Here is a 237,500-nt window from a genome sequence, read left to right as displayed (position 1 = left end):
GGACCTAATCAATAGACATATTAATCATTTGGAAGAGGCGGAGAAAACGCATGACAAACCAATTATTAATCTGCCCTGTCAAGTCCAATACAGTAATGAATTTACTAAAAATGGTCTTAACTTCATCCATTCATTAAGTGTTGATGGGTGGTAGACTTCACAATGTCACCAGATTTTCTCCAGTATTGACACCAGGCCTGGCAGCTAATTTCCCAGCCTGCCGTTCGTGTGCGGCTCCAGTCCGCCCTAATAAAACGGAGCTTGATAATCGTTAAGGGGCTTGTTGGACAGCAGACACAGCTCTGTCTGCCTCTGCCTGCCTTCCCCTGCACAGCTCAAACTCTACTGACAACCAGACCCTAACAAGTGTGTGTGTGTGTGTGTGTGTGTGTGTGTATGTGTGTGTGTGTGTGTGTGTGTGTGTGTGTGTGTGTGTGAGAGAGAGAGAGAGAGAGAGAGAGAGAGAGAGAGACAGACCCTGCTGGTGGCTGGCGTGTACATGGTTGAGTATGACTCAGCATATATGTGTGTATGTGTGTGTGTGTGTGTGTGTGTGTGTGTGTGTGTGTGTGTGTGTGTGTGTGTGTGTGTGTGTGTGTGTGTGTGAAAGAGAGAGAGAGTTTAGTCTCTGTGCAACTGGACTGGTTGAGTGTGAGGCAGAGAAGGATGAAGGAAGAAGAGCACAGAGTCTGCACTGTCATGTCTGTCTGTAAGTCCATTCTCCCTGCTCAACACACACACACACACACACACACACACACACACACACACAAATCTGAATCTCTCCACAGTCTTCCCCAACACATCCCACAAACACACCCAGAGCAAACGCAGCTCAGCACCACAGGAGGGCGCTGTCTCCCCCCGCTCATTTAACTGACTGCTAGGTCTTCATCAGCGTTTATTGATGACTGTTTCACGCCCTACTAAACCTGCCATTGACTGCAGAGAGATCAAAGATGGACGACACATCGGAGAATCATTGACTAGGACAACCTTCGCCAAAGAAACGGCAATTACCGATCGCTCTACGGCCCCGAGCTACCGAGCTCGGCGAGGAATTGGGAGATCTCCTCCGGGTGCTTTCTTTAGCGCCAGTCTTAACATCCTCTGAATCTGACAGGCGAAAGCGTCCTTCCTGTGTGTGCCCACGCGCCGCTGCTCGGAGCTCAGGATCCACACTGCTTACTATATATACACACGTGCTGTTGTGGAGCGCCAAATGTGCCCTCGCCCCCTCAGCCCCCCACCCCTCACCCCCCACCCTCAATTTGCATACAAATGAAGTTTTAAATGGGCTCAATGACATAATTGACTTGCAATTAGAAATATTCAGAAGCTGGTCACTTTGCAGTGGACAGAGCATGAGCAAAACGAGGGAACCGGCCTGGTTAGCATATTAATGAAGCTCGTTAACTGACACTTCACTGAGCTGACAAGAGAACTTCCGCGCGCCACGTCCCCGCTGCCCAGGCTGAAACAGAGCTGTCCACACTAATTGTTTTTGATTGTTTGTATTCTTGACGGCTGTGGAAACAGTGGAATTTCACAGAGCGTTGTGGATGTGGGAAACATCCCATCTATCGTGCAGCTCTCCTCTCATTCAAACACGGAACAGGAGGGGAGTCCCGCGAGGCGTGCGGGCGGAGCACGCGAGCGTGACCCACTGAGACCCGGTCGTGACCTTCTAACGAAAGGAGGATGGGTCACGAGGACCACGCGGCCCACGCAGAGCCTTCCACGCAGGAAACATACTGAGCAGAACAGCGGTGTTAAAGTTGTGTTGTGCTTGCATGGCTAACGCTCCACCCTTCGGCGTGTGAAGCAGTGGTGGGGGCCGAGTGCACACTTCAGCCTGTCAGTAACGGACCACAGCTCTCCACAGTCTGCAGCCTGCAGACTGAAACCCAACTCTTTTGTTTGCAGGGCACCTAATTATCCACCGGTGCACTTTTCACTGGGTGTTTGTGACCAGGCTTGACTCTGTGTGTGTGCGTGTGTGTGTGTGTGTGTAGGGGCGGATGTTATCGTGCAGACAGGTTTAGCACCCCCACATTGTAAACACGGGCCCTAGTCGGTTCCTCCAGCTTGTTAACATCATCTGCGTCACTCAGCTCGCCGTTACTGTCAGGACCCAGGAGCGCCCGACGCAATCAGCATTAACCATGTCAGCCTCCTAATGGGCCCACCATAAACCCAGCTGACAGGCCAGCCCGCGTTGAGCTGCGGCCCAGACAAACTGCCTTCTCTGCCTGCACCTGCCCACACACACACACACACACACACACACACACACACACACACACACACACACACACACACACACACACACACACACACACACACACAACACATACCCACATTTACACAGATACATGCACAGCTAGACAACTTGCACTCCAGTTAGCTGAAATACACGCACATGCACACACACACACACGCACACACACACACACACACACGCACACACACACACACACGCACGCACACACTCAACCACATACAGTGCCTCATCACTTCTTGGCCACCAGACCCGTTGGAGTACAGGAGCAGGTGGAATGATAACATGGTTATGATAACACTAGCAGGGCTACCCCGATCCCTACTTCTGTCAACAAGTGGGAAGCTGGCACTTGGTTCCAGCACAGTGTGTAAGCCGCCCCCCTCCCGCTGACCTCTGGCTGGATCTGCGGCAGCGTACTGGAAAGCATTACTCTATCAAATCAATAAAGTCCTGCCTGGGACAGCGATCCTCAGCAAACTTAACGCCGCACTCACGGTCATTTCATCTCCACACCATCAAGCTGGAACTGTGTCATAGTCAGACTGCTGCTGGAGCCTGATCACAACAGAAACCAGAGAGCAGCATTTCAGTGAGCAGTACGCACACACACACACACACACACACACACACACACACACATATACGTTTGTACGCTCCTAGCAGGACAACGGCGAGACAATGTTCCAAAGATTCTGGCTGTACATGTGGCTCAGGAACTAGAGACCTGGCTCATACCATTTCGCTGGTGTGTTATCAGGATCAGATCAGCCCAGGTGAGGTGATGTCCCACAGGCCCTGAACCTGCAAATGCCAGGTCACGCATACATGCATCCTAATTCTGCTACAGCGCTTTACGGACAACCGTGATCTAAGGGGACAATAACAGAGCCATTAAGGCATATTATTGCAATAAAAGAGAATTACAATCAGGCACATGTTCAGGGCACCTGTGTTTACTCCAGAAAGGACAAAGAACCACACTGAGGGAGGACACGGTTTCTGCTGGCGAGGAGAGAGGAGAGAGAGGAGGAGAGGGGAGTGAGAGAGAGGAGGAGAGGGGAGGAGAGAGGAGGAGAGGGGAGGGAGAGAGGAGGGAGGGGAGGGAGGAGTGGGGAGGAGAGGAGGGAGGGGAGGGAGAGAGGAGGGAGGGGACGGAGGAGAGGGGAGGGAGAGGGGAGGGAGAGAGGAGGAGAGGGGAGGGAGAGAGGAGGGAGGGGAGGGAGGAGTGGAGAGGAGGGAGGAGAGAGAGGAGGAGAGGGAGAGAGGAGGGAGGGGAGGGAGGAGAGGGGAGGAGAGAGGAGGGGAGGGAGAGAGGAGGGAGGGGAGGGAGGAGTGGGGAGGAGAGAGGAGGGAGGGGAGGGAGAGAGAGGAGGGAGGGGACGGAGGAGAGGGGAGGGAGGGAGGAGGGAGGGGAGGGAGGAGTGGGGAGGAGAGAGAGGAGGGAGGGGACGGAGGAGAGGGGAGGGAGAGAGGAGGAGAGGGGAGGGAGAGAGAGGAGGAGAGGGGGGGAGGAGAGGGGAGGAGAGAGGAGAGAGGGGAGGGAGAGAGAGGAGGAGAGGGGAGGAGAGGAGAGAGGAGGGAGGGGAGGAGAGACACTAAGCGTAGCTGTAGTATAATGAGCAGGGTGGGTGTTGTGTGGCGTAGTTAGACGACATCTTCGCCAGTCCACGCAGTCGTAGCGTCTGTAGCGCACGAAGCTGGTGCAGCGTTTGTTGCTCACTCTGTTTAGATTTTACTGCTATTCACGCTCAGGCAATAGAATTAAGATACAACAACAAAAAAACCCACTCTGTGATTTAAAAAGCAGACATTGTGCCCAACCTTGGCAGGATGTGACGTCGTCTAGCACGGGTCGTTCAGCAGATGTGTCAGCGTCTCACCATGTCCCAGGGAAGCGAGATAGAGTATAGGAAGGACGCATGTCCACGTCAGACACCGTCCTCTGAGCCCACTGCTCTCTGGGCACAGGGACTAAGTGCCATCTTGTCTTCTGGCCCGCTGCCGTGTCCGGGCGCGTCGCCGGGTAAAGTCTGAAACAGCGGCGGTAGTTGACCTTTTCCTCTCGTCTCTAATCTGATTGGGCCTCCTTTATGTAATCAGCCACTAAAGGTCACTGCACTGTTTAACATGGGAACCCTTTAGCTATGGAATTTTCCTTGCAGTAAATTACTTTTATGGTGTTTCGTGTGCATGTCACCCATGCAAAAAGCTACTTAACTCCTCGAGTGTCAAGAGGCTTACAGGCGATAACGTTAACGGTTAACCACTGCCATAAGTCTGTCCCGCGAGGCAGGTCACGTGAGGCAGGTCACGTGACGAGGTCATGGATTGGGGGGGGGGGGGTGCTTGAGCAGTCGGACTCTCAGCCGTGAGTTTAATCGAGTTTAAAGAAGCTTTTCTGTCTGTTTTTGTTTTGTTTTAATGGAGCCTGTGCACTGATTCAATATCAAAGGGGTAATTTAGCACTGCACAGTACAACCGTTAGCAAATCACAAATCCATATTAGACATCCACTCACTAAGGCAGCAGCAAAATATAATGGCAGATGAAGGCCTGGTTTGAAATGGAATAACAGGTTCACTATAAAATTTAAATGTTCAAATAAATATTGTGTCAATTCTATGCATTTATTTTATGTCATATTTACATTGTACAAATATAGTATTTTGCAGAAACTATTTTAACGCATGCGTTGCACAAGTACAGTATTTTGACGTAGTGAAACCAGGATAAGTATGTTGGGAAAGCATTTCAGTGCTGGGTTTGAAAGGTGTTTAGGATGTTTTTCTACTTAATAATAAAAGATTAAGGAAAAGCAAATATGAAATCAATAGGATTGATCATTCCTGACTAAGAAATTTGTGCAGAAACATATCAGGTATAATATTTCACACAAAGTATAAGCTTCTCTACTTTGGAATAGTGTCCTTCCGAAGTCTTCAGGATTTACAGTGCGATTTCTGTTCTCAGAGGGAACGGAAAGCTCTTTAACCCGCATACAAAAACCCAACATGGTTCTGGCACTGGTCCAGATGAGATCATTCATGTGTGTTTGCCCTAAATGGGAAAGCATCGTTTTCTAATAGAACCATGTTTCACCCAGACTAAAAGCTTCCTCAAGAACAATTAAAGATAACGAATGAACACAGCCGTATTCCACTGGATCCGTCTGCATGTGCACCATAACTCTCGGCCAATTGTAAAGCTGCCTGTTTGCGAATGAGCCGCTACGTTTAATATAATGTTACCGTCCCATTCATTCATCAGCCGCTAATGAGATTGAAGTCTTGCCATTGACCGGGACTGAGTTCTGCTTACTCAGGCAATGAAAACTCAACACAAGCCTCTTCCATTTAAAATGTCTCCACAACAAAGAGAAATGGAGCAAGGAAAAATAGGGAAAAGGGAAACCAGGTCCCGGAAAGTCCTCTCCCGTGCGGAGCGGCAGCGGTGAGGCTGGGGTAGGATACTGGCTCGGGCAGTGTGTGTATTTCAACACTTAATCTGACAGAATCTGTGTAGAACAAAGCACCAATAAATATCTCTGAATATGGGTCTACATTATTTACAAGAATTATATCCGCATTATATTTACATTTATTCTTTAAACACTGTTAGTACAGCCCCACAGCATCTAACCAAACAGCGATTCACACTCCTCCTTGGGGCCATGCGATACAAGTACAACATCTGTTTCAAGCACCTTCTTTTCATTTAGACAATTGGCTGAACAAATAAACTAAAAATAGGTGCAAAACAAACCAGAAAACCCAGCCGAACTCTGAGGAGCTCCAGTAAGGTCCTCAGATGGATCACACTGCCTAATTCCTTTTACCAAATCAAATTAAACAGGAATAGAAAGAGCAGGAGCTGATTCAACACGGGAGCAGCAGTACACATTAGGGTTAAATGATAATGCACCCCAGAGCAGGGTTTCATTTGGGCCAGTTCTTACTTGGTTTTTCGTTTTGGTTTCACCCTGCAGGTTAGTGGTTATCATTATAAGACTAATAACATGCTTACGATAAACCACTTACACCACGACGGGTTAATCAGCCTGGATCAGCACTCATATACAAGCACAAAGAATTAAAATAAGTAGATATATGCTACGACCCTGAAGCTTGGGGGTCACATCATCAGCAAGGCTGCACCCCTCTCGAAAAAGGCCCAGGGAGAGAACGGCAGGTAACCCCTAACCCCTAACTATAACACCTAACTATAACCCTAACCCCTAACCCCTAACCCCTAATTATAACACCTAACTATAACCCTAACCCCTAACCCATAACCCCTAACCCCTAACTATAACACCTAACTATAACCCTAACCCCTAACCCCTAACCCTAACTATAACCCTAACCCCTAACCCCTAACTCCTAACTATAACACCTAACTATAACCCTAACCCCTAACCCCTAACTATAACACCTAATTATAACCCTAACCCCTAACCCCAACACTTAACTATAACCCTAACCCCTAACCCCTAACTATAACACCTAACTATAACCCTAACCCCTAACTATAACACCTAACTATAACCCTAACACCTAACCCCTAACCCCAACACCTAACTATAACCCTAACCCCTAACCCCTAACCCCTAACTATAACACCTAACTATAACCCTAACCCCTAACCCCTAACTATAACACCTAACTATAACCCTAACCCCTAACCCCTAACCCCTAACTATAACACCTAACTATAACCCTAACCCCTAACCCCAACACCTAACTATAACCCTAACCCCTAACCCCTAACTATAACACCTAACTATAACCCTAACACCTAACCCCTAACCCCAACACCTAACTATAACCCTAACCCCTAACCCCTAACTATAACACCTAACTATAACCCTAACACCTAACCCCTAACCCCTAACCCCAACACCTAACTATAACCCTAACACCTAACCCCTAACCCCTAACCCCAACACCTAACTATAACCCTAACACCTAACTATAACCCTAACCCATAACACCTAACCTCTAACTAGAACCCCTAACTATAACCCTAACCCCTGACCCCTAACCCCTAACTATAACACCTAATTATAACCCTAACCCCTAACCCCTAACTATAACACCTAACTATAACCCTAACCCCTAACCCCTAACCTCTAACTAGAACCCCTAACTATAACCTTAACCCCTGACCCCTAACCCCTAACTATAACACCTAATTATAATCCTAACCCCTAACCCCTAACCCCTAACCCCAACACCTAACTATAACCCTAACCCCTAACCTCTAACTAGAACCCCTAACTAGAACCCTAACCCCTAACCCCTAACCTCTAACTAGAACCCCTAACTATAACCCTAACCCCTGACCCCTAACTATAACCCTAACCCTAACTATAACCCTAACCCCTGACCCCTAACTCCTAACTATAACCCTAACCCCTGACCCCTAGCCCTAACCCTAGTTATCCAGGGCATGCTGCCTCCTGTCTGTGCTCCACTAGAGACGTAGAGGCTCTTCTCTGCTTCCTGGCCACTTGGAGTTTGAGCGCCTGAAACTTCTACTGGCTTTCAGCTCGAAGAAAAATGGTGGTGGTGAAAGGGTTGGAGAAACGTTGCTGCTGGAAGAATAAAAAGCGTCGGAACATTCGTGCACATCGTTTGAAAAGGTGTAATGGGACGGACACGTCGTTGTGGCCAGGGGTCAGGAAAATACTACACAAATCAGGAGGGGAAGATCTGGTCTCCATTATTTAAATGATATTGCACAGGGGAGAGAACAGCCCTGCACACCCCGGTGCAGAGAGCACGAAGATGATTTAATGTAATGGCAGGAATAAAGCATCATTAGTGCAAATTAACTTTTGTCAGCTGAGGTGATCTTGCTGTGTGCTAACGCCACTGGCAGCCTGCTGAAGGTGGTAATTTATGCGTGGTGGGGGGTGTGTGAAGTGCACCTTGCCATGAATTTCCCTCTCAGTGGCAGTCACGGTCAGAGCCGTCGAAGCGGCAGGTCCCGCCGCCCTGGGTTTGAGCAGGCCAGGTTGAGGAAAGCCCATGTTTAATTCATGGCGTTTGTGTTTAAGTCAGGGCAGGAACGAGCCGTAGTCCATTAATGAGTACAGAATCGGCCATTCAAAACAAGCTCGGGCTTGTGTAGGTCGCCATTCCAAAGGACAGACTTCCCTTAAATGCCTCTGGACAGGTTTATTTCAGGACTGACTAAGATTTCATAGATCATTAGTCCTGGTCAATTTATCCATGTTACACATGCAATCAGAATGATAAGGCATGAGTGACAACTACATGACAAAACATACTGGACAGCCTAGAAACTTACTGACACTGTAATACATAAAAAGTTACACTAACCTCTGATGTCCTGTAACAGACAGAGAGTTGTCCCTAGGACAGAGAACCCTCCATTACTGCATATATTATTGTCCACCACCCACCCACCCACCCACCCACCCCCCAACCCCCAAAGTCCAAATGAAAACATGTGGTAGATGTCTGAGTCACAGCGGTGCACCACTCAGCTAGCTGTACTCCGTCACACAACACCAGCAATGCAGTCTCACCGTCCCCGCTACACAGAAGAAGACATCGGCCTGGTTTGGAAGCCAAAATAAAGAGTCTGTCAGAGCATGGAAGTAAACATGAAGACGGAGGCTTTCTCGCTAGCTGGGAAAGTTTGGGAACTGAGAGAACTGGCGAGCTGAGGCCCTGCTGGTGTTTTCACCTGTGTACGAGACACGCAACACACTGAAGTGAGTCCGGAATAATTAAAACATTGATCTAGGAATTTCTACCATAGAAAACTCCAAGGACCAAAGACCAAGCCAGAGAAACAGGTACGTGTCTAATCCCAATGTTCTTCATCACATGAGGTCAAGCACATGTCCACTGAATTCCTGAAAACTCCCGTAAGAGGTGTGGAACAAGGAAGTGGAAGGAAAAAACAGTAGGAGAAACAGTTTTGGAGTCATCACCACTGAAATGTGCACAGACGCAGAGGCACGCTGGCTCGTCCGGAGGCTGGTTAGAGATGCACTGATCACCGGGTGCAGGGTTTAGACAAGCTGGTGTCCATGTAACCGTGTCTGCAACCTTAGTCTACACCAGAATGGAAAAGATTAGGTTTCATCTGACTTGAAAGAATGGATCTGACACATATCAGATATAGATCTGACACAGAATAGATCTGACACATCATAATAGATCTGACACAGAATAGATCTGACACATCATAATAGATCTGACACAGAATAGATCTGACACATAGCAGATGTAGATCTGACAGGTATTTGACAGACCCATTATATATTATATATATTACATCTTCAGCCCATTATATATTATATATATTACATCTTCAGCCCATTATATATTATATATATTACATCTTCAGCCCATTATAAGCATACAGCAACATTTTTAAAATAATCACGTTAAATATGTTAAGCAGCTCTTTTATATAAAAGTTCAAATCAGTCAACTTGTAAAGTTAAAGTCACATTTTAACAGTAAGGCACATTAAGTCTAGAAAATCTGTGTTTTGTCATTATTTAAACTATTAAAGCATTATAATCAACAGTGTGTTGTCACTGAATACAGACATATAGAAGCGTGTATATATCACAATGCACAAGGCCATCAAGGGAGCAATATCCTGGATGCAAATGCCTGAACACGTGGCGCATGCATTCTGTTCTTTCTCTTTAATTACTGCAGCGAGGCATCAGTGGGGCCAGGCACACGCTGTGCTGTTACACAGCAGCACGCGGACCTCTGCTGGAGTGGAATGTCAAGGAGGTGCAGCTTCACTCGGCAGCCCCGCCCGCACCGCTCCGATCGGCCAATCAGGCGTTGGCTCCGCTCACCTGACGTGGAAGGTGGAAGCTTGCCGGCTGAAACCTGGTGGCCCACAGACATTCATAACCTTAAATAATAAGGTGACCCCATTTAAACTGGGAAGAATGTAGCACGTCCAACTTTGATCAGGACTACAAAGCTTAGTTTTTCGTCAAACTGCCTCAGACTACCACATTTATCTTCTGATTAAAATGTAGATATCTGGCAACAAATTACTTAAGTACCTTCGATTACAATTAATTTTCCATGTGGGAGTGCATGCAATGAACTATTGTTCAATTAAAAAGAAAAAAGATTAGCAGTTAGTTTTTGAAATGACCAACCTGACAGAATTCTGCTTTCTCACAGGATCTGCGCCAAATCGATCCAAGCGCATACCACCTCGACTCCGAGGATGAAGGGTGCTCCTGTCTGCTTTTAATCACTCAGCATATCTTGCCAAGAAATTGCTCGTTAGCTCATGAGCCGGAGACACATTAGCTCATTCCCTGAACACCTCATTCCATCCAGTCATTCTGTCGGTGTTGTGCCTCTTACGGACTCATGCGGTAATTGACAAAACGTGGGATTGTCCGTCTTCCTGCACAGACAGACTTTTGGAAGGTGGGTCGATGCAAATCTATCACCAAAACTCGGTGGAAATGTATTTTCAGACTAGAATGATTCCATGCATCGTGTAATTCGTGAGTCCCTAAACTTGCACAAGGAGGTATTCCTACTGTAAAGTTTTGTAGAAATACCCTGCCTGAGTTGTGCCACCTTAGGAGTACTGTTTGTCTTGTTTCAGACCAACTGCACCCACGCAATAAAAGTTGATTTCCGTGTCTTCAGGTCACTGTAGCTCTATGATGCAATACTCACTATCGTACACTGCTGCACTACAGCAAAGTGAAAGCGCCTTACTTGGCGAGAAAGTTAAAATGCTACGTGTTAATCAGCTCGTGATGAATACACCCCATTCCCCCAAACATTTCTGAGCCCCCCCCCCCAGAGAGTCCAATCGTCTGCGCGTAATGGGCCAGTGAGGAGACATGCAGATGAGTGATGTGTGTCAGGGGATGTAGTCAGGAATCACAGTCCCCAAACACTCCATGATAGCGAGGCCGGTGGGGGACACGTCACCGTCACCATGATGACATATCTAAATCTGCTCAGTTAGCCAGCACCAACTAACGAATTAGCAGCCAGATTTGAGTAATAGAGTTCTCATTTGGGCCTAATGCGTTTTGCATAGAGAGCAACTTCCTCTCATCAGTCTTAAAGATGAATTGGCTTCCCGGGAAAAATCCTTAAGATATTAGTGTGGCAGCGACTGCATAAATCATAAGAGTTTTACTAAAATGGGACCAAAGTTAAACATATTCACATCCTCCTAAGAGCACAAGGAAGATTGTTATGATGTCAGGACTGAGGTTGTATTGAATCAGAGACACCCATTGTTTACAGAACAATTTGCCTGCAGAGGTGACAGCTTGCGTAATACCCTCAGGAGTATTCGTCTATTATTTGAGCAATTTTTGAATACTTGTTCTATTGACAGCAAACAAAAACTAGAATTGCGTTTCAAGTTTGCATGTTCGACACAAGTTGACAGCAGCGTTCAGCTTGACTGTGTTTATGGTGTGAGGTCTTGAACCAGTCGTGTGGTTTCAGCATGCCGGCCTGATCAGCAACTCCAGAGGGTCTTTTTTAACATGCTTTAGCCAGATAAATGAACAACCTCAGTTATTCGGTTTCTTTTCTCTTTTTTTTTTCAAAGCATATTGTGCATTTGAAATAATTTTTCTACATTCTTCTGAAAATCTAATAAGCCTGGTAATGGTTCTGGATACAGCAAAGCCACTGAGGGAAGTGTGTGGCGCGGCTCAGATAACCTCAGCTCTAGAGACCAGGCACTCGCGCTCAGTCAGACTCTCAGTCTGGCCGTCAGAGCTGGAGAGATCGTGCCTTTTCAAAGGTATCTGTATGCTACATGAAAGACAACAGACATGTGCCGTGTACAGATAGTTTACAGCACCTGACACTCCTCACGTTAACAACAAAAATACCCACGGCACAAAGAGCCCTGCACGTAAGATTACATCCCAGCGCAATTTGAGCCAAACTGAGTTAAAGTGAGTTTCCTTTAGCACAATACTCATTATGTTGGTCTTTTCTGGAGAACAATTGAGCTTGTTCTCCAGAACAGATAACAAAGGGGATTGCTTGGCATGGGGGGGGGGGGTGAGAAGTGGGAGTGTCGAGGCAGAGCAGAATCAAACAGCCTGCAGCGCGCGTGTGCCTGTGTGAATCCTGCTCTCTCCTGTCACACAGGACCCAACTCCTCTCCCCTTCATTAGACGCGTGACGTCCCTCCTGCTCTCGATACGCGCCGGGCCCCCACCGTCAAATTAAGCACACACGCATCCCATCGCACACTCGCTCCCGCCGCAAAGTCTCTGCTCGAAGACCACCTCCATGTACGTGCCTAAGCTGTCATACCACCGTGTGCACACACACAAACACACACAGACTCACACACAGATATATATGCACAGAGCAAGCGCGCTTTCACTCAGCCGTAGTACACACCCATGCATCACTTTGTCACGCGTGTACACTCCCAGTCGAATGTGCCGCCAGGGTATCATCAGTGCAGTGTGTGTGTGTGTGTGTGTGTGTGTGTGTGTGTGTGTGATGCCACCGGGTTTGTTTTGTACATCTAATTTGACGGGGCTTTAGCAGGGACCCCACGCTTGTCAGGCTGGATGTCTGAGTGGAGCAGAGGGTGTTCTCTTGAAGTCGCTCCGTGGAGCGCAGTCACTTTGAAGAAGCCGTGCTCGCCTGGGTATCATCAGTGCAGTGTGTGTGTTTGTATGTGTGTATAGATGCTGTGCTCACCTGGATATCATGAGATTGGGGTGTCTCTGTGCGTGCATGCATGTGTGTGCGTGTGCATGTGGGGGTGTGTGCATGCATGTGTGTATTTTGTGTGTGTGTGTGTGTGTGTGTGTGTGTGTGTGTGTGTGTCTCTCTCAGGGTCTCTCTTCACCCACACTCTCATTTCCACTGAGATTTGGAGACAGAGTTGTGGGAGGTGGTGTGAAGCGAGCTGTGATTGGTTAGTCGGACTGACAAAAAAACCCTGCGTCTTCTTTGTAGTGTTGGAGTCTTCATTCCTGAAGGCTTTTTTTCAACTTTGTCACAGCAAGGATAAGAGAGGCCCCGCCCCCTCACCCGCCTTGATGGGTGGCAGTGGGCGTGGTCAGGGATAAGGGGTGTCGGCCTCGGGCTGTCTTAGTGGGACACTTTTGGCTTGTTAGAGGAAGAAAGGGAGACTGAACTTCATCACAGCATTGGTTGTGCCAAAACAGGTGTGCAGGAAGAGGTCAGCATGGTGTGAGGTCAGCGTGGTGCGAGGTCAGCACGGTGCCAGGTCAGGGGGAGTCCCCACCCGCGTGCTGTCAGCTCTCAGAACTGAGCCTTGCTGTTGGGAGGGCCATGAGGGCTGATGTGTCTGTTTCCTGACACAACACATTCAAGGCTGGAAAACAAAATATGTCGTGAGCCCGGCGTGAGCCTGGCGTGAGCCCGGGGTGAGCCCGGGGTGAGCCCGGCGTGATATATTTATATATTTATGTAGTGCGATATAAATTTCTTCAGGATTTATAAAGATAATTCTAATTAACTGATATTATACTATTTACTGATACTCACTACTTACTATAAATCTGCTTAAATATGTCCAATGAACATGTTGAGGTGTATTTGTTTATCTAATACATTTAAATGAATAAAAAGCAACACAGAAAGAATTGCAGTTTTTTTTACCACATAAATGTGCCACAATTCTTCAGTGTGTTTGAATGTGCTTCTCAAACTCACGCAGAAAACCGGGAAGATGACTGAGATACGTGGGCTATCTAGATAACTTAGAATCGCTCCAGATTTCCCATTTCCTCAGGATAAAGGGGGACGATATCATATCAGATTTGCTTTCAGAACCGGTGCAGGAATTAAGCAGTGCTCGTGACGATGTTGTGCGTGCGCCCAGCAGAGATGCCGCACGAGCTGCACACACGCTTCGCTTTTAGTCATTCCATGAGGCACGACGTGTGTAAAACAGATGTATGAGCTGACATTAAACTCAAAGTGCAAGAGGACGACATCGCCGAAATCCAAAACGGATTTGGGGAAATACATCGCTGGGCTTTCGGTTCGCGTGCATTTGATGACCAACCACTGTAAATGTCACAACGTGCGCAGATAAACGCTGCACCTTCGCTCGCGCTCTCTGTCATCAGCTAAAATCTGGTTATGTGCGTTTACTTAAAGGTCAGAGGTCATTATCTAACTGCAGTGCAGTCGTGTATTTTCACAGTTGTGGTTAGTTCATAATGACATGAGCCCGATTATTACAGTCGCGTATGAGGACGTTTCCAGAGGTTTATATTATTCTTCGCTTTTTTATCAACGAAAGTCAGACAGGAGTTTTTTTAGCAGCTTGGACTCGCACCTGCATGGAAGTGAAACCAATTAGCCACTCGCGTTTGGGTTTCTGGGCAAGTTTCTATTTCTAGACTCCACACTCATCCCTGGGCGCGTGCCTGTCTGCGTGCACCTGCGCGCATTGTTAGGAGAGCGCGTGTGCGCTGGCTGACAGCGCCATCTGCTGATGAAGGTGGGAAAAGTGCACCAGGTTCCGCATCACACAGCTGAATTCTACAGGATTCATGTAAAAGAAAAGCAGAGCAGAGTAGAGGGTAATTCTGTAATAAATTAAATATTTTGATGTTATTTTGATGACAAGTTTTCATGCACTTCCAGCAGAACATTACATTCACATTTACAGCGTTTAGCAGACACTCTTATCCAGAGCGACTTACAAAAGTGCTTTGTCATTTCCTCATAGAATACATCCTAGTATAGTACAGTAGGTCAGAGTCCAACATACCAATGAACTAGAATACTGTAGAAATACAGGGATCAATACTGATGACTAGAAGTGCAAAACACATATAAACTCTATCTCAGACAACGATAAGTACAATAAACAATACCCTACAATAAGTACTAGAGTTAGTCAACATAGAAGTTAGTCAATACAGGAGCAGGATCAGTGGTCATTTAAATATTCCACAAATAGATGTCTTCACTTTGCGTGTGAAGACAGCAAGGGACTCTGGTGTCTGGACAGCCAGCGGAAGTTCATTCCACCATCTGAGATCCAGGACAGAGAAGTCTTGATACTCGTCTTCCATTAGAGATCTGGAACATAACACAGGCCAGGGTCTTTCTCCCACCTGATAGAAACTTACAGTGAGCTGAGGAAATGTTGCCTGACTGCCAAATGCCACTACTTAAAATCATTCTTCTTAGAGGCAGCTTGCAGTGGGAGCGTTCAGCGTTCCCTAATGCTTGGAGCCTGACAAGAGCCATTTTCCATGGATGAGGAGTCTGAAGAGGCTACTGACCCCTTTCCACCACAATTTTCCTACATCACACTGTGAGGCTTCATTAACTCGGAGGGCAATTCCGGGACCCTCCCCCTACCTCCTCCTCACGCAGAAGCATCCTGCAGTGCTCGTCTATTACGCAGCCCTGCCATAGAAATGAAATACAATAGTAAAGTGTTTAGCATAGAGGTTCTTTGAAGGCCATAAGTCGATCTTTTCACTTTAAACACAAATGTTAATTGCGATTCATATATATAATATCACAAGGTTTCCAGAGAAACTGGACGACAGGACATTTCAGCAGACAGCGTTTCTTTAGGGGCTGTGAAAGTGTTTCTCTCTCTCCATATATATATATAAAATTCTTAACAGGCAAAATAAATATATATGTATAATACATCTTTTTGCATTTTGTATATCTATTATTCTTAACAGGTCAGCAGAACAATAACAGAATTTGGGGAGTTGGGTTGCCAATGCATCTTTGTGAGAGATTTAGGAGAAATTGCACCCCCTTCTGGAATAATGCAGTACAACTGAAAGTTGAAGCATGTTTCTCTTTAGTTTCCAGTTTGTGAAGAGAGACAGTCCTACAGCGAGCAGCTTGCGTGAGGCTCACGTGCTCAGAGGGAGAATTCCACAGAGGAGGCAGAGCTTGCAAGACACAACGCCCATCCACAATGGCCAGGTTTCCACTGAGAGCTGCCCTTTGATCTAATTAATATCTGTATCGTATGACCTGTCTGGGTTGAACTCAGGACAGTGCTCAAGTGTCTATCCTACACATCGCAAATTGGAAACACCTAAGAAACGTGAGCTATGCATCTGCCTAGACAGACCAAACCTGTTCATCAGGACATGGCCATTCGTAAAGAGTTTCCCTGTTCCAGACTTGGGTGTTTTAGATGATGTATGAAGTACCAGGGAGATCTTCTAGCAGAGAAAAATGAAAATGGTTCACACTGAAATGTCAACTATGAAGTGGGAGACATCTGATGGGGACATTTTCCCCCTCCATACAAAGACATGTGGCTACTGGCTACAGAGGGAACAGGCTGATCTGACCTGCCTGGAGCTGAGACATCGGTCTATGCCTGGCCCTGCGGCAGTGGATTGCTACCTGCGTGTCTGTGCTGATGCTCTGCATGTGATTAAGGACCATCATAGCCAGGAGGTGACCAGACGAGGCTCTGTCATGAGTCCTAAGGTAGTACCTTCCAACAGACAGCAGCAACTATCAGCCAACGCAACCATCACATTACTGACAGAAAGAATCATTTTCCTTTAGACTTCCTAGCATGCTTTTCTGCTTCAAACACTGCAATGCAGTAATTGGTGTTTAATCAAACAGAACTAGTCTTTATTTCAGGAAGGCACGTTAAGTCAAATACATTAACAGATCAATTACAATAAACAATGTCAATTCAGTACTCTCAGTTTTCAGTTCACAGTACAAGACAAATACAGATTCTAATACATTAGAAGTTGGTGTTATCTTACAGGGATTTATAAAAAAGGGCCCCTTTGTAAGCCTGTTAGTCAGTAGTTTTCACAAAGATATGCAGGGATGGACATGTGACTGGTCTCATATGACTAAATATTTAAGGTCTCAGTGCTGAACTTGGACACGTTTCTTTTGTAGGGGCCCCTCAAAACGAGACATGCAGTTTTCCAGGAAGGTCTGGCAGCGGCTGGAGTAGTCCTCGGGACAGTCGCGGAACAAGCTGACGTGGGCCGGCGCGATGAAGTCGAAGCTCTCCACGGACAGCCCTCTCTCCTGGAGCACCCTGACCATCCGCTCCACGTCCGCGTGTCTGATCACGCGATCAGCGCGGGAGTAGAGGTACATCTGGGGCCAGGGGGCTGGACGCTCCAACAGAGCATCGTAGTGGTTCTTGTGGAAGTACTTGGTAATAGGATACAGGACGACCCGGAGCAGGACTACCATGATGGCGAACAGGACCAGGAAGGTGTAGCGTAGTAACACGTGGACGTCGGGGCCCAGCGTGGTCCTGAGGGCCCGCAGGGCACCTGGCACATTCTGACTCCCCGGAGCACTGTCCATGACCGCGCCCACCACACACAAGGAGTCAAACTGCTTCTGGCTCCGCAGGAGTTCCACCATGTAACGGTATAGCATGAAGCCGGCGTTGCTGAACACGTGGAAGAGGACGGGGTTGCTCTCCACCTCGTAGTCGTACAGGACCTCAAGCAGCTTGTGTGCAATGCTTTTCAGTTCCTTGTATCCAAACGATTCTGAGATAAACACTGTCCTCAAGGGGGCAGTGTATCGCACAGTGACACATCCCTGAAATGAACAAAGAAGATGAGTGAGACGCTTCCCTCTTACAAGCCCGGCGCTCGCGCAGACGAGCCTGACCTTCCGGTTGTAGATGGAGCTGTACTTGGAGAGGTGCCGGTCTCTGCAGCCAGCCCAGCCCAGCAGGAGAACCACGGGCTCCTTCGATCCGCGCCAGTATCTCTCTGCCCAAAGAGAAGAAGAACTGCCCCGCGTTACCCTCAACGTGACGCTCGTGTAACATTTAAACGACCAGCTAGCGGACCTAAACGCGGAAACACGCGCACGAGTAAAAGCCAATGGTTTCTTACGCAACACATCCGGCTAACATTAGCGGTCACGCTCCGGCCGCCGATGCCGGGAGGACACGGCTGCACAAATAAAAGCGTTTATCCACAATCTTACCGTAGTTGAACACGCGGTCGCGCCACAGCGCCGGTGAACGGAGGCGCTACTAACGTCAGTCAGCTAACGCGCGGATAACGGGGTAACGAACCTGAAAGGTGAGGCTCCGGGAAGACCACGTTACAGTCCACGCGGGTGTCTCCCATGCTGAGGGTGCGCCTGGGCTCTGACCTCCCCGCCCGCGTTAGCGCCGGGACAAGCACTTCCGGTTCATGCTAAATACAAACACCATCATCATCATCTTCTTCTTCTTGTGATCGGTGCTGCACGATGACGTTTCTGTGTCCCCCAGCACACAGGCCGCTCCGGTTGGTTTTTAGCCTCGCGGAACAAGCTCAGACCGGTACGTCGGCGGTCACGCGGCTCCGGGGACCGTGTAAATCCGGTCGCGTGGCATGGCGCTAAGCTGATTGCAGGCTCGTGGTATAAATGAGGCATAAATTCACTCGAAACGCAAAAAAATCTAATATTAATACATTTTGAAAGTACCAAAATTGAAATGTGTGAAAGTATAAAATTGCACTGTATCTCGTTTCAAAAAGCAGGTTATTTAAATTCTGCTGTAAAATTGGGTGCAGGTGTCCCTAATATTAGCTTTTATATGTGTATTGATCAGGGCGCTCTTACTGATCTCCTGTTCTCCGGTCCAATTACACATCCAGGGCCTGAAACTCTCATTGAAAATTGGGTTTTAAAATGGCAGAGAGAAGGACACATATGGGGGGGATAGAGAGAAAACAAACCTTGTCTGCCAGCTCTACTTCAATCACTTCCCTGGGGTTAATGTTCACAGCATGGACTAGACCTTAAAGAAACGACCGAGGAAGCTACACACTGCACAATGCTCATGCTGAAATAAGAGCTCAGCTTTAATTTGTTTTAGTGATGTTGAGCATGTACTGAAATATGAATCCTCATGTAGAGGAATGTATACATTCATCAACTATAAAGCTATAAAAATTCAATCAAGCTGGAAAACTATGTGAATATGAATTGATGTGGGTGAGCTAAATTAAACATCACTCACAAAGGACTGAAACTAAACATATATAAATAGAACCAATAAAGGAATAACCTACAGAAGCACCTGAAGTACTTTTCTGAGTTAGTCATGTCTCTCTCATAATTAGAATACCTCTGGTGTCCTGAAACTCATTTAGGATGTCCATCTGCAGGATCTGTAGGACCTGCAGGCTGCTGTTGAACATGTGTGCTTTAATAGCAGTAAGGGTTGTGATCCCAGTCTCACACCTCGTTTGTGGACATGGCAGCATGTGGGAACTTGATATTTTGAAAACAAGGGGAGAGAGAGTTGACTAATTCCTTATTACTCTTTACATTTGTTTGAGCAACAAGTGTAAGATTATTAGAATGGTCTAGAGCGCGCACAGAGCATCACACGTGTTGTGTCGAGTTACTTTAATACTTTGGGTTTAGAGTGAGAAGGTTGTCAGCTGACCTACCGCCACTGTACACAACACACAGGGAGTGAACTCCCCCTTGATACATGTGAATCACAAAGGATCATCTCTGTGTTTGCCAAGCAGAATATGTTGGACCTCCGTATATCTGGGACGTAAAGTAACAAAAGGATATTATGGACTTGAGACAGGTGGTCATTTCCAAACATTTGCGTCAAATCCAACCTGCCACGGTGACGGGACTCTGGTAGACCGGAGACTCTCGGAGGGCTTTCACAGCCTTGCCGAACACTCGGACTGAGGATACTGAACACAGAAAGGTGCTCGTTAGTTTAAAAGGCCCCTGTGTAGGTTCTCATACCTCTGGAGACACATTGATTATAGTTCTCAGTACTTTTTCCACTTTGTCCATCTGGTTTCTAAGTCATTTTTCTGATTTCTAATTATCTTGCTGAAAGATTCTGACAAAAGAAGAAAACTTTTTGTATGGCCATAAAGTTTCTGATACACTTGATAAACAAATTTCAGACAGAAATCCAATACCCTCAAGCATCAAAGCTCACAACACCTTCCTTCCTTCTTCTGGTAATGATTTTCTCAACTTTTACAGTAGACCCCCAAAATCAGAATCACGCCTTCGCCGATATGTTATGCGGTTGTCTGACCACTTAGTATGAATCTCAAAGAAATCCTCCTCTATTGAGCGCCTAAGTCCAATCACCCAACAGTCCTCAATGTAGAAACCAGGCAACGACAGTAACTCTACCCCAGCTCCGTCATCCTGCCAGGGTCTGAGTACTTAACAGTTGGTGCACTGAGGTCAGATCTTCGCTTTGTGAAAACTCCAACGCTTTTAAATGAACAGAGATCCTATAGCAAATTGGTCATCACGCACTCGTTCGCTGTTTTAACTTCACTCCGGTTAGTAGCAGTCATGTAAGGGAACTTTGCCTTCATCTGTTTCCTGGAGCATGAGACTTGGTGGGAGATTTGCACACACTCCCTGTAGACTCCACTGCAGTGCTTAATTAGCTGTTCATTATAAATGAGCCGAAACAGACGATCCTATTTTCTAGAAGCTACAGTGTCTTACCCTGTAAGAACAGAGCTAAAATGTAAATCTTGGGTGACAAATTTGGTAACATTTCAACATTTTCCTCTGTGTACCTGCGTGACGTGACTTAGTAAGACACCTGAGACGAAAATCCCGGTTGAATTGGATTGGTGGTAGTGACACGGTCACTGAAGAGCCACATCCAACAGCCCACAACTTACAATTTGGTACAATTGTGCACCGAAATTACAATGTGTGGGGTTTTTTTTAAATTAATACATGTTATGGTGTGTCACACACCATAACATTTAAAAAAAAAAACACACACACATTGTCATTTTCATTTTTTAATTAGGATATAATAGCACAGCAAAAAGCTGTTTCTATAACAAACTGACTTACAGAAGCAAAAAAATATTTAATTTTCATAAAAGACACATTAAAGTAGAAAACCACTATTCCATTTCACACAATGCATACCACCAGGAATACAAGATATCATACAATTGAACTTCAAAACCTCTGTAAAAAAACCAACAAAAAAATAACCTGTGCAACAAATCACCAAAAATCAAGCCCAGTAAAAATGTGAATGTTTTATTAGCATTTAGTACTCTTTGTATTTGTTAGTATTATTATTTGTGTTTTTTTTGACAGACCCATTGTGGTTGCTGGGTAATGAATCACACACTCACTCACACACACACAGCGGAGGTACAGAATACCACTGCTGACTGCTACGCCATCAACGACCAAAAGGGAACACCACCGACAGGTGCTGGCTAGGATACTGTCAGGCAGCGCAAACCTATACAGGAGTAAGTGAAGGTTAGGGGTCTTGCTCAGGGGCCCAACAGCGGCGGGGCCTGAACCAGTAACCTCCCAACCACAAGTCAAGAACCCCAACCACCGAGCAACCACTGCCATCTGCTCTCATGCCTAACATGGCGAACCTTCAGGGGCGTGGTGAGCTGTCAGGGGCGTAGGCTAACCATCATGGGCGTGGTGTTTGCGCGTGTGCCGTAGCAGCAGCTGGCGGTCTGGCGTGGTGTACTGGCACATGGCGCAGGCAAACGACTCTCCAGTGTGATGGCGCCGGGAGTGGAGGTCGAGACTCTTCTTCTGTATGCTGCCAGGAGAGAAGTTGCGGCTCTGGGTTAGCACGACACGCGCCAACCCTAGACAGAGCCGAGGATGAGTTATGGCACGGCCGTGTGTGAGTGTTTACCTGCTGTAGGGACAGTACTGACAGCAGTAAGGCTTCTCCTGTGTGTGTGTACGCGAGTGGCGCCGTAGGGAGCTCCTGTCGATAGAAGCGTAGGAGCACTGGGCACACTTGTACGGCTTCTCACCTAGAGAAACGGAGAGGAAGAAAAAAAAAGATTTAAAAAAAATTTCTCCTGTGAATAAAGCCAAACACCATGGCAACCTTTGCCAGGGAACCGGTCTCCTGAACACACGTCTATTAGGCTGCATGCAACATCATGACAGCGAGGGGCACAGCTGCGATTCTGTCGGCCCCGGCCGCGGGTCTTTCACGCCGCTGCCACAGCTCCTGTGGGAAAAGTCTCTTAACGACTCTTTCATGCCACCATTCACTCACGGGGTGAAAAGGGAAAAAATAAAAACAAAGTGTTCTTTTAACACCCTTTCACCCACACTTGCATACCTTTATAAAGGCCCAGGTTAGGAGTTCAAGAAACTGCATGTTAATTAGTCTGATAACTGGAATATACAAGACGCAACCCTAACGAGCACACAGAAGGAGACTTGTGAGGGAAGCTCCGGAGAGCCCAAAAATCACTCTGAAGGAGCTGTAGATTTCAGCGGCTGGGATGAAGGTGCATCAGTCAGGTCTGTATAGAAAGGTGACTAGACAGTCGATATAACTGAAGAAAAGACAAATCAAAGCACGTCTACTTTTCCAGAAAGCATCAGAGTGACCGAGATCAAATGTGGAAGCTTTTTCTCAGCTTGGTAAAACTGATGGATAGAGGAATCATGCAATAAACGATAACACAACACAACCTGTTTCAGTTTGCTAAAAAACTAGAGCTTGGGAGCACATGGTGATCTGCTAAAGCCAGTCAGAAGGTCACAGGACAGTACATGACACGGTTTATATCCTAGGACTGAAGATTCACTAACAAGGTCAAATGAACACAGAAGGGGCTGAAAAACAAAAAGGTGAATTTTCTACAAATCAGTCCATATCTCAACCAGACACAAATCTGTGGCACAAAGTCTGTAAGTGTCATCTGTCATGACTTTTAAATGGAACCTAATACTTCAGGAAGGCACTATTCATATCTAAACCTTGCTGCAAGATGCAATATAAAAAAGAACAAGACTTTAGAGTGATTTGATACCTCAGAAATGTGTGAAGGTGTGAGCTCACCTGTGTGGACGCGCAGGTGCTGCACCAGCGAGGCTTTCAGCCGGGTGGTGTAATGGCAGTGTGGGCAGGCGAAGGGCTTCGTACCCTGGTGGATGCCCGCATGACGGCGCAGCGTGAGCTTGGTGGAAAACGTCCTGTCAACACACCCACATCAGACTCACAGTCAGACAGACATCTCCAATGAGCGCTAACTGGAGAACCTTGAGATCCCTCCAGCAAAGAAATCTCTCTGTATACATCCATTACAACTGCATTAAGCCTAACTGTCATATTTTCTATGTATAAACCAAGAAAAATATTTTTTAATTATTTTGGTAACACTTTCACATTCATTGACATACATTTATAAGATATGTTCAACCATGCAGACAACCACAGGCAGTGACAAGTACTAATTAATAACCAAAGTTCATTAAAGTCATGTATGTGTTAGGAATACTTTATAGCACTGCAGGTAAACCATACATGTCTGTCACCTGTCACACAGAGTACAGCAAAACTCCTTCCGTTTAGGGACTTTCAGACATCCACTCATCTCCTTAACGTGAGCGTCTCCTTCCCTCTTGTCCTTATCACCCTTCTTCCTTCCTGCTGCCTTGGGTTTCACTCTCATCTTCCTCCCATGGTCCCACGCCTCCCACTGCACCCCTCTGTGGCATTCTGGGAAACTGGTTGATGTCTCATGGTCGTACTTAAGGGTTCCTCTGTGTGCAGGAAAAATAACTGGATTGATTTGATTTGTGGAGATTTGTGGAGAGTGACAGTCATGTGGGGCATGGCAGAAGAACAAGGCGGAAGAACAAGGCGGAAGAACAAGGCAGAAGAACAAGGCAGAAGAACATGGCAGAAGAACATGGCAACAGAACATGGCAAAAGAACATGGCAGAAGAACATGGCAGAAGAACATGGCAGAAGAACATGGCAGGCTGCACGCAGATCCATGTACACTCAGTAAAACAGTCACCAGTTTCTGTCTAGTTGGTGATGACAGTATGGCTGGTTTTCTTGGGTTCTGTGTGTACTTACATGTTGTAAGACATCTGCTGGTCTGGTCCGTCACCGTCCTCTGTGTGCTGACTGCGAATGTGCTTTTGTATCTTCCTCCATGACTTTTCTAGGAAACAAATTTAGCCATGTTTACATAATCAAAGAGAAAAAAACACGAAAATACCAAGAAAAATTAACCATGACCTTTCTGACTTGTTTGCAATGATAATTTCTGTTTAATGACTTCAAACATCATGAGTAATTTTATTTTACCTGTGACCTCACAGTACACACACTTAAATGCACCCTGAGAGTGGCATCGCTGGTGGGTCTGCAGACCTCTCTCCGACCGACACCACTCCAGACACAGCGGGTATCGTGCCACACGACCCGACTGAGCCTGCACTCGGGCACGCCGGTTGTGCCTCTTCTCGTGAGCGTCGCGGGACTCCGCCCTCCTAAACTTCCTGGGACAAATGCCACACTTGTGGATCTTCGAGCTCCGCTTCCTTCCATGAGCCCTCCAGTGACGTTCCATATCTACCCACTCGGCCGAGGCCCAGTCACAGCGCGGGCACCGGAAGCTCAGGGCACCGTTGTGGCACTTCAGGTGTACGTCCAGCAGACCCTGGTTGGGCATTTCCGCCCGGCAGAGGACGCAGGACAGGCCCCCCCCACCTTCATCCTCAGGCAGCTTCTGCATCTCAGCCACGGTCAGCAAGGGCTGCTTGTCGTCCACGGCGTCCGACATGTCCTGGCCTGCTCCGGGCAGAGGGGGGCACTTGGCACTAGAGATCCGGCACAGTCCGAGGGTCATCAAATGAGCCGACTGGGCCGTTACTTCATCCTGGTCTTCTGCCACTCTGGCAGACAGGGGTCCAGACAGTCCATCTTCGGGGTCCTCCAGCTGGAAGACGTTCTCCTCCTCACTGTCTTCTCCACGCCTGTCCTCTTCGAACAGAGTGCTCACCTGAACCAAAGATAGGCCCACTGAGATGATGACAACGAGACTGTTATCGGAGAAAGAGCCCCTTTCAAACATTCATCTTGAACTCACCTCGCACGTCTGTGCCACATGAAGACTGCCTTCCGAGTTGGAGCTCAGGCCGACGTCGCACCGGGGTGGACTGACGTTCTGGAGCATTCCGTACATCGGGAGCAAGAATGACATGCGCTCCATGTCCATCTGGTCTTCAGCGCTCTTTGAGCTGGGATGGAGGTCGTACGGAGAGCTGCTCCGGAGCTCAGATCCTTCGTCAGATCTCATAACTACAGCCAGGCTCTCCTGGTCTTCTCTTTCCAGGCAGGAGAGGTGGCACGAACGCCTCACTGTCACATGACTCGCTGTCACATGACTGCTGATTCTGGCTTTCTGACTGCTGGTGAACTGGCACAGCCGACAGCGAAACACCTCGACTAAAAAGGCCTCGACCATGGCAGACAAGTGCGTTTCAATGCCCTTAGCAGGGCTGCAGTGTAGCCGAGCTGTGACGCTCTGCTCTGTGAGCCGCAGCGTTACAGGTTGGACATCTTGGTATGCATCTTTAATCCCATCCATGCTATGAGCTAGTCATGAACATACAGAACCATAACACACTGATTACAACGTCTACTACACAATATTCTACCAACAGCAACGAGCCTAAGACAACCTACTTAAAAGAGCAAGTTAGCCATTTAGCCTAAATTATAGTTTTAGAGATAGATAGATAGATAGATAGATAGATAGATAGATAGATAGATAGATAGATAGATAGATAGATAGATAGATAGATAGTTAGTTAGTTAGTTAGTTAGTTAGTTTACAGTTAGCTAACTTCAACTCCATCAAACAGCGGTTTCATCTACTCATTCGGTTAGCTTGCTGGTCAATAAGTCCAGAACTACTTTAACTCTACCAAACAATTAATCTTCTGTCAAGTCACTAAATGCTAAATATTATTTATAACAATGCCGTTACTTTCAATGCCGTATTTTCATTGCTGGATAACAACATGACTGGCTAGCCTAGCTAGCTACCGTGTGACGTCCAGGTTGTTGTTGAGGGGCCAGTGTTTAATTCTTGGTAACAGAACGAACGTAGAAAAGGTTCAAATTTATCAGCTGACTTGGCATGGTAAATCCCAAACACTATCTATACAGAACTCAAATATAACTTTTTTGTAGTTGACATATTTTTAAATACTTAAAGACTGTCTTCCATTGGAGAGTATGATGTGGCAGTGTGATGTTTTACCACGGTCCCCGTCATTGACCTTATGCTAACTGCGCATGTGCAGCCTTATTGCTAGCTAACATGGAAACACAGCTTAACGAAGCGGGGAGCGGTTTCGAGTAAGCGCATTTCCGTCCACATTTCTACATATACACATAACAACATGTCATATGTTCGTGACACGAACAACTCCTGAGCCGTTGGACCGGTCTAAGTAGCGTCATATTCAGGCTGTCATCTGAATATTGTCGAAATCAGCTCACCTAGCTAACTAGCTACTTAATTAGGCAGCTAGCTAGCGCGACTGCTAGTACATAACAGCTGTACATAAAAGTCTTGTTTTAAATAATTCAAGTAAATGTGTGGATTAGTTTAATCATTTCAGACATTTTCTGTGAGTATTACCGTTTTGCTGCTGTCTGACGTTAAGTAGCGTGATAGTTAATCTAATTGGCTAGCTATTGCCAGAAAGCTAACTTGTCAACAATCGGCAGATGTTTTGACACCGTCCAGCTTAGATAGTGTCTGATAATAGTGTCGGATAATAGTGTCAGCAACCTGCTGAGTACACAGGGACAGAGTGAAAGCCAAGCTTGTGTTGTCGTTATGATTATCAAAGCGTGTATGTGATGCGCTAGGATTCTCTAACGATGTAAGTGTCAACTATGTATTGGGAATAGATTCTTTAGTGTTTCTCTAGTGGTGAAAGCTTGTAAATGTTAAGGTTGTTCTTCATTGTTCTTCCCCTGCATTTTTCCAGAGAAGATGTGGACAATTCTGACAGAAGTGGGATTGTGTCTGGTGAAGAGGAAGACAACAGAGTTGGGAAATTTGAGGACTTGAAGTGTGACAGCATGGAGAAACACAAGCGAAAAAAACACAAACATCATAGCAAGCACAGAAAACAAAAGCATTCGTCACTCGAGGAGAAGGAACATAAACACAAGCACAGACACAAGCATAAAAAACACAGACGCCAAGATCCTTGCAAGACAGATGATGGCGAGTGCCTCGTGGAGGACACGATAGAGATGCTCTCCCTGAAGCGTGCCAGACTGGATGACCTGGCGGCGTTGGAGGACTTGGAGAAGCAGCGGGCCATGATCCAAGCAGAGCTTGATAATGAACTGTTGGAGGGTAGGGTGCAGTCAGGAATGGGTCTGATTCTGCAGGGGTATAACTCTGGTTCAGACGAGGACGCTGAGATGCAGGAGAAAGCATGCAATGGTGAGGAACAGAGGGAGACACTGGAGAGGCCGGACATGGCTGAGGGGTCAGGGAGCTACCCCTCCGCCACAGGCCCAGAGAGTCAGCATGACTGTAGAGGCATGGGAAAGCTGGGTTCCAGGCAGCGTGGCAGGAATAAGTCCAAGGAAAGGCCCGTCAGTCTGATCAGGTCAGATCAGAGGAGGACGACTGGCTCGGGTGACGAGGGAGCTAGAGAGCCCAGCTCTTCAACACAGAGGGGGTCGTCAAGCAGCGTCCAGCAGTCCGGAGAGAGGCGGCAGAGGTCCAGATCTCCTGTACTGTCGCGGAAGCCAGAGTCTCTTCACAAGGTTCGCCGTTCACATTCTGAGGAGGTGGAGAAGGGGATTAGGCGAGCCGCTTCGCCCTCAGTCGCACAGCCTGGGAGCAGACGAAGCTCCGACCAACCCACCCCACCCGAGAAGGCCACACGCTCCACATCCAAAGACAGACACGGAGGTCGTCCTGAGTCGGACCGCAAACGGGACAGGGAAATGTCGTCTCCTTCAAAGGAAGTCTCCTCGGGCAAGGAGAACAGATCTCCCCACAGAAAGCAAAGTCCAGCCCAGCACAGATCCTCTCATTGGAGCAGAGAACATTCTCCTCAACAGCCTCCCAGCAGCCTGAGCAGCGATAGGGGGTCCAAGCGCCACCACTCTGCACCCCGCAACAGATCTCCGGCTGACACCAGGGGGCGCTCACGGTCTACAGAAAGGAGATGGAGAGACTCCGACCGGAACAGACTCTCGTCTGCCAGGTTTGTGACACTATTTTCTGTCTTGTTGTTGTTGTTGTTGTTCAGTTCTTTTGTAATTTTTTAAAAGCCTGTATTTTTATTCCTCTGAATTGGAAATTTAGACTTTATAAACTTGGGCTAAATTGCAACGGTTTGGAATATTTTGCATGAATGATAGTTACATGTCTTTCACTTTGTATGTGATATAATTACTAATAACCTGTCATTACACATTAACCATATTCAGGACTTGACTTTCCCTACGAAAGTCCTGTCAATGTCTTCCTCCTGCATTTCTAAGTGTGCCTGTGTGGACCATAGGAGGCGCTGTCGGGGCGAAGCAGGCAGGTGCAGCGCGCCGGACTCCAGGCGGAGGCCGAGCGTTTCGCCCCTCAGGTGCAGGACCCGCTCCCCGAGGAGACACTCCAGCCGCTCCCCTCCTCCCAGACGCAGGTGTGTGTGTGTGTGTGTGTGTGTGTGTGTGTGTGTGTGTGTGTGTGTGTGTGTGTGTTATTTGTGTGTGTGTGCTGCTGAAGCTGTGCTGGTGGTGTTGTAGGTTTGTGGAGCGGGACAGGCTGGACCACAGGCAGCAGACACACTCAGGATCACAGGAAAGGAGGAGGAGGGACAGAGATAAGGAGGACAAGTTTAAAGGCAGCCTGTCTGAAGGCCAGAGGGCGGAGCAGGATGAATCGGAAGACGAAGTGTGAGCACACGAGTAGTCTCGATTGAGGTCACTACGCTGTGGCCGTGACAGCACTTGGGCATTTGTGGTTCACATGAGTTCACATGATATGGTATTAAACACCAGTGTGTCTGTAGTGTTTGTCAGTGGTTCCACAAACAGGTGCCTGTGGACTGCACACATTTATGGGTTAATGAGGATTATGGATTATGGAATAATGAGGTTTGTGTATTAATGGAATAAAGGGGATTGTGGACTAATGGAATAAGGAGGATTATGTCTGCATCCAGGCTGGAGGATTATGATGTCGATGAAGAAGACGAGGAAGCTTTGATTGAACAGAGACGACTGCAGCGCTTGGCGATTGTGCAGGTTGGGCTGCTGCTCAGTATTCTCTCAGGATTTCAGACACACACTAAAGTGCAGCATTGATGTCTCACTGGTCCGTCTGTAGCCTGCTGCTCGGCGTATGACCTCGCCACCTGTTAGGGTGTCCTCAGACGTAACCTCTGCTGTGGCCTGTATCTGCTCCTACTTTCACATCCCATCATTTTGGAGTATTTCTTCTCTTCCATGTGCAGTGACATAATGAACGTAATCTGCAATATATCATTTTATTTTACCTTCATAGAGCCTGTGAATACTGGTTGACGAGTGTCTGCAGCCATCAGTAATACCTGATATGCTGTACTGGTTGCCCTGTGCTCTGCAATGTGTCCTGTACAGAAATACAAGGAACTAAAGGAGGACAGCGTGAAGTCGGAGGCCGGCAGCGCTCAGAGTAGCCCTCGCAGTCGCTCGGCCTCCCCGGACGATGTCCTCGAGCGTGTCGCGGCCGACGTGAAGGCTTACGAACAGGAGAATGTGGACACTTTTGAGGCCAACATCAAGGCCAAGCACAATCTTCTTGCCCAGGAGAAAGACGGTACGTTATTAACTAACCTTGTACAACCCCGAGTCCATTTAGGAGGGTACGTTTAATGTGATGTAATTTGATGTGCGTTTTTCCCTACAGGGGCAATTCCGAAGAAACCTTCAGCTCCTGACATGTTTACAGAGTCAGATGACATGTTTGCGGCATACTTTGACGTGAGTAGCCGTGCGAGCGGTTTTCCGTTGCGTGGCCTTGTGCCTTTCCACGCTCCAGTGCTTAAATACAGTTGTGCGTGTAAATGGATCTGCGCAGGTTGTGTCACCTGACCGTGCGCACACGCTTGTGTTTGCCTTTTTGCCTTTCACTGTTCAGGTAAACCGATCCCCTCTATACTGTGTGTCAGGCAAGGGTGTCCAGAGAGGCCGCGGGACTCAAGTGTCATATTGGGACCAGTGTTTCTGTCATGTGACTTCCGTGTGCGTTTGACGTCATGTGGTTAAAGACAGAGCAGCTTGGTTGCAGCGAGTGTGTTATCTTTGCTTTGGCCATGGATGGTTATCTGTTTATGGTTGGCACCATTCACCATATCTCTGAAATGACTGTGATTCTTGGCTCTTTGGGAAGCCTGTGAAATGTTGTGTACATGTGACGTCATTATTGGCAGAAAGGAGACAGTAGGCAGGATTACCGTGCACCACACATTTTATTACAGTGTTAGTCTTGGATGTAACCGCCCTGAAATAAACACTTCTCCCGCGGTTTGGCATAGATGACGGTGATACTTTACTGTACTTAATCAGTCTCCGTGAGGTCTGTGGACATCTCACTGCCCTGCAGTATCTGTTCCTCTGGACGTCATTAACATGAGAGTGATACTGGTGTCCCCTTTTCTCTTAGACTATATTTAAGAATTGTTTATACGGTTTAAGTCAAGAATGATTTATATGTCCTAAAACATGCATTGATTCAAATGTTTGTTTTAATAAAGATGGAGTGCAGACAAAACACAGTGGTTGAGTATAGAAATTAGGGAATATGGGGATTAAGAAATGCAGGCATTATGAAGTACAGGGATTAAATTATGTACTACACCACAATAATGGGATGTCAGCGAGTTGGTCTTTTTCTAGCACGCTGTCGTCATGACGCTGGGTCGCCGGGTCCCTGACCTCATGACGTTGGGTCGCCGGGTCCCTGACCTCATGACGCTGGGTCGCCGGGTCCCTGACCTCATGACTCTCTTCTTGTCCTTTCAGAGTGCCAGGCTGCGAGCAGCAGGCATTGGTAGGGACTTCAAAGAGAACCCCAGCCTCAGAGACAACTGGACAGACGCAGAGGGGTATTACCGTAAGATGCTTGAGTCGCCTTCTAGTGGCCTAGCTGGGTGTTTTGTTTGTTTTAAACAGCCACACTGTTTTTATTGTGGAGGCAGAGAGCAGTCTTTAGAAAAGGCCATGTGTTGTGTTGTGTTTAGGGGTGAACATCGGTGAGATGTTGGATAAGCGTTATGACGTGTACGGTTATACCGGGCAGGGTGTGTTCAGTAACGTGGTCCGGGCTCGGGACCTGGCCCGCGCCAGTCAGGACGTGGCCGTGAAGATCATACGCAACAACGAGCTCATGTGAGTGACCTCACAGCTTCAGACCATCATCATCCTCACTGAGGTGTGAAGGTTCGTGATTCGATCCGCCTGCTCCCACACGTCTCTGCAGGCAGAAGACTGGCCTCAAAGAGCTGGATTTCCTCAAGAAACTGAACGACGCAGACCCCGACGACAAGTTCCACTGCCTGCGCCTCTTCCGGCACTTCTATCACAAGCAGCACCTATGCCTGGTGTTCGAGCCCCTCAGGTTAGTCTCAAGTGTCTCTCCCTGCTCAGGCCAGCTCAGAGTGCGCTGTGGGCCCCTCAGGGTGGTGTTAGTCTGATTAAAGTCAGTGTTTGTGGGCCCTTCAGGGTAGTATTAGTCTAATTAAAGTCCATGTCTGTGGGCTGTTGGATAACCCCTGTTTCCCAGCATGAACCTGCGCGAGGTGCTGAAGAAGTACGGTAAAGACGTGGGCCTCCACGTTAAAGCTGTTCGCTCCTACAGCCAGCAGCTGTTCCTGGCCCTCAAGCTTCTGAAGCGCTGCAACATTCTCCACGCCGACATCAAGCCTGACAATATCTTGGTGAGGCCCTGCCCACCGCACCGCACCCAGCAGTGGCCCGTGTCAGAATGTCTCTTAACTGCCCTCTTGCCTGATAGGTGAACGAGTCCAAGACCATACTCAAGCTCTGTGACTTTGGCTCTGCCTCCCACGTGGCCGATAACGACATCACGCCATATTTGGTCAGTCGGTTCTACAGGGCACCTGAGATCAGTGAGTCATCCACTCGTGGGTACTGGACTGGTGCTGGAGTGGGCCTGGGCTAGAACTGTTTAATATTTTGTATGTAACACAGATACAGTGTTAGTTTTGTTCAACAAGAACAGAGGCACTTCAGTAAAGGACACATAATAGATTAGCCATGTTGATCTGTTGATCTGTGTTCATTAATGCTGCTCTGATCCAGAGTGAATCGTTTAGATAGTGCAGGCATGTTAGACTCTGGTCATGTAGGGTAGGGGCCACACAATATGACAAATTCATTGCTCTCACACATAATAAACTTCCCAATTAACTAATGTGTCAAGTGTTTTCAATCGGGCAATTAAAGCTTTCTCACTAAAGGTCACAGAGGTCACCTCAACTAAAAATGCTGCCAAACAGAATCAAATTATACAAAGTCTTGGTTTGTCTGTTGAATTTTGATTTACCTAAACACTTACCTTTCTGTTGCAGTTATCGGAAAACCGTATGATTATGGAATTGACATGTGGTCTGTGGGATGCACGCTGTACGAGCTGTACACAGGGAAAATCCTCTTCCCTGGAAAAACTAACAACCATATGCTCAAGCTTGCCATGGACCTTAAAGGGAAAATTCCCAACAAGGTAAGACGTTCGGATTTCCTGGGACGGGAATCTGATAGCGATGCCCATTACCTGCTTTTTGTCAAGTCAGCAGAGTCTGAGCGATGAAAGTCTAACCTGCACTACCGCGCATGACTCAGAGCAGACATGTTGCTGTTAAAACATTCACAGATGATCCGGAAAGGGCTGTTCAAGGACCAGCACTTTGATTCCAACCTGAACTTCCTGTACACGGAGGTAGATAAAGTTACTGAGCGGGTGAGCGTCATTACGTGATTGTTTTGTCAGCCTGTATAGGTGCGCAGTAGTGGTTTCACTTTGTCAGTTCTCATATATGATCTTTTCTTCCTTTTAATTCTTTTCTATGCTGTAATTTTCTGCTCTTTTTTGTGGGTCTCGCTCCCCCCCCATGCCAGGAGAAAGTGACTGTGGTGAGCAGTATCAACCCCACTAAAGACTTGCTAGCAGATATGGTGGGTCACCAGAGGCTCCCCGAGGACCAGAGGAAGAAGGTGGCTCAGCTCAAAGACCTCCTGGACCAGATCCTGGTGCTGGACCCTGCTAAGAGGATCAGTATCAACCAGGCTCTACAGCACACGTACATCCAGGAGAGGGTGTGACCACCTCGCAGGACACACGGCACCAAGCACTACACAAAAAACATGTCTGCCATCCAAACGGACGTCAGCAGATGTGACTCAGAAGAGACGTTTTAATATTTAAGTAACGTTGCTGCTTTTTATGTCTAAGCAGCCGTACTGTGACGGTTTCATTTTAAATTTACGATACGTTGCTAAAGTATTCGTCCTTGCCGGCCTGCCAGTGTATATATTCAATGAACTGCAGGGTGCTTCACAGGCTGAAATACTTCTTCAGGCCTATTTGTTTGTTTATTTATTGTTTTCTTTTTCATTCTCGCAGTTGTTCTCCATGCACCCTGCAGCTCATTATCCTTTCTATACGTTCAGAAGACAAAAATCTTTGATACTTTTACGGAGACTTTAGACCTGTAAATATGGCAGTGTTCCAGTAATCTAAGCCACCCCTTACACTGTATCATGTGTTATCAGGTCAGTATAAATGCTGTGTATATCCACGTCTCCCTCAGGTGTTTAGAGCGAGGGCGCCCCCAGCTGTGCGGGCATGTAGGTGTTTGTCTGCTGAAATCGAAGTTCTTGAGCCCTACCTGAGCCCTCCTGCAGTGCAGACAGGTTGTGTTCCTCTGTTAGTACACGTAAGGTAAGCATGCCCCCTCCCCCCACTCCCAGGAACGCCGTTGTACCCGTGTGGTGAATTCACAGACTGCTTTGGCATCTGCTGTACAGGAGAGGGGCGGATGAACGTCCGCTGTCCCTCACCATTTACTCCACAGAGCCAAAGGCCAAGACTAAGCTCGAAGACAAGCTTGGTTTGACTAAATCTGAGCAGGGTAGTTACACTCACTGTTGAGGGCAAGATTTAAGACGAGACTGGAGTCTTGCGGGAACTGGCGTCTGCGATGTCCTGCCTCTGAGCGTAAAGCCTGTTCAGGGTCTGATCCTCTCAGCACATATGCTCTCTGACAGTTCTCATGGTCTAACCCAGTACTCTCTCAAGGTACGCATGTGTGTGTAAGTGTGTGACGTCAACCAAGTCCTTCACTGTGTACCTCTGTGTGTGGCCCTTGGGTCTGATGTGATCGTGTTGTCTTTTGATACAGGAGTATACCTCATCTGCTCTGTCAACCTGCTTGTTTTGAGGGGTAATTGCTTCTTTATTTCATATCACTTTGTTGTTCAAATAAGAGATAGTGAAAAGACTAGCTCACGCTGGAACTGTTTTTGTATCCCTTTTGCAAAAAAAAAAAAAAACCTTCCCTGCATGGTAACGACTAGCTTGCATTTAACTGTAAATTCACAATATATGTTATTATAAAACAATATAAAATAAAGATGTTTGTGGTGCAGAAAAAGTAAGAACACGTGGTTGTAGACCTCCCAAGAGGTCCTGTCTGTCTTTTACACACTCTTATCAGAAATATAAGTTGCTCTGTGCTGTACACTGACACTAACCCTGTTTGTGATGTTTCTCCCACTTTTCCTGTGGTTGCTGAGAGAGAGAGAGAGATAGTAATCTCCAGCCACAGGAGGCTCTTCTCTGTGCACCGTCCTCCAGCCTGCCTCTGCTTTCAGAGAGACGAGACCTCCACAAGACCCCTTATCCAGGTCCCTTCTAAAGGCATGTGTAGCTCCAACACAGCACCACAGAGCTGAGAGGAACTTCAGATGGGAGGATTAGAATTTAACTTGAATACTAAGACCCTAAAGTCTCCTTGACACTACACTTGGATGAATAGTTACTGGTTGCAAGGACACTTGCAGGTGTTTGGGAGCACTGCCCCTTGTGGCGTGCAAGAGTACTGCGAGGAGGTTGTGACGTGTGTACCGTGCAAAGAAACCAAGCCCTCATGGTTTGCTGTATTTCTAGTCCTGTGGTTTCTGAACAGCCATGCCGTTAGTGCATGTGACCACAAACTCTAGGCCTACAGAGTCCTTACTTATCTTAAAGGTCTTCTCCAGTGTTAAACCTCATAATTAATGTACTTTTGGCATTCAGAGTAGTTTAAAACCACATTGTTTTGACAAAACAAACAATCTTAAAGCATTTTAAAGTTCCAGACAGCTCAATCTCTAATACCTCAGAACTATAATTTACTATAATAAAGTAATTTAAGCACCCTAAAAACTGCTCCAAACACTCAATAAAACAAAATCAAGTTAATCCCACATGACATTTGTAGCGTAAATTCCTTTAGAGCATAGTATTCATTAAGTGTGAATTATGTAATAACACTGAAACTAGTTTAAAAGGTAAATACAAGTGTGAGGACTGAGAGACCGGACTCACCAGTGGACCGTTGAAGTGTAGGGGCTGTGTGATGTGACCCCGTGTCTCGGGATGGACTGTTCCAGGTCCCTTAAAGACCCCATTGTGAATCCAGATCATGACTGAGACTGTCAATCAGGACAGTCTCCATTACACAGACATGGATAACAGGAATGTGGGGATCTGCACAACAGTGATTTGGTTGTTTGTAGTTGTAAAAGGTACAAAAATATAATGACAAATATTCCTTGGACATGAAGCTGGTTTCCCCAAACTGAATAACGCATCGTCTCACATTTACCATTCAGTAACTTCACAGACCTGTGCCTACATGTTCTCAGAGGGGCACACGTGCAGGCTGACGTTAATGGCTGCCCCAGTTTCAGGAACGTGTGCTCTTCACTATATCCACACTGCAAAAGATACTGGTTCATTTGTTCTCTGTATTCTAGGTGCTGTCCAATAGAGAAGACTTAAAGGAACCACACCTGACCAAAGGTTTCTGTTTTAGAGCCAGATTTCATTTATCTGCTTATTTACTTATTTTATATGAGCTTGAATTTGTCTACCTTTAAGGAGAGGTATGGACTCTACATGCAGGTGTATATGCAGGTTGTTTTAGAAATCAGAACACACTGACTACTGGCACTACCAAAGACAGTTTGGAGACCCATACTGGGTTTCAGCTGAAGAACCTCAGGTCTAAAGCATCTGGGCTAGTTAAAAGCTAGAGCTACACCCTGCCACCTGCAGCATCTGATCAACATGTTTCTTTAGCTATATCACACAATGTTAATTTGGAGGTATGTAGCCAGACAATGTTAATTTGGTGGTATGTAGCCAAATTGACCATCAGAAAGGTAATAAAATTTTTTAATTACTGACATGTTCATGTTTTTATTCATGATCCTGAAGACTAACCTTAATTTATGAATTTCTTTGTTTTAAGGTAAGTCAACGTTTCCTTCCTGTTATAAGCACTGTTAAAGACACCCAAGCCTGGACGGTTGAAGACTCCCAAGCCTGGATGGTTAAAGTCTCCAACTCCTTCCACTCAGAATAATGACCTCAGTACATTTGAAATTAACTGGGGTTTTTTTTTTTAGTAGTAGTAATCATACTCATTTGAATGTTGTGGAATATATATAAGGCATTAGTAGATTGTATGTAAATATATGTAAACACCAATAAATAGTTCCATTGTTTTTAAGCAACTTTTAATGTGATCGAGTGTATTGCTATTATCTATAGCAAGACACACACTGCAGAGTAGATACTTAGTTCTGTCCTAACACAACTGAAGGCTTCTAGACTGCTGTTCCTAAATGACAACTCCCACAGATGAAGCATGATATATGACCTAAATCACTATCATTTAAACTCCTACCATCAGGTTTTCCTGCTAAGAGTTGCCAAAATCCTTCTGGAATAAGCATAGTTCTCTCTCTGTGGTTTTGATGTTCCTTTTTTTGTTGCTCTGAGTCTCTTAGTCCTATTTAGTTTGGATTTGGGTAACACGTTCCCACTAATGGAGGAAGCTGGAACTGGAGTTCTGGGCTGGATGAGTTTGTCTGATGTGACGCATGGTTCTTTAGGCAAGGTGAGATTGAGCCATGAGTCCTGGCCTCCTGGGACACATCCCTGGCCTGACTTTGTCAAGGGGCAAGAAAGATGCCTGCATCTGCTTAAAGAATTGGGACAGAGTGAGAGTCTGGTTAAACCACATGCCACAGAGGTGCAGTCTGCATCCCCTGCAGTTCCTGACCTGGACCCTGGGAGGTCACCTTTTCTCAAGCGGCTGGAGTTTCGCGTGCCAGTGTTCGCAGTAGCTGGGCGGGATCGTGCTGGTTTCACTCGCTCTTTCTGGACCGTGGCAGCCTGGAGCCTCTTGAGCTCCATCAGACGAGCCACCATAGGAGCAAGGCAAGGGTCGCTCAGCAGCCTCTGTTGGCCCTCAGGCCCTGCTGTAGAGGACATACCAGGAGTGAAGTCCAGACATTTGAGAGGTGCAGGAAGAACCTCCGGATAAACCTGTGCTGTCTCTGGTGAACAAGCACAGTCTAGGTCTGTCTCAAATGGCTCTGGTCTGAGGTTCAAGTCCACAGGTGCCGCCCCCTTGGAGACCTGAACACTTTCTTTCTCCTGATCTGAAAGATCACTGTTGTCGGAGTGGAACTGGAATGGCACTGCTGTGTCATTAGTTGAACGTGTGTCGTTCACTTCCACCTCAGGAATTCCAGTATCGGAGATGGGTGAGCCCTTCATTCTCTCCACGTTTCCTCCTCTTCTGTCTCTCAGAGCAACTGTGGGACTGGCTTGTATGGGGGTGATTTTCAGTGGGGGCTCAGTCTTAAATACATCCTGGCTATGTCCAGTTGTGTACACGTCCCTCGTCCTGGTAGCAGAGTGTGGAAGACCAAGTCTCTTCCAACGGTGGGTCAGCGTCCTCAGCTGGTTGTTGTGGTGATGCCTCAGACTAAAGGGCATAACGCAGTGTCCCACAATTGATTAAATTGCAGATCTTATTCAGTTCAGCCACAGGTTAAGGTGGCAGTCAAAGCCAACACACCTTGATGCCAGGACAGGTGGTGTATGTTTCTGATGTATTCTGCACACTTTAAAAGCACAGTTGGAGATGAGCTGGCAGCGTTAGTAATCAAAAGCCCTTTACTAAATAGGCTATTGTCATTTCCACAGATGGTAGCTAATATCACACACTTACAGCTTCCCATAATGTATGAGCCAGATATCACTAAACACTCTGGACTTAGAATGAACTCAAAATGGGCATGCATGTCATCAGGCCGGGAGAGTGTCTTGTAGGTGAGAAGAGACAACCATATCTACTTACATCCATATCTACATCCATATCTACTTACATGTGGACTGGATCTGGGGAGCTGCCGCAGATGAGAGGCTCACAAGCCCAGGGGGTGCCTGATCTTCTGATAGATGTGAGAGATATGTGGAGATCCTCGATTTGTTGTATCAACCGTGTGATTAAGAAATCCTGAGATGCTCAGGAGCAAATGTTGGATGCATTATAGAGACAAACCTTGATGTTTATTTCGGTTTTATCTGTACTCTGTACCCAGTGTTACAGTATTGGTGATAAGTGGTGTCATCTAACTAATGTGGCAAAAAATGTCATATTTACCGGTACCAAAAACATGAAAAAACCACAAATGTTTTAAGTTAAAACGGCATAATTTGCATTTGCAAAGTCAAACTGCAATTGATATAGCTAACAATATAGCTAACACGAACTAAAGTATTTATTCATAGAAATAAGATTGCTTACCTTGTCAGTTTCTCTCAACAAAGAGACACCTGTATTGAAACATGCAAACAAATGTAAACGTGTTCAGTTATTCCTGAGGAAAATGAATTAGATTTAAAAGCATACATGCACTGACCTCGACATGGGGTGGTAGACGCCATCAGTGTCCGGTGATGGCGTTTAACCTTAGGAAGAAATATACTAGCTAAAGAAGTCAAATGAGAACGCGGCACGGGAGCATGTCATCTGGGTTTACATACGTCGGACGTGTGGAGCGCGCCAGCTGCACGGGTGTGTGCACGCTCCGTGCAGCCTGTCCTGAAGCTGGCGCGCTGCACGGGACAGGCACAGCAACGCATACGAAACCTTTTACATTAGATCTCGAAACAACACCGAAGAAGCTTTGGCGAGACAAATCTGATAACTCCTTCCGCTTCTGTCCAGTGCGGATTTGTAACCGAGAAACAGGGTCTCGCGCTCCAACTATGGGGTGGGGGGTTGGAAATATGAACCAGCTCGGGTCGTCCTGTTTACACGCGTTTTAGAAATATGAACCAGCTCGGGTCGTCCTGTTTACACGCGTTTTAGAAATATGAACCAGCTCGGGTCGTCCTGTTTAAACGCGTGCGTCAGGCACCTTAACTACTTCACGCGATGAACAGACATGCTTGTTGTTAATCCCGAACTCTGATTGTTAGTCCAATAGCAGTTTCTTGAAGGTAAAGGTTTGCGCTGGATTAATCAGTGTCTCTACAGTGGAAGCTTGCTGTTCCTCCCTGTCACAGCAGAAACTGAAACCATAGCGACCGTCCCCGTGGCTCCGTGAGGTCACACAGGGGTCAGCAGTGGCGCTGAGCCGCCTGCGCCAGGTGTGCGTACTTTACCTGGCGCCTCACGATTCAGATGATACTCTCCAAACTGGCTGGAGGCTAATTTGGAAGTGAGATTAATTCTCAATATCACATAAAGTCATCATCGTCTTCTTTATTTATGATCTGGGTTACATTTTCACTGTAGCTGGACCCGTAAAACATGAAACCATGGGTTAAGAGATAGATTTGTAAAACTAAAACTAAAAATATAATAAAATAAAAGCAAAACTAATAGAATAATAAATCACTAACACATTAAATCAATGATACTAAAATAATACAGACCTTAAACACAGATAGAAAATCGTAACATAAACAAGAAATAAAATAAATAAATAAAAAGTTTAAAAAATAACACATTCAACTAAAACAATTACAACAACTAAAACAAGATAATTAGAAAGTATGTTCGTAAGAAATTGGAGGCAGTAGTTCTGTTCCTCAATCAAACCTCTGAATGCACATATTCTATAGTGAATATTTTTATAGTAATTTCCAGTGTAGTTTCAGGTAGTGATGAGTAATGACTCCTGTGTGTGGTAGCACTGCCGGGTAAACGGCACCTCAGAAAACAAGGCTTTAAAGGAACTGAATGGGAAACCCACTGCTGTTTCATGCTACCTAAACTGTGGTGACATGCATGTAAAGTGCATGTACTTCTCTGAAACTCATAGGTGCATTCCACCTGCCCCGTGCTTTCCTGTGAAGTGGTCTAGACAAAGAATTCTGCCATTTTATAGGAGATCTGGATCCTCAGGGAATGACAACATTCCATTCGAAAGGAAAAAGGCCTAACCGCAAACTGGACAGTTATCTAAGTGTACAGATTAATTATTGTATGTCTCGTCAAGATTTTTCTGGTGAGTTTAGTTGGTCATTGGAGAGCAACAAATAAACAGGCAAATGTTCACTTAAGTGTGTGAGTGCTATTCATATTTCATAAAGTTTCGCTAAATATTATCACTAATGTAAAAGTAAACTTTTCAGAAAGGTTTCCAAATCTGCCAGAAAATATCTTGTTAACTTTTAGGCCTACTTAGTTATCCAGAGGTAAATATTGCCTGCAGAAAAGGTTTTTAGAGACATCAACCTATGGAAGCCCATTACCGCCTTTTGAAGAAGAAAGAAAAGGCAATTCAGTATGTCATAATTATGACTTATAATTATGACTCACTGTCTGATTATTATTATTATCTCATAATTATGACTCACTGTCTCATAATTATTTATTATCTCATAATTATGTCTTATTATTTTGTAATTATGACTCACTGTCTGATAATTATGGCTTATTTTTCATAGTTATGACTCACTGTCTGATAATTATGACTTATCTCATAATTATGACTCATTGTCTGATAATTATGACTTATTATTTTATAATTGTCTCACTGTCTTATAATTTTGACATATTTTATAATTATGACTCACTGTCTCATAATTACTATTTATTATCTCATAATTATGACTCACTGTCTCATCATTTTGACATTCTGTATGACATTCTGTATGACATTCACAATTAAATCACTTTAATCCAAGCTAAATCCACCCCTTTAATGTAAATCATGGAATGTTCCAGCGCGCTTTCTAAGGCTCGGGCTCTTCCAAAGCCTAGCTGCGGAGGGGGTGACGTTAGTACATATTGACCAGTTTGCCGGCTGACTGGTAGTCATTTGTGTTGATCAGACAAGGTAGGTTGTCTTTTATCAGTATATCGGCCACAGATCCGTTTTATCTGTTACTCTGTTGCCAGCAGCTATTTTAAGCATTCACGTTAAGATAGCTAGCTAGAGAGTTGGCGGTGGCTCGCGAAGCTAAATAGCTCGCGCGCTGACAGCTGCGCAGATCTGTAACGCGCTGCGTGCCGGAAGTGCTTCTTGTGTATGATATAGCGATCGCATTGTTTTTAGCATGGCTACTGTTTTGCTTGACTCCTTTATTTAGTTGCATTATTTTTCCAGCAAATAGTTTTTCAACTCCTCAATAAATCGGCCTCGGGCGTTATAAGCTTACACCTCCTTCTGTTAAAGACTAGTTTATAAGCGCGATAGGACCGTGTTATATAGTTAGCTTGATGAGTTTACATGTTAGCTCGATAGCTAACACTGCCACACCAGACACAGAACGCACACAAACGTAGTCCTCCTTTAATAAACACATTTAAAACTACTAACATCTAAGTTTGGTAAATCCTGTCTTGTTATGTTTGATTCGCTAACAGAAGATGTTGTGTATTGCTACCTCTTCCCCTCAGCGTTTACATCTGCCTGCCAACATGTCCAGCAAGCGGGCCAAGGGCAAGACGACTAAGAAGCGCCCTCAGAGGGCCACGTCCAACGTGTTTGCCATGTTTGACCAGTCACAGATTCAAGAATTCAAGGAAGCCTTTAATATGATTGACCAAAATCGTGACGGCTTTATTGATAAGGAGGATCTGCACGACATGCTGGCGTCGTTAGGTAAGATTGTTCCTTGGAAATGTGTTCACTGCAGTGATACAGAATGTTTGGTTTGGTTTTGTGGTTGCGTAGCTGGAAGCTGAGAGTGCCAACTCCATCGCCTTTTTGTTGTCAGGTAAGAACCCCACAGAAGAGTACCTTGAAGCCATGATGAATGAGGCACCAGGACCCATCAACTTCACAATGTTCCTCACAATGTTTGGAGAGAAACTGAATGGCACAGACCCCGAGGACGTCATCAGAAACGCTTTTGCTTGTTTTGATGAAGAGGGCACAGGTAGCTCTTTAAAAGACCATTGAGCCTGCTGACAAAAAAAAAACAAAAAAAACAATTATCAGCTTTAATGGGTTTTTAACTCTCTTGTATTGATCTAACACTACATTACATTTGGCTTTAATGCAATTTGTTTTTATTCTAAATGCATTATACAGTTGTCTGGTGTTGGTCCCTGTAGGTTTTATACAAGAGGAGTATCTCAGAGAACTCTTGAGCACCATGGGAGACAGGTTTACAGATGAAGAGGTCGATGAGCTCTTCAGAGAAGCCCCCATCGACAAGAAGGGCAACTTCAATTATGTGGCGTTCACACGTATCTTGAAGCATGGTGCCAAAGACAAGGATGACCAGGAAACGGACGCAGTTTGACATTACGCACATGCGCACCATGCTTATGTTGTTCAGAAAGGTCATACACGTGGGCAGTAAGAAGCACACGTGCAATTACAAGGCCAGATTAAGGTAGTTAGATGCTACCCGTTGACTTCTCTTGTATTAATATACTTGTATATAAATAACTAAGTATATATATGAGTATTTATGGGCTACCCTGGAGTGAAACTGAACTGTGTCAGCGTTTGGAAAAGTTTAGGAAATAAACTCTTGATTGATGGCATTCTTCATTATAGCAGTTATGGAGTTATGTTTTATTGCAGACTGGTTCCTTGGTTTTGAGTACATACCTGGAGTGCCTTTAGGCCTGGATAATGATCAATTAAGTGTCAACTGTATGATACTGGTGTGAGTTCACTGTCTGTCATGTTAAGTTTAATTTTGCTTTTGTAATTGTTTAATCAGTTGGCTTAATGTCACAAAGCCAAAGGAAACATGAGAATGTTGAGACAATAGTTACATGTTATACAATCTAAAGAGAAGACAGCATGGACATGCTCACATAAAAATCATCTGTCAAAGAGAACTTTGACTTTTTTTACCCAAGCTGTAAGGAGTAGACACTTGAGAAGCAGGGGGTGTCAATGACGAACTAGAAAACTACAGCAAGTACTATTTTCTTAGTTCAACTGTCATTACAAATTAATAGCAAGCTCTGCAAATGTGAATGGAGATAATTATTCTTAATTAAAAAGTCTTAATGACATAGCCAAAAAGGAAATTGAAAACCCGAGTACTGGACTGTGACATTACTGATAAAACCATATCAGTTTACTTTAACATAATTCAACCAAGCAATTTTTAAACCATGCATTTTTTAAATGTTTAGGAGTGCTCAGTGCACAATATTAATAGTATACTGTGCATCACCATAAAATATACTCATGAGTATCTTACTTTATGTAGTGCTTCCAACCAGTCACTATTAGTTTTGAGTTAATGATATAATTGGGGTGTAAATTTACTTCTGCATAGTCCAATGTCTATGCAAATAGAGGCCATTATGTTTCTTTGTTTTGGGAAAGAAATACACCACTATGAGACCCCTTGCCACTTCCTGTCATGTGTGGCTTTCTGAACCAATCTCTGAGGTAGAGAACAACTTCTTCCTAAATTGAACATTTTGTACTCCAGTATCTACGACCCTTGGTGTTTGTAAAAAGATCAATAAATCAATGAAAAACTGCATGTAAATGTATGAGAGAACTGAGATCACAGCGTGTTATGGGACCTCTCCACACCCACACCTGCAAGGCTGATTGTAAATCAGAATTTTGCAGCCATTTCATATTATATACAAATAAAATAATCAAAAACGTCTGAGTCAGGCATGAAATGTAAATATTTTCTAAACAATAGGTTATGGTGTGTGCGTGTGCATGTGTGAAAGACGTGTCACCGTGTACTTATGAAATTTTATGTGGGTCTCCCCCATAGCACCACAGTGACAAAAAGGGTGCAGATCACATTGTCAACGGCTCTGTGACCACAGATCTATTACTTTCACTGTGACTGAGAGCAAGAGCTTCGCACGAAACACTTTACATATAAACAAATGCACTGTGTGCGTCACTACAGGAACAAAAAGTTGAACTTACAGCCACCTGTTCTCTGATGTATGTGTGTGTGTGAGTGTGTGGCAGATCGACACTGCTTCAAAAATATAAAAAAGATATATTTTAACTGGAATTTAATTCATTCTGTTGGTACAAAAACAGCAGCATGTGCATGTCACAGTTGGCTCAGTTTGGTCCTGAACTCATTCGCACTGAACGCACTGAGCATACAGCAGCATAAAAACAGTAAACACATACAGATGTACAAATACAACATTCTTGCACCAAATTTACGAAATGGGCAAAAAAGCAATGAGTCCAGAATATTTTGCTTAGAGAAAGAAATGGAAGCTTTTCATTCATAGCTTTTAGAACTCAGTGTAAACAGAAGAAATATAATGCTAAAAAAGACAAATTCAATATCCTTTGAATTGAAAGGATTTAACTTAACAGTCCATCTTTAGAAAGGTGTCTGGATTTACCCAACATGTCTCACTGAGCTCGGCATTACCAGTCTTCAGAGGGAGGTGAACATTCCTTCTCAGCTTTCTGGGCTTCGCCGTCTCAATGTGCCCCATCCCACTTTTTCTAGAATGTTTGATTATCAGGTGTCACTCGGCATTGTTATTGAGCCCCGCCAGAACAGCAGGCGGCAAGTCCCTTGTTAAGATGGAGTTCGTCCTTTGAACGTGGAACACTGACTCTCCGTGCCCCAAAATCTTCCTGCGTGGGCCTTCACAGTGAGAAAGCCGTGGTGCTCTCCATATCGAACATCATGGAGGTGCGGTGCTTTCCTTTCTTGCTGCTGCCTGGCAGGCAGGCCTGGAACAGTCTTCTGAGGTCGTTCCTGAAACGAACGCCAACAAAGACGTACAGGAAAGGGTTGAGGCAGCAGTGTGTGTAAGCCACACTCTTCAGCACCTGGGTGGCGACGTCGAAGCTCTGCGCTTGGTTGCAGTTCGTGATGGTGGTGTTCACTGCCTGGGTAGCCGCCACCACCAGCATGGTGTTGTACGGCAGCTGAGAGAGGACAAAAACTGCCACGACCGCCAGGACAACACGCAGGGCTTTGTGCTTCTCAAAGTTCTTAGCCTTCAGCAAGGTGTGGGCAATATGGGCGTAGCAGTAGACCATCACCAGGAGAGGAATGCAGAACCCCACGCAGATCTGGAGAACGAGCACCAGTATCTTTGTGCGGTTATTTTCATTGTTCCAATAGACCATGGCACAGAAGCGGTTGCCTTCCATGTCCACTTTAGAGCGCGCAAAGAGGAATTCGGGTATGGCCAGCACCACAGCCAGCAACCAGATGACCACACATGTCATCTTGCTGCACTTCAGCAGGCTGCTCTTGAAGTTGTGTGCTCTGGTGTTCAGCACGATCATGATGTAGCGGTCCACGCTGATGCAGGTGAGCAGGACCATACTGCTGAAGAAGTTAATCTTGTAGACCGCCGACACGGCTATGCACAGAACTGTTCCGAAGGTCCAGCCGTTGACAGCGTCCGCAGCCCAGAAGGGCAGCGTGCACAAGAAGAGCAGGTCCGCCACGGCCAGGTTCAGCAGGTACACGTCCGTCATGGTTTTCAGGCGGTTCTTGAACTGGGTGTAGATCCAGATGACCAGAAAGTTGCCCATGGAGCCCAGGATGACGATGAGCCAGTAGAGCGGAGGCTCGTAATGTTTGCGAAAGGTTCGCACATCACTCTTGTCACATGGGGACTCCAAAGTGTTGTAATAGTCGGTCATAGACCCTTCATCATAATCGTTCTGTGGAGGAGCAAACGAGCCCACATCATTCAACAATACCACAGATTTGATCAGACAGAAACGAGCATGTTTGTATGATGCTCATTTGTGCGCTGCTTACATAGGTTATGACTGATTGCATGATCGTTGTTGCTAAAGTGTCTGTCACGTTTTTCATTCTTCCCTTTGAAATCTGAAAGACAAAAAACACTTCAAGCATACATTTTTTGCAGAGAAACATCAGAGATTTTAAAGAAATGTAGAAAGTAATAAAAACTTAAATGCATGTAATTTAAAATTGTTCTTACAAAATTCGGTTAACTGCCAAAAAACCAAGTCACTCGTACTGCGCAGTCAGTGTCTATGTCTGAAATGTTTTGTTGCGCTGAAGCTTTATACTCTCGGTTTAACCACAGTGACGTGCGCCTTTTTTCTTCTTCTTTTTCTTCTTCTTTTTTCTACAACAGCAAGACTGCAGACTACAACAACGTTGTCAATGCGTTAATGATGAACACATAGATACTAACCAATACATTCAGTTACGGATGTCCTTCACTCTAAAATAGATGTAAAGATGATGTTTCCAAGCAGTTCAATAGCGTGAGTAGATAACAGTAAGCGATATGACTAAAGTGAGCGATATGACTAGTGTTGTCTTGTTATTACTATACTGAAGGGTTTTCTTTTCATTTTTATGATGCAAGATTACAAGTTTGCTTTTGCAATGCAGTGGCAACAAATGGTGCATACAAGTTACAGTAGACTGTACTGTTCACAGGATTTATTGGTTAAAGACTGATGAGCTCTGTATTACTCTTGAGCCTTATGTGAAGGAAAAAGTTCCTCTCTCAGGTGTTCTGCTGAGGCCCAGTTCCCCCCATAAGTCCTTTTGGTTCACGAGGGTGAAACACTCTTCCAGGCGCAGCATGTAGTCTTTGGTTACTGCATCTTATTGTAGGAGCAGAAACCTCCTTCTTCCTGACCTCTGTTGCTTGGGGATGCAACTCTAGTCCATCCGGTGTTATTATCTGCTGATGTGGAAAATGAGATTTACATGCTATAGATTCCTGTTTAAGTTACTTCAGCCTGTTTGCATCCAGAAAAGCCTACAGTATGAAACTACCTACAGTATGAAACTGTCCATCAAAGCCAGAAGTAAGGGGGGACGTATAAACAGGCAGGAACAATTACGGCCTGAAGAGCATGACCCAAGAAACCACACGACTCAAAGTCCATGTGAGAAAGAAATGTTGACGTCAGTCTCTGGGTCAGGGGAGTGAGGTTGGACCCAACCTAACACATTATATGAGTAGTGTGAGGGGACATCACTCACACTACCCAACCTCATACATTATGAGAACTGTGAGCAGGAATTATTTGGGGGGGACATGTTCCATCCATCTGTCCCCAGCTACACCTATGGGTGTTACCCCAACATGTTCCATCCATCTGTCCCCGGCTACACCTATGGGTGTTACCCCAACATGTTCCATCCATCTGTCCCCGGCTACACCTATGGGTGTTACCCTAACATGTTCCATCCATCTGTCCCCAGCTACACCTATGGGTGTTACCCCAACATGTTCCATCCATCTGTCCCCAGCTACACCTATGGGTGTTACCCTAACATGTTCCATCCATCTGTCCCCGGCTACACCTATGGGTGTTATCCCAACATGTTCCATCCATCTGTCCCCGGCTACACCTATGGGTGTTACCCCAACATGTTCCATCCATCTGTCCCCGGCTACACCTATGGGTGTTACCCCAACGTTTCATGAAGCCCTCAGCTGATCAGGGTGGACAGAATGAGTAGTATGACCAAACCTTTGACCTCCCAGTGTCTCAGACCTCTGAGTGCCTCTTGCCTTTAGGCTGTGAAGGTTCAAGGGAAAAGGGCTGACCTTTAATGTGATGCTGGTTAGAACCAGACAAACAGGAAACCGGCAGCAGTATGCAACGCTTAATAGTTTCATCACCTTCTTCTTTTTCTGTGTTGCTTCGGCAGTTTTTTAAATGTTTATCTCAGTGGTCAGTCACGCATGTAATGGTGAAGAAACTCTGCGAAGGAAGCAGACATGTGGTCATAGGAAAGTGAGTTGTTCACCCTGAAAAGACCACAGGGTGAGTCGGCCACAGGCCATGTCCAGAGACGTGCTATACTGGTAGCATCTAGTTTCTCTGTGGTTTAGTGCTCGTGTGTTTCAGACGTTTTTTGTGGTTTTTGTTGTCACCAGTACTGATGTCTGCCCAAACGCTTTCCCATGTCACTCGCTTATGTCTGTTAGCATTATACCACGTTTCATGCTATTAGTTCCTCCTTTCACAGTTTTGATGCACCTCTCCATCTACAATTATGCAAAACCAACCAGACGTCTACTTTCCCTTATCAGCCAACACGAGCCTCAGCCCGTCCATGTCCCGACCAACCACACACTGTTCACTTCTGCTGACAACACTTACAAAGACACTAATGAAAATACATGTACATGTACATTTAGTTTATAGCACATTACCATATAGCCAAAGATTAGACATGGTACGACCTGGATTCAAGGAGCATGATCGGAGACCCTGCTCTGCTCTGGGGCTACAGAGAAACATGCAACCTGCACTCAATGTGATTCAGTTTCATTTAGAGATGAAACTTGATTTAAGGGAGATTCTGAACAATGACGCATGTTTATGTGACTAACAGGTGCTGTGCAATTCCAGCTCTGAGGAGCTTTGAAATGAAACATCAGTGTAGTCCTTCTGAACCAAACCTGCTCATTCTGGAACATCCTGTGGTGAATTTTTGCACGAGGGACATCGTGAGAGGAGACCACATTCAGAAAGGGCATTTCTGAGGACACTTCTGGGGACACTTCTGGGGACACTTCTGGGGACACTTCTGAGGCGCTGTTGCTCAATCACTCACCCTTTATATACACACACACACACACACACTAATATACATATTTATATATTTTTTTATTTTTCTATAATATATATATTGATAAATATATATATATATAAGAGAGAGAGAGAGAGAGAGAGAGAGAGAGAGAGAGATTCAGAATTGTAGTGAAGTACACAAGGTTTTGAGAGAAACATTGTATTGTACTGAGATATTTTTCTGGAAAGTCTGTGTACTTTCATACAATTTAGAATATGTATACATCTCTTACCACAGTACACTGCAGCCACGTAGAATCTGAATAATATGACATAAAAGACTTGAGATGTCAAAGTTCCCTTTATTCTGGGTGTGAAGCAAAAACATCACATGGTGTTTTGTGTTGAGTGAGGTCATAGTGGTTTGGTACGAGACAAACACAAAATAGCATGATCAAGGCAGAGGTGTCTGAAGCTTCCTCTGTGCTCGCTCTCAGTTGACAGAAAAAGGCAAGCAAAGATTAACATCTTAACAGACCATGTTTCACAAGTAAACAAATGCACTGTGTGCATCACTACAGACACAAAAGTTGAACTTACAGCCACCTGTTCTCTCATGTATGTGTGTGTGTGTGTGTGTGAGTGTGTGTGTGTGTGTGTGTGTGTGTGTGTGTATGTGTGAGTGTGTGTGTGTGTATGTGTGAGTGTGTGTGTGTGTGTGTGTGTGTGTGTGTGTGTGTGTGTGTGTGAGAGTGTGTGTGTGTGTGTGTATGTATGTGTGTGTGTGTGTGTGTGTATGTGTGTGTGTGTGTGTGTGTGTGTGTGTGTGTGTGTGTGTGAGTGTGAGTGTGTGTGTCTGTGTGTGTGTGTGTGTGTGTGTGTGTGTGTGTGTGTGTGTGTGTGTGTGTGTGTGTGGCAGATCGACACTGCTTCACAAATGGAATTATAAAAAGATCTTTTCTTATCAGACCATGGCCAAAGAAAACACTGGCTTCCTGAGACGAAAAAAAAACAGATCCTGACAGTGACGGACAGACAGTCAGACAGTCAGACAGTCAGAGAATGTGAACGTTAGCAGTGGCCTGTCTGATAGTCGTAACCCCGGCTGTCGTGTAAAGATACATGTAAGACAAGTGAAGGCTCTATTTCATGACCAAGACCTTGTTTGTACCTCACCATCAGTACATGGAAACTCATACCTGTAAACCACTTCCTCTTTTTAATACTAAAAAAAGTGTCAAATCTGCAGAACTGAAATATGATAGCAGAGTGTACGTCACAGCAGCATATACAGAGTTTAGTATAGTGTAATAGCAAAGAACATGTGTTGTGCTTTGTTGTGTTGTGTTGTGCTGCCTTTGAACTGTACAGTATAGAATCAAATGGACAAAAACAGAACTTGGGTTAAATCTGGAATGCAGACTTATTGAAATAAGGACAACTCCCAGGGGACCATCGTCATAACTCCTCAGGAGGACTCGGTGTCGTCTCCGTCACTAATGACTGAAGTTTCTGTGTGTGGAGGGACAGAAAGATAAGAGTGACATATTGGCTTCACACAAATGTGAAGGAGACATGATGACTAAGAGAAAAGTCTGGAGACATTCAGGGCGTCAGACACCAAGCTTCCCCCATAGGCAGGCATCTCTGAGTCATAGAGCATCCACATGAACAGTGAAGGCATCGCTAAAATGTACCTGTGATGATCTCCTTGATCTGTATTCCTCCTCTGCCACCTGAAGAGAGAGAGAGAGAAGGATAGAGAGGAGACAGAAAGATGACGAGAAGAGAGGAGCAAAAGATAAGAAAGAGATGGTATCTCTCAGCTTCACGTAGCTCATCACAGCTCAGTAAGAAACTCAACATGCGTTTCATTACTCGATTCCCCGGAAACGGACACTGACATATCCCTACAGGTGGGCTACAGGTGGGCTACAGGTGGGAGTCTGCCTGCGCTGCGCTGAGGCCCTAGTGCTCCAGTAGGACTTGCCTTTGCAGATCCATCTAATGTGTGTTTCCATGGGGACAGAGGCATGGGGTGAATCCTGAGGGGTGCTGGTTTGGGGCAGGGCACTCCCTGTGAGACGGAAAAGCGCGGATGAGACAGGCCCCGCCCACCACCACACCACAGGGCTCAGTCCCTTACCTGGAAGAAGTAACTACAAACACCTGTTGACCTTGTGTGTGTATGGGTCATCATATATGGTGTATACACTTACAACTTAATTAGAAACACCAGCCTTGCACATACACTTACAGGCCTCTTTATTTGGCACACCTTCTTATAGGTACACCTGTCCTACAGGTACAGCTGTCTTACAGGTACAGCTGTCTCACAGGTACAGCTGTCTCACAGGTACACCAGTCTCACAGGTACAGCTGTCTCACAGGTACACCAGTCTCACAGGTACAGCTGTCTCACAGGTACAGCTGTCTCACAGGTACACCAGTCTCACAGGTACAGCTGTCTTACAGGTACACCAGTCTCACAGGTACAGCTGTCTTACAGGTACAGCTGTCTCACAGGTACACCAGTCTCACAGGTACAGCTGTCTCACAGGTACACCAGTCTCACAGGTACAGCTGTCTTACAGGTACAGCTGTCTCACAGGTACACCAGTCTCACAGGTACAGCTGTCTTACAGGTACACCAGTCTCACATGTACACCAGAATTACAGGGACATCTGTTTTACAGGTACACCGGTCATCTGCCTCCATTAGTGGCAGGTAGTCATTTTGAGTGGTGTCAACACAATCTTTCCAGTGTATCTGTGGATAATTCCCCTGTGACTGAGAGACTTGTGGTGACATGTCACAAACAAAGTTTTTCCATATGATAACGAGACAGGGAAAGGCAGTTCAGCTTAAATTTACACCGTATTTGTCACTGGAGCTGGACAGTGGTTGCACATAGTTTCACTTCATGTTTGGTCGGGGGAGCAGCTGAAGGTGAAACTGTAATGGATGAGAGTCATTTGGGAGGTAAACCAGATATTTAATGAGGTCACCTACCATATCTGCTTAAACAAGGACAGTGTGGGGGATTATACATGCAGGCAGGTTGCAAGGTTATAGTCACAAAGTAAACACACGCTATGTTTGCTAATTTCACTAAGGATCGACCGTTGTTTCTAACCATGCTGTTGCCCGTTGCCATGGTAGCCAGAATCTCCCTGAAAGCCCATCTGCAGCCTGACAGGGGCTGCATGTCTTTGCTGAGATTGGTACCCTGCTTGTGGGTTTCTGATAGTTGCTGTGCACACCAGCTTCTCTTACCTGAGAAAGTGTAGGACGTCTCTGTGAATTCTGGCAGTCTGAAAACCAGAGAATGAGAGAGAGAGTGTCAGGGGGAGGTTTGGAGAATGTCAGGCCTTAGGTTTCTGTTAACAAAAGAGCAAATAATATAAAAGTTGCACAATCCCTTCATGCCAGTCTAAATGAAACATGAGCTGTGGCTCGTGTCTGTGGGTCCTGAGAGGTTATCTGAGGCTCACTTGAAGTCGTCTCCTTCCAGGAGCTTCTTGTAGGTGGCAATCTCTACATCCAGGGCAAGTTTCACATCCAGCAGTTCTTGGTAGGCTAGGATCTGTTTGTGAAGATCAGCTTTGGCAGCCTCGATGGCCGAAGTCAGCCTGGTGATCTGGGCCTGGTACTCTGCCACGCCCACGCTCGCCAGGGTGCTGGCCTCAGTCAAAGCTTGCTCCAGGGTCATGTTCTGGGAGAGCAACCCCAAATCAACCATGGGTCAGCATGCAATCAAAAAATGTTGTCGAATTTCTTCAGAACACAGTTAGTCAGCTTTGAAATGCTGCCGGATAAACATTGTATGAGCAGCACCTCATAAACTCCTTTCCTGTTGCAGTAACCCTCTGAAAAGTACCTACATTCTAAGCATCGCTCAAATCCCCTAAGTCTAGTAATGAAGTCAGACCATGTTTATGACTTATGGATGCGTCTGCAATGAGCAGCGCTTCACCTTGTGTCAAACCACTTCCTTTCTCACATGACTCATGTTTCCTGTACCAGGTAGCTGTGATTTATTGTGAAAAATATAACGCGATGGCTGCTAGGCTATGGTGCTTTTCATGCCAGCCAGACTCATGCTGACGTTGGGAAAAGCAACGTGTTGTCCTGAGCACCCTCACCCCAGCTCAGCTTCCTCACACAGCTTTTACTTCCTATTTTCCAGTTTATTTATTTATTCTAGCTAAAATTCCCCAGGAATCCCCAACTGGAAAAAAATGTTTATGAGGCACTGATAGGGAATAACCAGTAAGCCATTCTGTAGAACCAGAGTTAAACATTAAAAACGAATGATCGTCATATAGGTGCATAACAAAGTCAGTAGTGTAGCCACCAATGACACACATCTACTCTATCTTGATCAAAACACCCATTACGCACAAAAAGGGGAAGAAAGTCTATCAGTGTATGAAAGCTGCAAGCTGTTACTGTGCAAGATTCCAGAGTTTTGATGGGTAAGAAGTTAAGCCTGTATTGTGAGAATATAATACGTATGAATACGTACAGGTATGTGTAAATATATATATATATATTTGTAGACTATGTAGACCCTCACCTGGGTGACAATCCCCTCACCTGGGGAGCGAGCGCCTCAAGTAGTAGGTAGTGAGCCACTCACCTGGGTGATGAGCCACTCACCTGGGTGATGAGCCCCTGAAGCTCTATGCCCAGTGCCTGCAGTTCCTTCCTGGCTGCTGTGATTTCAGCTTTGGTTTGAGCCACGGCCTCTGTGCTCTTAGCATTAGCAGTGTGTATCTCATCCATCTGAGGAAAGAGGACAAAACATCTCTCGTATTCTAGGGACCAAACCAGTTTAACACTAACAATCAAATTCAGAAGTAATACCACACATACAGAGCATGTCATTAAATATTAAACTTGATGATTTTATGTCTTAAAGTAATCTTTCCACCTTAAGTTTGTAGTAGGCTTCCGCCTCCTCTCGATTCTGCTGCACAGACTTCTCATACTCCACGCGCATCTTGTGGAGCGCAGTGGAGATATCGAAGGATTTGCCAGTGTCCACTTCGATCATGGAGACAGAGGTGTCCATGGTGGTGGTGCCCAGTTTGGACTGCAGAGCAGACAGTTCCTGTGGAGCAGCAGTGCAACAAGGCAACACCGCCCATTTTCAGTACATTTTCAGTACATTTTAATCACATTATTGCATGTCTGTGTCATGTTAGGTACCTCTTCCTGGGTCTTGGTGACAAACGCTAATTCACTCCTGAGGCTAGAGAACTTTGCATCTAAATCGATTCGGAGGTCAGATGCTGCTTCAATGTCCTAAAGATGGAAAGGCCGAGGTCAAAGGTCAAATATGCTTTTAGTACCTTATGAACTTGTCAGGTAACCACAGCTACTAGAGCGTTACGAGGGTGACCTTTTTCATAGCAGCATTATCAGACTCAAGCTGGAACTTGACGCCTTGCTCAAAGTCGAACCTTAAAAAAACAAAAGGTTAAAAATGTAAAAATACAGCGTCATAAGTAACATATATCATTTTAATTAAATCACATTACTGTAGTTTATATGTTTAACTTAAGATAACGACTTTTTTAAAGCAGCTTGACTCACTTGGCCTTGAGCTCGTGGGCAGTGCCCCGGACGTTATCCAGCTCGATCTCCAGCTTGATGGTGTCCAGGGTCAGTGTCTGCAGAGTGCTGCGGTACTCGCTCAGCTGGGCCTCGTACTCCCCTATGTTGGTGCTGGATGCCTCGGGGGACGTGTCTGCCCCTCCGGTCAGCTGAGACAGCTTGGCCTCCAGCGCGGCATTCTCCTGCTGCAGAGTCCGGACTTTGGCCATGTAGGTGGAGAAGCGGTCATTCAGGCTGGACAGCGTCGTCTTCTCAGCCTGGCGGGACAGGATGGGCACCACAGCAGGTCTCGGGCCTCCAGCAGCAGCGAGAGCCGACCCTGCGCTCAGCCCCCCCGCGGCGATGGTCCGGCCCATGGCGAACGCTGGGCTGGCAGCTAGAGCACCCAGACCCGAGCCCGATCCCAACGCGAGCCCCGCTGCGGTTCCTCCGCCAAGACCCAAACCGAACCCAAAGCCCAGGCCGGCTCCGGCGCCTCCCCCAAACCCCAGACCCAGCCTGCCGCCAGAGCCGCCTCCGGCCCCGCCCAGTCCCCCGGAGAAGCCGGACAACCTGGAAGAGGATAAGGACAAAGACATGGACATGGCAGACAGCTGTGGGCTAATGCTGCAGCTGGAGAGAGCAGTGAGGGACAGATGCTGGAGGAGCTCCGTGGAGGCTTATAAAGACCCAGCTTCAGGGAGGGAGGGCAAAGAAATTAGCCAGGACTTGATGCTAAACTTTCTATGCCCCCTCCACATTCCACGGGTGCTAAGACCAGGGGCCCACTCACCCTGAGGGAAGGCCCTGTTTCTGGATGAGTAATAGTGTGAAAGCTCTCTGTCAGCTCACTATCAGTCTACTCGCACGCACACTCACTCAGTGTTGCCATCAGCACTGACTTCTCTGTCCTACTGTGACATATGTCCACTCTGTCTCTGTCCTACTGTGACATATGTCCACTCTGTCTCTGTCCTACTGTGACATATGTCCACTCTGTCTCTGTCCTACTGTGACATATGTCCACTCTGTCTCTGTCCTACTGTTACATATGTCCACTCTGTCTCTGTCCTACTGTTATATATCTGTATCGATCCTACTATATGAATGACCGATGGCATTAGTTCTGTGGCTGATCTGCTGATGGAGATCCATGTGGGACCTGCCATCCCAGAAGACCAGAGAAATGTAGACAAACCGACATCTGCTGCACATATCATAGGACGTATCTTACTACTGAGGAGACATGAGTTCTCCCTAAAGCTTATTTTTGTTACCGTTGTTCATAAGATGTGGAATTTGACAGGCTCTGCCTGGTCTTGAAGCCCTTGAGGAGTTTAAGCAGCTGTGTAACAGATCCCTACCACCTGCCTGCTTCTCTGACAGGTGAATGGTGGCATCTGTCTGCCCAAGGCTCCGCCCACCTTTACACAACTACAGCCTGCACCTGCCTGTCTGGTTGGAACTGGATAAACAGAACATTAAATACAGTACCGCTAACCATCAGAGTCTGTAGAGCAATGCAGGAATTCAGTGCCAACAGCGAATGAGGCTGCATTTACACTCATTAAAACCCAACCTGTCTATACACGGAGTGATTCTGCTAAAGTCTCTATTGCATGTGGCAGCATTAGCGCAGACACACATGTCTTACCTCTATAGCTTTACTTCTGAAGCATATTCAGACCTCCATATTTACACAAAATGTGGCGTACATGTTTGTCAGGGCAGGTGTCCATCACTAATGGCTTCGGCACTTCTCAGTCTAGCACAAGAGTAGCAGCTGTAGACCAAAATCTTCAGGGTGAGGTGACATCAGGGCCACTCGGCCGGCGGGGAGGTGGCGTAGCACTTTCAGGCCTGCTGTGCTTTCTGTTGCTTCACAAACAGATCCTTCTGCAGAACAGAAGCAACCGTGCATTCATGTCTCTTCATCTCTTCATGTCATAGATAGAGGCTAGATAAAGGCTTGCACATGAACATGCTTAAGCAGATCTCGCCAGCTGCTGGAAATAGACTCTACACGCCGTTCACACATGAGATTAATGTTCTGCATTTACAAGAAAAGGTCTGAAACCCTTTTAAATTTACTTGGTTTTCTGCATGAACGGCTGTTAAACTGTGATCAGTCGGGTATGGCAGTTCCAATGATAAAGATATATTATAAATATAATATAAATGATAAAGATATGGTATAAAGTATAAAATAATAAAATATAATTTGAGTTTGCTGTTATAAGACTTTGAAGCAAAAAGCAAATATCTTTAAAATGCTGAGGGTTCATTTGTGAAGACTCATAAAAGTGCCATGTGCACCTGAGATTAACGCTTGCGCAGAGTGTTGAAACCACAGTTCCAACGTAAGTGGTACTAAATGCAATGCAGCTTCCCTTCAAGTAAGAAAGGTTTGTGTTTCATGTCCTGGCCAGATCTTATCTGATCTGCATGTGTACATTTATTTTCACATCTTATAGGGTGTTATAGACCTGTACAACCATATCACTCCAGGCCTAACTTACAGTTGGATAACCAGCAGACTACATACAGTGGCAACAACCATCAGACTCTGCAAATAATATTACGTGTTTGTGTCTATTGATCTGTTGATCTGTTCACATTACCCTGTTTGCACTTTGTGATTACTTCCATCTTCCCACAACACCTCTGTGGACGACACTCAAAGACATGTTCGAAAGACAAAGGTCCCAGATGTCCTAACAGAGATTCCACCAGCCAATTGTCCACTTTCTTAATGGAGCTTAGTGTCCTGTCCCTCATCATATAGAACCAGCCTTTATGTCTTCGTCGGGTTGATCTACTCAGTCCTAAAGCTAAACATTTCAACAGACCTGTGTGAATGGCACCAACCTCTTGGTACAGCTGTAACATGCACTTCTAGCCTGAAGCTTTGATTTGGATGGCCTGTAATCAGATGTATGAAGTTTTGGCATAATGTATAATGTCTTTCTGTAATGTGATTACTTTTCATTTTAAGGACATTTTTACTAACTTATTTAGTAACTGTGGGGCAATTTTAGAGACAGGAAACATTAAGACTTCTGTACCCAAGTATGAAACAACTGCACCAATGTCTAATCAACTTAATATCTGACTATTGGTTGTTATCTTTAGTTTGAGTAACAGAGTAATGAGTAATATGATTAGTAGTATGAATAGTATCATTTCCATAAAATATTTTGAAAGCCATTACAGTTTGATAAAAGTAATCATTAATTAACAGATTACATTCCTTGAGTAACGCTGGATGTTAGATTTATAAAAAGGTCTTACTGGAAAAATTAACATCAAACAGTCGTGACAGGCCACAGTGAACTATATTAAGACGATGTGGAAATGGTACCGTCTACGTGCTTTCTGAAGACAGGCTCAGGTGGGTTTGCGTTGTACTGTACGTAAAACCAAGAATGAGCGCCAAGCACTGCAGGACTGTTACCGACTGCGTTTGTGAACACTTTCGGAGACAATTCATTTTTATTAGAGCCTGCTGCAAAAATACAACTCACTTCTTATAGGAGAGTTAGGGAGGAAAGACTGGCAGAGAGACAGCCATCTACCTACTAAAGTAAATCTACCGAATTTGACTACATCCATTCATTCCGTCACAAAATTGTATAACGTCTTCTACAACGGACGTGTGGTTTCTATTAGATGACACGCATAACTACTCTAGTGTTGAAATTACAATTACTTCAAATCCCCACACCTAGTGGTAGCCGTCATGAACCAGTTAACGTCTGTTAGAAGGGACCCAACGCGTTTGCTGGGGGAGTTTCTAACATTAATCCGTCTGATCCACGTCGTTTGGGTGCGTCCATACCTGACCGCCCAGTTTGTTTCGTATCTGGCAGCCCAGAATCCAAATGGTACTGGGAAATGACCAGTGAGCGCAACCACAGGCCAAAACACAAACAGTCAAACTAAGAAAAGAAGACCTGCTGAGTGTAGCACTCTGGTCAGAGAAACCTGCATTTCAACCTAGCGCGATTCCTTAGACTCTGTTGACATATGGTCATTTTATTATTTATTGTAGTCGATATATTGCATATTGTTCCTTTATTTACATTTCAGAACAGGTTTTCTCTTCCGTAAATCCACTCAAACAGATTCAAAGAGGCTGTGCTTTCACTGTTGACCGAGTAAAATGACATGCAGAGTATTATAATCTTGTACACGGCGGGTAGGAGCGTTCCGGGGGAGGAGAGGAACTGCTCAGTCAACCCTCGTGGAGGAGCCGCCTCCGCGTGATCGACTGCGTGACGTTTTCCCGTGTTGTTACGAAAGCGAATTTCTAGAGAACACCACGTGGGATTACTGCGTAGTATCAGATGAAATTTTTTTAAAATGTATTCAGGATTTTCTTTACTGAATAATATACAATGACCTCCGACCTTTCTGCTAACTGAGATGGGCTTTGTATTTGAGGGATGGGTTTCAAAACTGGGCAAAAAATGGATCATTTAACAATATTTTTGATCTGAGGTGCATTGTTACTGGTGACTTTTCACTTAGCATGTGAATATTAGTCATATGTTTAAACACAGTCTTAAAGTGAAATCTATAACGCTATCGCTTCCCTATTATTTAGCTAGTCTGTCGATTTGCAACAGTGACCACAAGAAAACCTCTCGTGACAGTTTCTACTGTGGTCATATACTGTCATATAAACCCTTCAGTAGTAGTGAAGTGAACTCAGATGAGAGGATTAGGTTTAGGGTTAGTCTGAGTCTCAGTCTGAGACCTGCATGAAAACATAATGATTCGAATAGGCCTTGATTCCATAATGAAACTCACTGTTGAAAGTTGACCTTAAAACTCACCCTAGTTTTCAACTATGTTCGCATGATCAACAGTTCTGAAGCCAAATCTCACTACCTCTGAAAAGCTTAATGTTTCCCAGATCGCGCTGATGTTATTTATACAGGCCATTTCTCAAGGGGCTTTTCATTTCTCAAGCAACTTGGCAGAGGTTTGACTTTTCTGACGTCAGCAAGACAGGACCATCACTGTAAAATTACAACATTCCCAAGAATAAGGAACAAATCTTGATTATAACCAAACCCCAAATGGGGAAAACGGCTTCTGCTGTCTGACACCAAGTAGCAGAATATTCTGAAATTGCATTTTAAAAAAGGAAAATTAGACTCGCAGCCAAATGAGACCGTGACCCATAACTGAGCAGAACAAGCCTAGTAGGCCTATATTGGTTCAGACTTGGTATGAATTTGTTACATAATTTCTACACAAATTCTACACAAATCTTTCCCGTGCTCTGTGTAGATAAGAGGTTAACTTATTGCATGAACTTTGGTACAATTTGTTTACTTTGAATGCAGTGTTATGCTCGGACGGAATGACTTTTACACGGGGAGCTGGGCTAATCTACTTATTAGCAGCACCTCCCCGTGCGGCGCCATGCCCGTCATCTGCGCACTCCCACGTCAATAAAGACATTTTCCGCAGTTTTTCCCCCAAAGTGCTCGAGGAGGCATTTAGTTCTGTCATGCATGGCACAAATCCCTCGGGTGTAAATTAGTCACAGGTGATAATCATGTCGATGCCCTTTCTGGGAGGCAGACTGGTACCTGAACTGTAGGACGGCACAAGCAGCGTTTTCTGGCTGTGAACAGCGCGGGGTCACGTTTTGAAGCCAGCAGCACCACGGTGCTCCGGGGTGTAATTGTTTCCACGCCTCCCATGGGCAGAGAACTCCTCTCGTAACACACATTCCATCATCAGGCTGTAGTCTTAACACACCGCTGTTGTCCGCTAGATCAGTGAAGCCATCCTGGACAAAGCTCGACTTACACTGCAGACAGAAAATGTACAGGCCAGCACTGAAGACCTTTGAAACAGGTACATGAGGCCCGGAGAGGCAGAAAGGCTGGGACATGCTGCCTGATGACAGATTATTTCATGTGTTACTGGAATGACAACTGGTGCAATGAGTGCTTCTCAAAGAAATACCTGTAACATGAAATAACGGTCAGTACTCACAGCTGCTGGGGTGGTGTGGGGGGTCAAAACTTTAAAAGTCTTACAGCTGTGACAGAATGGGGACTTTTGAATAAGCACTTCCCAACGTCTCCATCTGTGTGAGTGTGTAATTATGCAAGTTAGAGAATCACACAGCTTTCCTGAAAGCAATAGAAGAGGACATTGGCTGACTCTATAAAGTGACTGAGGACGATCCAGAGTTGAAATCCACACTGATGTATGTAGCGCACTGGGTCAGAACGCACGTTCCCAACCTTGAGATAAGTCTGCAGAGTTTAGTTTGAACTCCAGTGTGTTTGCTAGACCTGATTGCACTACTTCAGCTCTTCAGAAGATTCAGATTAGCTGAACCAGGTGTGATAATATAGGCTGGGTTTGAAAGTGTGCATCTTCAGGAGGCTTCAGCAGCTTTAAGACCAGGGACGTGTACCTGGATCTTCTCAGGTAGTACACTTACACCAGAGACACTGAACCTTACCACAGGAACACGGTTGGACCCTTCCTCTCTCATACAGATTTATCCATGTAGAGTTTGTAGCATTTGCCACTGATTTTGTCTTGGCTGCATCAGTATGTTGTAAGAAAACTGTGTGTAAAGGTGTGCGTGATCACTAGGTTGAGAGGGTAAGCAGTAAGGGGTGTGAGAGAGACTATTAGGTTGAGAGTGTAAGCAGTAACGTGTATGTGTGTGTGTGTGTGTGTGTGCGTGATCACTAGGTTGAGAGTGTAAGCAGTAACGTGTGTGTGTGATCACTAGGTCGAGAGTGTAAGCAGTAACGTGTGTGTGTGATCACTAGGTCGAGAGTGTAAGCAGTAACGTGTGTGTGTGATCACTAGGTCGAGAGTGTAAGCAGTAACGTGTGTGTGTGATCACTAGGTCGAGAGTGTAAGCAGTAACGTGTGTGTGTGATCACTAGGTCGAGAGTGTAAGCAGTAACGTGTGTGTGTGATCACTAGGTCGAGAGTGTAAGCAGTAACGTGTGTGTGTGATCACTAGGTCGAGAGTGTAAGCAGTAACGTGTGTGTGCGTGTGTGTGATCACTAGGTTGAGAGTGTAAGCAGTAACGTGTGCGCGTGTGTGATCACTAGGTTGAGAGTGTAAGCAGTAACGCGTGTGTGTGTGATCACTAGGTTGAGAGTGTAAGCAGTAACGTGTGTGTGTGTATGTGATCACTAGGTTGAGAGTGTAAGCAGTAACGTGTGTGTGTGTGTGTGCGTGTGTGATCACTAGGTTGAGAGTGTAAGCAGTAACGTGTGTGTGTGTGTGTGTGTGTGTGTGTGATCACTAGGTTGAGAGCGGTAAGTTCACTCAAGTGGACTGTGAGTTGATGAGTTTGAAGGTCAAACACAGCGAGGCCAGAACAGATCCACAGATCTGGAGACACTGAGAGCCCTGGTAAAAAAGTTCAGTGCATGTCATCAGACTGGAGGAGTCCTCATGATGCTGAGAGCTTTGCACCAGTAATCAACAATCCAGAATCACATGAAGTCCTCATACATGTTGTTGTATTTGTACGTGACAAGACTCTCCGATCTGCTCTCAGATGGCTGGCTTCACGTGTCCAGCTGTGTCCCTGTGGTGCAGAAACGTGGCCTGGAGAATCTGAGTGACGCCAAGCACCGACATCGAAAACCAGAACATCAGCTCCGTGACCGGGAAGCTGAGCTTGCAGCATGTGTGCCGAAATCATGCAGCAGCAGCACGACTGCTAGATCCGGCTCAACAGCGAGGTGATTTTGGAGCTAGAGATCCTGGACGCTGAGGAGGACAGATACCAGCCTTCATAGTGAGGCAGTGAGCTGTTACTAACCCCCCGTCTAATGTCAAAGACATAACCCCCCCTCACTGAAAGAGAAGGTTTGCCATTATTGCTCTAACTGTTGTTCCTGAAATTGCTTTTCAAAACTTGCCATTTTTTAGCTGATTAAAAATCTTGTGAAATTATAATGAACCAAGAGTCAGGCTGTGACTCCAATGCCAGCAGCTGAAAGCAATAAAATTGACATTTCTACCAAATTGCTGCGTCCTCAACCTCCTGAATTTAAAAACCTTTTTCATTGCCAACATCAAAATTTAGTCACGCTTTGATCTCACCCAACTGGCTCTAAATTGAATCGACTCAATTAATGACCGTTGCTTTGTCGCCCTCTACAGGCGCCCAGGTGTATTCGCAGAGCAAGGAGGAACAGCTGCTCCTCCACCGCGTTTTAAGCAGCCGAGCACCGTACCGCCTGAAGGTACCACAGCTTCGCTCCCTTACAGACGCGTAAAAGGGGAATAAAGTTGTCATTCTCTTATACTGCCTCAGTTTGGCTTCCACCTGTGATTACCAAGGTAATTTTAATTTCTTCCCTCAGGTTCTAAACAGAAACACAAGTCTGACTCGTCCTACACCGCAACTGCACACATTTCTAAAGCTCGTTTTGCACTTCTTTACTCTATTGAGTGTAGACTGCATAGATACAAGAGTTTACAAGTTTAGAAACTAATAAAACTCTTTAAATTGAATACTTGTAATTTAAATAAAAGCATATTGTGTAAATAGAGTGTGAGTGAGTGTGTGTGTGTGTCACTGGAAGAAATTATTTATTTATTTATTTATTTATTTTTTGAGCAGGGTTACTGAAATTTTCTCTTCGTGCAGCAGACTATTTTGGTATTTGGTCTCATTCATCCCATTGTGTGAGAAAAACAGACCAAAATGAGAAGCAACTGGTAGGCTTAGGTGGGCTGGGAGAATAATGGACTTTAGTCCGGTGCTGCACCCAGACACACCATAATAACACTCCACACCTCTAATGACCCACCTGTGTGCCACGCTCGCACGTCATCCCATAATCCATGTCATCATTCAACCATTTAGGAAGTCCCCAAATTACAGTGCAGTAACGTTTGAGGTGCACTGAAAAACACGGTTCTTTCACAAAAACTGAAATAGGCAAGTTTATTCATCAAAGCTGAAACCAAGCAGGATGAGGGCCTACATATGTATAAAACAGGTAAAAAAAAAAAAAAAAAAAAAAAAGTCAGTCAACATACATTTCCCCAATTTAGTTTAAAAAATGAAATAAATACAATAAGTGTTATGGCTGTGGTCTAGTTGGGTCTCCTATGATGGAGAAGCAACCAGCACAGAAGCGGACAGGGACCTTTGGGATGACAGAGACCTCTCTCCTGAGCCGTGGGCTCTCGGACGGCGCTCTCCTGAGCCGTGGGCTCTCGGACGGCGCTCTCCTGAGCCGTGGGCTCTCGGACGGCTTGCTCCCACTCTGTAGGGGAGCAGGTGCAGCGTTAGGGACAAATCCCTGTGCCAACCCCAACACTTCACATCTCTCAGCACGCAATTAGCACTGACCCCTGCATCATCGTCTAGAGAGGCCCACCAAGGAGAAGGTTCCTACAGTATTTCAGCTGTAACGTATCCTCAGGGTGAGGGCTAAATATGTTTTGAAGAATAATTTCTTTCCTGATAAAAATTCTATCTTGATGAACATTTTATATCGTCTTCCACACTTACCTGAATGTCATCTTCAGGTCCTCTCTCCATGCAGTCTGACTGGACTCCTGCCTGAGACGACTGGAACATGTGGAGTGCAAGAAATCAGATAATTTCACCATTTTTTTTAATTTTTTTTTTTAAATAAAACCCATCATTTTAAGAAAATCTAAATAACTAAAGTAATGAACCTACCAGCTGCAGCCGGTCGACTGGGCCAGCAAGTGCAGAGCAGGTGAACACACAGAGAAGAAGGACAAACACCGCCGCCTTCATGCTGATGGGTTTCTGTCCGGTCAGTGGTAGCGTTGTGCCTGCGGCAGCCAAGTCCACCCCATAAAACCACCAGCTCTGGACAGGGGGCGGAGCCCAGCACTGATGTCATTTTTGCACCTCTCTGTCTCAAAGGCCACGAATAAGCCAGCAAATCACATAGCCAAACACGTTTGTCTCCTCCTCAAAAATAAGAAAGGCACTCGTGTCCATTAAACAAACAAACAAATCCCAAGATTTATTTAAAGACATTTAGGAATGATTTGTGAAGCGAATAAGTCCATTACAAGATTTCAGTCACAAGCCTAAAGATCCTTCAATTTAAACAGGAGAGCAGACACCATCTCGGAGCCCAACCCTGCCGGAGCGCGAGCAACCCAGAGGTAGATGAAGACAGGAAAGAGCAGAGACCCACAACCATGTGATCCTCTGTTCACAGATCACACATCTACAAAGTGTTCCACTTGATTATTAATTGACACAATTTTGAGAATTATCAAACTATTATGTACAATGCTATAAAAAAGACCAAAAAAACAACTGAAAATAAATAAAAACTCTGTGGTCTAGAAATCATAAGTAATAATAAAAAATACTGCACGATGACTGAATGTTACAACACATACCGTTATAAAACATCTGGAGGAGCAGAGACTCTCACCAAAGTCAACGTTCACAGTCAGAAATCCCAACGTTTACATCGGTTACTTGCAGTCAGACAGTTTTGCAGAGGGACGTGACCAGTGCTGGACAATCGTCCCCCACTACCACCACAGGACTCACGGCACACTGAACAGAGAGACTACTCTAATTATACTGGTCTTCACATGCCCTCAGTTTTATCTCTTTTTGGTATCAATGTTTTGATTTCTATCCATGTGGCCAACGAACAGAAACGTAGCGCGCGGTCTATGAGGTAAGTCCGGCCAATCATCGGTCAGAACGCTTCTCCCCCACTAGGGGGCACCGGAGCGTCTGTGTGCAAGCTGCAGGATCTCATGGGAACCCAAGGCTGGTGGCAGCAGGCACCAAACAGACATGGCCTGGACAAGGAGTCCCGCATCCTAAACCGAGTCGAGTCAGAACTTTATCCACGTGACTGCTGCTCGGGCTATGGCACGTGCAGTGCAAGCGCTCACGCAGTTGCATGGCAGTTACGTCGCAACGTTCAGTACACAAAACATCCTAAACATGTACACAACACATTAGAAAACAGAGAAAATTAAAATGGTCACGTATCTAAAATATGAGATTGTTATACTACACATCATTAGATCCTCCCAATTCAAATATATAAATTTGCTCATCGTAAACTTTCAGTGGTTAACTTTCATTTTCTTCTAAATACTAAATAAGATTCCAGTTTAGGAGTTAATTTTATCCCCCAAAAATTAGACTTTCTTCCATCATCACTTATATGTCTCGATCTCTCACACACACACACGCACGCACCCACACCAGAAGAAGTATATACAGCAGCACACACTACACATGTTTAACAGAATTAAAGTGGTCCATATCCCAGCTGTGTACGCAACACTCTTAGCACAAAGGCTCCAATACAAAAAAGTGTCAGTCAGTCATGTTTGACACAGCAAGCTGCTTTCCAGATGTAAAAAAACTTTAACCGTTTTTCAATTCTGTATTTTTTTCCTTCCAAACACACCTTCCCTCCTTCGTTCTTCTCTGCCTCCCTCTCCGTGATCACGATAACTCTGCCAACGACTGCAGTGGGCACCCACACACGCCCACGCCCTAAAGGAAAGGGTCTGATGTTTTTACTTTGACATTTTGGTTTTAAATAAGAGCAGTAGTACACGGACATTGGCTTGGCTTTCCTGTTTTTAAGGCTTTTCTGTAACAACAGAGCCAAGAACGTAACATCTCAAACAAAAACGCTCGGACCTAGGGCGAGACATGGTGACGATGAGCCCGCCACCAAACGTCGCCACACGGCGAGAACGTAAAACCTCAAACATTTCCCAGGCTATGCGGGCTGGAGAGGCACACAGCCCACCCCAACACCTCCCTCGTGGCAGCTCATAGGTGCCATGAATGTCCAGCGGCTGATCTCAGGGTCATACACCTCCACCGAGTTGAGGTTGGACTGTCCGTCGTAGCCTCCCACGGCGTACAGGCGGCCGCGAGCGGCCACCAGGGAGACGCGGCTGCGCCGTGTGTTCATGGCCACCAGCTGACTCCACTGGTCCGTCATGGAGCTGTAGATCTCGGCGCCACTCAGGAAGGCGGAGCCGTCGTAGCCGCCCACCACGTAGAGCTGGCTGCCCAGGGAGGACGCGCCGTGACGACAGCGCTTGTTCATCATGGGAGTTGAGGGGTGCCACAGGGCTGTGTGCTGGTTGTAGTACTCCACCTGGTGGACGGCAGCAGCAAACACAGCTACAAAGCGTTAAAATATTCCAACCTCTTCCAAACAAGCTGAACATTTGAGAAAGTAAAAATCAAACTTCTGTTACCGACATGGACAATTTAACAACCTCCACATTTCACCTGCAGCGTTCTGCTGTAGTGTGATGTTCTCTCACTAACCGTGTTGAAGATCTGTAGACCGTCATGGCCACCGGAAACAAATATCCTTCCCTCGAAAACAGTCACACCTGCAGCGCTGCGACTCGCGCTCATCTCTGTCACAATAGTCCACCTGGGCCAGGACAACACACACACAGTCAAATTATGGCACATTTATTCCAGTGTTATAAAACCTCCATACAGATGACATAACCCACCTGTCGGTTTCGGGGGAGTAACACTCCACGGAACAGAGTGAGGATTTGCCATCATAACCGCCGCACACGTATATGTGCCCATCCACTACCACGGTGCCCATCGCACTGCACACACAGGAAGGAGGAGGGTAGTGATGGAGTTAGTGTACAGACGCATCATTGTACAGTCCTAGAACGGAAACCTCTCCCCAATAACACCATACTGTTCTTAAATACATCACAAAATCAACAAATGTTTGGGCTTTTGGTCCAACATGAGGCAACACACCACCTATTCCTGCACTTTCACCTTTCTGTGGATGCCTTGCAGACAGACATCAGGCTAAAGTCGGCAACACACCACAGCCACTTCGCAGGCAGGCAATCCAGCGAAATGTCCGCTGAAGTGTTGAATTCTGATCAGCGGTTTGGACAAGGACACTCACTGTGTCTCTTTGAAAGGACTCAGACATGGAGGTTTGACAATGTCTCCCCTGAACAACACAACCTGCCCCAATTACAGCTACAGCTTTGAGCTGAACTACATCCAGCAAAGTCTGGGTGAAAGACCTCTGTCCATCATGTGAATCTGATATTCAAATGAGTTATATTCAAAGCTTAAAAGGGTTATGCAAATTAGGAAGGCTTTTGGACCACGGCTCTGCACTCTTTTGTAATTTCTGAATAATAAACCATTCAATATCTTTGATGATCAAAATTTGTTTTTAAAGCTTCCGGAGCGGCTACACTGCGCGGGATTGAACTCTAACAGGAAGAGGATGGTCTGAAGTTCCACCTGCGCTGGCTGTTCATGCTGGCGACTCTGTTCCACGCGTCTGTCTCTGGATTGTAGACCTCGACCGTGCTGAGCCGAGACTGCCCATCATAGCCGCCAATGGCGTAAAGCAGCCCGTTGACCACAGCCACGCCCACTCGGCTCCGGGCCGTGCTCATTGGTTGACAGCGCTCCCAGCAGTTACCAACTGGGTCAAAAACTTCTACGACGTTTAACGAATCACCTGGGTGTTGTGCGGCAGATCAGAAAAAGAAATTCACTCTATGAAATTCAACTGTGTGATCGGTAAACACCACAAGGGTCAGTTAGCTGATGCTCTGGGACATCCTTTGTAGAGTAACATTTACAGAGAGCCCTAAAGTAAAATCTGTTTTCTTTGTTTATTAAAGTCTCTCACCAGAGATGCGTTACTCAACCTGTATGTATTTAACTCTAAAGACATTCAGGTATGTGTTGGGGTGCGGAGTGCAGGGGTCGCACCGGCTCCGTTGAGGCCTCCGACGGCGTAGATGAGCCCTGTGATGGACGTGCAGCACCTCTGCCGGGTCTTGTAGGCGGGAAGGCGAGGCCGCCTCTCTGGCATTAGATGGTAATCCTTCGCTTCATCCACCAAATCCCTGTTCAGAGAGAAACACAAACAGCTGGAACCACACACACGCTGGGTCACGCCACCTGTGTGTGTGTGTGTGTGTGACATCAGCTTACAGCTACAGAACACATCCAGCTGTTCAACCAGCATCAGTACCATCTGATATAGAGTTACACACACATACAAAGGCCCTGTCATGTGGTGATGCATTTATTTAAAGTATATAGTCCATCACATCTCCCAGACCTTGATGCCACACACACACACACACACAGACTAAACAGTCCGCAAAGCACTTCTAGTCTTTTATACTATGTTTATTTCATGTTCTTTTTCATTTAAGTAGTTTATTCCCTATTCTGTGTGCTGTGTATCTGTAAATAGTCCGGTGTGTCTGTCGGATATGTTACACAGCCGGGCTGTGGGTGGGTGGGCAGCGCAAGCCTGTAGGGCTGTGGGTGGGTGGCAGCAGACCTGCATTTGTGGCAGCAGCGCACCAGCTCATCCTGCTGCACGCGGTCGGCCAGGAACTGGGGGCGGCACAGGGGCAGCCGGGTTTTAGAGAGCAGCTCAGGCAGGCAGGACTGGCGGTCTTCCCGCTGGTGCCGCACCCACGCCAGCACGGACTCAAACACCTGCACAGCAGACCAGAGGAAAAGACGCCCTGCCCTGAAAACGCTGCCCTCATCCGACAGTCTGGATCTAGAGCGCTCAAGACAGGCCGCGAGAAGCACGTGAGGACCATTTTGACATGACACTGCGTGGAGTCGGGGAGAAGGAGCCTAAAGCATAATCATAAACTCATCAGACATGAGACAGCATGTGCTGCACGACGAACATACATGGAGAGAAATATAAACGAATGTATGATCTACCGCTCAGAGGTACGAAGGCAGAGAATTAAAGACATGGCCCTGTCAGACACACATGCAAGCGCGCTCCTCCACACTCGCACATCAGATTGCAGAGAGCAAACCATAGCGGACCCCCAGACCTGCTCCTCGGCCTTGACGTTGAGCTCATCGCAGCCCACCAGCTCCAGCACCTCCTCGGGACGCAGGCTCAGGAACTCCTCCGACACGGACACCTCCATGAAGTGCTGGTGCACGAAGCTGTTGGCAGCGTCGTACAGCGTGGTGCACATCATGGTCTCTGCAAACTGCCGCACGCCCAGACAGTTCTTCGGGTGTAGCCTGCGGCAAGAAACACGAGGCCAAGGGGTTAAACGTGCGCATTTGCGTCTGGCAGTGTCATCACGGCGGAGGAGGAAAAGGAGCGTACCTCTCTTGGAGAAAGGAGCAGCAGGCATCCTTGACGTTCTGGAGCTGCAGGAAGCTGGCCCCGATCAGAAGGCCCTGCACGTTCTGCTGGTCTATGGCTATGTGTCCATTGTAGGCAAAATTGATCAGAGCTTCAAGTGCGCTTTGAAAGGGAATAAAGCAGAGCAGAAACAGGTCGATACACTGCCACTGATACCAAAACCCGACACTGCTGTGTGTCTAATCTACAGACGCAGAATAAAACGCACTGGAGAAAATTCCTTTCTCCATTCAGTGGCACATGGAGTTTATTCCCGCTCTGGGAAGCCTAAGCGAGGCATCAAGAGCGTTACCTGGGATCCATGCCCTGCATGACGATCTCATCCTGTTTACATTCCACCATGTCGTTGGTGAACATGGCATGGAAGTACGGAATAGATGCAGCCAGAACTATCCTGTGGGCACTGAACTTGTGCTCGCCCACCTGCAACACACACACACACACTATTTACTCTTCCCCTCCAAGCATTCATCAAGCCCAGAAATGTACTGATAATAAAAGATTTAAAGCAATTGTGCTTTAGGTCACCAGAAACCTCAAAATGCAAATCAAAATGCAAAACAGACACACTGCTGCTTTGAACTGTGGAGAACTTGTGCGACGCTGTTCAACTGAATGCACATGTTGAGAACTGTACTGAGGGGATATTGAGGGCAGTTTTAGAAGCCACCAGTCAATAGTACTGGACTGGAATATCTACCTTTCCAATACCAGACTGTAAACCCAGTAAAGGTTATTTACAGCACAGAGAACCATTCACAGAAAGAGACTGACAAAAATAAAACTACACTTACCATTCAAATCTTACAAATCATGTATTTAGTACTCGTAAAGAAGCTTTGTGCCAATGTCTGTTGTAAAATGACTATAAATAAATAGAACTTTATGCTTTGACTCTCTGAAATCTCTCCTGCACAAAACATGGACTTGTCAACCTGCCCCGGTATACAAACGCTGTACACACAGCACTCCCTCGCCTTCTGAGTCCAGTCCGATCCTCGGCGATTAATGGCGATGTTACTCCTCTCCCTGAAATAGCGCGAGGGTCCAGACGGCTGCAGCACAGGTGAGCTGAGCTCGAGCGAGACGGGCCTCAGGATGAATCACGCGCTTGGCCCACACATGGGGCTCGTGAGTACAGCAGCTGTAGCACGCAGGGGCGGAGGAGAGAGTGGCTTATCACCATTCCCCTCGGCACTGGGGGCACTGGGAGCACTGGGAGCAAGCTATGAGTTGGAAACCTGGCAACTAAAACCTGTCAGGCGCCCCGGGGAACGGAGCTGTAACCGAGCTGACCGGGGGACGACGGCTCCTCATGCCCGTTAGACACTTGGCCACTTAACTGTTAGCGTTATGTTTTTAACTAACTAAATAAAACTGCTCAGCTATCTGACAATACCAGATTACAACGTCGTGTATAGATATACACTCAAGAGGGTTAACCTTGTTAGTAAGCACGTTAGAGTTGCGTTAGCTTAGCTAGGCTAGCTGGTTAGTTTGAGCACTCGGATCACCTCAAATAAGTGAGTATTAGTTAAATGTCACTGTCAGTGCTATTTATCACCTTTTCATGAGCTACCCTTGAAAGATATCGATCTATAACACTGACAACCGTTTACCAGATGTTTATTTATTCACTACAGAGCAGATGAGGAGGACCTGCTGCGCTAGTTAGCTGTTAGCATAGCTAAACTACCTTAGCTGGCAGGTTAGCAAGTAGTCAAACCTCCGGAAAACTGTTTCGGACAGACTATTAGTACCTTTAGGGTGACATCGCAAAGTTTCCCCTGTCGTCGGATCTCCTCCATGACCGAATATCCACGAGTTGGTAAATCGTGGACAGAAAAATGCATCAAGTCTTCTAGTTCTTCGAATATCATGTCACCCATCGTTACTGAGGGAAGGGAAACTAATTAGAAAACGCGGTATAACACAGACGTTTGAGCTACGACGGACTCCATATCCGGAGTAACGATAGAGTAACCGGCAAAAACCAAACGAGCGAAGCGTGGCGCTGCCTCTCCCGCCAGAGTGAAACATTACATTAATAATGACTTTGCAGTGAAAGTCCCAAATATCCTATGTTGTCGCACATCTTTAGTTCCCTGTCTAATAGGATAGTCACGTCGGATTAACGCTGCATTTGTGCTGAGACATTAAACTGCGCGACCCAGTTGTTGGGGATTAGGCTATATCAGAGGGATTATTTCAGAGCTAGAGGGAGAAGTGGATGTTTTATTGCCCCCACACTTGATTATGAAAATATACCCTAAATAAGAATTACATAGATGATAACTAGTTGCCATTAATTAATTAAAGTACATCTCTCTTAATTGTAATCACACATGAGGTTGAATGCACATATGTTTGCAGACTTGCTCTATGTAGAAAGACAATTGCATAAGTAAATTAAGACACAAATACATGGGACCTGAGAGGCCTGAGTCTGGCTGTGTGAGAGTACGAATGGGTGTGAGGACAGATCAGAAATTGCCAAAGAACTTCAGTTATAGTCAGCCTCTAACTCACATTTTAGTTAAAAAAGCTCTTATATGTCCCTGTGACATGGCAGACTGCTGAAGAATTCTGCACTAATGTGTTTCAGTGGTTAGAAGTGTTTGGATACAGATGATTTTCATTTGGCATCAATGCACCTTCCTGCTGCTTCTAAATCTGACTGATTCTCTCATGGATGTAACAGTGGGAAGGACGGCGACTTTGCTGGTGCCACAGGAGGTGTGGGGGGGCGCCCACCGTCTGAACACGTCTGTCTGCCACAGGAGGTGTGAGGGGGCTCCCACCATCTGAACACGTCTGTCTGCCACAGGAGGTGTGGGGGGCGCCCACCGTCTGAACACTTCTGTCTTCCACGGGAGGTGTGATGATAATAACTGTGGATTATTCTATGTGGCTACAGCAGGTTGACATTCCCTTTGGCAAAGCCCACATCTAAGATGATGTCATCTTAGATGCTTCTTAGATGCTGCCCAAATACACATGGTCAACAGAAACGAACAGCAATGTTTTAAACCAAAGCTTGTTTATTCTGGTCAACATTGGGTGGTCAAAATAAATAATTTTGTAACGGAGTTACCGTTCTTTTAAAGTACTGAATAAACTGAGTCACTTTCAACCAATAAACTACTTCTTTTTTAAACAAACGTATTCAACACTTTCAGACTGATTAATAATTTAAAGGTACGCATATGCCATTCTGTAATCTGCCATACAATAATGGCCCATCATGATTATTCTAAATCGACTCCCAAACACCTGCACACCAGGATGGTATACACTAGGATTAACATGTAAAATGTTATCTTAAATGGTTCATGATAATCACATTTGTGTCAAATCACATTTAGTTTGCATGACATGACCCTCACTGCATAAAAAGGCATTAGGTTTTAATATGTGAAAGTGTAGTGTGTGTGCGTATGTGACTTTGTCTGATCTGTTACACCTCGTGACCTCCTGATCCAAGCATGCTGCAAGTTGATCCTTCATGCTAACCCTCCAGCATTCAGACGTCAATGCTGCAGTTAGAGAACTGCCCTCCTGGGTTGCATTTGCCTTTTGTTCTTGTGTCCAGCATTTCCTCTGTCTGGTCACAGTCCTTTCTTTTGTTTCTGTTTCCATACTGAGGTGATTGTTTTATTAAACATTCATTATGATATTCACTGACTATCCTTAGAGACTGAGGTTTTTTTCTGTAGAAATTGAAATGTGGTCTCTCTTGTTGCTACCAAAATATAGTCCCTTGTGAGTACAAAAATGTACTCACAACTGTACAGAAATAGAAGCGCTGAATTTAGAGTCAAATAAACTGTCAGAAGTCATGGGGTCATGAGTCAATACGGAGCGATCTTCCCAGAAGGAGGCCACACCGTGTCCTTCATTTTAAACAGCTTGAAGCAATTGCACCAAACTAAAGTGATTGGATATGTACATAAAGCTGCTTGAACGGTGAAAACTGGTGAAACTAAGAAGGTAGAGTGTGAGGTTCTGGGCTCATGCGTGTCTGCGTCTTCGTCTGACTGTGTGTCTGTCTGAGTCTGCGTCTGCTAAAGAATGACGGGTTTACTGTCTGTTCTAGTCATCTTCTCTGGGACTACTGAGGACGTGACAGAGCATCACTTCACCAAAGGCCCAGAGCGTCACCTGCTCAGCACTCAGTGCACTCCTGCCTTTTGTTTTTCTGCCACTGTTTGAGGACAACATTAGTTCTCATTGAAGGTGTAAGATACACTCTGACCTTTTCTCTTCTTTAGAATTTCGTTCAGTATTTCATTTTTACGTTTATTAATTTTCTCGACTCTCCACCAGAGTGGTGCAACAGAGACAGAGCACACACAGATGGTTCACACTTACACACGTCTGTCACCGGTCCATCTGCATCTGATTGTGAATGCCACAATAATGCGATCGTCATAGCCACTGTTCCAGAGCCGTGAGCAGGACTCTACACGTCCATGAAGAACTCTATCGGGGGCCGACCACGTCTGGACCAACAACAGGCGACCACAGCATGTTGTCCAGACAAACCTCATACTGTGAGAAAGAGAAAACACAAGAGAGAATGTCAGACAGAAAGCATAGGACTCCATGTGATAAATAACCCCATTAAAACATTTTAATTCAGTCAATTCTCTTTTTTCTTTAGTCAATTTTGGTCCAGATCCAAGGAGGACAGCTACTTTGCTTTGTGTGGCTGAAGACAAAGGTAGGCATGGCACAGGTGATACAGGTGAGCACAAGGAAGCCCCACCACCTGCGGACACAGCAGAGCTGTAACCTCGTCATGTACAGGCAGGCTAGTGGACAAGGACCCAGGGAGACTTCACAGGACGACACGTACCAGCCTGGTCACTGAGAAAGACCAGCGGGAGTGTGAATCACTGTTTATGTTAAACCTCTGTTTCCTCCACAGGTACAGTAGTCTGGCACTTAGCTAATACCTCAATGGCAATGTTTCTATTGCCTGCTGGGTTTGGTATCAGCATTTACCATCGAATTCACTGTTAACTTCCACATGCACAAACATTGTGATTTTTTCGTGCCAAACTGGATCCAGAGAGTGCAGTGAAAGTGAAAAATTGAAGAATGTTGTATTTGTAAATGCTGGTGTATGTAAACACGTCCAAAAGGGTTTTTAACCTGCAGAGGGCGCCAAAGATTGGAAACAACGTAGAAGGTTTCTCAATAGGCATTGAGTTCAAACATTCTGTAATCCTTTCTGTCATGGTGTTGTCTGGCACTGACTCTTATTAGACGTGTGACACTTGTGTGACACAATGCACACATTTTTTTTTTCTCCCCAGAAGAAAATATCCTGTGACTAATGTCTCCGGAAACGGAGATTGAGAAATAAATCAGTTATTCTACCACACCCTGTGGACACATACGATACAGTGAATTATCTTCAAAGGCTACTACTCGTTATTTAAAAATAAAAAACGGATGCAGTATATGAAATAAATAATTTGTTGCATTGATTGATTGATTGACTGACCGACAGACCTACCCACCTTACCAAAAACACGAGAATGTAACATTTTCAGTATTTTGGTACTTTGTGTTAATTTTTGTATACCAGACCCAAAGTCAAGCGACACTGATACTGTTTCTCTGTCCTTGCCATTTCAGAAGAACTGACTAGGGTTAGTTATGGCTCAATATTGAACTTCTGCAAGACCTTTAGTGATTTAGCGAAAACAACGAAACATTAATTTGAATAAACATGCAAAAAAAGTGTTTACCGCAATGTTATTATAGTAAACTACAAGGAAACTGAAAAACAACAAATCCCGGTAAAGTAAAGCGACTCCTCCAATGCTGTAAGCGCAAGAGCGGAACATGATTATGAATTCATACGTTTGCTATGTCATTTGGCAGGGTGTCCAATTCTCTTCAGCACTGTGCGGAGGGGAATATGCTGTTGGCCACCCCTGCTGTACGGGGTGGAAACCTACCAGTCCGGCTGCGCAGATTGTACGAGATTTACGGTAGACCGAAAAAGAGGAAATTCTACAAGCACTCGACAGTGTGGAGAGCTGGACGGAGATGAAACGAAGCTGGGGCGCACTAGACTGGGCTGGACCGGGGCTTATCCGCGACTGAGTAGCTCGTACACGTTTCTCACGTGATGAAGCGCCCGAGCGAAGGTTTGCGTCCGTTTCTTTGCTTTCCTGGAGGACGGTAGTCGATTCGCTCGCAAGCGCATTCATCGCTGTTGACTGGATCGCATTCAATTGCATGCGCAGTGTATGATGTGAATTTGCATCTTTTTTGGGGGAATGTTTCTCTGACTTGGAATAATGATTAACACGAAATCGTAGCTAATCCAGTCGTTCGTGAGTTATAATTTTGCTGCAAATCCCAGCGCTGCACAGCCCGTGTGCGTAGTCGGGCTTAAAGGGACCAATAAGGGAACTCACCGCGCAGGGATAAAATGACTATGTCGGTCCCGGAGAGAATATCAGAGTCCGGGGGGAAAGAGGAGGAGAGCGAGGATGAGAGCGAAATCCTGGAAGAAAGCCCGTGTGGCCGCTGGCAGAAGCGAAAGGAGCAGGTAAGGTAATTTCTAAAAGTCCGATCACAGACCAGAATGAACGCGAATGTGCAGGGAATTGTGTCGCGTGAGGAACAGGGGACCTCTGTACCGCCGAGAAAATCAACGAGGAAACGGAACCAGCGTGAGGGGGTAGATCCACCTCTAAAGCCAATGCAGATATGCGAAAACTGTTATAATCTAAATATGTCTTTGGCGTTTTAACGGTAGAAACGGTCCCTCCCGGAGCACGCACACCACAAAAACCCTTTCTTGCAGGAGAAGCCCACACGCATTGGTTGAGTTTGAGAGGGAGATAACGTGGGTGTGGATGCTTTGTCATTGGAAGTTAACTCGGCGATAGACCCTGCTGGACGGGCTTCTGGCCTCCACTTCAAGATAACTGTTCGTCAGAAAGTATTAACATCTTATCTGTACGGGCAAGCGTGCATGGGACGTGCAGACCTACTACCTCTGGCTCGGGACATGTCAGAACGCGGTTAATGTGTAACCAAGCCGCACCATTGATCGGCAGTCATTTGTGCAGCCTATTACCGATGGCCATAAAGATCCTTCTTTGTTCGCGGTGTTTCCTTCCACGCCACTCCGTCAGTGTAATGCCCCTTTGGCGCACACGAGGTGGGCTCCTCAATCAAGACATGGAATTAGCGCGAGATCGCGGGACTGCGGCGAGTGTGGCACAGCCGTGCCGTTATTGCTCCCTCATACACCCGCCGGCAGAGTGTCGTTACGGTGCGGAGTCGCCTTCCCGTGCGGACGCGTCAGTGGCGTCGCTGCGCGCCCGAGGGCCACGTGCTGCAGGAGCGAGGCACGCGCGCTCCGGCCTCCCGCTCCATGTTTTCCACGAACAGGTGTAAGATAGAAGTGAAGTGTCCTCCCGCTACAGGTTGCTGCAGTCTAGTCCCCCTCGACGGATGTTCTGGGTGTCCGTGGCTGATGCAAATCCCACGGGCACGTGCTGTTTTGTTCATATGCCTCAAATGATGCATTTGATTTTTGTGAAAACCTACAAAGAGCTCGTTTGATTCATGATGCTGGTGGACGCAACTGTTCAGGACTATTCCCTCGCTGTACTGTATGTGTTTGTCTTCTTTTGAGTTGGGGTGAGATTCCGTACCAGTGTTATTTCTGAGTTGGTATAAAGCACTTAAGTGTGAATAAATATCGAGGCTGTGAAAATTGTCTTAGCACGCCTACAGGCGGACTGTACCATCTCCCGCGCTCCTGGGTTGTTTTATGTCTTTAATTGGTTGCACGATACTCGCATGTTGAGAGACGCTACGGCTAAAGTGCTGCATTTTGCAAACGAATTAACCCGTTTGGTTTTGGCGATTCTCTCCTTAGCGTTCCTCTGTGATGCGACTCCCCTTTCTAGGTCGCGCAGTGATTAACCTTGCCCAGGATTCACACGAGACTACGGCGGCTGACTCCGCGAGGTAGTAAAATGAGTCTATTATCGGAGCGCACGGTGATCACGGCCAACTTGGCACTGCTGTGTAGAAGCGGGCCTTTCCTTACGCAATAGTTTCCACCTTTTAGCTGTTCTGCATTGCATTTGACGGTTCTTGAGTGGCCAATACCGGACAATGCCCGCTCTGAACATTTGCGCATTTGTCGGTACATATGACACGCATGCTTTGACTCTAACGTATGACACTTGACTACTTGCAGTAACATTACCCCTGTAGCTAATGCAACCGTGGGCGCTCTGCCAACAGACTGTAGAGAGACCACTCAGCCTTAGATGGCTGGTCGAGGATTTAAGGCGCCTCAAGATGATTCCGTCGCTTGGCCAAGGGCGGAAGCAGCAGCAGCGCGAGAAAATTAATGAGATCGCAACGCAGCATGAACGTATTTGTTCGTGGACGGAAGCGGCGTTGGCGATTTAAGGTTCATGGCCTAGTAGGTGTGCGACTGTTGGACCTCAACCGAGGCAGTCGCGTGGCTTATATACCGTCTGCACACACGCGCCTTCATCTCTGGTCTGCAGTAGCATCCACGCGCGCCCACAGAGCCTGGGATCTATTCTATTCTAATTCTCCTCCCTCCTTCAAACAGCGCTACTGGCATGAAGTCTGTTAACAACTTGCCAAAGCAATTAACAGAATTATTCATATTAAAAGTGATATAACTGGAAAAGATGTAGATAATAAATTCTATCTATTGATGGAGAGAGACGAGAAAAAAGTATGTTTCCACTTTTGGTGCTTCCACCTTTTACTCAGAATGCCAGTCAGGGTGGAGTCTCCATCATTCAGGGACATACTCCCTGTTAGCAAAGCCACACCCAGTATAACTATTACTGTAACCGATTAAGTACTGTGATTTGTTATTGACTAAAATTATTATAGTGTAGTGTTTACCCTGTAATAATGCATCATATGATTCCTTAAAAGCATATTAAAATAATTTTACTATATAGTAGTCTAGTCTAGAGGTCCTTTGGTACGCTTCTAATCAGCATATGATATGCACGCAATGGAACAAAAATGCCTGGTTCTTGGACACTTGATACTGTGACCAGATGAGTGCCATTAAAATGTAATGCCACATGTATGCTTCCCTGCTGTCAGCTGAATTATTGCCTGTTTTGTGGAGGTGGTACCCTGCACGAAGTACCCCGACTATGTCTTTACGCTTCCTGCCCCCCTCCCCCGCCTGCCGTGGCGAGTCAGAAGGGTCTTGCACAGACCTGCCTCCGTAATAAGTTTGTCTGCATTAAGACTTTAAGTGGATGTGGCACTTTTCTTTGGGGTTTTTTTTTACCAGCGGCAGGAGACCTTGAACTCTTTGGAACTCTAAAAGTGATGACCCTCCCACTCAGAAGTTTGGACTCTGTTTGTTTGCTCTCTAAAAGACAATATTGCTGCTCTGAGAAGCTTGAACTCACAGCAGCTACAGTAGGAGAATCTTGAGCTGTTTCACCATGTCCTACACAGTTAGTGCTGCCCTTCTAAAAGGTTCATTCTGTGCTTTTTAGGCAGCGTAACTGAAAATGTATTGTTTGTATTATTAAACATCTTCAGTGTAAATGCATAATCATGCTGCATCTCTCTTAATGGAATCAGAATGTTTTAAACTTTATGATGTTGCCACAGTGCAGGAAAGCAGAGGGAACATGAATGGCTGCGCTAAAAACTGTTGATGCTGAATAATTTATAATTAACATAGAGAACGTGATGTGCAGTGACCTGAGCAGCCTCAGAGAGAATGTGCTCTCAAACCATCTGTGCTGTGGTGTTTATAACGTTACAGAACATGATTCTTTCTGCACATGAACATTTTAATCTGTTTAAACTTTCTGTACTGCACCGCCTGCGCCTGCGTGATACCATCTGTGTGTGTCTGAGCCAGAGATCTCATTCTTGAAGTGGTCAGTGTTTTCCTTGGAGTTCGAGCGTGCCCGATACGAAGTTTAGTATTATTATAAACGAGGGGTTTAAACAAGGGGTTCTGCCCTATTACCTTAAACGAAGGGTTCTGCCCCATTATCTTAAACGAGGGGTTCTGCCCTATTACCTTAAACGAGGGGTTCTGTCCTATTACCTTAAACGAGGGGTTCTGTCCTATTACCTTAAACGAGGGGTTCTGTCCTATTACCTTAAACGAGGGGTTCTGCCCTATTACCTTAAACGAGGGGTTCTTCCCTATTACCTTAAACGAGGGTTTTCCGCTATCATCTTAAATGAGGGGTTTGCGCTGTTATCTTAAACGAGGGGTTCTCCCCGTTGGTCAGCAGCTTCTATTCTCCCAGAGTGACTCTGGCTCTGGGCCAGTGGGAAGACCGGCAAGGTCCATCTGGAATTCCTTTCCCGTGTGGTGTTTCTACATGAAGGGGGATGTTTTTTGAGTACATGCCCCCTGCTCCTAGGTTCAGGTTGGCAAAAGCTTTCTGTATATTAAATATATAGTTAGTAGGACATAAATGGACATCAAAGCAACAGTGTTTTCCTTAGTAGTACAGAATAGAAAAATAGAAAACTAGATTTCCACCATGACTTCAAATTTAGACAGTAGTGTTTTTGCAATGCATTCTGTAGGTATTAGTCTTTTAAAGTGGGTTGGAGTGTTTCTGGGGGTTGTACTTTTATTGTAACATGCCATGAAGTCATGTGATTAGCAGTGAGCCAGTAATGGGTGACTTGGGAATTTCCTTTTCCAGTGCCCCCTGGACCTGGGCCCCTGTTTGCCAGTGTTTTCCGAACCCTCTCCCAGGAAGATGTGGAAAGCTGGCAAAGGTTGTGTGTTTTGTGGAAAGCTCAGCCTCTCTTGCTGGGCAGAGAAGGTTTGTCCTGAAGAGCGCCAGTGCGCCATTATGCGATGTAGCTACACGTGAAAGCCAGAAGAGGATGGCCCCCGCTCTGAGTCTTGGTTCCTCTCAAGGTTTCTTCCTAATGCTCTAGGGAGTTTTTCCTCACCACTGTCACCCTTGGCGTGTTCACTGGGGGGCTTGGACCCGGACAATTGTAAAGCAGCTTTGTGACAACATCTGTTGTAAAAAGTGCTAAAGAAATAAATCTGACTTGACCAGAAAGCAATAAATGCTACAGTGTTACTGGACTGAAGTTGCTCTTCTATGAACGGCCCGTTATTTTTATGGTGGGAGGTTAAGTTACTGCATAAATTACTAGATGTGTTCCACTTAGAGCATCATCTGGCTTTAATTTGGTCTGACATTTCTGGGTAAATGTTTGGTGCACTAATATTCAATGTACATATGAAATCCATTCAGGTGCCCATTACATTTCCCCTTTGTAACTTGAGCTTGACGTTGCTGCTGTGTTTCTGTGGTGGAGGTGAAAACCAGCTGGGTTGCAGAGGCCTGAAGGACCAGATGGCTCATTTAAAAAGCGGGTCACCGCTCTGCCCTGCCCCTGGCTCTGAGCCCGTGTGCTGGGTGAGCACAAGGTAGTGGAGGGATGTTTATTGAGTTGGTACGGACTGTAGGAATGGCAGACGGGACTCCGGGCTGAGTAAAAGGGCATTAAGGCGCCACCGTGCTTTCTAAACGCACTTGGTGCATTTCTTGCATTAACAAGCAGACATTACTTGAATTTGCACTTTGATGTTTTTCTGTGTTTGCTTTTCTTTTGCCTCCGGTACCTACATTTCTGAAACATCTTCACCTGTGTGGCTATGGTGAAGCCAACAGCTTCTTCTCAGTTTTCAGTCTAAATTTCTGAAAGGTTTTCTTCTTTGATTTTATATGCAAAGGTGTTCACAAAATCCAGAACAGAACACATGTAGTCCTCTGCATCTTTCTTTGAACATGCTGTAGCAGGACACCGCGCTGTTTTGCTTCAGGTGGCAGATTAACGTCATCAGGCTAATCTGCGTTGACGCTGCTGTGAGTAACTTGATGAACTGTTTTCTTTCCCAGGTTTCCTAGAACAGGGAAGTGGCATGTCATCTTGGTTTGCTCAGCATCGTCAGTGCTGTATGTAGCTACAGTAAATTGCTTTTTGATGACAGATTGAATGTTGCACATTATGAAATTCTATGTATTACTTATGAAAAGCACATTACACTTCAATGTCATTCTAGTTTGGAGCAGTGGTGTCTCAGTGGTTAAGGTACTGGACTAGTAATTAGAAGGTTGCCAGTTCAAGTCCCACCACTGCCAAGTTGCCACTGTTGGGCCCCTAAGCAAGACCCATAACCGTCAATTACTCAAGTTGTGTTCAGTCATTATTGTAAGTTACTTTGGATAAAAGCTAAATGTAAAACGAATGTAAAATGTAGTTTTCATAGGCTTGTAATGTTGAAAAATGCTCAACATTATATAAGCATTTGGAATCTAATTTGGAATCTCTCTTAAAAACATCTGTCTGATTTATAGTTTTGGGAAAGCTCATGTAATGAGGTGAGTTTCTGTGACTTTGGTTCAGGTTCAATAACTGGATTGTGTAGGTACACACTGAATGTACTGTGTCTTGGACAGTTGATTTATTTGTGTGTGCGCAACACACTGAAGGTTCATATAAACCCATGAAAACACATTCAGATCTAAATATGAACCACTCTCTTACACATGCACACGCATTATAAATAATCTCAGATTTTTGTGCCTTCATTTCAAAATAATTTGGATCTAATCCATGTATTTGCATGGGAAACAATATTGTGTAAATGGAGGGCTATGATTTACATCTTGAATGGTGCATCATCCTCTGTATAATCTAAAAGTGTAATCCTTTAGAATTATTAATCTGAAACATCAGCTGTTTGAAAGGATGATTCTTGTCATATCTAATGTCCAGGCAAAGTTTAGCAGCTCAGATGCTCTCTGCTACCAAGCTTTGTTATTTTTTCTCCTAAAGTGCTGTGTTCTTGAGGCACAGGCATAATATATGCTGTCTAATGTTGGATCTAACGTTAGTGGAGGAGAGAGGAGGAGAGGGGAGGAGTGATAGTGGCCTCCCAAAGTCCCACTGCCACAAAGCGGGTTATTCATAAGACTTGAGAGGAGTGACCAGCACTCAGGAGCGAGGAGGTGGACATTACCAGCATTACATCACATCTTTAGGCTCCCTGCTTCTCTCCTGCTCCTAACTGTCTAAAACTCACTCCATCTGTCTTTGTCTTTCTCTCTCTCTCTCTCTCTCTCTCTCTCTCATTCTCAGGCATGTGTCTCAGAATTCAAGTTTCTTCATGGTTTTCTCATCACCAGTAAAGCAGGTTTCAGCACAATTCCCAGTTCGTGAACAGAGGACCGTTTCCAGGGAGGGAGACACGCTCATAATTCTGTCACAGGGCTGCCACAAATATTGCCACATTGAAAACCTGGTCAGGAGCAGAGGGCCAGTGGGTGGCTGAGTGTGCTGTAGCCAGTATCTACTCCTCTGAGCCAGACCTCCTCTCTACTGGCTGCATGCTGGCATGATGCAAGTGCTGCATTAGACAGACCCAGCACGTGCGCGCACAGCTCACTGTGACAGCTGGAGCAGAGATGTGCTTTTAGTGGCGTGGAGTGGTGGCACGGGGAGACCCTGTGAGCTCAGCATTCGCAAACGCTCCCAGACAGCTGGCAGGCGCACAGCTTGGCGCAGGTCGAGAGTGCACGTCTACCTTCGTCAGGCTGGTGGCTCTAAACTGCTTACAAGACTGTGGACTCTGTCCTCTTTCACATGCACACATCTGTGCCTGAGGGTCCTGAGGGTCAGCGTGAAACATGCAGTGGCAGAAAACTGCTGCTAACCTTAATATAACGGACAAAAAATACTGTGCAGTTGCTACGCTGTTACATTGTTGCTCCATGTATTGTGATATGGTTTGGAATATATGGAAAATACTGAACCCTTAGTGTGACACGGGTAAAGGTAACCTGGATTATTATTTTGCGGGATCATGTGAATGGCTTCCATTCACATTCCCAAGCACGGTCTCGTTCCCGTCCTCATCTCTGCCGGCTGTCTGTGCCGGCTGCCTTTAATTTTCCATATAAAGGATGAGATGAAAGGATCACTGAAAGTACTGATGCCCTTCAGGCAAACGTGGGAAAGTGCTTCTAATTCTTTGGCACTTTCCATGAGAAGAGGGAGGAAACTTCGACATTCTGAAGTCAGTGAGTGTGAGTCTCAGGATGGAGTGTCAGTGGTGAGTAGGTTCCAAGAGAACTGCTACCTCCCACTCGCTGGACTCCCATCTGGGGCTGCTGTCTCTCCACTGTTCCCTTGTTTGTGTGTAACAGTGGTGTTGCATGTTTTGTATGTAACAGTGACGTTACCGATAAGGAAGGCACTGTTCGGTACAACCCGGAGAACTGCTCGGCCTGTGACTGGGTGTCTGATGTGGCCGACACACCTTGATAAAATTCCTTCCCTGAGCACCACAGCAGAAACCCTAACCTTGACACACGCTTACCTACACCTACACCATAACATCCACTGTTCACTGTCTCCTGTGTCTGATCTCAGACGTTTGATCTCAGCAGTCTGATCTCAGTGGCTAGTCTTAAATGATGCTGCTGTTTAACAACGGGCTGTTTGTTTTCACATGTGGAGCCGAGCTTCTGAAGCCGGTGTCCTGCTTGGGCCGTAACACAACTTGCATTGTTCCGACCGCGGTCACAGAGCAGGGGTTGCATGCAGAGACACCGCACGCATGTCAGCGTGCAGCCCGAGACCGAGCACACGTCAGCCAGAACCACGCCTCTATGGGCTGGGTGGCACCAAGGAGGCAGGTCTCTCTCTTACACACATGCACGCACCCTATTGCAAAGGAGAGAGCCATGTATTCCAAAATCTAGGTGCCACCAAAAAGCACAAGGCTGCTGGCTCTCCTAAATGCTGATCACTTTTGAACATGACAAATCCCTGATTCACATGAGCCTGTAATGCACTGACTCACACTCAGCTAGTACGACTCTTACACACTGAAGGTCTACTGCTGGTAGACTGTTTCCCATGGGGGAGCTCCAGGAATACATGCCTAATGCATCACACAGAAGTGTAACAAGAAGGCGGGACAGTCTGAGCCAATCAGGCAGGAGAGCAAGTCAGGGCAGGAAACTGTGGCAGCAGCATTTGTTTTCATGGGGGAAAGATTGCATGGGTTGATGGCAGTAGGATTTACGAGGGCTGAGCACTAAAGACTTAGGAGCAGGCTCGATTTACGAGTTTATTGTTCCCCGGTTATTGGACCTCTGGCGTTTGGGTCTGTTTTTCACAGGGTTCCGAGAGTTTGTTTGGTGCAGAGTCAGCGGTCTGTGCACACACTTCTTCACAAATGGGCTGTGAGCAGACAGCCCCTACTGGTAGTGAGCCCATGCACCACAGGTTCCAGCAGGTTCCAGACCTCTGGGAGGGGCAAGAAGTTTTGATTATAACCCAGTATTCTGGGTCACATCAGTTGAGAAGAAAGAGACCCTCGAGTTTGCAGGAGGAAGTTTTCTCGTGTTGTGAATTTTACTTTTACCAAATATTCTTTTTCTATATAACCAGCAATAAGAGGATGCATTAACCCCAAATGCAGGAGTTTTGAGTGTCAGACTTTACCCTTGTTATGGCGGTGTGTTCTCTGGCTCCCAGGACTGCAGGGTTGAGACTGCGAACTGGGGCAGTTGGGGATTTTATTGATTTGGCACATAAACAAATGCCCCTTTGTGTTTGTATGCATGCGGGTTTATTCTAATGTTCTTGTAGAACATGGGAACAGCTGCAGTTCCTTTTGCCAGCTATGTTATGTGCTAAACCACTAAACGGATTGCAGTAATTAAGGCTTTTCGTGATTAACTAAATTGCAGTGGCCAAAAGCAGTATTTCACTTGACACTGGGTTAACTGTTCAGGCTCGAGACAGTAATGTAAAAGTGCACTAGATCCCCTCCTAGTTCTGTGTCTAGATGTTGCAGGTTGTTTTCTTCTCCGGCCATCTTGTTTATGACGCGCTGTGTGAGGCTTACGCAACCCTGAGGCCACACTAAAGCTTTTAATGTGTTTATTTAAAAGATTGCCCTTGGCCCGTTCAAGAGATGCTGCTTTGTAGACTAATCGCACGTTGCTCTGGTTTCAAGAGCCCAGACGCTGCATAAATATGCGTTTCTAAGAAAGGTGCATACCCAACACTCTCTGTCCAAGCCTTCGCCCATAGCGGCCACGTTCTGAGTCCACCAGCTTGGCTTTAATGGACTTTTTGTCCTTGCAGAATGTTTACTCTGTTGTTTCATTTACGTGCATGATCACTGTGCAAACATTTTGAACCGGTCTGTGCCCTCTTTTCACCGCTGCTGGACACTAATGGACGAGAAAGTGGAACTTAGGTTATAGATACTGAAAAATTCTGCTCTTTGAAGAAGCAGATGTTCCTCAGCGTGAGAGGACCGTATTTTGAGCGTCTCCGGGCCAGTGGTGTCCGTCCATAACAGCTGCAGCACGCGCTTTGTTTACAAATAAAGACACTCGCAGTGGAAACATCAGTGGGGAAGGATTTTTCTTTTTCTCATAGTTTTTAGATTGTTTAGGACATGTTTTTGTTCATGCAGGAAAGGGATAAAGGACTAAGGTAACTTTGCAAACTAACAATTCATAGGTTGGTCGTTGCTTTGGGTAAAAGTGTCTTCTAAGTGCTGTAAGTGAAATGGTGGTGAAACTAGATTCTCTGGCTAAATATGGATTCATCTTGAATGTAACATGTGTAGGCTTATGGTCCTGGGAGCGGTTAATCATAAGTTTGGTCCCTTGTGCTAATGCAGTAAAAACATTGGCGTTCACACAGGCTCAGCAATCTTGGACTCAGTGTCGCTCTCCTTCTCGCAGGTCAGCCAAGGCAACGTCCCCGGCATCGAGAGCGCTTCTCTGGCCATGGACACAGAAGAGGGAGTGGAGGTCGTGTGGAATGAGGTGCAGTTCTCAGACAAGAAGGTCTTCAAGGCACACGAGGTAACGCCATGGTCACCCCGCCATCATCACCCCAACACTCCCACCCTCGCCTCCTGCTTCTAACCCAGCTGTTCAGGTCCTGTTTCTGCTCATTAACACATGTTCCTTCTCCAGTGCAGTCTTGTAGAATGGTGTTAGTCAATGGCAATGTGTCATTGTTAATGAAACACTGTGGCAACACAGAGGAAGCTAAGAGATTGCCCTCATCTCTCTCTCTCTCTCTCTCTCTCTCTCTCTCTCTCTCTCTCTCTCTCTCTCTCTCTCTGTGTGTGTGTGTGTGTGTAGGACAGAATCAGGGAGATGTTTGAGAACCTGATGCAGGTGGAGCACCCAAATATCGTCAAGTTTCATAAATACTGGCTGGACACCAGGGAGAGCCGAGCCAGGGTGGGACCACAGTCCACAAACACGCAGTGCTAATAACACATTAGCCCAAGCACAGTGCTAATAACACACAAGCTGTATGCTAAAGATGAACAGAGTGCCATATATTTTAATCTTCATTTCACAGGTGATTTTTATCACTGAGTACATGTCATCTGGAAGTCTCAAACAGTTTTTGAAGAAAACCAAGAAAAACCACAAGACAATGAATGTGAAGGTAAAATGTCACAGCTCCCCATATATCTCGCTAATGATTTAACATGCAGTACAGCACCCCCTAGTGGTGTAAAAATAGAATCAACGTTATTGCACCCTCACATCCTGTCTACAGGATCGCCAAGTCTCTCTAATTCTAACCGTGCGCGTGCGTGTGTGCGCGCGTGCGTGCGCGTGCGTGCGCGTGTGTGTGCGTGTGTGTGCGTGTGTGTGCGTGTGTGTGCGTGTGTGTGCGTGTGTGTGCGTGCGTGTAGGCATGGAAAAGGTGGTGCACACAGATCTTGTCTGCCCTCAGGTAAGATACCACACCAGTCACTGTTGACTTGTAAATCCAGTTTATATTCACAGACTTAGTTTGTTTCATTAATGCTTGACATGTCAAGGTTCTTTTATGACCAAATGCAGTCATTCACATTAAAAAGGGCCCAAAACAAAATTTAAGCTTTTAATGGTCTCAACAGCAAATAAATGGAAAGTTTTGACCACCCAGTCATGATAGTTTTAATGCTGTATCACAATCTTTATATCTTTTTGTGATTTTCCTAGAAGACTGTGTAAGTGAACTTGCCATTTCCAGCTTTTACCCCCAACAGTTTACTGCAGCCAACAAGCAAACAGAGTTGCAGCACTCAGGAGTGCTATTTAATCTGTTTTTATTTTTTGTTAAGAATGGTGTGTGTGTGTGTGTGTGCGCTGAGCTCTCATTTGGTCAGTCTAAGGCCACTCTGGGGTTGCCAGTGTTGGATTTGTTTGAGTGGTGCTTTTGGACCATACGTGTCACCGGTTGCTGTGATGTTGCTGTCCAGTTGATGGCTGCACCTGTCCTCCTTCTGCTCCTCCCAACCCCCACAGTTACCTGCACTCTTGTGACCCGCCCATCATTCACGGAAACCTGACCTGTGACACCATCTTCATCCAGCACAATGGCCTCATCAAGATTGGCTCAGGTGCGATCCTAGCCTGTTTAGAGCAGAACTCATACATCACACACCCTGTCGTGTTTGTCTACGCTTTTATGCAGCTGCACCTCATCTTTCCTCTGACTTTCTCCACAGTATGGCACAGACTCTTTGTCAATGGTAAGTCCATTCTCCTTCTTCTGGGTGTGTGTATATTGTGCTGTGCGTCTGTGGTAACACCATTTTCCTTTATGGGTCGAGATTCTGTGTATCCAAGCAACTATCTGTTTACCCTTCTGTAAAGCTGTGTCTGTCTGCCTATATTTATCTACAATTGCAGCTATTGGTTCTTATGTGTACACCACTGATGGGATTATTGTGAAGAAGTTGCGTTTGAAATCTGCTTCCCTATATAAGTATAAAGTAAACAAATAAACAAAAGACAGCAATCATAAACAGGGTTTTTCTGTTGAAGCCATGGGTCTGTGTTCCCAGTGTTCCCGGAGGCCATCCATGGAAATGTGCATCAGCATCGAGATGAACTGAGGAACCAGCACTTCTTTGCTCCGGAGTATGGGCGTGAGTGTCTTGCCAGTCCTGTCTCTCTCTCTCTCTCTCTCTCTCTCTCTCTCTCTCACTCTCGTTTCTATGAGAACTTCACTCTGTTTTATCTTTCTCCCCAGTTGCTGAGGATGACTATTCTATTGATATATATTCCTTCGGCATCTGTGCTTTGGAGGTACAGAATGGAACACTGCACAAAAACACACTTCCTCTCCCCTAAAGAGGAGACGCACTTCCTCTCCCCTGAATCTCCTCTAAAGTGCAGGCTCTCATGACGCTCTCTTTTTTTACCAACTATGTTTTTGTTTGTTTGTTTTTGTTTTCTTGCTCAAGATGGCAGTCTTGGAAATCCAGGCTAATGGTGACACTGCTGTTTCTAAGGAGGCCATAGTGCATGCTGGACTGTCACTGGAGGATCCTCTCATGAGGGTAAACTACTACACACCTGTTTTACTCACTGTAGTACAAATAAGACTGGCCTTAAAAAAAAAAACTACCACAAAAAAGTCTCAGGTCTATAAACTTAATAATCTCTTCATAACTCATACAGAACTTGTTTATAAGGCATAGATACACAGAAAAATACCCAATGTGGATTGCATACCTATAGTATTAAACACAAATAAACAGTGTTGGAGTGTATTCAACACTGGAGGTGAAGAGGCTGCTGTATGAACACTTGCATGCCTTTGGCACGTGTGAAGAAAGTGCAGATCCTCAGACACAGTGTTGGCAGACAGGCAGGGGTGGGGGCGTGGATGTTTGTAGGAGTTCACAGTCCTGTGTTTGCTCTTTCCTCTGGGGGGCGGGTGTCATTAGGAGTTCACACAGTCCTGCGTTCGCACTGAGGCAAAACTCCGGCCTACCGCCCATGACCTGCTGTTCCACAGGGTCCTGTTTGAGGTCCACTCTCTAAAGCTGCTGGCTGCACACTGCTTCATCAACAACCAGTGTAAATGGCCACCCACAGACATCAATACTTACACACGTGTGTTTAAGATCATTAATACCGCCACACGTGTATTTAGTATCATTAGTACTTATGCGTTCGGTGACGCATATTTAAGTTCCAGTTTCAAGCCGCTGACAAGTAAGCTGTGTACCCCGTAACCCATACCCCCATGCCCCATACCCTCTCCTGTGAGCCCACAAGGTCACAGTATATATCTTTTCATTATGCCTCTTAAAGTTCCAGATTGTAAGAATTTGTAAAACATTATTTGATCCACAATAAATCACGATTATGAAAAAGCCTGAATACACATTAGGTTGCAGCCACCACCACAAATGTAGCTTTTATCCAAAAAAGCTTTTTGTCTCTCACCTCTACAACAGTGTTGTTTTTTTAAAGATGTAATTGATTATAAATCCCTGATGTAACAGATCTCCTCCCTGAGAACTGTGTGGAAGAGAAGACCAAGTCCATTGACCCTAATGGCATCATGGCAGAGACCAGTCACGGAGGCCGGCCTGGCATCCAGTTAAAGTAGGTTCCTCGTGTCAGGTTTATTTTCACTGGCGACCTTTGATTCCCCTCTTCACTGCCCTTTCTTTGATATTTGAAAGGTACTCTCATGTCTCTCCACTGGAGCTGGACAAGTTCCTGGAGGATGTCAAGTAAGTGCGGTGGCGACCAGGAGGACACGTCTGGTGTTTTTAAACTATATTTACATTCCCGTGAGGGGTGTTTGATGATACAGTGACTTTTCACCCCTAATGTTTGTTCAGGAATGGAATCTACCCCTTAATGAGCTTTGCATCTCAGAGACCCCACCCGCTCCCTCGCACGCTCTCTCTCTCCCAGGAGCACATGGAGACTGTGAAGACTCCAACCCCTGAACCTCAAGAGACAGAGACCAGGAAGGTGCGAAGTTCTGGGGAGCAGAAGGGGATTGTGGGCAACTATTTGGTGTAGGCTTCATGGTTCTATTTGGCAGCAGTTCAGATTGCCACTGACATTTTGGTGTCCCTCAGTTCTCAGAGTGGACAGACTCAGTATGTAAAGAGTGAAACTCTAGCAGAAAACAGCTTGCTCAGATTTTAAAGCAAGTGAGAAATGCTTGAACAGTTTGAGTAGGTTTAGGGTTAGGGAAAGGATGGGGTCAGGTTGGTGTTGGGGTTGGGGCTCAGGTCGGGTTCGGGGTCGGAGATCGTGTACAGACATACAGTCCCAGCCTGGTCATGATCTTCCATGTTTTGTCTCATACAGGTTGTCCAGATGCACTGTAATTTGGAGGCTAATGAAGAGGGGACCAGGAGCCACGTGAGTGTGACGTGCTTACTTTAGAGCTACTGTAACACACTCTGATGGCACCTGAATGCATCAGTTCTAAAACTAAGTGTGTTGTCTTTGGTATACAACCAAGGATGTGATGTATTAGTTGTTTATCACTTGTTTATTGTATTTATTTTAGTCTGTTCTGTCTCTTTAGCTGTCTCTCTTTTTGAAGATGGATGACAAGCTTCACCGCCAGCTTAGCTGTGATGTTTTGCCCAGTAAGGCGACAGGGGTCTCTTATGAGGGGGTCTCTTACAGGAGGTTATCTTGTCACACCTGTGTTGCTTTGTGGCTGTGAGGTTTTAGGTTATACTATTTTCTATATTATCTTTGGATATCACTACATTGTTTGTTTAATACTCCACAGTTACCTGGATGAACTGAAGTAGTTTTGTACTACAGCATCTTAGCCAGTTGTCCTGTTTAAACTTGAACTTTTAAATCCATATTTTGGTATGTAACTGTATAACGGCTGGAAAATAAACATGATGTGATGTCTTTCAGCCGACCGTCCGAGAGACCTGGCCAGTGAACTTGTCCACCACGCCTTCATCAGCGAGGTGGGTGAAACATGCACAGCATGACTCTGCACAAATCATCAGAACCCGTCCACTGAGTTGACCACCTAAACATTATTACTGATGGTTTTCCACATTTTTTCTATCACATTAGTGTGTGCTGGGTGCTGGGTGTAAATGAGGGCTGCAGTCATGAACTGATGGTGGTCTGACCTTTCACAGGAGGACTGTGAGAAGCTGGCCAGCTTTCTGGAAGAGGCCCTGGGCAAGCACTGGGCTGGGGCTTCACCTGCTGCAGTGGTGCTGATGAACTGAGAGCCGTGTGAGCACCGTTGTGGAGCCGCAGAATTGGCCTGTAACGGAGAGAGAGAAAGGGAGAGAGGAAGAGGGAGAGATGGAGAGAGGGAGAAGGGGAGTAGTTTGGGGAGTGAAGAGGGAGAGCTGAAGAGGGATTAAAGAGGCAAAGTGAGCAGGGACAAATCTTGAAGAGGGTGACAGAATCTGAGAATTCCATTTGGGAATTCCATTCAGGCTCCATGAGTCCAAGGCTTCAAAGAGTTCATTTACTAAGTTATTGAAGTGGGAAATCTAACCATTCCCATTATCCCGCAGCGCGCTGGCACCAACGGACTCAATTCCATATGTTTGTACGTTCTTTGTGTATTTGATGGATTTTTGTGGGTGTTCCCGATGTCTCACCTTTTGGCAATATTCATTCCCCATCCCAGAAGCTCCTGCCATGGAAAAGGGACCACAGAAGCAGAGGAAAGGAGATTGGCGAGCTGAATAAGTGTCTCTTGGGACTGTCAAACCACATGTTGGCTCTAACTGTCTATGTGTTTTTAACAGACATGCAGTAATTGTCTATTTATTGTTTTGAGCTATTAAACATGACTAAAAACTGACTTTTTAAAAAGCTCCCAGTGAGGGAAGTCTGTCTCCCAGTGAGAGAAGTCTGTTTATTTCTACTTCCCTGTAAAAATATGAATATGATTCTAGTTAGTAAGCTCTGGCTAAATACCTAAGGGGATGTTGTGAATGTACTGTAATTTAGCAGAGGACCCTTAGTGCTTGTAACACCTACGTTACAGCCCCCCATGTGAGACCTTAAACCGAAACACTTTCCATCAGTTCAGACTCGTTCTTACAAAGCACCAAGTGCCTATGTGAGAAAGGAATGTCAGATGTACTTAATATGGAGTCCTCCTTAATTGTCATTATTCCATAACATTGATAAAGTTCAGTTTCATTCCTTTATAAATGCTGGCAATAATAGTAGCACCTTGGATTAGCTAGGGCTAAGGAGGTGTGTGTCTGTGTGATAGGCTTGATGTGCTTTTCACAGTGTAAGGTGTAACTGCATTAGGAGCACTGGCCTCTAATAAGGACCTATTCGACTTGGGAAACAAATACATCCAAGTGCAAGTACACCATTTTGGGCAGGTAGCAACACACTAGCAAACACGGTCCTAACAGCACTATGGAAGAGGAGCTGGCTAGTGTACCCCGCACCACATACAGGCACTTTATAATGTCAGGGCACCCCCTCAATTCACTGATGGTTTAAGATGTTTGACGAGCGGACGCTTCCTAAAGGTCTACTAGAAGTCCCTCTATCCTGCTAAAAGGGCTGTCCTTACTTGGAGATTACGCATCATGCAGCAGTATTTGTGCTGTCTTGTAGTCTCTTAAACCTTCTCACTTTCTATCAGAGGTGTTTACATACACATAACATAAAATGTGAATGCCAAAAGATATAACTCCCATTGACTCTAAAAACACTGGATGTAACGATGGCAGCTGGAGTTGGGATAGTTAAAGGAAAAAGACATTTTCTACACTGACCATGTCTTTATGACTATTTGGTCTTGCTTTTGTAAATCAGTGATCATTCTGTGATCAATCTTTGTCATGCTGTCCCTGCCTACACTATCAGGAATTGCTTCAATGACCACCACCTTTAGTGCTTCACCTTTAGTATTCCATAATGGATATGATAACGTACAGTTACATGCATCTTGCTTGTTGATCATGAGGTCCTCATGGCTCAATTTAATTCCTGACTGGAACTGCAAAGATGTTTTAATACTAATGCTACACTATGCTATACTATACTTATACTATTCTATACTAATGCTTTAAAAGACTCCTGATATCTCAGTAAAAATGTGCATGTCAACACTAGAATATTATCACATTTTTGGTAAGGTGGAATGGCAGAAGTGTCATATGCCCTCAGATGTAAATTCCTAAGGATTTGTAATTGTCAATAATCCCAGAAGAATAGATGAATGGGACCATACATGGCAAACTCTTCAGAATATTACAATGACCATGTCTGGGTCCCTGTCGTGACTTCGTTGGGTAGAGTGTGCTCCACTCTGGGTCCCTGTGGTGACTTTGTTGGGTAGAGTGTGTTCCACTCTGGGTCCCTGTGGTGACTTTGTTGGGTAGAGTGTGCTCCACTCTGGGTCCCTGTGGTGACTTCCTTGGGTAGAGTGTGTTCCACTTTGGGTCCCTGTGGTGACTTGGTTGGGTAAAGTGTGTTTTGTAACATCCAAATACCTGCAGTCTAATCATTGGGTTTGCTGCACAGCTTGCATCTTGATTTATGCATTGATTTGTTATTGTTTATTTGTTTATCCATGTCAAAATGTACAATAACATGATTTAGCACGACATATTCAAACTTATTAAAATGTTCAGAAGCAAACATGTCAAATGTGAAGATTTCACTGCATATTTTAAAATTATTTTACAATGTTTAGCTTGGACGTTGTGTTTAATGTTCTTTTAGCATTGACGAGGGCAACAGAGAGCAAGGATTTTCCAACCCGTGTCAAGAAGTACCTAACAAGTTCCCAAGGGTGCATCCATGCACACTAACAACAATAATAATAAATTGCAGTTGTTTTAATCTACACAGAAGACGAGGGCAATTTATACACACTTTTTGTTTGCCTTTTGGTGTGGTATTTTGGAGTTTTAGCGTAAAACTGCGTTGGCTTAGACCTCTCCGGTGGGGAAACATACCTTCACAATTGCTTTATTGAGCAATTGAGAGAATGACTGTAAAACAGCAACCTTCCCATCACTGGATTAAACACACGTTTGGAAAACTCTCCAGTAGTTGGATTAACTACACCTCGGAGGACTAGTTTTGACCCATAACCACTCCATTCTTCCCACTAACACTCACCGCCCTCACACTGGCTCTTTCACTGGTTTTTTTCGCCTTACACATTTTAACATACTGTACTGTTTACCCGAATGTATGTTTCAAATACACTGGAATAAACAGGACAGCGGAAAACGATCTGGAGTATGTTTACTTTCTGAGGGAAAAGTCTGGAAACATGATGCAGCATCAAATCCTTGCGTTGGGAAAATCTCGCGAGCACAAGTTGAACACCCTACATGGGTGAGATCACAACATCGCGATATTTCATAGTCTTCCTCGCCATTGACTTAGCCAGATACGGGACGGTGTGCTTCATGGCGGTGGCGGTTTCTGCGGTAAATTAAGAGCAAATTTGCTTTCACAAATATTTGTTTGGGATTCAGCGCATGAGTACATGTCGTTTATATGCGCATTTGTGCTGTTTCGGTATACGTTTATAGAATATGCTATGTTTGAACAACTTGCATAAGCTTGCCGCAATTCGAGAGCGGGATTTTGCTCGTGGCCTGCTGCGCGTGCAGTTAGCTAGTTAGCTTATTTGAGGTTGGTGGAGTTACGCGGCGGTTTCGACACGCTTACTTTCTGCTTCACATGATTTATTAAAGCGTAACTAGCAGGCCCGAAGGGTATCTGCTCATATAATCTCATCTAAAGCATCTATGCTGTGTACCGCTGTTTAAATTAGCTGGCTAGCTAACGTCCCAAAGCGCAGTTAGCGGTGTCAAACGCTTTGGCTTAGCTAGCTGGTTAGCATGCTAGCTCATATTCCACCTCTAAATGCAGTTAGCTGGTTAGCTGGACGCGTTTCCGTTGTTTTAGCTCGCGTAGATTTCAAAAATATGCCTTCATACGATAGCTGGGTTAGCCTAGCTAGGTTAGCTCAGTGTGTCCATATAGCTGGGTTAGCTAAGTGTGTCCATATGTGAAGGTATGAATGGGTGGCTAACAGAGTAGCAATGTGAGCTAACGTCTACTGGACACCAGAAGAACAATGTTGTATTTACGTGGTAGTTGACTAACTACCACTAAAACTGGTTGCTGGTTAGCTAACCAATAAACAGTTTACTGGCAGCCGGTTGGCTTACACCGTAAGTTGGAAATGCAGTTAATCACTTTAGCTATCTGATATCTTTATTCTTGAGACTGTACCTGGGGCTACTACGATGGTAGTACAAACTGCGGTCTTAATGAAAAAAGAATCCGATTAGTGTATGTGCTAACTTGTCGCAGCTCTGAATCGTGAATGTTTTGTCCCGGTGCTTACTGAGTCACGTTTGGCTTCTGCTAGTGGAATTAAATACATAAGTCAAATAACCTGTGATTGAGCAACATCGTCCAGAGACAGCTGGGTTTAAGTTTTGTAAGGTGGTGTGTTGTGCATCAGCAGACTGTGGACGAGGGCTTCCCCAAGCATTTACCTATATTAGTCTGTCTTTGTGTTCGTTACTCGATGAAATTGTCGTGGAATAACTGGATTATACCAACCTGTCCTTACAAGTTTACACATGTATTTTCGAGTAACTCATTGGTTACTGGTAGATGTTTATGGGTAACTGATGGTCTGTCCCTCTTTTTCCAGACTCAGTTTTGAACACTAAAAGCTCTCCTAGTACGTTATTTCTTCACGTGCACCCTACACCAGGACACCCCAGCGAAGAGCAGGCGCTAGGTAAGGAAGCCGTGGTCGCGTTCATTTTATAACCGCATGTTCTGAGTTTGTCTCTGACAGGATCAGAGCCTCCTCCTCCCCTGAAATTTTTCCTCAGCGTTTCCCAGTGCTGCTTTCTGAAAAACGTCAGCACCTCAGAGGGAAAACCTAGTAGCCAATGGGCAGAGTGCTATTCTATACACTGGTAACTGTGAACGGTAACCCTGATTAGCCTGTGTTGCTAATCATCTTGTCAGGGTTTTTTAAAAACATACTTTGCACAATTTCATGATCTGGAGCTTGACCTAAGTATGGCATGCTGGCGGTAAAGTTGTTAAATAACCACTAGCCAGGCGCTTGAGCAGTAAAATGCATATATTGTGTGTTTTCACCATGCCATCTTCTGTAATCAGGACCAAACAGCTTTCAACATAACATCATGATCATCTTAAGCACTCCTCAGAAGTTATGTAAATGCTTAAGTAACATTCAGTAGGTATTGGGATGTCATGTTGGACTTTATAATGTCTGGAATGTGCAGAACTTTCCCTGAATTTATAATGTCCTGAATGTTGGGGGAAGCGTTCCCTGAGTTTGGATGTCAGTGTTCTCAAATTGTTGTCTCCCTATCCAGTATCTCTTGTTCTAAGTAGGTTTGTGTTTTTTCTTTTCTTTCTTTTTTTTTTCTTTTTTGTCGTTTCTCTCTGTGTGTCGTCTGTGCTGTAGAGCGTATCTCTTGACTGTACTATATTTCCAAAGACAATGGCAGAACCATTTGGGTTCAAACCTCCTTAAGGGGGGGCACTGCACCACTGGAGTTCATTTGAGCAAAGGTACTTCAGTTTTCTTCTGTGTAGTACTGAGTAAGGGGGCTCACCTCACCACACTTACTGTAGCATTCGCACTTTAAGGAAGACTGGCTAGCGCCCCCCTCTGACCGCCAGTGTTCATTACCTTTTTCCCTTTCTTGCTTTCTCCCTTTTCTGCTGAGGGGAACTATCGTGATGTACCATGACTGTGTGGTTTCCCTTTCGTAACCTTTACTGTTGAGCAGTATATACAGCGTCCCAAAGAACTGCAGTGTTACAGTTTTAAATGGCCAAACCTTAGACTTCACACATGTTAACAGCCATAGCTTTTCACTTTAATGTCTTCATACACTTGTAGGCTTGATTGCAGTCATGTAATAAATTTTTGTGAATGGTTCCAGAGCATGCACAGTAGTGAGACACATACATGTGCATGTATTCATTGTTATGAAATTCAAATTAGTTGAATATTAAATTCACACATTTTAGTATGAAATATCTTAACTGTATTGTTAGTTCAGTTTTCAAGACTTTTTGTTTATATATGCATCATATTTTAAGCCGCATCGTGAGTTACCAGCTTTAAAAACCCATGACTGTACTTGCTCTGAAATCAGGAGAGAACCCCAAAGTTGGGTGTTGTATAGCGCATGTTGCAGACGGCACTGTAATGACGCTCTCACATGCCTCAGTCCTCACGTGTCTCTCTCTGCAGGGAGGCGAGGCTCTGACGATGGAGAATGGACAGAGCACTGCCTCGAAACTTGGCCTGCCGCCCCTCACCCCCGAACAGCAGGAGGCGCTGCAGAAGGTGACCGTCTTTACATGTCCCCAGTCATCCCTCTATCTGATCTGTCTGTAAAAGTGTCCTCGAGTCTGAGAGGTACTATAGAAAATGTAAAACAATAATTGCCAGGCAGTGAAGCTGCAGTTTTTGGATGGTTAGCTTGATTTGATGGATTGGTTGTTGATGTCTGAAATGGCCTGCTGTTCTGTCTTAATCCTCCACTCAATTGTTTGTGTTTTTAGTGCTAGTCATTAATGTAGCAGAGAACAGGCAGTGTGGTGCCTTCATTGCATGGGTGTGATGTGCCTGTTAGTACTGCAGTCTGGCATACTTGCAGTGAGAGTCTGTGGAAGATTGGTTTACAGTCTCACTACTCAGACGGTCGTGCTCACAGGAGTCTATCTACAGGCTGAGTCTTGTTCAGGGGCCACAGTCGTACTTCTTGCTGCATTGTTGGATGTAATTTTTTGTTTTGTGCTGCAGGCAAAAAAGTATGCGATGGAGCAGAGTATCAAGAGTGTCCTGGTCAAGCAGCAGACACTCGCACACCAGCAGCAGCAGCAGCTCAACAATCTCCAGGTACAGCGACCACGTCGCCCCACCTGGGCCTCTTCCAGCGGAAAGCATCTCACCTGGGCCTCTTCCAGCGGAAAGCAGAGTTTGGTAGCAGGTTGTGCATGGTGGTGTGCACAGGGTGTAGTTACGGGCATTTGCAGCGTTTCACATTAAAGTCAAGTGTGTTTTGTTGGTTTCTCTCCCCCCCCCCCAATTGAAAGCGTTCTGGTTCGTTCAGTCAGCATATGTTGGCTAGCCTACTACCTCAATCTGAGGAAGGCGTGTGTAAATTGTAAAGGCACAAAGTCATGGCAGTGAAACCCATGGTCATGTGTCTCCTCCCTCTCCCAGATCCCTAACTCCATACAGATGGCATCGCTGACCATGGCTGGCTTTGGAGATGCTCTATCTCCCTTACAATCGGTGAGCTATGGCCTTTTTCTTTCCTTGATGTGAAGTGGTCCTGTATTCGGCTGTTAATAAGAATCAGGAGTACAGCAGGGATGTTTCTCCTCCGTTTCTTGGCGAGCGCGTCGTCACGGTGCTCACGCGTGTAATGTTGGAAGGTAAAGCGGAGCCAGCAGCATCAGTCACGCACTCAGAGAGCAATCTGGGGTAGCGTGTGGTTGCCAGGGGAACAGCACGGCGCCTAGGTGTGGTTGCCGCGGGGAATGGACTACTGCCTGTCTGACGAGGCGAGCTGCTGTTTTCAGGTGGCGGCTCAGAGGCAGCGGGCGCTGGCCATCATGTGCCGCGTGTACGTGGGCTCCATCTACTACGAGCTCGGTGAGGACACCATCAGACAAGCCTTCGCTCCCTTTGGGCCCATCAAGAGCATCGACATGTCTTGGGACTCAGTCACTCTGAAACACAAGGTCTGAACCCATGTGTGGGGGTCCATGTCTGGATGTCTGTGTTCCCTGTCTGTTCTAGGTCCTGAAGGCCTAACCAGAATCCCCTCCTCTCTCTGCAGGGTTTTGCATTTGTAGAATATGAAGTCCCAGAAGCAGCACAGCTGGCTTTAGAGCAGATGAACTCGGTCATGCTGGGAGGCAGGAACATTAAAGTGAGTTCAGTTCAGTTTATTATTTTAATGGGGACTTTAACCAAAAAGGTCAATCCCATGATCGTCCTCTTAAAGGAACTGGATAGAGTTTAGATTACGTGTATTGCGTTAAGGATTGCTGTAATGTGGAATTAACTAAAAATGAATAATGCTTAGTTTTGGTATAAAATTTGCCTGTAGATCTGTTCTGACCGTCCGCCATGTCTCTTAAGGTGGGACGGCCAAGCAACATAGGTCAGGCTCAACCAATCATCGACCAGCTAGCGGAGGAAGCGCGCGCCTTCAACCGGATCTACGTGGCGTCCGTGCACCCTGACCTATCAGACGAGGACATCAAGAGCGTGTTTGAGGCCTTTGGGAGGATCAAGTCCTGCACACTGGCGCGGGACCCCACGACGGGAAAGCACAAGGGATACGGTTTCATAGGTGAGGAGCAGGCCCCCCTCGGTTCGGTTGAAAATACATGTATGTGACTGCGAGCGAGCGGTCAGTCATGGCGGAATGCTGTTCTCTACATATGTCTCACAGGGGATAGAGATGGGTGGGGGCAGGTTCCTCACATGCTTTCATAGTAAGTTTTTGTTTTTGTTGTTGTCGTTATTTTCTTAGGCTCAGTTGCGGACAGTTTGTGCCATAAGTGCCCTCTGGTAATTACACAGTAAATGACACAGTGCTCTGCTAGATGAATTAAGCTGAGCCTTGTTGCCGGGCTGTCGGAGCCTCACGCCGCTGTTCCTTCCCCCTCTCCAGAGTACGACAAGGCCCAGTCAGCGCAGGATGCGGTCTCCTCCATGAACCTGTTCGACCTGGGTGGGCAGTACCTGCGCGTGGGCAAGGCCGTGACCCCTCCCATCCCAATGCTGACGCCCACGGCGCCCGGAGGTCTTCCTCCCGCTGCTGCCGTTGCAGCCGCCGCCGCCACGGCCAAGATCACCGCCCAGGTGAGTCCCTTTCACCTGTCTACCACGTATTGCTAGTCAGGGAGTGTGTGCGTGTGTGAGAACCTGCTTTCTTTTGGCACTAGATTCGTTGCTTGTGTAAAATAAGGCAGCGTGATTTTTTTTATTTAATTTTTTTTATTTTATTTTTTTCTTTGTTTTTGTTTTCTTTTTAAACGCATAGCAAGGCTAGCGCAGACACATGGTGCTGTATGTGAGGGCTATGATTTAAGTCAGATTAGGTGTTGAGTGGCATGAAGAGTCAGTATGACACAGCATTACTTAAATGAGACAGAGACTTTTACATGCAGAAAGATAACATAGCGTGTAAACTCCAAAAACAGATGGCATGGAATCTTTCCACTCCGGAGAATCGGACAGAAGACTTCCTCAACTGTCTGGTAAATCCTTCAGGCAATTCTGTTCCAAGCACGCTGGTGCCTTTTTGTTTTGTGTAGACTTTTAAGTGTGGGGGAGGGGCTTGTCTTCAGGACCTCCCAGTGAAGCTCACATAGTCTGCCAGTTAGAGAATGTTAATCTGGACAGTCACGTAATTTCTGGATGCTTATTGGGCGGCTGTAGATCAGGTCACTCAAGGTCCCAGGTTGCCCTCGTTTCTAAATCAAAGGCAGTTTTATGCCGTTTTGTCCAACCGGGCACTTTGGATCTTGAAGTTTTGCCTGCACATTTTGTTTCAGTTTGGTAAACACAAGACATGCATGTGTTCAGCCTTAATCTCATGATTTTATAAGTGGACGCGTCAGGACATCCACTTAATCTGTAACTTTTAATTTTAGTTCATACATACTGATTGTGATTTTTTAAAAACTTTAACAAGTTAATTGCCTTGGATTTCATTTTCTGGATATTCAGTCTTATTTCATAGTATGTATTTGACCAAGTCTATGCTACAGCATAGAGCATTAACATGTAGGCCATATTTAATATTTGATCTTGTGAATTTATAGTCAGTGATGACTCTGTCCTGTGTTGTCTTATACTTGTCATTCATTTTTAAATATACCAAAAATACAATGGAAAAAGTAACTGTAATACAGATTTAAAACATTTAAACTATTTCTTTTCTTTTTTTTAGCTTTTCTTCTAAATGATTAGATTGACTGGCTGTGTCTTGTCTTGGTGTTCTGTGTTTCTTGGCTTGGGCCTGGTTGCATTGAATATACAGAGTGGTAAACTAAATGCTAGCATTATGTTTGGGCTGGTGAATGACAAAGGTCTCCTTTACTCTGAATGAGGAATGCAGGTGAGGGGTACAGAAGATGGCAGCCTTGAGCGGTAATGGACTTAACATGGTCATCTTTAAATTAACCATTTTGTTACCAACCATGAAAATGAAATGTGTTTACAAGGCAGAGCTGAGGTTATACAGGCTTCAATGCTTTTTGTTAACCGGGCTGTATGCTTAGAATTTGTAGGGAGTTTAAATTGAGTTTGGTGGGGGGGGGTTGCCTATGCACATTTTTAATGTTAAATTTTTCTATTATGTAAATGTAAAAGCGAATGAATCATGGTTGTCATCGCACATTTGCTAGTCCTTGTATGCTAATGCTTTGCTATCTGCAAAGGCTCTGTTCAGATCCTCAGAGCTGTACTGAGTAAATAAACCAGCTTTACACTTCTGAACAGCTTACAGTGAAGGACTACACGGACACGGTAGTGTCAAACCAGACATGAACGTTTTGGCGTCGGTCTTTCTTTGCCTGAATAGACCTTAATTCTCTAATGGCCAAGGGAGCCTTGCAGAAGTGAGATTTAAGTTTTGCACACCTGAGATTTCTCATTTAACCCAGCTTTGTCATTACCTGCCTGAGTACCAGGTGTATTTAAAACCGCTTGCACCTGGCTACTGCGAGGGTAACTTACCTGAGACCGCATTTCTTTCGTAAAGGACCGTTAACTTGTCGTTAAAGTAATGCGCCCAAAGGCTTCGGGACTTGAAGCACATTTGCAAAGCTGACACTTTGGCAAATCACGAGGTTAAGCGCACTGCTTGTTTGTCCGTGGTGTGCGGTGAAAGGCCTTCTGCGGGGTCCGTGGTGAGGCCGCCGTCTCTCCGGACGTGTGTAATGGTAGCCGAGGGCCTGAACGGACGTTCCAAAATGGCGCAAAGTCGCACGTAAATCAGCCCTAGTAACTATGGAAGTGTAACTACACAGATGGCCAGTAGAGGGCACTGTTGTACTGAAGGTCTGGCATTCTGACGGAAGCCGATCACAGGTCTTTACCCTTGATTACACAGAACATTGTTACCAGAGATCTGACATTTCTGACGAGTTCTGAAGAAAATAAAAAAATCCAGCTCCATTGGCTGATCTTAAATAAATCAACTTGCTTTTAATTAAATTGCATCAATCAATTGTAAAACAAGCAGCTGAAATAAGACACTATTTGCCAAAATGTCAGCGCTGCCGGTCGTTATCCAAACTACTATTTTGAAGCAGCAACTCATATGCAGCCGGCCCAGGTCTTTCCCAAACGCGTGTCTGTCTGCACGCGTGTGTCTGTCCTGTCCTGTCTGCGTCCCTGTGTGTGCTGGTTAACGGGCGCTGTCTGGGCGGAGGTCCTACATGTTCCCCTCTGTTGTTGCAGGAAGCAGTCGCAGGCGCGTCCATCCTAGGGGCGATGACTGCAGGCTCTGTGAATCTGCCCCAGCAGATCGGCGCCCTGCCTCAGGCTGTCATGGCCGCCCAGGCCCCAGGGGTCATCACAGGTAGGCCGTGGGTTCGGGAACACCGCGGGCACGTGTTGGAGGGGACATGCTGATGGCATCGTTGCATTGAGTGCCTAGCATCTAGGGCTGTGTGAGTGACTGACTGGCATGGAGATTGCGTATTTTGCGCAGGTGATGGAGTGTATGTGAATGCACAGTAGAAATGCATTTTGAATTTCAGATGTTTTCTAATGCAATGTCAAGGTTTCTTTGCATTCAAACAATTCTTCGTTGTTTTGCCAGTGCACACTAAAACTAAAGTTGAAACACTGGCTACTTTCTTTAGGCGTAATTGTTCATGTTGGTGCTAGATCAGTGAAGTTTGCACCAACCAGTAATCGGATGAGAAATTGAGCGCACTTTATCAAACAGCTAATTTGTGCTTTTGTTTCTCAGTATCCCCTTTTAAAAGTGCAGTGGTAGTTTGTGCTAAACCCTCTCTTTCCCTTAGGTTTCTGTTGTCTCCTACACGTTATAGTTTAACAGCCTGTCGTGGGACCTGTCCACTAATAGATTCTTTTTTATTTTCTCTTCTCTCCTTGTCTCTCTCTCTCTCTCTCTCTCTTTCTCTCTCTCTCTCTCTCTCTCTCTCTCTCTCTCCCGCTCTCTCTCTCTCTTTTCCCCTCCCTGTCTTTACTCTCAACAATCACCCTCAACGTGGCCTCTTAACCCCTCCCCTTTGCTGCACACTGACCAACCAAGTGTGAAGAGGACTGTTTCTAGCCCCTCCCCTCATAAACAAATCTCTCATTACCATTGGCCAGTGAGTCTCAGATCCTGTGTCTTTTGTGGAGTTGATCTTGGTAACCTTTCATCTGAACTGACAGACATGAGGGGCAAAGGAGTCTAAGGGCAGTGATGGGTGGAGTTCATCAGTCCACCTGGAGGAAGACTGAGACCCACCTTCTCCACCCCTGTTTTGTAAACCACCATTTAAGCGCCTCCCTCTCTTTCCATATCATTTTAAGCACTCATGCACCACAAATGACTGAAAATATGTTCACAGAGGCAAGTAGCCAGCACTCATTTAGATATTATGTTCCACATTATAAGTCGCCAGCTAGCTCTGGTGCATCTGAAAGGCGTTTTTAAAAACGAGTTGACAATAAGAAGAAACTGGTCTGATGCTTGTCCTACTTTTTATTGTCTTACAAACTATTTAGATGTTATATATCTGGTCAATGTTGTCCATGAAATGCCTGTAGCAGATTTCGTGCCTACATCCTCATGTATTTTTAAGGGAGTAGGATGATTTTAAGCTTGACAGTTGTATCGGAGCCCCAGGGGCCTGGTGAACAGCTCCTCGCTCCACACACACTCAGAGGGCTTTCCAGGCACTACGGGGCTCTGTCCTGTCTCTCCCTCCCCCATGACCCAAGTGACCCCGCTGACCCCTACGTCTCTGTGCAGGTGTGACCCCGGCACGGCCGGTGCTGCCCCAGGTCGGCCTGGTGAACCCCGTGCTGGCCTCGCCACCTGTGCTCTCTGCCGCGGTGGCAGCAGCCCAGGAGGCCAAGGAGAAGAAGGACAAGGAGGAAGAAGAGGCTGCACAGGACAGCACGGGCCAGGAGATGCTCAGTGAGCAGGAGCACATGAGCATCTCGGGCAGCAGTGCCAGACACATGGTCATGCAGAAACTTCTGAGGAAGCAGGAGGTGCGTCTCTGCTCCCGCCAGAACAGACTGGAGTCACTGTTCCTACCTTTACCACCAAACTGTAGCAACAGACCCCCACGTATCAAGATTGCAACGCAAAAAAGAAATTGGAATGAAATTAGAACGAGTTAGAATGTGTGTGACAATGTCACACATTTTAGGTGATAAATTACAGCATTGATTTGTTTGGGGAATCTAAGCTGGTAGTATTGACAGGTTGAGAGAATACAGTAATGAAAGCCAGTTCCATTCCTTCATGCACATGCTCAGTAAACGCACTCTGTAAATTGGTTGTCAAACAAACATGTTGGTGTTTCGCCTGGTTCAAAGATCTATCTGGAATATTATTTAAAAAGATCTACACTGTTTTTCTCTACAAGTGGTGTGTCTGGATTGAGTAATTTAAGTACTATAAGTGACTTCAGAAAGTGTTGGTGTGCATTGACGTGGGTTTTTAATTGGAGGTGCTACTGTATGTGGGCACTGTTGCACGTGGCTACTGGCAGTTTGTAACGTGCTGCTCCTCTCCACCCAGTCGACCGTGATGGTGCTCAGGAACATGGTTGGCCCTGAGGACATCGACGACGACCTAGAGGGAGAGGTGACGGAAGAATGCGGCAAGTTCGGCGCCGTGAACAGGGTGATCATCTACCAGGAGAAGCAGGGCGAAGAAGAGGACGCTGAGGTCATCGTCAAGATCTTCGTGGAATTCTCAGCAGCATCCGAGATGAACAAGGCCATCCAGGCGCTCAATAACCGCTGGTTTGGAGGTCGAAAGGTCGTTGCTGAGGTGTACGATCAGGAGCGGTTCGACAACAGTGACCTCTCAGCATAGACTTGAAAATGCGTTCCTCATGACCTTCCATGACCTTCCTCTTGCTTCTGTCTCACACACTCACAGACACCGCTGCTGGCCCCCATTCCCAGTGGTGCTGGCCTCTTTTTAACTTGTAATTATTTTTTATCAATGTTGATATTAATGTTATTAATGATCCCATTTCGGGACAAAGGCAGGCAAATGCTTATGGAATTTTTTTTTTTTTTTTTTTTTTTTTTTTTTTTTTTTTTTTTTTTTTTTTTTTAAATCACTGTTGCCTACTGTGAAGGACTTGATATCTGGATATTTGTTTTTGTATTGGTTTTGTTCCCCCCTCAATTAGTTTTGATTTGGTTGCAATGTTTTGTTTTTTTTTCCCACCCCCCATAATTTACTCTTCAAAGAATTCATCATCTTGTTATAAAGCCCTTGGTTTTGAATGCCTGGAACAATAAATTCTTCAAATATGACTCTTTGGTTTTCAACACTCTTGTTTTCTAACTAATCACTTTTAGCATTTTAAGTAAGTGTTGGAAATGCATTTGAGTTTGTCCAAGAAATACCTAAAAGTTTGGTTCAGCCTAAAATGTGGAGGCTTTTATAAGGTCAGCACATTCTCTGGTTTAACATGCACAACATAATCTCCACAATGCCAACTTTTCAGGTTTTATTTTCTGTGCCACTTAAAGGTGAACGTTTCAGGCTATGCCAACTCAATTTCAAGCCCTTCAGCTGTGCTTGTGTTCAGTCTAATTCAGCTATTTTCCCCTGTGACATGGGTTTGTATTGTGATGGGCCTCTGGTTATCTCCTACATACTGGTCATGAAAGACAATTATGTAGAGATGACCGTCTCCTCTTCATCTAGCCACTGGTGAACAGTTTTCAGTGGTGTGTTGTGGAATACTATAATGGGGGTTATTGGTCTGATAGTACTGGGTGGTGACTGGCCTACTTAAATCACTTGAACCAGAACTTGATTTGGGTCTGTTAGAGGAGGTTTCAGTACACATCACTACTTTAAAATAATCCACAATAAACGGTGAAAGTTGGAAGTGCTTCACCTTTCCTTGTTTTAAATAAAGTCTGGTGTGGTCTAGTGCAATTCAGCATTTTTAATGTCACTGAAGTGGCTCAGGTAATTTACCACATGTTGACATTATGTGAGATTGTGTACATGTCAGGTCATGCTAAATTAAGTGCAAATGAATGAATGTTCCTTTGGTGAGAAATTGTGGAACATGCCAAACACCCATGTTGTGTATTGTCAGCCAGTTCAATTTCTGTAGCCGCATCCAGGCCTGATTACTGCCACACCTGTTCTCAATCAAGAAATCACTTAAATAGGACCTGCCTGACAAAGTGAAGTAGACAAAAAGATCTTCAAAAGGTAGATGGCGTTCTGTGATCCAAAGGCTAATGCTCCAAAACACCAGCAAGTCCACCTCTGAATGGCTTAAGAAAAACAAAATGAGGACTTTGGAGTGGCCTAGTCAAAGTCCTGACCTGAATCTGATTGCGATGCTGTGGCGTGACCTTAAAAAGGCGGTTCATGCTCACAAACCCTCAAATGTGGCTGAATTACAACAATTCTGCAAAGATGAGTGGGCCAAAATTCCTCCACAGCACTGTAAAACACTGCCAATTATCGCAAACACTTGATTGCAGTTGTTGCTGCTAAGGGTGGCCCAACCAGTTATTAGGTTTAGGGGTTCAGAGAAAAAATCAATTGGACTCGAGTCAGATGAGTGAGTTTTATTGGATCTGTCCCTTATGCATGAAGGGAGAGAAGCCTCAAACTTCTCTCTCACATGAGTTCATATACCCCCACCATTCCCCGTTGTTCTCTCATGAGGTAATCTCGTGACGCCAGGTGTCTCAACCGTCCTTGAACATTCTTTCCTGCTAAGAAACAAGTTGTTACTCGCTGCTGCACCCCTGCCCAGCAACAGCTAAGCGATAGCTGTCATACTCCATCACTTCCCTATTTGCTTTTCTTGCAGACTGGGGGCAGTGGTAGCTCGGTGGTTAAGGTAATTGACTTGTAATTGGAAAGGTGCTGGTTCAAGCCCCACCACTGCCAAGTTGCCCCTGTTCAGCCCTTGAGCAAGGCCCTCAACCCTCAATTGCTCAAAAGTTGTACTCACTCATAACTGTAAGTTGCTTTGGATAAAAGTGTCAGATAAATGTAAATTATCAAGACAAGGGCAAAGGTCACATTTCTTACTTTCTCTTTTAAGCAAGCATTAAGCATTGGGCACCAGAATACATGGGCACCAGAATACTGGTGGTGCTCATGGACTTAGTAAAGCTGCTTTCTCCATTGTGCTGCTGTGCAAGAAAGCCCTGAAGATCTTGGAGAGATTTAGTCTCAGGACAGTCCCCTCGCGGTTGTTCTAATAATGGTAATTGTTCTTTTAATTTTCTGTAGACTATACAGGGTCAGAGATCTTTCTCCTACTGTCTGAGAAGGGGGTTGTAGTTGCCTTTTGCTTACTAAAGACCTCTGTGACGTTGTGGTAGATTGTGGGAACAGAGGACATGTCCAGTGCTAAAGGGCTTTTTATGAAATTCAAAAAGCAAGGGTAACATAGGATTGACCCCTGGGGGTCTAGTACATTATGTCATTCTTTGACCAGGGAATGAGTGTCTACATCACCAAGGTAAGCCTAATTTTAACATATGTATCAGTCTTTGAGTCAGAATGTCATTCATGGTGGGAAGCACTTACAGTGATCCACAAAGTCTCAGTGGCATGAGTAATCTTTCTCCTTCCCAAAATATGGCTGCCAACAGCCTGGCTATGCAGAGGAGAGATTAGCCTGAAGCAGGGAATTCAGCAAGTGTGCATGAACTCCTTGTTGATTAAATTCCCTGCCGCATCTGAGTCTACAAGCACTGTGGAAACATGAGAGCCTGATTAGTGGAGAACAACTGGTATGGTACAAGACTTAGGCGCCACACGTGGTTCCCTTATCCTGGGGTCAGCACACTGAGCCCTCTGGGTGCGGACTGAATGGTTGGACAGCTTGTGATTAAGTGATCCCACTTGCCACAATCCAGACATATCAGATGTGCGTCTGTTTTCCCATTGTGAATTCAGGTGTGTGGTGCCCTGCTGTACAGACTCAGGTGGGGTAATACTGTGGATGGCTATGAGTGGTTTGACTTCTCTCTTGTAGTAAACTGTTGAGGTGAACTACCATGTTGTTTATCTCCTCCAGGTCATCCCTCCATCTCTGTACTGACATCCTCTCAGAGCACTCTCTCCAAAAGCTGAGATCAGATCTTGGTTGTTCCGTCCTCTGGGAGCAGCAAAGGTGTGGAACTCTATAGTGTCATCAGAGGTGGGTTGTTGACCATGTCTGAGTGAAAGCAATTTCTCAACAACTTCTCTTTGTGACGCTGAGGAGTTATAGCAGGATGCGGGGACGAGTCATGTAAAACTGAAACATACATTTCTTATGACACAACACAACACAACACAACACAACACAACACAACACAACACAACACAGACGTAGCATGCAGGCTATCGGTCAAACATCGACAATATTCACATTTAGACAAAAGACTTATATACACCCACACTAATGATACACAATGAGGAGCAGGTGTGAAGCACAAGGCGGAGCCTTGGGCGGTTTCTTAGGTGCCAGAGGCTCCTCGCTCCGGGAGTCTGCAGATTCAATGTCACTGACAGAGGGAGGGCCCCTATGGAAGACCTCCTCCAACTCCATTGCGGGATCCTCACCACGGTCGAACTCCGAGTCCGTCTGCAGACTAACGTCGCTGCATTCCCCTCTCTCTCCATACTCAACGTAGCCCTCGTTAAAGTCCCTGTAGGGGTTGTAGGACCCAGCGGAGTCCACCTCAGAGTGCCGGTTCTCATAATCCAGCTGGTCTCTGTAGGACCCAGCGGAGTCCACCTCAGAGTGCCGGTTCTCATAGTCCAGTTGGTCTCTGTAGGACCCAGCGGAGTCCACCTCAGAGTGCCGGTTCTCATAGTCCAGCTGGTCTCTGTAGGATCCAGCGGAGTCCACCTCTGAGTGCCAGTTCTTGTAGTCCGGCTGGTCTCCATAAGACTCAGCAGAGTCCGACCGCAGACCATACACAGGGCCCCACCAAAATCATCCAATGGGTTCTTCCCCTGTTGTGGACCCATGGATCGAGGCCAGGATGAGGGAAGGTCTCTCCGCAGGACAGGAGGAGTCCAGGGGAGGAGTCCATGACTGCAAAATAATGGTGCATAAAACACAGAACCTTGTAGGAGGAAACCTTGACATTTAGATGGATTACCATCGTACTTATCCAACACAGTGAGTCTGCCTTTTGGTTTAGCGTGTACTGGTGTGCACAGGGTGACTGCAGATGACAGGGGCTGTGGTGACTCTGCTGGTAGCAGCTGGTTGTAGCCACTGAGCAAAGATGATGAGTACCCAGAACATATCTGAAGTGCAGTTGCCTAGCACATCCAGGGCCTGGTGGTTGTCTTCTAGCAGCAATCTTTGCTTGGAGATGGTGAGGTACACCAGACTCAGGAGGACCTCCCACTGTATTCATGGAGAGGCTGATTCTTTTGTCACTGAGGCACACAGAAACTGGGTATAAGTGGAGGGTTTATTTAATAGGTTGTGCGAAACAAAGATGAGTGGAGACAGACTGGGTACTGGAGGCTTAGGGAAAGGTTTAGGCGTTTAACAAGTCATGGTTAAGTCAGACAACAGAGCAATGCAGAGCAGGCTAATAGCATCAACAAAGTACTGGCAGGTGGTCAAAGAACAAGCAAACAGTGCAGTATAGACATAGGTACAGAATTAACCTGAACAAACAAAAATAATATTTGGAAAAGTATGATCAGTACTAAAGGTGGGAGTCATCTACTGGCAACTCAGTATCCAACTATACACATAATAGAACCTGAAAACTGTTACCTGAGCTCTGCTGTTTTTATTCTTGGAGTTTTAATCTTGATAAAGTCAGTAAGTCTTTTCCAAGATATCTGAAGCAGATTTGTACTGCTACCAGAGGAGACAAAACCTTGGATCAGTGCTAGATCTATATCTCAGTATCTCATGCTGCTTTGCGACAGTTGGATGATAATATTATCTGTATTATCCCAAGATACCTCCAGAAACTAAAGACCATCAACAGAACCACCATGCAAATGAAACAGTCAACACAGGCTGTCAAAAAGTTTAAAAACTGTTTGAAAACAAACATTTGTACAACCAGATGTTTTCAAAGATGCATGCATGGATGAACTTGCACAGTTCATATATTAGTTTTTCACAGAATGTTTGCATCACAATTTAAATGAATGTCATGCAGTGCTTTATTCCTACTCACACTAGTCACATGCAACACTACAACTCCCAGAATCCCAAGCACAGCCAAGGAGACTGATCATACAATCATCTAACACTTTCCCGTTCCTTATCACTGGATTACTGAATACACCCACCTCTCTACAATTACACCTGTATAGGTCAGCTTATCGATGTTTGAAATAACCTACTATATACTGAATACTGAATACCAGTCCACCACTATTGCAAGAAGGGATGCAGTACACCATGAAGACAACTCTGGTCATGAACGGGAACATTTGGCCAGAGTAATATGTCTTCCAGCTATCTTTCATGTACTGTAAAAAGTTATTAGGTTGCATACAACATACTGCATACAACATACTGATTTGGGGTCCACTGAGTACCGAGTAGTGTGTAGTAGGCTATTTCAAACACAGCCTTTGTCTGTTCTTGTCTTTGTGAAGTACTGTCACTACTCCCAGTGTATACTTGTCATGCCACCAGTGTCCCAAGCTCAATACAGTTCCCAACATTCGTCACCCAGTTAACAACCCAGCCAATCACAGACAGTTCATCCGATCATCATCACCGGATTATTGACATCACCTATTTCCCTGTTTCCATTGTATGTAAGCCTGCCTAGTACAACTCAATGTGCAAAGTATTGCCTCCTGTTCTTTCTGTGCATACTGAGTGTTCTACTTTCTTCTCTACTCTGTATTGGATCTGGTTTTTGTGTTTCTCTCTTATGATTTTTGCCTGCCCCTTTGGATTTGTCTGCCTGGTTTCTGATTGCTCTCTGGTTTTTGACTCAGACTGTTTCTCTTCATGACTGACCCCTGACTTTGTTTTTCTGGTTGTGACACTGGCTTGTTCACCCACCACTGATTTGGATTACAATAAAACACCAAGCTCATATCCGCTAGTGTCTGACTTTGCTTGCCCCGTTCATTTCCACTGCCTGTTTATTGTGTTAACCCTGCTTTGTTGTAGGTTTTCGAAAGCCTTTTGGGTTGTCATCTCTCTAATATTGGGACAGACACACACCAGTTTTCATACTGGGTGAACGGGTCTGTTGTATCACAATCTGTTTTACATCTTTTGCAACACTTGAACGCAATAGGTGCATATGCACGTATTTTGTTTTTACATTACAGTTCAGCTTGTAATACAATACCACCATTATCTAACCCTAACCCTTTAGCCAAAACCAACCCTTTACCTAACCATTTATCTAACTGTAATCAACCCTAACTCTAACCACCTTCAAGGCGTTTGGACAAACTTCAACGGCCCCGTGTATTTGTGCTGCGGGACTCTTGATTATTTTATTTTTTTTGGTCAAACAGAAATTAGGTTGTTGAAATAAATAGTGTGGTTTCCACACCTAAATTTCAAATCAGTAGATTGGACAAGGTGACACTCAAAACTGTTGAACAATACCCTTCTGCTATAAAACTGTTAAACTCCAGCCTACAGTTTATTCTGTGAGTTTTTAGCAAAGTTGTAGTGTGTGTTTGTGTGTTTCAGATTTGGATGTTAGTTGTCTGAGGGGTAGCTGGAACAAGCCCTGACTGATATGTCTATAATGTATTAATGTTCTTTGTGCTAAAATGCTTATAGATACTGTTTGTATTAATATGCTACTGTACTAAATGAACATGAGTTTTTTTGCCTGATCCTTTTTTATTATTTCTACTTAAGTATCTGATTTCATCGTGAAATTGATCCTGCTGCTCCGCTGCAGTCTCATTGTCTGGGAAAGGTACGATGAACAGTCACTCACACCCTGGGGAGATTACATGTTATGTTGATTTGTAAGTGGAACAATTTAATACAACCTCTACATAGAACAGATGTTTTTTTTTTGCAATATGTCAAGCTCAGTAAATAAATAGATATTGTGCTCTAAAATTTAAAAAATGGCATATTTAAGTTCTTTGCAGAAGATGTGCTAACTTTTTTGTACTACAAAAATAAGTGAAACCTGAAATATTACAGAGTGTTCAAATGTTTTCATATGACTCTATATTTATATTTATATATATATAAAGCTAGCATTCCAGATATGGCTAACTTAGATCTCCAGATTTGTACACCTTATCATAACTAGCTGTCACGGTTGGCCCCTCCTAGCATCCTGTCTCTGTGGTAATCACGTATTTGTTTTGCTTTACTTCCATGTTCTTCCAGCCCTCATTTGAGTTACCTGTGTTTCATTTGTATAACCCGTGCCTTCTTTCTTTCTTGTTATTTAAACTCTATGTTTTTCCCTGTTAGTTTGCTGGTCATTGTTCTAGCTTCTGTTCCTTTGTGTTTATCCTAGCCTGTGCCATGTTCTCCCAGTTTGGATTTAGCATTGTTTTATTGCTGTGTTGTCTGCTCATGTTTCACAATTTATTAATCTGTTGATGTGTTCCCTTGTCGATGGAGCTAGTCTGTTAAAGTATAAAGTATATTTTAAAGTAACCATCAATCAGGAACAACCCATACAACATAAGAGGGTTCACTGTACATTAGAATTAAATAAGAATGTTTGGCCCTTGAAGAATGTTGAGTGCACAACTCTACTGCATAGGAGAGTGTTAACGCAAACAGGAAGGAGACTGCTGGCCTGGGGTTCGGTTTTGGTTTTGTACAAAGGTTGTTGCATCACATATACCTGTGAAATTACTATTTTGATGCTTAGATATTGAATCACTTTACTCTCTCATCCTCTGGGGTGAGGGGTACCGTCAGGACCCTCCGCTCCTCTGGAGTGAGAGGCACCGTCAGGACCCTCCGCTCCTCTGGGGTGAGGGGTACCGTCAGGACCCTCCGCTCCTCTGGGGTGAGGGGCACCGTCAGGACCCTCCGCTCCTCTGGGGTGAGAGGCACCGTCAGGACCCTCCGCTCCTCTGGGGTGAGGGGCACCGTCAGGACCCTCCGCTCCTCTGGGGTGAGGGGCACCGTCAGGACCCTCCGCTCCTCTGGGGTGAGGGGTACCGTCAGGACCCTCCGCTCCTCTGGGGTGAGGGGCACCGTCAGGACCCTCCGCTCCTCTGGAGTGAGAGGCACCGTCAGGACCCTCCGCTCCTCTGGGGTGAGAGGCACCGTCAGGACCTTCCGCTCCTCTGGGGTGAGAGGCACCGTCAGGACCCTCCGCTCCTCTGGGGTGAGGGGTACCGTCAGGACCCTCCGCTCCTCTGGGGTGAGAGGCACCGTCAGGACCTTCCGCTCCTCTGGGGTGAGAGGCACCGTCAGGACCCTCCGCTCCTCTGGGGTGAGGGGTACCGTCAGGACCCTCCGCTCCTCTGGGGTGAGAGGCACCGTCAGGACCCTCCGCTCCTCTGGGGTGAGAGTGAACGCTGTCAGCAGTTGCCCTCCTCTGAAGAAGTCATGTCTTTTTTTTACCTCTGTGAAAGCACTCTGAAACACTGCACACACTAAGGCTGTTGGCCTTTCCTTTATTCTCTGTTTTTGTTAGATTAAAACAAGATGTGTAAGTGGTACTTCTTCGTATTTTTCAACCTCCTCCAACAACTGATTTATTTCTTTTTTAGAAAAGTGTTGTTTTCTTTTAGGTTTTGTGGCGTGAGTTCGTCCTTATTGATGTAGGGAGGCGACGTTTAATTTGGGGTATGATTATATACTAGAAATTTGACTAATGGATTGACTAAAGGATTTTGTGTGTACATGTCCTTGTGTAATAAATGGTTGTTTTCTTCACTATAAGTTTTACTAGTTGTTAATTACTTAAGCTGTTAATGACTTTAATAGAGAATTAATTTCTGTGTGCTCATACGCGCGTATATACTTTCAGACATGACTCGGTCGGTCAACCTGTTTTCGTGTGTAATTAAGATATTGTGTTTTTGACGGCGCGTTATATAAGGATCACTTGTCCGCTAGTGTTGCGCTTCCCATCTGGTTCAAGGAGGAGTCTAGTAACAACGTTTCAGATTACGAAGGCTTTTGGAAAACATTCGCAGAATTCACTCATTCCTTTCTCACTTCACGTTTTCAGGGAACGTACTCGAATCAATTTACTGCATAAGTTTTGTGCTCAGCCCACACTGGAAAACGGAAAGCGTGCCGTGCAAGATGAACGGTGCAGGTCTTTTTTTGTTTCTCTCTGCAGTGGTTCTGCTCAGTTCTGCTCACAAATGGGACAATTACGACAGTTTTAACAAGCACCTGAAGACGCACATCGACAAGGCCATAGTCGAAGCAAATATGAAATTCAGTGCTCACAGGCGACACATTAATTTTCACCGCCTTGTTGGTCGTCTATCGGTAAGTGATCTCTTCCTCAAGAATAAACAGCATTTAGAAAATTCAACATTGTGCCAATAACTGTTATACAAGCTTTGTTTTCTAGAAATTACTGGTAATGCTTCGGTATCAAGACTTTCGCTTTCTGAAAGACAGTAGACTTATGTTGTAGCCATGTTTGGGAAGCAGGAACTCTTCGGACAGCACAAAACCGTTCATCTGTTTACAGCTGACCGGTTCATTCCATTCCATTTCTTTAAGCCATGATGTTCTTCAATTATAATACAAAAATCACTTTGAAAAGCAGCTAGACATGTACAAGCTCTCCATTTTCTGTAAAAGAGAACTTGAACAAGTAGTGGCTAAATAAATATATGAAAATACGAGTCAATACTGGTCCATGCTGTTGATGGTTGTTAAGGTCAATGTGAGCGCTTGACACACTGAAACAGGAATCAGCGGCTCAGCTGTGTTCTATAGTCTATAATGCAAAGCACAGGAGTTCAGCACCTGTGGGCTTAACACCAGAAGAGAAAGTGCCAGCAGGTGAATGGGCTCACTAATGAGGCGGAGATGAAGAGTGGGGCAGGACTTGGGCGTGTGTGTTCCTGGCGTGACAATCAGAATACAAGAATAGACGAATAACATGTAGACAAATAAATAATTAATATAATTTTAAAAAGTACTAGCGCTTTTAACAACAAAGAGTACGTTGATGGAGGACGCAAACGCTGAAATGGGCGACATTAATTCAGGGCAAATCCAAAATCTCTATCCAAAAATCCAAAATCTCTATCCTCACAGCAGTCCGTGCTCGAGTAGCCGGGCACGAGAGAAACAGATCCAGAATACATAACGAAAGCAAAGACCAGAGCAGAGACAGAAACCAAAGCAAAAACAAACGCACATGGCACTTAGTGCCATCAGCAGTGCAAAAGGGCAAAACCATGGTAGCAATATTCCTTTTGACATTTACAGATAAAAAACACGTCATATTGTTTTCTGTCAAAATAGGTCACATCTCAGAACTACTTTGTCAATGTGATGTTACTCCCCACCATATGTGCTAAAAATGAGACTGAACTAAGACAGCGCAAAGACTGTCCATTTCAAGCCAAGCCGACGGTGAGTATTGCCATTAGTCCTCATTTCCACACCAACAGTGTGTCATCACTTTGTGGAAATTTAACACACTCAAGTTTAGTCATTTGACTAAAGTTACCAAATTATCTTCTCTAACTTGGCAACATTACACTGTCATAGTGAGTTTACTAATGTTATAAATATTACGTTATAAATACGTTATAAATATTCTTATTAAAATCAATATGTGATATTGCATATGCTTTCTGATCCACTCCAACATGGATGTGAAATAAGTCCTGTTTTCCACAGATGGTGATTAACTGTGTTGTGTGTAGTCGACGTGGTGGTACGGAACTTGTTAACTGTGTAAAGCATTTGGACGTGAAAAAGGTCTGTTTCACTTCACACTACATTCTGTGCTGATGCTTTTCTGTTAATTTATTTATCTACCTTGTGCAGGCCTTTAAAGCTATGAACACAAGTAGGCCACTGCAAAATGGATAAAAAAGAGTGCATGTTTCTCTGAAGTTTTCAAGTAACTTCAGTGGAAATGTACATGATTTTCCAGCATGGAAACATAATGTAGTGATGCGTCCACGTGTTCAAAGCACCAATACTGCCTGGTTGAATACTCAACAATGCAAATTTCCAATTTGTCAAAAAATAAATTAATTTCAAATTGCTACTGAATATCTAACAAGCTGATCTGGGAATGTGACTGAACTGGTCTACAGTTTGTGGAGAAGTTTCTGGTGTACATACAGCACCGCAGGTACACATCTGTCGTCTTAGAAAAAACAGGTGTAGAGTGGAATGTCCAGTGAAGCGTTTTCACATTAAGCTTCCCAGTGTTTTTCATAAAGTCCTCATCTATTTGGTACTGAAATGCTGCCAAAAACAGTAAACATGTTTTAGACTGTGATTTGAGTAAATTGTGTGTGTGTGTGTGCTCTTCATCTCTCCCTAACTAAAGGTGAACAGTTTGATGAAACACTGATGACTGTGAACTGTGTTCTTGGTTGCTAAATGGTTTTATCCTAAGTGACTCTTTAGGACGCTTACTCACACAGTTAATTGTCTTTTTTTTTTTTATCTCAGTCAAAGGAGATTCGAGCTGAGTGCTCAGATGACCACAACACTGGGGGAGCATCCATCCTGTCCCTGAAAACTAGCCATAATGAGCAGCCATTTGGATGTATTGGCTGTGTCTGACACTATGATGTCTGAAAATGCACGTTTGAAGCGGGAACAACACAAATTCTAAATGTAAAGGAAAGTTGAGTGTTGAGAATAAGTAATAAACCTGTGGTAAATCTGCTTTACATATAAAATACATGTAAGACATGGAGCAGACTCTTGGAGGATGTGCTTTTCAGTACAACAAAATAACAGTCATTAATCCTACTGTCTTTGTCTGTGCAAGCTTGTTTTAACATCATTATGAAATACCTTGTTATCAATACTCTTACATTTTCACAATATAGTGTGTTTCCAGTGTAAAAGCTAAACATGCTTTGGACTTTGGTATATTTAAATGCAAATACACCTGCTGTAGCTGTGGTTGCATTTTTAAACAGGTTTGTAGCAGTTAATATTCTTAAATAAACATTTTAAAGCATTTGTCTTTTCAAATCATTAAACTTATAAACTCAAACATATTGTTAAAGAAAATAATTTGGATCCATTTTAATCATTTTCCTGAAATCATGTGACCTGCTGTCAAACACACAACTTGGACTTTGAACTGAACTTGCAACTAAATATTTTCCCAAACACTGATTGTTTCATTCCAAAGACCAAAACACATACTAATAATAAAATGAAGTATTTTAAAGCAGGCCTTTATATCGTACTCTTTATATCTCACTCTTTAAATCTCACTCGTTATGTCTCACTCTTTATATCTCACTTTTTATATCTCACTCTTTATATCTCACTCGTTATGTCTCACTCTTTATATCTCACTCTTTTTTGTTGCTGTCTTCTTTGATATCTGATTTAAGGAAACCTGATTGGACCATTAAGCTTAACCATCAACTGTTGGCTGTTATGTAATAAAACATGTTTTTTCAGACAGGTTGAGGACACCAAGTTAATTGTTAACTCACACAGAAGGAAACAGAGACCCCGAAACACACTCTGGCTAAGTCCTGATGTGCAAGATGAGCAGAGTGTTGATAATCCTGCTGCTCTCTGCAGGGCCTCTGCTGGCTTCTGCTCTAACTTGGAAAAATTATGACACCATGGATCATCTCCGACAATACGCTGACAAAGCCGTAACTGAAGCAAATAAGGAGTTTAGACATCTCGGAAAGCACATTAACTTTCACTCATTTGAAAAGACAGTGGTATGTGCTCTTTATTTCCTAGATGAGTTGGTATTTTTTAAATGTTGTCTCTAAAATGTTGTAATTCAGATATCTGCCTTTGATGCTAGAAATTAATGATACAACTTGAATATCAGATACTGCTACTGAAAGTAGTTTGAAAGTGTTTTTACTAAATTACCTTTCCCTAATACATAGGAAAGTCATTCAAATCCTCCCCAAACCTAAAATTGATAGCTTTCAAATGTTGGTTAAAAGGTTAATGTTGCTTTTGTGGGCACAAAGTGCATGTTCATGTTATGAATAATTGGTATGTGAGGGTGTGCAAAATATACTGCACTTATATACAGTACTATTCAGTACCATGTCATTCTGCACCAATGAAAAATGAGCACTATCAATTTGATAAGAAATCAAATATAATGTTTGTGTCCTGTTATAGATCAGTAAGAACTACTATGTCAGGGCAGACTTGAGACTCACCACATGTGATGCAGCAGAAAGTGAGACTGGATACAAACAGCGCAGAGAGTGTGTTTTCAGTGATGGTCTGAGGGTGAGTGGTCCCGTGAGGTCTTCATTTTCACATCAGAACACTGGAGTTTGTCACATTTTCTACAGTAATTTAGTAACATCCAGTGACATTTTATTTGTGTCACATATTTGCTGGTTTAAAAACCTGAAGGTGTCTGGTTGCTATTAGAGCTAAACATAGGCTGCCTTTTCCAGCCGAGGATAAATTGTGTTCTGTGTCGAAAAGAGGATGGACAAGAATTTGTTGACTGTGTAAAGAAGAAAGATGCAAAGAAGGTGCATAACCCTACATACTACATACATACTACATACATACCACATACATACTACATACATACTGCATACATACTACATACATACTACACACATACTACATACATACTACATACATACTACATACATACCACATACATACTACACACATACTACATACATACTACATACATACTACATACATACCCACACATACTACATACATACTACATACATACTACATACATACCCACACATACTACATACATACTACACACATACTACATACATACTACATACATACTACATACATACAAACACATACTACATACAGTACCCACACATACTACATACATACTACATACATACTACATACAATACCCTACATACTACATACATACCCACACATACTACATACATACCCACACATACTACATACATACTACATACATACTACATAAATACTACATACATACCCACACATACTACATACATACTACATACATACTACATACATACCCACACATACTACATACATACTACATACATACTACATACATACTACATACATACTACATACATACCCACACATACTACATACATACTACATACATACCCACACATACTACATACATACTACATACATACCCACACATATTACATACATACTGCATACATACTACATACATACCCACACATACCACATACATACCCATACATACCACATACATACTACATACATACTGCATACATACTACATACATACTACACACATACTACATACATACTACATACATACCACATACATACTACACACATACTACATACATACTACATACATACCCACACATACTACATACATACTACATACATACTACATACATACCCACACATACTACATACATACTACACACATACTACATACATACTACATACATACTACATACAATACCCTACATACTACACACATACTACATACATACCCACACATACTACATACATACCCACACATACTACATACATACTACATACATACTACATAAATACTACATACATACCCACACATACTACATACATACTACATACATACTACATACATACCCACACATACTACATACATACTACATACATACTACATACATACCCACACATACTACATACATACTACATACATACCCACACATACTACATACATACTACATACATACCCACACATATTACATACATACTACATACATACTACATACATACCCACACATACCACATACATACTACATACATATTACATACATACTACATACATACTACATACATACCCACACATACTACATACATACTACATACATACCCACACATACTACATACATACTACATACATACTACATACATACTACACACATACTACATACATACTACATACATACAAACACATACTACATACATACTACATACATACTACATACATACCTACACTTACCACATACCCACACATACTACATACATACAAACACATACTACATACAATACGAACACATACTACATACATACCCACACATACTACATACATACTACATACATACTACATACATACGAACACATACTACATACATACTACATACATACCCACACATACTACATACATACCCACACATACTACATACATACGAACACATACTACATACAATACCCACACATACTACATACATACGAACACATACTACATACATACCCACACATATTACATACAGTACCCACACATACCACATACATACCCACACATACTACATACATACCCACACATACCACATACATACCCACACATACCACATACATACCCACACATACTACATACATACCCACACATACTACATACATTACCCACACATACCACATACATACGAACACATACTACATACATACCCACACATACCACATACATACGAACACATACTACATACATACCCACACATACCACATACATACGAACACATAATACATACATACGAACACATACTACATACATACGAACACATAATACATACATACGAACACATACTACATGCATACCCACACATACCACATACATACCCACACATACTACATACATACGAAGACATACTACATACATTACCCACACATACCACATACATACGAACACATACTACATACATACCCACACATACTACATACATACGAACACATAATACATACATACGAACACATACTACATACATACGAACACATAATACATACATACAAACACATACTACATACATACCCACACATACCACATACATACGAACACATACTACATACATTACCCATACATACCACATACATACCCACACATACTACATACATTACCCACACATACCACATACATACCCACACATACCACATACATACGAACACATACTACATACATACCCACACATATTACATACATTACCCACACATACCACATACATACCCACACATATTACATACATACCCACACATACCACATACATACCCACACATACTACATACATTACCCACACATACCACATACATACGAACACATACTACATACATACGAACACATACTACATACATACCCACACATACCACATACATACAAACACATACTACATACATACGAACACATAATACATACATACGAACACATACTACATACATACCCACACATACTACATACATACCCACACATATTACATACATACCCACACATACCACATACATACCCACACATAATACATACATACCCACACATACCACATACATACCCACACATAATACATATGTACCCACACATACCACATACATACCCACACATACTACATACATTACCCACACATACCACATACAATACCTATACATACTACATACATACCCACACATATTACATACGATACCCACACATACTTCATACATACCCACACATACCACATACAATACCCACACATACTACATACATACCCACACATATTACATACATACCCACACGTATTACATATAGTACCCACACATACCACATACAATACCCACATATACTACATACGTACCCACACATACTACATACATACCCACACATATTACATATAGTACCCACACATACCATACAATACCCACACATACTACATACATTACCCACACATACCACATACAATACCCACACATACCACATACAATACCCACACATACTACATACATACCCACACATATTACATACAATACCCACACATACCACATACAATACCCACACATACTACATGCAGTACCCACACATATTACATACAGTACCCACACTTACTACATACATACCCACACATAGCACATACAATACCCACATAATACATTCAATACCCACACATACTACATACAATACCCACACATACTACATACGATACCCACACTTACTACATACATACCCACACATAATACATACAATACCCACACATACTACATACAATACCCACACATATTACATACATACCCACACATACTACATACATACCCACACAAACTACATACAATACCCACACATACCACATACAGTACCCACACATACCACATACAATGCCCACACATATTACATACATACCCACACGTATTACATATAGTACCCACACATACCACATACAATACCCACATATACTACATACGTACCCACACATACTACATACATACCCACACATATTACATATAGTACCCACACATATTACATACAGTACCCACACATACCACATACAATAGCCACAATTCTGTCTGCTCATCTATCTACTACAGTCAAGTCAAGACCCTCAAGGTCTCACTGAATATATGAATGAATTAATATATAAGGTGAATATATGCATTAATAATTAATTAATAATTCTAACTTCTTATTTCAGAGAGATTTTCTTCGTAATAAGATATGTTCTTTTTCCTTACATGGAGAACATCACTCATTTGCCTCTGGGGATAAATAATAAACATATGTGACCACATATGTTGGATGTGTTCCAGTGTTGATTTCACTCAGAAATGCAAAGATCAATGCTAATAAAAAGATGGTAAAATGATTCTGACATCTTATTTAACAAATAAATGAATTAATAATTGTACAAATAAAAAATTAAAAAGTGATGTCATCTTTTTGTGTTTGGGTTTAAGCACTGTAATTAAAGAAAAAGAATCACACCATTATTCAACCCCTGTAAAGTTCTTTAAAGCTCTATTAATTTCTATAAGCCTGTAAAAAAGGTGATTGAACAATCTACTCATCATACTTGTAATTTAGTGTTTTGATGACTCTGGTGTTTTAATAAATAATGGAACCATTGGGCTTATGGGCTTATCTAGATCTTATCCAGGGGAGAAGGAAAGGTTTTTGTATTCCCAATGCTTTTCTATCCAAGCCACGCTGAGGTTTGTTTAGTTAGTGTGTGTGTGTGTGTGTGTGTGTGTGTGTGTGTGTGTGTGTGTGTGTGTGTGTGTGTGTGTGTGTGTTTATTATAGATGACATATCAAAAGTTCACACAATTCACACCTGATCACTTCTTTAAAAACCTCGGAGTAAACAAATCGCGCGTACTTGTGTTTGTTCCCGTACAAAAACACGTGTTTCCGGCTTGCCTCTGTTGACTTCCGGGAACATGGCGCAGGCCGGGGTCGCGGACCAGGGCGCAGGAAGGCCGTGGGTGTGACACCGCGGACACATGTGGGCCGTGCGCGTGGTGCAGAGCTGAGCTTACGGTCCGGTAACTTGTAGGGCCACACGAGCCTGTGCGCGTGTGTGTGAGCTTGGATAGGCCGCGTGTCCTGGCAGGGTTTGTATCTCAGCAGGCGTCGTGCCGCTCGCAGGTGTCCGAGTGTGTGGGGCTGAGCAGCCTCTGACCGGCGCACGTTAGCAGCGTCTCTCACTTTATCTGTTTTATCCTCTGTTAGCGTCGCAGCCTGCTAGATCGCTAGCTCGGGACACTCAGCTCGTCTTTGTGCCTCCATTTTTCCGACCTGCGTAAACTACCGAGTCGGGGATGAACTCATAAGGCGTTTGGTGTAAAATTCCTGACGAAGCTGCTGTTGTGTTTTATGGAGTTTTTAAGACAACGACTGCGAATGTCCTCTCATGTCACGGGTGATCCGCAGCGCCCTCGGCTTCCCTCGCCGTCCTGTAGCTTAAACATGTAAGTAAAACGTTCTGACTTCTGCAGAAGAACCGCCAGGCCTGTATCGTATCTTGCACACCCTCTTACTGAATTACTGACACAAACGTCTGTGTCAGTGTAAGTACATACATACGGTTTTTTCCTAGAAGCTGTTTCATAACTACATCCGATGTAACCTAGTAGAGGCAAAATATAATCGTAGACTAAGGATCCCACTGACTGCTTTACTGCTACATAGCCGTGTGGACTTTTGCAAGTATTATTAGATTTATTATATTCTATGTATTGTCTAAGCTCGCTCTTCAGTATTGCCGGGTTGCTCTTGGCGTGAAGGGTTACTGCTTCGTATGATTACGTAGCTCAAGTTCGGTTCTCTGATGTCAGTTACAAGCTTGTGCATTTGTTGGTTTATGTGCCGTATATGTAAGTTACAGCAACACTGATTTTGCTGTTATTTGAGATTGAGTCCCTTAATGAAAATCCCCAGACTCAGGTTAGGGTGTGATTAGTGCATGCTGGCTCAGCGTGAGTTCAGTTCTAGTCTTGGCTGTTTCTGGAAGAGCTCCCCGGTTACAAGAGTGAGCACTTTGTCTGCTGCGTTATCTAAGGTTTGCCAGGTGATTTGAAGATGATGATTATTACGTGCTGATTCTGTAAACTTGCAAGAAACATTTTAAGCATGCAGTGTGTTTGCTAGACATGGATGTTGCTATAACGATAGATATTTCTGTTTTTAGGTATATAGCCTTTAACCTGAGTGTTGGACCACCCTGTATACCATGCAGGGACTTCCCTCTCGTCTCCTCGTAACCTGCGGGAGATTTTACTTGCCTCCCTATCCTTCCTGCCTGCCGGCTCCAGGAGCTCTTGTGAGTATGTACGCCGCACGCTTTTGTGGAGGTGGAGGGAGCAAGCCACGTCGTCGTGTGGGTCTGATGGGGGGGGGACCTGTGCTGGAGGACTGCCCCCTCACTGCTCACCCCTCCCACGTCACGCCGCCCCAGAGTTACCCCCCGCCCTACCAGGGCCGTTTGGAAGCCCACCGGCCCCGCTACCAGCCCCCCCAGCGCTACCACGCTCTCCCACAGCACCATGCCCACCTGCCCCCCCCGCACTATCAGGCCCATTTGCACCACAGCAAGAAGAAGACGTGGAACTTCATCCACGAGAAGATGAGCTACGACACCTTCTTCACGATGAAACGCCTGATCGATCGCTCGCGCAGCGTGGACGAGGTGCTGCGCTGGGTCACCCAGAATCCGGCCAAGGTGTCACACAACCACTACCCCATCGCCCTGCAGAAGATCGGCCAGCTGCTGGTGCTCCAGCAGGGCGGAGGACCTGGGAGCGGGGGAGGGGTCATGGGGAGCGGAGCAGGCCCCGGGGACGGCGTGCTGTCCTCGCCCCATGCGGGCGGGCCGGGCGACGGTGTCTCTCGCTCCATGTTGGAGCACCAGGACTTCCAGACACTCTGTGACGCAATCGTTAACGACTGCTCCAAGTTCGACAACTTCAGCATTGTGAACTGTCTGTATGCTGCAGCCACGCTCGGTAAGCCTGTGTGAGCTTAAGAGTTTTCCACGCTTTTTTTTTTTTTTTTTTTTTAACTATAGCTGTTTGATGTTGACAAGAAGAATAGCGTTTATCATTTTGAGAAATATTATTGTAATAAATTAGTACTCTTCCCTATAGAGTAGGAAGAGCACACAAGTTATTGTTCTGATTTTAACCAGGAGGTTGCTGATGTGATTGTCGGAATACTACATTAAAAATAACCCTATGGTGATAACCGCAGTTTTGATTAATACATGACATTTGCAAATCTTTATTCAGAGTACAAGGAAATTAGGTTAGTTGGTAGGACAGACATCTGCTGTCATGCAAAACTCTTCACCTGTGCCGTACCTGCGTGGGCGTGTTCCTGCAGGACTGCCCAGTGACTCTCGCATAGTGCAGGTGCTGGAGGCAGAGTCCCAGGGCCGCCTGGCGCAGTTCAACCAGAAGGACATCTCCATGGTCTTCAGCAGCTGTATGAAGCTTCGTCCATCCAGCCAGCAGCACCCGCTCATCGAGTCCTGCCTGGCAGCACTGGAGAAGAACATTGAGCGAGAGCGCCACCCACAGACGCTCTTCCTCCTGCTGTCATACTACCGCGCGCGGTGGCGGACTCTGCAGGCGGCCGACGGCTCCCTGGCCGAGCAGCTGGTGGTCAGCCGCAAGATCCTGCGTCTGACCAAGCACACGCTAGCCAGCGTGAGCTGCGTGCGTGACCACGAGATGGCGCTGCTTGATGAGATGCTGGCCGTGTGCGCGCGAGAGGCCAGCAACAAAAGTCTGGAGCTCATCTTCAGCTCACACCTCTTCTACCAGAATCGGCAGGAGAAGTTTGTCAGCAGCCTGGCTGGTGAGTGCACGCCGCCCCCCGTCTTATGCCTCTACTGGGTGTCCATGTAGGCATGGTTTGGAGGGAACAGGTTGCGAAACCACCCAGTCGTGTGGTGTCCGTGAGGTGCCGTTCACTTTGCGTTTGTTTGTATGTCTGTAAATATGCGAGTCTGGGTGCTCAAAGCTGGCTTTGTGTCTCAGAGGAGCTGCCTAAGAAGGTTGACAGCATCACTCCTTACACCATGGCCCTTATCGCCAAGTACATCGCACGCCATCGTCTGCGCTCCACACGCCTGCTCGACACCATCGCAGACTTCCTCGTCAAGAAGGGCGAGTACCTAGACAGCAAGGTAAGACCCATGGCCTGCAATGGCTGGGAGGTGAATGCAGCCAATCAAAAGCCATGTTATTTGTGTGCAATGCGTGTGTCTTTCTAACCATGGCCCGATGGGGGGGGGTCTCTGGTGCCGTTTTGCTGTGCAGGTCATCCAGAAGCTCGTGTTCCCCTTCAGCCGTATGAGCTACAGGCCTGCGAACGATGCCCAGTTCTTCTCCAAGCTGGAGATGGTGTTGGAGCTGAAGGCGCTAAGCTCGCCGTTGGCCACTGTCAACATCCTCATGTCCCTTTTCCAGCTGGGTCACTTCCCAAGTCTGGTGCTCCACCGTGTCTTCTCTCCCTCCTTCATCAGCAACGTCACCAGTGAGTGCCACCAGCCCTGCCTCCACGCCAGCATCAGGGCATTGTAATAGGCTGCTGCTATATGCTCTAGCTGGTTTGCTCAGTTTCAGATCGCAAATGGATTTTAATATGACCAGAATTTTAAATAATTTTGATAGTTGAGTGTTTGTTGCTGTACACTGTGCCTGTAGTACAGTAATGTGCATGTGTGAGACTGCAGTCTAGTAGCGCTAGGACGGTTTTCCTTGTCTACCTGCTTCAACACCTCTGACCACACCAGCTCATTAACAGGCCCTTGGTGAGGGAATCAGACACGATAAAGGAATATTCTATCAGTCTCAGTCGCCAGGATTTTGTTTGTTTTCAGGAATGTGCTCCATGGTCATCGATCGTACGCTATTGACGTGGTAAATAGATTTGAATGAAGAATGCAGGAATATTTCTTAACTTTTTTTTGGGTCAAATACCATAGTGATGTGAAGTGATTAAAAGCCAGACTGCGCAGCAGTGACCCCTGGTGGCTACTTCTTTGTAGTGCACTCCTGTTCCAGCTGCGTGGCAGTGAGCTGCTGGTGTCCTGTCTGTGTTGCTGTGCAGACAGCCCGTATGCGTTGATCGTGCGTCGTTACCTGTCCCTGCTGGACGCAGCTGTGGAACTGGAGCACCGGGAGTATGCAGGACCCCGCCTGCAGGATGTCCACAAAGTGCTCATGTTCGACCATGCCCTCACCGCCGATGAGGTGAACCGCAAGTACAGGTGAGTGTCTCCTGCAGAGGAGGCAGAGCCTCCGCACTCGTCCAGACTCGTCCTACGCCAAATTATCCAGTCGGTGGACAGGTGAAAGACAGACAGGTGATCATTCTTAGGTGATGGACAGACAGGTGATCATTCCTAGCAAATGCTTTCATCAGACTTAATTTACAACACAGACCTTGTAGATAAACCCTTGTTGTTGTCTAGTTGGAGGTTATACCCCATCTGTTTTTGTTTGACCCCATCTGTTTTTGTTTGACCCCATCTGTTTCGTTTGACCCGCTCTGTTTTGTTTGAGCCCCCATCTGTTGTCCATCCTTTAGTTCATTGTCAGTAATCAGTTTCTGACCACAAGACCACTGTTGGCTGGATTTGTTTGGCTTGTAAACCAGTGTCAGCCCGGCATGTTTACCCTTAACCAGCTCAAAGCCTACTGCTGTGTTGGTCCACCCAGATAATATCCAGTAATAATACCAGGGGTCAGTACTTATGCTAGAACTGAATTTTCCATGATAACTTCATAGTTATCAGTGTTGTGACAGGAAGGAAATGGTAGGAGGAGGCACGGGAAGAGTGAAGTAAGGAGAGAACGGTCCACAAGCTCCGCCCATGCTGGCAAGCAGACGTGGGATTGGTTAGCGTCGGGGGGGGGGGGATCCAACCCCCCCAGAGAGCGAGGCCAGTTTCGCTCTCCTGGAATCCCAGCCAGAGACGGCTCTGGTGTCAGCGGGGTTTGGACCGGCTGTCACTTGATGACAGGGTCAGCGCTTAGACCACTGAGCCACTCAGGAGAAAATAGCAAATCCCTACGTCCTGAAGCCGTCTCCTGAGTAACTCTGTGACTCGGAGCACAGTGTCCTATGCACACTGTGTTCGTGTGGAAAAGCAATGGTAATGATTACCGTGTTCAGCCCATGTGGTGGAGAAGAGCATGAGAGTTAACCAGGGTCTTTGGCAAAACAAAGTAAGTTTAGAATTCATAAGGGAGTTTTAGGAAAATTTTCATTTTCTTTGAACTGATCCTTCTAAAGGTATGGAAATGGCAAAGGTAAGTTCGTCTTTCTCTAACAGTCGAGCTTCGTTTCAAAAAGTAAAAAATTAAGGTTTAACGATAACGAATCAGATGAAAAAAGACTTTTTCAGCCACGTGCATTAGACAAGCCCAAAAAAACACATCTGTCCATACTTTTCCAGGCAGCTGCTGAGGTGATGGGACAATGCTCCTTCTTAGGAAAATGTACTCTGTAATCAGAGAATGTGAGAAGTTTACCAGAGCGTTCCCAACGGAAGGAACGCTTGCTGATCTATAGAGTAATAAAACAGCATATAGCACATCATTCATCACTGAAAATGGTTTAGAGATTTCCTCTGACCCGTGTCGGGAAATTAATCTGTGTTGTGTATTGCTTTGTACTGTGAGGATTTTTGCAGTTTTGTAACTGGTGTCATGACTGTGTATTTTGTGTTGTAGTTACAAAGGACTGGTGGCAGAGGCCTTGCGGCAGCTGGTTGGAGAACACGGATACAAGCAGGATGAAGTTCTGGCTCCAGGATATTACACAGGTCCAGACACACACACACACACACACACACACTGTCCACGTGTCTGCATAGCGCCAGAATACCGTTGTCCCGTGTCAGGTTTTTTGTTTCTGTGTTCTTGTTCTGCTGATGTCTTTAACACGCTCTCTGTCATTACCCAGATTTCCTGCTGTGGCTCGACCGTACAGGCCGCGTCCTCCCCATCCGTGCGGGAGCTCCGGTGGTCCCGTTGAGGGTGGACTCCCCTCCGTGCACCGTCACAAACCCCAAATCCCCCGAGGGCTCCAGCTCGGTCACGGCCCTCACCTCCGACTTCCAGACGTTCTCCCCCTTCTCTCCATCTTTGAAAGAGACGGCCAGCAAGCAGGCTGGAGACGACACACCCTTCCTGCCCACGCACGTGCGCCAGCCGGCACCGGCCGCACAGAGGCTGGGTGCCAACGGGACGGTGCCGCTGGACTACAACGTCTACTACACCACCTCAGATTACTACGCACCACTGGCCAAGGAGCACTCCCTGGAGAGCCAGGACAGCTCCACGCTCAGCAGCCCCTCAGACTGCCTGGTGCAGGGGGGGCCGGCTGTGGCCGGGACCGCCACGCCCCACGACTCCCTCTTCCAGTTCTCCATCGGAAAGATCCTGGAGGACGAGGGGGGGGTGTCCATGGCAGCGGGGGGTGACCCAGGGCCAGTCTGTGAGATCGTGCCCTTCTACGAGGGGGTGACCTATGAGGGGGATGGCGGCACGGTGAGCACCCCTGTGCCCCAGATGCACCCTGCCGAGCCGCCGGACATGGACAGGACAAGCGGGGAGCACGTGAAGAGGTCAGTCTGACATCATTGTGTCCCTCCAGAACACCTGTTCTGGTAATGAGTTTGACGATTCTCTCGGTAGTTCGATGTTCCTCTCTGTAGCCGCTCTGGTGTTGGTAAAGCCCAAGCCAACCGATACCCCAGAGGATTAAGAATCTCAGGCAGACAGAAAACACTCTATCTGTTTAACGTGTCACTGTGGCTGTCTTGATTAAAGACATTCACGTGATCTAATGAGTGGAAATATTCCAGTTCCTTGTTATCTGGTACACGGGATTGTGTGCTTACTGGGGGCTTTTCTGAGTGTACATGTCCTCTGTGCACAGGGTGATCATGTCAGTGAATGACAAGTGGCATTACTGCCACAACTCTGACGTGCTGGTGGGCTCTAGGACCATGAGGGATCGGCACCTGCAGCTGCTGGGCTACGTCATCCTGCAGGTGAGAAGCAAAATCTGGGAGGTGTCAGTGGGTTGTTTCAGAGATGGTGCTGTCTGCGCTTGAGTAAATTTTGTGTGTGTGTGTGTGTGTGTGTGTGTGTGTGTGTGTGTGTGTGTGTCTCTCAGTTGCCCTACCTGGAGTTGGAGAAATTGAATGGAATCGAAGAAGTGAAGCAGTACCTCCACAAAAAGCTGCTGGAAGTTCCGTTATGACAGTGGAAAAGTACAGCTGTGTGTGCGTGCGTGCGTGCATGCGTGCATGCATGCATGCATGCAAGCAAGCATGTGCAACCTTTAGTTTCAAGAGGCTTTGCTGTTTTGCAGAAAGATGTGTGTGTGTGTGTGTGTGTGTGTGTGTGTGTGGTCCTAGTTTTTAGGACAGCGACACTAAGACAGCACTGTCTTACTTCCTGACTGGGGCAAAGGGATTTAACACCTCTGGGCAAAATCTTAAACACTGTCTGTCTGTCTAAAGACACACAAAAACCTGAATACCTTTACGCTGAGATTTCTACCAGTCATGTGACCGGAGTCACATGACTGGAGGCTGGTGACTTTCCTGGTGTTTCTAGGACACTGCTGCTTCTGAACTGACTTCAAAACCGAAGACATTTGAACGGGCTGACTTGAGATCATACTGACCTATAAGAAAAATGGTTTCTTTCTAAAAGAAAAACAGTTTTTATTACACCATAAATTTAGGAAAAAACACGACATGATGCCAACCAATTATAACAAAATACAAGTAAATATAGCCAAATAAATTTTTAAAAATTTGTGCCAGTGTATTGATACATGTATCACCAGTGATTTCATTTTGATATATTGCCATAGCGATATATTGATCAGAGCCTTAGTTCTAGGTGGGAAACTGATAATTCCTGCCTGTGCTTTGAATTCAGCACTACCTGGACCAAATGCCTTTCTCCCTCGATGTCTGGTAGAGCTCTCAGTCTTGGGCTGGATGAGACATGGCTGCTCTGTACCTCAGAGTCCCAATACTTCCCCCTTGGGCTCACGTAAAGGTGTTGGAAGACGATGTGTTGAGAGCAAGTTATGCAGGACGAGGGGGATGGGGAATTGTGCTGAATGTGGAGGCTAGACTCTCAGCTGCTACTCAGACCGCTGATTTGATATTTTGTCCAGATTGAGTGTTCCTTGGTACTTTTACTGCCTTTGATTTGCTAATAAAGGTGAGGCACACTGTTTCTTGTGGATGATACTGTGCCACACACTAAATCTCTAGCTTTTTCTCCCAGGTTGTTGATCTGTCTCATTAGTGTTTTAAACCATGTGGGGGACAGGCTGGGAAGAGACACTATGATTCACCCTGTGTCTAGCAGGATGAAAGGGTGCTTTTACGGAATAATGAACAGCAGATGGGAACTTGTTGCTGGATTTCAGGTGCCATCATGGACACCAAGCCCTGACCATTGCAACAGATCCCCCACACTGGGTCATGGCACGACAGCTTAATGTTATCTTACAAAACTTGTCCAAGATGGATGAAACAGACAAAGCAATGGTAATGGAAATGAATCCGAACAGAGTGTTTATAGAGCGTTAGGAAAGGATATATACATTTTATTTTCTCAGAATGATGTTTGTACTTTGTCATGTCAAGGAGCGCAAAGCAACGCACTCAGCAGACGGCTGGAGTAATAATTACATGATGTCTTTGTTGTCAGACTCCTGCTAAGCATGTTTGCGTGACTGTGTCCCATTACATCAGAGGTGTGTTTTAATGAACAGTGTCCAGTCCAAAAGGTATTCTGTCAGATGGATAATGGCTGCATCAAAGTGCATTAGTGGGAGAACCTAACAATTTGAAAGAGATTACTAAGACAGATCAATAACCATTTGTGTCAAAAATAAGTAAGTTTGTGTTGAGATTTTAAGATTATATAATGAGGGTTAAAGTATTTGGGGGAGGGGGGTGTTATGGTTTCATGCACATTTTGTCAGATGTGTGGATACGATAGGGCCGTGATGTGGAAGCTTGTGTGTGTGTGATCTCGTTCTCGTGGCACTGTTGCTGTGTGCGTTTGCTTTGCTATTTTTGGGGAGAGAAATTATTTATTATGGCAAGTGTTCCTTTGAATGTAAGAGGATGGATGTCTGTTGGGGTGTAGGTGGGAAATTGATGGAAATCTGTTTATATATACATATTAAAATGTCTATATAAAATCATTATTAAAAAAGCAGAAAGCAAACAGCTTTTTTTTCAGTTGTGTCTTTTGTGTCCAGACTTTGTTGTATTTACACTAACGTTACATTGCATGGCCAGTCAGCTCCCTTCACTAGTGTATAATGAATAAAACCCAGTGTTGGAGAGACAGGAAAATGATGCATCCTCCTCCTAATTTAATGTCTCACTTGTTCATAGTGTTCTCTCATAGAATGCATAGTTGTTTACCTTAAAAGAAATACTAATACTAATTTTCCCTTAAAAGGAATACTAATTCCTTCTCTTTCGAACAGGATCGTTTAAGCCTACTTGAGAAGCTTCTTTTAAGATATTTATATTTGGTGGGTCAGGTGGAACTGACAGCATTGAAATGGTTCTCTGAGGAGAGGCACCTGTGTAAGACACAGGGCCAAGGATGCTTTTGTACACACGCTAGCAAAAAAACATGATAGGACTTTATGAAATAGTTGGAGTTAAACTCAGATTCTTCGCAGTGATAACATAAATGTTGTTTTGTAACATTTCATGTACACCTGGGATATACCTTCTGGCTAACGTCATAGTCTGCCTTACATATTGATATTTAGAGTACACATCACTGCTCACTAAAGGACAGGTCTGAGCACCAAAGGAGAGTTCTGAACACCAAAGGAGAGTTCTGAACACCAAAGGAGAGTTCTAAACACCAAAGGAGAGTTCTAAACACCAAAGGAGAGTTCTGAACACCAAAGGAGAGTTCTAAACACCAAAGGAGAGTTCTAAACACCAAAGGAGAGTTCTGAACACCAAAGGAGAGTTCTAAACACCAAACCCAGAGTGTTCGTCTGAAGGAGCTCGAGCCTTTTCTGTGGAGTTTTTTGCCGGAAGTGGTCATTTGACGTCTATGCGGCCACTCTGTCCGCGAGCGATCAGGAAACACAGCTAAAAGTAAAACGGACTAAATTAGCGATGTGCCATCATGTGGTGTGATATGTCAACAGTAAGTTGTGTTCCACTAGCTGGTAAACGTTTCCTATACTTTTATATAGCTGTAGCATGTATATGTGTATTTAAATAACCGCTTTTATCGCCGTGTTTGGGTCCATAGCTGTTGGATCTGTGGTATTTTGAAATGTAGCTAAGCTAGCTCTCGCGCAGGCTGCGGCGGCCAGCTGGTAGTTCGCGAGTCGTTTAACTAGTTTTTGTTGTAGTCCAATAAATAGTATTTACTTACTTACTTACTCAGCTCGATATAACTCTTACAAAGACAGGACTATCCAGGACAAACCAGCTAGCCTAGCTACCCCAGTGTGTAGTTAAAGCGAACTTATCTTTGTCCAACTCCTTGTGATTGATTACTAGCCTGCTAGCTAACGTTAGCTAACTCAGTCCGCAGAAATCACGTCTAGTGCCTCGTTTGTATCTTAATGCAGATATTTGTCATGTCCTGTTCGTTGGCCTGATTATTCATCTAGCTAGATAATAAAACATGAGTGTTCGCCTATTTCGACGCGAGGTATTGTGATTTCACCTTTACCTGTAAGTGTTGGGTTAAGTTACCTTAAACGTTTTGTCCGTAACGGTTAGGGTTGGTAACGTTAGACAGTATACGACAACTACACAATAAGCTCTCCTGTACAAAGAGTTGGGTGGTCGTTTGATGTCCGTTAACATTTGATGTCTTTTTAATAGCTACTGATATCAAAAATGCAACATTCCAATAATGACTCTAACAAATCACATATTAATCGCGGTGCGAGTTTCCTGACGAAACTCGCGGTGTTCTGTGGATATTTTTAATGAAGCACAGCGGTCACTTGATCTATCCATCCAAAACATTTATGCAGTAAACGCAGCGTACTTAACTAGTGGATGTACATGGACAATGGCTCATCCAAAGCTGCACGAGGTGAAACCAGTTGGTGTTCAAATATGTGTCATCGTTTAAAGCATAACTGAGTAGCTGGGCCTCTTAAATTCCAAATTCCAGGAGTGTAGATGAGTTAGGCTAATCCGCCCAGGTTAGCAATACTAACAAATACCACTAATATTAAGTATAGTCCTGGCGTAGTGTCTCGGAAATGACAAATTCATTTTGATGGTGTGAAGATTATTAGGTGAAACAGCCAGCCAGTCCTCAATGTGCAGTTTTGTTAATGTACAGTTTGCTGCAACTCGTGTTTTGATGTGCAAAGGTTGTACCACATACATGCACCTCATCTGTGTAACTTTACAAAGTTAATGACAAGCTGTTTTCCACTGACCCAGATCTAGAGCTGGGTGGAACTTTTCAAAAACATGCGGTAGACTGCGTCAGCACCATCAGTCTGGGCAAAACTTGAGATCTGAAATGTGTTTTTTATGTTTGGTTTGGGGAGGGAGTCTTCTCTTAAGCAAATCTTTGCACCATTAAACCCAATATAGTAGAACTAGGTATACCCGCTTAATGTGTGAGTTATTATGAGGATTATCCAAAGATTGCCTCTGTCTCTGTGCTGTAGGTGCCTAGTTTGAAGTTGCCTTAATCCAGCACACCGCAGCCCAGGATGGCTCTGATAGAGGGTGTGGGTGATGAGGTCACTCTGCTCTTTGGGGTGGTGCTGTTCGTGCTGGTTCTGGTTCTGGCCTGGGCCTCCACTCACACCTCCGAGTCCCCTGAGCACTTCCTCCCATCAGGCCCGGGCTCCGCCCCTTCCTCAGAGACTGAGAGCCAAGAGGCCGTCCCACCTGGTGACGTCACGGTGCCGTCTTGTGGCTTGGGAGACAACAGCAAGACTGAGGATGACTCGGGAGGTGGAGCCGAGGGCGGCGGCGCAGACGGAGGCGGGGATGGGGACCTGTCGGGGGATGCCGTTCTAAGACACAGGAGCGGGGCCGGTCCGTCTCTCACCACGCAGCCTCCTGCCAGCTCCTTAAGTGAAACTCAGGTGTCCTCTTCCGGCGACGTTCCCAGTGACACAGCGAGAAACATGGTGTTGAGGCTGAAGTTCCTCAATGACACGGAGCGAGTAGCGCAGGTCAACCCCGATGACACCATCGGTTATATTAAAAGGTAAAAACTGGATTTATTCAGAATACAACAGCCCTGATTCACTGGGATACTTCACTGTTCATTTCTGCTAGGCACGGCTCTCACTTCCAGAGTTGAAACAAAGCCCTAAAAGTGTGTCTCTCCCCACCCCCCCTTCTATAGGAGTTTGTATATAATAGTTTGTTTGATGTAATACCTCGCTTCGGGGTATTTGGTTTTCTTGGGGGCAATTTCTCCTCGCTGTTAATGTACGTATCTTTCAACAGAGCAGTTTAGAGTATTCTCAGATTTGAGGTACATATTCATAAATAACCTTGAATGTTTTTGATGCTGTCATGGCCCTCCAATGCCCTCCAGTGACCTCCATCTGTCTGTCTGTGTGTCTGCAGTACATACTTTGCTGGGCAGGAGCACCAGGTGCGGCTGATCTATCAGGGCCAGCTGCTCCAGGATGACACCCAGACACTGGCCTCCCTCAACCTGGCTGACAACTGTGTCCTGCACTGCCACATCTCCCAGCACGCAGCGCGGGGCGGCTCCCCTGGCACCCACGCTGCCGACCAGGTGCACGTGGCCCTGAACGTGGGCAGCCTGATGGTGCCTCTGTTCGTGCTCATGCTCTCCGTGCTCTGGTACTTCCAGTTCCAGTACCGCCAGTTCTTCACTGCCCCTGCCACAGCTTCCCTCGTGGGCATCACCATTTTCTTCAGCTTTGTTGCGTTCGGGGTGTACCGGCGCTGATGGCACACACGTGCGACTCATATGCCCATCTACACACGCCCACCTGACACACACAGCCACCTGACCCGTATGCCCGTCCACACACACCCACCTGACACACACAGCCACCTGACCCGTATGCCCGTCCACACACGCCCACCTGACACACACGTGCACTTGAAACTTATGCCCATCCACAAACACACACATGCACCTGACACTTATGCCCATCCACACATGCCAACCTGACACATGTCTATCCACACACATGCCCACCTCACACACACACCTGACACATACTCCCATCCATACGTGCACTAACACATGCTCTCATGCATTGGTTCTTCTGGAATCTTTGGACACTTTTGGGCTGTCTGAAGGCTGTGATTTTGGAGCGTTGTTCTCTGATTTTTTGGTTTTGCTAGTTTTGTCCCCCTCCCTGCATATTATTTCTTGCATCTGCAAGTTTATGCTTGTCACAGACAGAAAACTGTATACTTAGTTTTTTAATGTTTAGTGACACTCAAGGTGCCTACCCTAACACTTCTCTCATTCTGGGGTTTGCAGGCTGCCAGTGTGTAGCTGGCACGACATGTAGGATGGCTCATGCTTTGATAGTCATATGACTGTTGGAGTTTCGGGCAGGTTTATGTGTCTGTCTGTCTGTCTGTCTGTCTGTCTGTCTGTCTCACACTTGTAGAGTAGAGCAGACATTGCTGCTGTTATACGTTGGGACTCTTGAAGTACTTTGTGTAAAAAATGGCTTTTGAAACAAAGAAATAATCTATTAAATCATTCTTTTATTTGTTACTGACTGTTGTCATTTTTGGAATGTTTATATGTGCTGTAGACGCTCTCGGATTCAGTCGTTAGATTTAACAGCATGCAAATCAAACTTTAATATACAGGGTATCCGGTACACAAAAGCACTGATTCTTCATGGCAGTTCAATACAAAGAGTTATACCAGGTAAAAGTATTTTTTTTTAAGTATTTTTCCTTCATCACGTTCTGAAGGTAGCATATGAAACCTCCTTTAGTGCCAGTGCCGAGAGGAGTCTTGTAACTCACATTCTACGGCACCTTTTCAGAAACGGCAGGTTTTCTGTTGTAAAAACACCTTGTAAATACGCTGTAAACGGCAGCTGCCGCGTGCACAGCCACTGGAGTTTGTCGACGTTCCCTTCTGCTCGTGTCTGACGAGTCCCGCGCGTGCGCCGCTCCGTCTGCCGCACTAAGCGCCACCAAAGCCGACTGGTGTCCGCAAGCGCGGGGCCCTTGCTCGCTAGCATCCACTCGTCCATCCGTCCAGGGCGAATTCCCGTGGGAGGGGGGGAGGATCCGAGGATCTGCCTGCAACAGCGAAGAAGTTTCCAGTGCCGGACACGGAGCGCCCGTGGCTCAGTTCTGTGCGCGATGGAGCGGAAGGTAGGAGCGCACCGACATCGCCGCGGCTTTCCTCCGCCTGCACCTCTGTAGCTTCTCTCTCTCCATCCCTCCGAAACCTGACCAACATTGTTACGACGGAGATACGGTTTAAGGCCTCTGTAGAGATTCATTACATAGTTTTGGGAATGTCACACGATATCTTGCTAATAGTCTTGTGAATTTATAACCAGTCCTGCACCTAGGAGACTAAAAACAACTAGTCTGTCCTTCGTTAAAATCTGATATTTTTCCAAAGCGTGATAACCCACAGAGTTTATTGTTCATTCTATACAGCGGCGTCTTATGGCTGCCAGACATCTGCAAATGTTTATATATGGCAAACAAGTTATAGAAAAACGGCACGAAGGGGAGTCGAAGTTTGCACGGAAAAACTTACTGTCCGCAGCTGAGGACTGAGGTAGCCATAGTCCAGCTGTGTACAGGAGCCCCAGCGTTACATGGCACCGTTAACAACTGCGCTGTCCAAACCCTCACAGTCGTAGCCTGGGACGCTCGCCTATTCCCCGCTAGCACACTCCGCATTGTTCGGACCGCGTCTAACTTGGTAGCTGTAGTGTCGTAGGCCTCTACACACGGGGGCGCTGTTCTATTTGATTGGCCAAATGTGCTTGTAATGTGTTCAGTAATGAGTACTTTTAATTCTGTCCTGTTGTGTCTTTAATATGCCCTAACACTAATACCGTTTATTTCTTGATTCCCCCCCCCCCCCAGGTTGTTCTTGTCAGTAGATCTATCTATAAAAACAAACTGCATTTGAAACGGCATAATTAATGTATTAAAACTAATCATGACTGAAAAATGCCAAAAGTACATGAGTTTAATGTTGTCTATAAGCAGGTGTCTCATCGAGCCTTAGAAATGGTTGAGCTCAGAATGTTTTCAGCCATGGTTCCCCCTCCAAATCCTCTGCTCTGATTGAATGGGACATTGCTACTCTATAGTATCGCCTTTATGGGGGTCCTGAAAGGGGGCGTTCAACTGGCGGTTCAGGTCTTTACTCAGAGATATTGTTCCTAACAATTGTGGGCTATTTTTAGTGCACATACATTTAAGCCACAGAGGGTGAATATTGTCCTACTGTCTTTAATCTGTTGAATGAACATGGTTCCTTATTTTTCAGCCCATATTGATTCATGGTCTGCATTGAGCTCTTTCTTTCTTAGAAACACACAAAAAGAAAGGAGGTATTTCTGTGCATGCATCTCTGCTAGAGGCCATATCATATTTCCTGTTAGTAACATTATGATCAAAACACTGTATTATGATCAAAACACTGTATGATATTAAAAACACTACATTATGATCAAAACAATGTATGATATTAAAAACACTACATTATGATCAAAACAATGTATGATATTAACAACACTACATTATGATCAAAACACTGGATTATGATCAAAACACTACATTATGATCAAAACACTGTATTATGATCAAAACACTATGATATTAAAAACACTACATTTTGATCAAAACAATGTATGATATTAAAAACACTACATTATGATCAAAACACTGTATTATGATCAAAACACTGCATTATGATCAAAACACTATGATATTAAAAACACTACATTTTGATCAAAACAATATGATATTAAAAACACTACATTATGATCAAAACACTATTATGATTCAAACACTGTATGATATTAAAAACACTACATTATGATCAAAACAATGTATGATATTAAAAACTACATTATGATCAAAACACTGTATTATGATCAAAACACTGCATTATGATCAAAACAATATGATATTAAAAACACTACATTATGATCAAAACACTATTATGATTAAAACACTGTATGATATTAAAAACACTACATTATGATCAAAACACTGTATGATATTAAAAACACTACATTATGATCAAAACACTGTATGATATTAAAAACACTACATTATGATCAAAACACTGTATGATATTAAAAACACTGTATTATGATCAAAACACTATGATATTAAAAACACTGTATTATGATCAAAACACTATGATATTAAAAACACTACATTATGATCAAAACACTGTGATATTAAAAACACTACATTATGATCAAAACACTGATATTAAAAACACTGCATTATGATCAAAACACTGTATGATATTAAAAACACTACATTATGATCGAAACATTGTATGATATTAAAAACACTGTATTATGATCAAAACACTATGATATTAAAAACACTACATTATGATCAAAACACTATGATATTAAAAACACTACATTATGATCAAAACAATGTATGATATTAAAAACACTACATTATGATCAAAACACTGTATGATATTAAAAACACTATGATCAAAACACTGTATGATATTAAAAACACTGTATTATGATCAAAACACTATGATATTAAAAACACTACATTATGATCAAAACACTATGATATTAAAAACACTACATTATGATCAAAACAATGTATGATATTAAAAACACTACATTATGATCAAAACACTGTATTATGATCAAAACACTACATTATGATCAAAACACTATTATGATCAAAACAATGTATGATATTAAAAACACTACATTATGATCAAAACAATGTATGATATTAAAAACACTGTATTATGATCAAAACACTGTATGATATTAAAAACACTGTATTATGATCAAAACACTGTATGATATTAAAAACACTACATTATGATCAAAACACTGTATGATATTAAAAACACTACATTATGATCAAAACACTATGATATTAAAAACACTGTATTATGATCAAAACACTGTATTATGTTAAAACACTGTATTATTCAGTGATTAGTGCTATTTGTCACCAGAAAATAATGAAGTTGTCCCCCCCCCAGCTTGCTAGTTCGTTTGCTTGCTTCCTGTGCAGGGCACCAGGGTCCAGTGATATCTCTTTCTTAATGTCCAGCTATACATGTGCTGCTATCTGTCTTGTTTGTTTGTTTGTTTGTTTGTTTGTTTACCACAGTCTTTGCACTCCTACTTTTATTTGTATTCTCCCCAGTTCATTATATAAGCTAAAGTTCGCATGTTGGAAACCTCATTTTGAGAAAGTGTTTTTGACTCTCAACACTATGGCCATCCTTACATCCTTACAATATATGTTTATGGTGTAAAAAAAGACCTATTTTAGGTAGATTTCTAAACCATTTTATGTGCAGGTATTGATTCCTCCCACCCAGTTCATGTGAGTTGGTTGCCTTGTGTAAGATATTATTCTAGCCTTAGTGTTGCCTTAGTGTAACATTAGTGTAGCCTTATTGTAACCTTAGTGTTGCTTAGTGTAACATTAGTGTAGCCTTAGGTGTGGCTGTCTGTAAAGTTCTTACTGGATCAGCACACCTGAGAAGGTTTTGTCTTAGAGGTGCCCTTGACACCTGCTCCTGGGCACTATAAGAGAGGAAAGAAAAGCTCCTGATCATGAGACATCAGCACAGCTGGGGCGGGAACGGTACCGACCCAGTTCACTCATCAGCTGAGTGCAGCAGGCTTTAACAGTGGGCCGGCAGAAACCCCCTTGTAAGCGCCCCAGTCTACCTTCCCTGAGCCTGAGAGGGAGAGCTACATTAAAAAAGAGGAAAAGAGGGAGTGAGAGAGGGAGGGAGCGAGGGAGTGACTTTGGCCATGCTTTAAAAAAAGAGAGAGAGAGAGGGAGCACCGGGGAGAGGAGGGAGAGAGTGAGCGCTCACTTCAGGAGGAGAGGGAATGTCGTGAGAACAGGAAGGAAGGCAGAGAGAGAAAAGGTACTAGTTAGACGTGTAACGCTGGTGAAATTACCGCGGTTGCAACGGCCACAATGGAGGACTCTGCCGACGGGACTCACAAAGCCACAAAGAGTAAACTGTTTGAGTTTCTCGTCCATGGAGTGGTGAGTGAGCAAGCTTAGCTTCTGTGTGTGTGTGTCTGTGTGAGACAGAGAGAGAGAGACATGCTGCATGTGCACAGTGTCGCCGCTCTAAAGGGACGACTGGGTGATGCAGGATCGTGCGTAGCCAATTGTCACCACCACTGTTTTGATTGAGTTTAAGGGGACAGAGCCTCAGAAGGAGGGAGATCAGAGTGTAGGGGATATGAGTGGAGATCAGAGTGTAGGAGATATGAGTGGAGATCAGAGTGTAGGGGATATGAGTGGAGATCAGAGTGTAGGGGATATGAGTGGAGATCAGAGTGTAGGAGATATGAGTGGAGATCAGAGTGTAGGAGATGTGAGTGGAGATCAGAGTGTAGGGGATATGAGTGGAGATCAGAGTGTAGGAGATATGAGTGGAGATCAGAGTGTAGGGGATATGAGTGGAGATCAGAGTGTAGGAGATATGAATGGAGATCAGAGTGTAGGAGATATGAATGGAGATCAGAGTGTAGGGGATATGAGTGGAGATCAGAGTGTTGGGGATATGAGTGGAGATCAGAGTGTAGGAGATATGAATGGAGATCAGAGTGTAGGAAATATGAGTGGAGATCAGAGTGTAGGGGATATGAGTGGAGCCAGATTTGTTATGTTTTACTTGGTAGTTGACTGGATGTAATATTACATTTGTTATTGAATAATTGGATATTACTGATGTCATTCATTTGCAGGTGGGTGTCTACATATCCATTAGGAATTAAGCAAATAGTAGGCAGTGTTTAATGGGTTTTTTGTATCTCATGTGGAGTAAAATAACATAATTTAAATCCTGTTCTTTTGGTGAAGGCCAAACAGCTGTAAAATCATGGGATTTCTGTGTTGAGTTTGTGAGAACTCTTAGAACTGTTCCCACATGTATCTCATTTCCCAGTGCAAAACAAATATGTGTAAAATCTTTGTCTCATGTGCTGATTGCACATGTCGGGTGACGCCCCCAGAAGTTCTTTTGAGTTCTCAGGTCCTACTGTGTTCATAATCATTGAAAATATGCATTGGAATAAGGACCTATAAATGTATGTTAATTTCATGAGTCCATTTCAGAACCTCCCTTACACTTACACACACACACACACACACACACTCACACTTACACACACACACACACACACACACACACACACACACACACACACACACAAATACACACAAGACCACATTCAAACTCTACAGCCACAGGACAGAATGCCTTGGAGGAACAGCATCCTTTAATAAAACATCTCCTGAGCTTGGTGAAGTCATTAAACACATATATTGCTGAACTCTCGTTTAGTCGTCCCAGAGTTGGTTCAGCTTTGATGGTGACAGACTACACAGCACTTCTGTAAGTTGGTCTGGACAAGGGCATCTCCCAAACGGTCATGGTCTCCCCCCAGTTTGGAGTTTCTACTGTTGCCCTGAGCTACCGCAAAGCTCTGCTTCATCTCTGGCACCGATTCCGTAGCGATCCCTCAGTGACAGTCTGGTGCCGCTGCACGACACCTGCTGCCCAGCGTCCCTCTGTGCCCCGAACCTCCGCTGCAACCTTGAGAACCTGGTGCTTGGCAGAGAGGCCTGGCGCGCCCTGCCGCGTCCACATGTTCACATCCCAGCTCTGCCTGATTGAGCCAGGCCCAGGAGCGGGTCGAAAGGGTCGAGGTGCCGCACGGTGAGCTCTGGAGCTGTCTGCGTTTGGCAGCAGTTCCAGACGTTTCTGCAGCTCCTGCGCACGTCCACAGAGTTCGTGTGACTTTGAGAGTTTGAGTCGTCTCATCCAATTCTTTCGTTATGCAGGTCCGGATGGTGGGCGGAGCCTGTTACAAGGTTCAGAAGAATGTGGCACACCTTTAATACACCATATAAGGCCTTTAAAAAGATCTTTTACTGCAGGGGAAATGTACAGACCTTCCCCATATCAGTGGACAGCAGAAATAATGGGTGTGTTTAAGTAGATCTGTAAACTGCATTTGACAAGCATTCTCTACTTTATGGCATAAGCTAATATCGGATTAGTATATAATAATATATAATAATATGCTTCATTTATATAACATTTTTATAAAAGGTGCTTTTCTGAAAGATTCAGTATAAACAGAATACTATAAGATTCAGTAATCTAGAATACAATTAAATAAAATATAAAACAGAAAATTGACCATTAGTAGACCATTAATTACAAGTGAAGTAAAAGCTAATTGATATGGAATGTATGTATGTGTGTAAAACTGGGTGTCATTTTAGTAGTTTTGTAGTTTTTCCCTGTTCATCTGTAGATTTATCCATAACTTTAGTTTGTGTTGTAGAAAAGGGCCCCAGTGTAAATGACATTTTTCTCATAGTTGAATCTGTTTAATAATTAAGTGAAAAATCCACACTGTTGTGCTGTAATCTTGCATGTGAGGGACAAAAATATTTGCATAAACGTTCCTCCAGATTTTTTAACCAATCACATGGCTGTAATATGGTGACTTAGTCTGCCAGGGGTCCTAGACTGACTCTCACAGTAAACCGCTACTGTGCTCTGCTGCTGTTGCTTCTCTCATAGGGTTTGGGGTTCAGAGAGATGACCTGCAGCAGTGTGTGTGTGTGTGTGTGTGTGTGTGTGTGTGTGTGTGTGTGTGTGTGTGTGTGTGTGAGAGAGAGAGAGGGGGGGGGGGCGGACATGTATCTGTGTGGACATGTACAGATGTCACAGTGCACTTATTTTAATATTATATTATTTTTATTGCAGTAGACAGACATATGTACTCTGGAGATAAATAATATAATAATATAATACATATATTGTATATAAAAATAGAATAATCATAACATGATATATAATAATATAATTAAATAACATTCAAAGGAATATTTCCCTGATCTCTCAATCTTCCCGCAGCGTCCAGGCTTGACGTCAGGGGCGCGGATGCCACATCAGGGAGCTCCTATGGGGCCTCCTGGACTTCCGTACGGAGGAACGGCCCCAGTGCGGCCAGTGATGCCGAGTCCAGTGCTGGACCCCAACCGGAAACGTCCTACCCCCACCCCGCCTGTGCAAGCGCCCCCCGTCCAGAACCGGCCCAGAAGGTTAGTACTGTCTGCCACCCACTTGCCAGGCTGGACTCGGGCATTTCTCTACAGCACGTCTCCATGGAAACACAGCATGTCTCTACAGCACATCTCCATGGATACACAGCATGTCTCTACAGCATGTCTCCATGGATACACAGCATGTCTCTCCAACTTGTCTCCATGGGTACACAGCATGACTCTCTAATATGTCTCCATGACACAACATGTCTCTCCAACACGTCTCCATGGAAACACAACATGTCTCTACAACATGTCTCCATGGATACACACTTACCGTGAAGAAAACCAGAGCTTGTCCTTTTCCAGAACAACCTCTACTCCTCACAAGGTAAGAGTGTATTCAGTAGTCAGGAGCCCAGAATGCCTCACACACCAGGAAAGGGGCAGCGCATCATCTTGGACTGGTCGCTTCCCATTTCTGGTCACCGAGTGAATCCACTGCATAGCTGCAGCCAAGACTAGATTAAGATGAGACACAGATTAAGCCTAGATTAAGATGAGACACAGATTAAGGCTAGATTGAGATGAGATGCAGATTAATCCTAGATTGAGATGAGACACAGATTATACCTAGATTAAGATGAGATGCAGATTAAGCCTAGATTGATATGAGACACAGATTAATCCTATATTAAGATGAGACAGATTAAGACTATATTGAGATGAGACATAGATTAAACCTAGATTAAGATGAGATGCAGATTAAGCCTAGATTGAGATGAGACACAGATTAAGCCTAGATTAAGATGAGACACAGATTAAGATGTAGGCTAGTGAAAGTAGTCCCAGATACAAGATAAGATGGATGTTTTAGATATGAGTATGATGGCATTACATTCCACTGGTGAGTGGTCAGAGGGACTGAACCAAGGCCATGGTCTATGATCAAGATTGACTGTGGTCTATGACCAAGACTGACTGTGGTCTATGATCAAGACTGACTGTGGTCCATGACCAAGACTGACTGTGGTCTATGATCAAGACTGACTGTGGTCTATGACCAAGACTGACTGTGGTCTATGATCAAGACTGACTGTGGTCCATGACCAAGACTGACTGTGGTCTATGATCAAGACTGACTGTGGTCCATGACCAAGACTGACTGTGGTCTATGATCAAGACTGACTGTGGTCTATGACCAAGACTGACTGTGGTCTATGATCAAGACTGACTGTGGTCTATGACCAAGACTGACTGTGGTCTAGACTGACTGATCCCAATCAAAACTTGTCCAGGGCTTTACGTAGCCAAACCTGCTGTTTTAATGACTAGTTAGAGGCACTACATTTCCACCTGTAGGAAACCACTGGGATTCTCAGAAGCCAGTGAGACTTTGCCAGCACTTGTGAGAGTCTGAGCTGACAGTGGGACCCAAGTAGCCAGTTTGCTGTGCTGCATGTTTCACTGATTTAAAGTTATCTGAGACTCTCCACTTTACACTGAGCCCATGATGAGCCCATTTCTGCACAGAACATGAGATCCCCCAGAGGAGATTCCTCTCCTTCTCATATTTACATTTATGGCACTCTTATCCAGAACAAGGATAGACATCTCAAACACTTTCCTCATGAATGTGTAGCATTTTTTGTCAACTGTTCACAGTCTCCAATCCCCCAGCAGGGTAAGGGTTGACACATGCTTCCTCCAACACACATGTAACAAACACCTGGATTGGTTGGTGCCATGGTGAGGGATGGGGGCGGAGCCATCCAACCCCCCCAGAGAGCAAGGCTGGTTTTGCTCTCCTGGACTCCTAGCCAGAGACGGCTCTGGTGTCAATGGGGATTGAACCGGCAGATACCCGATGACAGGGTCAGCACTTCTCCCACATGACGCGTTCCATCCCCGTCCCCCTGAACCAGCCAGTCCCGGAGGAGCTGCGTGGTTTTGGGGTGGAGGAGCTGGACCATGAGAAAGTTTCACCCCACTCTGAGTGGGTGGACGAACATGGCTGCCCCCAGCAGGGCTGGCTGTTGGGGGCGGGGCTTCTTACCTCAGCAGTGCTGTGATGTGTTGGTTTGGGAGAAGCACTGTGTTCACAGTCCACATAAATAACGTGCTGTCTGCACGGTGCAGGCTGGGACATGAATAGTAAAGATACTCTGCGTTAACGTTTCAACACGAGATCAGAGGCAGGAGGTGAATCGATTGCCTTTGTTTCAGTCCCTCCTAGTGACTGTACTCCATATTGTGACTGCGTAGGTTTCACACACACACACACACACACACACACACACACTCACTCACACATTCTTCTCCCAAATTGCTCTCAATATTACATTTTCTTACATCTTTCTGCCTCTCAGCCATCCAATATTGCATGCTTTTTTTTGTTCTGTCTGCTCCCTCATTCTCTCTCATCTCTCTCTCTCTCTCTCTCTCTCTCTCTCTCTCTCTCTCTCTCTCTCATCCCTCTCTCTCTCTCTCTCACACACACATACACACACACACAGCTGGAACAGTATTTGGACGGGTACCAGTTATTCGGCAGATGGCCTGTAGACTCTGATATCAGTCACCATAGTAACATGCTTTTCCTTTCTGTCTCTTTCCTCCTATCCACAGTGCTAAGAGAAGGAAAATGGCAGACAAGATTCTCCCTCAGAGGGTGAGGTGCCGCACTCTGTCTGTGTCTACCTGCCCTCTCTTTCTTCAGCAGGGGAGCGAGAAAGGGGTAGGGAGGGGTCCTGTGTGTGCAGACAGCGGGGCAATGTCTCGGGTCCAGCGGGAGAGAGCACATCTGCTCTCTGAAGCTCTCTGGCGTGGCAGCTGTTCCGAGAAGAGAGAATGGAGCAGGCTCAGGTGTAGCGCCTCCGTTGGGAGGTGAAGCAGCCAGAGTGCTGCTGCTGCAGAGCGAGTGTTTCGACGCAGGACTTTTTTTTTTTTTGTCCCGCTTTTACTTAGCATGCGGGTTCCACATCCTCTCAGCTGCTTTACTCCTTATTTTTAGCTTTTACAAACATGCCATGCGCTCTGGGCTTTCTGTGATTTTGTTTGTACATTTTTGGGAGGCAGAATGATGCAACGCTACGACAGCCTGGAGCGTCTCGCATTAGGCTTATTATTATTCCTGTATCCTGGGTGGTTATTGGTTCATCCCTGCACTGGTATCTCACAGCAGAAAGTAATTATTCCTTAATGAATTATTCCTTAATTAATTAGTCCTTAATTAATTAGTCCATAATCAGCATTAATTAATCACTGTGAGAGCAGCGTTCCGCCTCTAGAGAATTTGATGTTTTTTTCCTGCTGTTCAGCACCCTCCCCCTTCACATTTATTCGCATGGAACCTTCTGTCATTAGATCCGTGAGCTGGTGCCTGAGTCACAGGCGTACATGGACCTTCTGGCTTTTGAGCGCAAATTGGACCAAACCATTATGAGAAAGCGGGTGGACATCCAAGAGGCCCTGAAAAGACCCATGAAGGTATGTGCTGCCTCCTCACTCAGGGCGGGGAGGACTGGACAGGATTTGGCAGTGTGGCACACAAATAACATCTGTTTTAGCCAGATATTGATTTATAGGTGGTTTAAACACAACAATGCTCTGGGGATATTATCATCTGACAAATAAGAGTTCAATAGATTAAAAACAACTATGAACAGTACAGAAAAAAGTTGATATTGCTTTGGTGAATTAGATTAATTTTATATAGCTCAATTAATGTGACCACAGTGCCAAACAGATGTGTAGGGTTGAGAATTTGCCACAGCTTTCTGACGTCTGGCTGTGCTATAACGAAAATTTTAACCGTAGCATTAATGATTTTAGGAGACACCTTAACATGTTCTTTACCGTCATGGTAAAATCTTCATCTGTGTGGACAGCAAAAACGGAAGCTCCGATTGTACATCTCCAACACTTTCAACCCCTCGAAGCCGGATTCAGACGACTCCGAGGGCAGCATTGCATCCTGGGAACTAAGAGTAGAAGGAAAACTGCTCGATGATGTGAGTGAAGGCAGCACTTACTGAAATAAATTACTGCTATACATTCATACTTATGTTGAATGACTGTTTAATATTACACAAATTATTGTAGATTAAATTAGTGTTTGAGCTGTTTTTCTTCATTTGGATTGATTTGTTGTGAAGGTTATAGCAGTGAACCAGTATTTAAATATAAAGAATCTGATTGGACCGTCTGTTTCTAACTGTGAGAGCAGAACCGTAATGGGAATAATATTGAATAATGAATTGAATATGACTGGTACAGTCTTCCACAGTCTTGCAGAATTTTGACCAAAAAATGTTGACATTTAGACATGACCACTTTGACTTGTGTATGTAGGTACAGGCGTATGTGCACACTTGTGTATGTGCATGAGTGCATGCTTGTGCGTGTGTGTTTGTGTGCTTATGCATGTTTATGTGTGTGCACGTGCGTAAGTGTGTACCATGGAACACTAGTATGAGTTGTACAAAATGTTGGAACTGCAAGGGTATTCCTTCCTAAGTGTCTTTGATCTTCAATCTGTCAGAATTAGACGCTGACATAATGATGTTTGTTTTTTAGAGATGTCTCTTCACTTTATGTTGATGGGCGTGCTGTATAGATGTTAAATATCTGCCTTCCTGTTACAATGCAATGACTTCTGGGTGCACTGAAAATTGTTTTACACACGCGCGGCCACACACATACACACAATCATAGTGAAACTCTATGTTTATGCACCAGTGAATGAATGTGCAAGTGCGTGCATAGGCAAGTTTAAGTTATACACAAATGTAAGTAGTAGGCTATTTATGTGAAAGTATATATTTTCATATAGGTGTTTCACTGATTTCTCCATAAAAGGCTTCCATAACTTTATGCTCTGTTTCTTAGCCTGGAAAGCAGAAGAGGAAGTTTTCGTCTTTCTTCAAGAGTTTGGTTATTGAGCTGGACAAAGACCTATACGGCCCTGATAACCACTTAGTGGAGGTGAGGCTCCACCTAAAATTAACCTCAGACTGTTAGAACTTCTGGGGCAGAAATATGTTTAATAGTCACCACTTTCTTTTAGGAACAGTTGGGGATTCCAATAATGAACAGAGTCGGTGAAGTGGTGATATGGGAGTGCAGGCTTGGTGTGTGTGTGTGTGTGTGTGTGTTCTGGGTGTGTGTGTGTTCTGGGTGTGTGTGTGTTCTGGGTTGGTGTGTGTGTGTTCTGGGTGGGTGTGTGTTCTGGGTGTGTGTGTGTGTTCTGGGTGTGTGTATGTGTTCTGGGTGTGTGTTCTGGGTGTGTGTGTGTGTGTGTTCTGGGTGTGTGTGTGTGTGTGTGTTCTGGGTGAGTGTGTGTTCTGGGTGTGTGTGTGTGTGTTTTGGGTGTGTGTGTGTGTTTTGGGTGTGTGTGTGTTCTGAGTGGGTGGGTTTGTGTTCTGGGTGTGTGTGTGTGTTGGTGTGTATGTGTGTGTGTGTTGGTGCATGTGTTCTCTTGGTGTTTATGTGTGTGTTCTTGGTGTGTGTTCTTGCTAAGTCATTTGAGTAAGGTCAAATAAGGTCAAGTACTCCACTAACAGACGCTACAGGGAAAGCAGTGTTAAGATAATTCTAGGAAATAACTGCTGTGTAGAATCAATGCTTAATAATGCAGGAAATTCCACCAAACCTCACAAAAGGAATGTCTTCCTTGCAGTGAGCAGTTACTAGCAGTAAACATTCACCCTAACACTTATACACGGAAGTGCATCAGTAAGGAACAAGCAATAAAGACTGAGCTGTCAGCCATCTTAGTCTGGTTGAACAGACTCAAACATTTGCATTACAAAAGAGAACGCTCCCAGAAGAGAAAGGGAACGCCGTCAGAAAGGACCACTCCCAGTAAGGACCGCTCCCAGAAGAGAACGCCACCAGAAGAGAACACTCCCAGAAGGGAACACTCCCAGAAGAGAACACTCCCAGAAGGGAACGCTCCTAGAAGAGAACGCCCTCGGAAGGGAACACTACAAGAAGGGAACGCTCCCAGCTGCCTTGTCTCCACAGGCGACCCACCCCATTTTGCCTCCGCACACTTTCGCTCCATTTCTTCCTCTCCGTTATGTTTTTGTCCCGTGGTGCCGAGGACAGGGAGCCGTCGCACTGGGATTCTTTTTTTTTTTGTTTTGTTTTTTTGGTGCTTTCACTGCGTGGCACTTTAAACCGTCCTTGGTGCCTGTGGGTTTTCATGCCGCATCGAGATGCGTAATAAAAGAGTGATTTACTTGCACAGAGTGGCTTTGAAAACCCTTCCAAAGTCCTGCAAGGCTAATTGCATTGAGCTGTGAGTCACTTCCATTATAATGTTCCCTTCATACATCGAGTGGGCAAAATTGACTGACATGCCATAGCTCCAGAATAACAAGTGCTGTGGAGGGTAATGTAATCCTCACTCAGACCGGACAGATGTCTAACCCTAACCCTAACTAATCCTAATCCTAACCCTAAGATTAACCTTAACCCTAACCTTGACCCTAACCCTAACCCTTATCCTAATCCTCAATCACACTAGACAGATGGACAGACAATTCTTAACCCTAACCCTAATCCTAATCCTAATCCTAATCCTAACCTTAACCCTAACCCTAACTAATACTAAAACTAACCCTAATCCTAACCTTATTACATCTAAAAGCCCAAGGTCGTTTAATGACAGTATGTCATAATTAGCCTCCAAAATCCCCTGTTTGAAACTACAGTGATCTTTGCAGAGCAGAGTAGAGACACAGAAGTGCTGGTCTGTGGTGGTCTAACTTTTTTTTCTCAGAGAAATGTTTTTCTCAAGATCCTGGCACCAGGTAATTCCCTTTGGGTAATTACTTCCTAAAATTCCCCCAAGTAAAATCAGTTGTTTGTTTTATTCTTGTTTTTGTTGTTTGTTCTGTTTGTTATATAAACAGTGGCACCGCACTCCTACAACCCAGGAGACAGATGGCTTCCAGGTGAAGAGGCCAGGAGATGTCAATGTGCGATGCACTCTGCTCCTCATGCTGGATTACCAGGTATATGCAGAAACATGGGATTATTATTAGGGATTACTCCTCATACCTTAACCAATAGAGAGCACTGTTGCTGTTGCAAATGCCATGCAATGCTTACTGAAGGTTTACTGTGTAAATAATAATAATAATAGTTACAACTTCACATATTCACAGATATTATGCGGGACATTGTTTCTGTATTGCGCTTCATGGCTCAATTATGATCTCTTAGGCAATTCTACAAAAGGCCTCAGAAATCCATCTCCATGCTAACTGGATTTGTCACTTGATAATGAATTTATGCGTGAAAGACAATTAACCTCAACTTTTGAACCGCTATCTTAAGTTTCAGTGACTGTATTTTTATGCACAGTGCCCATTGTTACATGTCCAGTCTTGTTCTGATGGTAAGATTGTGAATTTACATTCAGTCCTGGTTGTTCAGGTGACGATGTTCTTGTCTCATTTGACAATGACTTTGCGGTTGCTACAAGCAAAGACAGAGGAGAAAAGCATGAATCTGTCAGGACTGCAGTCGACGCCCCAGATAAATTGTTAAGGACCTTCGGGACTGAGTTTTTAATAGTCTGTGATGTGTCTGTTTGTCCCCCCCCTCCCCATACGAAGCCCCCCCAGTTTAAACTGGATCCCAGGCTTGCTCGCGTGCTGGGTATCCACACGCATGCCCGTTCCTGCATCATCCAGGCCCTGTGGCAGTACATCAAGACCAACAAGCTGCAGGACTCCCATGAGAAGGAGTACATCAACTGTGACAAGTACTTCCAGCAGGTATGTGCCCATGGTCCCTGCTGCCTGCCCAAACCTTATCCCCATCCACAGCTCTTCTCCGTGCAGCGCAGCAGCTCCCTGGTCAACCTTCTGGTTCTTCTCTTAGATCTTTGACTGCCCACGTCTGAAGTTTTGTGAGATCCCACAGCGGCTCACCAACCTGCTGCTGCCAGCCGACCCAATTGTAATCAACCACGTCATCAGGTACAGAACAGCTGTGTCTCGGACATGAGCACAGGGCTCAGGAGCGGAGCTGCTGCTTTGGAGGCTTAAGAGCTGTTTTACAGTTATCTCTCACTGTGCCTTCATTTAACAGCGTGGATCCTAGTGATCACAAGAAGACGGCCTGTTATGATATAGACGTTGAGGTAGATGATCCTCTGAAGACTCAAATGAGTGGCTTTCTGTTGTCAACTGCTAATCAGCAGGAGATAGCATCACTTGAGAACAAGGTGATGTTCATGGCGACAGCACCGCTGGGCGAATTACTTGAACAGTTTGTGCCTTCAAAAAAACTTAATGTCTTTCTTGGCCTGGCCTTCTGCAAGAGATCTTGCTTGAACTCACTAAACTGCACAGAAGGTGTTTCTTCATTGTATCATCCAAATGTCTCCTTAGATCCATGAGACCATTGAGTCCATCAACCAGCTGAAGATTCAGAGAGATTTCATGCTCAGTTTCTCAAGGGATCCCAAGGGCTACATCCAGGACTGGATCTGTTCCCAGAACCGGGACCTTAAGGTAGGACTACGTTTATTCAATGCCTGTTGAATGAACTACACTCATCTGCTTGAGCTTGGACCGCACACATCTGCATTTGCGGTTGTTAGTTTTAGAATTACGATTTGTGACTACATTCCAGAGTGGCTCATAACTTTGTAATTTAATTAAATAAGTTCCATAGAGTCAAAATTTTGAATGTCAAAGAAAATAAAATTCATTTAAATTCAGCTAGTTTAATTAAGTTTAAATTTAAAGGTTATCTATATTAAATTCAGTAGTATAATCTGCTGTAAAACTGCGTTATAGTGAGTACGTGCTGACAATTTGCTTTTTATCCTCAGACAAGGAACATTTCCCAATTTTCTTACTGGGTTAAGTTTCAAATGATCTGATTAAATGATCTGATTTTAAAGCTCATTCTCTACGTAATGGCGTATTCCTGCAGCTAATGACAGACGTGTTGGGGAGTCCTGAGGCAGAGCGCAAGGCTGAGTTTTATAACCAGCCCTGGTCCCAGGAGGCTGTCAGTCGCTACTTCTACTGCAAGGTAAATGGGAATGGAGCTTGACCTGTGACCTCCAGGAGCATAACTTGACCTGTGACCTCCAAGAGCATAACTTGTCTTCCTGTCTCTGCCGAGCTTTTCTTTAAGTGATATGAGTATTTTGTATTTTGTTACATTGGGTCAGTTAAAGGTTAAACTCTATTTGTGTGACAGCCATGATTGCTGGTTTTATGTAGGGATGGACATTTGTCTAACAATGTACCATCTACAGCGAAGCTGACAAAGGACTCAGGAAAGAGATGTAACAGCCTGTTACATGAATACACAAATGTAATTTGTGTATATGACAAGCACGCAGACTCACAGTGGTCTTTCTAAGTGTTACGGGTGATCTATGCTAGTCAATAAGCTTTTGTTGTGCTTTATATCTTCTAATACAGATCCAGCAACGAAGGCAGGAGCTTGAGCAGGCCTTGGCCATGCGGACCACTTAAATGAACATCAGTCAGTTCCAGCGTGGCTCTTCAACAACCAGCCAAGAAACCTGCAGAACTCTAAACTAGTGATGAATTTTCAACATACTGGGCAGCAAGATTCTTATCTTTGAACAGTAAGAAACACTGTTGGCCAAAAAGGTGTAATGTACAGTTTGTATATGTTTTGAATTGATGTAGTTTTGAATAATGAGTTATATATATATGTGTGTGTGTGTGTGTGTGTGTGTGTGTGTGTGTGTGTGTGTGTGTGTGTGTGTGTGTGAACATTTTAACATTTTGAATACCAGGTTGTCTAAAAATTCCAATGCCACAGAGCAGAGAAACATCGGCCTATGTCCAAACCATTTTAATGACTGCATGACAATGAGTCAAACGTGTCCTTTTTGACTGAAAGCTTTACATTGCACAATATCATCTGTCTCCTGTGCTAAAGAATGATTTGAAGCTTTGAAGCCTTGGGCAGTGTGAAAAGGGATGTGTACTATGAGGTCTGTACTATGAGGTCTGTACTATGAGGTCTGTACTATGGGGTCTGTATTATGAGGTCTACATTATGAGATCTGTACTATGAGGTATGAATTTTCCAGGGATACGTTTGTTTTGTTAGCTGACTGTATTTGTGTACCTTAAACAAATGTGAATATGTCTGAACAGGTGTTGGATGTCTGAACAGGTGTTGGATGTATGAACAGGTGTTGGATGTATGAACAGGTGTTGGATGTCTGAACAGGTGTTGGATGTATGAACAGGTGTTGGATGTATGAACAGGTGTTGGATGATTCAGTCACTTTATCCTCATCTTTGTTCTTTATCTGTTGTGTCCATGAACTGAAGCACTGTGTGGACTTTTGAATGAACCAGATATTATTTATGAATATGTGGATCATATCTTCCATCACCTACTAGTATTCTGCAGATAACAGACAGCTGACTTAACTGAAATGCATTTTCAGTGTGTTACTGTCAGGTATTGTGAGCACATGTACAGGGAAGCCTGGTAGAACAATGTAGAAGGAAATACTCTGATAATTTAGCCCTTGTTTCTTTAAGACCAGGACATTTAAATGTACTTTTGTCAAAGGCTTTAATTCCAGTGAAATTAATTATGGACAAAATATTGTAATGTGACACTATGGAGAAATTATAGTAAAATAATGTCTGGTTTTAAAAACAGCAGAGTATGCTGCTTGGGAACATACATACAGGCCTGATTTTCTGAAACACCTTCACATGCATCAACTTATAAGCTCACAGAGGCCACAGAGGAAGCATTAACCAAAGTTAATGTAGTTAATCCTGTTTTTACTGTCATTATTACATATTTTATTTGAGGGGGCAGGGTCTCAACTATTGATCTATTTCATTACGTCTACATAAACTCAGACACGTTACGTGTGGCCTTGGAGAAGAGAATTGAGACAGCCCCACCTACTTAATTATTTGCTGGCTGTCATGAAAACAATGTTAATGTGGTCTCAAAGAGGTGTTTGTCACATAAACAGTTACAGATGTAATATATGATATGTATTAGTTGGCTAGACATTAAGACTAATGAAATGTCTTGCATGATTGCCAGAACCTGGGACACTTAGTCCTGTAACTAGTCCTGCAACTACTTTTAAAGGTTCAGGATGTTTATTTATTATTATGCTCTTTATTTATGTTTAAACGATTATGTGGTCTCATGTCATAAACATTTGATATGTGTAAATAAATGAAATACAAAAACAAATGACTGAAAACTATCCTAACTTGTTGTGTACTTGATGTAAACTATTTTAATTTTTCTGAGTAACCGAAACAGTGCATATACTTGCTATTGTACAAAAGATACTCCATATTAATCCACCAGGCTGTTTTCATTCATTGTTAAGTTAGATATTACTGCCTGCGACGCAGTTCACGCTAGTGCAGCCAGATACCTTCCGTACTTACACAACTACAGCTAACGTGTGTGTGTGTATATATGGTTAAAAGTAATGTTTAATTTCACTCATACAATCAACATTTGGTTTAAATCCAAGTTCCTTTGTAATAATGAATTCTCATCCTGTCCAATCAGGCTCCGGCGCCAGCTCTAGGAGGCGGAGCCTCGATGTATCCGAAAACGTCATTGGCCAGCGTACCGGTACGGAGGACACGCGCTGAGCGACGCCGCGATGTGTGCCACGAGACCGCTGCTTTGCTGCTAGCGCGCCGGGAGTGTTCGAGAAGAGGAAGAAAAGGTACCTACGAGGAGGCCCGCTTTAAATGACCCAGTTATGGCTGTAGGCAAACCAACGTCTGCTGACGCATTAAACGTTTTGTCTAGCGAACCTCGTATGATGTGCGTAATGAAGTTAGCTTATTTTAGCTCGAGCTTCAGCGTAGGCCGAGCTTTGCCGGTGGTGATCTCACAATGCGGCTCGTGGCCATCGAAACACGCGCAGCGACGTGGTCGGGATGTCTGTATAAACCGGTTACTACGTTTGCTGGCTTCAGTTAATCCGAGTTTCGCGGTTGAGGTGTGATGATCCTCGGCGTGAATCCATCGGTAATCTCGGTTGGCTACGATGGAGTTCCTCCGGGCTGACCAGGCTAGGTTAGCTTAGCATGGCAGCACGCGCATCGCGGGCCCTGCGCTATTACAGCGTAACAGATTTCAGGAAGCGGGCTGGTCACGCGTCTTCTCGCAGTGTTTACCTAATAAATGTAGTAGCGACATGCTTTTAACTTGGCCGGTCGCGCCATTTAGCGCCTGTAAAATAACTATAATGTATTTGGAGAGAGAAGAGCTTGCATAGAATTTCCATCTGCGTCAGTTGTAGGTAGACGATGATATACTAGCCGCTAACCTTACCATCTCTACATTGTCCAGCCGACCTACCCATGACCAGAAAATATTCACGCCCTAAAGTAACAGTGGCCAGCGTGTGTTCTCGTGTGTTGCTTCAGATGTTGGACTCGAGTTACAACCCCAGTGTGTTCAGAATTCTGCGGAGATCGGAGTGAAGCGTGTAGGGTGTGTGGTGATACACATCTGCTTTGGCACATTTTCTGGATGTTTCATGTTTGTTTGCGTGGAGGCTGCATGTGTTGATTGCTTCTGCCCTGTTCCTCAGATTGCTGTGCCTTCAGGGCATCTGTCTCTTACCTGAGGTGCCACAGCCGCAATGCCATCCGATTTAGCGAAGAAGAAAGCCGCGAAGAAGAAACAGGCGGCCAAGGCCCGACAGCGCCCCAAGAAACCCGAGGAGGTGAACGGGGACGGGGACAGACCTGGAAGTCAGGAGAATGATACATCTGAGATTAACGGTGAGGATGAGCCCTCACCTGAGGTTAGCATATGATGTTGAGACCCCACTACACTGATTCAGGTTATAGTGAAGCATTTAGTATAAAACTTTTAACTATGCCTAACATTAACATAAATTACTTGAAACTTAGTAAGATTTCCTAAGAGTCGTGTAAAAGGAGGTTACTGTTCGCCTGTCCCTCCTGCCAGGGGTTGCCAGCCTCACTCAGGAACTGGATGAGTTTGAGCTGAAGAAAATGGAGGCTCGTGCCGTAACAGGGGTTCTGGCGTCCCACCCCAACAGCACGGATGTGCACATAAGCAGCCTGTCGCTGACCTTCCACGGCCAAGAGCTGCTGAGCGACACCTGCCTGGAGCTCAACTCCGGTCGACGCTACGGCCTCATTGGGCTGAACGGAACGGGTGAGTTCTCGGGAAGGCGCGGGGCTCCTGTGGGGCTGAGGGTCGGGTCGGTCAGGGGGTTGTGGTTGAGCATCGTCCCATCCCTTCGTTTTGCCGTCCAGGTAAATCCATGCTGCTGTCGGCCATCGGCCACAGAGAAGTGCCCATCCCCGAGCACATTGATATTTACCACCTGACGCGCGAAATGGCTCCCAGCGAGAAGACGGCGCTGCAGTGCGTCATGGAGGTGGACAGTGAGAGGATCCAGCTGGAGAAGGAGGCTGAGAGGCTCGCTCACGAAGACTGTAAGATCTGCACTCCTCTCTGAGGCAAACTGCTGATTTCAACTTGGCTCTGCCTCTCAAAAGGGCGCACCACGTTTTCATGGGAGCCGTTCTGTTGGTGATGGCATCCTTTCCTAGGCGTGGTACAGTAGGGACCTCCTTCTGACTGCTCGCCTTGATGGTCTCTGTTGTCAAGGAGACACTCATAAATTGAGTGACAGATGCTTGTCAGAATGGGGTCTTTGGTCTCCTTGCGCATTTATTAGGCAAACACTCTTATTCCAGCTTTCTCTTCCGTCTCGTTCCTGCCTCTTAGCGGAGTGTGAGAAGCTGATGGAGCTGTACGAGCGTCTGGAGGAGCTGGACGCGGACAAGGCAGAGATGCGTGCCTCACGCATCCTACACGGCTTGGGCTTCAGCGCCGCCATGCAGCGTAAGAAGCTCAAAGACTTCAGTGGTGGCTGGCGCATGCGTGTAGCCCTTGCCAGGTAACACCCCGCCGCACGCGCCTTCCCCACCCTCCGCACGACCTTTTGAACACAGCTGAGCTTGTTTCAGTGCTGCTGAAAGATGATGCAACAAAAGGCCGAATGATAGCGTCGCCGCCTGGTGGAAACCCGCCACTGTGGTTGCGCGATGACAAAAAAAAAGTTAGAAGCGTGTATGTCTGATTTCTGCAGCTTTATTTTTTACATCCAAATGGTTTTCATGGTTGTGTCTGTCTTAAGTCATGCTGGTGGTATTATGAAGAGAGTCTAATTGTGTGTGTGTGTGGTCCCTGACCTCAGAGCCCTGTACCTCAAGCCCTTCATGCTGCTCTTGGATGAGCCCACGAACCACCTGGACCTGGACGCCTGCGTGTGGCTCGAGGAAGAGCTGAAGGAGTAGGTTTGCTCTTCTGTTCCCTCACTTTTGTCTGTCTAGTTTCTCGGGCTCGCTGCAACTTGCATGATGTGAACAAAAGGCCGAATTGTAGCTCCGCCGTCCAGCAGTTTGTTTCTTAGTGCGGCTGGCGCTTTGACAAAAACCAGACCGAAGCGTTTATCTGATCCGTTGGCACGGCCCCTCCAAAGTTCACCTAGAAATCTCTGTTTGTTGTTTCTATTTGTGCTATAATCCTTCCTTTGTCCTTCAGATTCAAGCGAATTCTGGTCTTAATATCCCACTCTCAAGACTTCCTCAATGGCGTGTGCACTAATATCATCCACCTGCACCAGCGCAAGCTTAAATATTACACGGTAAGAACCGTCTTACGCACTCACACCCGTGTCTAAGGGCAGGGGTAACTGATGGGGTCCGTGTCTCTGTGAAGGGTAATTATGACCAATATGTGAAAACGAGAGAGGAGATGGAAGAGAACCAGATGAAGCGATATAACTGGGAGCAGGACCAGATGGCTCACATGAAGGTGAGCTGTAACTCACGCGTTCATACAGACCAGCCATCTTGCCTTTATCTTTGTTGGTCGGTCTCGGCCTGCTAAAACGTGACTCCTCTTGCCCCCCTAAAGAACTATGTAGCGAGGTTTGGCCATGGTTCAGCCAAGCTGGCCCGCCAGGCTCAGAGCAAGGAGAAAACGCTGCAGAAGATGGTGGCCTCGGGGCTGACTGAGCGCGTCGTGAATGACAAGGTGAGTTGCAGCTGACTGTCCTGATGCAGCCTCTGAAGTGGTGGGTGCAGTATGGTGAAAACCGCTGTGTCTTCTGTCCAGACGCTGTCCTTTTATTTCCCTCCCTGTGGGAAGATACCCCCTCCTGTCATCATGGTCCAGAACGTCAGCTTCAGATACTCTGATGATTTGGTACGGACGCGCACGACACTTCATCCCCGTATCCGCTAGAAGCTTCTTTTCACACCATGCTAGAACTGTTAGGTTTGCTTGTTTGTTTGCAAACTTCTCTGCTAGAGGACAATAGTTGGTTTTCAAATGATTATTGTAAGCCTTTTGACTTGAGGGGTGTGTGTAGTTCCTTTGCAATCACATCTTGTTAAATTCTGATGAGGTGCTTTCTTTAAAAATGGTTCATTGATTGATTAATGTACTTGACTAGTAATCAGAAGGTTGCCAGTTCAAGTCCCACTAGTATCAGGTTGCCACTGTTGGGGGCCCCTGAGCAAGATCTTTAACACTCAAACACAGAAGTTCAGTCATAATTGTTAGTTGCTTTGGATAGAAGTGTCAGATAAATGCCATAAATGTATACATTTATTTTCTCCAGCCATTCATTTACAAAAACCTGGAGTTTGGAATTGACTTGGATACCAGAGTGGCCTTAGTGGGTCCAAATGGAGCTGGCAAATCTACACTACTGAAGCTGCTCACTGGAGAGGTGTGTGTTTTTCATAAGGCACCTAGCCATATGCAACCTTTGTGTGTTGGTGTGGAGTCTTGAAATTCCTAGCGTTTGAATTAATTTTGACTCGTGTTCTTCTGTTCATGGTTTCCGTGTAGCTCCTCCCCTCTGACGGGATGATTCGGAAGCACTCCCATGTCAAGATTGGTAGATACCATCAGGTACCACCAACCAGGCCAGCACACTACTGTAGTCCATGTTTCGTTCTGTTTTAAACTGATTGACATCAGACCGCTGAAATAATCGGATGGTCTCTTCGTCTGCAGCATCTGACAGAGCAGCTGGAACTGGACCTGTCTCCTCTGGAGTACATGATGAAGTGCTATCCAGAGATCAAGGAGAAGGAGGAGATGAGGAAGATCATTGGACGATATGGCCTCACTGGCAAACAGCAGGTCTGTTCTCCACTGGGGCTCGGAGACATTTGTCACGGATGGGCTAGCCACAAGCTGAATTCCTACTCAAGAGAAACCAAAGCACAGCATTAGCTGCGCTGTGTACCAAAGTGTCTGCTGGCATAGTGCCACTTCACACTGGTGACCGTTTCTGCTCTTAGGTGAGTCCCATCAGGAACCTGTCGGATGGTCAGAAGTGCCGCGTCTGCTTTGCCTGGCTGGCTTGGCAGAACCCTCACATGCTCTTCCTGGATGAGCCCACCAACCACCTGGACATCGAGACCATCGACGCGCTGGCTGACGCCATCAACGAGTTTGAGGGGGGCATGATGCTCGTCAGCCACGACTTCCGGCTCATCCAGCAGGTACTTCCTGTTTTAAAAACAAATCACGGAACAGTGCGAATTCTCACAGTAGTTGAGAAGTGGTTTGTTTTGGAGAATGCAGAGAAGTTTTCAGCTTGTTTTCTTCCCAACAGGTAGCACAGGAGATCTGGGTTTGTGAAAAGCAGACCATCACCAAGTGGAACAGAGACATCTTGGCCTACAAAGAACATCTGAAATCCAAAATTGACAAAAGCGCATGATCTATACACACTGCATCTTCTGTCTGACGTCTGTGTAGCCAGCGTCTTCACAGTTGCTGTCCTAACATGAAGCGCATGTTAAAGATTACAGCTAGAAGAGCCTTGTGACAGAGTCAAGCACTGGTTGAGTGTTTTGGGTTTTTTTGGTTGGTGCATCTTTTCAGGATTTATTTATATATATATATATATATATATATATATATATATATATATATATATATATATATATATATATATATATATATAAGAAATCAATGCGGATGTGCCCGTAAACATTTTAATACAATATTCATTTCACAGGACAAATGCTTAAATATTACAGATTAAGTCATTTACAGCGCTCTCAGAGCTTTTCTTTTTTTTATTTTAATTTTTTTCCCCAAGTATTATTTAATGCTGTATCTGCAATAATGGAATTGTCTGAATTGTAAGTGTATTAAAGTACTTTTCCTGATAACCAGATTTGCCTGATTACTGTTTTTTGCACAGTATTGTCGGTTTTCTCTCTCGTGGAATGCTTTGCCTAACACAAATTTAGCTATGTAGGAGACATTTCTGTTTTTTTTTGTTTTATTTTTTTTTTTCCCGCTTACATATTCTTTAATGTGAGATTTTATAAACTTTCGAGAATTCAGTATGGTAATGCTGGCCCAGATGTCTTGTACAGTTAGGCAGTTACCCAGCCTACCCAGTTTACACTGTTTAGATCCACTCCAGTCCAGTTAACATAACTACAGCGAACAGGTGTTTTCCAGGCTTTTACACCACACATGCAGCAGACACTAATACGCCTAAATGTTAGGATTTGTTTTTCTTTGTTTATTGTAATGAGAACTTAAGGTTGCCCTTTCACCTTCCAGAGTGAATTATTTATGTTCTTAATTTTAAAAAACATTGAATAGGCAATTGTGTGTCCGCGAGACGTGATCTGTCCGTGTCCTGTTCTAAAAAGCAGTTATTGTGTGTAACCTGCCCTAACTGGTGCACCTACAGCCTACGTTGGGACAGTATATTTAAATGAACTGGAAATTTTATCAGCATTTATTTTTCCTTTTTTTCCCAATAATGTATTTCACGTGAAATGGAAAACTGGTACATTTGATTCATGTTCCACTGAGTCCCCCATAGAGGCAGTGATGACAGCTCGTACAGAATCGGACACATCGCGGCCACTGGGTGACGGCGTGATGCCTGTTTCAGAACAAAGGATCTTTGGGAAAATGACTTCTTGGTCCTTTTAATGTGTCTCTTATCAGTGGCTAATACTGCTGCATTGGTGTTATGTGTAATGCCTGTGTGTTTGCCAAATGTATGCAATTTAACCATGTCTGTACAAACCTGCCAATAGCAGATTTGTTGTATACTGTGGTGTAGTTGGCATATGCCAACTGCCCGTTTCACATAATCAAATGGTGGTGTGGTTTTTCTGCGCTTTTTATTTGTTATTTTGAGAATGTAAATGCACGTTTTTAATTAATAACCATTTTAAAGCTTTTAAATACTGATGTTATTTAGAGGAAATTAAACTCGAAACTGACAGTGGTCTCATGAAATGCACTAGATTATGCATTTGATTCTTACAAGCCTATTGGATGCCTAATCTTCCAAATCCCTAATGTCCAACCCCTGATCATTCACTCTCTTGCCTTGTGAATGATCATGGATTTATCTGTGGTTTATCAGAGATATGTGTGAATAGTTTGCTTACACACTCAGCATTACAGAGACAAAAGAAAGCTTTTTGATTAAGTTTAAAGCACTTAATGAATACTTGTTCATTTCTTTAAACTAATGTTTATACAAGTAATACAAGTCATCTTTTTTTGGTAGATAGGTTCACGTATTTGTACATTCTGTTCCTATCAGTTCAAACACATTAACCTGAAGCATCAAGATAGATTGTGTGGGACGGAATGATTTTGCTTTTATTCAAACGTGAGCTAAAGAGGGAGTAGTTCTCTGTTGAATCAGCAGACTGAAACAACTTCATATGAACACTTAAATGTACAATCTTACCCATAACTGGGCCAACATGCTTCTCTATCTCGCTTCAAAGGGTCACTCGTACTCCGTATAACCGTATAAGCATTTGTCTCGTGACAGAGAAATCTAAACAGGACACAAGCTCATTTATTTCAACATGTTTTAAAAGCAAGGGCACGATTGGAGTTTTGATTCTTAAATTTTTTCCAGTACTTACTGCACGATCTGTGAGACTGTGGCGAAATCGCTGAGTTCTGCCCACTGTCTACTAATCTAGAGTTAACATGTGCCACCTCCGCACTCTACAGCAACTCATAGCAGGTTAGTGGTGATGTAACAGCTGGGATATGATGAAATAATACATTTTGTAACTGTATTTGTTCATTAATGCAATAAATAAAGGTATCAAGAAAAAAGGTATCAAGAAAGTTGTCTTGGTGCGTGAATGTGCTGCTCAAATTGTGATTAAAAACTCTGTTTAGGTAATGTATTCACACATTTAGGTTCTGTATTAACAAATCTTGACGTTAAAGATTGTATTCACATATTTGGGTTCTTTATTAACAAATCTTGACGTTAAAGATTGTATTCACACATTTAGGTTCTGTATTAACAAATGTTGACGTTAAAGATTGTATTCACACAACGGCTGTCCATTGGCTCTATTCTTGGTCTCTTTTCATTTATATGCATCTTCTTGGTGCCATTATCTGCCAACATGGTTTCCAGTTAAAGTTTTATGCAGATGAAGCACAGATCTGTATTAGCACATCTCTCTACCCACAGAGCCTCTGTGGCCTTGGTCCCACGCTGAAATTCTCCTTCCATTCAGTCCCTTCAACAGACCTATGCCCAACATTTTATATTTTTTAAATATGACAATATTAATATCAAATTTAGTATCAATTTTCGATGTTTGTTTTCAAAAACATGCATCAGGATTTTGCTGCCAACCAAATCAAACTATGGAAACAAATCAACGATTAAACAAAAAATCCTGAAGCCCATTAATGCCCCATCTTAGCCTCTCTTTTGAAGTCAAAATGGATGCTCTTATGCAGCACACACACATCTAGAGTGGCCTGTGATAACCCCTAAAAATGGAACACTAGCAGAACGCATCCAGCTAACAGAGCTTTGATCTAGAATTTGATCTAGAAATACATAATAATGTTTTACTCTCCAAACGTGACATCTGCCCGCAGCATTTAAGCCTGGTAGTGTACAGAAAACATGAAACTCATCTTTCTGGCTCTTTAAAGTGCTGACCACGGACAACGTAAGTCGTTTTTCTATTTGCTGTTTTCATAATGTTGCAAATGTCCTAACTGACAAGCATTCAGAGCGCAGACTTTATATGGTTAGACTTTCTACAGTTAGATTTTATGCAGTTAGACTTTCTACAGTTAGATTTTTTGTGGTAGATGGAGTAGGAGGTGATCTGATAAACCAGTGAAATACAAGGCATTTGTATTGACAAAAAATGATATTTAAAATTGTTCAGTGGAAAGTAACTACCAGTTTCCTCCAGAAATGTTTCCTTGCCTCCATAGCTTTGCTCATTGGGGATCTGAACCCAAACCGAAAGCTGCTTTGTGACAACTCATGTTGTAATAAGTGCTATTTAAATACATTTGACTTGACTTGTTCATTACAGACTGTTTTTACTTTTATGTTGCTTATGAATTTCTTTTTTTTTTCTTGAACAGAAAGTCACTATATAAAATAAACTTTTTTTTTTTTTACTTTAGAATGCATTTCACAAAAAATCACCAAAAAAAACTTTTTTACCAGTATATATATACACACACACATTTATTTATTCATTTACTAGGCATCTATTTAAGGTTCAAACACTGTACATTTCGTCTGAATTTGGTCCATTTGACGTTTTGAGTTGACTAACCCCAGCCTGCCATGCCACGTGACTATATAACGTCATTGCACGCTCTTAAAAGAAACATGGCGCTCCCCTCCAGCTGTCGCCTGTTTTCACAAACAGCTTGTTCTCACGTGCTAAGACAGGGACGGAGACGTTGTTGGCTTCCTGGATTATCTCCTTGCAGAACGCACACGATGTATCGGGGGATATCGTTAATCTCGCCCGTGGGTCACTCTCAGGGACGAACGTCATTCAGATTGTGCACAAGCGCGCGGCGCGCGGATGAGAGGAGCGGGACGACACGCGCGACTCGCTCGCGCTGTGTTGCCCTGTGGAGCGCCGTGGGTAAGCGTGCATTACGTCATCTCACGAGCTCCACTTCGTCTGTCCGGTGCCGGTATGACTAGCGTTGTCCTTTCTGTCCGCCCCCGCTAATTTAAGATTGCGTGTCCCGTTTGTACGTTCCGTTCTTTCTGCTGACAAAGCCACTGGGGAGACGGCCAAGCTAATAGACTTAAAGAAACAACTCGCCCATTTGCTCAGGTTTACTTCAGAGTCTCGGTTACATCCAGGCTGTTGGGTGTCAGTATCATTACCGTTTGATAACGTGAAGAATAGTCATTGCAAATAAAAGACTCATTTTACTACCAAACGCTACCAAACAGTATTTATGAAAGTGTTTTTTTTTCCTATAAAGTGCAGCTCACGTGAAATGAGGAGTCAAATTATTTCGTAGCCCTCAAATGAAGCAGTTTATGCTCCCCACATGGAGGCAGTCATGTTTAAAATAGTACAGAATCTCTGAAACATCCAGGCCACTAGGTGTCAGTATAATGCTGTCAGTTTCATAATTTGAGGATGACTTATTGCTCCTTTAAAGTTACTTGTCTCGTCTTTTGGAAATTGTTTCGAGATCAAAAGCATGTGATTAACCGAGTTAATGGTGCATGTGTATTATTTGAGAAAATGCATGAAGAAATGTATAAAATGCTTCTTTAAGAAAGACGTATCTTCCAGCCTGATGCCATCATGATCACAGTGATGCTGGATGTTCTGTCTGTCACTGTTTATCTCTGGATGTTCTGTCTGTCACTGTTTATCTCTGGACCCACATCTTTTTAAAGTGTCTGCTTACAAAAAGTTATTATTTTTCATGTACTTGGGTGTACCCGTTATTTTGGCAGGCCTATTTGTGACGTTAGCTATTACAACAAGCTTTTGCATCTATTTCCCCCCCATTTCCTGATTATATAAAACCTTTTTTTTTGTCCCAAGCATTCTCACTGTTTGGAAGCATGGATAAGAGAACTGAGGAACAGAAGACAGAGGATGAGATTGTTCTCCTCTTAAGGAAAGCAAAGGTAGCTCCTTGAGCAGTGCCGTGTTATCACGAGGGTCTGTGTAGACACATGGAGCTCCTGTGTAATGTCAGGTCACTTTTAACTTGTAATGTTCACAATCTTTTGTATTAATTTGCAGCTTTATTATACGAAACCAATCCTGATGTAAACAGACGTGATCCCACACGTCTCACCACACTTTCTCCCACAAATTACATGTAAAACACACATAAAATGTCGTGTTTTTACGGAAGATTTACAAAAACTGTTTGCTTAAATTGGTTGTTTGGTTGTAATCGAAATGGATGAAGGGTAATTCATACTTGCCCTGAATCTATATGAAGGAGATCAACACACATAATAAGGTAATAATAGTTTGTTTCTGTTATTCACAGTACAACATGATGCTGGGAGAACTAGACGCAGCAAACAGCTTCTTGCATAAAGCGCTTGGACTTGCCCATCAGAGTCAAAATAAGGATGCCATCCTCTACGCCTACAGCCTGGTACAGCTCTGTGTCCTTGTGAATTGAGCCATATCACTGTATCGGGCGGAACCAGAATAGTGTTCGGTGTGTGTAAGTCACAGAGTGGCTGGTGTCTTAGTCATTTGAACATTCTTCCCCCACAGATGGCTAACCTGGCCTTTGTACAGGGTCAGCTGGACAATGTGAGTAAGAGGGACGACATTTCCTTCTCGTCCCTCTGCCCTGCCCCCACTTTGCCCTTTGACCTTTGACGTCCAAGACAGGACAGGTGCGTGACCCCTGTGCTGTTCTCCTCCACCCGCAGGCTGAGAAACTCTTCAAAGCAGCCATGAGTTTCATGCTGTCCGGCGGAACGCCAGAGGTGAGTGAGTGTGTGAGTTTGCTGCTGGCTGGGGGAATTCCACAGGTAGGCGATTATGTGGGATGTGAGTGTGTGTGTGTTATCTTTAAGGTCTTTGACATGTATAATACTGTATAAAAATATTAGATGTGTTAGGATACCCAAGAAGTTATACATTTCCTATCTGTGCATTAGTGGTTATTAGCATGTAAAAACACTGTATAACAGATAAACAATTAATACAATAAAACACTACTGCAAATAACGCGTAATACAATAAAAAGTAGGAAAATCTCTCCTGTGTTTCTGTAAAAGATATTTTATATCCTGTGATATGGCTAGAACAACACGGGTTTGGTTCCCAAAGCTCTTCGCAAGTTTGACTTGCAAGTGTTTCAGTATGATATGTTAAGACCTACATGTGCTCATATATAAACTGGCCAGAACAGAGCCCGCTCTGCACACCTGCACCTGCGACATCACCTGCACAGAGGGGAAATGACCAGCTAAAACCAGGAGGATTTACCGTTTGGCCACGTTTTATCAAATAAATCCTCAATGTTCTTAGGTGAACTAAGGCTTTGCCATACTGCAGTGTATATATTCACCTACAGATGGCATGAATATGACTCTTAATTTTATTTGTGTGTTTTTTATTATTTTGGTTATGCATTCTCTGTTTGTGCTACAGTATGTCTTTATGACCTGTGCCTGTTTTCTGTGTATGATTCATGGTAACAGGATGACAATGCAATCATTGAAATGTCCCTGAAACTGGCCAGCATATATGCCTCTCAAAACAAGTGAGTTCCTGCCCTTCTCTGTCAGAAAATAAAGTGGATAGTCTGTTATATTGTTATTAATTTACAGTGGCTTGTTAAATCTATCTTTTGCAAAGAAAAAAAGAAAAGAATAGCTTTTAACCTGTTTAGGTTAACCCTAACCCCAACCCTAACCATATCCATAACCCTAACCCTTTTAACCTGTTTAGGTTAACCCCAACCCAACCCCAACCCTAACCATAATGCTAACCCCAATCCTAACCTTAAATCTAACTCCAACCAAAGCCTTAACCATGACCCTGACCCTGACCCCAACCCCGACCCTAACCCTAACCCTAGGGTACATGTTACAACCCTGACAAGGCAGTGAGGTCACAACAGCGATGTGATGGTAAGACTGATAGCTGATAGTGGGATGGTATGTATGGTATGTGGAATCACTTAACAACAAACTAGTAGATGAGGTGTATTGAATAAAACGCACACACACACAAACACACTTGATTAGCTTCAGGAATGGCTGAATGCAAGCATAACAAACAAAACCTACACTACAAAAGAAACACCACATCTAATTGCACTTAACAAAACAAAAATAAAATACAATCTTACACTAACTCCCTGACAATAAACAGAAAATAACCTCGATCCCAAACAAACAGGAACCACTCTCTACAATCAGTAACTATATACATAAACATACACTAGAACATGTACTCTAACACAGGGATCACAATTAAAACAACACAGTGAAATCCAGTGAATGCTTACATACAAACCTACATATACACAACAAAAGCTGACTACGGATATCAAAAGACAAGATAAGCACAGCCAAGATCACAAAAACCAAACAAACATATTGTATACTAAGATACTAAGGCAAACCACACAAAGTTCTGCTGACACTAGTGTAAGTTTGGACAGGCTGCTGTATTCTCCCAGCAGGGTCCTTATACAGGCCACAGAAATCACATAAGGCGAGATGCACAGGACGGCAACATAGACCAGACGTGAATCTATGCACTGTTGTACTTTCTAGGACCATAAAATAACCATTTTAAGACACATATTTACATTCATTCATTCAACCGTTTGATTGAAGTGTCATTCCAGTGTTTCCTGTTAGTTTCAACACTTTGTTGTTTTGTATAGGAATGAGTTGGCAGAACATGGATTTCAGTTCTGCACAGAGTCACTAGAGGCCAAGATTGAGAAACACCAGGCTCTTCCTGCATATGCTGTGTCAGGTATCACAGCACTGTCACACGCCCAGGATCTCCATCTGGGACAGAATGCAGGATTGGATTTAGATGACTTTAGTGAAGATGAGTTACCCTTATTGCCACAGAAATATTGCCCCAGCCAGACTGTTTTTCACCTTATAAATAAAATGTGATTGCTATAATGTTCTTGTCTATAACTTCCATTTAGGCTATATGACAATACAACTGACAGCAGATCAGTCAGAGTATTGATCCAGAGGTCTAACTTTACCGTGTAGGCATTTGGGGAAACTTAAAGATTTTAGTTATCTTGTACTATTTTTGTGGCTTTAAAAAAACCCTGCAAAATTAAGTGACCTGTGATATGATGTGTGATGTGGCTCCGGCAGAAGACGAACGGAAGAATACGCGACTGCTCCTTGGCCTCAGCCTGGACACACGTGCACGCTACCTGACGGCAGCAAGACGCTTCACGGCTGCCTGCAGGGACTACCACCGTGCCCTGATCATCTGCCAGGAGGAGCAGGGTGAGGCCCATCCACAGGTACCCTGGCCCAGCCTCAGTTACTCTGTTGCAGTTATTGTCCGGGCAGGACTGCCAGCATGACTCAGTGAGGTACCCACACTTTGATCTTTTACGCTGCTCAGTGAAGCATCAGTACAGAGCATGGTACTACATATGGTCTATTCCAATCAAGTTCCTCTGCCCTGGTATGTCGACTGGGTACATGTGTTTCTACTGTCATCCAGCTCTTTTCCTGATTTGTGTTGTACACTGCACATATATTCTTCTGTTTGTATTTATTGATTTTATTGATGATGGCCTTGTCCTTTGTTCACATTTGTATGTTGTCATAAATGTATGAAGCTTTCCATACACTAGACTCGTTACTATTTTATACAGTTGTGTGTACATGAATTAACGAGCAGGAAATGAATTAAAGCTCTGAGCTAATAATGAGCTAATCTCTGTGGTTTAAGAGGAGCTGTGAGCTGATGGCCGTGATGCCCCAGATTGGTCGTCTCTGTCCTGTTTCCAGACACTGGTGCTGATGAGTGACCTGGCCACAGTGCTGGACCTCCAGGGGAAGCACGAGGAGGCTCTGGCCCACGTGCACAGGGCTGTGACGCTATCCCAGGTGGCCGGCCACCCTGACCAGCACGTCCTGCTGGGCAACATGGCAGGCATTCTGATGCACAAAGGTCAGGGGTCGGGTGTCTCTCATGCATGGGCACCTTTTTGTCTTGGTATTCGCAACTTTGCCACAGTGTTTTGCTAATCAAATGATTGTGGATGGGTGTTGGTTTATGCTTCGTTAGTAAATAGATTAAGGATTTAGAGCCTTTTGATCATATGTGTTATGTGGTGTGGTCCAGGTGTGTGTGTGTGCTGATGGCTGTGGTGTGCTGTGGTCCAGGTGTGTGTGGTGTGCTGTGGTCCAGGTGTGTGTGTTTGCTGATGGCTGTAGTCCAGGTGTGTGTGTTTGCGGATGGCTGTGGTGTGCTGTGGTCCAGGTGTGTGTGTTTGCTAATGGCTGTGGTCCAGGTGTGTGTGTTTGCTGATGGCTGTGGTCCAGGTGTGTGTGGTGTGCTGTGGTCCAGGTGTGTGTGTTTGCTGATGGCTGTGGTGTGCTGTGGTCCAGGTGTGTGTGGTGTGCTGTGGTCCAGGTGTGTGTGTTTGCTGATGGCTGTGGTGTGCTGTGGTCCAGGTGTGTGTGTTTGCTGATGGCTGTGGTGTGCTGTGGTCCAGGTGTGTGTGTTTGCTGATGGCTGTGGTCCAGGTGTGTGTGTTTGCTGATGGCTGTGGTGTGTGTGTTTGCTGATGGCTGTGGTGTGCTGTGGTCCAGGTGTGTGTGTTTGCTGATGGCTGTGGTGTGTGTGTTTGCTGATGGCTGTGGTGTGCTGTGGTCCAGGTGTGTGTGTTTGCTGATGGCTGTGGTGTGTGTGTTTGCTGATGGCTGTGGTGTGCTGTGGTCCAGGTGTGTGTGTTTGCTGATGGCTGTGGTGTGCTGTGGTCCAGGTGTGTGTGTTTGCTGATGGCTGTGGTGTGTGTGTTTGCTGATGGCTGTGGTGTGCTGTGGTCCAGGTGTGTGTGGTGTGCTGTGGTCCAGGTGTGTGTGTTTGCTGATGGCTGTGGTGTGCTGTGGTCCAGGTGTGTGTGTTTGCTGATGGCTGTGGTGTGTGTGTGTTTGCTGATGGCTGTGGTGTGTGTGTTTGCTGATGGCTGTGGTGTGCTGTGGTCCAGGTGTGTGTGGTGTGCTGTGGTCCAGGTGTGTGTGTTTGCTGATGGCTGTGGTGTGCTGTGGTCCAGGTGTGTGTGTTTGCTGATGGCTGTGGTGTGTGTGTTTGCTGATGGCTGTGGTGTGCTGTGGTCCAGGTGTGTGTGTTTGCTAATGGCTGTGGTCCAGGTGTGTGTGTTTGCTGATGGCTGTGGTCCAGGTGTGTGTGGTGTGCTGTGGTCCAGGTGTGTGTGTTTGCTGATGGCTGTGGTGTGCTGTGGTCCAGGTGTGTGTGGTGTGCTGTGGTCCAGGTGTGTGTTTGCTGATGGCTGTGGTCCAGGTGTGTGTGTTTGCTGATGGCTGTGGTGTGTGTGTTTGCTGATGGCTGTGGTGTGCTGTGGTCCAGGTGTGTGTGTTTGCTGATGGCTGTGGTGTGTGTGTTTGCTGATGGCTGTGGTGTGCTGTGGTCCAGGTGTGTGTGTTTGCTGATGGCTGTGGTGTGTGTGTTTGCTGATGGCTGTGGTGTGCTGTGGTCCAGGTGTGTGTGTTTGCTGATGGCTGTGGTGTGTGTGTTTGCTGATGGCTGTGGTGTGCTGTGGTCCAGGTGTGTGTGTTTGCTGATGGCTGTGGTGTGTGTGTTTGCTGATGGCTGTGGTGTGTGTGTTTGCTGATGGCTGTGGTGTGCTGTGGTCCAGGTGAGTGTGGTGTGCTGTGGTCCAGGTGTGTGTGTTTGCTGATGGCTGTGGTGTGCTGTGGTCCAGGTGTGTGTGTTTGCTGATGGCTGTGGTGTGTGTGTGTTTGCTGATGGCTGTGGTGTGTGTGTGTTTGCTGATGGCTGTGGTGTGCTGTGGTCCAGGTGTGTGTGGTGTGCTGTGGTCCAGGTGTGTGTGTTTGCTGATGGCTGTGGTGTGCTGTGGTCCAGGTGTGTGTGTTTGCTGATGGCTGTGGTGTGTGTGTTTGCTGATGGCTGTGGTGTGCTGTGGTCCAGGTGTGTGTGGTGTGCTGTGGTCCAGGTGTGTGTGTTTGCTGATGGCTGTGGTGTGCTGTGGTCCAGGTGTGTGTGGTGTGCTGTGGTCCAGCTGTGTGTGTTTGCTGATGGCTGTGGTGTGCTGTGGTCCAGGTGTGTGTGGTGTGCTGTGGTCCAGGTGTGTGTGTTTGCTGATGGCTGTGGTGTGCTGTGGTCCAGGTGCATTTGAGGAGGCCCTGAAGCTGTATGAGGAAGCGCTGGCACTGGCACGGGCGGCTGGTGATGAGGAGGCAGTCCAGCAGCTGGAAGAGGGGCTCCAGGAGCTGGACAGGAGGTGCAGGGAGGAGAGGCGGAGCTCCAGCAGGGACCCGCCCACAGAGCACTGACTCCACCTTCAGACTTTCAAGCACAACTCATATACTGAACAGGATTTAACTGTTGGATTGGCTGGTGATTAGACTACTGGGTTCTGAGATGTCAATTTTGAAAAAGAAAATAAAATTGTCCAGAAGCACTTTTCTTCAGTTTCTTTGTTTTTTGTCGTGGAAAATCCGAATTGGGAAAGACAGCATGAGATGATGGGAAGTGACGATAGAGAGACTTTTCCGACATGACCACTTGTCATGTCTGGACATTTTTGTACATAATGTACATAAGAGAAGCTCATCAGAGACTTGTTATTCTGCACAGGGGCCTAGTAACATCTCTCATGGTTTTCCCTGTGTTTGATGTAGCTGGTGATATAGTAAACCCAAATCAACCCAAAATTGTGTGTGGTATTAACTGAGTTATGTGTTTCAGCATTAGTATTAATTAGTTGGGCAAGGCTCAGCTCAACAGTCCAGGCTGCTCCTGTATGACAACTGCACAGAACACTGTAGAGACTGTCGACGTCACCACTGAACCTCGCTGAATAAAATCAATATCAGGAGGTTCTTAAAAAGGGCTAACAACCCGAAATCCTGTTCAGACTGTGCAGCTGTTATAACCACTTCACTGTGACAGAAGAGGTTATTTTCTCTTTACCATTCTGTTCTTGAAACATCTGATGTTCTTACAGGAAGCACTGTTTCTCACCTTTGGGACAGACCTACAATCTGAAATGCGACATTTATGCAAATATTAAATATTACTGTGTTTTCTTAGAGGCGTTAAAAATATATCATGAGCACTCGTGGGCAGAGGAGCCGTTAAACCTGTTCTGACTGTGCAACACTTATACAACAGGTAAGTGGTGGGGAGCTCTGTGGGGAGCTCCCTTCTTACACAGCAGAGACAAATGAGTCTTGATGCAAACATCACCACAGTGCGTGTTTACCCAGGACCGAGAATGACGCAATGTACACAACCTGGGAACAGCTGCAGCTTCAAACTCATTAATGTTCAACAGGTATTTCGCTGTACGAGTGACAGAATAGCTATTGTCCTCATGTGTTTCTAGAGTGGGTATCTTATCTACTCCTAGACATTCATTCAGTAGTACTATAAATTAGTGAAAACAATAATAGATACTGCTTTATTAAGACACAATGATGATCAGACTTGTCTCTTCATACATCAACAAAATGGCAGGAACAGGGAAAACAACTAATTTCTGCTGCATACCCCTCTGCATGTGGAACCAACTGCTGCATCCTTTCAGATAGGAGTTAAAAATCATTGGGATTATGTTAATCATTGGGGTTATGTTAATCAATGGGGTTATGTTAATCATTGGGGTTATGTTAATTGTTGGGGTTATGTTAATCATTGGGGTTATGTTAATTGTTGGGGTTATGTTAATCATTATGTTAATTGTTAGTCCCTCATGCTCGTCAGCATCATTCAGAGACATTCTCGTGACCTGGCTTTCATGAAGTACCGTGTCATCATGTTCCATTGTGCTCAGTCACTCTCCCTGCAAGACAAACGGGATCGTCTGTGCTTGCACTAACTAGTGCAGGAGAGGAGTAGTGAACTGCCATATCTCTGGGCTTATGTCCCATGACTTATGTACATGATCAATGCCATTTGATGATGCAGACACGCCTTTTTTCCATATTCCCATGAGGGATTTCCGCGGAAGCTGAGGTAGTATCCGTTGTTTATCCTTCCTAATGAGGAGTTGAGCATTGCTGATCTGTAGCTGAGGTTTCCATCACCCACCAGGCAAAGATCACACTGAGAGTGCCAAGCACCGCCTCCAATCTCCTCTTTCTCACTGTATCATCACAACCTGCAGCCCAGTAATTATGGGCTTAAATATCCTCTCACCATTTTGCCGACCACAATAACACATTGAGATTGTTAACAGAGATGCCTGCGTGCAAACCAGTTTGTGTTATGTTGCCATTCAAATCTCACACCAAAATAACCTGGATCAGCCTGTTCCTTCCCTGTGTGGTCATTTGATCTGAACATTAATTGCTATCTGAACTCCAGTGGCTGTAGGGAACAGAGATTCATCAGCCCATTCCATCATGCCATAGACGTTTTTAAATGTTCTCCTAAAGCAAGGTTTCACCTCCTGTGACACTGTCACGTTCTCTGCTCAGAGCTGCTTAAGAAAGCACCCACCCATTCTGGTGGTGGAAGGCACCTCTTTTGCGGTGCTGTGTTGTGCAAGGAAAATAAATTTTTTACTATTCCTGCGCACTGAAACCTTGGTTTAATGTTCAACAAGTGAAAAAGGTGGTGAGGTAGTGGTGGAGTTTGTCCCCTTTCTCTGAATTTCTGGCCATTTTTCTTTTCAGGGAATCCTAAAATGCCACTGGAAGCACATTTTTAAAATACTGAACTGACCACAAATGCAGGCTCAGTTGGCCTGGCCTATCTGATAAGACTGGCCTCTCTGGTGTTCATATGACTGTTAGGTGCTGTAGTTCTTGTAAGCACACACTCTTAAGTTATAACATATCTGCATCTCAGACTACACATGAAATGCATTAGCACAACTGGTCCTCAATCTTTTGAAGTTCACATATCATTCCATTGCTGCGCTCCCTTCATTCGCTTCCAGCAGCTGCACACATCAGAATCAAAACCTTGGTGCTCCCCTACAAAGCCAAAAATGGACCAGTCTCTCATGATGTCCCATACGTGATGTCAATGGCAAAAGCCCGATTCATACCTCGAGTACTCAGAACCTCCGCTTGAAATACCATGCTTCAAGTCTCATGGAAGACAAGCACTGAGACTATTCTCTGTCCTGGCTCCTAGATGGTGGAACGAACTTCCTCTGGCTGTCCAGACTGCAGAGTCCCTTGCAGTCTTCAAACACAAACTGAAGCTCCATCTATTTGTGGAATATTTAAATGACCACTGATCCTGCTCCCGTGTTAACTAACGAAAACTCCAGTACTTATTGTAGGGTATTGTTTATTACATTAATGTTGACTGCATTTATGTTGACTAACTCTAGTACTTATTGTTCTCTCTTATAGAGCTTATATGTGTTTTGCACTTCTAGGCATCAGTATTGATCACTATATTTCAACAGTATTCTAGTTCACTGGTATCTTGGACTCTAACCTACTGTACTGTACTAGGATGTATTCTATGAGGAAATGACAAAGCACTTTTGTAAGTCACTCTGGATAAGAGCCTCTGGTAAACGCCGTAAATGTAAATGTTCTCTATATTGCTGCAGGAACATACAAGGCACATATCACTTGCTCTCTTTTCCCACACTAACCAGTACATTCTACCAGAGGACCTAATGTCACTTTAGCTGTACAAATAAACATTTAAGACCAAAGCATTTTCCATTTATTGAATTCCTACACCATGGAAAAGGTACACAGTGTCAGCACAGGGGACGTATGGGAGCCGTTAGGTCATTTCTGCCCTGTATTACCCCGAGTCTTCTCACAGAATTAGCTGTCTTTGTATTTCTGTGTTTGAGGTAATATTTAGAAAATGAAACCAAACGTAATATTCTGAAATCCCAGCTGAAGCCATGAAGTCTCCTTTGCAAGCTGGGATGAATTCCAGATGTTGAGACTTGTCTGTGGCATGTTTTGACTTCAACAACACACACACACACACAAACACACACACATTCCCCAAACTTGCCTCTACTTATAGGTTAAGCATTAATGTGCTCATGAAAATCTACTATAAACGAAAATTGACCAACCCACAATGTTCCATCCCAAATGAGTAGCAAATAGCAGTTCACATATTAGAGAGGCTGAACTTTTAGAGTGTAAGTGTGCATCGAATGCCATCTTTTGTAATACATATTTTGCATTTGGTCTGTGACTGCAGCTCTGAATGTTTTTAATTTGGAGCTCTTTCATGTCTGGGATTATCTTGAGCCTGTTGGGTTTCTTCATCTCTCCTGTGTGAGGAAAAGCTGTGACAGAACTTTTGTATCTTGACCATGTATCTTTGTGCATCTTTGTGTATCTTTGTGCATCTTTGCATATCGTTCTGCATCTTTGTGTATCTTTGCATATCATTCTGCATCTTTGCATATCGTTGTGTATCTTTGTGCATCTTTGTGTGTCCTTGTGTATCTTTGTGCATCTTTGTGTATCTTTGTGCATCTTTCTGCATCTTTACGTATGTTTGCATATCTTTGCGCATCTTTGTGCATATTTTTGCGCAAACTGTATGGTCTCTTATGTCAAATGTCAAAACTGACAGTTTTCAACTAATTCTGTTTGGACTTGTATAATTTAAACCAACCGAACTGTAAAACATGCTCCATTGTCCCATTGTTTTCTTACTGTTCCTTATTGCTTTTTTTTTGATAAGCAAATGTTTAATGTCATGGCTCCCAGTAAGAGTCCTTGATGCTCTAGTCACTGGCACCTTCAGTCAATCAGTTGTTCAGGTCAGAATAAATAGATTCTTGCCCAATTCTGATCTGTACTGGTTAAGGACCATACACAGGTCCACAATGCCAACAGTCATCCGAGGGGTTTAAAAATGCTCAAGGAAAACCATACAGTTAAAATACTGTTATAATATTGCAGCTGAACACTTCTGAACAAAGGCCATTCAAAAGTAGGTTCTTTAAACCCTTTGACGTAAATGTCTAAGTGTTTTTGTACAAATCTGTGAATTTACACCACAGCAGCCTGAAAACAGGTGTACTGAGAGGTCATGTTGAGTGTACTTTACCTTTTAAATCTGCCACAGCTAGCCTTCACTGCATCTAGAGAAGTGCACAGTTCACACATAGTCACAGGCTGAGACTAGAATCCAAGCACTAGGCATCAGCATTTTTCTTTGTTTTGTTTTTTTGTAATAGAAAGTGACAGTACAATGGGGCAGATCCAAACAGCTACACCAAAGGCAGGCACAGTTCACGTAACCAGAACAGGGAGAGAAAAGGTACAAAACAGCAGGCAAAAGAACATCCAAAAACCCCAGAGAGACAAAACAAAACTTGTCAGTGTGCCTCGCTGAGGCACAGACAATACACACACAATGAGGAAGTGGGAGAAGAAGGATTAAACCAGGATCTAAATAGGAATAATAGCTGAAAGACATCCGAATTCAGGAGACGATGAACGAGGCGGGCGTGGCTAGCTGATGTGACACACATACAATATAATTAAATGCATGAATGAAAATAAACTTAATCCATAATTGTTATAGTCTGTTATTATTGCAAATGTCCCTTTGTAACAAAAAGGCTTTCCTGTATGTTTACACCTGTAATATTTCTCACATGCTGTGTTGGGCTTCCCAGCCAACAGTATAATTGACCGGGTGTTTACTGCTTGTTCTCCTCCATGGGACAGGTGATGTTCATGGGAAAAGAAAAACGTACACAGAAATTACACACTTCCCTCCACTTTCACAAGATTAAGGAGAATGTCTGTGAGCTTAAATCTTGTGTTGTTGATACACAAATCAGCCAAGGTCTGGGAAACAAAAACAACAGCATTATTTGTTTCTGTTCATTTTATAGTTTTTAGAATATTATTGATTTCATTTTTTTGTTGCTGTTCTACACTGAAACAGTAAGATTCAGATTGGTACATAATAGGACAACCAGTTTGAATTAGAACCCAGAACCTATGGAAGATAATAAGAGATCTCCACTAGGGTTGGGTGCACCAAGACCTAAAGTGATGTGCAGTCTATACTGCAAGCATTGGCCTGGGTCCAATTGGACTGGCTCTGATTGGCCTGGGTCCAATTGGCCTGGCTCTGATTGGCCTGGGTCCAATTGGCCTGGCTCTGATTGGCCTGGCTCTGATGTGCATTATGAATACACCACAGTCACTTCAACCCCTGGGCTCTGCAGTCCAGCTAATAACATCATTTTGATTTTACAAACCTCTAAAATTCTTCAAGATGCTTATTGAATTTCTGTTAATGTATCATAATTAATAACATCTTTTTTTTTAACCGAAGGATCCATCAGGAAGAGGATTTCCTCTTTGCTGATGTTTATTATTCCTCTGTAGACAAACAAAAGTGGATGTTTCACATCAAAGGTTCACACATGCAGGTTAACAGCAGGGAACAGTCTCATGAGGTCATCTCACAAGGTCATTTCATGAGGTCATTTCTACGTTAGGCTGCAGAATCGTGTTTTTCTGGTGGCAAATGACTGTGAGGATCAACAAGGACATAAAACTACACTCTATGCTCAACATCATGTGACACACACACACACATAGCAAAGTATTATTAGCACCATCCATTACCTCACGCACACACACACACTCACACGTATACACTGGAGTGTGAAACTGGGAGCTAATCTGTGCGCTGTACATCTGGAATGGGACCATGTTGGTGCTGCTCTCCCAACCTCTCTCCTTCCCTGGGGATTTAAAAGCTGACTGATTAAAGCGTGCACATGAGTGCACACACATACACACTGGCCTTCCAACTCCTTATAAAGTGTGCCCCATTCAGGAGACTCTCTACGCTTTTCCTCCAAAACCCCAGTGGCACTGCGTTGTGCCGGTCTGAAAACAACCGTTAAAGGTCTGAGAGGAGCATCATAAGGTCAAAAGACAAGGTCTCCTGAGACCAAGAGTTCTCTAAACGTTCTCTTCAGGGTCTTTTTTTCACAGCACTGACCTGTTTTGTTTGTTTGTTTGTTTTTTTCCACTAAAGCCACAGAAATAATTCCCTCGTTAAATCAAGCAGGCCTGTTGGATGCTGTGGAGATGAACAAGGGAAGGTAAGGTCAGCTGGCGCCAGCAGAGAGGGCTCGGCTACGTTTCCAGTCAAATAACGCATTACAGAGTTCGTGCGAATGGTTGGTTATACAGGCAGCGCCAGCATGTGAGGATGCTAGTCCTGTCTTAGCCATGCTGCGTCACAGGCAGACAGCAGTCACTGATGAGATCGGGGACGCTTCTGTATATGCTTTAATTAGTTTATTGACTTTTTTCTATACCCTTTTTCTTTCTTCTTGCTTGCTTCAAACTGCTCTTGTCGGATGTGTAAGCCGTTCTATATTCCTTCAGCAGGTCTTTGTGCGAACTCCTGCCAGCTAACTTAGACCGTGGATATGTCCAGAGAGGATTCGCGATCTGTCTGAAACATTTGTGCAGACTCTTGGCTACCGAGTCGTATTTATAAAGATGCATTATATCTTTTATCCAAATCGCCACTTGAATTAAAGTCGCCCGATGGTTTAAGCCCGACCCCAGCCGATGGTTTAAGCCCGACCTCCACTGCCACGTTTGCGTTCCCCTGGTAGATGTGAGCCGATGCATGTGGTGGCACGCTAGTAAAACCTACCGACTGCGGACCCGGACATGCTCCGCTATAATTAAAAGACCAGCAAAAGGTGCTCAGTGGCAGACAGCTGTTCATGGTCAGTATTTGTGAGTTTCGGACTATTTTCGTTTCTTCCTTTGGCTGCAAATATATATATTTTTTCTGTATGTGTTTCTTTGTGTGTGAGTGTATATGTGGGAGGGTTTAGGGTTACACGCAAATGAAATAATCTACCCCGACTCGGAAGGTGTGTAGTGGTTAGGAAGCAGACAGCATCATGAACCGTGGTGCATTGTTTGGATGAAGAGGACTTTTAAACATCTCCCCGTGATTACCTCAAATGTAGGAGTGTGGAGACGAGTTGTCTTTTCCAGGGCACGAGGAAGTTTCTCATTAGTTTGACTGAAACATGATCTGCGGTACACAAATGGACTTTGTGAGGGTTATTTTCACACTGAGGAAGTCAGTCTGTGCAGTTGCAAAATGCCCATCCTGACATAAATGTAGGCTGTGACCGCTTTGTGTTCAGAGTCTGTCACCATGCCTTGAACCTAAAATAGTAAAGAAATACAGGAATGATGTAATGGACTGTACAGTTCAGTCCTGAAAAGTTTACTCGCGAAAAGTTCATATCAGTGATGTTACAGCGCACGATGCTCGGATGCATGACGGCCACCAAACAAGAAATGAGTTAAAGTGGCGTGAGAAATTCTTCTCATTTCTGCTCTCATACTTCCCGTTTCGGCGTCGTCCGTGGCCTAACGAGCCGGTAGTGAGGTGGTGGAGATCTGAACAAGGAACGGATAACCGATCCAAACCGGTTTAGCAGCCGGTTCGGTTTGATACAGCATAGCATAAACTGGGGCTTTGTGTATCATCAGTTTGAATGGGCGCATACTGTGGTTCATGTAATGGACTCATTGTAGTCTCTTATCCATGTTTATCTTCTTTACCTCATTTGAGATATGGCATAGCTCAAGATAGGCCATAGCCCCGGACTAAAATGGATTAATTTCTCTGGATTAATGTTCTGTATTTTCCTCAGATAGCTAGTAAATATGGGAAGAAAAGTGTTTTTAGCCTGAAAAAATGACAGGAGGTATGATATGGCAGTTTTGGTAGGAAACGCAAATGGATCTGTAGGCATATTTAAACTGCTTTGGACCTCTTGGGTGTCTTGATATCGTTAGTCTTAGGAAACTATCTTAATCATTAATTTTACGGTCGAAGAAGGAGTTTAACGGGGCGTTATCTCTGGCCTATCTCTGTTTCGTTTTATGACTATTTTAGGGTTATTATACGACCACTCCTTCAGTTTAAAGTGTGTAGGGGTGGGCGACCACTCACTCCTTCTGTAATAACGGGTATTTCGCTAATTATGTCGTTAGCGAATAAAATTTTAGATCATATTCTGAATTTTCCGTCAGTTGGATGATAGATCGGCCGCTTGCTATCCGAATGAGATGAAGCAGATTTATGAGGTAACATACTGGTCAGGTAGCTAAGCTAACGTTAGCTAACGCTCGCGGTTATATGTCCTGTCTAAGTTTAGCCCGCGCTAGGCTTGAATGCACAACAACCAAAACAAACTAAACGGTCTAACTGACGGCATTGTGGGGCAAAACCGCTGTGGTGGATAAAATCTAACCTCAACATCTGTGAATAAAAGTTACCCAGTACAGACATATTTCAGTTAAATGTAATGTACCAATAATACACTTCTCAGGTAAACTGCAGGGAAGAGACAACGGGGAACAACACAGGTGAGGTCAACGATACAGGCGAATTCTTACCATTATACGTTAGGGGAACAACGATACAGGTAAAGTCTTACCGTTATCTGTCAGGGGAACAACGATACAGGTGAGGTCTTACCATTATCTGTCAGGGGAACAACGATACAGGTGAGGTCTTGCCATTATCTGTCAGGGGAACAACGATACAGGTGAGGTCTTGCCATTATCTGTCAGGGGAACAACGATACAGGTGAGGTCTTGCCATTATCTGTCAGGGGAACAACGATACAGGTGAGGTCTTGCCATTATCTGTCAGGGGAACAACGATACAGGTGAGGTCTTGCCATTATCTGTCAGGGGAACAACGATACAAGTGAGGTCTTGCCGTTATCTGTTAGGAACAATGATACACGTGAGGTCTTACCGTTATCTGGCTAACCTTGGCTGGCTGGCTCATGTTCTGGTGGTTTTAGTCTTAGTGGTGACCCTAACAGACATCATGAGGTGCAACTAGCAATAGTTTATTGCCAGATATTATAATAAAGTTAATGTGCAGAACAACCCTTTGCTTTGTATACTCATACAGTTTCAAGAATGTAGCTAAAATCTATGTTTTATTTTTGAAGGTTTAAAAATGTGTATATGATTTAATCCTGTCTTATGACCTCGCCTTACTGCACGTCCTCCCCTTATCAGGACATCAATACCTAAAATTAGCCTTTTACATTCTTTGGGAAATAAGGGAAGATTTGTTTTTTCTCGCGTTCTTGTACATATGGATAAGTTTGCTAGGTGCATGCTTTGATTAATCTTATGAGTACACGGAATGTACCTTCAATGCTGAGGTCCTTGAACACAAGTGCAAGAAATTATATAACTGATGGTGAATAGATATCAACCCTCCATTAATTAGGGATCTGGGCTGCTGTGAGTTTGTTATGGGATAAGTGGCCAAGAACAACCAGATCATTATCAGAACTTTCTTTCTCAGTTTTACCAACTGACTCTTATGGTCAGATTGAGCTGGTTCCTCCGTTAAGTAAAGTGTTTTCCCATGGATGCGGTATTAATCGTATTTAGGTTTTTCCTTTGACTGGCCATCTTCATTCACTCCACCTCTTTGGTTGCTTGATGTACTCGTCGTAGTTGAATTCGACTTGAACACAAACAAGGTAGCTTCATGGTCACTGTGCTTTTTCTTTAAATACCTGAAATTAGCTTGTGCCAACCTGTCCTTTCAGCATACCTTTGCGAAGGTGTGTGTGTGTGTGTACTTTAACAATCAGACCTTGCGTCACTGTTGAGACATAAGGGTGTGGGTGTGGGCGCGCGAGTGGAATTTTTTTCAGAGTTTGGGGCCTGTAGCTGTATTGTTGAGTCATGCCCTCGTGGTCACATGGTCAGAAGGCTGAAGGAGGAAACCAGAGGGGGGGAGTGAGTGGTGGTCATGGCTGGAAGTGACCTATGTGCGTGTGGATGTGTCAGTGGAAAAGAGGGCGCGTGCGATCGCGAGAGACGAAGAGGGAGGCAAGAATGAGACGCTGTTGTCCAATCGCGATCTTTTGCTGTGTGTGCGCCCCTCCCTCTGCAGCTCGCTCTTTTCTCTGCATGCCCGGTCCAGAAGTTTACCGCCTCACTGCAATGGTGTTCGTGCTCGTGAGCGTCCTGCAGTAAGCACTGTGTGGTAAGCGCGCCGTTTTCCGTCGCTGCGTCTGTGTGGAGGTGAATGAGTGCTTTCTCCCGTGCCGCTAGTCATATGTTCCCTCTTTGCGGGGCAAACTGGATCTACCCCTTCTGTCATTGTCACTCACCCTAGCCCGAACACGTCTTTGTGCTCGTGTGTTTAGGGCTTGTCCAGGCTTCTCCCAGTCTGCAGTTTGCTTTATAGCTCGTCTCGCTAGTGTTCGTTAGGACTCTTCGTGTTTGTGTGGCGGAGGATGTTCAAACAGATCACCGGCAGCCGCTAAAAACTTAACAGCCCTTCCTTCCTTGCACAATGTTTCCTAACCAAATTGAAGTGACTACCCCCCCCCCCCCCAACCATGTGGATAAACGGCCACGCAGCCGTCTTTGGTGTTGTTTCATTGGTCCCTCGATTGAAGGCTCGCGGTGTTTGGACTGTGACTTCCACTGCACGCGGATCGCAGAGCAGTACCGATGATGGTGTGTGCCTTAGACACCCTCGAGCTGTCGGTAACCGACAGTCATTCTGCGGTGCACGGTAACTTATTTAACCTGAGGACAGCTCTTGGTTAGAACATTGTTTAAGTCAGAGGTGTGTGTGTGTGTGTGAGAGAGTGAGTGAGTGAGAAAGTACCTCTTTCCATCAGACATTTTTTCCATCACTATCCACTCATAGTGTAAAAATAACTGAACAATGCAGACAAGACATGAGTATTGAGGTTTTTTCATATTAACCTGCATTTTTGAAATGAAGGTTAATATCCTTTTTATTTAGGAGGTATGTTTGGTTTTCTCTGTCATGCGTCAGATTTGTAATGTAATCTCAGTGTTGTATCTTTAAGATTCTGCTCCCTTCATACCACATGAACTGAGTCAGTGTGATGTTCCCATCCCCTGTGACAGGTTGATAAAGACACTTTGTTCATGAGCAGAGGACTTGAAAGCTACACTAAAAAACGTCTGTTTTGTGATGAACAAAGAAACAGATTCAGATGGTCATCACACCTGTTTGTTTTGGGGTTTTTCTGAGTCTTGAGAAAGCAGATCGTGTCTTGTGTTCTGTAGGTCTTGAACAGTATTCTGTCAGGCTGTCTGTTTCAGAGAGACCAAAGCTCAGAGACCAGTAGAGGGTTGGAGGAAGGAACGTTAATCCACACAGCACAAGCCCTGCGGTGTGTGATGCACTGTTGAAAATATGTCGCCCATTTGCGTCTGCCAATATTACGCTGCACTTGTCAGACTTCACGTGAGTGTCTTGGAAATTGGTCATGATTGAGCCCTTTTGAATTTGTGAAGGATCAGCTAGTATCGGAACCATGGTCACTTGCCTATACTCCGACATCTGGGACAGAGACTGTATAATACATCTTAAACTTATTACTGTGAAATATGGTGGTTAGCTGGTGCACCTAATCATGGCTTCTTTTTCTTTTTGACAGTTTAGGCCATCTGTGATTTTAGGCTGTTATAAACTGGGATTCAGAGACAAAAAGGTTACATGTTCTGTATATAATGAAAGTAAGACACCATCTGTCTGACCAGTCGGCCGTGGCATCAGCAGGAAGGACATCATAAGTGTCATAGGATCTTTTTCCCCCCCGTCATCATTTCGATCAGTCAGGGAATGACAGAGACTTTGTACCAGAGCTCTGACCTTGGTGAGGGGACATCTCTGTGGATGTCTCTGCATTAGGCTCTGTCAGGGAGGGACAGTCCTGCGCGTGCCAAATGAGTCTGCAGCAAAGTGGCGCACCTTTCCTCCCCTCCCCTCCTCTGCCGTGTCTGTGAGGGGTGTACGCGCTCATGAGTGATGAGGGTGTGGTGGACACTAGCAGGGTTTGTGAGCTTTCCTCGTCTTTGGTAGTAAAATCCAGAGGTGTTATTACTTGGGTGGGTCATTGTTTACGGACACTTGCTCTCCCCTCTGGTTGAGGGTAATGGAGACTTAAGGAAGTGTGTGGGACTTGGTCTTACGTGCTGGTTTAGTCTTGCATGTCGGTCTGAGTTCTTGCCTATAAAGCTGCGTTTATAAAGCTGTAGGGTGTCTCAGTGGTTAAGGTACAGGACTCGTAATCAGAAGGTTGCTGGTTCAAGTCCCACCACCACCAAGTTTCTACTTCAAGTTTCTGTTGGGCCCCTGAGCAAGACCCTTAACCCTCAATTACTCAAGTTGTACTCGGACATAATTGTAAGTGGCTTTGGACAAAAGTGTCAGAAAAATGGCATAAAAACCTAAAAAATGTCACCCTTGATGTTGCTGTGATGAAGCCATGTTCACGCCTGCTGTCAAAGTTCATCAGTCGTCTGTAATACAGACAGCTCTTATCATGTAAGGATCTCAGTCTCCAGTGTTTTCAGTAACCTCTAAGAGCCTCTTTTTTCTTTTTAATACATTCAGGTTATGCTGCCCGAAAGCTGCCGGCTGAGTCTGAGCGAGAAAGAAAAAGGCTAGCGGACCAACACACATACACATACCCGGACACACAAGCGCCTGCCCAGCAACGTGAGTGATGAGTGACCCTCACGACTCCAGAGATGCGGCTCCTCCAGCAGGCCTGCCTGGGCACGTGGTGAGTGTTTGGAATCAGCTGATTCGCAATGCTGACTAGCCTGTCTCTCATCCCCTCCACACTGTTGTCTCCTCAGCTAAAGCTTTGCTTTGTGTGACCAAATATGAGCAGTACCTGTAGTCATATAGCAGTATTTGGAAATGGTGGTTAGGATCTAGGTGCAACTCTTTTTTTTTTAAAGGATGACTTTTTATTTTTATTTACTTGCTGTATTGTCACAGGGATCAGTTAGAGTCTGTTCTGTCAGAAGTTCCTCTTTGTAAAGGAGAGACATTACTCTGTATATAGAGCTGTGCAAGGTGACTGCTAAGGTGTGGTGAAGTACCTCATGTTCATGTGAGGTCCATAGAATACTGGGATGAGATGTTTACTGGTGGACACACAGGGCTGTGAAGATCCCTCTAGTGCTGCCAGTGGAAGCAGAGCTCTGACAACTGGGTTAGGGTTAGGGATTAACCTGTAACTCTAACCCTAGAGGTTGAACCCCCTACCCCTAACCCTAGAGGTTGAACCTCTAACCCAGGGCTTTGACGGCTGCTTCAGTCTCATCACCTCTACTCACAAAATGGTGAAAACAGGACAGAACTCTCTGCCCTTTCCTTTTGCTGTAGTTGTTTGTTTTTGCTTGTGTTTAATGCTTTTTGTGTTGGTATTTCCTCATCTATGTCAGGCACAGTTCCTCTCTGGATGAAGCTCTACCCTCCGCCTCCCTGTGGGGGTGCTGTGATCACATTAGTTGCTGCTTCAGGTGTAGCAGGTCGAACCCGTCTGACTTCAGGCACTGAGTCGTGGTGGGCGGGGCTTGGCGCCAACGGCCCAGCTTGTCTGTCATCATGGCTGACGCATGGTGGTACAGCATTCCAACGCAGCTTTGCATCAATCCAGCTTTGGCTTAAGCAGGTTGCCAGGATCACTTGCTTGAGGTTGGCCGTGATGGTGGGGGTGTGTTGCGTTAGAGCATGGGAATACCCGCGTTCCTGCTGGGGAAGCGGATGGCAGTAAGCACCTCACTGATGTGATTAAGTCGTTGGGATAAAGGCGAAATCGCTCTGTGCCTGTAGAACTTGGTGTCTGGTCAAACAGTGGGAGGAAAAATGTAGTTTAAAATATCATCTTGTCCCTATGGAGATAGGCGTGGATGCACCTGCATGCTGTGTTCTCAGAAAAAGATTTGCTGCCAGTGCGCATTGTGTCATGTTAGTCAGGCATCTGTGGTTTGACTGGGCAGCTTCTGGATTAAAGTCTCTACCTCGAGAACTGGATTAAAGTTCTTGGTGTTCCTCTGAAAATGATCTGCTTTGCTGGATTGGACGTTTTTAAGAGCTGGTCTGCCCCCAATGTGGTCCCCCCAGGCAGGTCTCTTGCCTTTCAAGAGTGATATTGGACATCATTTCACTCCATGGTGATTGGAAGACGTACTGACATGTAGCTCATCTTTATATCTTTACAGAACTGTTTACAGTTAATTACCCTTTGGTCCAGTTTTCCAAAACTGGGTCATTACCACATCCATCTTGGAGCAGCTGAGCCTGTTTTGTCACTGCAGCATGGCTAGCTGGCCAAGAATTCCACTGCACCTGTGGTTTTTAGAAATTTGATGCTAGTGCTGTAGCCCTCCCTCTCTGCTTGAGTTTGGGAGACAGTCTCAGAGCAAATGGACTTGTTTGGCTTCCAGGTGAATATTATGGGTTTTGTCAGACAGCTAGAAGAAGGGTCAACTCACACCCACCTTCATCCAGAATGGAGTGGTTGCTCCTCAATAGCAGGTTTCGTTTCAGGTAATGTGTCATTTCACAGAAGCAGCTCAAAATTTTGTGGCGTGACCACTCCCTCTGTCCTCAGAGAAGCAGTGGTACCTGTGGTACTGCAGCGATAAAGTTCAGCTCTGGCTGCAAATCTGTCCAATACTTACTTATACAAATGTGGTGTGTGTGTTTAAAAAAAAAAACACCTTGTAAACATGCATATGTACTTTATGGCATCTTTATTTATTAGCATACAGTTTCTGTCTCACGTTGAATGAAGGTTGTGTTTGATGGTGGGGGGGGGGTCACCTTTTAGGAAATTGCAGAAGTGATGAGATCAGTTCATGAGTCATGTGTGCCATCCAACTATAAGTTAATACTGTCTGTGACAGGAGATGATTGACAGAGTAGCTACTTTTGGTTCAGACCAACACTAGTCTTGTGTGACTACAGCAAAGCCCGGCCAGTCATATGCTTATGTGCCATCACTGTTTCAGTCCATCTGTAGTTTTTGCTGGGACTTGAGGAGGCTCTTATCTGCGTTTCTGGCTTCTTATCTATTTTTCTCCTTGAAAAGTGTTCATAGGCGCCAGCATTGATGAACCAAAATCTTTAGAATTTCAAGCCACATACTCTGAGGTAAAATTCCATCGGAAGCATTGTGTGTATCTCCTTTTAAAACTCATCCCATTAAGTATCTTTCACAGCTGACAAACTAACTGTAGTCTTGAGTGAAAGCAGGGGATATGGCAAATCCAGCGTACAGTCACTCCTAAATCTCGTGCTGTGTAGTCGGCCACGTGGGAGTGCTGTGTCTGAGGTGACTGCCACAGTGTTGTGCTGAGTCCCCCTCCGTGTCGGTGGTGCCGGCGGGGCTGGGCTCGTGGGTGTCTGCTCTTCAACATGTGTGCCACAGCCATTAGAGGGTGTGATGCCTCGGACAGGCGGAGCAGACACGAGACAGAAATCCTTTCACCTGTCAAAGACAAAAGCTGCAGTAAACATCATTTTGAATGAAAAGGTGTTATTTCACTTCAAGTTTAAATTTCAGGTCTACGCATATTTGAACGCATTTGAATGGTTTTCTCATCAGAGAAAACAATGTTTCGTCTCCCTCTAGTGACAGTTTGCGGCTAGTGCATGCTGTACTGATTTAGCTGGTATAAATGCCTAAACCAAAGCATTCCTCCGTCCTTTTTTTTCTCATGAATTTAAGATGGCTGTAGTGCCCCAGCTGGCTCAGCACCATGGCGACGACAATGACGACGACGATGATGACGATGATGATGATGGTGGAGACCTGAACAAGACTCTGGGAGTGCAGCGTTTCCAACAGATCCTCTCTCCTTCTCCGCGTGTCCTGGCCGAGCAGCACCGCGTATTTAACGAAGAGGACTTTGAGTGTAAGATTGGCGTCCCTCTGCGTTGTCCCTCCTCCGCTGTGGCACAAGCTGGACAGTGGGTGGGGCCTCTCCATACCTTGCTGGGAAGTGGGTGGGGCTATCACCATGCCCATAAAATCAGATTAGAATAATGAGGTACTACTTAGGCTATTACTTTACTGCCAGAAGTGAAGAAAACAGTTTTTTATATATGCAAGATATGGTTCAGGAATATCTCACAGATTTCCACTACTCTCTGTTGTAAACCACATGCGTTCTCACTCAGATGTACATTGACCTCCTGCTTCTACTGAACAGCACACATGCACTCATGCATCTGGCGTTTCCACAAATGTAGTGTTTTCATTCTATTGATGTACTGGCAGAAAGGCATTGATGTTGCATTAAATCACAAATGCCAATAACTTTTTCAGAATATGGGGCCTTGTTTGACCATCACATTCTCATAACTGTGTGTGGGGCTTCTGTTGAGTGTGAGGTATTTGCCTTTTGCCAGACCATCGTCACTCCTCCCTGCACACCCACCACCCACTCTCCAAGCACCTCCCCTCAGAGGGCCGCCGGAGGTCGAGCGGGAGGAGGAGGAAGACCTTGGGACGCAAGAGGAGCTCGTCTAATGGCAGTGGCGTCCCCCCTGTGGAGGAGGATGAGGAGGAGGATGAAGGAGAGGAGGAGTGGTACAGCCAGCAAGACGGAGAAGGCACCACCACACCTACACCCAACACAGGCACGGACATGCACACGGAGGAGGTGCAGGTACTGCACGCACACACACTTCCACAGAATGATGGCCAGCTGATGACTGTGGACTGATGACCCTCTCCGTGGTCCACAGGTCTTTGTGGAGGATGAAGAGTGTGGCATCACCACGATGTTCCGGAGCAGGGAGCCGGACGCGCCGTCCCGCCAGAGCTCCATCATTCCTCAGCTGGCACTGCTCAGCCGCCGAAAAAGCAGCAGCAGCCTAGACGACGCCCCCGTACCACAGTGAGTGCAGGCACACGCGTGCACGTGTGCAGGTGTGCCCGCGTGCCCTTCACATGCATGCACGTGTATCCAGGGGTGTTCCCCTAGCTTTGAAGTGGGCTCTTTACGTACCTTCAGCTGTGATGGACTATATGTGAGAACGTCACTAAATTAACCCCAAAACTCTGACTGCTTCCTGAAGTGGTCATGTCTGAGCGTTACGCTGTAGTTGCCTCTTGCGTAACTCTGCTTAAGGTGATCGTTCAGGGAGGGTATTAAAGGGCGTATGGGGTCCAGATCCGATGGGACTGGACTAACGAGGGCTCGACGTCATCATATCGACCTGTTCCTTTCTGCTGCCACTAAGCCGGGGCGTCCCACGGGAGTTCTCGGCAAAAACAACCACCAGTAGCTTTTGCAGAACTCGAACAGTCGGGGGTTTCCTTCTGCTACCTCTTTGGACTGACCTCTGTTCCTTCCATCACCATAGCAACGGGGCCAGTGCCAGGAGGGCGTCTGTTCCATGCATGCTCCTGCCTGGGTCTCCCGATGGTGTGGGCGGCTTGAAGCCGGGCCGCTGTTACGACCTGCAGGAGCGCCGTCGTACCGGGGACCTGACTGGCCCCGAGCTGGGTGCCCAGCACCACGCCGCCACTGATGACACCGAGGCCCAGACATTAGCCATCGCCGACCTGGACGGCATCAAGAGTGAGTGTGAGATCGGACTAGGTGTCTGTGTGCGCACGTGTGTGTGTGTGTGTTCGGTGTGAAGATGTGCTGTGTTCTCAGTGACACCATCACCAGGGTTGTATGAATGTCATCTGGCTGTTGCCTAGAGACCAGCTGGTCGTGTTTCTACCTGCCGTGTTTTATAAAGGACAAATCAAGTTTCAGTCAGTCCATCAAACCATCCATGGCAGCGCTTCAGAAATGTGGGCCTTTTGAATGTGGGCCTTTTGACCCTCCACGACTCTACAAATTTCACTTTCACAACTTTTTTTTTTTTTGTGTGTGTGTTTTTGTTTTTTTTTCCTGGGGTGTGCGTGACGCACACGGAGTGAGGGAGAATTAGCTGTGTGGACAACATCATGTTTAAGCAATGAAGTCCAAAGAAATCTGTACTAACACATAACAGCTGTAGAGAGACTGATTCTTCAGTGTGGATCAGGCTGATGAAGACTCGGGTGACACTGTGTCTGCTGATGACGGAAACTTCACAGTCTGTAGGTGAGGGGGGTGTTTCTCCCTCTCACGGTTTTTTCTTTTTTCCACTCCCTTTGCCAGGTCACCGGTTCGAAGACGTCCCTGGGGTGCGCCGTCACCTAGTGAGGAAGAGCAGTAAGGGTCAGGTGGTTCACATCAGCAAGGACCACAAGGAATCCAGCGGTCGGAACCGTAAACTGGACAGAACCCCTCACGAGGTCAGCCCCCCCCCCCCACACACACACACGGGGGTTTTATCTGCAGACATGTATGAAATGTTTTCATAGGGGTGTACAAACAGTATGACGTTTCCATCTGAGTGGTGTAGAGAGGGTTGCATAAAATGCAGCACGAGTGTTTGTGTGTGAGTGAAAGTTTGATGCTAAGAGGAGAGTGGAGGCAGAGGCTATTGCAGGTGTGAGGGTCTTGGGGTGGGCAGGGCCAAGGGTCTGTTGGGTGGGCGTGGCCGAGTGGCTCACTCAGATCTTCTTTATCAGAGGAGCTCGTGGCCTTGCGTCGGGAGCTACAGCAGGGCTCGTGCGGCCCGGCAGCTGAAGGTATGAGCACGTCCCAGCAGGCCGAGAGACCCACTTCTAACTTTGCACCTTTACCTAAAGATTGTGTGTGCGTGTGTGCGTGTATGTGGAGGATTCTTGGCATGGTTTTTGTGCACTATTAGTGCTTTGGTGTGTTTTATGGAACACTGACTGGTCACTCTTTGGCAGGACTTCTGGATAATCCTGGCATGTCAACATAACCGATATTCCCGTCATTTGTGTCTAATTGGTGTCTGTCTACTATTAACTGTGAGGTCGCACAACTAATTTCTGCAGTGCACCATTGACCAGGTTTAAGGAGGACAGCTTTGATTGGGGCTGACCGAGGTCCCACATTGCACATGCTTACCCGTGCATGGATGGGCAGTACGTCTGGAGGAGGGGGTGTGTTGTGTGTCCCCCCCCCCCCCCCCCGCCTTTAACTACATTTCTAGTGGAATTTGGAAAATGTGCTTTTAACCCTTCCAGATCTGTTGTGTATCCTGACCCTGGATAGAGTGAGACCGGGTGAGTGTGAGGATGATCGTGAACCTGGGCAGTGACATGTAATCGGATCCCCGTGCGTGTGTGGTGGTCCAGGTGTTTGTGGAGTTGAACGAGCTGGTGATGGATAAACACCAGGAGATGCAGTGGCGAGAAACCGCTCGCTGGATCAAATTTGAGGAGGATGTGGAGGAGGAGACGGACCGCTGGGGCAAACCGCACGTGGCCTCCCTGTCCTTCCGTAGCCTGCTGGAGTTACGCAGGACAATCTCGCACGGTGAGCTCAGACACGCCTGGACACGCACCCTTGCGCTGAGTCTGGGCAGTTACAGACAGTGGAGAGGTCTCACCTGTGCGTGTGTGTGTCCAGGGGCTGTGCTCTTGGACCTGGACCAGAGGACTCTGCCTGGCATCGCACACCAGGTGGTTGAAAAGATGATCATCTCTGACCAGATCAGAGCAGAAGACCGAGCCAATGTCCTCCGAGCTCTGCTCCTCAAACACAGGTCAGTAGTCTCACACTCACACACACACACACGCCTGTGAGGGCATGACTAAATCTATGCTCTCTCACCAGTCACCCGAGCGATGGAAAGGAGCACAGCTCTTTCCACAGGAACATCTCAGCCGCCAGCCTGGGCTCTCTGATGACTCCTCACTATAACAACCATAACTCCGCCCCTCTGGAACCCACTGCCACAGACCCACTCATGGGTGGAGCGTCAGACTCGGACTCCCACATCCGTGTTGACGTTGAGAAGAATGAGGTACTGGACCCTGTGTTTCTGCTTGGAGGGAGGGGGTGTTCAAGTTCAAGTTTGGTTTATTTGTCAGGTACATAGTCCTACATGGTATAACTCACAGTCAAATGGTTTTGTGAGTGCTCTGTCCAGACTGAGGAAAGAAACAGGCATGCATAAAGAAATGTATATATCACACACACACACACACACACACACACACACACACACACACACACACACACACACAAATGTATAACAATGTATGTACAATATGTGTATATATACACAATGTAAATATGGATATGGTGGGTGTGTCCCTGACCCTGTGTTCCTGCTGGAGGGTATGTGTGGGGTATGACCCTGACCTTTTGTGTTCCTGCTGGGGGGGTATGTGTGGGGTATGACCCTGACCTTTGTGTTCCTGCAGAAAGAGGCCTCCTCAGCTGTAGGCATGCACAGGTCCAAATCCAAACATGAGTTGAAACTTCTGGAGAAGATCCCAGAGAATGCAGAGGCCACCGTCGTACTTGTGGGTATGTGAAGTACCGCTGCAGAACGTGCCATGCAAGACCCTGCACTGCAGGCGCAATGATGATGACGAAGATGATGTCTGAATGTCCACAGGCAGAGTGGACTTCCTGGACCAGCCCTCCATGGCGTTCGTTCGGCTGCAGGAGGCGGTGCTGTTGGAGTCTGTGCTCGAGGTGCCCATACCGGTACGGTTCCTCTTTGTGCTGCTGGGCCCGCCCATCGCCAACATGGACTACCACCAGATCGGCCGCTCCATTTCCACACTCATGTCTGATAAGGTGAGGTTGGAGGGCTGGACAGTTTCACAGTAGTAGTGACAATGGGGCTTGGGAATGAGATTTGAATAGGGCTCTGTTTCCCTTAAGCATTGTAATGGGGGGGGGGGGGGGAGAGAGAGAGAGAGAGAGAGAGAGAGAGAGAGAGAGAGAGAGAGAGAGAGTGTGAGTTCAGTGTGATGCTCTCTCTACCAATTAACACTGATCTTTGTGTCACGACTCTTTTGGGGAACCTGGTTTACACCAGTGTGGGGTGTTGTAGCGTGTCTGATCTGCTTGGGGAGATGGTGTGTAACGTGTCTGATCTGCTTGGGGAGTGGGGGCATGACTTGTCTGATCTGCTGGGGGTAGGGGGGTGTGTAACATGTCTGATCTGCTTGGGGCGGTGTAAATGTGTCTGATCTGCTTGGGGGGCGGTGTAAATGTGTCTGATCTGCTTGGGGGGAGGTGTAAATGTGTCTGATCTGCTTGGGGGGAGGTGTAAATGTGTCTGATCTGCTTGGGGGGCGGTGTAAATGTGTCTGATCTGCTTGGGGGGAGGTGTAAATGTGTCTGATCTGCTTGGGGGGAGGTGTAAATGTGTCTGATCTGCTTGGGGGGGGGAAATGTGTCTGATCTGTTGTGCCGCCGTGCCCCCCCAGCACTTCCACGAGGCAGCGTACCTGGCAGACGAGCGGCAGGATCTGCTGACGGCCATCAACAGCTTCCTGGACTGCAGCGTGGTGCTGCCACCATCGGAGGTGGGCGGGGAGGAGCTCCTCCGATCCGTGGCACGCTTCCAGAGGGACATGCTCCGCAAAAGGCACGAGCAGGACATCAAGATGCAGGCCAAGGAGCCCAAGAGCCCCGAGGACGAGGGTACGGGACTGAGACGTGGGACCGAGATGCACGCTCGCTCACCTGGTCTTATGGAAGCTTTTTGTCTCACGTAACCCTCCAAAGCTCAGCCTCTCCCTGTCTGGTGAGAGTGAGTCAGGGGTGGCGAGAGAAAAAAAATTAACTAAACGTTTTTGTATAACTGCTAATTACTTTGTTTTTAAAGTGTTTCAGGTTTGAGTGAACTAAGAAAAAGAACCACTGATTACAGTTTAATCGAATTAAGAGCAAGCATTTGCTTTTGATACTAAAGCAAATTTAAACAAACTTTAACTCGGGTGTATTTTTGATTGCTTGACTTTTAAAGCATTGTCATTTGTACTTGACTCAGTTGTCGGTCGTTATCACCCTCATCAACCCTGTAACGAGCTCATGGTGGTTGGTCGTTATCGCCCACATCAACCCTGTAACGAGCTCACGGTGGTTGGTCGTTATCACCCTTGCTTTTGCTCAGCTCTGCTGCCCCCGTTTAAACCTCGCGACGACCCCCTCCGGAGGACCGGGCGCCCATTCGGCGGGGTGATCCGTGACGCCCGGAACCGCTACCCCAAATACCTCAGTGACTTCAGGGACGCGCTGAACCCCCAGTGTATGGCTGCCGTCATCTTCATCTACTTCGCTGCCCTCTCTCCTGCCATCACCTTCGGAGGACTGCTGGGTGAGCCGAGATCCCGCCGTTGACACTTCGACTATGACTGTCATGTACTGTGTTGGGAGACGGCCTTTGTGTTGTATCGAACGCGCAGGAGAAAAGACGGAGGGTCTGATGGGTGTTTCGGAGCTGATCATTGCCACTGCCGTGCAGGGGATCCTGTTCTGTCTGCTGGGGGCCCAGCCGCTGCTGGTGGTTGGATTCTCCGGACCACTGTTGGTGTTTGAAGAGGCGTTCTTTTCTGTGAGCGTATCTCGTGTGTCCTCTTCTAACGTGAGTGTGTGTGCACGCATGCACACACAGAACTCATCGTGTTTGTGTGTGTGTGTGTGTGGTAGTTTTGTAAGTCCTATGAGCTGGAGTACTTAACGGGCCGCGTGTGGATCGGCTTCTGGCTGGTGGTCATCGTGGTGGTCATTGTGGCCTTTGAGGGAAGCTTCCTGGTCCGATTCGTTTCCCTCTTCACCCAGGAGATCTTCTCCTTCCTCATCTCCCTCATCTTCATCTACGAGACCTTCTCGAAGCTCGGCAAGGTCTGCCGCCCATCCTCTTCCTCTGGTGTAACTCTTCAGTCTTGTAGATGCTGAACCTGCCTCCCTCTCTCCCAGATCTTTAAGGAGCACCCTCTCAGTCCCTGCAACACCTCGGTGGTGAACAGTACGTACGCCGGGCTGCCAGGCAGCGTGCTGAACCAGCCCAACACAGCGCTGCTGTCCTTGGTGCTCATGTTGGGGACTTTCTTCATCGCCTTCTACCTGCGCAAGTTCAAGAACAGTGCCTTCTTTCCGGGCCGTGTAAGTGTGCAGTGCTGCGCCGTGACCCAGGACCAGTTTGGGGTCCGTTAGCTGACACCTCTCTCCTCCCCCAGCTCCGCAGGGTGATAGGTGATTTTGGAGTTCCCATTGCGATCTTCATCATGGTCTTGGTGGACTACAGTATAAAAGACACTTTCACACAGGTGAGTGCTCTTTAAAAGTAAATATTTAAATGTAACCTGTCATACTGTATCGCCCGTCGTACATATGGCAGAGAAGAGCAGAGTGTCCCTGGAGCTTTATCTGACGCCAGGTCTGCATTTCTCTGGTAATGATCCGATACCGATATCTTGCATTTGGATGTCGCCCGATATCCATACACATCCAATATGTCTTTATTAAAAACCACGGTGGATCTGTAGTTTAGTTTGGGGGAATTGTTTTCTGTAAGATGTGAGGGCTTTCTCTGGGGTCTTGGGCTTCGGTCCCTGTCTGGGTGGAGTTCTTCCTGTGTCTGTGCGCTTCGGTCCCTGTCTGGGTGGAGTTTCCATGTTCTGTGTCTGTGTGGGTTTCCTCTGGGGTCTCTGGTTTCCTCCCACAGTCCAAAAACATGGAGTTTGTGTAAATTGGCTATCCCAAATAAACTGTCCTGGTAGGTGGGTGTGGGTGTGTTTACATGTCCAGTGGCGGATGGTGTCCTGGGTGTTGTCCTCTTTCCCCTCCCTGTACTTGATTCAGACCCCCAGGGGGCTGTGGTTTCTTGTTGAGTAATTAACATATACACTGTGTGTGTGTGTGTGTTGTAACTAGCCCAGGTCTTATCATGTGACCTGCTAAAGGTTCTCACGTGTTGCTGTGTTCATTTCAGGCTGGATTTCTGATGGTGTTGGATTGGTTATATCAATATCTGATCCAGCATTTGTGTCGATATTGGCCTAATTGGCCCCATCTCCACCCAAAACATAATGAATTAATTAAAATGCTTTCATTTGATAGTCATGACTGACTGACTGAGTGTGTTTTTAACCGTGCCGGTTTGTCCCTCATTGTTGGCACCTAGCATGACCTGAAGTGTGCGTGTGTGCGTGTGTGCGTGTGTGCGTGTGTGCGTGTGTGCGTGTGTGCGTGTGTGCGCGTGTGCGCGTGTGCGCGTGTGCGCGTGTGTGTGTGTGTGTGTGTGTGATCAATCGCGCTCTCCCTCTGCAGAAGCTGAGCGTGCCGGGCGGCTTCAACGTGACGAGCCCTGAGAAACGTGGTTGGTTCATCTCTCCGCTGGGCTCGGGCGGACAGTTCCCCCTCTGGATGATGGTGGGCAGCCTCTTGCCAGCCCTGCTTGTGTTTATCCTCATCTTCATGGAGACGCAGATCACTACGTGAGCCCCATTCCCAGCTGTCTCCTTCAGAGGAGGACTCGCGTTCACTTTATTACAGTTCTGATTTAAGATACTTGACTTCTCTCAATGGATCTGACTGGTTTTCAGGTTCTTTTGTATTTTAAGGTCTCTCTCTCTCATATCCCCCTTCTCTCTGTGTCGCTCCCTTTCTCTCTTTCAGTCTGATTGTGAGTAAGAAAGAGAGAATGCTGATGAAGGGCTCTGGCTTTCATCTGGATCTGCTCATCATCGTAGCCGTGGGTGGGATTTCGGCGCTGTTCGGCCTGCCGTGGTTGGCTGGGGCCACCGTGCGCTCGGTCACCCATGCCAACGCCCTCACGGTCATGAGCAAGGCTGTCGCTCCTGGAGACAAACCCCGTATCCAGGAAGTGAAGGAGCAGCGTGTGACGGGACTCCTGGTGGCGGTTCTTGTTGGTGAGTGGGTGGTGTGTGCTGAGAGGTGTGTGTGTGTGTGTGTGTGTGTGTGTGTGTGTGTGTGTGTGTGTGTGTGTGTGTGTGTGTGTGTGTGTGTGTGTGTGTGTGTGTGTGTGTGTGTGTGTGTGTGGATTGGTGGGCGCTGACGGCATCGTCCTCCACTACGCAGGCCTGTCCATCGTGATCGGCGACGTGTTGAGACAGATTCCCATTGCCGTGCTCTTCGGCATTTTCCTCTACATGGGCGTGATGTCACTCAATGGCATCCAGCTGACCGAGCGCATGCTCCTCCTCCTCATGCCCCCCAAATACCACCCGGACCACACCTATGTGCGAAAGGTCAGTTGGCCGTGCCCACTGGCCACAAAACTCCTCCCACTGCACCCGCACGCACGCGTACACACACACACACACACACACACACACACACACACACTGTGCTCATATCTCCCAGCGATGGCCAATATATTCAGTATTAAAAACTGTTATTGCAGTACCTGGGTGCAGAGGTGGAGGGGGTCAGACGTAACGTTAAAGCTCTCAGTGGACAACACCCCTACCTTATCTTCCTTATACATGTCCTTTCGGTTTGTGTTTGTGTTCATCTGTATGTCAGTACAATAAGATCCTTGCTGTGCGTGTAAAAATGAAAGAGAGCTGAAGAACACAAAATATAATAATTTGACCCCCTCTGCCACAAACCAACTTGGTTTTATTATACACTGGAGTGCTGTAGGTCCATCAAGACCCCCGTGTCTCTGTCAGGTGCGTACCCTGCGCATGCACCTCTTCACAGGTGTCCAGCTGGTGTGTCTGGGGCTGCTCTGGGCTGTCATGTCCACTGCTGCTTCGCTTGCTTTCCCGTTTTTCCTCATCCTCACCGTACCCCTCCGGATGTTCGTCCTGCCACGGATCTTCACCCAGCGTGAGATGCAATGTGTGAGTGTATGACACACACACATATATACATGTTGACTTTCTGTAGATGGACCTTGTAAACACCTGTAGGTTAAACTGAGTCAAATGGAGTGACGTTTTGAAGCGGAGTTCATGTTGCAGGTTCATGAACGTCTTTTGGATGCTCCCCCTCAAACTTTTAAAATCCACACTAGGAAAGCTGTTTTTGCTTCCACACTTCTCCCTACATATCCTCAAGGATTAGGTTTGCAGGCGTTAGACTTCTGCTGTCGTGTTGCTTGTCTCCTGTGGGCTAAATCGAGCGCATTTCACTGTACTGTTTACAGTCTTAGAATGTTACTTCCAAATTCAGCACCAGTGTTGGCGCCCTCACTGTGGCTTCTACTGCCCCAGTCTGTGGTCAGTGACCCCTGAGCCTAACACAGGCTCCTAACACAGTGCTCATGTTGTTGCCACAGCTGGACGCGGAGGATGCAGAGCCAACGCTGGACGCGCAGGACGAGTACACAGAGATGCACATGCCCGTGTGACCTCGCTGGTATGTCCGGCTCTCACACGCTAACCTAGTGCTCCAGTTAGAAAGGAGTGTTGATCATCTCAAGGAGTGTCAGTGGAGCGACGGATATGTAGGACCTCAGTGTTTCTCCAACAAGTCATCTCAAGCCAAGGCCGTGACCTTCTAGTGACTGTGTTCCTGCAGCCTTGGTGTCAGCCACACCAAACTCACACCTGAAATGTACTTTTAGAGTTCTCTTTAAAAAAAAATACTATTCGTTGGTCCTTTTTATATTAATGGAAGAACTGTGTGTGTGTGTGTGTGTGTGTGTGTATATTTAACAGATTTCTGAGTGTTAGTAATTGTTTCAGTAAGTCTTGGATAGCTAGAAGTGTTTCCTCCAATATTCATGTTTTGTCCCAGATGTTCAGCGTATCCGTGCAGCTGAGCTTTGTATGTTTGTGTAGTAAATGGAGAAGTCACACTCAGTTACCTGAAGCACTTTATGACCAATCATACAAATGCATCTGCTGCGACCTGTTAGCGTTCCTTTCATTTAGAGGTCGAGGTGATTGTATTTCGTGTATCATGTAGATTAAACAACTCTACAAATATCTGAAAACGTCTCAGCAGCTACACTGCTTTGGGTGCACACTCTGCACCAACAGGGAAAACGCAGCACATCTTATTTTAAAACTTAACATCCTTTAAGACCCTATGTATTTCAACTCTGTTCTGGAGTAAAAGCTTTTGACTACATCTTGCAGCTAATGCTACATATTTACAGCCAAATGTATAAATAAAAGAACGTGGTGTTTTTTTTAATAAGAGTTGTAGACATGCTGTAACGTGAATTCAGCCATTGACTAAATAGGAAAAATTCTACATATGACCGTTGGCAGGCGTAAGTTCACCGTATGACGGTCGTCTGTATTTTGTGACATCGAATAGCTTTGAACTGCACTGGGGAGGTTTGAGTGACGATCAGTAGACTGCCCAAGGGGGTATAAGAGACAAACTGTTTCTAATTTATTGGATGAGTAGTGTGTTAAGTGTTTATGCATATGAGAGAGAGGAGAGAATGATGTCCATTATTTACATGGCCAATTGGTGTAAATGATTAAAATTGTTTTTAAAGGGGACTGTTGCATATGCTGTTCTGATTGATTTGTATTAATTGTAAAGGGTTGCATTTAGTAGTTATTAAGGTTCATAACACAGCTTGATAATGAATTGGCCTGTGTCAGCTAAACTATAACCCCTTCACAACGGCGCAATCCTTTAGTTGCCATTTAATGTACTAATGTGTGAATTGTAGTCTCCAGTGTGATGTCTCTTTGTAGGGAAAAGCCTGTTAAGTGAAAAGCTGGAACATCTATGCAATTGAGATGCATTTAAATATATATATAAAATTGGGTCTCATTTCAGTCATTTGTTTGCCTCTAGTTTTGTACTGTAAACCCATTTAATGGGTGTTCAGTGTGTTGGTTGGTTGGCTGACAGAGTGCAACTGTGTGACTTGCGGTCCAGCTATAATAATCTGACTTTTCCCCCCTTCTAATTATTGAATGTTAATTGATTCGTGTTTGGTTCTTTGTAATCGATAACGCTGTGTGTGTCTGCCGCTCGCCCTGCTGTGCCTTGACTGTCACTTTGGAATGTGCCGGAAGAAACTGGAGTTGCTTTTTTGCTTAACGGCAAATCAGGCGAGCGCGAGGCCGCAGTGACTGATAATGTACAAGTGCTGCTGAAGACGGAGCGCGAGGCATCTGTTCGCACCGCTACTAGCAACGTGCGCGCGCCCACAGCGTCTCAACATTCCTGTAACGCATCTACGCCGTTCCTGTGCGCCGCGGGTTGTCAGTACTTTCGAGCGCTGTGTCTGTCATTTCTTGTATTGCTGGACGTCTTGTATTCTCATATGCAGTTTTCCTTTTGGTTATGTAGCCACGGTTGCTAAAATGTTCCCAATAGGGATTAAATGCAGTTTATTAAAATACCTTTTGGTGATGAGTGTAATTATTTTCTGCTTGAGGTAATGAAATTAGAGAAGTAATGAACTTGTCAGTCCTTTTGAAAGTAAAATGCTTAAAACTATTTTGCATCCTGGTGGAGAAATCACTTATCCTTGTTTTACGTTGCATAACAGCACTACAGTACTAACAATAACGATACTTTAGTATTAAGTTCACAATTAAAAATAATTGTGATGGTTATCCCTGTTTTAGTTGGCAGACCGGCAGAGCCCCACGCTACACGATTTTACAAGCCATGTGGGAAACCCCACACATCAACGTCATCAGCGTCCACGCGCTACACCTCAGGGGTGTTTCGCGAAGTAACGTGACTTTACAGCTAAACAAACATGACAGATGGTCGTCAGTTTTTGAACAGCTCCATTCTTTGTCGCTTTTGTATTGATGTATTTTACAGCACATGTACAGGCACTCAAGATGTTCTTTCTTCTTAACACACCGACAAGCTCCGCTCACCTCTCACAATGGGCGTTAGTTTGTGCCGTGGGATAAGTAGCTCTCACTCACAATGAGTATATCTGCTGCCACCTAGTGGCGGATATGTGGTAGCAGCCAGAGGGGTTGAGTAACTGCTTAAACTGAACTTTATATACAGTTAACCTTTTAAATTATTTTTATGTTCTACTATAAAAACAAAACTACAGACAGAATGTAATATTTATTTTGCCATCACAAAATTCTCAGTATACAATGAGATTGGACCAAAAAGTTTCAGAAAATGTCTAAAAAATTGTTATAGCAAAGGCCTCAAAGATGTTTGTGTAAGATACATCTGCACTGCAGCTTGCGATATACAAGAGTCCACACATTCTGGCCCAGATGGATGACTTGTAATATCAGCAGCTAATATGATAATCTCTCAAAGGTCTTTTGATTTTGTTGCATGGTCTCAGAAATATATTGTAAGCTTGTGTGAATCCTGTTCACTTTGATAAAAACGTATTGTTAAGCTAAGAGGGTTTGTGTGTGTCATGATTACATGACGCTTTACATGGACAGATTTATGACGTAAACCGCCCTACCACTTTTGACGACGTCAACATAGCAGGTTATTCTAATATTTTGTGTCATGTATAATGTCAAGCATTTACACATGTGTATGTGGGTTTTTTTGCAAATAATCAAACGTTTGCCAAATCACATTCAGAAAACTGGAACAATATGTTCTCGATGCGACGCGCCATCTACGTCATGTGCGCGAGTCCTGGCGGACCCGGGCCCCGTGGAGGGGGCTGACCCGGTCTGCAGCGCTTTAACGTCTCCTCCTCCTCCTGTGCCATTGGTCAGCCTTGCATAAAGACATCTGGAGCGGGGTGATGATTGTGTACAGTCCGTGTGGTGTGCCGCTGACTGTACTAAAGGTCTACTGTAGCTCACACATCTCACTACTCGGGTTTCATAGCAGTGTGTGGACATGGCAAAGAATTGGGGAAAATCTAAAAGGCACAACTCATACCGCCTTGAGCAAAGGACCTCTGATCAAATCCTCGGCATGGATTTATATTTTCTGCCAACAAGTGGAATAAAGAGTAAGATCTCAGCTCCAATCAGGTTGTCCAATTCTCCAGTTGTTGGGACGTTAGAGAAAGGTATTTAACTGCAAGAGAGGAGGATATTGGCGCCTTAACTAATCGGTTAGTTTCTGAAGACGGATATAAAGGTTGTCTGAGTGTACCGCTTTCAAGCCTGGGACATTATCGACCTTTTTGGCAAACAAAAAGTACAGACCTTATAATTTCGACAAATAAAACAAACTTAGGTTAATGCTTCCATCGCGGTGGGGATCACATGTGTACGTTTCATCAACTAAGAGAAGGGCTATTTGTGCACATGCTGCAATCAGTTAATAAAAATACACACGTGTACATACCTAAAATATGTAGAAATTAGAAATATATATTTTGTATTTGTTAGTATCAACCTACGCCGTTGTCTCCTTTTTTCTCGCATGTTTTCTCTCGGAGTTCCTCCCCCTGCGGCGCTGGGCGGAGTTTCATACCGAACCAGACGCTCCTTTTGTCGGATTCGTTTCGACTTGACTCCCCGGGGTTTACGGCTTTAAAAAACGATACTTAAATATATTAAATACACATAACACGAATACTTTAATGACCGTGAAGACGATTTGACACAAACTGTTGGAGAAAAGGTGAGTCATTTCATGATTTTGTGGTTGTTTTTCACGATTTTCAGATCGTTCGTCCCCGAGTCTTTGTAACATTCATGGCGGCTCTGCAGTGAGGGCTTTGGGGCGAAGAAAGGCTGAAGCGCCCGCTGTAGACTCAGTTTTAGAATGACGATACCCCAAACCACAATGTACTGAAGAATACACGTGGCATTCAATCTGAAAATAATAATCAACACAGATTCCTAATTCGATTCGCATTTTTCTGATTAAACACATTTTCCTAAATGGTTGTAATGCTTCTTTGACCAATGTTGTGCCCGTCTCAGTAAACAGGTGTTATATTGTATATAGAAGTTTGTAACCAGTCTCTGGTTCAAATCTTTGCCTGATTTATAAACGTGCCTCGTACTTTGGCGAGGCTGGCGTGGTAGCTGAGGCGTGCGAGGCAGCGGAAGCTGTGTGCTGACTCCTGCCGGAGTGAGGACGCCATTACTGGGGTTAGAGGCGGACTATGGTCGGTGCGCTGTGAGAAAGTGTCAGCAAATAATCACGTTTAAGGAATTAAGGAAGCTGGACAGCTAACGCATTTAGTGACGATTAATATGACAGAAATTCAGATGTCCTTTACACTGTTAGTAAAGTTAACTTTGACACTTTTTAGGACTTTTTGACAGAGGTAAATAGGTGAGCTAGGCTAGCGAAAAGATGATGGACAGAGAGTGAACGTAAATAGATTATAAAATTGTCAAAACCCCGTAAATTGGAACGCTTTTAGCACAGACGTGATGTTTGGCTTAGCTGACCTTGTGCGCGGGCGGGGATGACACCGTAACCGGGAAACCGGCGCTCCACGCGCTGCGCAGCGACACCACCGATCGGGGAAGAACATGGACGCGGGAACGAAGCGATGGAGCTAAGCTAACTCGCTACCTAGCCAGCCCGGGCCTTTCACAACCCTCATCAGTGCGTGATGAAGTGGACTCGCTAGCATGTTTACTTATTCCGTTGACACGGAGAACGAGAATTAATGCAACGAAACTAACAGCCACACCGATGTATTAGGAAGGATCCGGTAACGTCTCCGGTCAGCCGTGAGCGGGAGTCCTGTCAGCTCAGCCTCCCGTGTCGTGGTCGTCTAGGTAACGCTAGATCGGCGGTCGTCTAGGCAACGCTAGCGCGGACTTCACGTGTGAATTTAGATTCGCACATCATTAAACACCGTAACGTTAATTTTTACCGGACACGTAACGATAACAAAACCAACTACAGTGCTGAGAGGTTAGCTAGCCGAGCTTACTTAGCCAACGCCAGCGGTCCGAGTCCTCAGCTCGAATAACGGTTCTGTAGGACCACACATTTCAAAGCGGTTAGGGTCTTGATATAGGGGTAACCCCAACAAAAACCCTAACCCCAACAAAAGTCCTTACCCCAACAACAACCCTACAATAACCTGTTTCAGTTTGCTGAAAGTCGAGGAGGTGCCTTGTCAGAGCGCTAAACTGAACCAGACTTAACCCACCGAGCCCTGCTCGCGTATGGAGAGGACGGCCGAGTCCGCTAGCAGGTCCCATCACACTCCCTCACAATATCGTTGACGTTGCGTGACGGTAAAGTTCTCGATATTGTCCTTTATATGAATCCTGGAGCAGTTCAAGCTTAGCAAGGTCTGCTGCGCGTCCTGTAGCAACGTCCTGTAGTCGCGTCTTAGATGAAGTTCAAGTGCAGGACTGCGCCGCGTCCTCTACGGACGGTAAGACCGGGTTTGTACGGAATATCCTCCGGTCCGAAACACTCTAGAGGCGGAGCCGGGGTTTGACAGTTTAACATTTTAGCGTTACATAAATAAAATAACAATATGATAAAAGTCATTGCACAAAATAAAACATTCATTCAGTGACAGACTCTGTGTAGTCTGCAAGCGGTAGCTGATCCATTTACGCGAGCTAGGGCTGTTGAGTAAAATTGCTGCTTTGAGGAAGAAATGCTTCTTTTACTGTTCTATGGCTTTTAAACATACTTATGTCATAAAAAAAAGCACAACACGTGACCTGTTCTATGTGTTTTTATCTTGGCATGGCGACACACCCAGGTTTCAGGTGCTCTAGCGGCATACTGGCGTTTCACGTTGGAGCCAAATAAGCGCTGTCACTATGAATGGCAGCAGTGGTGTGGCCAGCACCCAAACTGGGCGCATCAAAATGGAAACTGGTAGGTTTACTCTAATAGTCTTGATATGTTGTACTTAATCTGGTAGCCTTAGTCTAATAGTTATGCTATTAATGGACATTCTCCTGTTAGATGGGCATGTATGGAGTAAGGAGGACTGTCTGACATTGCTGGAGAGGATCAGGAGCTCGTTGCCAGATGGTGACACAATGAAATACAAGACCACTGAGTCTCATTTTGACTGGGAGAAAGTTGGCTTTGGAAACTTCACTGGGGACATGTGTAAGCAAAAGTGGCAGAAAGTTTCTACCGAGGTAAGTCAGTGAAATGTGTTTTGTAGAGCATGTCGAGTAATTTAAAGCAGCAAGAAGTCATTTTACTACAACTCTAATGGCGGCTTTGTAATGTGAAGAAGAATCACTGGAAAACTGTTATATTGCTCCTATAGAGGCGCTAAAGACAAACTAGTAATGAGGTTTTATTTTAAAGTTTAAAAAACAACATTTCTACAGTGGTTTGTTGCTTTTTAAATAAAAAGTCTAGGCATCATCATAATTCATGATTACGTCATAATTACTTTCCCCACAGGTGCGGAAATACAGAACAATGACAGAACTTATCGTTGATGCAATAGAATATGTGAAAAACCCTTACAAAGGAAAGAAACTGAAGGTATTTGTCTTATCTTTAAGACACACACATGCATAACAGAATGTTAGGAAGTTTAAACTTTAGTTTAGTTTAAACTCCCTATAACAACAAATTAGTCTCAGGCAAAGCATTTCTCACTGTGGTCTGATTATTTTCTCATCTTTTCAGACACATCCAGACTTTCCAAAGAAGCCCCTCACACCCTACTTTCGCTTTTTCATGGAGAAGAGAGCCAAGTATGCAAAAATCCACCCAGAAATGAGCAACCTAGATCTCACCAAGATTCTCTCCAAAAAATACAAGGAACTGCCTGAAAAGAAAAAGGTTGGGGTTGACGTTCGAGTGGACAGTTTGGGCTCTGTGCAGCTGTGACATGTTCTGCATTGTATAATACAGATGTTCTGATTTTTCAGCTCAAATACATTCAGGAATTTCAGAGGGAGAAGGAATCCTTTGAGAAGAACATGGCTCGGTTCAAGTAAGCATCCTCCTTCCCTCACTTTTGAAATCACTGACCTGGTTGAAAGAGGATTATTAGAGAGTCCATCTTCCTCCTTTCAGAGAGGACCATCCTGAGTTGATAGAGGAGCGTAAAAAGTCAGACCTCCCAGAGAAACCCAAAACCCCTCAGCAGCTTTGGTACAACCACGAGAAGAAAACCTTCATGAAGATTCACCCAGATGTACGTATGTCTGGTTGAACAAACCAAAGAAAATAAACACATAAACAATAACATTTAGCTAATGTCTATACTTCTCGCATATCTTTAGGTGAGTCAAAAAGAACTGAAGGAAGCTTTGCGCAGACAGTGGTCTCAGCTTTCGGACAAGAAGCGGTTAAAATGGATCAGCAAAGCGCTGGAGCTGCAGAAGCTCTATGAGGTCTGTAGAATACAGTTAAAGGCTCTCCACACAGTTAAAGGCTCTCAACACTTGTTAAGAAGGAACCACTTACATTTTTTTCCCAAATGTACCTCCCAGGACAGCATGAGGGCGTACCACGAAGCGCACCCGGACGTGAACTCGGAAGAGCACGTCAAGTCTGTCCTGACCAAGGCTGAACGGCAGCTGAAGGACAAGTTTGATGGCCGGCCCACCAAGCCGCCACCGTAAGTTTACTGGGTAGTCTCAGTTTGAGAGTCTCCATGGGTTGAATACTTCATGACTGTTATAAACTTGTTTGAGCCAATAAGGCTACTGCGTTAGTCCCTGAAACTGCCTCTAGCCTTTGACTGGGAATGTGTTCATTTGAACAGTAAAGACCCAACTCCAGTACCTGCCACAGTTTTAAAGTAGACATTGTGCATTTCCTGTGTGGAGCATGAGCAGCTCCTGGAACGGTTGTTTTGTTCCATAGGAACGGGTATTCCCTCTACTGTGCCGAGCTCATGGTGAACATGAAGGATGTGCCGAGTACGGAGAGGATGGTCCTGTGCAGCAAGCAATGGAAGATAATGACCCAGAAAGAGAAGGACATGTTCCAGAAACGCTGCGAGCAGGTCTGTCTTCAGCTGTATGACGAGAACATGGCTCGGCTGACTGGACTGGAGGGTGATGACTGACTTTTCCAAATTTTTGTTTCCTCAGAAAAAGAAGCAGTATGAGATTGATCTCCAAAGGTTTCTTGAGGTAAGAAGTGATGTCAAAAGTGTTGTTTTGCAAGTCAAAAGAAGGTCCTATGTGGTGTTTTTAGAAGTACTATTATAATCCGAGGCTCACCCAAACGGGCTGTGTTTCGCCCTCCCTCCCTGTCCAGACCCTGCCAGAGGAGGAGAGGGACCGAGTGCTGACGGAGGAGAAACTGGGGAGCACCAAGCTCACCATGGCTGGCACGGGCAGCCCCCTCCGGGCCCCTCTGAGCAAGGTGGGTCCCTGGGTTAGTCAGCAAGTCCCTGCTGTTTGTCTCAGTCAGGATCGGTTCCCCAGCTTCATGGAGCTGTTGAGAGATGCTGTTATGGACTCTGACTGATCTGGTCATAGGATCGGTGCCGTGACCAGGAGCTGGACCAGTGGGTGCACGGGCCAGCCAAAGACAAACGTGATGGCAAGAAGAAGACAAGGCTCCCCGACACCCCCAAGACCGCTGAAGAGATGTGGCAGCAGAGTGTGATCGGAGACTACCTGGCTAAGTACAGGGTGAGACAGTCTAGCGTTCCACCCCCCAAACACAATGGGGAAAGAGGTCTGTTCACCTGGACCCACTCTGTAATGGAGCAGAGTCCTCAGTGATATTGCAGAGTAACTGACTGCAGTCCATTTCCTATAGAGCGATCGGAAGAAAGCACAGAATGCCATGGAAGCAACATGGAAAGCCATGGAAAAGAAAGAGAAGATTCCCTGGATCAAGAAGGCGGCAGAGGACCAGAAGCGATACGAGGTTCAGTACCGGACCGTGGTCAGTGACCAGATGTTTTGACCACTGTCCTCTCACCCGTGCTGAAAAAATTGTCATAATGTTGGTCGCCCCTTAACCGTTACCCCATAACCTTAACCGTTACCCCTAAACTTCCTTTTTCCCAGAGCACAGCATGGCGGCAGAGACACTGACTCCAGCATTTTCTCTCTTCCAGCACAACATTCTGTCACCGTGGAGTGTTGGATGATTGTGACTTGGCGACCATTGAACTATTTCAAAATCTGTGTTGTTATTTCAGAGTTGTGCTACCAGTGATGTTATGCACTGTTCACTTTTGTTTCTGTCGATGTTGTTTTTCTCCTGCCAATGTCTGCGTGTGACGGTACCACGCAGTAGAAACAGTATTGTGTGTCTAGCCAGTGTCCCTCACATAAGTGAAAAGCCCCCTGATGCTTTGGTGTGTCTGTCGTCCAGAGAGAGCTGCTGGAGATGAGGACACCACCATCCGCGCAGGGACAGAGGAAACCCAAGTTCGACGGAGAGCCCAAAAAGCCTCCTGTGTGAGTGGCCGACATCCGCCCGCATCACTCCTCATGAGAACGCTGGGCCGTGGAGATCCCCGCTGACCATGTCGTTCAACCTCTCTCCCCTTCGCCTGCCCTGCGCCCTGCAGCAGTGGCTATCAGATGTTCTCGCAGGAGCTGCTGACGAGTGGAGAGCTGAACCACTTTAGTCTGAAGGAGCGCATGGTGGAGATCGGCAAGCGCTGGCACAAGCTCACCCAGAGCCAGAAGGACAAGTACAAGAAGCAGGTGGAGGAGCAGCAGCTGGAGTACAAGGCCGAGCTTGATGCCTGGGTCAAGGTGGGATGTCACGTCCTGCATCCCCACGCCAGAGTCCCTGCAGAAACGTCAACTCTAGTGCACAGCCTGTTACGTGGTGGTTGCTGGTGGTTGGGTAATAATTACTCTCCTTTACTCTTTCTTAGTCTCTTTCTCCTCAGGAACGGGCCGTTTATAAAGAATTTTCTACTACGGTGAGTGTCCAGATGTCCAGTACTTTTATATCTGCTTATGTGACTCTTGCGAGCACCTGACAAGTAGTGTAGTGCATTGTAAGTCGTTCTGTAAGATGCATGTATTCAAATGCATCCTTTAAAACCCAGCACTGCATGTTTAGTAGTCTTGCTGTCGGATTAGTCAAGTAAGACTGAGATTAGAGGATTAATGTTAAGTTTTGTCCTCATCGTCGTCGTCGTTGTAAACGACACATTTCTCAGATCCAGCTAACCTGACATGTAATGGCAGTGATGTTCTGTGGGCTGCTCTCTGGGACTACTAATCATCACTTTGAGCTTGAACTGTTTTCTTGTGTTCTTTTTTTTGTTTGTTTTTTTGTTTTCTTGTCCCCCCCCTCCCCCATCTGTGTCGCCACAGAAACGCCGGAGTACGACCAAAGCTCGGGGTCCAGGGACAAAAGTTCGCATTACCAAGGGGAAGGGGGTAGGTGCCAGAGCCTCGGCACTGGGGGCCGGGGGGGGCAAACGTTCCATGGCATACCGCGCCAAGGTAACGCCCGCTCTCTCTGGGCAACTCGCCCAACGTAGTCTGAAAACATAGAGCTGTATAAGTTCATTAACAGTGCTGAAAAATTCTGTTAGCCTGATACAGGCTGAAAAGACTGTTTTGTATAGTGAATATAATGAAGATTATGGCAAACTTGTGGACGTCAGAACAACTTGATCGTTTAGGGTGTGGGCTAAAGACTTGCATGTGACACGCGGTCTGTGAGTGTGTGTGGGAGCAGGGGAATAATAACTGCTTGTTAGAGAAAATTGTGACTGTGGTTTCCAGCAGGACACGTCAGATTCAGATGAAGATGACGATAAGACAGACTCTTCAGACTCTGAAGATGAAGAAGAGTCCTCTGGTAGCACAGATACTGATGACGATGATGATGAGGACGATGATGAGGTGAACGCAGTCCAAGGATAGATTTAGGCTGAATAAGACTACAGTTGTTGTCCAACATTTGATTTGTGTTCTGACTAGTGTGGAGTATTTGAGTTTTAACTGGAACACACACTTGTGTAGAGTTTTTGCTTGCAGTTGCTGTTGTTTCAACCGGACAGTGTGCCAGTAATTTAAATATGCGATTTATGTACTTAAAGGATTGCTAACACATTTGGCTGAACTTTTGCTCCCAGAATTCCATAAACCACTACTCAGAGCACCAAGAAAGAAACCCGTTTGTTGTTGCCGGAATTACCCTATGTGATTTTTTTTTTTTTTTTTTTTTTTTTTAAGATGGATTTTAGCCCCAATTCCCCGTCTCACTCCAGGATAGCTGATTCTAGTTTTTGGTACAGTCATAGTCAGTTTTCATCCTATGAGTGTAATCTGCTAGTGTATACTGGCCAAGGACTCATGTGGAACAGGCCGGTCAATAACCTGATAAGATTGAAAAGCACAAAGGTAAACACACGGAGCTTGGGGAAAAAACAGCAGGCATGCAGTGGATGTCTATCACAGAGGCTAGAGCACAGTTCATTCTGTCCAGATTACATTGACTGTGTGTCCAGTTCGCTCTGTCCAGATTACGTTGACCGTGTGTTCACATCCAGGAGTTTTTTCTTCGTTTCCTTGTTTCGTGCAGTTGTTGGCACAAACTCTGTCAGCATTAGTCCTTCCATGTTTACACGTCTGTGTGCCAGGTAACGTGAGGCATGTGTTTAGCCACTTGTGCGGTAACAGATTGTCACTCAGGTAGCATGTTATGCCAGATTTGTGTGATGGTTATTTTTTCAGCAGCAATGGAAACTTGCAAACCTCAGTCCAGTAGTGTGAAACATCCAGTCAAGAACAAAAAAACTTGGGACATAAAATTTGTAGGTCGAAAAACAAAAGTTAAGATTACGATCTTTAATTTCTGTGAAATCTCAGAATGGTTAACATAACATCTTTATGATATGTGGACAATCATACTGTAATAGAATGTGCTGTGTAATGTTTATACTTATGGAAATGTGCTAGGACCATAACCAACTAATTAGCCACCGTCCTGTTTTAAATGAGAGGAAAATAATGATAATGTCGTAGTGTATTTTGTTTGCAGCTGTTTTAACTGCTGAGTGGGATATTTGTTTACTGACAGGATTACACCGGCCAGCTTTATTAATAAATATACTATCTTGTATACCAGTAGACAGAATGCCAGTACTCCATCTGGAAAATTACCATGAAAAATTAAATTAAATTTGGAAATCACTATAGTTACAGACGTGCTGTTGAAAATTGCTGAGTTAGTTGGGCTCATAAACGTTTTTGCCTTGTGCCTTACAGAACGATGACGATGAAGAGGAGGAAGACGATGAAGATGATGACCAGTCAGAAGGCTCAAGCAGCTCATCGTCAGAAGACAGCAGTGACTCAGATTCGGACTAAGGAGTCCCGCCCCCTCAAAGAGGGGACCGTGCAGGACACGCCCCCTAGCAACATCCCTCCCTGAAAATGTGGGAGGGAGATGGTAGCTGTGAGAACACAGCATGCGGTAAAGCATCTCACTCTCTCTTTCCCCCTCACACTCTCTCTCACTCTCTCTCCCCCACTCTCTCTCTCTCCCCCACTCACTCTCTCTCTCCCCCTCACACTCTCTCCCCCTGTCACTCTCTCTCTCTCTCTCTCCCCCTCACACTCTCTCCCCCTGTCACTCTCTCTCACTCTCCCCCACTCTCTCTCTCTCTCCCCCTCACACTCTCTCTCTCGTCACTCTCTCCCTCACACTCTCTCTCCCTCTCTCTCTCTCCCCCTCACACTCTCTCTCCCCGTCACTCTCTCCCTCACACTCTCTCTCCCCCTGTCACTCTCTCTCTCTCCCCCTCACACTCTCTCCCCCTCACACTCTCCCCCTCACACTCTCTCTCCCCGTCACTCTCTCCCACACACTTTCTCTCCCTCTCTCTCTCTCTCCCCCTCACACACTCTTTTTTTTTTTTTTTTCTTCTCAGCATAAGAGATGAGGGTCTAACCCTAACCCTTAGAGGGAGATGAGGGTCTCGGAAGGGTAACAACTCTTTCCTCAATATGTCCATTTCAGACTTAAAGTCAACTGGACAAGTTCTGTTATTAAAGAGATGTGTTACCTGTGTGTTTATTGAAGCATTTTTTAATTGCCTTTATATAGGTTTGTTATTAAATATGTGTTGCCTGATTCTTTTTCTTTTATTTTTCAAATAAGTATTTGATAAAGCATTTTTTTTTTTTTTTTGGAATTGTTAAATGCAATGCCGTTGGGCTGACGTGGGAGAGGAGGACTCTTTGAAATGGAGGACATATAGAGTGAGAATGAGCCAACTGCTTGTATTTGTACGCCTCAACCAGTTTTGTTGACGTTCCCAGGGCTGTTTAAGCATGTTTGGTCATTCTTTGGACAGATCCTCCACAATAAATGCACTTTTTCTCTTTTAGTATTTAGTGTGTGTTCTAAAGTTAGTGAGGGAACCATGTCTGTATGTCCATACCACACTCTCAGGTCTACAACACCACAACCCAGATAGATCTGCACTGGCCAATGCTCCACACTATACAGAAATGCATTCAGGTGTGTTGCTGTACAAATGTGTTTTCATTCAAACAGTTCTGCTTCCAAAGCAAACAGAGGGGTAGTAAACCACGAAATGAACAAGCATCTACGGCCAGTGACTATTCAAAAACAGTGACTAATAATTGGCTGAAAGTTCCTTCCAGAGAGAGTAATACAAGACACATAATATTATAGTACACGCCTCGACACAAACACGGCCTTTGTGCCGGGTTTCATTGGTCATAACACGCACTGTTTGGATGAACAGTTCAGCCAAATTGCATTTACATTTACATTTTAATACGTTTTGAACCGAATGTTTCCGCTTCTTAGATTAAACCCCACTTTAATTAACCCTCTGGCTATAAGTTTTACGACCTATTGGAAACGGCTCCAATTCCTTCTGTACTCCAGTTCGCAACCACCGAAAATGCGCCTTGCGTCTTGTTCAGTCATCACATAACAAGCTTTTCCGCGGACAGCAGCCCGTTCGCCGCTGTTAAGGGCAGATTTGTAGTCTGATCCGAGACCTCGCTCTGCCAGTCCCTACTGCCGTACAAGTCAAACTTTCGCGGGGTGCCACCGTTAGTGCCCCGATCCCATCCATCGCAGACCCCCCCCCTCCTGTCCACATGGCTGGTTTTCGCTTCCTGTCCAAACGCTGATCGCTTCGCCAGCTCCAGATGGGGAAAATCACCGCGCACATTCCAGTCATACTGGACCGATACCCCGTTCGCGTGTGATTTTTGCGTTTTATGCTCCACCACGGTACAGTGCAACATGAGGTGAATATGGTGGCGTTTGGAAATACGAAGCTTAATGCACAACTTGATTTGCAATTACTTCTGAAACTACTAAGACGGGGTGAAACCGCGGCGGTCTCGGTAAGCTCTTAGGCGTGGTTTTCCTCTCGTGCCATAATATTGTTGCATATCTGCTAGAAGGAGCATTCGCCATGTAGTAGCCCTTGTGCTGTATTTTCTAGCTTGTATAAGCACTTGGTGTAATAAGTTGTTGGCTAACTGCAAGGTTACATCGCGCTTCCAGTTTTCAGTTTACTTAATGCATTTTTACTGACTCTAGTCTTTACCTAGTTCAAACAACTTTACGATGCCTTACTTAATCGTTTTCCCCAAATGTTTCAAACCAGACTTTTTTACGGAGGTGACCACAAAGTCATGAGGGCCTCTTCCTCGCGCTTATCGAGTTTCTCTTCTAGGGATTCCTTGTGGAGCCGGTAAGATGGTTGCATACAACTTCACGCAGCAGCTTCATAGGTGTGAATCACTCGCACAGACGAAGATCAACACTGTTTACATTTATATCGACTCTAGTTAGCCTGCAGCTGCATCTTTTCCCCTGCACAGACAGTTTTACATGCAGTGCAGCGTGTCGCCTATAGACTTCGTAGCTGCATCACATATCTCATAGTGGATCTGTCCCCTCGTCACGCAGCTGATTTGTGCAAGGGACGCGTTTACGACTCCGTTATTACAGCAGCGCTTAGCACAAAAGGCGTCGCTGTAAAGTACACCCGCCTGTATTTAGTGCTTATATTAATAACAGTCTACATCTATAACGGACCGTATTATTATGGTGTGACTCCAGAGGCCACGTAGGCTGCAGGTATCCCATGGGCTTTTACAGTATCCTATTGTTTTAGGCGCGAGCATACAGGCATTTAGTAGCGCGAGCAACCTTTTGTTCTTCTAAACGTGAGATATACTGTTCTCTAATGGGGCACGAGTAGGTCTAAACGAACAAATAAGCAAAATAATGACAAAATAAATAGGTTTGAAGGGCAATGCAAAACTTAATTTTCACCATCAAACGCGAAGAATGCCTTGCTATGCTGAAGCATGCGCAGACGCTTTCCTTGTTTATGTTCGTCATCGACGGTGGGAGGAGGAGTGTGCGTGCACGCGCTGGTGACCGACCGCACGCGAGAAAAGCGCAGGAAAGGGAAAGAAAGGGGAAAACCTTCAGAATGAAGCCGCCGCAGATTATGAAGAACTAGTGTGTTAAAACATTAGCGAAGGAAGGAGCGCTGTCTGATTTAATCGGCGGATTGTGAAACGATCTTATTTTTGGATCCACCGAGCATTTTGCATCTTGCATCTTGCAAAGTCGTGTCTGTTCAGGCTCGATACAAAATACAAGACACACGCGGGCAATTAGACAAGCAGGGAACAGGGACGGAGGTGGGAGGACCACGAGGAAGGCAGCTGCACCGCGCAGCCAAGGAGAAGCTGTTTCTGCTGCTCTGAGCTTTGACTTCCCACCCAGCCTTGCTCAAAGAGAGAGACACACACACACACACACACACACACACAGAGACATCTTCCATTGGTGTCCTGTACCAGTTCTGTCATTAATGGTGCTACAGCTTTGAACATTCTGTATTCCGTTTTACTGGGCGACTGTGTTTTAAGGATGCCGGATCAGATCTCCGTGTCCGAGTTTCTTTCGGAAACGACGGAGGATTACAACTCCCCGACCACATCCAGCTTCACCACGCGCTTGCAGAGCTGTCGGAACACGGTCAGCGTCCTGGAGGAGGTAAGGCCGCGCGCGGTTCCTTCGTGATGAGCTCACTTGCAATGTTGCTTGCGAGAGGAATTGACGACCGGCCCAGACCAGATGATTAATGGGTGCACGTAAAGCGCATTGCCACGTGCTAGAACCTATAATGTGTCACTGAGTTTCATTTTGAGGCTGCACGCGAGCTGACCGGACTGACGGTGGTTCGGTAGTGCTGCGTTACGGTGCACTCCAGCTCCTCGTCTGTACGCCGTTCAGCAGGTTTGGGATGCGGAGGAGCCGTCCAGTGAAACACCGTCTCAACGGGGTTTCAGTCTTTATAGTTCTCAGTCGTTACATTAACTAAAGAAACATAGTAGGCATTTTAATTGTGGATGCGTCGCTAAAATCGGGGCATACCGGTATTTTTCATGCTGTGCGCTGGAAGTAGATTAGATTGTAAACTCAGTTTGAATAACGGTCTTCTTTGCACCGAATTAATCACTCGTTATTGTACAGGTTTGTCGATCAAAGATCGCAGAGATTGTAACTGGTTTTATGCGCAGACTTTGCTAGTGTACCGTGCAGCTGGTGCAGTTCTGTCCGCTCAAAAGAAATGCTAGAGTGCAATGCTGAATCTTGACGTTTAATATAGGCCCCAACCCGACACTGATACTGCATGAAGGAGCAAAGAATTCAGAATAACTACCAAGATTATGACCGCAGCTGTAATGTATCACTGTCAAATCGCATTTTTATGTATTTGTATTGCCTCTTTCAAAATAAAACCAATCTGCCACACGTTGCTGTGGGTTAGAACCACAATCCTCAGGGCACTTGTCTTTGGCGGGGACACCCTGTCTTCACCTTGTAACGAGATCCTCCTCAGTTAATTAGTGAATAACTGGAAATGCATTGGAACGTAAATGAACAGATGGACTAATGGGTGTCATGACCTATTTGTTGGTAATGTTTATTCATGAACACGCTCTTGGGAAGTGACAAAAGTATATTAGGAGAACCTGGACGCTGCTTACTGAAATTCCATTAGCGAAACGTTCACGTGCCGTCACAGTTTCTTTTGTATTTCTCTTGTCTGTGTTTTAGTGGCGCTTGCGTGCGTTAGAATATGTTTACCTCAGCTCTGTCACAGATGTGCACCACAGGCTTTTAAACTTGTTTGTGATGGGTGTCAGGACTGACCAGGTATTCCTCCCCCGCTTTTCAATGAGAAGACATTCCACTTACAGTCTTGTCAGCCCCACTCACTCTCTGTGGAGCTGAGATTTGTTATGTTCTAAGAATAGCCTGACAGCTTGTGTAACAGGAAGGGACCATTCTCCTGTGCAGTGGTTCCAGGAGGGCGGAGAATGGATGAGAGTGATGGAGTGAGGGAATGAGAGAAAATGAGAGAGACACAGAGAGAGAGACGGTATTAACCTACTTCCACATGGGCCAAAGCACACCTGACTTGAAATGACAAACCCTGCTTAGTAGGGTAGAACTGCAGCTCACTCAAAATGATTCAGAAGGCCAGTTTTTCGATAAGATATATCAGCACGCGCGCACACCGATTAACACCATAGGGGGCAGTGTTGGGACTGGCAGAAGTGAAATATGATGCGAGTGTTCCACAGAGGTGAGAGGTGAAAGGTGCTCTCCAGGTTGTGGCTTCAGTGGGCCGACTGGCAGCACCCTGATCTTAGCGGAAATATTCCACAACCGGAAAAGTATGATTCGAAGGAAGGAGGCAGTGGTGGTGTCACAGTATCTGTACTGACGTCTCCTGTTATCCATGGTGACGGCTCACGTTACCTGTACTGACGTCTCCTGTTATTAGTGGTGACCTCTCACGTTATCCGTGGTGACGACTCCTATTGAGATGAATGGTTGATCGCGCTGTTTGCATGCCACGTCTCTCCTTGACATTTCCTAAGTATGACAGCAGTCTTTATCCCAAACCTCATCTAATCACGCTATTGTAGCTCTGTGGTTTCTTTCATTGCCAGCAGAGGTGTGCCGAATTAACAATAAACTTACAGAAATAACTTTGTCTTTTTTTCTTTCTTTCTGTTTCAGACATGACTGATTACAAAGCCTGGTCTAGACATTTTGAGTCTCTGCACACATGCAGTCATTTACGTAAAAGAACACATTTCCTCTGGCCGGTGTATGTCCTTTATCACAGAGGTGCTTACTGGTGTTGGTGGTTATAGGCTCTTTAGTGGTTTTTAAGTGGGTTTTCTGAGCTGCTTGCAGGATATTGAGTTGTGTATGGCGGTGTTCGGTTTCTGCTGGGTTCGGTCTGTCGGGTGCTTATTCTCTTTCGCAGGTGTCGCTGCTGTCAGCAGCAGAGAGGGAGAAGTTACCGACTCACATTTCATAGTGTCATTGTCTCAGATCGACAGAGTTAAATATTCAGCCGCTATCTTTAGAACAGTGTAGTTGTTTTTTTTATCTAGCAGCCTGTGAGGTGGTTCTCGTGGCGTCTACTTGTAAATCGCGCACAGCCCATGACAGCAGTGTGTGTAAGCACGGTGCGCTAACTGTTGGCACAGGCTCGGTCGGGCTTGCATTGTCTCCACTGGTCTCACATTGTCTCCACTGGTCTTTTGTTGTCTCCACTGGTCTCGTGCTGTCCTCACTGGTCTCGCATTGTCTCCGCCTTCCCCTTATGTTGAGATGGCCCTCGCTGGACACTCTGCCTGGCTGTGGTTTCTGGTTCCTGCATGCCTCATACCCGTTTCTTTCCCTCTGTTCTCGCCCCAACCCAGTTGTACCCGCCATACCCCTCCCTCCTCTTGCTCCCTTAGCCGACCCTGAGCCTGATCCCGGGTTCCTCATCATAGTTTGCGTGGCATTTGCTCCCTGTTCCAGCCTTGCCCCTAGCTCTTCATCGAGCAACAGATGGCAGCACCACTGTATGAACACGCCCCTGCCTGCCAGTGCTCTCGGGGGGGCTCGGTCCTCGTCCTCTTTTCCCCTTTTGCGGCCTTCAGCGATGGCACCTGTGGGTGCCGGGCCGGGCTGTTGTTGGGAAGCACCGTCAGGCCCAGGGAGCTGCTGACCCTCTGTCTGTGGAGCATGGAGACCCCAGGCACTTCACAGACAGAGATCTCCCTACTGCCTGAGCCTGCTGTGGACAGAGGCCTGCTGTGTAGGTTTCAGTGTAGCAGGTTACAGTGGTTGCCATTAAGCATTTCAGCTCTGTGGGCAGAACTTGGTTTTCAGAAACATTAGTTTGTCTGCAAGGGGCAGTTAGATGGTAATGATGTTGCTGACTAGGCCCAAATATTGGCTCCAGGGAGGTAGTGAATAGATTTCCCCTGGCAACAGAGAGACAGGCGTTCATACACACCGTTCCCGCTGCTCCTGATCCTGATGGACCTAGAACAGATGTCCGCTCCACTCAGCTGCCCAGCGGATGTGTGGGCGCTTAATCCCGGAACTTTGGAGTATGCGTGGAGCCACTCTGCGCTGATGGAAAACTCTGCCATTAAGAGCTGGCAGACCACGCTGTTAGCCGCATTAAATCCAGCAGGCTGTAGAATGATGGAGCGCAGAGCCTCCTCTTTAACAACAAGCCATACACACACTCAGGGTCTAGCCTGTGCTAATAGCTTCTCCAGACCATTTGTCTGGACACCATCTCTGAAAGCCTTTCTGTTGCAGGACCTCTGCAGGCTAATTCAGCTACACTGAGCCATTTGATGATGAGTGGTTGATGGTGCTACAGCTGGATCATGGTGGTCCCATCCTGGATCAGGATGGTCCTGTCCTGGCTCATGGTGGTCCTTTCCTGGATTAGGGTGGTCCCCTCTTGAATCAGGATGGTCCCATCCTGGATCACGGTGGTCCCGTCTTGGATCACGGTGGTCCCGTCCTGGGTGCGGGTGGTCCCATCCTGGATCACGGTGGTCCCGTCCTGGATCAGGATGGTCCCGTCTTGGATCAGGGTGGCCCTGTCCTGGATCAGGGTGGTCTATTCTTCTTCAGCCAGCCGTTTGATGTCCAAGACACACTGGGAAGCTGACAGAGCCTTAAATGAGATGCAGACTTCCAGTGATGTTTGAAGGCCGCTTTCCGCATGTGCCAGAAGCTGTTGTGGAGGGAGTTCTGTGAGTCTGGCTGGTGGGACTGGCGGGTCAGATGTGGGGCAGAGCTTGTATTGTTTACATAGATCTGCCCCAAGCCACACTGAAACGAGGAATGTATCAGATGTGTCTGCTAGGTTCCTTTGAAAGAGTTTCTGGAGGAGTCTCAAGGTTGGACCACCCCTCCTCTCTCTCCTGGGCCTTTCCGCTTTGCCTGTTTCTGCATATTAGGTCATGCAGACTGTCTTTCTTCCCTGCTGTCACCGTGGCGGTGATGATGAATCTCTACAGTGACCCATTTTATGGCAGGGCTGATCTCCATCCATCGATTTGTGGACAGATTGCAAATCAGAAGATCTGTGCGGGCATCTTTTGACCTTAAAATTGGTGGTGTGGTGGAGATGGGATTTGAGAGCACTTACATCAGAGAGGATTTCTGGAGCTCCAAATCCACAGCTCCATTCTCCAACCTTTCCAACCACTGACTGGGCCCTAATCACTCCTGGGTTAGTTTATGGCTTTTTTTTGACTGCTAGGTCCTATTTATTTCTATATATATTTTTACTTTTTTTGATGGGATATTCGTTCTGTCTCTGTGAGGCAAGGCTGGCTGGCCTTAAGCAAACCAGCAGCAGGATGTAATAACATTTAATGCATCAGGATGCTTTCTGGATCAGGACTCATCTGAATAATCATTATATTGTAATACATGTGCAGTAGAGGTGGCATGATACCAGTTGTTCTGGTACTGATCTCATGCAATATCTTGCATTTGCTACCATGGAGCTGTAGTTCTGTGTAAGCTGTACATGCTATTTTACAGATGTCATGCATGGATATGACAGATAAAAATAAATAAAATGATAAAAACAAAAACTTTATTCACGAGACTAAAGAATTCATTTATTTTCCTTCCATTGCCTTACAGTCAGTCTCTCTTACTGAGATGATATTTCCTGTCTTCGTCATCAGCTGCGTGGTTCTTACCCTTCCCACACTCTCTGTCTGTCTGCTCAGTTTGGCTCACTCACTCACTCACTCCTGACATTTACACTATAGTTCATCTGCTGTTTTTCTTATTACTGAATGCAGCTGTAATTCCACATCAACTTAATAAAAACAACCTTATAACTGTTCTTGTGAATTTTAGCAGTAAATCTCTGTTCTACCTGCTACACACCCGACACACACCAGACACTGAGTGAGCAGACAGACACTACCAGTATTGAGTCTCTCTTCACTCCAGCTCTGTTTAAACCAACAGAAATGAAAAATGAGGATTCTGTATCATAGGGTCACATACTGGACACCACCTACGATACAGAATATTGGGGTTACTAGGGTCACATACTGGACACCACCTATGATACAGAATACTGGGGTTACTATGGTTACATACTGGACACCACCTATGATACAGAATACTGGGGTTACTAGGGTCACATACTGGACACCACCTAGTAACCCCAGTAGTCTGTATCATAGGTGGTGTCCAGTATGTAACCATAGTAACCCCAGTATTCTGTATCATAGGTGGTGTCCAGTATGTGACCCTAGTAACCCCAATATTCTGTATCGTAGGTGGTGTCCAGTATGTGACCCTAGTAACCCCAGTATTCTGTATCATAGGTGGTGTCCAGTATGTGACCCTAGTAACCCCAATATTCTGTATCGTAGGTGGTGTCCAGTAAGTGACATAAGTAACCTCAATGTTCTGTATTGTAGGTGGCGTCTAGTCTCAGTAGTGCCCAAACGTATGTAATCACTAACTGTCCATGTCCCCACACGACTTCGTGGCTGCATTTGCGGAATGTATGTGGAGATGCACGTGACCGCTGCATGCCTCTATAACCCTCACCCAACACTCCTCTATAACCCTCACCCAACACCCTTCTCTAACCCTCACCCAACACTCCTCTATAGCCCTCACCCAACACTCCTCTATAGCCCTCACCCAACACCTCTCTATAACCCTCACACAACACCCCTGTATAGCCCTCACCCAACACTCCTCTATAACCATCTATAACTCTCACCCACCACCCCTCTATAATCCTCTATACCCCTCTATAATCCTCTTTAACCCTCTACCCCTCTAGCATCCTCTATAATCCTCTATAATCCTCTATACCCCTCTAGAATCCTGTATAATCCTCTATACCCCTCTATAATCCTCTATAACCCTCTATAGCCCTCTATAGCCCTCACCTGGTTAACAGGATAGGCTCTACTCACAGAAAATGGAATCATCGCATCCACTGTCTTAAATTTGTCACTCGGTTCCTGTCCGGTTTCTGATTACCGCAGGGAGGAAGTTAAGGGTTATGGATTTCCAAAATGCATAAAACACTTAAAGTTTCAATGTTGAATTGTTGCCACATGCAAACTGAATGTTATCTTGGTGAGAAGCAGTCATCTGTAGCAGCTGTTCTTTGGAAACTGTAAGATGAAAAAAATGTGCCCTCAAACCCAGTCTGAAGTGCTGGAGCTTCACTCACCTTCAGGTTGGGAAGAGTACAATTTTATTAATTTGGCTGGATTTGCCCTGAGTACAGCCCTCCCACATACGTTGGTGTGGTGTGTGTGTGTTTGACTCCTTGACACCTCATTCTTACGTGTCATTAGCACTGAGTTGCTGTCCTACTGGGTGTTCTGGGAGTCTTTGTTAAACTGAGTGGGGTGTGCCAGCCCCTGTGCTAACGAAGGACCAGCTCACAGCCTGATATCAACAACCCAAACCCAACCTGATATCCATGAGAATCAAGCAGTGTCGTCACGGCAACGAAGCGTGGCGGGTTGCCTGGAGCCGCTACAAGGCAGTTAGTAGGTTCGGTGTAAGTGTTTGGAGCCTGTATGGGGAAACTGTGCTATCTCCACGTCTCCACGTACAATTATCTGTTCAAAGCATGTTGTAAAAACAGTGACACAGATTATCCTTTACTGCTCATGTTGGGGTCATTTCATGGGCGCATTAGAAACACTGGAAGGGTAAAGAGGAAGTGAATGGAGGGGTGTGTGGTCACTTCTGTGTTGCACATTGTGAAGCAGGTATCCAACTGCAGTCTTTCCTGTGGCCTCTGAACCCTTTCAAAACACTTTCCATCTGTCACAGAGTGGCTCAGCATGCCAGCAATGATCCATCGCCATGATGTGGGCAAACCTCCTCGGTTGGCTGTGCAGCCGGCCTCCTGGACAGGGGAGGGCAGGGTGCCAACTCCCCACCCGCTGACACCACAAGCAGCCCTGGATGTGGGAGGCATCGGGAATTGAACTTGACAAACGTGCAGTTCTGCTCCTGCAGAAATAGGAAAATAAAACATATAAATGAAATATAAAAATACAAGAAAAAGGGATTTGCAACTTTTTTCTCTGACTATACAGAGGTTTTCACTCCATAGTTGTTCTTGGTGTGGTCCGAGTCTTTGTTAAGGGGAGGTTGCATGTTGGTACGGTTCTGTGTTAAGGGGAGGTCGCGTGTTGGTACGGTTGTGTGTTAAGGGGAGGTTGTGTGTTGGTACGGTTCTGTGTTGGGGGAAGTCGCGTGTTGGTACGGTTCTGTGTTAAGGGGAGGCTGCGTGTTGATACGGTTCTGTGTTGGGGGAGGTTGCGTGTTGATACGGTTCTGTGTTGGGGGAGGTTGCGTGTTGATACGGTTCTGTGTTGGGGGAGGTTGCGTGTTGATACGGTTCTGTGTTGGGGGAGGTTGCGTGTTGATATGGTTCTGTGTTGGAGGTTGCGTGTTGATACGGTTCTGTGTTGGGGGAGGTTGCGTGTTGATACAGTTCTGTGTTAAGGGGAGGCTGTGTGTTGATACGGTTCTGTGTTGGGGGAGGTTGCGTGTTGATACGGTTCTGTGTTGGGGGAGGTTGCGTGTTGATACGGTTCTGTGTTGGGGGAGGTTGCGTGTTGATACAGTTCTGTGTTAAGGGGAGGCTGTGTGTTGATACGGTTCTGTGTTGGGGGAGGTTGCGTGTTGATACGGTTCTGTGTTAAGGGGAGGCTGTGTGTTGATACGGTTCTGTGTTGGGGGAGGTTGCGTGTTGATACAGTTCTGTGTTAAGGGGAGGCTGTGTGTTGATACGGTTCTGTGTTGGGGAGGTCGCGTGTTGGTACGGTTCTGTGCTAAGGGGAGGTCGCGTGTTGATATGGTTCTGTGTTAAGGGAAGGTTGTGTGTTGATAATGTTCTGTACAGTTTTGTGTGGTTGGTTAGACTGCTGAGTCGGGGTTTGTGTCCATGTGATAGTTTGGTTAGACTGCTGAGTCGGGGTTTGTGGTCCATGTGATAGTTTGGTTAGACTGCTGAGTTGGGGTTTGTGGTCCATGCGATGGCTTGGTTAGACTGCTGAGTTCGGGGTTGTGGTACATGCGATGGCTTGGTTAGACTGCTGAGTTGGGGTTTGTGGTCCATTCGATGGCTTGGTTAGACTGCTGAGTCGGGGTTTGTGGTACATTCGATGGCTTGGTTAGACTGCTGAGTCAGGGTTTGTGGTACATTCGATGGCTTGGTTAGACTGCTGAGTCAGGGTTTGTGGTCCATGCGATGGCTTGGTTAGACTGCTGAGTCGGGGTTTGTGGTACATTCGATAGCTTGGTTAGACTGCTGAGTCAGGGTTTGTGGACCATGTGATGGCTTGGTTAGACTGCTGAGTCAGGGTTTGTGTATTTGTGAAGCCCAGGACACACCGTTTTCCCACCAGACTCTGTGTGTGTGTGTGTGTGTTTTATTATTAAGTGTGTTGTTGTAATCGAGGATTAAAGGAACATGGGACATTTTGGTTGTAATCTGCTTCTGTATCTCACCTGGTGGAGCAGCCCATACTGTTCCTAGAGGCCACATATGCTGTCATAAACATCTAAGTCAGTAGATATAAAAGTGAAATTTAAATGTAGGCATGTCTGTTGCCATGGAAACTCAGTGAACAGACCCTAATTTACACAGTGATGTGTTTTTTATCCAAAGCTGTGGGGTTGTCTTAGCTCATGTGGAAGCATGTTCCGTGTTTCGTTGTTGATAATGACGAGGTGTCTAAGCTCCCTCCCAGTTGGGCTGTGGTCTTTTTAGTTGTAACGGGTTTGTAGTCGCCTGCTCCACTCTGGCACCAGATCGGCCATTTCCACAGCTCTGACTCACAACAGCCGCTAAATGCTGGCATCAGCACAGCCGAGAGAGCGAGAGCGGGGGGGGGGGTTATGATCTGTGCGTTCCAGGCCCAGGGAAAGGTTTTCCCCATTAAGCAGGCCGCGGAGAACGCTCTCTGTTCCCCAGACCTGCTGTACGGGTATGGGGGCAGCGGTACTCTGCTGAGGTAGGCGCAACCGATAATGTCCACCGCTCACATTCACACTCAAACTCGTGAACTGTTATCAGAGCCTCATTCAAAAGTGTAACCAGTACAATCACAGGTGCACTGGAACACAAACAGAAACAGAGCAAACACAATATTACACTTACAGTATTCCCTATATAGACAAGACACATGCCAACAGACAGGCTAGGTGCAGTCCAGTGTGTCGGTCCGTCACTGGTGTGTTGACATAGGGGCTGAGACACCAGAGAGAGAGAGAGAGAGAGAGAGAGAGAGCGAGAGACAGAGCGAGGGAGAGAGAGAGAGAGAGAGAGCACGAGCACAGCAGGGTTTCTCTCCTAAAGTGCATGTTCCATATTCATATCCATATTCCATTAAGTTAATTATCCTTGCTGTTCTGAGAGTCTTGCTTGCATTACAACTGGTCAGTGTGCACAAATGTGGCAGGACCACCTGTGTTTGGTACACTGTTGTGACAAATTAAGAACTGATGAACACAGGACCACAGCAATTTGTCAAACCGCTTATCAAAACATGCGTGAGGATTGTCAGTAGCAGCATTAGTAGCTCAGAGGTTAAGGTACTTGACTAGTAATTAGAAGGTCCCACCACTGCCCAGTTGCCACTGTTGGGCCCCTAAACAAGACCCTTAACCCTCAATTGCTCCCACTGTATTCAGTCATAATTGTAAGTTTCTTTGGATCAAAGTGTCAGGTAAATGTAAATAATCTGAACCTGGTCAGTGTAGTCAGCGTTAAGGTGAATGGATCTGATTTGTCTGGCTGGCTGTTTGGAGATGCTATTTTCAGTAGGAATGGTTGGTACTGTTGAATCCCTTGCTCAAAGTAAGGGCTGATATCCCAATAATAATATGCCTGAAAACAGTTAAATTAGAGCTGGCAGTGATAATGGTAACAGTACTAATCAACATGCCATTGCAGATTGTCTAGTCCAGAGCCAAAACAACATTTACTGTATCTATAATGGGTGGTAAACGCGGTCAAATTACACAGAATTGGGTTGCACTTGGGCTGTCCTGGGGGTAGGGTGAAGGACTCTGCTGATTGGCTGGAGAGTTGAAATGGCGCGTGGGTTAACGAGACAGTGAGGAATCAGTAGGTTGCGTGTGTTGGCCATCCCAACGGTAGTGAGCTGGGACGTCACCACACCTGCACCGAGTGCTTCCTGTGAGGGTGAGTGAGCAGAGATGATGAGTCTTATAGGGTGAACCAGGGTCAGTAGAAGACACACACACACACTCACTCACTCATTCACACACACACACACACACACACACACACACACACACACACACTCATTTAGTCAGTCACCAACTATTAGTCAGTCGCAGTTTCCCTCAGTGTCCTGTTGACCATCTGAACGCCACGTGTTAGTGTTAGTGTTAGGGTTGGTTGGTGTTAGGGTTAGTGTTAGGGTTAGCATTAGTGTTAGTTAGGGTTAGGGTTAGGGTTGGTTAGTGTTAGGGTTAGTGTTAGGGTTGGTTAGGGTTAGTGTTAGTGTTAGGGTTAGTGTTAGAGTTAGCGTTAGGGTTAGTGTTAGTTAGGATTAGTTAGGGTTAGTGTTAGTTAGGGTTAGTGTTAGGGTTAGTTAGGGTTAGGGTTAGTGTTAGTGTTAGGGTTGGTTAGGGTTAGTGTTAGTGTTAGGGTTAGTTAGGGTTAGTGTTAGGGTTGGTTAGCATTAGGGTTAGCGTTAGGGTTAGCGTTAGGGTTAGTGTTAGTTAGGGTTAGTGTTAGGGTTGGTTAGGGTTAGTGTTAGGGTTGGTTAGGGTTAGGGTTAGGGTTAATGTTAGGGTTAGCGTTAGGGTTAGCGTTAGTGTTAGTTAGGGTTAGCGTTAGGGTTAGTTAGGGTTAGGGTTAGTGTTAGGGTTAGTGTTAATGTTAGTTAGGGTTAGTGTTAGGGTTGGTTAGTGTTAGGGTTAGTTAGGGTTAGGGTTAGTGTTAGGGTTAGTGGTAGGGTTAGTTAGGGTTTGGGTTAGTGTTAGGGTTAGGGTTTGTTAGGGTTAGTGTTAGGGTTAGTGTTAGTGGTAGGGTTAGTGTTAGGGTTAGTTAGGGTTAGGGTTAGTTAGTGTTAGGGTTAGTGTTAGTTAGTTAGTGTTAGTGTTAGGGTTAGGGTTTGTTAGGGTTAGTGTTAGGGTTAGTGTTAGTGTTAGGGTTAGGGTTAGTTAGTGTTAGGGTTAGGGTTAGTGTTAGGGTTAATTAGGGTTAGGGCTAGGGTTAGTTAGTGTTAGGGTTAGTTAGGGTTAGGGTTAGTGTTAGGGTTAATTAGGGTTAGGGTTAGTTAGTGTTAGGGTTAATTAGGGTTAGTGTTAGTGTTAGGGTTAGATACAGATGAACGGAGGTGAGATGCTTCAGCAGTGGGAGTTCTCCACCCTGCTCACGTGACCACAACAAGAGAGTGGGACAGATTCAGTGCTTTCATTATCAGAGCCCTCTCTCTCTCTCTCTCTCTCTCTCTCTCTCTCTCTCTCTCTCTCTCCCTGTCTCTCTCTCTCCCCCATCTCCCTCTTTCTCCCTCTATCCTTCTTGATTTCTGTACTATGACTCATTCTTTATTATGAACAGATGTGCAGACTAGAACAGTGTCTAAAAGTGTTAGAATTTCCCGAGTGCTGACTGCTTTCTGGAACTCACCTCTGCTGTTTCGATGTCCCTTTAATGAACGCAGTCGTTTGGCTGTACGCACACAGAGGGGATAATGGCTGTACACTGAAAAGATCTAAACACGTTACTATGTAATCTACTCTACCATTCCCAGGAGATCCCGCTGTCAGACCCGGTCTCTCTCCATACAGGAAGTGATGGATCGAGAGACCACCCATTTCTAAGTATGTACCAGGGCCGTCTGAGCCCGATGGCATATCTGTGCCAGGCCGCATGCTTTAAGGCTGACCCTTGGTGCCATCTGATGAGCCTGCTTCCTGCCAGGGCTTCCCTGGCACTTCCTGTGCCTGCGTATGTGGCTATTTATGATTCCCACATCCTTTATTTCCTGTTGACACTGAGGATTAAGGTTTTAACAGGCTAAGGCCCACGCACTGGTTTTTGGACAGGGAGAGGAAGTTAGGACAGCCTTCAAAACTGGTTAGGTGTAGACGTTTGATGTGTCTGAAGAGTTCTGGGAGAATGGATCTGTCCATCTGGGACGAGAGAAACATGTAAACAATGTCAGTTTAACACATCTGTTACTTCGTGTAAAAAAGATGAACACGTGAAACTAAACAGGAAGTCCTACTGTGTATTTAAAACTCTGGTATACAACCTGACTGACAAAAATTAGTTAGTGTTGTCAGCTGATGCTGAAAATTCACATAGTAAATTCATGCCTCAGTTCAGCTCATTCAGATGACTGGTGTTTTATTTTATCTTATTTTTTAAATATATTCCTAGAACGATACAGAGAAATAAATGTCCAGAAGACTTGTCATGGGTGAAGTTCAGAATTTCTCTTAGCCTGCACTTTTCTGAGGAAATCCACACCTTCCCGCCATAGCCCGGCTCCGCTCCGCTCCGGGAGGGACCCGTGTGGGCTGTGGCCCATGCCAGTACTGCAGATCCCAGGATGGCCATCGTGTGCCGGCCTCCTTCTGCCCCACACACCTCATCGTTATTCTCTGAGCTCAGAGCGTTTGGCCGTGTGTGTTCATTTTATGCGTGGTGGGCGAATCCTGTGCAGCATTGGGGGAATGTGTAGGAGACTTCTCCAGAAAGCCACACTGCTATTGGTCTGCTGTTGCTGGGCAGATGCATGATACGCTGAGTCATTTAGCAGTTCAGCTTCGTCAAGCCCTTCAGGTTTGATCTGGGGGGTTCAGTCCTTCAAGCTGTAGTAAGTACTGAGCTTTACTTTATGTCTTAGTGTTGGAGGTCTAATGGAAAACACTGCACACAGAGGACTTTGTCTCTCACATACACACTCACACACACACACACACACACACTCACACACATATACACACACTCTCACACACACACACATATATACACACACACACACACACACACACACACACACACACACACACACATATATACATATTCACACACACACACACACACACACATACTCACACACACACACACACACACACACACATACTCACACATATACACACACACACACACACATATATATACACACACACACTCACACACATATACACACACACATATATACACACATACACAGACACACACACACATATATATATATATATATATATATATATATATATATATATATATATATATATACATATTCACATACACACACACACACTCACACACACACACACACACATATATATACACATTCTCACACACACACACACACACACACACACACACACACACACACACACACACATATATACACACACTCACGCACACACACACACACACACACACACACACACACACACACACACACACACACACAGAGGGTTTCCTTCTGTCTCCCTGCCCAGTGACTCATCACAGTAGAGAAAAGCTGTTCAAGGCACTGTGTTGCCTTGGTTACGGCACAAGCAGGAATCCTCATGCTTCCCACTACATGCATGCACTACACGTCAGATTTGCCTCCGTGAGGCTTTTTGTTAATGGGAAAATGCTCTTAATGAAGCGTTTACTCACAAACCCTCCACGGTTGTTTCTCCCTCTCTTCTGTCCAGGCGCTCGACCAGGACCGCACGGCTTTGCAGAAGGTCAAGAAATCCGTCAAAGCGATCTACAGCTCAGGCCAAGGTAAGGGTCCCGTGCCTTCGCAAGTGCCACGCTGGGCCAGCGTCCTGCTCCGCGCTGTACCGCTGAGGGCAGCCGTGTGACCGGGCTGCTGCTCTTACCTGACTTCCTCCTTCTACATTCTTCCTTTTCCCTGTGCTGTGCTGCCCAGGGCCTTTTTGTGGCACACATGGGCACATGACACGACGGTGTGTGGGCTGTTGCGAGGACCCTGTGCTGCTGCCATTTGTTTATTCATATATAGCATTTACAACACACACACACACACACACACGTCACAGAGCAGATTTACACATGTCTGGGTCCTGATCCCTTATGAGCAAACCACAGGAGACAAGGAAAAACTCACTGGAATTAAGGAAAACCTCCCTGGAATTAAGGAAAAAAACTTGGGAGAACCAAGACTTGAGAGGGAATTCTCGAGTTAATCTTAACCCGAGTTAATCCTAACCCTAAAAATAATAACCCTAACCCCAAATCACACTCCAAAAAAACATGTCTTCAGTAAACCTAAACACCTTGGAAAAGAAACACTAATTAAATGTGTCCAGCCTCAGGTCCATGACTGTGTGATTAGTTTTGGAAACATTAATACTATAAGATGAAGCTGCATTGCTTGGTGTTGCCACCGTACTGCTGCTCAGCCTCATCTGTGTGCACTCTGGCACTCTGCAGGTTCGTTTGTGGTTGGTTCTGTTTTATGAGTCGACCCTGCGCTGACCCCTGGGTTTCTTAGAGAATCATTAGCTTCTGACCCTCTGGAGTCAGTAAATAACCCCTGACCCCCTCTGTTTGGGCTGATATCTTTACCCACGTCTCTATTGTGCTGTGTGAGGATTTGTGAGGCTGTGTGTGTGCTGTGTTGTGCTGTGTGAGGCTGTGTGTGTGCTGTGTTGTGCTGTGTGAAGATGTGTGAGGCTGTGTGTGTGCTGTGAAGATGTGTGAGGCTGTGTGTGTGCTGTGTGAAGATGTGTGTGTGCTGTGTTGTGCTGTGAGGATGTGTGAGGCTGTGTGTGTGCTGTGTGAAGATGTGTGAGGCTGTGTGTGTGCTGTGTGTGTGCTGTGTGAGGCTGTGTGTGTGCTGTGTTGTGCTGTGAGAGGCTGTGTGTGTGCTGTGTTGTGCTGTGTGAAGATGTGTGAGGCTGTGTGTGCTGTGCTGTGTGAGGCTGTGTGTGTGCTGTGTTGTGCTGTGTGAGGCTGTGTGAGGCTGTGTGTGTGCTGTGTTGTGCTGTGAGGGGATGTGTGAGGCTGTGTGTGTGCTGTGTTGTGCTGTGAGGGGATGTGTGAGGCTGTGTGTGTGCTGTGTTGTGCTGTGAGAGGCTGTGTGTGTGCTGTGTTGTGCTGTGTGAAGATGTGTGAGGCTGTGTTGTGCTGTGTGAAGATGTGTGAGGCTGTGTGTGTGCTGTGTGAAGATGTGTGAGGCTGTGTGTGTGCTGTGTTGTGCTGTGAGAGGATGTGTGAGGCTGTGTGTGCTGTGTGAAGATGTGTGAGGCTGTGTGTGTGCTGTGTGAAGATGTGTGAGGCTGTGTGTGTGCTGTGTGTGTGCTGTGTTGTGCTGTGAGAGGCTGTGTGTGTTGTGTTGTGCTGTGTGAAGATGTGTGAGGCTGTGTGTGCTGTGCTGTGTGAGGCTGTGTGTGTGCTGTGTTGTGCTGTGTGAGGCTGTGTGTGTGCTGTGTGAGGCTGTGTGTGTGCTGTGTTGTGCTGTGAGGGGATGTGTGAGGCTGTGTGTGTGCTGTGTTGTGCTGTGAGGGGATGTGTGAGGCTGTGTGTGTGCTGTGTGAAGATGTGTGAAGCTGTGTGTGTGCTGTGTTGTGCTGTGAGAGGCTGTGTGTGTGCTGTGTTGTGCTGTGTGAAGATGTGTGAGGCTGTGTTGTGCTGTGTGAAGATGTGTGAAGCTGTGTGTGTGCTGTGTTGTGCTGTGTGAAGATGTGTGAGGCTGTGTTGTGCTGTGTGAAGATGTGTGAGGCTGTGTGTGTGCTGTGTTGTGCTGTGAGAGGATGTGTGAGGCTGTGTTGTGGTGTGTGAAGATGTGTGAGGCTGTGTTGTGCTGTGTGAGGATATATGAGGCTGTGTGTGTGCTGCGTTGTGCTGTGAGAGGATGTGTGAGGCTCTGTGTGTGCTGTGTGAAGATGTGTGTGCTGTTGTGCTGTGTGAGGATGCGTCAGGCTGTGTGTGTGCTGTGTTGTGCTGTGAGAGGATGTGTGCATCTGACGTGATGGGCCTGACCTCACTGTGGGGCATGCTCCAATCAGACACATTTACATTAGCTTGAGATAATGACCCAACATGACCTTGCTGTCTGTGTTCCTCTTTACTGCGCCTGTAGAGGCTTCATAGAGAGACCAGCGATATAAAAACCAGCCGTAAGATGTGTGTGATATAAGCCTCTTTTCACCTGAAGAGACAAACTGTTCTGAATACGGACAGTAAACATTCCAGTCGTGTTTCCACACGAACACAGTTCAGCACAGAACACTTACAAACCGTGCTCAACCCCTAACCCCTAAGCCCTAAACCCTAATCCCTAACCGTGCTCAACCCCTAACCCCTAAACCCTAAACCCTAATCCCTAACCGTGCTCAACCCCTAACCCCTAAGACCTAAACCCTAATCCCTAACCGTGCTCAACCCCTAACCCCTAAGCCCTAAACCCTAATCCCTAACCGTGCTCAACCCCTAACCCCTAAACCCTAAACCCTAATCCCTAACCGTGCTCAACCCCTAACCCCTAAACCCTAAACCCTAATCCCTAACCGTGCTCAACCCCTAACCCCTAAGCCCTAAACCCTAATCCCTAACCGTGCTCAACCCCTAACCCCTAAACCCTAAACCCTAATCCCTAACCGTGCTCAACCCCTAACCCCTAAACCCTAAACCCTAATCCCTAACCGTGCTCAACCCCTAACCCCTAAGCCCTAAACCCTAATCCCTAACCGTGCTCAACCCCTAACCCCTAAGCCCTAAACCCTAATCCCTAACCGTGCTCAACCCCTAACCCCTAAACCCTAAACCCTAATCCCTAACCGTGCTCAACCCCTAACCCCTAAACCCTAAACCCTAATCCCTAACCGTGCTCAGCCCCTAACCCCTAAGCCCTAAACCCTAATCCCTAACCGTGCTCAGCCCCTAACCCCTAAGCCCTAAACCCTAATCCCTAACCGTGCTCAGCCCCTAACCCCTAAGCCCTAAACCCTAATCCCTAACCGTGCTCAGCCCCTAACCCCTAAGACCTAAACCCTCATCCCTAACCGTGCTCAGCCCCTAACCCCTAAACCCTAAACCCTAATCCCTAACCGTGCTCAGCCCCTAACCCCTAAGCCCTAAACCCTAATCCCTAACCGTGCTCAGCCCCTAACCCCTAAGACCTAAACCCTCATCCCTAACCGTGCTCAGCCCCTAACCCCTAAGCCCTAAACCCTAATCCCTAACCGTGCTCAACCCCTAACCCCTAAGACCTAAACCCTAATCCCTAACCGTGCTCAACCCCTAACCCCTAAACCCTAAACCCTAATCCCTAACCGTGCTCAACCCCTAACCCCTAAACCCTAAACCCTAATCCCTAACCGTGCTCAACCCCTAACCCCTAAGCCCTAAACCCTAATCCCTAACCGTGCTCAACCCCTAACCCCTAAGCCCTAAACCCTAATCCCTAACCGTGCTCAACCCCTAACCCCTAAGCCCTAAACCCTAATCCCTAACCGTGCTCAACCCCTAACCCCTAAGCCCTAAACCCTAATCCCTAACCGTGCTCAACCCCTAACCCCTAAGCCCTAAACCCTAAACCCTAACCGTGCTCAGGGCTGCAGAAACGTGGGGTGGCTTAATGACGCAGAGATTTGCTGATGGTTCTGTGGAGACGTAATTCTCTTCCTGTTGCCTTCTCATTCATCGCCTGCGTTTGAGTATTTCCTGTACTCTTGTGCACACAAGCAAAGAAACACTAAAAACAGTCCAAACACGATCGAATTATCATCAGGCACATGCCACAAATCCTTCTTGACCATTATTTCTAACACAACATTGTGGAAAAAGAAACCGTAACTGGCCACTGGAGACCGGAATGGCGGCATAGAGTAAACGTTTGGCCCTACAGTGGAAAAGAGGCTACAGCCGTTCATGAAAAGTATTCCTCACTGGGACTTCCTTCAGCTGGGACGGACTCCCATGACTGCTTACCAAGGTCAGCTGCATATTTTGGGATCAGCGGGGGACATTGTGCTCTAAATATAGTGCCCCAAGGCAGCTGAAATACAGCCTTAAAATTCTTTGTTGCTTCTAGTGTTATTTGCTTTAATGCTGTTCCACCAGCACCATAAACACTCAGCTGTTCCCAGCAAGCATTCTCTCTCAGTCCAGACTGGGATTCCCTCTGTTGGTCTCCCCAGGGAAGTGCCAGTGCTCTGGCCTTGGGGGTCCAGTGCTTCTCCTTCCCTTCTAAAACATGACCTAACCGTTCGGTTTGGCACAGGGCTGGCCTCCCAGGCACGCCCGGCGTTCCACAGGCGGTGGAGTCCCGCCAATGGCCTGTGCCCTACCCGGAATCCTGTAAACACATGCCGGATGCATTTGTCCTGCTGGAGACTTGTATGGCTGTGTTGACGTGGGTGTCATTAACGTGCATGGATTTGCCAGTCCGGGAGTCCCAGAACACTCTGAGACGTTGTGTCTCCCCCCAGTGGTGGGGTGGTAGAGTCCTCTATCTTCAGTTACCTTGAGGGAAAGGCCAGCACAACAGCAGACATTGTCTGTGTGAGCAGTAGTAGGCTATTATTATTATTATTAGCTGAACTGGGTTTTCTGGTTCAGACATGAGGTCTGGATCAGTTCACCCACGACTCTGTCAGCCTGGTTAAAATAGCAGGGGGATGTTCTTCAGTGGATTCGTTTAATAGAGAGTGGTTTTCTTGTGGTTTTCTTTAGTTGGATATTTCAAGCAGAGGACATTGACATCTAATCTCTGACAACATTAACATAAGCTCTTGGGTTGGCAGCACTATGGTTGTCTTATTGATTATAGTGTAACTAAAGGGTTTGATTTATTGATGGAGATGTGATGCCTAAACAAGAAACGCTTGTTATTCCTTGTAGGATTAAAAAAGATAAATGAGTAAATAAATAAACTGGGTTAATGCGTGGTGTAAATATACAGTGATATCCTGACGACAGGATACACAGTAACCCCCCCCCCCCCCCCCCCACAGAGCATGTGCAGAATGAGGAGACCTACGGCCAAGCGCTGGACCGGTTTGGCAGCAACTTCATGGGCCGGGGCAGCTCTGACCTGGGCGTAGCTTTCAGCACCTTCTCCTGCCTCGTCAAGGAGCTGGCGGCCCTGCTGAAACACCTGGTGAGTCTACAGCAGAACACACAGTGCAGCCCCAATGTCTGTCACAACTCATGTAACCTTTCACACCTTGTGCAACCTTTCACCTGTAAATATATGTGATGGTGAATCATATTTATATGTATATATGTGATGGTGAATCATGTTTATATGTACATATGTGATGGTAAACCATATTTCTAAAAAATATTTACTAGGCTCAAAATGTTTACTAGGTTTAAAGCCACATGGATGTAACATGTGAAGTGAACTGTGTTTCCGTCTGTGTAACCCTTGACCCCTGACCCCTTCTCTTGCCTTTCTCCAGCTCCAGAGTCTCAGTCACAACGTAATCTTCACCCTGGACTCTCTGCTCAAAGGGGACTTGAGAGAAGTGAAGGGGGTGAGATAGTGCCACTGGCTCCACCCTAATTAAGGAGGAGGAGTCTTTTAAAAGAAGCATGCTGACATACAGCCCTTTCCCTCTGAACAAGGCCCTCTGCCCTTCCTGTGCGTGTGTGTCTATGTTTGTTTGAATGTAGTGACTTTTAATGCAGGGTAAAGTATATAAGCAGGTAACATAATGATTTGGGTGTGTGTGGACTGTTTCTGACAGCTGTCATGGCGACAAACACAAAGATCTGACATGATCAATGGCCAGACCTGGTCTGATGATTGGGTGTAACATTCGGGTCTG

The 237,500-nt window shown here is 45.4% G+C and overlaps 19 protein-coding genes and 1 long non-coding RNA gene across 56 annotated transcripts in view; 14 read left to right on the top strand and 6 right to left on the bottom strand.

Moving 5' to 3' along the window:
• Positions 1-16,898: 16,898 nt before the first annotated feature.
• Positions 16,899-19,478, bottom strand: tmem53 (transmembrane protein 53). Its single transcript, XM_081703856.1, has 3 exons — positions 19,406-19,478; positions 19,014-19,075; positions 16,899-18,189 (listed from the first exon to the last, which is right to left on the bottom strand). The coding sequence occupies exons 1-3, from the start codon at positions 19,476-19,478 to the stop codon at positions 17,176-17,178; spliced, it is 1,149 nt and encodes a 382-aa protein (XP_081559982.1). The 3' UTR covers positions 16,899-17,175.
• On the bottom strand, positions 17,739-26,308 carry si:dkey-154p10.3 (uncharacterized). 5 transcript variants are annotated; one of them, XM_027012811.3, is made up of 11 exons: positions 26,091-26,308; positions 25,188-25,696; positions 24,404-25,100; positions 24,170-24,257; positions 23,620-23,847; positions 23,144-23,277; positions 21,974-22,097; positions 21,738-21,874; positions 19,917-19,997; positions 18,362-19,839; positions 17,739-17,874 (listed from the first exon to the last, which is right to left on the bottom strand). In XM_027012811.3, exons 2-10 carry the CDS (start codon positions 25,686-25,688, stop codon positions 19,730-19,732), a joined length of 2,100 nt encoding a protein of 699 aa, XP_026868612.2. In that variant the 5' UTR covers positions 25,689-25,696; positions 26,091-26,308; the 3' UTR covers positions 17,739-17,874; positions 18,362-19,729. The 5 variants fall into 5 exon arrangements, with proteins under 5 accessions (XP_026868612.2, XP_026868613.2, XP_081559309.1 ...); XM_027012812.3 differs by having other exon boundaries at positions 26,150-26,308; XM_081703183.1 differs by having other exon boundaries at positions 18,362-18,715; positions 18,898-19,839; positions 25,188-26,142.
• A 57-nt stretch (positions 26,309-26,365) lies between these two features.
• prpf4ba (pre-mRNA processing factor 4Ba) lies at positions 26,366-34,800 on the top strand. 4 transcript variants are annotated; one of them, XR_003410833.3, is made up of 16 exons: positions 26,366-26,464; positions 27,106-28,347; positions 28,648-28,779; positions 28,883-29,032; positions 29,302-29,383; positions 29,738-29,936; positions 30,027-30,100; positions 31,142-31,232; positions 31,360-31,507; positions 31,599-31,736; positions 31,902-32,055; positions 32,133-32,247; positions 32,710-32,861; positions 33,012-33,098; positions 33,257-34,436; positions 34,540-34,800. XR_003410833.3 is itself a non-coding variant. In XM_027012790.3 (15 exons), exons 1-15 carry the CDS (start codon positions 26,427-26,429, stop codon positions 33,458-33,460), a joined length of 3,006 nt encoding a protein of 1,001 aa, XP_026868591.2. In that variant the 5' UTR covers positions 26,366-26,426; the 3' UTR covers positions 33,461-34,800. The 4 variants fall into 4 exon arrangements, 3 of the variants coding, with proteins under 3 accessions (XP_026868591.2, XP_081559308.1, XP_026868592.2); XM_027012790.3 differs by having other exon boundaries at positions 33,257-34,800; XM_027012791.3 differs by lacking the exon at positions 26,366-26,464 and adding an exon at positions 26,890-26,997 and having other exon boundaries at positions 33,257-34,800.
• Positions 34,801-36,738: 1,938 nt separating this feature from the next.
• LOC113579091 (uncharacterized) lies at positions 36,739-40,728 on the bottom strand. The gene is made up of 4 exons (XM_027012792.3): positions 39,122-40,728; positions 39,007-39,035; positions 38,585-38,715; positions 36,739-38,181 (listed from the first exon to the last, which is right to left on the bottom strand). The coding sequence occupies exons 1-4, from the start codon at positions 39,144-39,146 to the stop codon at positions 37,095-37,097; spliced, it is 1,272 nt and encodes a 423-aa protein (XP_026868593.2). The 5' UTR covers positions 39,147-40,728; the 3' UTR covers positions 36,739-37,094.
• Positions 40,729-41,453: 725 nt separating this feature from the next.
• On the top strand, positions 41,454-43,219 carry LOC113579113 (myosin regulatory light chain 2, smooth muscle minor isoform-like). 3 transcript variants are annotated; one of them, XM_027012830.3, is made up of 4 exons: positions 41,454-41,551; positions 42,115-42,319; positions 42,435-42,596; positions 42,775-43,219. In XM_027012830.3, exons 2-4 carry the CDS (start codon positions 42,136-42,138, stop codon positions 42,963-42,965), a joined length of 537 nt encoding a protein of 178 aa, XP_026868631.1. In that variant the 5' UTR covers positions 41,454-41,551; positions 42,115-42,135; the 3' UTR covers positions 42,966-43,219. The 3 variants fall into 3 exon arrangements, with proteins under 3 accessions (XP_026868631.1, XP_081559548.1, XP_026868633.1); XM_081703422.1 differs by lacking the exon at positions 41,454-41,551 and adding an exon at positions 41,719-41,741; XM_027012832.3 differs by lacking the exon at positions 41,454-41,551 and adding an exon at positions 41,748-41,996.
• Positions 43,220-44,664: 1,445 nt separating this feature from the next.
• Positions 44,665-46,709, bottom strand: ccr9a (chemokine (C-C motif) receptor 9a). Of its 2 annotated transcripts, XM_027012817.3 has the most exons (3): positions 46,603-46,709; positions 46,416-46,487; positions 44,665-46,315 (listed from the first exon to the last, which is right to left on the bottom strand). In XM_027012817.3, the coding sequence occupies exons 2-3, from the start codon at positions 46,470-46,472 to the stop codon at positions 45,281-45,283; spliced, it is 1,092 nt and encodes a 363-aa protein (XP_026868618.1). In that variant the 5' UTR covers positions 46,473-46,487; positions 46,603-46,709; the 3' UTR covers positions 44,665-45,280. The 2 variants fall into 2 exon arrangements, with proteins under 2 accessions (XP_026868618.1, XP_081559547.1); XM_081703421.1 differs by lacking the exon at positions 46,603-46,709 and having other exon boundaries at positions 46,416-46,596.
• A 2,812-nt stretch (positions 46,710-49,521) lies between these two features.
• zgc:136930 (thread biopolymer filament subunit gamma) lies at positions 49,522-55,270 on the bottom strand. The gene is made up of 9 exons (XM_081703549.1): positions 54,774-55,270; positions 54,580-54,640; positions 54,387-54,482; positions 54,109-54,288; positions 53,835-53,960; positions 52,667-52,887; positions 52,449-52,486; positions 50,869-50,907; positions 49,522-50,683 (listed from the first exon to the last, which is right to left on the bottom strand). Exons 1-9 carry the CDS (start codon positions 55,148-55,150, stop codon positions 50,640-50,642), a joined length of 1,182 nt encoding a protein of 393 aa, XP_081559675.1. The 5' UTR covers positions 55,151-55,270; the 3' UTR covers positions 49,522-50,639.
• Positions 55,271-63,719: 8,449 nt separating this feature from the next.
• klhl18 (kelch-like family member 18) lies at positions 63,720-72,085 on the bottom strand. Of its 3 annotated transcripts, none has more exons than XM_081703547.1 (13): positions 71,750-72,085; positions 70,282-70,412; positions 69,951-70,091; positions 69,664-69,862; positions 69,144-69,304; positions 68,561-68,697; positions 68,081-68,303; positions 67,306-67,410; positions 67,109-67,220; positions 64,481-66,932; positions 64,307-64,366; positions 63,939-64,058; positions 63,720-63,769 (listed from the first exon to the last, which is right to left on the bottom strand). In XM_081703547.1, the coding sequence occupies exons 1-10, from the start codon at positions 71,876-71,878 to the stop codon at positions 66,546-66,548; spliced, it is 1,725 nt and encodes a 574-aa protein (XP_081559673.1). In that variant the 5' UTR covers positions 71,879-72,085; the 3' UTR covers positions 63,720-63,769; positions 63,939-64,058; positions 64,307-64,366; positions 64,481-66,545. The 3 variants fall into 3 exon arrangements, with proteins under 3 accessions (XP_081559673.1, XP_081559674.1, XP_081559672.1); XM_081703548.1 differs by having other exon boundaries at positions 63,720-64,058; positions 64,481-64,636; positions 66,225-66,932; XM_081703546.1 differs by having other exon boundaries at positions 63,720-64,058.
• Positions 72,086-73,845: 1,760 nt separating this feature from the next.
• LOC113579086 (uncharacterized) lies at positions 73,846-75,481 on the top strand. 2 transcript variants are annotated; one of them, XR_014118891.1, is made up of 4 exons: positions 73,846-73,979; positions 74,086-74,225; positions 74,316-74,542; positions 74,653-75,480. It is a non-coding gene; the product is annotated as an uncharacterized LOC113579086 (long non-coding RNA). The 2 variants fall into 2 exon arrangements; XR_003410827.3 differs by having other exon boundaries at positions 74,086-74,542; positions 74,653-75,481.
• Positions 75,482-75,984: 503 nt separating this feature from the next.
• On the top strand, positions 75,985-94,510 carry nrbp2a (nuclear receptor binding protein 2a). 4 transcript variants are annotated; one of them, XM_081703079.1, is made up of 19 exons: positions 75,985-76,560; positions 86,816-86,938; positions 87,224-87,325; positions 87,450-87,539; positions 87,793-87,833; positions 88,391-88,485; positions 88,594-88,617; positions 88,933-89,016; positions 89,121-89,176; positions 89,335-89,430; positions 89,821-89,953; positions 90,385-90,487; positions 90,568-90,618; positions 90,730-90,865; positions 91,211-91,264; positions 91,434-91,497; positions 91,784-91,839; positions 92,020-92,119; positions 92,526-94,510. In XM_081703079.1, exons 1-18 carry the CDS (start codon positions 76,441-76,443, stop codon positions 92,110-92,112), a joined length of 1,521 nt encoding a protein of 506 aa, XP_081559205.1. In that variant the 5' UTR covers positions 75,985-76,440; the 3' UTR covers positions 92,113-92,119; positions 92,526-94,510. The 4 variants fall into 4 exon arrangements, with proteins under 4 accessions (XP_081559205.1, XP_026868586.1, XP_026868585.1 ...); XM_027012785.3 differs by having other exon boundaries at positions 75,986-76,153; positions 92,020-94,510; XM_027012784.3 differs by having other exon boundaries at positions 75,986-76,560; positions 92,020-94,510.
• Positions 94,511-95,246: 736 nt separating this feature from the next.
• On the top strand, positions 95,247-106,454 carry puf60a (poly-U binding splicing factor a). Of its 3 annotated transcripts, XM_027012798.3 has the most exons (14): positions 95,247-95,313; positions 96,558-96,647; positions 97,353-97,459; positions 98,151-98,246; positions 98,706-98,801; positions 99,129-99,200; positions 99,491-99,652; positions 99,751-99,843; positions 100,056-100,269; positions 100,594-100,784; positions 101,126-101,182; positions 103,392-103,512; positions 104,923-105,167; positions 105,703-106,454. In XM_027012798.3, the coding sequence occupies exons 4-14, from the start codon at positions 98,169-98,171 to the stop codon at positions 106,000-106,002; spliced, it is 1,629 nt and encodes a 542-aa protein (XP_026868599.1). In that variant the 5' UTR covers positions 95,247-95,313; positions 96,558-96,647; positions 97,353-97,459; positions 98,151-98,168; the 3' UTR covers positions 106,003-106,454. The 3 variants fall into 3 exon arrangements, with proteins under 3 accessions (XP_026868599.1, XP_026868601.1, XP_081559204.1); XM_027012800.3 differs by lacking the exon at positions 97,353-97,459; XM_081703078.1 differs by lacking the exons at positions 97,353-97,459; positions 101,126-101,182.
• An 8,768-nt stretch (positions 106,455-115,222) lies between these two features.
• LOC113579107 (cystatin-like protein) lies at positions 115,223-118,253 on the top strand. Its single transcript, XM_027012818.3, has 4 exons — positions 115,223-115,570; positions 116,564-116,674; positions 116,945-117,025; positions 117,734-118,253. The coding sequence occupies exons 1-4, from the start codon at positions 115,379-115,381 to the stop codon at positions 117,845-117,847; spliced, it is 498 nt and encodes a 165-aa protein (XP_026868619.2). The 5' UTR covers positions 115,223-115,378; the 3' UTR covers positions 117,848-118,253.
• Positions 118,254-124,305: 6,052 nt separating this feature from the next.
• Positions 124,306-133,727, top strand: fastk (Fas-activated serine/threonine kinase). Of its 3 annotated transcripts, none has more exons than XM_027030370.3 (10): positions 124,306-124,916; positions 125,636-126,449; positions 126,826-127,302; positions 127,485-127,633; positions 127,767-127,983; positions 128,560-128,719; positions 130,188-130,279; positions 130,420-131,083; positions 131,398-131,512; positions 131,638-133,727. In XM_027030370.3, the coding sequence occupies exons 2-10, from the start codon at positions 125,678-125,680 to the stop codon at positions 131,722-131,724; spliced, it is 2,733 nt and encodes a 910-aa protein (XP_026886171.2). In that variant the 5' UTR covers positions 124,306-124,916; positions 125,636-125,677; the 3' UTR covers positions 131,725-133,727. The 3 variants fall into 3 exon arrangements, with proteins under 3 accessions (XP_026886171.2, XP_035392179.1, XP_081559711.1); XM_035536286.2 differs by having other exon boundaries at positions 124,306-125,515; XM_081703585.1 differs by having other exon boundaries at positions 124,306-126,449.
• Positions 133,728-134,529: 802 nt separating this feature from the next.
• tmub1 (transmembrane and ubiquitin-like domain containing 1) lies at positions 134,530-138,239 on the top strand. The gene is made up of 3 exons (XM_027030372.3): positions 134,530-134,678; positions 136,180-136,730; positions 137,099-138,239. Exons 2-3 carry the CDS (start codon positions 136,225-136,227, stop codon positions 137,448-137,450), a joined length of 858 nt encoding a protein of 285 aa, XP_026886173.1. The 5' UTR covers positions 134,530-134,678; positions 136,180-136,224; the 3' UTR covers positions 137,451-138,239.
• smarcd3a (SWI/SNF related BAF chromatin remodeling complex subunit D3a) lies at positions 138,239-157,022 on the top strand. Of its 4 annotated transcripts, XR_014118805.1 has the most exons (14): positions 142,559-142,741; positions 145,638-145,825; positions 148,397-148,439; positions 149,135-149,257; positions 149,659-149,781; positions 150,659-150,754; positions 152,689-152,790; positions 153,397-153,558; positions 153,665-153,762; positions 153,875-154,010; positions 154,177-154,299; positions 154,727-154,828; positions 155,227-155,396; positions 155,571-157,022. XR_014118805.1 is itself a non-coding variant. In XM_027030371.3 (13 exons), the coding sequence occupies exons 1-13, from the start codon at positions 138,845-138,847 to the stop codon at positions 155,278-155,280; spliced, it is 1,362 nt and encodes a 453-aa protein (XP_026886172.2). In that variant the 5' UTR covers positions 138,239-138,844; the 3' UTR covers positions 155,281-155,364. The 4 variants fall into 4 exon arrangements, 3 of the variants coding, with proteins under 3 accessions (XP_026886172.2, XP_081559352.1, XP_081559353.1); XM_027030371.3 differs by lacking the exons at positions 142,559-142,741; positions 155,571-157,022 and adding an exon at positions 138,239-138,856 and having other exon boundaries at positions 155,227-155,364; XM_081703226.1 differs by lacking the exon at positions 155,571-157,022 and having other exon boundaries at positions 155,227-155,537.
• A 347-nt stretch (positions 157,023-157,369) lies between these two features.
• On the top strand, positions 157,370-163,038 carry abcf2a (ATP-binding cassette, sub-family F (GCN20), member 2a). Of its 3 annotated transcripts, none has more exons than XM_027030381.3 (15): positions 157,370-157,508; positions 158,385-158,577; positions 158,768-158,980; positions 159,082-159,264; positions 159,560-159,731; positions 160,032-160,127; positions 160,379-160,481; positions 160,556-160,651; positions 160,754-160,873; positions 160,955-161,044; positions 161,463-161,573; positions 161,696-161,758; positions 161,864-161,992; positions 162,154-162,357; positions 162,471-163,038. In XM_027030381.3, exons 2-15 carry the CDS (start codon positions 158,436-158,438, stop codon positions 162,576-162,578), a joined length of 1,830 nt encoding a protein of 609 aa, XP_026886182.1. In that variant the 5' UTR covers positions 157,370-157,508; positions 158,385-158,435; the 3' UTR covers positions 162,579-163,038. The 3 variants fall into 3 exon arrangements, with proteins under 3 accessions (XP_026886182.1, XP_081559350.1, XP_081559351.1); XM_081703224.1 differs by lacking the exon at positions 157,370-157,508 and adding an exon at positions 158,145-158,284; XM_081703225.1 differs by lacking the exon at positions 157,370-157,508 and having other exon boundaries at positions 158,461-158,600.
• A 3,360-nt stretch (positions 163,039-166,398) lies between these two features.
• Positions 166,399-174,319, top strand: ttc19 (tetratricopeptide repeat domain 19). The gene is made up of 10 exons (XM_035536521.2): positions 166,399-166,788; positions 167,719-167,804; positions 168,179-168,289; positions 168,415-168,453; positions 168,576-168,632; positions 169,353-169,414; positions 170,549-170,643; positions 171,009-171,163; positions 171,660-171,822; positions 174,025-174,319. The coding sequence occupies exons 1-10, from the start codon at positions 166,479-166,481 to the stop codon at positions 174,189-174,191; spliced, it is 1,245 nt and encodes a 414-aa protein (XP_035392414.1). The 5' UTR covers positions 166,399-166,478; the 3' UTR covers positions 174,192-174,319.
• Positions 174,320-184,655: 10,336 nt separating this feature from the next.
• slc4a2a (solute carrier family 4 member 2a) lies at positions 184,656-202,884 on the top strand. Of its 2 annotated transcripts, XM_035536081.2 has the most exons (24): positions 184,656-184,905; positions 187,303-187,474; positions 190,436-190,622; positions 191,119-191,378; positions 191,458-191,609; positions 192,079-192,296; positions 192,873-193,009; positions 193,289-193,348; positions 193,928-194,108; positions 194,202-194,337; positions 194,409-194,598; positions 195,002-195,107; positions 195,199-195,383; positions 196,022-196,238; positions 196,711-196,914; positions 197,003-197,151; positions 197,247-197,441; positions 197,517-197,702; positions 197,777-197,866; positions 198,870-199,036; positions 199,218-199,471; positions 199,641-199,810; positions 200,237-200,410; positions 200,848-202,884. In XM_035536081.2, the coding sequence occupies exons 2-24, from the start codon at positions 187,415-187,417 to the stop codon at positions 200,917-200,919; spliced, it is 3,750 nt and encodes a 1,249-aa protein (XP_035391974.1). In that variant the 5' UTR covers positions 184,656-184,905; positions 187,303-187,414; the 3' UTR covers positions 200,920-202,884. The 2 variants fall into 2 exon arrangements, with proteins under 2 accessions (XP_035391974.1, XP_035391978.1); XM_035536085.2 differs by lacking the exon at positions 193,289-193,348 and having other exon boundaries at positions 184,657-184,905.
• A 1,353-nt stretch (positions 202,885-204,237) lies between these two features.
• Positions 204,238-214,686, top strand: ubtfl (upstream binding transcription factor, like). 10 transcript variants are annotated; one of them, XM_027030378.3, is made up of 20 exons: positions 204,239-205,070; positions 207,139-207,257; positions 207,348-207,529; positions 207,804-207,887; positions 208,035-208,190; positions 208,280-208,344; positions 208,428-208,548; positions 208,637-208,747; positions 208,847-208,974; positions 209,223-209,364; positions 209,453-209,494; positions 209,622-209,729; positions 209,846-210,001; positions 210,132-210,242; positions 210,696-210,781; positions 210,895-211,084; positions 211,210-211,257; positions 211,658-211,789; positions 212,075-212,194; positions 213,563-214,686. In XM_027030378.3, exons 2-20 carry the CDS (start codon positions 207,200-207,202, stop codon positions 213,662-213,664), a joined length of 2,142 nt encoding a protein of 713 aa, XP_026886179.3. In that variant the 5' UTR covers positions 204,239-205,070; positions 207,139-207,199; the 3' UTR covers positions 213,665-214,686. The 10 variants fall into 10 exon arrangements, with proteins under 10 accessions (XP_081559145.1, XP_026886179.3, XP_026886180.3 ...); XM_027030379.3 differs by having other exon boundaries at positions 210,132-210,260; positions 211,658-211,723; positions 212,078-212,194; XM_081703021.1 differs by having other exon boundaries at positions 210,132-210,260; positions 211,658-211,723.
• Positions 214,687-214,832: 146 nt separating this feature from the next.
• asap1a (ArfGAP with SH3 domain, ankyrin repeat and PH domain 1a) overlaps positions 214,833-237,500 on the top strand; it is a 45,735-nt gene continuing 23,067 nt past the window's right edge. Inside the window, exons 1-6 of one of the 2 annotated variants that reach the window (XM_035536231.2) lie at positions 214,833-215,686; positions 215,953-216,039; positions 217,235-217,361; positions 231,411-231,483; positions 236,682-236,827; positions 237,132-237,206. In XM_035536231.2, coding sequence (XP_035392124.2) covers positions 215,981-216,039; positions 217,235-217,361; positions 231,411-231,483; positions 236,682-236,827; positions 237,132-237,206 — 480 coding nt within the window. In that variant the 5' untranslated portion in view covers positions 214,833-215,686; positions 215,953-215,980. Of the gene's footprint in view, positions 216,040-217,234; positions 217,362-231,410; positions 231,484-236,681; positions 236,828-237,131; positions 237,207-237,500 lie in introns of both variants that reach the window. The other variant, XM_081703013.1, reaches the window with a different exon arrangement.

The sequence above is a fragment of the Electrophorus electricus genome, chromosome 20, assembly GCF_041902795.1.
Source record: "Electrophorus electricus isolate QZ-2024a chromosome 20, ASM4190279v1, whole genome shotgun sequence".
In the NCBI taxonomy this organism is placed as follows: Eukaryota; Metazoa; Chordata; class Actinopteri; order Gymnotiformes; family Gymnotidae; genus Electrophorus; species Electrophorus electricus.
The sequence above is the reverse complement of the archived record's forward strand: the minus strand, read 5'-3'. Positions and strand labels throughout refer to the sequence as shown.

Excerpts from the sequence above, each read along its gene's own strand:
- tmem53 (XM_081703856.1), bottom strand. The coding sequence starts at position 19,478 with ATGTTCAACAGCAGCCTGCAGGTCCTACAGATCCTGCAGATGGACATC. Across the intron at positions 19,076-19,405 it reads TGAGTTTCAGGACACCAGAG|GTCTAGTCCATGCTGTGAAC; the intron begins GTATTCTAATTA and ends CGTTTCTTTAAG. Across the intron at positions 18,190-19,013 it reads AAGTAGAGCTGGCAGACAAG|CCGGATGTGTTGCGTAAGAA; the intron begins GTTTGTTTTCTC and ends CGCTAATGTTAG.
- si:dkey-154p10.3 (XM_027012811.3), bottom strand. The coding sequence starts at position 25,688 with ATGGATGGGATTAAAGATGCATACCAAGATGTCCAACCTGTAACGCTG. Across the intron at positions 23,848-24,169 it reads CAGCAGATGTCTTACAACAT|AGGAACCCTTAAGTACGACC; the intron begins GTAAGTACACAC and ends TCCTGCACACAG. Across the intron at positions 22,098-23,143 it reads GCACCTGCGCGTCCACACAG|GTGAGAAGCCGTACAAGTGT; the intron begins GTGAGCTCACAC and ends CCGTTTCTCTAG.
- prpf4ba (XM_027012790.3), top strand. The coding sequence starts at position 26,427 with ATGGAAACACAGCTTAACGAAGCGGGGAGCGGTTTCGA. Across the intron at positions 28,780-28,882 it reads TCCCCTCCTCCCAGACGCAG|GTTTGTGGAGCGGGACAGGC; the intron begins GTGTGTGTGTGT and ends GTGGTGTTGTAG. Across the intron at positions 32,056-32,132 it reads TCAAGCCTGACAATATCTTG|GTGAACGAGTCCAAGACCAT; the intron begins GTGAGGCCCTGC and ends CTTGCCTGATAG.
- LOC113579091 (XM_027012792.3), bottom strand. The coding sequence starts at position 39,146 with ATGGCGTCTACCACCCCATGTCGAG. Across the intron at positions 39,036-39,121 it reads GTCTACCACCCCATGTCGAG|GTGTCTCTTTGTTGAGAGAA; the intron begins GTCAGTGCATGT and ends GTTTCAATACAG. Across the intron at positions 38,716-39,006 it reads TGTTGAGAGAAACTGACAAG|GATTTCTTAATCACACGGTT; the intron begins GTAAGCAATCTT and ends TGAGCATCTCAG.
- LOC113579113 (XM_027012830.3), top strand. The coding sequence starts at position 42,136 with ATGTCCAGCAAGCGGGCCAAGGGCAAGACGACTAAGAAGCGCCCTCAG. Across the intron at positions 42,320-42,434 it reads CGACATGCTGGCGTCGTTAG|GTAAGAACCCCACAGAAGAG; the intron begins GTAAGATTGTTC and ends TTTTGTTGTCAG. Across the intron at positions 42,597-42,774 it reads TTTTGATGAAGAGGGCACAG|GTTTTATACAAGAGGAGTAT; the intron begins GTAGCTCTTTAA and ends TGGTCCCTGTAG.
- ccr9a (XM_081703421.1), bottom strand. The coding sequence starts at position 46,535 with ATGTTTCTCTGCAAAAAATGTATGCTTGAAGTGTTTTTTGTCTTTCAG. Across the intron at positions 46,316-46,415 it reads TGCAATCAGTCATAACCTAT|AACGATTATGATGAAGGGTC; the intron begins GTAAGCAGCGCA and ends GCTCCTCCACAG.
- zgc:136930 (XM_081703549.1), bottom strand. The coding sequence starts at position 55,150 with ATGGGCCGGACCATCGCCGCGGGGGGGCTGAGCGCAGGGTCGGCTCTC. Across the intron at positions 52,888-53,834 it reads TTCAGGGGCTCATCACCCAG|AACATGACCCTGGAGCAAGC; the intron begins GTGAGTGGCTCA and ends TTGCTCTCCCAG. Across the intron at positions 52,487-52,666 it reads CTGGAAGGAGACGACTTCAA|ACTGCCAGAATTCACAGAGA; the intron begins GTGAGCCTCAGA and ends TCTGGTTTTCAG.
- klhl18 (XM_081703546.1), bottom strand. The coding sequence starts at position 71,878 with ATGGGTGACATGATATTCGAAGAACTAGAAGACTTGATGCATTTTTCT. Across the intron at positions 70,413-71,749 it reads TTTGCGATGTCACCCTAAAG|GTGGGCGAGCACAAGTTCAG; the intron begins GTACTAATAGTC and ends TGTGTGTTGCAG. Across the intron at positions 70,092-70,281 it reads ATGCAGGGCATGGATCCCAG|CGCACTTGAAGCTCTGATCA; the intron begins GTAACGCTCTTG and ends TCCCTTTCAAAG.
- nrbp2a (XM_081703079.1), top strand. The coding sequence starts at position 76,441 with ATGACTATGTCGGTCCCGGAGAGAATATCAGAGTCCGGGGGGAAAGAG. Across the intron at positions 89,431-89,820 it reads TGGAGGATCCTCTCATGAGG|GAGTTCACACAGTCCTGCGT; the intron begins GTAAACTACTAC and ends GGGTGTCATTAG. Across the intron at positions 91,840-92,019 it reads ACCACGCCTTCATCAGCGAG|GAGGACTGTGAGAAGCTGGC; the intron begins GTGGGTGAAACA and ends GACCTTTCACAG.
- puf60a (XM_027012800.3), top strand. The coding sequence starts at position 98,169 with ATGGAGAATGGACAGAGCACTGCCTCGAAACTTGGCCTGCCGCCCCTC. Across the intron at positions 99,201-99,490 it reads CTCTATCTCCCTTACAATCG|GTGGCGGCTCAGAGGCAGCG; the intron begins GTGAGCTATGGC and ends TGCTGTTTTCAG. Across the intron at positions 105,168-105,702 it reads AACTTCTGAGGAAGCAGGAG|TCGACCGTGATGGTGCTCAG; the intron begins GTGCGTCTCTGC and ends CTCTCCACCCAG.
- LOC113579107 (XM_027012818.3), top strand. The coding sequence starts at position 115,379 with ATGAACGGTGCAGGTCTTTTTTTGTTTCTCTCTGCAGTGGTTCTGCTC. Across the intron at positions 116,675-116,944 it reads CATTTCAAGCCAAGCCGACG|ATGGTGATTAACTGTGTTGT; the intron begins GTGAGTATTGCC and ends TGTTTTCCACAG. Across the intron at positions 117,026-117,733 it reads AGCATTTGGACGTGAAAAAG|TCAAAGGAGATTCGAGCTGA; the intron begins GTCTGTTTCACT and ends TTTTTATCTCAG.
- fastk (XM_027030370.3), top strand. The coding sequence starts at position 125,678 with ATGCAGGGACTTCCCTCTCGTCTCCTCGTAACCTGCGGGAGATTTTAC. Across the intron at positions 127,303-127,484 it reads GTTTGTCAGCAGCCTGGCTG|AGGAGCTGCCTAAGAAGGTT; the intron begins GTGAGTGCACGC and ends TTTGTGTCTCAG. Across the intron at positions 131,513-131,637 it reads TGGGCTACGTCATCCTGCAG|TTGCCCTACCTGGAGTTGGA; the intron begins GTGAGAAGCAAA and ends TGTGTCTCTCAG.
- tmub1 (XM_027030372.3), top strand. The coding sequence starts at position 136,225 with ATGGCTCTGATAGAGGGTGTGGGTGATGAGGTCACTCTGCTCTTTGGG. Across the intron at positions 136,731-137,098 it reads ACCATCGGTTATATTAAAAG|TACATACTTTGCTGGGCAGG; the intron begins GTAAAAACTGGA and ends GTGTGTCTGCAG.
- smarcd3a (XM_081703226.1), top strand. The coding sequence starts at position 142,670 with ATGGAGGACTCTGCCGACGGGACTCACAAAGCCACAAAGAGTAAACTG. Across the intron at positions 142,742-145,637 it reads AGTTTCTCGTCCATGGAGTG|CGTCCAGGCTTGACGTCAGG; the intron begins GTGAGTGAGCAA and ends ATCTTCCCGCAG. Across the intron at positions 153,559-153,664 it reads GTGACAAGTACTTCCAGCAG|ATCTTTGACTGCCCACGTCT; the intron begins GTATGTGCCCAT and ends TTCTTCTCTTAG.
- abcf2a (XM_027030381.3), top strand. The coding sequence starts at position 158,436 with ATGCCATCCGATTTAGCGAAGAAGAAAGCCGCGAAGAAGAAACAGGCG. Across the intron at positions 159,732-160,031 it reads ATGCGTGTAGCCCTTGCCAG|AGCCCTGTACCTCAAGCCCT; the intron begins GTAACACCCCGC and ends CCCTGACCTCAG. Across the intron at positions 160,482-160,555 it reads GCAAGCTTAAATATTACACG|GGTAATTATGACCAATATGT; the intron begins GTAAGAACCGTC and ends GTCTCTGTGAAG.
- ttc19 (XM_035536521.2), top strand. The coding sequence starts at position 166,479 with ATGCCACGTGACTATATAACGTCATTGCACGCTCTTAAAAGAAACATG. Across the intron at positions 169,415-170,548 it reads ATATATGCCTCTCAAAACAA|GAATGAGTTGGCAGAACATG; the intron begins GTGAGTTCCTGC and ends TGTTTTGTATAG. Across the intron at positions 170,644-171,008 it reads TCCTGCATATGCTGTGTCAG|AAGACGAACGGAAGAATACG; the intron begins GTATCACAGCAC and ends TGGCTCCGGCAG.
- slc4a2a (XM_035536081.2), top strand. The coding sequence starts at position 187,415 with ATGAGTGACCCTCACGACTCCAGAGATGCGGCTCCTCCAGCAGGCCTG. Across the intron at positions 197,703-197,776 it reads GTGCCTTCTTTCCGGGCCGT|CTCCGCAGGGTGATAGGTGA; the intron begins GTAAGTGTGCAG and ends CTCCTCCCCCAG. Across the intron at positions 200,411-200,847 it reads CCCAGCGTGAGATGCAATGT|CTGGACGCGGAGGATGCAGA; the intron begins GTGAGTGTATGA and ends TTGTTGCCACAG.
- ubtfl (XM_081703017.1), top strand. The coding sequence starts at position 207,200 with ATGAATGGCAGCAGTGGTGTGGCCAGCACCCAAACTGGGCGCATCAAA. Across the intron at positions 208,345-208,427 it reads AAGAACATGGCTCGGTTCAA|AGAGGACCATCCTGAGTTGA; the intron begins GTAAGCATCCTC and ends TCCTCCTTTCAG. Across the intron at positions 211,258-211,657 it reads ATAAAGAATTTTCTACTACG|AAACGCCGGAGTACGACCAA; the intron begins GTGAGTGTCCAG and ends GTGTCGCCACAG.